At 47.0% G+C, this 282,605-nt stretch overlaps 13 protein-coding genes and 1 pseudogene across 17 annotated transcripts in view; 5 read left to right on the top strand and 9 right to left on the bottom strand.

Moving 5' to 3' along the window:
• Positions 1-9,061: 9,061 nt before the first annotated feature.
• On the top strand, positions 9,062-13,659 carry SMPD1 (sphingomyelin phosphodiesterase 1). The gene is given in 7 exon segments (XM_037840199.1): positions 9,062-9,631; positions 10,572-10,820; positions 10,822-11,345; positions 11,847-12,018; positions 12,239-12,315; positions 12,538-12,683; positions 12,850-13,659. Coding segments are annotated over 7 exon segments (1,878 nt in total). The 5' UTR covers positions 9,062-9,331; the 3' UTR covers positions 13,260-13,659.
• A 117-nt stretch (positions 13,660-13,776) lies between these two features.
• On the bottom strand, positions 13,777-36,400 carry APBB1 (amyloid beta precursor protein binding family B member 1). 3 transcript variants are annotated; one of them, XM_037840198.1, is made up of 15 exons: positions 36,251-36,400; positions 28,474-29,193; positions 22,845-23,020; positions 22,686-22,742; positions 22,505-22,590; positions 22,323-22,386; positions 21,793-21,942; positions 21,306-21,433; positions 21,195-21,200; positions 20,776-20,890; positions 20,569-20,653; positions 20,225-20,308; positions 14,731-14,846; positions 14,404-14,580; positions 13,777-14,322 (listed from the first exon to the last, which is right to left on the bottom strand). In XM_037840198.1, exons 2-15 carry the CDS (start codon positions 29,177-29,179, stop codon positions 14,155-14,157), a joined length of 2,118 nt encoding a protein of 705 aa, XP_037696126.1. In that variant the 5' UTR covers positions 29,180-29,193; positions 36,251-36,400; the 3' UTR covers positions 13,777-14,154. The 3 variants fall into 3 exon arrangements, with proteins under 3 accessions (XP_037696126.1, XP_037696124.1, XP_037696125.1); XM_037840196.1 differs by lacking the exon at positions 36,251-36,400 and adding an exon at positions 35,840-35,990; XM_037840197.1 differs by lacking the exons at positions 21,195-21,200; positions 36,251-36,400 and adding an exon at positions 35,840-35,990.
• Positions 36,401-44,192: 7,792 nt separating this feature from the next.
• HPX (hemopexin) lies at positions 44,193-50,202 on the bottom strand. The gene is made up of 10 exons (XM_037840200.1): positions 50,055-50,202; positions 49,831-49,874; positions 49,662-49,733; positions 49,362-49,483; positions 47,533-47,686; positions 46,643-46,855; positions 46,239-46,382; positions 44,916-45,046; positions 44,671-44,833; positions 44,193-44,532 (listed from the first exon to the last, which is right to left on the bottom strand). The coding sequence occupies exons 1-10, from the start codon at positions 50,135-50,137 to the stop codon at positions 44,273-44,275; spliced, it is 1,386 nt and encodes a 461-aa protein (XP_037696128.1). The 5' UTR covers positions 50,138-50,202; the 3' UTR covers positions 44,193-44,272.
• A 9,748-nt stretch (positions 50,203-59,950) lies between these two features.
• Positions 59,951-83,853, bottom strand: TRIM3 (tripartite motif containing 3). The gene is made up of 12 exons (XM_037840192.1): positions 83,714-83,853; positions 76,021-76,186; positions 70,057-70,288; positions 69,679-69,830; positions 69,260-69,440; positions 68,278-69,010; positions 68,075-68,178; positions 62,509-62,676; positions 62,140-62,308; positions 61,806-61,876; positions 60,655-60,795; positions 59,951-60,532 (listed from the first exon to the last, which is right to left on the bottom strand). The coding sequence occupies exons 2-12, from the start codon at positions 76,149-76,151 to the stop codon at positions 60,380-60,382; spliced, it is 2,235 nt and encodes a 744-aa protein (XP_037696120.1). The 5' UTR covers positions 76,152-76,186; positions 83,714-83,853; the 3' UTR covers positions 59,951-60,379.
• Positions 83,854-86,216: 2,363 nt separating this feature from the next.
• ARFIP2 (ADP ribosylation factor interacting protein 2) lies at positions 86,217-91,502 on the bottom strand. The gene is made up of 8 exons (XM_037840190.1): positions 90,975-91,502; positions 90,057-90,197; positions 89,699-89,795; positions 88,768-88,886; positions 88,368-88,589; positions 87,665-87,822; positions 87,342-87,516; positions 86,217-86,935 (listed from the first exon to the last, which is right to left on the bottom strand). The coding sequence occupies exons 2-8, from the start codon at positions 90,153-90,155 to the stop codon at positions 86,780-86,782; spliced, it is 1,026 nt and encodes a 341-aa protein (XP_037696118.1). The 5' UTR covers positions 90,156-90,197; positions 90,975-91,502; the 3' UTR covers positions 86,217-86,779.
• Positions 91,233-92,831, top strand: TIMM10B (translocase of inner mitochondrial membrane 10B). The gene is made up of 3 exons (XM_037840191.1): positions 91,233-91,322; positions 91,511-91,606; positions 91,780-92,831. The coding sequence occupies exons 1-3, from the start codon at positions 91,272-91,274 to the stop codon at positions 91,954-91,956; spliced, it is 324 nt and encodes a 107-aa protein (XP_037696119.1). The 5' UTR covers positions 91,233-91,271; the 3' UTR covers positions 91,957-92,831.
• A 20,557-nt stretch (positions 92,832-113,388) lies between these two features.
• Positions 113,389-168,759, top strand: DNHD1 (dynein heavy chain domain 1). Its single transcript, XM_037839640.1, has 45 exons — positions 113,389-113,396; positions 113,565-113,736; positions 113,981-114,038; positions 114,535-115,369; positions 118,233-118,382; positions 118,952-119,155; positions 119,233-119,343; positions 120,920-121,076; positions 124,380-124,634; positions 124,743-124,880; positions 125,015-125,066; positions 130,913-131,175; positions 131,251-131,494; positions 134,633-134,790; positions 135,327-135,452; positions 135,541-135,817; positions 137,539-137,666; positions 137,771-137,969; positions 138,362-138,456; positions 139,015-139,222; positions 140,245-140,370; positions 140,704-140,801; positions 140,925-143,811; positions 144,026-144,203; positions 144,368-144,560; positions 144,792-145,080; positions 152,555-154,160; positions 154,347-154,555; positions 154,749-154,953; positions 155,028-155,130; positions 156,271-156,420; positions 156,663-156,845; positions 156,988-157,419; positions 157,639-158,107; positions 162,756-163,076; positions 163,317-163,469; positions 163,662-163,840; positions 163,976-164,941; positions 165,139-165,325; positions 165,543-165,665; positions 165,747-165,948; positions 166,793-166,884; positions 167,045-167,194; positions 167,417-168,231; positions 168,409-168,759. The coding sequence occupies exons 1-45, from the start codon at positions 113,389-113,391 to the stop codon at positions 168,757-168,759; spliced, it is 14,505 nt and encodes a 4,834-aa protein (XP_037695568.1).
• Positions 168,760-198,394: 29,635 nt separating this feature from the next.
• RRP8 (ribosomal RNA processing 8) lies at positions 198,395-204,172 on the bottom strand. The gene is made up of 7 exons (XM_037840178.1): positions 203,959-204,172; positions 202,407-202,767; positions 201,363-201,813; positions 201,143-201,272; positions 200,842-200,948; positions 200,663-200,759; positions 198,395-200,434 (listed from the first exon to the last, which is right to left on the bottom strand). The coding sequence occupies exons 1-7, from the start codon at positions 204,055-204,057 to the stop codon at positions 200,315-200,317; spliced, it is 1,365 nt and encodes a 454-aa protein (XP_037696106.1). The 5' UTR covers positions 204,058-204,172; the 3' UTR covers positions 198,395-200,314.
• A 47-nt stretch (positions 204,173-204,219) lies between these two features.
• Positions 204,220-210,870, top strand: ILK (integrin linked kinase). Of its 2 annotated transcripts, none has more exons than XM_037840180.1 (13): positions 204,220-204,346; positions 204,709-204,889; positions 208,026-208,191; positions 208,374-208,469; positions 208,661-208,757; positions 208,862-208,945; positions 209,048-209,133; positions 209,276-209,385; positions 209,496-209,623; positions 209,720-209,841; positions 209,935-210,034; positions 210,145-210,275; positions 210,458-210,870. In XM_037840180.1, exons 2-13 carry the CDS (start codon positions 204,801-204,803, stop codon positions 210,605-210,607), a joined length of 1,359 nt encoding a protein of 452 aa, XP_037696108.1. In that variant the 5' UTR covers positions 204,220-204,346; positions 204,709-204,800; the 3' UTR covers positions 210,608-210,870. The 2 variants fall into 2 exon arrangements, with proteins under 2 accessions (XP_037696108.1, XP_037696109.1); XM_037840181.1 differs by having other exon boundaries at positions 204,342-204,477.
• TAF10 (TATA-box binding protein associated factor 10) lies at positions 210,838-212,285 on the bottom strand. The gene is made up of 5 exons (XM_037840182.1): positions 212,010-212,285; positions 211,699-211,853; positions 211,389-211,453; positions 211,188-211,302; positions 210,838-211,005 (listed from the first exon to the last, which is right to left on the bottom strand). The coding sequence occupies exons 1-5, from the start codon at positions 212,239-212,241 to the stop codon at positions 210,916-210,918; spliced, it is 657 nt and encodes a 218-aa protein (XP_037696110.1). The 5' UTR covers positions 212,242-212,285; the 3' UTR covers positions 210,838-210,915.
• Positions 212,286-212,827: 542 nt separating this feature from the next.
• On the bottom strand, positions 212,828-219,715 carry TPP1 (tripeptidyl peptidase 1). The gene is made up of 13 exons (XM_037840729.1): positions 219,633-219,715; positions 219,452-219,523; positions 219,037-219,176; positions 217,801-217,951; positions 217,460-217,587; positions 217,134-217,312; positions 216,761-216,959; positions 216,400-216,588; positions 216,115-216,184; positions 215,549-215,669; positions 215,279-215,437; positions 214,979-215,104; positions 212,828-214,801 (listed from the first exon to the last, which is right to left on the bottom strand). The coding sequence occupies exons 1-13, from the start codon at positions 219,647-219,649 to the stop codon at positions 214,661-214,663; spliced, it is 1,692 nt and encodes a 563-aa protein (XP_037696657.1). The 5' UTR covers positions 219,650-219,715; the 3' UTR covers positions 212,828-214,660.
• Positions 219,716-220,811: 1,096 nt separating this feature from the next.
• On the bottom strand, positions 220,812-256,363 carry DCHS1 (dachsous cadherin-related 1). The gene is made up of 21 exons (XM_037840175.1): positions 256,145-256,363; positions 239,099-241,013; positions 233,121-233,309; positions 232,792-233,023; positions 232,467-232,703; positions 231,143-232,168; positions 230,732-230,925; positions 230,449-230,545; positions 230,192-230,349; positions 229,190-230,054; positions 228,867-229,106; positions 228,650-228,775; positions 227,811-228,020; positions 225,954-226,832; positions 225,716-225,829; positions 225,353-225,564; positions 225,109-225,263; positions 224,785-224,915; positions 224,386-224,669; positions 223,901-224,039; positions 220,812-223,569 (listed from the first exon to the last, which is right to left on the bottom strand). The coding sequence occupies exons 2-21, from the start codon at positions 240,890-240,892 to the stop codon at positions 220,958-220,960; spliced, it is 9,894 nt and encodes a 3,297-aa protein (XP_037696103.1). The 5' UTR covers positions 240,893-241,013; positions 256,145-256,363; the 3' UTR covers positions 220,812-220,957.
• A 6,689-nt stretch (positions 256,364-263,052) lies between these two features.
• LOC119538653 lies at positions 263,053-263,779 on the top strand (annotated as a pseudogene).
• A 17,155-nt stretch (positions 263,780-280,934) lies between these two features.
• MRPL17 (mitochondrial ribosomal protein L17) overlaps positions 280,935-282,605 on the bottom strand; it is a 4,366-nt gene continuing 2,695 nt past the window's right edge. For both annotated transcript variants that reach the window (XM_037841065.1, XM_037841064.1), the window contains one exon: positions 280,935-282,605. This exon is cut by the window's right edge and continues 1,694 nt beyond it. The gene's annotated coding sequence lies outside the window, so the exon portion shown is untranslated.

The following is a 282,605-nucleotide window of genomic DNA, read 5'->3' as shown; positions in this document are numbered from 1 at the left end:
ATGAAGTAATCACTTCACAGAAAGACTTTTATTGCAGGTATGCGCTTTCATGTCTGTTTCTCCGCCTGGTCCATGAGCTGTCTAGGGGAGGGGATGTGTCTTGGTCATCTCTGTGTTTCAGGGTCCCTGGCATGACACTTGGCACAGAATAGACTTCTTTTTTTTTTATGGAGGTGGGGGGCTGATAAGGGTTTAATATCCAGAATATATAAAGAACTCCTACAACTCAACAACAACAAAAAAACAACTACCCAATTAAGAAATGATCAAAGGACTTGAATAGACATTTCTCCAAATTTACACAAATAGCTGATAAATGAGCACATGAAAAGATGCTCAACAACATTAGCCATAAGGGAAATGTAAATCAAAACCACAATGTGATACCATTTCATACCCACTAAAATGGCTACCATTAAAAAAATGGAAAATAACAAGTGTTGATGAGGATATGGAGAAATAGGAACCCTTGTACATTGTTAGCAGGAATGTAAAATTGTGCAGTCATAGTGGAAAACAGATCGGCCGTTCCCTAGTAAGTTAAGTATAGAATTACCATATGACCCTATGACCCAGCAATCCCTCTACTAGGTATACACCCCAAAGAATTGAAAGCAGGGACTTGAGCAGATATTTGCTCACCTATGTTCATAGTGGCTTTATTCACAATTGCCAAAAGATAGAAGCAGCTCAAGTGTCCTCAACCAAAAAGTGGTATAGAATAGACTTCTAAAAGTGTTTGTCACCAGAATGGCTGGCTGGCTGAATAAATGAAGGATACTAATAATAAGTGCATCTATTCCTTTGGAAATTAAGACTAAACTCTTGAACATAATCCTCCTCATCTGGCCTGTGCCAAGCTCTCCAGCTTCAACCCTTCACACGCCCCAGCTGACTCCCTCTCTGGGCTTCGGCCATATTGTCTTCCCTTTCAGTTCCCGAATCTTCCCGGCCCTTTCCAGCCAGAGGAGAAGTTTCCCTCTGGCCTCAGTTTAGGTCACTCTCTCAGTTCCAGGTGACGCTGCTTCTCACTGCCCCCAAACTCCTGGCACTTCCCCTATAGAAACTCTTATTGGACTGTAAGATAACTGCTCGGTTACTACTAAAATAACACAGGGAAATTTCTAAATTGTATTTTTCTTTGCTGCAGAATTTCCCCCTCTCCCCTCAGAAAAGAATTGTTTTTATTGAATACTTTGGGAAGAGCGAGGGCCTCCAGAGATTGCACAAATAACAATAGATGACTGTGCTGTTTTTCTAGGGAGGCAGAACTCAAAGAGGTCTTTGTTTGGACAAATGAAGCACCCAACCTCCGCGCCAGGGCTGAATGCCTCAGAACAAAAACAAAAACAAAAAAAGTAAAAGATAAAGAAATAAAAAAAAAAAAAATAACCCCAGGATTTTAGAGGTTCCACAGCGGAGATGGGGGAGGGTAAAAGGAGGGAAGTTTGGAAGAGGAAAGTAGATATTTAATGGAGGAGCTTAAGTTTTCTGGGTGATGTATGATGTACTCCCCTTTTCCACATGAAACCTTCAGTAGAAGCTACATTACTCCCCAAGTAGGGTAATTTTGGAGTTGGATTTGTCTAGAGGACTGAGTCTAGTTTCAGAATGAGAAAGGGACAAAAGTAGAGACCAAAGTCACCAGCCACATATAGGTTATTCCTGCCTGTCTCCTCTTCTAAGCTGGGGCCTCCTGCAAAGCAGGAATTGAATTGTCCTACTAATGGGTATATCTCCAGCTTCTTGGCTAGGGCCTGATACAGAATGGTTGTTTTATAAACATGCACTGAATGAATGTATGATGGCCTGGTAATAGAAGGAGCAAAGTTACTATCTATTAACTAAATGCTCCCTATACCTGCTGTAGGGAAAAAAAATAAAGATTTTTCCATTTCCCACGTTCTTTCCTTTGGTCCCTATCTCTCTGCAGCCACAGAGTTCCTCTATTGGCAGGCAACTGATGTTGTGATTGGGCGGTGGAAGGTAGGGGAAAGCTGGGGGCTGGATCTCACTAAATCAACTTCAGTCAAAGTATACCTAGCACCTACTAAGTGTAAGACAATGGTAGATACTACAGGCTGATGAGGAAATATAAGATGCAACTTAAAGAGGTTGCATCAGATACTAAAGACTTCCTCTGCACTATATATTGCACTAAGTACTCTGTCCTTGTTATCTTTTTGAACCCTCAAAACAACCTTGTATCTATTATTATCTCCATGTCACACAGGAGGAAACCGAAGCTCAGAAAGTGACATGCTTTGTCATGGGTCACACTAGCAGACGGCAGAGCCAAGATTCTAACCCTGGCAGCCTGATCTAAAGCCTACCCCCTTAACCACTGCCCCGAATAGTGGGGGTTCTGCACACGTCATATTGGAATTGCGTGTCAGATTCCTAGTTCCCTGGTATTCCCCAGCAATTCCACAAGAGGGGGACCTTTCCCCATCAATTCTACACTGCTGGATTTGGGATAATGGATTGAATTCTCATTTTCATAGGCAGCTCAAGAGTTGGCAGTCTTCCTGGCACATTGGAGCGTGGGTATCCTAAGTGGATACCTGATCAAATTGGCCCCAAAGGATTTTTTTATTGTGGTATCATGTGTATAACAAAATTTGCTACTTTAACCATTTTAAATATACAATTCAATGGCATTGCTTTTACAAAGTTGTATTAGTTAGGGTTCTCTAGGGAAACAGAACCAACAAGAGATTTCTGTAAATAAAAGACGTTATAAAAATGTTAGCAAACTGTTAACACCCTTTCTAACCCCTCGAGCTACGACACTGAATGCAGAATCTCTGCTCAGTGGGCCCATATCAATCAATTCAGCCTGATCCAACTTTATATTCCTTCCATCATTATCCCTCACACTTAATATCCATTCCCACCCATATTCTCTGATTTCTATCTATATAAATGGGAAAACTCACATGGTTCTTCTGGAGTATGCCTTACTTCCTCATGGGTCACACTTTGTACTTCACCCTTCAGGGCCTGTTGGGACTTTAGTCTAGTTATAGGTTTTAAAGCAAAAACTGGTGTGGGAGTGGGTCATGAAAAGAATTAGAAGTATCCCTCAAGCCATTTACCTCAGGACACTCCTTGCAGTTTCATCTCCTGAAACAGGATTAATCTCTCCAGATGGAGGAGTGGGGGCTGCTTCCTCAGGAGAGGTGATTACAGGTTTATCAGGCATTGAAGGGTTAATCTCTTTAGGTGGAGGTTGGATGGTAGGCTCCTTAGGGCAGACTGAAGGTGGGGGGCTGTTTCCTGAGGGTGGACCATTACAGGTACATCAGCAGAATCCAGGGTTCCAATGTCCTCACTGCCATTATTATCAATCCATATGTCCCCATCCCAAGTTTCAGGATCCCATTCTTTTCCAATCAATGCCTTTACATCAACAGCAGACACCCTGTGAAGTTGAGATTTTAGTTTATGTTGTCAATCTGCTACTCGCGCAAAGAGATTCTGGGTCTGGTTTTTGGAAATATCAAGTCTGTGGCCACAGGAAATAAGACTTTCTTTCAGGGTACACATAGAAACCTTTACATCCATCATACGGCACTTAGTTTCAAACTTGAAGCCTTTAACTCATCCCTTTTTCTTATAACTTTATCCAGCATATCTAAGAGCAACCAGTCAACATCATTATACCTCTTAATTCCATGTACTGGTTTGCTAATGCTGCCAGAATGTAAAACACCAGAAATGGATTGGCTTTTACAAAAGGGGGTTTATTTATTTACACAGTTACAGTCTTAAGGGCATAAAGTGTCCAAGGCAAGGCATCAACAATCAGGTACCTTCACTGGAGCCAATGGTGTTCCAAAAACCTCTGTTAGCTGGGAAGGCACATGGCTGGCATCTGTTTTCAAAGGCTGGCTCCAAAATGTCTCTGTAAGCTGCAGCACTGAGTCCCTTCTGTTTGTATGGCTCTTTTTATATGGCTCCAGTGATTTATTTAAGACCCACCCTGAATGGGTGGGGTAACACCTCCATGGAAATTATCCAATCAAAGTTCTCGCCCACAGTTGATTGTGTCACATCTCCATGGAAACATTCCATCAAAGGATTCCAACCTAATCAACACTAATACATCTGCCCCCACAAGACTGCATCAAAGAACATGGTTTCTTTTGTGGGACATAATATATCCAAACTGGCACACTCCGCAAAACTCTGTAAGGTGTCAAAAACACTGTCACCCAGAACCTTGCTTCATACAAGAGTATGATTAGGAGAATCAAATGGTGATATTTTGCATATCTCCATTGCCAACTCATGCCATGGACTGTCAGTGCCATCTTGATTACTGGAAATGAAGTCATTAGTGCCTTTAAATCTAATCAGAGTAGAAAACCAATTGTAAAAGCCCATTTTAAGATTCTGTTTCTCAAGAACCACTCTTGGTACCAAGCTGCATTAGTTAGGATTCTCTCGGGAAACAGAACCAACAAGAGATTTCTGTAAATGTAAGATTTTTATAAAAGTGTCTCATGCAACTGTGGGTATGCACAAGTCCAAATTCCATAGGGCAGGCAGCGAACTGGCAACTCCGATGAAGGTGTTTGATGAACTCCTCAGGAAATGCTTCGCTGGCTAGCTGAAGAAGAAGAAGTGAAGGTCCTCTCTCTTTCTCCCTTAAAAGTCTTCAACTGATTGGATTAAATCCAGCTGATTGAATTCCCTCATTGCGGAAAACACACCCTTCACTGATATAATCAGTCACAGATGCAGTCAATTGATGATTTAATAAACCAGCCTTCTGGCTTATTAACCAGCCACAAATGTCCATAATGGCCTATGAGCCACGGGACACCCCCATTATATCTGCACCCTTTCCTAAGACAGACACCGGGCAAAGAGTTTAGAGGACACAGCAAAGGCATCGCCCAGATTCCCCTTCGGGAATGAAGAACTTGTTTTCCTTAGCCTCTAGGGGTGCTGTTGGAAGACAGCCCTCAACTAGCAGCCCTGACAAGGATTGCCTCCTTACCTGCGGTCACAGCCTGCATCCAGTGACTGGTCAACTTAGAGGGGAATAAAGGACCAGCCCCTGTGCCTTAGCTCAGGACAATTCTGGAGGGTTATCTCAGCTTCAGAACTTTCTGCAGGTTCAGCTGAGGCCTCTGTGGAGAATGTATCACAGCTCATCCTCTCCTCTGCCCACCCTGCTTGCTTCCTTTCCTTCGCAGGTGGTGATCCTGAGTGCGCTCCCTAAGAAACCTCCTGAGAGCCTCCATCTTAGGTCTGCTTCCTGGGTAACCCAGCCTCACAGCCTCAGTCGGTATTGGGAGTGCTCTGATAAAGCAGATGCTGGAACGGGATTTTGCAGCTGGATCCCATCACTGGTTGGGTGAAGCTCAGATAGCCCCTGGTGAAACGGTAAGGTGTACTGGTGCAAAGGAACACATCAGCTGGTTCAAAGTATCAGGCTTTTCAGAAATACAGGGGAAATAGTAACTATAAAGATGAGGAATTGGGTGGTTATTGTTAAGGTCAATTGAAATTCTTGAAAGAATCATGAAAACTTGAAAGTAATTAATTGCCAAGTAAAAGCATGGAAAATGCAATGGCCCACAATAAGTGAGGTAGAAATGCCATAATTGACAGAAAGGATGAAAAGGTTCAGAGAAGAGGGCATTCACAGTGAATATACTCTCAAAGGCCATAAAACTCACCAAATAACTATGTTCTGTGGGAAGGCCCAGGGGAGGCAGCATTTACCAAAGCAATAAGGAATGTGTGGCGAGAGTCACAAGTTATCACTAAGTCCCATGGTGGCTCTCCTTCGTGGTCTGAGGCTGACAGCAGGAGAAGCCACTTCTGGGCTGGGCTCACAGAGAGCAATGGGAATGATAAGACTCCTCCTCCCAAATTAGAGGTTTGGTGGCAGTGTGGAACCATCAGAAGCCCAATAGCACAGGCTCAAAGTGTGGATTTCTACTTACCAAGACTGATCTAGCTACAACCGCTGCCAAATGTCCAACCTGACAGCAGTAAAAACAATAGCCAAATCCCCAATATACCTTGGGGCATAACCTCTCATACCTTGAGAAGACCAACCACCTCCTGGTGGCATTGACTATACTGGACTCCTTCTACTCTAGAAAATGAAGCAATTTCTTGCAGCAGGGATGGACACATATTTCAGGCACAGGTTTACCTTTCCTGCCCTCAGGCTTCAAGTACCACCACCATCCGATGACTTATAGAGTGTTTGAAAACAGGCATGGAATACCATCACATCAGACCAGGGACCCACTTTTCACCAAAGGAGGTGTGGGAGTGGACACATAACTATGAAATCCACTGGTCATATTACATATCACACTACCCAGAAACTGCCAGCCTGATACAGTGATGGAATGGCCTGGCAAAAGCACAGCTGATGCACAAGCCTGGAAGTGATACTTAGAGAGGACAGAGCACCATTCTCCAGGGTGATGTGTATACTTCAAACAAACAACCTTCTTATGGTGCTGTGTCCCCAGTAGGTAGAATACATGAGTCCAGGCCAAGGGGGTGGAAGCAGGAGGGGCCCTGCTTACCATCACTGCCTGTAGCCCACTTGGGGAATCTGTGCTAAGTGCACAACCCTAAGCTCTGCAGGTTTAGGGGTCTTGGTTCCCAAAGGAGAAAGAGCACAAGTCCCACTGATCTATAAGCTATGGCTTCTGCCTGAGAACCGGGATTAGTCGGCAAGAAGGGGCATCAGCATTTGATTATAGAATCAATCCTGATTATCAGGAAGAGCTGGGGTAGCTGTTACACAATGGAAACATAGGAGAATATGTTCAGTGTCCAGATGATCCACTTGGGTGCCTCTTGGTACTCTCCTGCCCTATTTTGATAGTAAAAAGACAAGTGTAGCAGCCATGGCTTCAGGAGGGCAGGGACAGCAGGGGCTCAGACCCCTCAGGGGTGAAAGTCATACCACTAGGTGGGCTACTGAGCTCAGCAGAGGTGCTAGATGAGAGTGAAGGAAATCTAGAATGGATAGCAGAAGAGGAAAACAATGAGTTTTCCCACTACCTTTCCTCCTCTAAATTTCCACAGTGAAGAGAGACTCACTAGAATGTTGCTCCCAGAATTTATATGAAGTGGATTCGAAAGGCACAAGGGGTGGACTCTGGTGTATGCTGTGATGGGCTGCCTGGATCCCCCTTCAGGAATGAAGGACTTATTTCCCAGGCTGCTCGGAGTGCTTGCTGCGGAAAGCCCTCAGCTGTCAGCGCCCCACAGGGATTGCCCGGCTGCAGCAAGCCCTCTCGCCCCACTTCAGCACAACTCTGAAGGGCCATCTCAGCTCCAGAACTCCCATAGGAAGCCTCTGTTGAGATAGCATCATGGCTCAATGTGTCCATCTGCCCAGTCCTGCTTCCTTTCCTTTCCTTTCTTAAGCGTTGATTCCAAGAACACTTCCTAATAAATCTCTTGCATGTTAATCTCTGTCTCAGAATCTGACTCCTGGAGGACCTTGCAACAATGTCTTCCCTGTCAGGGGAAAGGGAGCTTTTAATTACCTATGCAGAAAGATAAGAGTGTACAATATACAGCAAGTGATGGTTTGATCAAAAGTAACAATATACATGAAAACACTGTAAAAGAGTTCTGGGCAAATGAGAAAGGAGGGAGAGATCAAGAAAGTTGTTATTAAGGTGATGAGATATGAGCTAAGGTCTTAGAGAACAGTAGGATTTGGGCCCTGAGGGTTATCAGTGTCCCCTCATCAGAAGGACAGAGACCAGAGCAGCGACAGTCAAGGAGAAAAGGGGTTACTTGAAATCCCTGACCGGGAAATGGGGAAAGGGTGCATTAGGTTTCATAGCAAATGTGCCAGGTTCTTTCATGTCTCCATGCTTTGTACCTGCTTTACTCAATATTCAAACATCCCTCCTCCTCCTCCTTTTCCTTCTGACAAATTTCTCATCCTTGAAGACCCAGATGTTAGAGATGAAAGCATAAAATGACAACAAAGACGCAAAACATAGAGCCAGAATGTTGGATTCAAATCCCCGTTCCAGAATTTACTAGCTATCTGTGTAATCTTGAGCCAGTTGCTTCATCCTGCTTTCCTCCTCTGTAAAATGGGGATAATTATAATACCTACCTCCTAAGTGTGTTGTGAGGATTGAGTTAATACATGGAATGTCCTTAGAAAAATACCTGACACATAAGTTCAGAAGATGCATGCTTATTGTTATTTTAGCACCCTATCTGCAGAACCAGGGGGAAAAGAGACACTTGGAAAAAATTCTCAAAGGAAAGAACTGGCAGGACTCGGTAGCTCTGTGGACCTCGGAGGAGCACGCTAGGAGCCAAACAGCCGGGGTTTTAATTGCTGTTCTGCCGCTTAACCTCCCAGTGCTTCAGGTTCCCCTACTGTAACATGGGGGCAATGATAGTATTACACTTACTTCCTAAGTTTGTTGTAAGAATTGAAGATTAAGCATTATAAAGTGGCTGGGTGGGTTTCTTGGTCTGGCACGTAGTATAGCCCTCAATAAATGCTAGTTTTTACCATCGTGAATACACGGAAGTGAGAGATCCAGGTGCCAGTCCGTGTTCCTCCTGGCCGTGTCATCTTTACTGTTTCTTAGTCACTTCACCATCACTGAGCCTGCTTCCTTATCGGCAAAATGAAGCTGTGTTCCCACATGAGCCCAGGGTCCCTTCCATCTCAGCATTCTGAATCAAGGGTGACTCAGAGATTCTCAAAGTGATTCAAGGGTGCTGGTGCCCGTGGCAGGGCGTGGGAAATCCAGGGGACGCGCCCCTTGGCGGGGACAATGCACCCAGTGTGAGACTCCCTGCCCGGCCTGCTCGCCCCCAGCCTCCCTTCCCGAGTTAAATGAAGGGGTTAGCCTGGCAGCAAGGAGGAGCCGAGGGGCCGCCGCTGGGCCTTTGATCAGCCACATCTGACCCTTCCCAGAGCAAGCCGGAGCGGCCTCCTGCGGATCGGGCCGCAGGGCGGAGCCGGCTGTGACCTACCCAGCCGGAAGCGTCCGCTCGCCCTGCGGCCGGCGCAGTCTCCGCCAGGGAGGGGCGGGATTCGGGGCGGTCCCGGGCGCTCCCCGCCGGCCCCGCAGCTTTGATGGGGTTCCCTGTCGCCCGCCAGGATCAGCTGCTGGGGAGCTCAGGAAGAGGAAGGGGCGGAGCTGCTCTGTGGCTCGCGGCTTCGGAATCAGCCGACTGCCGCGAAGGGTGACTTGGTGTCCTCAGCGCAGCCGGGGGCCCAGAGGGCCAGCGAGGGCTGAAGTCAGCAGGGGCCGGGCGCGCCGGACAGGCGAACCGGCCCTGCCTAGTAAGCCCCGCAATGCCCGGCCATGGAGCGTCTCCCTGCCGGGGCTACCCAAGGTCCTGCCGGGAGCGGGGACCGGATAGGTCTTCGGGGGCCCCCAGCCTGGGGCGCCTTTGGATGGCCCTGGGGCTGGCGCTGGCCCTGCCCAACTCCCTGGTTCTCTGGGCCCCTGCCAGGGCACACCCTCTGCCCACCCAAGGTCATCCCGACAGGCTCCATCACATAGCGCCCCAGCTCCGGGATGCCTTTGGGTGGTGGAACCTCACCTGTCCAGTCTGCAAAATCCTGTTCACCGCCATCGACATCGGGCTGAAGGTGAGTGCCAAAAGGACTGTAGGCCCAAAGGGAGCCCTGGGGGGTGAGGACCAGAGATAATGTGGGTGCTCTGGGGGTCCGAAGTGCAATCCCGGATGGAGAGGGTTGTATCTACAAGCCTTCCCTGAGTTTGCTCCCTTTTAGGACACTGGTGGCAACAGCCTCTTGATCTTTGTGAAGGAAGGAAATTGTGCAAATTTTATGTTGGGTGCTGTGCTAGCCATTTTCTTCAGGTTAAATCAAACCTGCTTTGTAGTTACAATAGAGTTTTTGTCTCCATTGTACAAACGAAGAGTTCCAAAGAGGTGGAGGCACTTGCTCAAGGGCACTCAGCTAGTGCACGTTGTGCTGGGACCCCATCCTAGTGTGCCTGACTCTGAAGCCATCCACTGGGTGTATACTTAGCATCTCTAGCCTTGAGCACCATGACTGGTATTAGGTTGTCAGAAAGGACTTGATGAATTAAGAAAAATCCTGAGGCCTGGGACTAGATGGGGCTGCCATGATCTGATGAGGATATGATGAGTGCTGGTTGGCCAGTGAGCTTTGCAGGGCTCCCCAAGGAAGCAGGGCCTCGTGTGTGTCCCCAAACCCTGGACCACCTGTAACGCTGCCCAGCCCTGCAGACAGTCCCTGAGAAAGCTGTTGAAAGAGTCACAAGTGTGAGATATGACTGTCCCATTAGAAGCCAGCTGGGCAAGCAGAAACCAGAAATGCCACCAGCCACTGAGCTGGAGAGGAAGTACTGGTCTGGTGCTGCCCAAGTCACAGGGCAGTATAATTGAGGGTTCCAGGGTTCATCAAGGAGTCTTTACCATGGTGGGCCTGAGACCAGCCCAGTCCCAGATTGGATCTTGTGGCCGGAGGGGTGGTGGCCAGGGATTGACCTGGTTCCCCTGCTTTGTCTCTTATGTCTCATCACTTGTTTCTCCCACCACAGATGGAGGCCAATGTGGACCGAGTAGGTTCCATGGCTATCAAGATGTGCAATCTGCTGAAGATAGCGTCACCTACTGTGTGCCAGTCAGCTGTCCGGCTCTTTGAGGATGACATGGTGGAGGTGTGGACACGCTCAGTGCTGAGACCATCTGAGGCCTGTGGCCTGCTCTTGGGCTCCACTTGCGGGCACTGGGACATCTTTTCATCTTGGAACGTCTCTCTGCCGGCAGTGCCCAAGCCACCACCCCGGCCCCCCCAACCCCCCAGCCCCAGGCGCCCCTGTCAGCCGTGTCCTCTTCCTCACTGACCTGCACTGGGATCATGACTACATGGAGGGCATGGACCCTGACTGTGCAGACCCGCTGTGTTGCCGCCGGGGCTCTGGGTTGCCGCCCGCCTCCCGGCCAGGTGCTGGGTATTGGGGCGAGTACAGCAGGTGTGACCTGCCCCTGTGGACCCTAGAGAGCCTGTTGAGTGGGCTGGGTCAAGCTGGCCCTTTTGACATGGTGTACTGGACAGGAGACATCCCCGCCCATGACATCTGGCACCAGTCTCGTCAGGACCAGCTGCGGGCCCTGACCACTGTCACAGCCCTCGTGAGGAAGTTCTTGGGGTCAGTGCCTGTGTACCCTGCCGTGGGCAACCATGAGAGTACACCTGTCAACAGCTTCCCTCCACCCTTCATAGAGGGCAACCACTCCTCCCGCTGGCTCTATGAGGCGATGGCTGAGGCCTGGGAGCCCTGGCTGCCTGCTGAAGCCCTTCGCACCCTCAGGTACTTGGGCCCAGGAAGGGAAAGAGAAAGGTTGATGAAATGGAAGGGCGCAGGGAGCCTGGGGCATTATCTCTGACTGCTCTAGCGGGAGGCCTCAGCACTTCTCATTGGCCCTCCCTAATTGGAACCCCCTTCCCTTTCTACCCCTATCTCCTGCCAGTCTCCTTCAAATGCCAGCAGCACGCCCTCTCCACGGACCCCTGTGTCTTTGCTATGTTGGCCCTCTCCAAAATGTCTTCCCCCTCCTCTTTAAGGCTCCTAACTTCCCCTAACTTCCCAAAGCCGAGCTCCTCTTCCCCCTGCATGACCTTTGCTTCCTCCTCTAGCTCATTTGACTCTCTCCCCTGAACTCTTTTGGTCTTTGCTGGAATGTAAGCATCCTGCGGGTGGGTATGATGTCATGTCTGCCTCTGCCCTCCACCCAGATGCCTCGCACAGGACTGGGCATGCAGGACCAGGATTAGGAACGAGTATTGACCCCTTGTGCTCACTTTGTTTCAGAATCGGGGGGTTCTATGCTCTTTCCCCACGGCCCGGCCTCCGCCTCATCTCTCTCAATATGAATTTTTGTTCCCGGGAGAACTTCTGGCTCTTGATCAACTCCACAGATGCCGCTGGACAGCTCCAGTGGTTGGTGGGGGAGCTTCAGGCCGCTGAGGACCGTGGAGACAAAGTGAGAGACAGTAGTGGGAACACGGTGGGGTGGGTGCTGATGGGGTGGAGGGTGGGAGTGGAGAAGCAGGCCCCCCACCTGGAGCTGAAGCACCTGTGAGCTGAGAAGCTTGATTCTCTGCTGCTCCCAACATAGTGTTCCTTGGGGGTCCAGTTCATGATCACCCTTGAAAGCCCTTTCACCCACTAAGGCTGATAACCACCCTTCACCCTCCCTCCAGGTGCATATAATTGGACACATCCCCCCAGGGCACTGCCTTAAGAGCTGGAGCTGGAATTATTACCGCATTGTAGCCAGGTAGGAGGAGATGGGGATGGAGGGGAAAATGAAAAGCCTAAAGGTTGGAAATTGCCCAGAGTATCTCACCATCCCTGTTACCCTCATTGGGATAGGGGAGGTGACTTACCTGAAAAGAATGGAGAAAGATTCTGCCCACCCACCCCCAGCCCCTCAAACCCCCTACAGATCCCCTCTCCGTCCCTTGAATCTTCTGAATAAAAATTGGTGTCTCCTGGCCAGGTATGAGAACACCTTGGCTGGTCAGTTCTTTGGCCACACCCATGTGGATGAGTTTGAGGTTTTCTATGATGAGGAAACCCTGAGCCGGCCGCTGTCCGTGGCCTTCCTGGCACCCAGTGCCACCACCTACATCGGCCTTAATCCTGGTGAGTGGTGGGATGGATGAGTGGTTATCCTGGGTGGTGGGATGGAGGAAGGGGGCATGGTGGCGGGCTCAGAGCCAAGGCCAGCAAGAGGCCAGAAGACATGTGGCCCCTCCCTGGGGCGGTGCCTTCGCACCTTCCCTCTCCAGTCATCCCTCCCCTCTGGCAGGTTACCGTGTCTACCAAATAGATGGCAATTATTCCGGGAGCTCTCACGTAGTCTTGGACCATGAGACCTACATCCTGAACCTGACGCAGGCGAACGCTCCAGGAGCCACGCCAGACTGGCAGCTTCTCTATAAGGCGCGAGAAACCTACGGGCTGCCCAGTGCGCTTCCTGCTGCCTGGCACGACTTGGTATACCGCATGCGGGGAGACACGCGGCTATTCCAGACCTTCTGGTTCCTCTACCATAAAGGCCACCCGCCCGCGGAGCCTTGCAACACGCCCTGCCGCCTGGCCACCCTGTGCGCGCAGCTCTCCGCCCGCGCGGACAGCCCTGCTCTGTGCCGCCATCTGGTGCTGGATGTGAGCCGACCGGACGTGCTGAGCCTGTGGCCGCGGCTGCCGTTCTGCTAGCGCCCCTGGGGACCAGAATTAGGCAGGTTTGTTTTTCTTGGTGAGGAAGGGGAAGTCCCAGAACGCTGAGGGCTGCCGTGGTTCAACCTCACAAGAAAGTTTGGTGGAAGAGCCCATCCCAGGGCCCCAAATACGCCAGGGAAACAGGACCTTCTTTCCTGGAGCTGGTTTAGCAGGACGTGAGAGGGTTTGGCAGCTCTGCCTGTGCCCAGCACCTGGGTTGCTCTGGGACTACCATCCTTTCATGGCCATGAAGCTGAGGCCTAGGGAGACACTTCCTGAGCACACTGGACAGGAGCTGTCAGCTCCGGGGCCTGCTGCTGCTCCCCCTGTACTGCTGCTGCTGCCTGATTCCCAGGCCAGGCTTTTACAATAAAAGTCTTGAGACTTGGACTCCAGAGCCCTCTGAGACTGTCCTAATTTCTTCTTTCCAGGCAGGGGAAGGGGGCCTGGGGAGCAAGATAAAAACTGAGGGCTTGGGGTGATGGTGTGGAGGGAGCATAGGAAGGCACACGGCTCAGCAGGGTGACAGACTTTATTAGTGACATCAGTACAGCGGAGGTGCCCCCAGAGCAGGGGGGAGGGGACTCATTCCTGGACCAGTCCCCTCCTCCTGCCCCGGCTGGGTCAGTCCCTCCTACTCCACCTGAAACGGGATGGCAAGCCCAGGGCTGGCCTTGCTTCCTGCCCCTCTTGTCATCAATCCAGTGTTGTCACTTCCTTGCAGTGATCAGATCTCTCCCTCCCCAGCCCCTAGGCAGGGAACCCAGCCAATGGGGGGAGGGGGCTGTTTTTAGGGACAAGACCTAGGAACAGCCTCTGGGGCCCCTCCCTGGCCCATACGCTCAAATTCTCTGGGGCCCAATGCAAGCAGGTGGAGGGAGGACTGGGGGCTTCAGGGGGTGTGGGCCCCCAGGCGTTTGGGCTTAAGGGAGCCCCACAATGACTGAACACCTCTGCGGACTGTCCACCCTACACGCCTGGCAACGGACTCAGCAGGGGGTGCTGGGAGGCAGGAGGTGGAGGCCTGGGAACGGGCATCCAGACACTTCTGGTAGCGGAGCTGCAGAGAGGCAGGTGGGGTAGTCACTCTCCAGCCTGCCCCATGTGGGGTCAGCGCCACCCCACCAGCCTACCCACTTACCATGCACGCAGCCTGCACAGCTTCTGAAAGGCTGGCAGCGTTGGGCTCACACCAGAACATGTGGCAGCAGAAAGAGGCTGGGCCGGCAGCCATGATGAATGCAAACGTGTGGACGTCTCTGCCCACAGCCAGGAAGGAGAGGAAGCGCACCCGACACTCCCCCAGCACTGCCTCCGTCTGGAGGGAGGAAACCCAGTTAGAAAGGAACGTACTTGAGCCTCTGTTTTCCACTGGAACGCATTCATCTTACCTGTAGCTCCTTCCCCCACCCCCAGACTCCCCTCCACTGCAGGACATGGCCATCCCTTCTCTACCCCGGCACTTTACCTGCTGGTGCAAGATGGTGAGGGTAGCAGGGGCTACACTGACATGACTTGGAGTCCACTGCTCACGGCTGCTGGAGGACAGGACTGACTCCAGGGCTCCATTAATCACGTCTACCCCTGGAAGATGTAGACATGGACATGGCACCACTGAGGGTAGGGAGAGGGCACTGTGGCCCTACCCTAGGCCTTCCAGCTCTGCCAGCCAAGCCCAGGGCTTTTGCTCCATGCCCACTTCACCAGCCTATAGCCCTGAAGACGATGCTGTCCCTGTGTCCCTTGGAGCTCTCCTCCTTGGCTTCAGTGATGTGGCACTTTCCTGGTTTCTTCCATCTTGAATCCTGGGCTTGGTTTTCTTTGCTGATTTTGCCTCTTTTTCTGGCCTCCTAACCTGACTGACTATCAAAGCCCTTACGTCCCCTCAGGGCTCATCCACAAACAGACATCTCCCTGCTTCACCTCCACAACAGTGACTCCCAAAGCAGCCTCCACTGGCCAGTTCTCTCCCAAGACCCAATCTTTTTTTTATTTTTATTTTTTGGCAAAGATACTCATTTGATGAGTGTTCTCTGCCTTACACTGTACTAAGTCATTTTGGTAAATTATCTCATTTATGCCTCACAACAATTTCATAATAGATTCTTTTATCACCAAATTACAGATGAGGAAGCTGAAGCTTATACAGATCAGGTAATATGCCTAAGATAGCACCAAGGAGTTGGGACCTGAACCCAGGCAGTCTGATTCCAAAGGCTGTGTTTGTAGCAATGCCTTTCCCCTGCCTCTTCCCCATATACCTAGTTCTCAGAACTAGAAGGGCTGTTGCAGTCTTACTTAAGAATTTCAATAATGTGCTCAAAGGCCAAGGAACCCAAGGCTCCTGACTTCTAAGCCAATCAACTTTCCCTTGTGCCATAATGGCCTCCTCCACCTAAAACTGCTGTTAAACATTTCTACTTGTGCATCTCACTTTTGTTTCTTGCTCGGCAGAGGACAGAGGCAGGAGTGCAAGACTGGTGGGGCAGAGGCATGGGGTCTGGTCCCCCCTGGTCTACGCATGAGCTGGCTGTGTGGTCTGTTTCCTCATCTTTGAAACTAAGCAGTTAGAGTGAACAATGCCAATGCAAATGCACACCCACTCCTGGGCTTTCTGCCCCTTTTGGTGCCTCTGAGCTCCCACTAGGAACAGACCACAGTGGACCCTTTGTGGGCAGAGAAGAAATGTCTTCCTCAAAAGTCCTCCCCGATCTTGGTGTTGGTTGTCTCTCTGGCTGGATCAAGGCCAAACTCCTCTCCTGAGCATGCAAATCCAAAAACTGCCTCATCTGACCTATCAAACCTCATATTTTACTTCTCCCTGATCTTCAGATGATTTATGTAGCATTTATTAATATCTAATCTTGGCAAATGCTCTGCTAGGCAGATAGGGAATACAAAGCAATAGAAGAGGATGCCCTTGAGGGACACAGACTGTAACTGAGGGAAGAACCTCTGCCCGGAGTGCCTTTCCCCTTTGGCTACCTGAGGAACTCCCAACTCTCAGCCTTCAGCATGACTCCCAGGCTCCCACCCGGGAAGACTTCCTTGTGGCAGGGCAGAGAAAGGACAACAACCTCTGGGACAACTCTTATCAAAACATCTTGTGACTGCTGAAAATCACCTTTCCAAACTGAGCTGTGTCCATCTCAAGGACAAAGACCACGTTTAATTCCTCATTTAATTCCTCTCTGGGTTGTTTAATTCCTCTTTGGGTCACCATCCTAGTACAGGGCTTATCTCCTTCAGGAACTCCACATGCATAAGCAAGTCGCCCTTAAGGCAGCATGGTAAATGCACCCAAACTGGTATAACCGAGTAGTGCAGGCACAGGCAGAAGAGTGACAATGCAGGCAGAAGTGGGCAGGCCAGGACAGACAGCAGGGGGCCGCAAAAGCCAGGTGGAGGGGTGTGATGTGTATGACATTTAGGTCAGGGCAATGGGAACCTCAAAGTTCATGAGTGTGGGTGGAATATCACAGTCAAACTGTGTACTGTGCAGATGGGTATGTGGGCTGGAGCCTGGCCTCAGAGTCTGGGGAGGATCTAGATGCAGGTGGAGAAAGCAGTGCACATACAGGACTCTGAAACGTGGCCTGGAAAAAGGCTGTCAGATTTGGTAAGAACTCAGGGCTGTAAGCTACACGCTATCCCTCCACTCTACACTCCCAATCCTCTTTACCTTAATGTGCATTTTTTTTCCCATAGCAACTGTTGCCTTCTAGCATACTATTTATTTATTTTATTGTCTGTCTCTCCTTACTAGAATTAAGCTCCTTGAAGGCATGGTTTTTTTTCAGTTTTGTTCACCAATGTATTCCAAGAACTCTGAACAGTGCCTGGCTCAAATCAGGCACTCAACAATCATTTGTTGAATGACTGACTGACTAATGAATGAAGACTGCAGCTTCAGGAGGGGCCATTGTGCAAACTCTTGGAGGTTAACAGGGAGTAAAAGAGAAAGCAGGAAGTGACGTTAGAGCCCACTAGACCACTGGTGAGCTTTTAAGCCCTGGCTAAAACAAAGCAAACCAACGGAGCTGAGGGGCAGCAGAGGGGCAGTCAAGAGTGACAGACAGTTGACTTAGCATAGTAAAGGCCCATGTAAGTTGGTAGATGGAAAGAAGCAGATATGGAACTGTGGTAATAACTGGAAGAAACAGCAAGAGTTTAGAAGCTGAGGGTGAGAGGTGGGAGGGAAGAGGAGCAAAGATGTAGTAGCCAGCTAAGCCTCCTGAGCACGTGGTTCTCAGTGCCAGCTCCAATTCTCTGGCAATGCCATTGAATACAACTGGAGTGCCCATTTCTCTCTGCAAATCTGAGCCTTTCTTCATAACCCCAGTTCAATTCCCATCTTTGCTAAGGTGAATATAAGGTGTTGGTCACTGAAGATAGCAGAGTTTAAGAGGAGGAGCAGAGAATCAAAGATGACCAGGGTTGGAGTCTTAGGTCTACCTCTGCTGGCCATGTCATCTGACACAGGTCTCATTCATTCAATTGTTCATTTGTTCATTCACCAAACATTTATTGAGTTCTTCTTAAGTGTTCTGTGACATGATACCCAACCCATCCTTGCAGCAGTATCTTTTCTTCTTCTGACCTCTTTGCTTCTGCTCTCACTATTCTTTGCAGTTTTATCCTCCACCCATCCATTAAATTTAGAAGACCTCATTACCCATCTCACTTCAGGTGGCACACTTTCCCGGGTCAATCTACTCCACACCATGACTTTGATTACTTCTATAACCAAATGATGCCTGAATTTATATCCCCAGCCCAGACTTCTCCTCTCAGCTCCAGACCTGTGAATCCAGCTGCCAATTTAACTTCACCTCACAGCTGTCCCACAGGCACTTCGGGCTCAGCATGTCCATAAATGAGCTCACAATCTCCACACTGTAATTGGCTTCTTCTAGTGTTGTTACCTTTAGGGAATGCCACCACTATCCAGTCAGTTCCAAAAGCCAGAAACCCAGATGTCATCCTGGATACCTCTGTCCCTCACACCACATTCAGGCACCAGAGCCTGTTAATTTTAATCATCTAAACACCTCTTGAATCCACATGCTACACTTCAGATCCACTGTCATCCAGTATACTCATCACTGGTCTACAACTAATGCAAGACCCTAACTGAGCTCCCCATAGCCACCTCTGCCTGCTTACTTCACAGAACAGCCAAAATGAGTTACACAAAAGTCAAATCTGATTGTGTCAGGTCCACTGCTCAAAACTCTTTGATAGCTCCTTGCTCTCAGCCCCATCTGACACAACTGGCCTTCTCTCAATGCCTGCGAAGTACCAAAGCGCCTCCTGCTGGGGGCCCTGACACACACGGCTCACTCTGCCTGGAATGTCTTTCCCTACCCTAGCCATATCTCCATTCCACTTGCCACATTAGCTCCTCCTCAGTGTCTGAGCTCAGTTCAAGTGCCACTTTCTCAGGGAGGCCTTTTCTGACTCCCAGACTAGATGAAGTTCCTCTGTTACATAGTTTCATAGCACCTTGCTACTCTCTTTCAATAAGTGACTCAATCTAGTTACACATTATTTTGTGTGATTATTTCATTAATGATTATTTTTCTCCTGCTAGTTTATAACCTCCATGAAGGCAGGACTGTGATCATTGATCCCCCAGGGGATCAATGTGCAGGGCCTGGCACATAGTAGGCTTCAAAGATATCTGTTACGTGAATGAACAAATAAACAACAGGCATTGTGGCAGCACTGGAAATTTAAGAGTGAACAAGGTAGTCTCTACCCTCAATTTCCTTATCTATAAAATGGGCACTATCTGAGTGAACTAAGTCAGACACAAAGGGACAAACATTGTATGATTTCACTAATATGAACTAACTAGAATATGTAAACTCATAGTCATAAAACATAGACTGTAGGGTGCCTACAGATAGAAACTAGAGAAGGGGGAGCAGTTACCTACCATGTACAGAATTTTTAATGAGGTTGAACTTAAATGTTTGGAAGTAGATAGAGGTGAGGGTAGCTTATTATTGGGATTATAAGTAGTTGTGCTAATTTGATTGAAAGGGGTTATTTCGAGTCAAGTATGTCACTGATTAATGCTACAAATATAAATAAGGTCTTGCATGAACTAGCATAAATGTATGTCAATACAAAGAGTTAATAATAGAGTGGTATATGGGGGAAAATTACTTATTGCATGCTACAGACTATTGTTAATAGTAATATCTTAATTTTCTTTCATCAACAGTAACAGGTGTACCACATCAATAACAGGAGTCAATAATAGGGCGGGATAGGGAATACAGGGTGCTTTGAGTTTTTTTTTAATATCTTATTTTTCTTTTTGGAGCAATAAAAATAGTCTAAAATTGAGTCTGAAGATGATTGCACAACTAGATGATGATAATAGATGATACTAGATGATGATACCAGATGATAGATTGGATGGAATATATGTATATAAATATATCTCAAAAATCTGCATTTAAAATAAAAAAAGTAAAATAGGCATTGTCATCATCCCAACCTCAGAGAAGCATCAAGAATTAAATGACATAATACGTAAGGAAATGCTTTACAAACAATAAGGCACACCACAGCTATGCTCACTGCTTCCCTCTCTAGATGCTCACAGCCCCATGGTTGCTGCTGTAATTCAGAACTCAGCTCCAGGCTGCTGCCTGGTGTTTCCAGTCATCTAAGACCTGCCTCCCTCTTTTGTAGATGCAGCAGTGGGGTCTCCCTGCGGGCCTGGTTCAGCACCAGGCAACTCAGTGAAGGCATGCTGACTTCCCTCCTCTGCCACAGGCAGGACTCAGAGTGCAGCTGGGACAGAGGTCCAGGGAGGTGGGATGCATTTTGAAGGGCAGGGAGACACCAAGCATGAGAAAGTTCTGGAAGAAGAGGCATTGGAAGGTAGAGGGTGGGGGCAGAGCCTTGGGGCAAGGTGGAGACCACTGGGTGAAGGACACACATACCCACAGGTTTAGCGACAGGCACATTTCCCAGGTAATAGACTTGGAACTTTTGAACCAATTCATTCTTAGGTGCTGGGAATTCCACTGTGGGAAAGAAGAGGAGGGTCAGTCATGGAGGCAGAGCTTGCTCATGCCCAGTCCCCACGCCCCCACTCCCAGGGCATTACCTTCCCCCCGTCCCTCTCACCTCCCTTTAACCCAAGTCCTTCCACTTATTTGATCCAAAGTATCCTGTCTCTGTGCGTTTACTTTTCTGTCACATCTGTCCAGCAGCTCATGTCTCTCCGTGACCCCCCGCCCTGACACTTTTGCTGAGCTGGACCTGCTGGGGCTGTAACACTGACCTTGGAAAGGGACATCCACCAGTTTAGAATGGTCCAGGGAGAGTCCATTTACCAAGCAGCGAGCATTGCGCCGTTCAGCCATGATCTGAGGAAGGAAAGGAGGGAAGGAGCAAGGGAGGGTCTGTTAGCGCTTTATCGCCCCAGAGGCCCCCGTCCCCACTCAGTGACCTCACCCACACCCTTGTAGAGCAAAGGAAGGGCCCGTGCCTTAGAGCAGATCTCATGCAGGCTGGTGGCGATGTTCTTGGCAGGTGCCTCACAGCGAAACACGTGGCACTTGAGCATCTGGGTCAGCTTATCACGAGCAACGTAGGCAAAGTCCCTGTTGGGGGAGGGGCACCTCAGTGTCTCCCAGAGCCAGTGGGTGCCTAGCCTCATCCCCACCCCACCCCACCCCACCCATGCCTTCCCTGTCTACCGCAGCTCCTTCAGGGCTTCTGCCCTTGGGGTAGTGTCCTGTGGCTACTGCCTTCTGGCTGGAGGGAGAAAGGCAAGCATGCTGAGGAGGGGGAATGGGCGAGCATAGTGGGTGGGAAGGGGCCAGGCAGAACAGGGGAACTTGGGTGTTTCGAGGTGTCTGGTCCAGGTGTGGGAGGAGGTGAGGTCGAGGCAAATAGGTATAGTACCTCTCTCTGGGTCCAGCAGCACAAGAGAGGCAAAGAGTAGAATTAGGGAGGAAGGCCCCGCTCTGACTGCCGGCTGAGCCCCCACCCTAGGATCCCAGGCCCAGCTCCCACCTTCCGCTGTCCCGCCCGACGCCCCACACGCGGATGCTGACGATGGGCTGGGCGTGCAGCAGTGCCTGACTCTTTGGCTCCACCAGCTTTAGTGTCTCGTCCTCCAGCTGTAGCAGCAGGTCCTTTCCCTGCAGGCACAGGGAGCAGGCACTTAGTGGTGCCCCAGCTGGGAAAGTGGCTGCTCCTTGCCACCGCTGGCTCAGGGGAAGTTAGCTACCATTTTGGGGCCTTCACTTTGGTGTCAGACCACCCATCCTGCAGGAGGTCACACGTGCCATCTCTCACATGACTCCTTTTATCATCTCCATCGTCTCCATTGCAGGTAGACAGCCATCTCCTGAGGCCCTGACCTGGGGTCACATGTCTATCTCATAGGATTCACTTCAGGTGGGCCAGACCCCCCATCCCCCAGCTCTCACTCTTAGGCAGGTCAGATCTCCCATCTCTCACAATTCCCTTCACTTCTCCCACTGGCCTTAGGCCTCACCTCCCCCCAGCCCCCAGACATGGGGTCGTGCAGATTATTTTTGTGGTATGAGAGCTGACGGATGCAATTGTTGACTGCTACACTGCTGCGTCCAGGGGCCAGCTCCTCCTCGGTCATTTCCACCCAGCCTAAAGAGCGCACGGCGAAACACTGCCAGAGACAGGAGAAGGGAGGGAGATAGAGGGTATGAGCCAAGACTGAGGAGCCTCCAGCACAGGATACAGGGGTTTGCTGAAACCAGAGGCGTCCCTGACTCACAATGTGGTAGGGGGAGGGGATATGGAGCTAAGACTGAAGAGTTCACCAATCAGGACATAGTGGGGGTGGAGGGTCTCAGAGGAGATCCCTGCTAGTGCAAGGAAGCATCTGACCCAAGCCTGGAAGGGTCCCCTATCAGGCCACTGGGCTGGTTGAGTTTCCAGTTCTGACACAGGGTCTGTGTTGAGACCCAAAGACCTCCTAACTCAGGACCTGGGGAGCTGTACTGAGACCAAGGGCACCCCCAGAACCGGCTTTGGTTTTGAACAAACCTTGATCCCTGGGTTGGTATTCCGTGGGGACAGCTTCTCCTCCTCTTGGGGTAATGGCTCTGGGCTGGAGGCAGATGGTAATACTTGGTACAGGGTCCCCACACATGGAGCTGCCCCACAGGCCCCTTCTTGATAGATCCATCCCACAGTCAGCCCATTGCATCTGGTGCTTTCCCACTTACCTGAGGCTCTGAGCTGGAAAGGGCAATGTTCCCTCCCCAGGATCTTTTAGTACCAAATCCATGGGGGCCTCTTCACTGGGTTCATCCTTGGGAAGGAGTGAGAAATCAGGGCCAAAACAATGCCTCTTCTCCAGCACTCCACACCTCCCACCCCACATTGTGAAGCAAGACCCTCACCCACCTTCCAAAACTCTCCATCCTCAAAGCCTTCTCTGTGGGCAAAGCCTGTCCAGGTGAGCTAGGCAGAGGGAAATGGGAGCGGTGAGTAGATACTCATCTTGCTCCAGCAGCACACACCCCCTCCCTGCCCTGGTCAAAAAACAATAAGCCTGAGCCTCACCTGAGACTCCTCTCGGGGGCTGCTCCCCTCTGATGGGGAGGCTCGGCCTGGGGGCTCCCACTGGGTGGTCCCCGTCGGAATGTGCCAGTAGTAGGTCCCTGAGGTGTCCTGGACCCTCATCCATCCAGCCGGCAGGTCGGAATCCGTCTCGAAGGCGTTGGGGTTCCAGAAAGAATCTGCCAGGTAGGGGGCTTGGTGAGGGTCTGCCCACCCAACAAGCAGGCAGCAGGTGCTTATGTTCCATCCCTCCTTGAAAGCCCACGGTTGAGAAGAAGGAGTGGAGGAAGGGCTACAGCCCAACATGGTGCCTGCTGCCTCCGAGAGCCTATAGTATGGAGCAACAACCTAGAGGGCCACCAGCAGGGGATACGGCTCAGGTCTCCTTCTGGGCCCTGCTCCTGGCTCATGTGGCCACATGGAGGGAGGAGGGAAGGCAGGGAGGAAAGAAGGAAGGGAGGGAGGTTGGGTGACCCCAGTTAACTTCTCATACATATCCATATCTCAGGGTACATGAAGGTGCACACACCAGCTCCTGCATATATACAAAAGCACATGGACACACAACATGTACAAACCCCTGCCACACACCTGTGCACACACCACAACCACAAGGGTGTACAAACACACAGATATCACATCCAAGTGCCCACATACACACACACACCAACTCTAGCCATACATTAATGCAGACACAATACACAGAAGCGTGCATGCACAGATATATATATACCAACCCCTGTCACACATGTGTGCAGATACCACTCCCATAATAACCCCAACACATGTGCAGCAGGCACACATGGATGTGGACACATAATCAGACCCACGATATATATGAACCCTTGCCACATATGTGCAGCCTTCACAGAGGCTCACACCTGGACCCTTGCCTCACACAGATGCAGGCAGACATTTCATGTGCATACTCACACACCACGCACCTGTGACATATATTCCTCCTCCCTCGGCAGAGCCATACGACTCCATCCCTGTAGCCCAGCTCGTGCCTCTGCCCCCTCGGCTCTCCCTGTCAGCCCCACCCCACTTCATGCCCAGCCCCGTGCTGCCCCTCACCTGGGCTGCTGTCCTGCAGGATGATGGCCAGGAAAAAGTCCTGGGAGAACATGGCGCTCATTCCTGGCCCCTCCTGCCTCCACCCTCCCTCCTCAGAGCCCCTCCAGCCCAGCCAGCTGGGCTCACAGCCTGGTGCTGGGCTGCAGAGAAAAACTCATCCCGCCCCCTTCTCACCAGGGCAGAGCGTCTGTCTGCCAGGCAGGATCCTCCCCCGCCCGGAGCTCACTAGGGAGGGGCCAGGACAACCATGCTAGGGGGCCTCCATGGGGTGGGGCTGGGGGAGGAAAGGGAGCCTCACGAGACCCCAACTCTCCCTGCTTAATCTCTTCTTCCTAACCCTTACTCCCCTCCCCCAATCCTGAACCTCCATCCACCCCCACCCCCACCCCCAGTGGTCACCTCAGTGCTATAGTCAAGCCCAGTCTTAGTGACACTGGGAGGCTCAGCCCCTCAGGAATCCCCAGGCACCTGAGGCCCTGCAGAGCTCACAGCTCTCAGAATAAATAGGGTGTGGCTTCAAGGCCCCTAGAGAGCAGCCCCCTGTCCACAACCTGCCCAGCAGCTTGAGCCCAAGGGTGGGCTGAAGGGCCTAGGCCCCAGTGAGCTTGAGGCTGGACTTGGGGCTTCCTGGCACCACCCCCCTCACCTGCCAGGGCCCAGCTAGGCTGCAGCGTCTCCTCAGCAACCGCAGCCCAAGGACCAGCTGGGAGCGCCCAGACTGCTGACGTGCTTCCCGTTACCAGGGAAACCAGGAATCCTGACGGGTCCAAGAGGCAGCACTGAGGGATAGGCAGTCCCAAGACCCAGGCTGCTGGGCAACCAGGCACAGTAAGGATACGAGTGGGGGCTGGCGGTGGGCATGGTTAAACCGAGGTGTCTGCACACCTGGTGTGAGAGTTAATGGGGCAAAGTGCCTCAGCATCCTCAGCTTCCAAATGAGGATGTGCTCATAGACAGAAGGGAGGGGTCTTTTCTTGTCCATTCAGCCTTCTAGCAGCCATGACCATCTGCACCCCTAGTCCCTCCCCAGCCCCACCTCAGGCCCCAGGGAATAAGGTCTCCAGTGGGCACTTGACACTTAGCTAAGCCTCAGAGAATGCTTGCTTTTCCCTAGAGACCCTCCATCCCCTCAGGGCTCTCCTGCTAAAACTTTCCAGGAACGCCACTGCCCAGGGCCTCCAACCCTCCACAGCTACGTCCTTCTTCCTGAAGGGTCATACCCTTCAGCAATCCCAGAGTTCCCACTTCTAGAATCTGGGGACCAATTCACCACCTCCTAACTGAGTCACACACACCAACTCCATCTACCATCTGTGCCAGCCTGGACCTTCCTGCTTCAAAGAGCTTCATCCTTCCGATCTGTCCTGGAGGGGCAGCTTCTCCCCCCTTGGCCATCTGGAAGGCCCTTCTGGAGCTTGGCACATCTCCCTCCAGGTGCAGCCCCACCGGGCCTTTGCTTCCACACACATGCATTTATTCAGGCATGTACACCTTCACTCATGCACTGATTCTTTCAGGCACTTACCTACCTATTAAAATGTTTATGTAGGATTCACTCATTTATTCATTTATGCATGCATGCCCTAGTGGCTAAGCCAGGTGAAGTCATTTGCTCAGGAATCAGTGATTGGCTTAATGCTTTCCTCTCCTCTCTACCCCCATGTCACAACCTAGTCCAGGTTAACATTACATTTCACCTGGATCATCACAACCACCTCATAACTGGTCTCCCCACTTCCTGTCTAGTCTTCTCCCCTCTGGGCAGCACACCACAGCCTAAAAGATTCTTTCAAAAATGCAAAGCCGATCAAGTTACTCTCCAATTAAGTACTCTCCTTAGTTGTTTTTTTCATTGCCCTCAGGATAAAATTCAAATTCCTCCACAGGGTTTACATGCAATCTCCAGGGCCCCTCCCTGCCAGCCTCTCAGCCTTACTCTGACCACTCCCCACTCCTCTTCTCTCTCTCTCTGCCAGGGATGTGCCCTGCACCCTCTCCCAGCCTAGCCTCACTCTTCACCTATCTCCCACTCCTCCTTCAGGCCTCAGTCTAAAGGTCATGTCTCAGAACTGACCACTCCCCTCTCCCTCACCACACACAGGCAAGGTCAGGTGCCCTCCTAAACCTCCCCTCCCCTCCAATGCCTATCCTACTGATTATAGCTGTCTATTTCTGTTTCCCAACTAGGAGATGGGAACATCTGTCCCCTGCAGTATGTAGTCCTAGCATCTAGGACAAGGCCTGGCACAGAGTAAGGGCTCAATGCAGGTAGTAAAGTTCATTCATTCATTCATTCATCATTCATTCATGCATTCATGCATTTACATATTGAATCAATGACTTTGTGGAGATCCTAGGATGGGAAGGAATTTTTGTCCATTTCTAGCTCCCTTCTACGGGAACCCCAGTCCTCTTCTGTGGCCTTCATGGCCATAACAATACGATCGCAAAGAGTAAGCAAGGACCCAACCCCTTCTCCAGGCTGGCTCCACATCTCTAGTATCAATTCCCATGGCTTCCGCCACAGCATGATTCTTGACCAAATCCTCACTCCACTCCAATGCCTCTCCTGAAGTTGCTGTCCAGGCCCGGTATACCCTTCTCAGCTCTATTCTCCACATGACCAGGTTCTCTGCTATTTGGCTGCTGTCTCACACCCCCCAGCTACAAGCTGGCCACCTGCAGGCTGATCCAAGCCCCATATTGATTTTGTGCAGCTTGCACAGTGCTTTATAAAAAAAGAATTAGTTGCTAACAGTTTAAAATTGGGATCGTTCACATCAGTATCTAGGTTTCAGTTCCCTTGAAAAGTTGTATAAACCGGCACCACTGAAACTGCATTTTTCCCTACCCCAGTGGAAGTAGAGAAGGACTGATCTCTGTAATAGGGGTTGAGGGAAGGACCATCAAAGGCTGCTAAAATCACAAAAAGAAAGGCAATCAGACATGTGCCATTGATGAAAACACCACCTAGGAAATATTCTTGCAAAAACAACCAAAAAGTCTTCAAATCTGATTCTGATCAAGCCGCTAGAACTACTACCAATTTACAGAAAAGAGGTAACCACCACAACAGGGAGAGTCTGCAAAGTCCAGACCATGGAAGACTTGGGACAAACAACATTATTTCTTCAACAAAAAAACCGCAAGCAAAAGTAGAGAGAGATGGAGATAGAACTTACAGACCAAAAGAAACTTGAAAAGACTTATCAACCAGTTGCAATGTCTGGACTTACTTGGATCCTGAATCAAACAATCAAAAAAAGTGAAAAGGGGGAAGAGGGAACTTCTTTACAACAGGGAAAATATAAGCATTGACTGGATATTTGATGATATTAAGGAATTATTAATTTTTATAAGGATAATGGTATTTTTATTGTGAGTTTTTTAAGAGTTTTATCTTTTAGAAATACTTATAAATATGTACAGATGAACTTGGGGAAAAAGAGTGGGTGAGGATATAAATATGTCAAGATTAGCCATGTATTAACAATTGTTGAAACTGGGTGATAGGTAAATTAGGTTCATTATTCTCTCTACTTTTGCATATGTTTGAATATTCCCATAATAAGTTTTCCGAGAGGGGATGGTGTGCTGCCCTACCCTGCCATGAGTTCAACTGAACTACATGTTCCCAGCAAAGGTCCCACAGTTTGGGGTTCAGATATGATGCCCGCTGCCTGGTGCCCATGGGGGTCTCTCCCTAATCTTTATTTATATTCTATCCACAAAACTCCAGGTTGTGGCTACAGCCCAGCATCTCCCTTTGCTCTCCTCAGCTCTGACTGCATCTGTATGTGGCATCAGCAAACGTAGAGACCTAACTTACTTAAACGGGAGAAGTTTAACCATCAGTTCTTGGCCTCTTAATATTTAGTATCTATTCATTTTTTAACCCAGAAAAACCTATATTTATTCTTACTTTGTTTCCTAACTTTTGGTCAATATCTGATTCCTGACAAAACTGCATCCTACCAACGCTCAGGGTGGTGCTCTGCATGGGGCATGCTGTCTTTCCAAACAGAGCTCTGTGCAGAGATGCTGGCGGCTCGCTTCAGACCTGGCCAGGTAACACAGGGCACAGTCTGCCCCAAGCACATCTCAATTCATTGTGTTGGGTGCATCAGTGGCATGTAATACAGGGCCAAGAGCTCAGGCCCTGGACTCAGAGCTGGTTTAGATCTCAGTTCTACTGTGATCTCAGACTATCCTGGGTAGTAAGACTGTATGTGACCTTGGGAAAGCTACTAAACTTCTCTGACCTCTTTTGCTTCATCTATAAAATGGGCATAATAACAGTCTCCACTGTGTGGATTAAACACAATCATACTGAGCATGAGTGCCCAATAAATGGTAAGTACCCAATAAATGGACCTATTATGCCATCCATCTGGGCAAGCATGAGGCTAGATCTATCAGCTTGGTCAAGTGCTCTTTGAATGTGGGAATAGCCTGCTGTAGACTGACGACATGGGCTCTGTGACTCACGCCCAGGCTGGCCCTGGCCTCTGCCTTCATGCCCTCCCATGTTCCCCATGTCACCTCCACAAGGTACCTGTGTCCTCCGGGGAGCCATAGGAGGGGCTGCCCTGTGATAAGGTAGCCCAGCTTGAGTCCTCGTCACTGGCTGCACTGTTTCGCATGCCGAACAGGAGGCTGGCACTCTTGCTGTGCTCCCGTGGACCATCGGCAAAGGCCTGGGGCCCAGGAGGAGCCTCCACACTCTCCAGGGGCTCGGGTAGCCCTGGAGGAGAAGACAAGTCCTCCTCCTCGTCCTCTTCCTCATCATCCTCTTCAGCCTCCCCTGCTGCCTTCTCCTCTCCCTCATCTGGCCCTGGCTCTTGGGTGCTGATGATCAGGCCAGGTCCTCGGAGCCCTCGGTTCGCTGCATTGTGGGCTGAGAGCTCCAACTCAGAGTACAGATGCATCAGGCCTTTGGGGCCCAAGGGTGCCATCTCAGGCTCCTGGCTGGGCTCCTCTGCCAGGGTCAATGTCACGTTGCGGTTCTGGTCGCGGTGGGCTGTGGCAGCCCGCCGGAGCTGGTTCTGGCCCTCCTTTAGCCACTTGGCATTGGCAGGGCCTGGCTCAGAACCCCCACCCTCCCCCATGGCACTGCGCAGGTCCTTAGGTCCCACAGCCGTGGCCTGCAGCTTGGCGTTGAGCAGCTGGTTGTGGGCAGTGTGTAGGGGCAGGCTCAGTGCAGGGCCTCCATGGCTGTTGGCATTAATGGCCGACTGGCTCAGCGATGACGGAACAGACATGGCCTTGGCAGATCCTGTGGGGTAAGAAAGGGAGACCATGTTGAGCCTCTAACACAGGGCAGTGGCACCCTAGCTTCCACCCAGCACCTCATCTCCCCAGACTCAGCAGGTCAGCAAACACTGCTCCATGTCCCATGAGAATGACTGGGTTTGGCTCCTTTCCCAGCACCACCACCCCTACCACAGTCCAGCTCCCGGTACACAGTCCACCCCATCTCCACTTCTCCAGCCCTGAGCCTTCTGGAAGAGCACAGCCAGCCTCCACTCTGCCCTCCCTCCCACCACAGCCTCTGCACAATGGCTCTCTGTGCACCCCCCGCCCAGCTCCTCTGACCAGTGCTTACTGTGCCAGGGACACAGTTGGCATGGGACTGCCTGATGCATTCTGGACACTGGACACTGACTACCCCTTCCTCCTGCCATACTGCTACCCCAAGCCCACCACTGTGAGCTCCCCAGGCCATGTTCCTGTCATCTTCAAATCACTACACTCAACCAGCCCTCAAGCCCACCCCACACCAGGGACTGTGAGAACAGACCTAGCACTCTAGAGCCTGGCATTGAGCAGGCAGGTCACAGGTAAAAGGCCTTCAACTCCAAATTCATGGCTCTTTGGCCAGCTGAAGCTATGTTTTGGTGACTGTTTCTATGTAATCTGAAGTCCCCCTGCCAGCCCCTTTGATGGCCCATGCTGGGTCACTGCAGGAGCCTTTGATCTGGACCCTCCGGTTCTTCACTGGAATTTCAGGTCACCATGCTGCCTCCCCAGCCATCCCCAAACCCTTCCCTACCACTTACCACCATCTGACAAGCCAATTTACTATTTACTTTGCTTAATGATTGTCTCCCCATGACTATAATTTAAGTTCCCTGGTGGTGAAAGTTTTGTCTTTTTTTTTTTTTTTTCAATGCAATATGCGCAGTGCCTAGTACAGTCCTGGCATACAGAAGAAACTTGATAAACACTTGTTGAATTAATGTCTGAATCTCCTCTTGGCCATATTTTAGCACCTCCTCTGCAAGCTTCAGTAAACACACTATGGGCATGTTACTATGTCTCTCCACCTGCCCTTCAGGTGAGACCTCCTGTTCCATGACTACAGCCCACTCCTCCCATTCCCCCAGATTTCCCCCTCACAATCCTACCTATCCTTCTAGCCCCAGTGTCCCAAAAGCCCCACCATCAAGACCCCATTCCATACTCCCCACCCTCCCTGAACTTCCACTGCTGGGCTCATTGTCCTTCCCTGACCCCTACTGTAAATTCTCATTCTCTCTCATCTTGACCCCAATCAGATCTCTCCCTCAAGCAGCCCCTACCATATGACCCTCTCCTTCCCAGATACCCTCACCTAGAGTTCTGTCTTCCTACCTGACCTACCCCTCCAACACACACACACACACACACACACACACACACACACACACACACAAATTCTCCCTCATTGACCACCCACCAACACACACTGCAGTTCTTTATTTCTGACTCTCAGTTCCTTCTCCTCAATTTCTTCTCTGAGTCCCGACCTCCCTATTCACCAGTTAAGGGCGGAAGGTCTTTCTTTTCCTCACTCCCACTTCTCAGTTCTCTCTGCCTCTCAGTGTAGCTCCCAGCGCAGAGCATGCACAAGTTGCCAGCAAGGTGTTACAGGGTGCCTGAGCAAGGAGGTGCCCACTATTCAGCTGCAGTGTATGATCCTAAGGTAGTAGCCATCATGATCTTTCTGTCGTCTCTAGCTCCTCAGATCCTACCACAATGCTAGGCATGCATGTGTGAAACAAAGGAAAAAAGTTTCTTTCCTTGCATCTGCCTCACATGTCACTGTTGGTCTGCTCAGTGTGGCTCCACCTGGGCAATGAGAAAACTTGTAGTCACTGGAATAAACGGAGGAAAAAAATAGATGGCTCTGCCAATTCCCAGATAATCCTCCAAAAATGGAAAGTAGATTGTGTTACTCCCCAGTTCAAACAGTTAGATGGCGCACCACCGCCTTTAGGGTAACCTAAGCTCATTAGCAGACAACAAGAGCCTCCTTGAGCCAACCCCAAGGACCTCTCAGACCTCATCCCATTCCCTGCCTCCTTCACACCTCACATTCCTGCCACATGAAGTGTGGTGGATTCTGGAACACATCACACATTCTCACAGTCCTGACTGTTTGTTTACATTGCTCTCTTGGCCTGGTTTCCTGTCTCCAGTTGTGGGAACCTCTCCTTATGTTTTAGAACTCAGCTCAGAAGGCACAGCTCCTAAGCAATAAGCCTTTCCTGTTCACTCCTCTCTCCCCACTCTCAAGTCACTATTCCCTCCTATGAGTCTCAAAATACTCAGTACCGAATTCTATCGAAATATCTGAGACCATGTCTTATTCTTGAAACTGTGCAGCCCGTGCCAAGGAGAGCCTATTGTGTGCTGCCACGAAGTGGGCCCTTGGTGTGGAGGGGACGGAGGAAGGGAAGGGGCACAGACATAGGGGTGGGAGGAACCAGGGATTAGGAAGCTCAGAACTGGCCTGGGAATAGACACTAAGAAAAGCTTGTGTGGGGCTGGGGCTGGGCACCTGGAATGTGAGGGAGGCTGTTGAAGAATGATGAAGGGTTCCAGAGAGGGAAGGAAGATGGGACAGGAGTCCTGGACAGGCAAGGGTTGAGATCCAGGAAGGGAGGAAGGGAGTTATCTTAAATTGACATTCTGGCTTGAAGGCTGTTCAACAGTGGCTTCTGCATGAGTTGGAGGAGATGGAGGACCCAGTGACTGTTCCAAGCTCAGAGAACCACAGGATGACAAGCCCTTCTGTGAGGTAGTGATATACCAGAGCCAGGTTTCTTAGAGGTCAGGCTGGGGCCATCCTCCCTTAGCCCTGGAGATGTAGTCTGGAAAGGGTGCATGTATTATGTGACAGACAGTGAAGAGCCAGATAGATGTCAAGGCAGTCCTGCCCATCTGGTTACCAGGTTAAGAAAGTACTGGGGGAAGAATGGAGAAGTCTTGTTGCAGGTAAGTGCCAAGGCCTGAGCATCTAGCCCAAGGCAGTGCGACCAATATCACCTCTTTCTGAGGTCAAAAAGATGACCAGCTGCCCGACTTCTTCAAGAAGGGGCACAGTCCAAACTCTTCCCTCTCATTGGGGTATACATACCTGGAGCATCTCAAAGTAAGGAAAGGACCAAAGGGTTCTGGTCCAGGCAGGGAGTTGGGTAGAGCTGCCCTCAGGGCAGGTGCTTAAGGGAGTGGGCACAAAGCCTGAAGGAGTTGATATCAGACCACAGAAGTAAGGAGTGAGTCCAGCTCAAAGTCATGGAGAGAGCTCACTGTATGCCAGAACAGGGGAAGGTGATGAATAATAAAGAAATGGTTGCTCCCCCTGCTGGAGCTCACTGGCTAATGGGGAAATCATCATTAAACAACCGATTATGAGGTAGAGTACTGTCAGCACCTAGAACAGTGCCTGACACCTAGTGAGCCCTCCCTATTTGTTGAATAAATGATTGAGTCTTATGACAGGGGAAGAACAAGGCACTATAGGAAACTGCAATTTACTCTATCTAGTCCAGACATCAGAGAAGATCTGCCCGAGGAAGTGATATTCAAGCAGAGACCAGAACACAGCTCTCCTTGGACCACTCCCTTTACCTCCCCTTTCCCTCTCAGGACCACCTCCCTCCTAGTTCACAGAGGAAATGGAACCTCTCAGCTGGAAACATCCTCAGACATACAAATTTACCTACTTCAGCACCTACCCTTTCTCCTATTCTTCCTAAAACCAATTGCTTCACCTATAATTTGGTTGCCTCCTTTTCTGCCTTTCCAGGGATTTTACTCCACTGTTAATCCACTTTATTTTCTACATAGTCAAACTCTTCTTCTCAATGGAATCCACTATCTCTCACCTTAAAAATAAAAGTTTATTTTACTCCACACCCTTCCAGAGCCACTCACTGCTCTGTTTTCTCCCCTACACAGGCAAACTTGTTGAAAGAGTTGCCATTTCCTTACCTCCCACTCACTCCTCAGCCCTTTCCAATCCAGCTTCCACTCCTACCACAGCCAACGTGACCCCTGTGTTATTTAGTCCAATGGACACTTACCACCCTCATCTTAGTTGTATTCTCAGCAGCATTTGAACTGGGGGCCACTCCCATCACTCATCCGTGACTTCCACACACTGTATCTCCTGGTTTTCTTCCTACATTCCTGGTTACTGCTGTTGGCTCCATAGACTCCTTTGCTGGCTCACCTTAATATTGGTATTCATCCACGCCCATGGGTTCAGTTACCACCTATACACTGATGATTTCCAAATTGGATGAGTTCCAGACATGTACATCCAATTTTCCACTAAACTCTCCACTTGGATGTCTCAAAGGCCCCTGAAACTAATATGCCCAAAACCACCCTTGTGTTTCTCATTCCTATCCCCAACTGGTCCTCTTCTATGATCTTGACTCATAGAATGATAAGACCAGCCATCCCCGAAGCAGGGGTACTAGCCCTGACACTTCCCTCTTCCTCAGTCCCCAAATTAAATCCATTCCCCTAATTTTCTCTTTGAGAAAAATTTCTGGACTTTATCTACTCTCTACATTCACTACCATCAACACTCCACACCAAAGACAAAGTCCTTAAGACCAAAATTCTTAACATGGCTAATTGCCCTGCTCAGTCTGCCCCCTGCCTTCCTCTCCAGCTTCTGTCACTCTGGTCTCCAGCTTCATTGGCCTTCTTTCAATTCCTCGAAGACATCATGCTCTCTCCTTCCACAAAGCATCTGCACATGTTTTCCTTCTGCTTCTGCCTGGGACCTTCTTCTCCTACCCTCTCGGCCTAATTAACTCCTACTGATTCTACGCATCTTAGTTCAAACATCATGTTTTCAGAGGAGACTTCCTTGACCCTTTCCCTGATACCCCAGACAAATTTAGCTTCTGCTCTTGTGTGTTCTCATAGCACCATACATCTTTCCTTCATGGTATTTATCATATTTGTAAATTTATTTTTATTTGATACCCCTCCCCCACTCCCCCAGATCATCAGCTCCACAAGGATAAGGTCTGGATTTACTTGCTCCTAATTATATCTTCAGGGCTTAGCACAATGACTGGTATATACTAGGTGTATAAAACATATTTGTTGAATGAATAAATGATCAGATGTATTTTTAAAAAATTATCACACTGGGTGCTATATTGAGATTAATACAGAGGAGATAGATAAGAGGGTATGCTATTAGAGCAGTCAAGTGGGGGGGGGAAAGGGCAATGACCTAGAATAAGTTTGCAGCAGTAGAGATGGCATGAAATGAATGCATTTGAGAAATATTTAGGTAGTGAACATGACAGAACATGGTGACATTAGATATGGAGGGTGAGAGAATCTAGAATGTTACCCAGAATTCCTCCTTGGATAACTGATTGGAAAGTGGCCATTTCTGAGATCTGAAGGAAGGGTAGATTTGGAAGCAGGGGTAGGGAGGGAACACAGGGAAGATGATTTATTCAGCTTGGGATCTGTAAGTTTGGAATTCCTGTTGGACTTCCAGGCAAAGTTTGGAATTCCTGTTGGACTTCCAGGCAAAGTTTGGAATTCCTGTTGGACTTCCAAGCAATTTCACAAGAGCAGTTGTATACATGTGTCTAGAATTCAGGAAAGAGATCTGTGCTGGATATATAAATTTGGGAAGCATCAGTATATACATGGAATTTGAAGCCTAGAGAGTGGATAAAATACCCAAGAAGAAAGTGCAGAAGGAGAGACAAACAGCTGAGGACAGAACCAAGAACCTCACCAGCATCTAAAGGGAGGAGAAAGAGATAGCAAATCAGATTCAGAAGGAGCAGACAATGCGGTAGGAGAGAAACCAGGGAAATGATTCAAGGAGAGTGAGTTGACACACACTACTGACTACTACTAAAAGGTAAAGGGGATGATAGGAAATTATCCATTGGATTTAGCCCATGGAGGTCTCCGATGACCTTGGTGTGAGCAGTTTCAGTGGGTGTCAGGGACAGAAGATAGAGTGAAGTGGATTTAGGAATGAATGGAAAGTGAGTAAATGAAGGCAGCAAGGATAGACAAGGTATTTGGCTTTTGAAGAGCGGAGACAGGACTATAGCTGAAAGGGCTAGGAATGCAAGAAAGGCACAGGCAGATTCAAAATAGGTTAGGAATAACCTCTGAACTGCTGATGGGAAAACTGCTCCTCCTGAGTCCTCCCGCGAGTGCTAGGCCTCCAGGCTGGGCTGGGGACACAGGCGGCCCCAGGGCACACCCCTCGGTCGCTGGGGGCAACCGAATGCGGCTTGACAGATCCCGGGCTTGGAACCCCTGCTGGAATCCGTGCGGCCTCCCTCACCACATCACCCCACGTCCCCTTCCCAGCCCTTGCGCTCCCCTCCCCCACCCTCACCACCCCTCGCTTCCCATCCCCTATACTCGACCCCTACTCATCCCGGAGGGCCAGGAGGTAAAGGTCAGGGGCGGGGCGGTGTGAGGACCGAGGTGGAGCCGCAAAGGGAGGCCAGAAAGAGAGTGTGAAGACGCGCGGCGGGAGGGCAGCCAGCGGACACGGGGCCCGGCCGGGGAAGGGGCTGCGGGATCGCCAGCCGCTGAGGGTCGAGATCCGGCCGCCGGGGTTGGGCCCGGGTAGGGGCAGCTCCTACCTGCGCGGCGAGGCCCCAGGCCCAGGCGGCGGAGGCGGCTCAGGCTGCGGGGCTCTGGCTCCGCGGCGGCTTCTCCATCACAACATCCCCCGCCCAGGAGCGCGCGGGCCGCGGAGCCGCGCCCCGAGCGGCGGAGGCGCGCGAGGGGGCGGGGGCGGGGCGCCATCTTGGGCCCCGCACGAGAGCGCGAGCCCTGCGGGCGTGGGATCAGCCGCGGCTCACGGCAGGGCCCGTGCGCCCTGTGCCCTCCCCGCCGGGACCCTCGGCCTTCGGTGAGCCCCCGAGCCCGGAGCCCTCGCCGCCGACACCGCCGCCCCCCTCCCCCACTCCCCAGACGCAGGGCTCTGCCCCCGCCTCCGCCGACCCCTGCCCAGCCCGGCACCGCCTTCCACTTCGATGCCGCAGACTCACCCTGCGCGCCCCGCGGGACCCTGCCTCGCAGCTCCGTGGAACCAGTGACCCACGAGGTTGGAGCGGGAGCTGCTGTGGCGGGGCCCGGGCGGCGGCCGCGCCGGGAGGGGCTCGGAGCAGGCAGCCTGCTCCTCTACAGCAACACTCCGTACGTCCTGGGGCGGAGGCAATGAGGACGCAGTGTTGGTGATAATAATAGCTGGTAATTATTGACCGCTTACTCTGTGCTAGACTCTGTGTTAAACCTTCACATGCATTAATCCTCACAGCAGCCCTGTGAAGTCGCTACTATTATTATCTTCATTTTTCAGAGGTAGGTGCTGAGATTCAGAAAGGCAAAGCCACTTGCCCGCAGTCAGATTAAGTGTTGAAATCAGACTGGGACCCAGATGTTTCTTGGGTCCTCTTTGCTGTTGACCATGAGGCTGTGATGACACCAAGCCCTTACAAATGATGAGGATAAATTGCTCCTGGTAGAAGTCCACAAGGAGGAAGGAAGCGGGGGAGACAATGGGTGAAAAGTGAAAAGAGGAGAATGGTCTGGCTCAATATTTGTTGCAGATGCCCTCCTATGGTAGGATAGACCCCAGTGGTCAGACCAGTGGCCCAGAGACCCTGATGGATAATGAGGGGGGACTCTTACCATCCACAAACCATCTAAAAGCTCATTCCTCTAAGACAGGGTTTTAACTTACTGAACCTGCTAGCATATTGAGCATCTGACTGAAGATGTCCTCAGGGCACCTAAAACTAAGTGTTGAAATCTAAATTTATTATTTCGTTTCCAAAGGAGATTTCTAAGGCATTTCACTGGAATGAAAAAAACGAAACAAACAAAAAAAGCAGCCCTCCCCAACACACACACACACACACATACACACACTGGGTACAACACCCATTTATCCATCCCAGTGAGTAGCACCACCATCTACTCACTCACCCAGGCCAGAAGCCTCAAGATGATCTTTCACTATACTTTCACTTGATGTGAGATATTTATGTTTTAACTTTTTATTATGGATAACTTCAAATACAGTATATACTAAAGTAGACAGAACAGTATAATGAGCCCTAGAAAGTTCATCAGCAATTATCAACTCATGGCCAAGAGTTATGATTTGACAAACATCCATGATATATGAGCCATGACCCTTATTTGCTTAGGACATGTGCGAGGCCCTAAGCTAGGCCCTAAGGATTCAAAGATGAATCAGATCTGGAGAAGATAACATCCAACCTAGGTCCTGAGAGATGAGTAAGTGTTACCCAGAAGAGGAAAGGTGGCTCCATTCATTCATTCTTTCATTATCTTTCAACAAATTATTATGTTTGAGGCCCTGTCCTTGGTGCTAGGAACACATCAAGAAACAAGATACAGTTCCTCCCCTCGTGAAACTTGAAATTTATCAGGGTAAAGACACATTAAACATGTCATTAGAAATGTGATGAGAATCTTGAAGGAGATGTACATGGTGTTGTGTGAGTGGATTTAATTTGACCTGTGGAGGTCTAGAAAGGCTTTTGCAAGGAAGTGACAGTTAAGTGAGGAAGAGGGGTGAAGGATGGTAGAAATTGGCCAGGAGAAGAGATTATTCCAGGTGGAAGGAATAGAACAAGAGTATGGGTTGATGATGGAGAAGAATGGCATAAGAAAAGCTGGAGAGGTGAGTACATGCCAAATCAAAGAGGACCTTGTATGAAGGCTAAGGGTTTTAGACTTTATTTTAAACACAATAGAAAATCATCAAAATATTTTGAGCACAGGAATGGCATGTTCACGTTTGCATTTTAGAAGTTTATTTCTAGTTGCTGAGTGGTGAATAGATAAGAAAAGAGCAAAACTGGAAGTAAGGATACCAGTTAGGAGGCAATTGAGGTCCCCCAGGTTGGAGATAATGATTGCTTGCATTAGAGTGGTGGAAGCAGGAATGGAGAGAAGTGCATAGGTTTAATAAATATTCAGAAGGTATAATTCACAGAAAGTAGTGATCATTTAAATAGATGGGATATAGAAATGTGAAGAAAAGGATGACTTCTGTGTTCTGTTTGAGTTAAAAAAAAAGAAAACAAAAACACAATATCACCTATATACCAATGGCCCACTTGAATACTTGTTTTCTCAATCCCATTGAGCAATAAGGCTGCAGTGTCCAGGGAATTTTCTTCAGGTAGCTGGAGACATGTAGTTAAGATGGTATGGGTAGAGGGAGGAGTCTAATTGACTAGGATGCAAAAAGGCACCTAGCACGATCCTCCTGATGTATTTGACCCATATGTAATCTTCCTGAATTCCTGATCTCCTCTTAGGTCTGCAAAACCTCTGACCAAGGGGGAGTCACACCAGTTCTCTTAACCTATCTTTTCTCTGCTCTTATCTCTTCCCCCCTTCTGATGGTTTCCATGGTGTAGGAGCAGCCTATGAGCCATCTTAGACTCAATCTGTTGCTCTGACCAATTGTGGGTCCCTCTGAGGCAGCAGTCTTTTTAAATGATCACTTTGGACCTGTAAGGAAGACTGGAGTTAGAAGCAAATCCATCCAGACTCACTTACCAAGAGTACTGGCTTTACGCTAGTTGGTTTGATAGACCAGTCAATTAGACAACATTATCAGGCAGTTGGATCCCAAGTTCCCCACACAGAAAGACAGAACTTTCATCCCTAATAACAGCAAAGATGCCTCTGGAGCAAAGCCAGCCTTAACCACCACCACACATAATATACCTTTATATTGTAATTTTTCTTGTGGTTGATCCAATAAACCTCTTTCTCTGAGTGGCAGTTTTTAGTTGGAAAGTCTGTACAGAGTAAAATCTCCCCGCATATTGTATGGATTGTAACTCATAAGTCAGATGCTAGGCCTGGCAAGGACTTGCTCAACGCTTTCTTTCAACAGGACAACTCTAACACATAACCAGAAAAGGCAGTAGGGTAAGAGCTGAGGACTAAACTCTGGGAGTGCTAGCATTTAGGGGACCAGGAGAGGAAAAGAAGACCAAGAAGAAAGCTGAGAAGAAGCTGGAGGTTAAGAGAAGAATCAGGTGAATCAGTAATGTTGTGGCAGAAATCCAAGGGAATAAAGACTTTCAAGGAGGAAGAAGTGGTCAACAGCATCAAATGCAGCAAAGATTTCCAATAAGGTCAGGGCAAAAAAGTGTCCATTGAATTTGGAAACATGGAGGTCATAGGTCCTGGTGATATCATCTGTATCAGCAGAAAATGGAAAAAGAAGCCACAATGCCATGAATTAAGCAAATGGGAAATAAGAAAGTAGAGTAAGTATAGAACTCCCTTTTGAGAAATTTGGAAGGAAAAAAACAAACAGTTGCTAAAGAGTGGTATGAGGTTAAAGATTCTATGTCTTTTGAATTGTTAACTTATCCTGTTTTCAAGTCTCTAATGTGGAAGACCAGGGCTCACTACCATGAAATTTACCATTAGTATGCAGTTGTGTTGGTTCTTCCTCCACATATAGTGAATGGGTATTATTTCTTACTTTGTACAATTACTTTCCCTGCCTGAAACAATTGGAAAAAAAGAGAAATGGATTAAGTGGTATTAAGGGAATAAAATTGTTGAAAAACCAAAAAAAAAAAAAAGATTCTATGTCTTTTTTGTTTTTAAGATAGGAGAGACTTGAACATGGGTATAAACTGTGAAGATACCAACTGTGATGTTTTAGAGCTGTTATATACCCCAGAAAATGCCATGTTCTTGTAATCCATTCCTGTGAGTGCAGACCTATTGTGGGTGGGACCTTTTGATTAGGTTGTTTCAAGTGAGATGTGACCGTCCGCATTCAAGGTGAGTCTTAATCCTTTACTGGAGTCTTTATGAGAGGATAAAGGACAGAAAAAAGCCAAAGAGCTCAAAGAGAGAAACACCCAGAGAAGCTTAGAGAAAAGCCCCTGCAAGAGCTGAGAGAGTCATTGAAGCCAGAAGTTGAAAGCAAAGAAACCTGGGAGGGAAGGACCAGAAGACTCCAGCATGTGCCTTCCATGTGACAGAGGAACCCCAGATGCCAGCAGACTTTCTTCAGAGAAGGTATCTTCCTGTTGATGCCTTAACTGGGACATTTGCATAGCCTTACAACTGTAAATTTGTAAACTAATACCCCTGGGAGTCAGGTCCCACATAGGGCATTCCCCCTTCTTTTGGTAACACACATTGATATTCTTTAGAGACCCATCCTTTCCCACTCTTGGCCTATGAGATTCCAGTGGGAATCATCCCAGTCTCACAACCCACTTCAACAGGTGGCTCCTAAGCCAGGATAGACCTATCAAGAGTGAAAGCAGTAAATTCAGAGGTGGGTATGTGGCTCATTTTGAGTCAATGAAGGTCAGATCCGGGAATTTATTTTGGATAAGAAATGCTGGTAGAATGTAATCCTGGTGACATCTTGCTGTCAGGAAAGATGAGCCTGCCTAAGAATTAAGCCAATTCAAAGGAAGGCAAAGCTAAGGGATGGAGAGAGGTTCCTGCGAGTATCAATTTAACACATATTCAACTCTACCTGAAGTCAGAAGCTGCTCCTGGGTTTTTCAACTGCATACATCAATAAATTCCCTTTTTGCTGATACTAATTTGAGTTGGTTTTTATCATTGGCAAGCGAGACTTATGATGAATACAAATGGTCTGTTGGTTCTCATCCCCACCTCTCCTCTCCTCTAATACCTCCTGTTCCACCAGGGCTGGAAACCTGAAAGCCATGCTTCTCAGACTCCCTTGTCAGCTTGGTTCCAGTTAGGTTCTACCAGTGGAACCCTCCTGTGAAGTTGCAGGTGGGAGGAGGGGAGAAGCCTTTCTGCTTCTGTCCATGCCTCTGGCAACAACATCAGCAGTGGTTCCTGTCTAGTGAAAGTGGAGGCAGTTCCAGCAATGCCAGCAATTCAGGCTCCAGCAGCATCAGCAGCAAGTGCAGATTTGTGGGCTCCAGATTCTTAATCTTTGGGCCATATGTTTTCCCCTTTTGCTTCTCTAAACCAAGACTGGTAGTAGCCTCCTGATCTCTGGGTAACCCCGCTTTCCTCTGTGATTCTTCAGACCTCCCCACACCTTTGTGACAAATTCCTTGCCTTATATGTCCTTCTCTACTTAGAATATCTGGGGTGGTTTCTGTTTCTTTATTGAACTCTGATTGATGCAATATACATCCCTATTTTGCACATGCACACACACATACAAATGAAGTGCCAAGAGGTTGAGTGAGTTTCTCAAAGCCACAGAGTTAGTAAGTGGCCTAGCTGGGATTGGAATTCAGACATGTCTGACTCTGAAGTTCTCTTTCTTTCCTGATGTACAGTTGGTTGTCCTTGTTCTTTTCTTTCTTTCTTTCTTTTTATGGTTAGATGAAATAGAAGTTTAATGGGAGGGAGAAATAGAAACATCATTAATATCATTAAAAAAGTTGCTCAGATGGTTAAATTTGATGTTTGGTTTGGGTGGGAAAATAAAAGGCCTTTAGAGAATGGAAGACTGGGAGAATAATAAAGGGACCAGACATTTCTATAAAGTCAAAGAGTAACAACATGGGAATGAAATGAAAGAGGCAGAAAGATAAGGGTAACAGATTATGGTCAAAGAGTGGGACGTTGGAATTTAAAGAATTTCTTCCAAGGTAGAGCAATTCTGAGTGAGGACAAGGTTCAAGGTTTAGCCAAAGTAATAGGGTGGCTGAAAGTGGGGACTTCCATCTGCAGAGTCTTCAACAACTGAGTCAGGATGTTGGTAGCTGATGTAAATAAGAATGTTAGAGAGAATGTTACGACTCATTGGCATGATGCCAAAGGAGAGAAATTTAACCTGCTTGGAAAGAGGAAGAAATAGGCTATAGAAATATGGGAGTCATGCAAATGCTGCTACTGCTTCCCATCTCTTGGGATAACTATAGGGAACAGAAAAAGGTCCCTGAGACAAAGCCTGGTCTCATCTAAAGCTAGAGGTGAAGGAATGTTGAGGAGAAGGAGAGGTTCAATGAGCAGGGAAGAGGGGCCTTATAGCAGTTTGGAAATGAGATTTCTCACTTTCCCTCACCCACACATCCAATCTGTCAGCAAGCTCCTTAGATCATGCCATCTAAGTAATCTGCCCACTTCTCTTCATCCCCACTGCCACCCCCAGCCCAGGCCTCCATGATTTACTGCCTGGACAACAGCAACAACTTTCTCAATGGTCTCCCGCATCTGCTGTGCTCTCCTTTACCCAGTACCCACTCTGCCACAATCATAGTAATTTTCCTCATCACATTACACCCTGGTCTAAAATCCTTCAGTAGGTCTCCATTGCCCCAAGAACAGACAGAAACCATGCTTCCTAGCCTGACATGGAGGGCCCCCGATGAACTAAGAATCCCCTACATCCTTCTCCAGCCTCATGTCTCACCTGCCCCTCACCCATCGCCTGTTCTCCAGCCCTGCTGAGCTGGCTGCAGTTCCCATTCCTGGCTTTTTCTGTTCCCCTTGCTTTTCTTTGCTCATGTTGCTTCCTCTGCCTTAGTGCTCTCTGGCAAGGTAGTCCGTAGTAGGCTGTTCATATGTTTGCTAAAGGAGTAGCGTAAATTCTACTCATCTTTTAAAAATCCAGCTCAAATGTTATGTTACATCTGAAGCCTTTCCTGACCCCAAACCTCCCAGCCTCAGCTCTCCCTGCTGGGGTGGGAAGGTGGGAAGGAGGGAAGGGGTCTCACCTGAGACTCAGCTACCTGCAGTCCACACCCGGTCCCCAGTCAAATGGTTGTCAGTCAGTTTGGAGCCTAAAGCCTTGGTCAGTTTATGACCAGGAAGGAACCAAGCACTGCGACCTTGACCAAGACAACATTCACTGGCCTAGATGGTGCAGATATCCAGGGGATCGAGGGGTGGCTCAGATCCTCTCTGCCAGCGAGGCTTTTGGGGTTCCAGCTGGATCCCCCCAGGAGCTGGACTCTGGAATTGTGTTTCATGGTGCCAGGTCCCTGAGAGTCACTCCTTCTGTCCTCTCTCCTCTTTCCAACTTCCTCCAACCCACAGCTAGAATTTCTCTCAGTTTCCCCACCCTCAACCTCATTCCACTTATTATGTCTAACCGATGGGGACCTGTAATGGTTAATTTCATGTGTCAACTTGGCTAGGTGCCCAGTTGTTTAGTCAAGCAAGCACCGGCCTGATGGTTACTGTGAGGGTATTTCATGGATTTAAATCAGTTGATTACATTTACAGTCAACAGAGGAGACTGCCACCAGTGATGAGAGTAGTCTCATCCAATCTGTTGAAGGTCTTAAAGGGAGAACTGATCATTTCAGCAGTCAGAAAGAAGAATGTCTATCTCTACTTCAGCCAGCCAGCTTTTCCTGGGGAATTCAACATCACCATTGAGTTCCCAACTTGTGGCCTACTGTATGGAATTCTGACTTCCCAATCCCCACAGTTGCTTGAGCCAATTCCAATAATCAACCCCTTAATATTTACATATAAGTTTCCTGTTGGTTCTTTTTCTCTAATACAGGACTCAAAGCCTCCTTTTCTGGTATGGTACTGCCTGAACCACCCGGAACCACAAATTGAGGACCCCCAATTGGGAGCCCCTCAGATGGCAACTCTAAGCCAGTCCACTCTGCTCTTGCATGGATGCCCCAGGCCCTGTGACCCTGATGCCAAGCTGTGGTCAGTTATTAACAAGCTGGGTCAGAGTCCTAGCTCTCCCTCTTATTTGCTGTGTAAACTTGGCAGTTCTTCCTATTCTAGTCCTGTTTCCCATTACATGTAGATAGTCTGGTAAACTACAGTTTATGATCTGAATTTAGGAATCATCTGTGCAGAAATAAGATTTGTCCCTTGGCCCTCCCCTCCCTTGCTTCCTACAGCCCTGTTTGAGCTTGAGAGCCTCAGAAGAGGAGTTGCTAACGTCTCCATTCTCAAAGAAGTAAGACTGTTCCACAACCAGGGACCCTCATTCCACACAGATTCAAATGAAGAAGCACTCTGGCTTTATTGTAAGGAAACTGGGAAGGTGGGGCTGAGCCAGGCTCACTTCAGGAGGCTCCTCAGTGATTGCAGCCCAGGAGATTGGCCACTTTCTGGGGCTGGGGAAGAGTCTTGGCTGCATTCAGTTTGTCCACGTCACTGTAGCAGTACAAATTGGGGCCATGGATGAGGTACAAGCTGGGACCATTGGCGGAACATGAGCTGGGGCCGAGGGACTTTTCAATACACAGGGCTCCATCAACCTTCTCATGGGGCCAAGGAAGCTCCGTCCATGTGGCTTGAGCTCCTAAACTCAGGTCAAGCCACCACAGCCGCCGTCCTGGGAAGAAGGCATTAAACATAACATGGCTTCCATGTCATACGGATCCTAACCTGGCCCTTCTCATGCCCTGGCAGGGATCTGTACCATGGAGAGTCAGCAGAACAAGCCACCCTTTAGCACCCAGATGCCCCTCACCTTGCATGATGTGGAGCCGAGAAGACCCAGGACAGATAAAAGCTGCATCTACAGACTCAAGGATAATCCCTTGAGGGCTCCCAAGTTCCTTCTCCAGCCGCTTTGGATAACCACTTACTAGGGTATAACCTCCCTTTGTCAAGAAGACATACACGTGGGCACCCTGGAGGACAAAGGGCATTAATCAACATAGGTTGGATATTCTTACCCCAGCCTCTACCTCTGGCCTCTTCCCAAACACTCACCTGGACCAGATAGAGTTTGTCCTCCCAGGAAAAGGCAGCATCCACCGTGGAAGGGCCTTGGGGCCACTGATGAGCAATGGGCCAGCTATGCCACCCATCCTGGCTGGTGTCCAGACGCCAGTGATGGGACCCTGTGGAGGACCACGGGTAGCTCTAGTGCTGGTATTAAAAGCTCAGGCAATGAAGAAGCTAGTGACAGAGGCAGCAGATGGGTCCTGGAAGGGAGGAAAGAATGCACTTTGGGGCCAAGAAGGAGGAGGTGAGGTTGGAGGGAGAAGTAGAGCGGGACTTGGGAAGCAACGTTGGGTGCTATGACCCAGCTGGAGCTGGAGTTAAGGCAAGCATGGAGAAAAGTGGTCAGGTTGCCAGGTAGTGCCAACAATTGGGGTTTGATGGGGGCTCTCTATGCCTCTCAAGTGTCTGTGTGCAGAAAAGTGGTCATAGATAATGAGATATTATGGCAAGAAATTAAAGGGGGAAGTACTACACAAGCTTCCACGGATAGTTCTCACTCTGGCTATGTTGTCTAACCCTGTGAGGTGACAGAAGAGTGAGGGAGTAGCCAGGCCAGCACCCCATTTTTCTTCTCTCCTTATAACAACTTCCTAGAGGAATTGTCTAGTCTTTTTCTTCCTCAGCCCACTCCAATTACACTTCTGTTTTCCTCCCCCATTGAAATTGTTCTTGTCAAGGTCACCAGTATCCTCTATCTTGTCAAATCCAAATGTACTCAAGTGTGGAGTAAGACTCATAGTTACCTGCCTTATTAACTCCAGGATATCTGTAGATATCATTGGATGGCTTTTACCTATGATGTCCCAGGTCAGGGGAGAGCTGGCTCCATGGACTACTCAGAGGGGAAACCTCCTAAAGGGCCTTGGGTACTTCTTGGCAGGTTTTCAACAATGGGAATATCTCATTCCCAGCCAATGCTGAACTCAGAGGCCTGGACATAGGAAGCAGGTACTTTGGAAAAGATGTAGCTCCTAAGGATAAGTTCAAAGGGCACTATGGGTCCTGGCAAGACATGGAGCAAGGAGGATATGAAGAGGTATAAGGACCCAGAGAGGCACAGCGATGGGCATAGATGGTGCTGAGGGGTAGACAGATGGATGAAGTTGGAGACTCGGGCGATGAGAGACAGGTTGAGAAATATGCAGCGGAGGAGATGAGAGACATGAAAGGGCTCAGGATGGGGAACAGATCGGGCGAGATAAGGGACATAGTGATGAGGATAGGTGAAATAGGTCAGGATGGGAGACACAGGTGGGGGAGATGAGGGTATGGACGGCACAGATGGGGAAACTGGGGGGCATCTCTCACCACTGAAGGCGTAGGTGGCACCATGTTTGTCAGATACCAGTGCAGACAAGACTAGATGTGGGCTACAGCGCACAGGCATATTCTCAAAACCGTGGAGTGTATCATTTCCATGGCCAGTCCTATTCCTGTGTCTAAGGCTATGACCTGGAGGTAGAGATAAGTGAGGGGAACACAGAGGGAGGCCAGAGGTCAGAGTGAGGTCTAAGGCAGAGAGATGCTGGGGCTAGTGGGTGAGTGGGCTTCCATTTGAAGATGATGGGGAAGAGCTAGGATAGAAATGGATCTAGGGTAAGGGCCAAGGTGTTACAACACAGAGTTAAGATGGGAGTTGGAGCACATGGGGCTCACAAGGTCAGGGGAGGTGGGCGAATTCCACTGGGTCCCTGGGGCTGGTGCTTCCTCACCTCTGCCAGGACAGAGCATGAAGTAGTCTCGGACATCTAGAGGGTACTTGGGGGGCACCTCCCCTGTGATGGGGTTGAAACGCAGGAAGTGGTTACGCTGGAAGCAGTAGTGGCGGCCAAGCCATCGCAGGGCAGAGGTGCAGTTCCCAATGGCGGGCCAGGATCGCTCCTTTACGGTTCTCGTAGCCAAGTCCCAGAACCACTTGCGGTTACCTTGGTCCAATCAATCAACAAGCACTCAGTGAGGCCAGGGTAGGTCCACCCTTGTGCTTGCCCCAGGCCAGGATGGGCCAGATTAGGTCCTGCTCATACAGAGTTCACAGTCCAGCAGGGAGATAGCCGAGGGAGTGGGAATACAATGAAATGCAGCAAAGGGCACATGATCAGCTCAGCAAGCGCAGGGCCAAGAGTCAGGGGAAGCTTCCCAGAGAAGGTAGTCCTGAATCTGAGATCTAAAGTAGAAGTCACAAGGCAGAAAAGAGAGGCAGATGGAACTCCAGAGAGGAAAGAGCCTGAAGCCTGAGGCAAATTTTGTGTACAGGGAAATAGCATAGTTTCTGGAGCTTAGTATACAAGGTAAAAGTACAATGTGAGATGAGGCTGGACCCTTGGGCTTTGTCAAGGAAGGCCTTGTAGACCAGGTTAAGGAGAAGGATAGTGAGGGATTTTTAGCATAATTAAACCCAGTTACCTTCCCCAGAATGACTTCCAGTCACCCTCTCCTCTCCCTACCTGAGCTCTAGACCATATAACCAGCTTCTCTATTTCTTCCTTTCCTTAGGAAATCACCACCACCATCACTATCACTGCCACCAGCACTATTGGCCCCACTACCACCATCACCACCAACCCCCCAGCACCCCAGGCTCTGGGACTCCGGCCTCACTGACCTTGGAAGAAGAGGATGCCGTCATCTTTGCATTCTCCACGGTGACATTCCACAGCAGCATCCACTGGGGAAGGGATTCCAGGAAATTCATCTTGGAGCAACTTTGGATGTCCTTTCTCCTTCTTCTCAGGAGAGTACACCCAGACTTTGTCCCCCTGCACACAAAAACACTCTCTTTTAAGCTGTGCATCCCTCAATATTGCCACTCTGCATTCACACAACATCTTTGATTTGTTTTGCACTTATGCAATATCCTCCTGCAGCCCCAAACACTCTCAGTCCATCTGTGCATAACAATATGCTATCCCCTTGCATAAATACACACTTACGGTTTGATGATGCAAACCCAGGTGCTATTGCTGTAACACATGCACAGACACATGTTTGGCTCTGCACAATCAGACACTCCTGTGATACACACATCTGCAACACCATCAGTCTTTGCAAGCATATCCATAAATAGTCATCCTGCAGCCAGCCAGCCATTCATACATTCATTTGTTCATTTATTTATTTACTCATTCTAGAAACAGTTGCTATTTCTTACTATATGCCAGGTACTGTGCTAGGCACTAGGGATAAAGGGATAAAGACCCTGCCTTTGCCTTTAGGGAGTTCACCATACAAAAGCAGAAAGGATGCACACATCCTAGCTGTGCAATTACTACAACTGATCAAAAGCATGAGGTCCATCGGGAATACGGGGGAATGCCCAAATATGCCTAGAGAAGTCCCGGCAGGCTTCACAGAGGAGGAAGCATTTTAGCCAAGAGTTGGAAAAGGAACAAGAATTTCCCAGGTGGACAAGTGAGGAAGGGTGTTACCAGCAGAGGGAGCAGCATGTACGGAGTGTAGACAAGGAGGCACAGTGTGCACAGGGAGCTCATGCAGTCTCAGGTTGCTGGCACATGGTAAATGTGGCAGGGGAGGAACTAAGCCTGGAAAGATAAGCAAGGGCCAGATCATGTACCTGGCTTGCCATGACCAGGCATGTAGTGGTGCCATTTACTGAAATAGGGAACACAGAAGAAGGAGTTGGTTTATGAGGAAAATGATAAATTCAGTGTGGGGAATGCTGAATTCATAATGCCTGTGGAACTTCTATGTTAGAGATGTCTACTAGGAAATTGGCTAGAGATGTCTGGAGCTCAGGAGAGAAATCCAGATCTGGGGACAACAGTGGAGGGAATCCTCAGAGCCACGGCTGTTTGGGATCACTCAGTAGGGGGTACACAGAGGAGCTAGTACAGATCCCTGAGGGACATTCTACTGCTGGCTGAGGATGAGAAGCCTGAGAAGAGCTGGAAAAGAGGCAGGAGGGAAAACAAAGCTTGTAGTCTGAGCTGCCTTGCTGCATAGCACCTTAGAACAAGTTAGGAGGAGGCACCCTTCCTCTGAGCAGACACGGCCTGGACCGGGGCATGTAACTTAGTGAGCAGAGTGGGCTGGATTTCATCTTCCACTTGCCCCTTGACCAGGTGCCACTGTGTTGTGAAAACCCTGTCCAGCCACATGAGCAGGACCCGAGTGCAGAGTCATGGAAGCCAAGGAAACAAAATGTCAAGAAGGAAACAAGGGCCAACAGTGTGGGTGTAGCAGAGAGGCCAAAAACTAAGATCAGGACTGAGGAACAGCCACCGAGGCCTGTGTGCCCCCCACCGCCCACCCCCACCCACATTCTTTAGCTTGAGCATTCCGGGGAAAGGAAAGCCCAGAGGGAGGACACCTGGTACATAGTGCTCTGGGTCTGGGTCAGGACCACTTGCAGGAGGGTGTCTAGTACAGGTTCCAGCCCTTCCTGGCCCAACTGTGACCTTGGCCCCGCCATACCTTGATCAGGAAGACATTGTCATGACCCAGGCGGAAGGCAGCATCCACAGGACCGGTGAAATCCTTCCACCTCTCTGAGATTAACTCCCGGATCCATGTGTGACCCTTCCACACGAACTCCCCTGAAAAACCCACACTCATTCAGTGACCCAGAACCAACCTTTGGCCTAGGGTGATAGTTATGGAGAAGCTGTGAGTGATACTCTCAGATACTTCCCAAGACCTCCCAGAGATGGAGATCCCCTCTGTGAAGGAGACCACATTTGAGACCCCGAGTGCCCCAACCCCAGCTCCTCCTACCTTTAAAATACAGAATGGTCCCATTGTCATCCAAGGTGGCAGCGTCAATGGCCCAGCCATCTGAGCAGCGTTCTGGGGTGAGGGGTAGGGAAATGGCAAAGTAAAAGACCAACCCAATGATAAATTGCAGAGACACAGACAGACAGACTCAGGGGGGTTGGGGTCTCACCGGTCACGTCTGGGTCCACCTTGGTCCCATTCCCACCTTCAGCCCTAGAGAGAAGGCAGATAGCTGTCTGGGTCCACTGGGACCAGTTCCTCTCCCATATCTCCAAATCCCAAACCTTCCCCAGGTCTGAAAGCTGGCCCTAGCCCACCCTATCCCACCCTTGGCCCCCCATCCCATCCTCGCCCAGATCCCAGTCTTCCAGCCCCAGTTCCATCTTTACTCACGGAGCAAGGGGGTGGGCGATGGCCAGTGACCAGCACAGGCCCACCAGTCCCAGTACCAGTGGTGCTCCCGGTACCCTCACCATGCTGAGCTGGAGAGGCCACAGGACAGCTCCAGGCACCTGCTTCGAACTGCCTATATAGAGACGGCAGCAGCAGCACCCCCTGCCTCCCACCCTACTGGGAATGTGCTGTCTCCCAGGACTGAGCAAATATTGGCTGATTTCATCACTACAAATAAGGTCAGAGTCTGGACAGAAATCTGAGTCCAGGACTCCCTCTTTCTGGCAGGGGTCCCCATCCCCCTTTAGCGACTTCTGAGCAGTGACTAGCCAATAATGTTGATGCCCAGCTGTGATTCCCTTCACCTGGGCAATGGGTGCCCACCCAGGTGCCCAAAAAGGCAGGGAAGGGGGTGCAATGCAAAGCATCTTTCTATGGTTTGATTTACCTCTTTAATGGGGGAGGGGAGAAGAGGAGGAAGCTAACATTTTATGTCCTAAGTGTCAAAAAAAAAAAAAAAAAACCTCTGCTCTAGGACAGTTACAGCTATAGACATCGACATTCATATATGCTTAGTAACCACATATACACATAATATACTTAGAAATACTCCGAAAACAGCTTTTTCCAAGCTCCATCAAGAGCCTTTCTGGGGCATGGCAATTCTCTTCAGCTTTGCCCTTGGACTAGTGATTTTTGCGTCAATAATATTCCACTGTTGCCCAGTGTCCAAGCCCCACCCCTACCCTAACCCCCCACCAGCAAAGTGCTTTGCAAAATTCTCCCCAGGGAGGGAAGGTCTGACAGTAATGGAGCAGGAAAAGGAGGTGTCTCTCTTTTAGAGAGCACTACTAGTAATTAGTCTTTCTTGGTAGTTTCCACCTTAGGGGAAAAGTGCTTTATTTACCCATCACAGAATAAATAGAACTGTAACTGGGGTTTCACAATATTTACAGCTGATTCCTGCTTAAACACTGTCTTCCCAGTGAAGCCTCTCTTGACCTCTTATCTAACCATTTCAGACCCTTGCTTGTTTCCTTGATGTCCCTAAAACTTGAAATTACTCTATCTACTTGCTTGTTTGCTTGTTTTGTTTGTTTTTTTTCATGTATTTTTTTCTTTATTAGAGAAGTTCTGTGTTTACAAAACAATTCTGCATAAAATACAGAATTCCCATATACCACCCCACCACCAACGCTTTGCAGTGGTATAGGACATTTGTTACAACTGGTGATAGCACATTTTTATACGTGTACTATTAGCTAAAGCCCATGGTTTAACTTAGGGTTCATAGTTTGTGTAGTGTAGTTCCATGGATTTTTAAAAAATTTTTATTCTGTTACCATATATACAATCTAACATTTCCCCTTTTAATCATATTTATGTATATATATTTCAGTGCTGTTAGCTGCATTCACCATCTTGTGCTACCATCACCACCATCTGTTACCAAAACATTCCCATCATTCCAGATAGGAAACTTGCACATGTTAAGCCTTAACTTCCCATTCCCTATCCCCAACCCATCCCCTGATACCCTATATTCTAGATTCTGACTCTATGAGTTTGCTTATTCTAATTGTTTTAAATCAGTGAGATCATACAATATTTGTCCTTTTGTATCTTGTTTATTTTGTTTTGCATGTATTATTTACTATTATATTCCCACCACCTAAAATAGTGCCTGGCACTATACAGGTGCTCAATAAATAATTGTTGAATGAACAAAAAATGGATCTCAAGTACTGAGTAGTGTTGCTAGTGTTTCAGTAACATTTCTGACAATTTTCCCCCTTCTGTGATGAGGGGAATATTACAAATTGGGGTATGCTATGATGGAGATACATTGTGATTGAGGGATCCTGCGTTCCCTGTCCCAACCTTCCATCTTATGGTTATGTTTTCCTCTTTTATCCCAGACCCACATCCTTCTCCTCCCCAAGCCCCAGGATCTCACCTGCCATCCCCCAGGTGAGGTGGCAGGCCCTGTACTCCCTGGGACCACTCCCGACGCTTACCCCATTTCCATCTGTGATTTGGCTATGGGCAGAGTTAGCAATGGGCCAGGCTGAGGTTCCAGGACCCCTGTTCTCTAGCCCAGCCTGAAAGCACCCTGACCCCTCTCAGATAACTCTAAGTCTCTGACACCCCCCATAAAACCTTAGCAGAGGTCTCACATTCCTTTTCTACTCTGCAAGGTTTATCCCAACAGGAAAACAAGATTTCCGGGACCTCTGTCATGTCATCATGTCACCAGGCCTCTGCCATCAGGCTCAACGTCCTCTCCTGACTTCCAAATGAAAACGTGCTTGTCAACATCACTCTCTCCTCAGAGCTGGGCTCTCTGAGCCCTTGGCAGTGTGGGCAATGCCACAGCCCCCACAGCAGATGCCTGGCACTCACCCTCACCCCACTGTAGGGCATCTCTGGCTGGGCCTGCTCCACCCCACCTACCCTGTTTTTTCTCCCCTCTCAGTCTCTGAAACCTTGTATAACCTTCTCCCCAGCTCGGGTGACATCCTTCCTGGGATTCTCCCTCCTAAGACCTGTCTCCAGCCACCAGAACTGTGTCTACATGTCCTGCTGAATTCATTGACGCTTCCCTGCCATCTGAGCCTCCCTGGGGAGATGGAAGGTTTCACACCAAGTCACACACACACACACACACACACACACACACACACACACACACACACACACACACAGAAAACCTATAGTGAGGGTCTTCAACAGTCTTATTAGTGGGGCCCTGCACTGACCTACTTGTCCAGGAGAGCAGCCTCCCCTCTGGCCTAATGGGACTCTTGGAGGGAAACAGCACATACCCTGGGTGATGATTTCTCAGCTTGGCCTCTTCTTTCCCACACAGCCCTGGCCCCCTTCATAGCACCCCAGGATCCATCTTTCCTAGAATAGTACTTTAAAGGCCCGCTTTCACTGTTGTTTCCTAATTCACAGTCCACACAAGGGTGGCTTAGATACCATTATCAGAGCCACCCCCCAGCCAGGGATTAGACTGGCAGGGCTTGCTGGATCGAAGGCCATCCAGGTCAAAGGTCAAGTTCCGAGCAGGAGCTAAGAGGGAGAGGATTGTGTCCATTTGGGATTCCAAGCCATGGGGACTTTGGCTATCCCAGTGCTGATCACAAAGCAGGAGGAAAATCTTCTCAGGGGACCCCAGAATGGAGTGACCGTGCTTCTTTTCCTCTTAATCTGGGAAGCCACATCTCCTTGTCCCAAGTCCTTCCCAGCCTTCTGGCCTGGGCTGAGAGGAGAGTGCATGTCCACATTTGGGACTGAGCGACCCCTAGAGGCCGCAGGGATGACTACACTCTCACCCTTCAAGCCAAGGCTAGAGCCCGGGAGTTTCTCCTCCCTGGAAGTGCCTTACTGTGGCTTTCCTGCCTCTCCCCTCTCAGCTGGGGCTGTGGGCGTTAGTGGCACATCCCCTTCGATGCTCTTCCCCTTCCTGTCAACCTCTGCTGTCTCCGACAGAGTGTGTATGAGGACTACGATAGCTTTCTTGATTTCCTGGGGAATTCAAGCCCAGAGAAATTCAACTATCTCTTGTGCCATGTAATCTCTCATTTTTCAGTCCTAACCAGCAGCTTCCCCCAATGGAGACTGAATGTGGGCCCACATCAGTTTCATGCACAAAGCTTCCTCCTGCTTTGCCAGGGGCCAGATTTAGGCTGGACACTGACTCACTGTCCATTAGAATGGCGATGCCCAGCCTTCCCTGCTGCTGATCAGCAGTCTCTGACCTCAGCCATTTCTCCTGGGGCCCACTGAGGAGGCTGGCTGAACAGGGCCTGGTGCCTGTGGTTTTGGGCCCCAGGGAGGAGACCCGGATTCCCCCTTTCTCTGAGCTTAGAAGGCTTCTGAATAAAGCTCCAGATAGCTAAAAGGAGTATCGCTGCTCCCAATTGATCGCTCCAATATGCACATTTTCTCTTGCTCTGTCTATAATGGGACTTCCTGCTTAGCCCATTCTTGCTTCTCTATGAACAAATGATTATAAAGATAATCAGCTCATATCTATTAGGCACAAGCACTTGGGATGGATTATTTAATTAAATCCATAAATGTATACTTACATATATAATTATTGTATATAATATAAATATGATAGGTACTATCATTAGTCCCATTTTACAAATGAGGATACTAACACTGGGTATCTTACCCAAGTCACATTGTTAGCAAGTGGTAGAGTCATGATTTAACCCCTGTCTGTGTTCCCAGCACTATCAAGGGGTATGCTGGTAAATGTTTAACAGCCAGCTCTCTGGAGGGAAAAAAGCCCGGACTTGTAGCATTTGCTAATTTCTGTGGTGGAAATACTCCTGCCACGGCCAATTGCAACTCACCAACTAGATGTCATCAATCATGGAGTTGGGAAATGATGTACAGTAGCACACCATTGTATGACATTTCACCTTACAGGTACACTCAGTGTAAATAATCTCAAGAACACAGATAGTAGCAAAATATAGTAAAAGAATTAGGAAGGAAAGAGTTTTCCATACTTATTATCTTTGTTTTAAAGAAATGTATTTAATTTTTTTCTAACTTTCTATTTTAAAAAATCTGAAAATAAAAGTTGCAATAGCACAATGAACACCCATATACCTTTCACCTAGAGTCACCAGTTGCCATATTTATGTTCCCTGTCTCTATCTCTGTATGTGTATATACTACATCCATATATGTATGTATATAAAATTTGTAGATTAAAAAATAAGGACATGGAGTCTGTCTGGTTCATTAATAGATCCCCAATGCCTAGAACAGTCCCTGGCACATGGAGGCTCTTAGTAAATATTTCTTGAATAAGTGAGTGAGTGAATGGAATAAATGAATGAAATAAATATGAAATTATTTGCATTCTTGTATCAATCCTCTACTTCCCAATTAGATGGATATCTAACTCAGGTGTCTCCATCTTAGGTGAATAAAATTTAACTTAGAAATAAGTTCTGAAGCAAAAATGTTTAATTTTTAACCGTATATAATTTAATTTTTAAAAATGTCTGGATTCAATAACCAGCTCTCAAAATTCCTGAAAATCAACCCTTAGAGCCACTATAAATTGGCTCCAGCACACTATTGTCCATCATGCTGCCTCCATGAACAGGACAAGGATTTTATCTGCTTTATTCACTGCTGTCTTCAGCACCTAGAACAGTGCCTGAAATAGTATGAGGCTAACCAACATTGAATCCTGTTGTTCTGACTTTCAAATTATACCTAAAATCTCCTGAGTAGTGGAAACACCATCATTTCTTGTCTGAACCACTGAAATAGCCTCCCGGCTTCTCCTGCATCAGCCACAGTAACTTTTTCTTTCTTGAAGATAAAAATCAATTTTAATCTGACTAACCAGAGAACAGCACTATTAACACTTCATTTTGTATTCCATCCTTTTTCTATTCTTACCATACTCTTTAAAACAAAGATGTGATCTTATAGAACTTTTTTATAACCTCAAAATGTATCTCAGACATCATCATTTTTAAAGGGTGCATATAATTTCATCATATGTCTAACTGATACTTAATTTAACCCTTCTCTACTGATGGACAATTAGTGGTTGTTTTCAAGTTTAATGAATCTGTGATAAACATTAGTGCATATTTTCCTTTGTGCATTTGCCCAGTTGTTTTCTTAGAATATGGTCCTAGAAGGTAATTGCTGGGTTAAAGACTACAGACGATATTGAGGTATCCACAGTCTTCAAGAGACAGCAGTTTAGAGATGCTGACTTGTCTGCTTTTCATTATCTCTTTTCTTCCCACCCCACAGAATCACTGCCCAGCTGCCCATTCCCCGCAGAATGCATCCTTTTCATCCCCACTGCTTAACATTTTCAGTGGTTTACTGTTATACTCCAAATCAAATCCAAACTCTTTACCTGAATTAAATGATGCAACTCAGGCCTAACTCTCCATGCTTTTTTCTTTCCTCTCTTCACCCCTAGAGGCTCTGCTTCAGCCACCCTGGCCTCCTTTCAGATCCTCAAGCACACCAAGATCTTAGCCCCTCAAGACCTTTTTATCTGCTCTTTCTTATCTGAAACTCTCTTCCCCCTCTTCTTCTTTTTTTTAAAAACTTTATTGTGGTTAACATTTATAACATCAAGTTTCTCATTTTAACTATTAAGTGTACAATTCAATGGTAGTAGTTACATTCATAATGTGCTACCATCACCACCATCCATCGCCAAATGGTTTTCATCACCCCAAACAGAAACTCTGTACCCATTAAGCATTAATTCCCTATTGCTTCCTCCTCCTGGCCCCTGGTAACTCCTGATCTACTATCTGTCTCTATGAATTTGCCTAGTCTAGATATTTCATATAGGTAGAAACATGCAATATGTGTCCTTTTGTATCTGGCTTTTTCACTTGGCTTACTGTTTTCAAGGTTCATAAATATTGTTGCATGTATCAAAACTTCACTACTTTTTATGACTGAATAATAGTCCATTGTATGTATGTGTCATATTTTGTTTATCCATTCATTTATTGATGGATACTTGGGTTGTTTCTACCTTTCGGCTATTGTGAATATGATGCTATGAGCATTGGTGTACAAGTATGTTTAAGTCACCATTTTCAATTCTTTTGGGGATATACCCAGGAGTGGAACTCCCAGCTCATATGGTGACTCTATGTTTAACTGTTTTCAACAGTGGCTGCTATTTTCTACTCCCACCAGCCATACATGAGGGTTCCAATCCTCCCCAATACTTGTTATTTTCTGTTTTTTAAATAATAGCCATCCCGGTGAGGGTGAAGTGGTATCTCACCATAACTTTGACTCGCAATGACTAATGTCGAGCATCTTTTCATGTGCACATTAGCCTTCTGTATATCTTCTTTGGAGAAATGTCATTTTTACGTTTTAAAAATTGGGTTGTCTTTTTTGTTGTTGAGCTGTAGGAGTTCTTTATATATTCTGGATATTAAATCCTTATCAGATATTTGGTTAACTATTTTCTCCCATTCTGTAGGTTGTCTTTTCACTTTCTTGATAATGTCCTTTGATGCACGGAAGTTTTTGAGGAAGTCCAATTTATCCATTTTCTCTTTTGTTGCTTGTGCTTTTGGTGTCATACCTAAGAATCTACTGCCAAATCCAAGGTCATGAAATTTTTCCCCTGTTTTACCTTCCAAGAGTATGATGTGAGGTAGAGGTCCAACTTTATTCTTTTACATGTGGAAATCCAGTCTCCCGAGCACTATTTGTTAGAGACTGTAGTTTCTCCATTGAGTGGACTTGGCACTTTGTCAAAAATCAGTTGGACCCAGATGTGTGGGTTTATTTCTATACTCTCAACTCCTTATGTCTGTCTTTATACCAGTAGCATACTGTTTTGGTTACTGTAGCTTTGTAGTGAGTTTAGAAATCATCTTCCCTGTCTTCTTAATACAACTGATTCCCCCACCCACCAATCTGCAGGCTACACCTTAAAGAGGTCTTCCTTGCCCACCCTATTTAACATCCTATCCTCTATCACTGCATTCTATTCATTTCCTTCACAGCTCTTAATGCAAGCTGTCATTACACATTTAGTTCCTCTGTTTTCTCCTCTCCCCACTCACTATAAGCTCCATTAGGGCAGGGACCATTTCTGTCTGTATTCCCGGGACCCACTACTCTGTCTGACCCATAGAGAGTGTGCAATAAATCTTTTGAGTGAATAAATGAAGCAGCAGACCACATATGGACCCAGCTTGTTCTGATCACTGGACAGCCATATTTAAGTGAGGTGTGAGCTCTTGGAGGACCCAGTCCCAGCAGGGACTCTGCTACAATCCCCAAGTCTGTGATCCGTTCAAGACATATGTCATCTGACTCAGGGCATGGCACCACTTCCACCTACTTCTGGGCCCAAGGCTTGTACTGGCAAGAAAATGTCCTCTATGACCTGATCTAGAAGAAACTGAGTGTGACCACCTTAAGACACTTTCTGTGTGGCTTATTTCCATGTAATAAGCTCCAGCAGCCTATTCCCAGGTAGGGCTTCCCACCCAAGGAAAGTCATCCTTATTGTCATTTTATTCCTGTACTACATTTAGGTGTTGAGATGTAAGCATGTGAGAACTGACAACGGAACTTTGAGCTTCCATTCTCAGTGTCACTGCCGGTGCTTTGCTCATGACTGGGGGTGGAGGGGTGGGGGAAGGAGTAGATCATCACCTGAAAGCTCTTAGGGAAGATGACCCCAAAGCCCAAGAACTTTCAGAGAGTTCATCTGTCCCTCCACCTGCCTACCAGTGGGGATACAGATGACCAGGAAGCCAAGTCTCTATATGGCCACGTGTCCCTTGATCTCTGCAAAGCCCCTATTTGTCTTCCACAGGTCCATGCTCAGCCCCACGCACAGCCCCTCCTATCCTAGCCCCAGGAATCATGCTATATGAGGACAATGTCTTGACCTTTTGATGACCTCTCATGACCAGCCTTCCCAGGTTCATCATTCCCCAAGTATTTGTTGAGTGCCTTCTCTGCCAGTCAACATGCTAGGCTCCAGGGGCACAGGATTAGAAAGGCACTATAACTTACCAGTTAGGAGTACCAGCTTTGGAGTATGACAGTTACAAATTCAAGTGTGGGCTCTGCTCATCATCTACAATATGATCTATTTCTCTCAGCTTCAGCCTTTTGTAGAATGGGAGAAATAATAGTCCCTACCTCACAGTGCACTCAGATCACTGAGTGCTGGTTTTAATTATCTCTGGAATTGGCTGCCAAATCCTGGCAGACTAGAGCTTAGGAGGGAGCACTAGGACCCTCATTTGACTCAGGGGGAAAGGGTAACAATCTTGGAAGCAAGGGCTTCAGGATTGAGCTCTAAAAATTGACCATGGAGTCTCCCACGCTCAGTTTCCAGAGCTAGCCAAATACGGGTGACCTCAATAAAGAAGGAAAAGGGTAAAGGCAAGGGAAATGCTTCAGATTCCCTATATGCTTTTGTAGATATTTTGGATGGCCCTGTGGGATGTGCATGGGGGGAGGAATGTAACCATAAAACCATCCCTGCACCTCCACCAGGTCCCAAGCCCAGGTGTGGCTTCAAGGATTGTTTCAACACCCTGAAACTGTTCTCCCTGCAGCTGTTGGATGTGTTTTGGGCAAAGGTCAATTTTCCCAGGGTCCTCTCCAGCCCCAGGGTAGAGAGAGACAAAAGATTTGCCTATTTCCACAGGAAATGCAGGGTTGGGGATGGGGTTTTGGCAGGTGGCTCAGGATTCCAGGGGTTTACCTTCTCTTGATCCCCTCTCTTGAAGCTTTAAAACAAGAGGACCCCTAGGGAGTGTGGCAGATTGAAAATTGTGCACTCAAAGAAATACATGTTCTTAATCTTAATCCATATTCCTGTGGGTTGGAACCTACTGTAAATAGGATCCTTTGAAGGTGATACTTTTAGTTACAGTGTGGCCAACTAAATCAGGATGGGTCTTGATCTGTTATTACAGGGTCAATTATAAGCAGAAGGAATTTAGACAGAGTGAGAGAAGGCAACACAGGAAGAAGCCAGGAGTCAAAGGAAGGCAGAACAGACACCAGGACAGAGAGATCGCCATGGCAGGAGGCAGGATGCAAACCAAGGAGCCCCAAGGACTGCAGCAAGCCAGCACCAGCACACTACAAATTTCAGGGGGAAAGCCTGGTCTCACCAACATCTTGATTTTGGACTTCTAACCTCTGAAACCGTGAGCTAATAAATGCTTGTTGTTAGTACTACGTGGCATAGCAGGATGGCAGACGAAGACAGGGAGCTGGGTCCCCTGCCACTGACAATGCCTGCCTGGCCAACCTTTTAGTCTAGAGTAGTCCCACCACCCCATCCTCCCACAGTTATACCCCTCAGGAAACCAGCAAAACCATCTCGTCGAAGACATTTATTTAATACGGAGGGGTGGGGTGGGGTATTGCTGTCTCTGTCAGTGTGTATGGGGGTGGTAAGGAGACAACCACAGGGACTTCTGCCCTGGAGTAAGAGGCTGTTCTGGCCCCAGGCTGGGGGGTGGGAGCAGACTGAGGGGACAGGGGAGGTGTGTAAGGGGGGGTACAGGGTGAAGCTCTGCACACATCCTTGGGACCACAGTCCAGGCCCAATCAGTCACCAAAGCAAGAACCGAATAAATAAAGTGCAACCGTGGGGTTGAGGGAGGGGAGTAGGGAGGGCATGGGGCACACCCATGCCCACAGCCCACATTCAGTGCTGCCAGGTCTGGCCTACCTCCCAGCCAGACCTTCATGTCCAATCACCCCTAGGTCCGTCCCTTCATGAGCCAGGCAGGGCCCCTGTGCAGCTACTGGAGGTAGCGATAGGCCTTAAAGCAGTGGTTGCCAGCATCGGCCACCACCACATGGCCATCCGAGGTCAGTGCCAGGCCCTGTGGGCCATACAGTGGCTCTGCAGATGTGTTGATATAAGACAGGAAGGAGCCAGAGCTGTCAAATACCTGGGGAAGGAGTGGAGATTGGGGGGAGGGGCAAGGCCAGGCAGAGGAGGGACAATGGGAAGGAGTGTGTGTGGGGCATGGCAGGAAGTTTCACCCCCACCCCATCCCTGGGTCTTACTCACCTGGATGCGGCTGTTGCCCCAGTCAGCCACGATGATGTTCCCATTGGAGTCCACAGCTACTCCCGTGGGGGCATTGAACTGCCCATTGCCCTCGCCGTGGGAGCCAAACTTGAAGAGGAACTCGCCATCGGCACTGTATACCTGGTGGGGCAAGGGGCTGGGGACCAGGCCTCAGGCAGAGGATAGGGACTTGGAAGAAGATGGGGTCACCCCCAGGACTGAGGACCCCCAGATCTGCAGCTATAACCCAGCCCTCCTTCCTAGGCTTTACATCCACGTATCCTACTGCCTACTAGACATCCCCAGCTGATGTCCTTTGGACACATCAAATCTAACAGCCCATCTTCCGTGGAAAAGCAGTTCTTCTGAGACCTCTTTCTCAGTGACTAGCACCATCAAGTTGGACACAAGTCATTCTTGACTCCACTTTCTCCTCTGTGTCATAGCAAAGGAATTAACACAACCCACTGAATCTATCTGAAATCCCTCTCTCAAATCTGTGCCTTAGCTATATACTGCCACTGCCTTTATCACAGTCCAGTTCCTCATCATTTCTCATTTGGATTACTGCTAAAGATTGATCTTCCTGCCTCAAGTCTTGCCTCCTCCAGTGCAGCAGGAAGAGGGATCTTTCTAAGACACATAGGATCATATCACTCCCCTACATGCAATCCCACACCGCTTAGGAAGAGCAACCCCTTAATATCACAGACAAGCCTCACCCTTGCCTTGCACCCTCCCCTCCTCAAACCCAGTATGACCACTTGTTACGCCATGGACACACCATAAGGAGAACCACACCTCCTAGTCTCGGCTCCTCCTTTGTCTCATATACTCTCCCCTTCTCTACCTTCTGGTGAATTTCCACTTGTTGTTTAGTTCTTTCTCAAACAGCCTCAACTGAGTAAAATCCTTCTCCATGTCCTCCAATAGTTCCCTCTACTTCTCAGTCACAGAATCTATCACATCATATTGTAAATTCCTGGTTATCTTTTTCTCTTCCTCCTAGACTACAGGCAGGAAGACAGGGAATGTGTCTGGTCTGCATGTCACAAATGTTTACTGCTTGAATGACTGAATGATCTAAGGGGTTAAAAAAAAAAAAACTTGTGGAAGAGGAATGGATGTTGAGAGAGAGGGAGGACACTGACCTTCACTGAATGGTTATGGAAATCCGTCACCACAATCTCATTCTTGTTGTTCACAGCTACAAAATGGGGCCCTGAAATTATAAAGGGGTCCCTAGGGAAGTAAGCTGAGGGGGTTGAGGAAAAGTATCTGGGATGATAAAGCTGAGGTGCTCAGAGAAGGGTGGGATGTCTGGGGTTGGGATAAGTGGGAAGTCTCTGGGATAATGAGGGTAGGATATAGGGAAGGGAGCATCACCAGGGACAAGACATGGAAGGGATCTTTAGAGATGGAGTATCCAGGGGAGTTCTATGGGACTGGGGTATCAGAATACATCTCTGAGCTGTCCCTCAATACCTGCAAAGTGGCGGTCAGTGGCTCCTCGGCCCCCAAAACGGCCAACCAGCTTGCCATTGGGCTGGAAGGTGAAGACGCAGCAAGACTTGTTGTCGACCACAATGATATGTCCATTCCGGTCCACAGCCACTCCTTTTGGGCCCATGAGGCGACCCGCTCCAATCTTGGTCTGGAGACAGGGGATAGCCTTAAGTGGCTTTTAGTGACTGGTGGGCGAGTAGTCTCAGCCTGGCACCAAAAGTGAACCTTGGGCTGGGGATGAACCTGAGAGCAGGAGGAGGCACGAGTGGACCCATCCAGGCCCTGACCACCAGGAGGCACCAGAATGGTCAGTGAATGGAGACAGTGAAGGGACAGCAGGTCTCTCACCTTGAACTTGCCCTCAGGGGAGAAGATGCTGACCCAACGGTTGTCGTAGTCTGCCACAATAATGTCTCCATTGGTGTCCACTGCCACACCTGTGGGACGCTGCAGCTGCCCAGGCGAGCGCCCCCGGACTCCAAAACGGAACTTGAACTGACCCTCATTGGAGAAAACCTGGAGCAGGGGAGCAAGGGAGGGAGCAGGAAGAGGGGAGAGACTGTGGGCACAGAGGGAAGGTGGCAGGATCCTGAGGAAAGAGACCCTCCCCCCCACCGCCTCACCAATTCATTCAGTCATTAAGTAGGCTCTGACTGACAGTGAGGGGACACGGGAGAATCAAACCGTGGCTGGCTTGGCGCAGACCTTTAGGGACATGCGGCAGAGGTATGCATGGGATTGTGAGAATCTTAAAGAGCTGAGGAGCAGGGGTCAGGAAGGTTACACAGAGAAGGGGCTACCTGAGCTAAGAGGCTGATAAGAATGCCAAGAAATGAACAGAAGTCTGCCCGTAAAGGAGGAGCAAAGACTTCTGAGCAGAGTAAACTGTATGAAAAAGACACAGAGTCTAGTCTGGGCAATGCCTGAGGACCTGTCTAGTATGACAGGATTGTAGAGAGCACCCAGGTGAACAAGAGAAGGAGTTATGTTTTTTCCTGGGTGTAACGGGGATTCACTAAAAATTTCTGGGCAGGAGAGTGACAAGATCAGATTTGCTTTCAGAAAGGGCAGTCTAACTGTGGAGAGGAGTCAAGGTTGGAAGTTAGCAGACTGGTCAGAGGAGATAGTGGTAGTCTAGGTGAGAAATGATGATGGCTTGGATGAGGGTAATTGGCTGGAGGGAAGTAGATGGACTCAAGAAATATATAGGACTTAGTAGCAGACTGGAAGGGGAGGTGAAGGGAGAGAAAGTGGATTAGTCCCAGGGATCAGCAGATCCAGCCATTCAACCTCAGCCTATGGGGTTGACAAGGCGACTTTCCTTCTAGACAGTGAATCCTTCAACCTCTAGCCCTCTCTTGGCTTCTCCTTAGCTGACCAACATGTCAGGCTCCTCATCCTAAAAGAACCTCCCTTAACCCTCCCTCCCTCTTAAGCTAAGTCTTCTTTTCCTTCACAGCCCAAACATTACTCATTGTATTAGTCTCCCACACTCTGATTGTTACAGGCTCTGGGGACACAAGATGAATCAGAGTCAGGACCAGCCTTGGAGAACTCAAGAAGTGTTACCACACTGCTGATCTGGTGGTGCCTTTCAGTCCCCCTACTTCAGGCCTACTTTTAGGCCTGTTTTGCCTCCCTGTCTGGCAGTGGGACCAGTTCAGACAGCCCTGGAAGCCTAAAAGACGGGGATGGCGTGGGGATGGAGAGCCTGGCCCACTCAGGAGGGAGCAAGTCTCCATCAGTGAGTGAGGCCCGAGGCCAGACATCACTCCAGCATTATCTACCTTGCCCTCACCTGGTGGAACTGTACAGCCTCTGGGTTCTGTCCTGGTCCCTTGTGGTAGGACAGAGCTTGCCAGGACCAGAAGGGAGGTTTGAGGCTCAACAATGATGAAGCTTTGGGGATTCCTGCTCTTCCCATCTTATCCTATCTAATCCCTTAAATCTGGCCAATTCTGACTCATCTTTCAATTCTCAGAATTTCCAGGTTACTTCTTCAAGAGAAGCCTTTCCTGACCAACCCCCAACCCCTGAATCAATACACACAGAGTTAGGTCTCTGTGATACACAGTTCATAACTCTCTTTATAACAATGATCACGTCTGCAACTAAAGAGCTGTTAAATATCTGTGTCCTGTTCTAAGGATGTTAGCTCCATGTGGGAAGGGACTGTGTCTTGTATTTGCCACTACATTTCCAGCACTAGTATAATAACTGGCACAGAACAGACTTTGAACAAATAAATGAATTTCTCAGCTCAATCTCAGAACACAACCAGACATCCCTACTTGGACGCCACACAGCTACCTCCAAGTCAATACATCCAAGAGTGAATTCATCACCTTAGACGCAGGCCTGCTCCTCTTGTGCCCCATTTCTGCGAATGGCAACACCATCCCCCCAGACCACCAAGTCCTGCCAATCTTGATCCCTCCCTCTCCCTCGACATCTGACGGCTCATCAAAACCCGCCATATGGGCTTTCTTAACATCCCGAGAATCTGCTGGTGCCCCAGTTTGGTCCTTATCATCTCTCTCTCATACGAAGGCAGCAATGAGAAGAAGCCCCAGGGAACTCAGAATCCAATGGGGGAGAGAGGTTAAAGCAAACAAAACAGAAATAAACTAAACCAATGATTCTGGTAAAGTATGATATGTGCTATAGCAAAAGGCTGGGGGACAACAGTGCGGCTGGACCTCGAAAACCTTATGCTAAGTGAAAGAAGCCAGACACAAAAGGTCACTTACTGTATTTCATCTATATAAAATGTCTAGAATAGGTAAATCCATAGGCAATGAGGATTGGTGGTTGTGAGGGGCTAGGGGTGAGAAGAATGGGAAGAAACTGCTTAATGAGTACAGAGTTTTTATTTTGGTAGTGATGGAAATAAGGTAGAACTAGATAGAGGGAGTGATGGCACACATTGTGAATGTACTAAATGCCACTGAATTGTTCACTGTAGAATGGTTAATTTTATGTCATGTAAATTTCAACTCAATAATTTTTAAAAAATTAGATTTAAAGAAAAGAAAGATAAAAGGAATTAAAAATTTTTTTAAAACATAGGCTGGGGAGCTCAAGGAAGAAAATGATTAATATTCTGCCTGAAGGAAATGAGGAAGCGTTCACAGAAGGGTTGAAAATTTCTCAACTAAAACAATTACAAATCAAACAACTGCAAATCAAACTCGTCCATTTAAAATCACAAAATATTTTTTTCTCTTCTGTCAGCTGACACTAGTTCAGCTCAATGAGAGGATCTATCTCAACCTCTACCAAAGAAGGCACCAAAGGGGGAAAAGTTCAAGAGGACCCCAATCCTCACTAACAAAGCAAGGGGGTCACAGCCCATCTGGGATCCCAACCCATAATAGGCATGAGGACCCCAGAGTGAGAGAAGCAGAAACTCAGTGTGATGGGTTGAAATGTACATACCCCAGAAAAGATCATGTTCTTTTAGTCCATTCCTGTGAGTATAAACCTATTGTAGGGGGGACCTTTTGATTAGCTTATTTCAACTGAGATGTGACCTATCCCATTCGAGGTGGGTCTTAATCCTCTTACTGGAGACCTTTATAAGAGGATAAAGGACACAAAAAAGTCCCAGAGAAGCTGAAAGAGGAAGTCACTGAAGCCAGAAGCTGAAAGCAATGAAACCCAGGAGAGAAGCACCAGCAGATGTCACCATGTGCCTCGCTATCTGAGAGAGGCACCTAAGCTCACTGGCAGCCGGTCTTCGGGGAAGGTCTCATCCTGTTGATGCCTTAATTTGGACAGTTTCACAGCCTTAGAACTGTCAACTTGTAGGCTAATAAATCCTCATTGTTAAAAGCCACTCCATTTCTGGTATATTGCATTTTGCCAGCTTTAGCTAACTAAAACACTCAGTTTTGGAATCTGAGAGCCAGACTCGTGGCAGCCATGAAGTTGGGGCACAGGTGGGAGGAGGAGGAGGAAGACTGTGTGCAGATGCAGGTGTTTGGTAGGGAGGGGGTGCTGCATCTGACCCTCCTCTCAATGCTCCACCCTGTTAACAATGGACAAGCACAGTCGCTCACTGGGAGAGAGGAAGCGTGGCACACATTTTTCTGGGTATGTGCACACCAGGGGAAAGTGTCCCAAAGCTCAGCTTCTGTACCAGGAAGCATCCTGGCATATGGGAGAGGAAAGGGTTTGAGGAAAGGGGAGGGTGTGACTGCAAGTGTAAGTAGGACCTCAGCACATGCCCTCTCTGCCCCCATTCCCTCCTCTCTGCTCTTAGAAATAGGGTAGGAATAAAGAGGGGCTGGACAGAACTGGAACAGGGCCCCAGAAGAGTTCCTGGTACCCTCAGCCTGTTAGGTGGAAAGCAGGGGCTGGGCAGGAGCTGACATGAGTTTTCCTAAGCACTGAGGAAATTTCCTGTGTTTCGACCATTGGCAGAGCTGGAGCCGTGACGGCGGTACTCAGGGCCAGGAAGAAGTTTAAATCTATGGATGGTGCAGCCAGATACAGAAAGACAAATATTGTCTGATTTCACTTACATGAAAGAACTAGAACATGCAAATTCATAGAGACAGAAAGTAGGTTACAGGTGGGGAGGAGAGGGACAGGAGTTAATGCTTAATGAGTGCAGAGTTTCTGTTCGGGGTGATGGAAAAGTTTTGTTAATGGATGATGGTAGCGCAAGCTGTGAATGCAATGAACTGTATACTTGAAAGAGGTTAAAACGGAAAATTTTATGTTGTTTATATGTTACCACAATAACATTTGCTTTTAAAAAATTATAGATGTTGTGAAGTAAGGGCCTCCAGGGAAGTTCTGCTAACTGATGAAATGTTTCCAAGAACTGAAATGCATAGTAGGTTAGCAACAATCAAAATTCAAAATTCCACAGCATTATCTACAAACCATTCACTATATGACCTCAGCTACCCAGACTCCTAATTTTAATCTACCTCCAGCCTCGCTGGGATCCCAACAACTCCATCCAGCAGTTTCCCACCTCCTGGCCTTTTCTTTTTACAGCCTCCACCTGGACAATGCTATTTTTAACATTAGGAGGCTCACTATGTGTCAGGCACTATACAGCATATCACTTAATCCTCCAGCAACCCTATGAGGTATTGTTTTCCTAATTTTACACATGATTTCATGACAGCTCAGAGAAGTCACATGACTTGTTAGTAAGTGGCAGAGCTGGGATTCAAGCCCAGGTGACTGGTTTCAGAGCCTGAACTTTTAACTACTGCCCTGTGTCCACCACACTGGTGCCTGCCATGCTAGGCTCTGGGCTCGCTACCATGAAGAAAGAGAGAAGAAGCCACGTTTCCTGACTTTAAGGGACTCTCAGTGCAGCAGAGACCAGGCCCATTCAGTGTGGCTGAGGCCTCAGTCAGGTGTGTGAGGTATAGGGAGGGGCACGGGCAGGACCATCTGTGAGGCAGTGCTGCAGCTTCTAGGCACTGAAAAGTACCCTCTTTTCACAAGATAACCCTATTTGACTGTCTAGCCAACCAGAGGTTTGCAGATGCCAGCAGCAGAAAACAGACATTCAGGAGCCAGGCAGTGATGTGGGAAGATAGCAGGAGAGGACAGAGCCTGTCTCCTGTGTACTTGGAGAAAAAGCAAGAAAGTAAACCAGCCCATGGCAAGCTCAAGTGGAGGTAGGGGGGTCCAAGAGCTGGCCTGAGCCACAGCCTGGAAGGTACAGTTGCAAGGCAGTCAATCCTCCTTCCTGACGGTGAAGATGCTGGTTACTATTGCTGCAGGCAGAGGTGGGGTAGGATGTGAGTGAGGGCGGTTAGGATTCATTGCTTTAATGTGTAGGGTTTCATCTTTCAGGAGGTGACTTGCACGCCCTGTTCCTTCAGGAGGCTGTAGTCTTAGAGCCCTTATTTTAGTGTTGGGGGGCAGTGGGACCGGGGCTTACCTGGATACATTGGTTGTTGCTGTCTGCGACCACTATGCGACCACTGCTAGCTGCTGACACACCCTGTAAATTGGTGAATTCGCCTTTCTCACGTCCACGGCTACCTGCGGGGAAGGGATGGCAAGAGAAATAAAAGAATTTACTGACCCCTGCCTGAGCGGGCCCCCACTTGGTCCTGTTCTCCCCACCCCACCCAGCAATACCAACGCGGAAGACGAGCTCGTCCTCAATAGGGTTGTCCTTCCGTTTGCCACCAGTGCTGTACATGGAGCTGGGCCTACGCACCGCCTTCTGTCGCACGTGGCTGCCCGGGCCACCGGGTGACTTGACGCGGCGCTTGACGTCGTCCGGGGATGGCGGCAGGTCCCCGGGACGCAAGGCACGAACGCGGAAGGGGCTGCCACGCACCGGCTGACCGTAGAGCAGCACAGAGAGCAGCAGCTCGCCTTCCGTGCGCGCCGTGTATACCAGCTCGTACGTGCCATTCTTGTGGTCCACCACTGGCACGGAAAGGCGCGTGCCGTCTGGGCCCGTGATCTCCGCGCGCAGCTCGGCGCTGCCTGTGCGCACCAACCGCCCATCCTTGTCTTTGGTAGTGACGGTGAGCGAGGCGGGCTGGCCCACCAGCGCCTGACGCAGGCCCTCGCCCGTGGCCACCGTCTCGTGTGCGGTGGCGCTCGTGGTGAGCAGTGCGCCCAGATTGAGCACCGATCGCCGCAGCCCGTCGACTTCGAGGACCAGTTCCAGCTGCGCGTTCTCGTGGGGCCGCTCGGGGAAGGCCTGCGCAGCCAGCGCCGCCAGCCGCTCTCGCATGTGCTTGCGCACAAGCAGCACCTCAGGCGCGGAGCCCAGGCGCAGGGCCTGCTCCGCGAAGCTGCAGCTACTGCCGATGTGTTCCTGACCCTGGCGCAGTGTGTCTAACTGGGTCTGCAGCACCTGAGGGGGTGGGGATACGAGAGAGCTGGGGGGCGGACTGGCCCAGAGGGAGCCTCTGTGATCCCTGATGAGCCTGAAGTGCTGTGGCATTTAAGAGATACAAGAGGGTGGGTGGGGATAAGGGACAGGGGTGCCTGCAGCACCGATGCCAGAAAGCAGAAAGTACAGATCGAGGAAAGGGGAGCACAGGTGGGAAACGGCCAGTCCATGAGGGAACAGTCACAGGGCAGGGTGAATGGAGGGACACACCTTCTGCTTGGCCCCACAGATGGCCTCCAAGTCGCTGACCAGAGCCTGCTTGCGCTGCTGTAATGCTTGCTCCAGGTCCTCAAAGGCTGCACTGATCTGGGCCAGGGCTTCTGCCTTGCGTTCCTGAAGCTGTTGGCTGATGCCCCCCACTAAGGCGATAGCTGCAGACAGCTGTGGCAGTCTGGGGAGGGGAAGCATCTCACACGGGGGTTGCTGGAGGGTGCCCTCACCAAACCATCCTTTCTCCCTGGAATCCCTGCCCTCCCAGGAATGCCCTACCTGGGACCTCCCTGCCTTCCCGGAGACTTGTCTCTGCCCTCCCCAGACCCGTTCTCGCCGTTCCCCGGGATTTTTCCCCTGACCCTGTTGAGACATGATCCTGATGGCCCTGCTAGCCGGGGGCTCCACCTGACGCCTACCGGCCGCGCACCGCCTCAAGCTGGCGCTGCAGGGCCGCCTTGTGCTGCTCCACCACGTCCCTCAGCAATACGGTGCCGTGCTCTCGGTGCTCCCCTGCGCGACACTCGCCACACATAGCTGTCTCACAGGCCTCACAGTAAAACTCCATCGTCTGGCGGGGCAAGCACACCAGTCAGGCAACAGCTATACACCGAACTCTTCAAACCCCGCCCCCCCCATCTGCCCTCTTGTCCCTGACTTTCCAGGTGCTCCCTCTACCTGGACCACTCATACAGAGTAAGACTAACACCCTCTCACCCACAGATACTGCCTCCCCCACACCTCCCCTCCCCCTCCCACCCCAAGTCCTGGCCTCACTGGGCCTAGCTTGGGCCCACCTTGCCTTCATGGTTGGGGCAGGAGAGGGGGCGGCCAGCCACTGCGCTGAGGGGGTGGGGGTCCTCAGGGTCGTGGGCCCCATCAGATGCCTGCTGCATGGCCTCCATGAGGCTGCTGATGAAGAAGTTGTTCTGCAGTGCCGAGACACCTTGCTCAGGGAGGATGGACGTCTGCCGACACACTGGACAGGACAGTGTCAGGCTCTGGGCAGGAATGTAGTTCTGGAGGCATCTGGCCAGGGAGGTGGGGGAGTCAAGAGGAGGGGAGGGGATGGAGTGGGAACAGTACACCCTTCCCCATACCTCCCCTGGCATGTGCAACCCCCTCCTCACAGGTGTGCTGTTACACTTCATTTTGACACCTCTCTAATTAACACAAACATTCATCCCACCAGCGGGTGTCAAAAGCCTCATCTCACAACTGAATAGAAACACATCGCTGAGCTCTCTCAGAAGAGCAGATATATCTGCATTCCTCATGGTATGCATAAACACGGGTTCACCTTTCGTAGGTTTTTACAAACCTTGATCACAGAAAATGTACGACTAGGCTCCCCTTCATTAATTCATTAAACACTTACCGCCTGCTCATGCCAGATTTGTGCCAAGCTTTGGAGACACAGAAATAAGACACGGTATCTGCCCTTAAAATACTTCCAGTCTACAGAGATGAAATGTTCCAGAAACAGAGTTTAGAGAAGTGAATAGTGTAATGATTAAGGGGATGGGTTCTGGAGCTAGGCTGCCTTGGTTCAATCCCCGATGAGCCATCTATTACACTGCATGACCCTGGACAAGTTTCTTAACTTTTATGGGTCAAGTATTCCTCCTCTGTAAGTTGGCGACAATACAGATTTTATAGGTTGTTGGAGAATTAAATATCATGTGTTTAGGGCATTATATAAGTCATTGGTATTATTTATTATTAATATAGGAAATACAGTAAATGCAGTGATAAAGACGTCAAAGAAGGTGCATCTAGCCCAGCTTGGGTGGAGAGAGTGACCAGGAAAGGCTTCATGAGGTGATAGAGGCTAAGTCTTCATGGATAACTAATTGTTAGCCTGATCAAAGAAAGGTGCAGGGAGAGCAGGAAGGGTATTCCAGATATGGAAGGTGCAAGAAATAGCATAGAGTTAGCAGGAAACTATAAGCAATCTCTGTGGCTAGATGAGGTCCATGGCAAGAAATGGAAGGAGAAGTCTGGAGACGGAGGCAGAGGCCAGCTCGTGGGGGACCTCATGTGCTATGCACATCAAGGAGCTTAGAAGTTATCTCTACAGCAATGGGGAGCTGCAGGAGAGTGGCATGACCAAGTTTACATTTCATAAAGCTCCTCCTCACTGCTGCTATGTGGAGGGTGAATTTAAAGGAGATAAGATAGCAGACAGGAGCGGTGGCATCATCATCATTATCCAGTCACCATTAGTTAGGTGCTTGTATGCCAGGTGATATGCTTTGTGTTTCATATTTATTCTCAACCATCCTATGAGGTGGTGAAGAATCTCTCCTTTTCACAGGTAAGGAAACAGGCTCAGGAAGGGTAAGTAATCCAAGGTAACAGAGCTGGATTCAAATCCAAGGCAAAGGTGCAGAGGACCTGATGTAGATAGTAGAACACAGATCTCAATGTCAGGACACAGTTGAGAAATATTTGAGGTACGACCAGTGGGGGGGTGTTGTCTCATTAGATATGGGGAGTGAGAGAGATGAGTCTTGTTTCACTCCCAGATTCCTAGCTCAGATGACTGAGTGGATGGTGGTGGAATAGGTTATAGGGGAATTCAACCTTGTCCTAGTTGAGTTACCATAACATCTAGGGGACATCTAGGTAGATGATACCAGTAGACACTTGAGAGAGAAGGCAGGCTAGAGAGAGAGGTGGGGTGCCATCAGCATTTAAACGGTCTTTGTAGCCATGGGAGAGGCTGAGATCAGAGCACTCAGCAAACACTGACCAAGGAGAGTGAAGAGGAACAGGCAGAGGTAGGAGGAGAGACAGTGTCAGGGAAGCAAAGTGAGTAGCACATTTCTAGAAGGAAGGAAAGAATAGTCATCAGTGTCAAAAGTGGCTGAGGAGTCAAGTTGGGGAAGGACTGGAAAATGCCCATTGAATTTGGCGATGTGAGGGCACATTTGTCTATAAGGAAAACAGAATCAGATGGGGGGAGAGAAAGCTTGCCAGTAGCAAAGTGAAGACTGAATAGGAGGTTGGAAGTATGAATGAGAAGGGGGTTGAGGGTTTGGATGGTGGCTAGAGGGGGACAAGGGGCAAAGGAGAGTCTACCTGTTTGTTTTAAATGGGCACCTTGACATGTTTATAAATTGAGAAGTAAGCAGCAGAGAGGGAGAGGTGGAAGAGATTAGAAGTCCAAAGGGATAGGTCTTCATGATGGGGGGAGTGGGTCAGCTTGGTCTGAAGAGGAAAAGAGGCCCCTGTCCTTTGAATAAAAGAAAGGGGGAATGAGGTAGAGGTGGATGTAGATGAGTACAAGGTGCCAAGTTAGAGAGAGGGTGCCTGCCTTACCTCAGGCAAGCTCAGTGCTGAGAGTGAAGGAGGAAGGATTCCAGCGAATGGTGAAGGATGAGATAAGTCGCTGACAGGAGGGAGAGTGGAAGTTGACCAGAAACAGATGCCAGGACTGAAGGCAGCTGTGTTTGGAGACCATCAATTTGTGAAGGGAAGATCTGCATTTGTGCAAACTCTCCCATATCCTCAGTCTCTTCTCAACATTCCCTACGCCTTCTGATCGTAATTAATTTTTATTTATTTAGCAAACATAATGTGCTAGGCACTATTCTAAGTGCTTCACAAACATTAACTTATTTAACTGTGATGTAGTTTTTCTCTGCAGCCCTCCTAAGTAGAGAGTTTTGTTCTCATACTCCACATTCCTTAGGGCCAGAAGGTGGGGCTGAGTTCTTGCTCCCAAATGAACACTTCTAAACTATTCTTCTTCAGCTCTTTTAAAGCTCATGCCTTCTACCTACAGCTTTCCTCCTTGTTAATGTCTCCTCTAACCTAATGGTCATTCTCCCATTCACTGAAGTCTTTCTCCTGGCTCACTCTCTACTTCTATTACCACCAACCTCACCCCCACACACGTGCCATCATTCTCAGTGGCGCTGACATCTGCAAGGTGACCCATCCACCGTCATGATTTATTAAGGAGACCTCATCCCAATGACCATTTCCTCCCCTGCACCTCAGCTGTCCACTCCCATGCCCCACCACCACCACCCCGATATCATCACCTGCCACCACATCAACTCTGAACTCTGCATTTCAGCCATTCCATTCTGTGGCCCTGCAGCTCTCTTCTCAGCTCACTGAATCTAGTTTTCCTGCAAAACACCTTCTAATTCGTCTAGACCACCTCTTTGTTCATCATACCAGGTTCACTACAATGGCTTCCTAAACTTCCTACAATGGTTTCCACTCTTACTTCTCTGCAGTCCATTCTCCATACAACAGCCAGAGTGAGCTTTCTAAAAACCTAATTTATATCACATTATTTTGCTGCTTAAAAAAAATTCCTCCAATGGTTTCCCATTGCATTTAGAATAAAATCTAAATGCTTTCCTAGAACCTACAAGCTCCCCTATGAACTGCCCCTGACTCTCCTTCCACTTTCCTCCTCCCTTACTACTCTCCAGGCACACTGGTTTCTTTTCTGGTCTCTGAACATGCCACATTTATTCCTTCCTAAGGTCTTTGCAACTTAAGGTTTTCCCATTGCCTGGAGCAATCTTCATATATCTGTCTTCTCATCTTGAGGTCTCAGGTCAAATGGTGCCTCCTCAGGTAAGCCCTCCCTGATGACTCTACATAGAGTAGCCCCTGGCCCACCCACCCCCACTTACTCCCTCTCTTTCTTACAAAACAGCACAAGCTGCAACTCTTGTTTGCTTGCTTATTGTCAGTCACTGCCCTCTAGAGCAAAAGCTCTTTGAGAGCAACAACCAATAGATAAGTGAATGAGCAGTAGGTAAGAGTGAAGGCTCTGCAGTCAAACCTGGATTCACACCTAAGCTGTTTACTTGCTCTGTAAACTTTGAAACTTCTTTAATTACTTATTTACTCTGAATCTCTTAGTTTCCTCCTCTCTAAAATGGGGATAATAAGATATCTCTTGTGAGGACTGAGTAAATTAATATATGAAAATCACTTAGCCAATCCCTGGCAAATAGTAAGCAATCAATAAATGGTAGCTATTGTTATTATAATTTCCCAGGCACTGATTTTCTCCAGGAGTGTTTAGTAACCTGAGTGTAGGAGAAAGGTGACAAGACATGCAATTACAGCTCTGATGCAGGACAGAGGTTCTGCTGGCTGAGTTTTACAAAGGATAAAGGTGTGAAGGAATTGTGGGGGCCAGTCAGATAGTCTAGCATTCCAGAAAGAAAGGAAGGCCAGGATGGGGTTGGTGGCTGGGAGAAGAAGGAGCAGTTGAGGTGGCTAGATGTCTACCTCAAGTCAGCTGATGTAGCAGGAGTGGAGTATTGGGGTTTTTGAGCACAGAGTGGGTATTATTATAGTTGATGACAAAATCCAGGGCACGGTTGAGGACAGTGTGACTGAGAGTAGAGGAGGTCACTTGGGAATGAAACAGTCAAGAACCAACAGGTATCAGTAGGTAGTGAAATCACCCGGTATGATGGAAGAATCTGGAATGGGCAGGAGGGCTGAGACTGTTCCCAAAGTAAATGGGGGTAGGGTGATAAGAAGTTAGAGATCAATAGCAACGCTGAAGGGGAGAGGGTAGTAGAGCTGGAATCTCAAAAAGCATGCCTGGAAGCACCATCACTGGGGCACGTCAGGTTTCAGTAAAGCCAGGAGGCAAAGGGATGGCCTGGATGAAGACTGTTGAGAAAAGCCAGGACCAGGGCTCCCGAGACAGAGTAATGAGGGATGAGGGTCCCAGAAAGAATACCGTCTAAATACAAATGGGATCATGCATAAAACCCTGCAAAGGCTTCACGTAAAGACAAAATTCCTTAACAGGTCTACAGCGCCCCATGTCATCTGGCCTCCACCTCTCTTTCTAGCTTTGTCCCATGTCCTTCTCAATCACACTCACTCTGCTTCAGCCTCACTGGGCTTCTTCTAGGCCTTTTTACCTGACACATTCCTTCAAGGCATGTGGCCTTTTCAGATGCTCTTCCTTCTGCATAGAATGCTTTTCCCACCCCCTTTCCCTAGCTAACTTCTATTTATCCTCTGGATCTTACCCCAAGGGCCACTTCCTCAGGGAAGCCTTCCCTGATTCCCTGGACTGGAACAGATCCCATCTGCTAAGCTCTCATAGCACATGAGCCTTTATTTACAGTACTTATTTAAGGGTGCAATATTACATTTATCTGTATTTGATTACTGTTAAATATTACATTTATCTGATTATTTGATTACTATCTTTCTCCTTTACTATACTGTTCCTTAAAAGCAAGATCATATCTGGTCTTGCTTATCACTGCATACTCAATGCCTGGGGCAGACAGACTCATAGTAACTACTCAGCAAATAAGTACTTGTTGAATGAATGAATAATGGATAGAAGCCTAGAGGACTGGAGGAGTTGCCTTTCACTCAGTGCCTGAGGATGACAATGAGGATGAGCAGGGAAGGACAACCTTGGCTTCAAATATCTTCCCATTGGTTGCAAACTCTTCTGGTGTCAGAGCTGGTTGAGGGTCCCAGCACTGTCAGATTTCTCTGGTGGTGTCAAGGGCTGCCCTGGGGTCTGGGAAGAGGCAGAGAAGGTCCTATTCTGGGCAGAGAGCATAGCCCAGTGTTAGGAGCTTCTGACCTTCTCACAGGTACATGTATCCACACCCTCATCTCCTGAAGGTGAGGGTTCCACTACACCCCTCATGTGTGTGCACAAGTGTCCCTCACCTCTTAAAGTTTTACACACACCTCTCCACTCCCCTCTCCTGGGGGCAGGTCTCCATCCCTCCCCTCACCTCTCACAGAAGGTGTGCAGGCAAGGTAGGACCTTGGGGCACCGGTACCGATCCAGGCAGATGCTGCACACCAGGAACTGCTTGTCCATTGGCTGGACCTCTGGGCCAGGGCTGTCCTCCCTCTTCGCCATGGTGCCCACAGGTGGCTCCTGCCACTCACACCTGCCTGAATATGGAGAGATGGTCAGCTCCGGGGAAGCCAGCCCTCCCCACCCAATCCCCACCACTCTTATTCCCTGTAGAGAACTGGCCTCCGTTTCTTTCCTGCCAAGCGCAGGACAGGTCACTGAGTTGGCAGAGTGGGAGCAGGTGGCTTGGGGACCCCCCAGGCAAGGTGCTCTGTTAAGAGCAGAAGCTTAAGCTTAGACTGGGTTTCAAACCTGACTCAGCCCCTCACCACCTATGTAGATGATTCACACAAGCTCTTTGAGCATTAATTTCCTAATTTGTAAGATGGGAACAGTAATCTCTACCTTGAATATTTGTTCTGAGAATTTGAAATAGTTTATGTTGAGTGCCTGGTACAGGGATGCCTTTTTAGACACACCCTCATCTCCTCTGCCTCCCTCAAATCCTCTCCAGGACACCTTTTCCTGCTGGAGTGACTCTCCTCTGAGTATCTGCAGCCCTGATATCCATGCTCTGAGCCATCTCTCAGCACACCTGCCTGGGATTTCAGTATCCAGGTCTTGTGAGTCTTGCCCCCCAAATATCTCAAATTTATCCCCTTATCTCCAATAGCTACTATCCCTAGTCCCCGGCTCAGGCCGCCATCAGTTCTCTCCTAGAACACAGCAATTGCCTCCTAACTGGTTTCCTTGTCTGTTCACCTGCACTTCTCATCCATCCCCCTCTCAGCTAGATTTAATTTTGTCCCTGTTTAAATTTCTTCAGTGGCTGTCCATTGTTCAGATGACAAAATTCAAACTCCTTAAATTGGCCAACAAAGCTTAGCTTCCTCTGGTCCCTACCTTCCTCTATAATCTCATCTCTCATGATTCTATGATCAATCACACTGGTCTCCTTTCAGTTCCTGGAAAGCTCCTTGTTCTCTTTTGCTTATGGGCAGTCATATATCGTGCTCCCTCTTCCTGGGATCCTCTTCTTGCACCCCCCTTTGCCTGGCTGACTCCTACTTATCCTTCAGGTCTCTACCTAAATGTCACTTCCTCTAGAAGGTCTTCCCTGATTTCCCTAAGACTGGGTGGGTGCTCCTCCTCTGTGTACCTAGGCATCCTGTATTTCCTTCTTCCTAGCCAATATCACAGAATACTATAATTTTCTTGTTACCTGTCTGCTTTCTCCATTGCATGGAGAATCCTTGAAAGCAGAAATTATATTTACCTTTTTTATTCCTAGCACTTAGTACAAAGCCCAAAATAAGAACTGATAAATATATTTATTGAATTCCTTCAGTAATGAGACAAATATATAAGTGCCTGTCTTGTACAGGGGACAGAGTGAACAAAACAGAAATCGTCACCATCCTTGTGTTGAGGAGGTGGTGACGGATATTTTAAAAGTCTATAAACAATAAGTATACAATTATAAATTGAAAAAAAAAGTGCTATGAAGGTGAAAAAGATGCTATCAAAAAGAAGGTGATTGATCAGGTGATCAGAGAAGCACTCTCCAAGCAGGTAACTTTTAAGCAGAACTCTGAGGGATGGGAGACATGGTGAAGATGAGCATGGGTACTGGGGAGCAAGGAAGGCAAATCCTTCTAGGCTGCAGGAACAGCATAAATGGAGGGTCTTAGGCCAAGGGCTCATGTGAGAACACAAAAGGATAGTGCCATTGGTACAAAGTGAATAAAAGGCAAGAGATGTGATCAAGAAGGACCTTGTAGGCTGTGTTAAAAATATGGATTTTATTCTAAGTTGGGGAAAAAAAAAACATGATGCAATTTACAAAAGATCAAAAAGCTACCTTGGTGGCTAAGAGGACTGACAAGGAACAAGAATGGAAACAGGGAGAAAAGTTAGAAGGATACCACAGTCTCAGGTGAAATAACATGGGTTTTAACAGAGCTATAGGCAAAAAGGTGGACTGATTTAAGACATATTCATGAGGTAGAATCAAAAGGATATCATGATGGATTGGATGTGAGAGGGAAAAAGGAATGTTGAGAATGACTCCCCCATTTCCCACTTAAGCAAATGGTGGGCCGTGCACAGGGTGGGCAAAAGCTGAGAGGAGCTGATTTGGGGCATTCTGTTTTAGGCAGTCTAAGGTGTCTATATGTCAAGTAAGGGAATGATGTCAAGTAAGGAATAAAATATTGGAATCACTGGCATATTAGTGGCACATAAAGCAACAAGGATGGATGCGACTTTCTAGGGACAGACAGTGGAGAGTGATAAAAACAGAGCTCAGCATAAAGGAGGGAGCCAGCAAAGGCAACTGAAGAGAAGAACCCAGAGGCACGGGAGGAAAACCAAGAAGTGTGGGACTAAGGAAATCAAGGGAAGGGAGTGATTCAGGAGGGAGGGGTGAAATAAGATGACTAAAGAGTGTCTGCCAGATTTGGTTCTGGTGGAGTAGAGGCAGAAGCCAGGCTGGAGTGACTAAAGAATGAAAAGGAGATGAAGACGTGAACATAGTGGGTGCAGAAAATTCATGAGAGAAATTTTGACTCAGAAGGGAAGCAGAAAAATAACTGGATTACTTTAAAAAAAGGCAATGACCAGGACCAGGTTGCCTCTCTCCATGTCAGTTAGACACACCATGAGCCTCTCTGAAGACAATGAATGAGAAGACACATGAAGTGGGCCAGTCCGCCTTCTCCAGGTTTACAGAGAGGCAGGAGAGGGGCTGGGGAATGTGCCCTCACCCTATGTTTGTGTGAGGGTGGGCTTGGGTAGGGTGAATGCCTGACAGCATCTTTTCCCTATGTGGGCACTGGGATCCTAAGGTTTTCTTTCCAGATATGAGGAGTTCTGGATCTGGAGACAATACCAGGCCAAAATAGCAGGAAGGAGGACAGATTGAGGGTTGGGGGAAGGAATGGGAGGCAAGGGCTGGGCTAAAGCTTCCGTCTGGTGAGGGGGTGGGGGGGGGGCAGGAAAAGATAGGAGTGATCTGCCTGGCCCTGACAGGGCAGTTGAATGTCAGGCTCCACCTCTCTCCAAGCCCAAGAGGCTCTCCCAGCTTGTCACACAGGGGCGGAGCTTGGGCAACATCCAAGGACCGGCAGCTCCTCTCTCTCTTCCCCTTCCTGCTTCAGTTCCCCACCCAGATTTACTGGACATGAGCCACTGAGACCATAACGCAGTCTGAATCTCTAAGATTCCCTTCTCTTGGGCTCCTATTCCTATCTCACTTATCTCACTGTGCACTAGAGATCTGCCCTAAGGTCCTATAGGCAGCGGTTTAAGTAGACTATTTATTACAGCAGACACTTGGAAAGTGTTGGACTCAGAACAGAAATTTCACCCTCCTTCCTCAGGCTGCCTCCTGCCATTCCTGCGTCTCTTTATGGCTCAGTTCTAAAGGCACCTCATTTTCTCATTCGGCATTCACTGGATACCTCTGCTCAGCCTGGGAATACAAAGATGAATAGTCACAGCTCAGCCTTCATGGATTCCGCAATCTAATAAACAGATTATTGACTGCAATGCAATGTGGTGAGTGCTATGATAGGGATGCACAGATTGCTCCAGGAGCACAGAGAAGGCCACCTAACTAACCCAGATGTGGGGCAGAAGTGGGTATGAAGGTTGGAGGTTGAGAGTTCTCCTGAAGATAGTGACATTCAATCTGAGAGCTACAGGATGAGTAAGTGTTAGAGAGAGCATGGTGCCTTCTGCATCAGCGGGCTGGATCACACAGAGTGATAGGAGAGGGCTAAGAAACGAGACAGGGAGGTTGGTAGGAGCTTCATCCTGCAATGCCTTGTTGCCCTAATTGAGGACAAGCTAAGGGCTTTACACTTTATCAAAAGAGCAAAGGGAAGCTATGGGGGTGGGGGGTGAGGGGTAGTTAAGTATGGGGAGACAAGAAAAAATTTTTGACTGCTATTTGGAAAGTAGTTTAGAGGGATCAAGAGAAGAAAGTTAACAGACTGTCATGATATTCCAGAGGGGAGATAACAGTGGCCTTGACTAGGAGAGAGCAAAAGAGGAGGTCTAGAAAAATAGATTTCATAAGGAAGAATCATCGGAACTTGGTGACTGGTTGAATTTGTGTGAAGGGTTGGGGAGAAAAAGGAATCAGGGATGAGTCCAGTTTTCTAGCTTGGAAATGCTGGAAGAGGAACATTTTAATGACAGGGTGATAAGTACAGTGTTTCATATGATGAAACTGAGATGCCTTTGGGACATTCAAATGGAGTGGTCCAGCTGGCAGCTGGAAAGCTAAGCTGGAGCCTGGGAAAGAGGTTTGACCTGGAGATATGGATTTGAGAGCTTTTGGAATAAAGATGGCACCTAAAGCAATGGAAGTGGATGACATCACCCAGTGAGAGTGTAAGGTGAGAAAGAAATGCCTGTGACTGAGCCCTTACAGTTGAGGAAACTCAACCTTTAAGAAATAGGCCTAGGAAGCAAAGCCTGAAAAGAAGATTTAGATGGTGTGGCCAAAGAGGGAGGAGAAGCAGGAAAGAGAGATGTCATGAAGGCCAAAGGACAAGAGATTTCCATGGACAACGGAGTGATCTTCATTGTGAAATGCTGCAGAGAGGCCCCATGATCTAAAGATCCCCAAAAGCAGTCATTAACTTCAGGGAGTGTGGTTTCCATGGACTGGAAGAGAAGAAACCAGGACCAGGGGACTGAGGAGGAAGTAGACTGTGAGCAAATGAGGCCAGCCAATGCTGACTCCACTAGATCATTTACATCTGCAAGGGATGTGTGTCAAGGCTTTTTGGGTTTCTCCAAATTCTCAAATACCATCTAATTTTCTCCCATGACTTCTTCCTGTCACTTCATGAGATTCCCAGCTGTGAGAGGAGGTGACAAAGGCATTATCGGAAGTGGATGTGAAAGGTCATTTTGGGCTCATTGCTAAAATGACTCACTTTGAAGCGTGTTTGATCATTTGAGACCTCAGCAAAATGACAAATGACTGCAGGTTACAGATTTTGGGGTTCCTCTAGAGCTGATAAAGCATTGGATGAGGAAAGTCCTCAAAGTCAAGGAACTCTTTCAATAAGATTGGTAGTGAAGGGAAGTGATGAAATTCACAGAACAATCTCTGCCATAGTAAGTAGGTGAATAACCATTCAATTAGCCGATCAACCTATCAATCAATCAAACTCCCCTGGGCACACTCTGGGCCAAGCTCTTTAACTGGAAACTAGAGACAAAAAGCTGAATCAGATGCAGCCCCTACCTTTTGCAAGTTCTTAGCCCAATGTGGGAAACAGACATGGAAATACATAACTACCATGTGATAAGTGCCATGTTATTGGCATATTCAAAATGCTATGGCAGCAAAGGGAGGAAGAACCTAACTCGGAAAGTGGTGGAAGAGAATAAAGAAGGTTTCCAGAGAAGGGACATCTGAGCTGGGCCTTGAGAGACAATAGGAGTTTGACAGATATATTGGGAAAACAATGAGTAAAGGAACAGAAACATGAAAAATTGGGAAAGACTGACCAATTGGGCAAGAGAGCAAGGCTCAAATGGGCAGAGGCTGTACTCGATGCATTTACGAGTCACTTGATGTAGGCTCTCTGCTTGCCCTTCTGACTGCTTCTCCATTTCCCATTCCTTAAATGTTAGTTCCACAGGGCTTGTTCTTGGGTTTTTCTTCCTGTCACTTTTCACACGCTGCCTGGCAATCACATCACCTCCGATGGCTTCAGTTACCATCCTATTTCTAATGACTCCCCAAATCTTATCTCTGGTGGAAGACTCTTCTGAACCCCAAACCCATATATCTAACTGCATTTTGGACATTTCTACCTGGATAATGCATAAGGACTGGTCCAAAACTGAATTCATTAGCCCTTAACCTACTCTTCCTCCTGTGTTTCCCATCTCAAGAAAATGCACTGCCATCCACTTAATCACACCAGCCAGAATCCTGGGAGTCTTTTCAATTCCTCACGTTATTTTACCTTTCAGATACAAACTATGACTGTATTCTTGATTAGGCTTCTAAAATGTGTTTAGGTTTAAAGCTCAGGAGATCTAGGAACTAGTTCTGACTCTGACACTAACTTCACTAACTCAAGGTGAGGCTCCTAACTTGTAAATTGGGGCTAGAGTGGGGTCTTCTTGTTTCCAAAATCTGAGATTCCCTAAGTTCCCTTCCAGCCAAGGGCCCCTACAGATTGCAGTATGTGCCCACAATTAATCTCATCTTGTACTTACCTTGACAATTTGATTGCTAGCTTCTACCATAAGACTAGGTATGCTGAAAGGTGATTACAGTCATCCCAGCTCCCTCCCACAATAAATGTTTGCTGCATTTAAGTCACTCCCTCTGAGTACCCTCTATTTTAGCCATATGGCTTTGTTTTTCTGCACACAGGGCCCTTGTTAAAGCTGTTCTTTCAGCAAGAAAACCACTGTCCCCTATGTGGCTGAGGCAGTACCTGGCATGCAAAAGGTGCTCAGCATATATTGGTGACAGGAGAGCCTTGTTTAAGTCTCTGCAGTTCCCTCTCACCAGAGAGAAAGGCAAAAGGAAAGGCAACAAGACAAGTGAACCAAGTTCCAAGGAGGGAGACCTTCACGTAACATAAGGAAGCTTTCCCACAGCAGAAGGGAGTAAGTGCTCTGTCAATGGAGGCATGTAAGCCAAGAAAGGCAGGGCACCTGCTCTGACTCCAGTTCTACAGGGGAATCAAAGCCCTGATCAAGGGATGAATGGACACTGGCATGCCAGACATAATGGCAGAGGGAGATCTGTGAAGAGGACCTCTGCACCTGTTATGACCTCCTAGATCTGATCTTCCCACTGGGGCCAGTCCTGGGCTTCTGCTGTCCACATCAGAGACCTCTGCACCAGGAACATGCCCAGGACCTGCCTTTAGCACCTCCCTGGGGTGCAGCCTGCCCCTCCAACCTGCAACCATCTGTCCCTGCAGGTTTGAAGGCCAGGATCTGAAGCCAAGTCCAGGAGGGAGGAAGGCCAGAACCAGGGAGGGACATGGGGTCCTGCTGGCTGGGCCCAGGCTGCAGGGGAACCAGAGGGGTCTTTTCCTACCATTAGCAGCCTCCGAACGAGGCTTTCTGCCCAGTAAGTGGTGCTAGGGATGGAAAGAGTGCTCTCCCACCTGCCTGGTGGGTCTCTGGGTCTCCGAGCTGGGTGGAGGAGGAAGCAAGGGGTGGAAATGTCTGCACTAGGGAGAAAGGAGCCCTTCAGACAAGTGGGGCCACAAGATTCCAGAGTCCCACTCAGGAGCCCCACCCCACCCCCCACCCTAAGTCTCAGCGTTCAGCACCCTCCGCCAACACACACAAGCTCCCAAGCCCCGCGCTCCTCCAAGGAACCATCACCCATCCACCCGCGCCTCCCCCCTCAAACATGGACCTCACGTGAGCAGCCACAGCCCGAAGAATCCCCCCGCTGATCCCATGGACATGGACACGCCTCACGTGGATAGAGACAGGCACAGCTTTTGAAAAGCATCCGCGCCCCCACCCACAGACACTAGGACAGACACACGTTCGCTCGGACACGGACCGGGATCCGGGCAGAAAGGGATACAAACACACCCCTGGGGCCCGCCCGTCGCACTCACCGCGACGGAGGAGGATGGGAGAGCCAAGGCCTGGACTGCGGCCACTCTGAGGGGCCAGCCGCGCTGCCCCCACTGCCACAGCCCGTCCGCCCGGCCCTGTCCGCGGCGCCGCCCCACGTCCCGCGCCTCCGCCTGTCCCCGCGCCGCCGCCGCCGCCGCGGGACCCGCCGCACAGGCCGGAGGGAGGGGCCGGGGCGGGGCTGCGGACCGGCCGGGGGAGGGGGCGGCTCAAATGCTGAAGACTCACCCACGCCCCGCCCGCTGCCGCGGAGGCCCCGCCCACCACCACCACCACCACCACCACCAGCACCCGCTTCCCCCTCCCGCCTGCGGCTCCTGCGGGCGCTGCCTCCGCTATCCGGCTGCGGAGCCCGTGAACCGGATCCCGGATCCCGGAACCCGGATCCCTGCCTGCTACCTCTGGCTCCCGAGGGCTCCAAGGGATCGGGCGGTGTAGCTGGGCTCAGGGACTGGGAAGCTACTCCGTCCAGAAAAGGCTGCTGGTGCAAGCAGGGATATCCGACTCTGGGACCCTGTTCGGGGGGGCCTTCCAGACGCGCCCTTTCCAGCTTTCTTGTGGGTGCCTACGGAATATGCCTGTCTGGTCTCTACTGAGCAGGGGGATACAGAGATTGTGTCTTGGCATGGATCCCTGTGGGTGGAAGGGCAGTACCCAGAACTCTGGGAGAAGGGGCTGACAAGCTAGAAAGGTGCAGAATCTGATTTGACTCTAGGTGCCTGCATCTCCCTCAGAAGCCCTCTCCTGAGGAAGTTATGGTTCAGATCATTCAGCGTCTCCTTTCCTCATCCCAAAGACCCAGAGCAATTCTCAGAATCACCACAGTATGGAAGAGCAGCCCCAGTGGAAAAATAAAAGTTATGTTGATAGTAGTTGACAGGGACTGTGTGCTTATGTGCCAGACACAGAAACTGTTCACCTCACAAACTAATTCAATGCTCATAGCCTTAATAGGTAGCTTCTTTTACTAGCCCCATTTTACAATGGAAGAAACAGAAGACTCTGGCTCCCAGAGGTTACATTAACCTTGATCCCACATTCTTTGGTGAAACCAGGATTTAAGCCCTGCTCTTAGGCCCCACCTCTGGTCACTCAGATTCCTTATCTCACGTTGAAAAATTCCCAGTAACCTATCAAATGGTGGCCTACCCAATAATCAAGCTCCAGTCAGATGACGGCAGTTTGACCAAAGCCCAGGAAGCCTGCCTGGGAACTGCACTGTCTGTAACAAAGAGCAAAGTCAGATTATATGGACTCTGATGTTTTGAGACTCTGACAACTGGGCTGTCTGCCCCCTTCCCCTAGTCCTTCACAGAGGGGAGAATGTTGGAGTTGGCACTCTCCTTAGCCAAGGAGCATAGTGGTGATTGTACCTGGGCCCTGATTTAATCAAAGTACTGTTGGAAATTTCTGGCCTCACACAAGTTCAGATTTGGGCTCAACACCTGGATGTAGCAGGGGCCATGGGAGCTGCTTCAGCAGCTCACCCATTTGAGTGCCAGCACCCACCAAAGGGAGCTCTGGTGCTTGTGAATTTTGAGCTTTGGGCTAGGGTTACTAGATTACCCAGGATGTGAGGACTGGGATCTGTATGACATTACTTTAACCTTCACAGGGACTAATTTCCTCAACTGCAAACTTCTCCCAGGCTGTCAAACTTCTATATAAAAGCCTTCATAGCTCCCATTATGCAAAGGACAAGTCCTTAACCAGGCTGAAAAGGCCAAGTGTCATCTCACCACCTTACCTCTGCATTCTTCCTCCAGCCACTTCAGTATTTTTCATTCCAGTCAAATTTAATTGATTTTAATTCTTACTCAAGGCCTTCATACATGTTGGGTACTCTGCCTAGGAGGTTTCCAATTACTTTTTGCTTTGCTGTCACCTCCTCCCCCTTCTGATCTCAGCTTTCCAGTTGACATTCCCCACCTCCACCCCAGTCTAGGCTGGATGCCCCTCCTTTTTGCGCCCATGGCTCTCTGCACTTCCTGTATCTTAGTACTTAGTGCTGTGTTGTAGTTGCCTAGTTACTTGTCTCTATCCCCCACTAGGCCATAAGCACTAAGGGCAAGGACTATGCTTTATTCACTGATATTTCCCCAGGGTCTAGTGCAGTGCCTGGCAAATAAAAGCACTCATTAAATATTTGCTGTATGAATGAATGCATGATGGTCAGTGGGCCCAATCCCCTCTGGATCCTGTGCTCTTAAGATCTATAGTTAAGAGGTGCTGGCCTGCAGGGCAAATAAAATTAGGCTCCAAATGGGGCTAGGGGAGGAAAGTGGGCCTTCAAACTATTCTTGAAACCTGTGATGTCAACTTCATGGCCCCAGCTTTTCCAACTTGATAGGATTTTGGTGTATGATTAGACAGAACATTTCTCTACCCAAACCACCCTCCTGGAGTTCCCAACAAATTGACCTCACTGGGCCTGCTTTTATGAAAGGTTTATTCCTAGTGCTAGGCCCCAGTATTCGAGGGCTCTGAGCACAATTAAACTGGGTGGGTGGGTGGGTGGGAGGAAGGCCCATTCAGATGTGGGGCCAGAAATGGGGCTCACCATTATCCCTACCCCTTTGGTCCCAGCCCCCTTCTCTGCAATGGGCACGCATAGAGGAGGGACAAAGGGCAGTGGAGGCAACATCATTGGCCCAGGGGAGCCCAAGAAGAGCTGCCATTGGCTGATGGGGCCTTTTGAGGCTCTGCCATTGGTCAGGGGGCAGAACCTAGGAGCTGCGGATAGGCCCGAGGAGTGATGCCATTGGCCAGGGAGTGGTCTTGTCATAGCCTTTGGCTATGGAGTGGAAGGAAAAGATCTGGGAATGAAGCCCAGTGGCCAGGATTTAGGACAGGGTGGCAACTGCTGGGCCTACTGGCCTCCTCCCCTCCCAAAGCAGCAATGGGCAAAACTGGTGTCAGGCCCCAGCCAGGGAGCGGGAGCCCAAGCCAGAGGCAGGCAGTAGGGGATGTCCCATGTCCAATCTCCCCTACCCTGGGGCTGTCCCTCCCAATGTCCTTCTTGATAGCCAGCTTAGGCTGTGAGTGGCTCACTGCTCCTCTAGCCAAGAGGGCTTCTCAGCTCCTGGTGGCCGCAGCTTGATGTTGAACTGCTGCAGGGTCTGCTCCAGTTGTTTCTGGTTCCCAGCAAAGTAGGCGGACACGGCATTGTGGAAGAGCAGCAGCTGCTTGTGCATCACCTTGATCTGGAGGTCCAGCGGGGTCAGCTAAGGCTAGACTCAGTGCCCTCCTTGAGGGTCTATGAGCCTCAGCTTAGGCCCAGACCAGGGGCATGTGGACTCTGCTCTGATGGAACTGAACTCCACCAAGGGAGTGAAAGGAAAAACCTGACTTGATTTGCTGGGCCTAAGATTCTGGTACCCCAACCCAGGGGGTGATTTTTCTGTTATACTCCAAATCCTCCAACAGAAAAGGGCCAGGGTTTGGATGGAGAATAACCTGAAAAGACCCAGGGGTTGAGGGGTTTGGGCAGAATATCCCACTTCTTAGCCAGGTTGGGCTTCCTGATTCAGTGATGGAGAAGAACTAGTGGGGAATGTTAGTGTCACAGATGGGGAAGGTACGCTAGGGTCAAGGGGGTGGGGTTGGCACCTTGTTTTCTTCCAGGAACTTGAGCTTGATGGCAACATCTCCCCGCAGCTTCTCGTACTTGTCCCGATGGGCCTGGAAAGTGGCCTGGGCGCTCTCGAGTCTGCCCCGTGTCCCCGCGTCCCGGGGGCCTAGGCTCAGCTCCTCTAAGTCTGTTCGGTAGGCGTCATATTCCAGCCTGAGGAGGGGGTGATATAGGCTGGTCTCCACCCTTTTGTCCTCCACACATACTCTCCTTTCCTTCCTGGATTCTTACAACTCTAATGCCCAAAATTCCACCCACGCCAGCCAACTCCCAAAACCTTAGGCCCTGCCAGCACCCACACCTGGCAGCCTCATACTGTTTGACAGTCATGAGTGTATCTTCCATGGTTTTAGTGACCAATGTGTTGATGCTAGAGACAAAGAAGTTCACAGCCCCTAGCAGCGTCTCCCCATTCTTGCACAGCAGCTTCTGCGTCTCTGCATTGTAGCCAAATTCCTCCTGAAGGCAGAAGGGAGGGACAGGACTTGAGTAACAGTCCCTGCCTGACTAGAGCTGTAGGGCCCTTCACTCCCCTCCTCCCCAGGGAGGAAACAGCCATTGAATTACACTGGAGCACCAAAAAGACTGCCTCCAGCAAGGCTATCTCAGCCAGAAAGTTAGTGGGCCATCCTGGGGGTGCCTGGGGTAGGGATGTGGGGAGTGGGGTTCTCAGATAAATTCACAAGACTGGAACAGGGAAAGCTAGTGTAGCAGGCAGGGAAAGGGCCCCGATTAGGCCGAGCACTACAGGCATTCTCGCCAAGGCAGAGAAGGGTTACTTGTGAGTCAACTAGTGTGCCCCCTGCCCGCAACCCCTCCAACTCTGGACGTCTGTACACACCCTTAGGCTGCCTCCACAGGTGAGTGTTGCTGGGGACAGGGCTGGGCCCACCCTGGAGGGGTTCTCCCTGTGGGCTGTAGGAGGGAGGGAGGGAGGCTGAGGAGTGACTGCCTGGGAGGGCCCGAGCCCAGTCCCCCAACCCTCTTTGGCCTGGCTGAGGCACCTGAAGCTCTGGGGACTTCTGGCTGAGGTCAGCAAAGGCGTCCCCCAGTGCATGCTGGGTCTGCAGCAGGCTGTAGAGGTGGGCTGTCAATGCCCGGCCCAGCTGCAGGACACTCTCATACTTGCGCTTCGTCTCACGCAGCAACTCAATCTGCAGCTCTAGTTCCAAGTCCACAGTCCGGGAGCCTCGCCCAAATCGCTCTGATAACAGCTGCTTTGTACACTGATTGGAAAGTGGAAGAATAAGTCAGAGACCCCAGTACCCTCAGCCCCTACTCAGGTACCTACTCCTGTACCCCCAGACTCCAGATCTAGTCTTAGATGGGATATTGGGGTCTGGGGAGTAGGGAAAACATTACCCAAGGGAGTTTTGGGGACATGGAGAGGTGCTTGAGTCCCACCTTGTATGTGTTGATGCCCCATTTCTTGACGATGTCAAACTTCTCTCCAGCGATGCCCCGAGCCACATCATCTCCGGTGCCAGGGGGAGTGGCACTGTGAGAAGGATGGCGTCCAGACCCTAAAGGACCAAGTTCTCTGACATCGGCCTCTTTCAGATACAACCAGACACCTCTGTAGCCCCACCTATACTTTCCTCCCATGAAAATTACCACCCAGAAGCAGAAAAACTAAAGACATGGTCAGATTCTCCTGCTCAGTAAGAGGAACTCATACCTTGTGCCTTGAGTCCCAAATCCCACAAACATCTCCATGAGTGCATCTGGCCTCCTTCTGAGATGTGTGTTGGGGGGCAGGGGTAGGGGGGAATTGGGGAGCAGGGAGAGGGAAGGAGAGAGGACTGTTGCTGAAGTAAAGTCTCTCCCAAGGGCAGAAGAAACAGAGGAAAATGCACAGAGTGTATTGAGGGGAAGAGGGGAGGAAGAGAAGGGTGGATCAAGATTGATTGATCCTAATAACAGGAAACCTGGTGACTTTCCCATGTGGATTCCCAGACTATGTGGAATTCAGAACTGTTTGTTCCTCTAAATTTTAGAGTCTAAAGTAAAACTGTAAGAACCCTCAGAAAGTTCAAAATCAGTCTCAAGCTACAGAACAGCGGAATTTCTGTTAACTAGAAGGCTTAACCGGGCTCAGGTGGTAGTAGCAGGAAAAGGACAAATGGATGCATCTCAGGGGCTAAATGGCATGTGGGTGCAGATGGACAACCCTGGGAGCTGGCCTTGAGCTAAGGAAGGTCCATGGAATTCATACCAACAGAAGTTCCCAAGACCTCCAGGTATAAATCAAACTTCTCTAAACATATCTGACACTCCCCAGAATCATTCCTGTCCTCCCTCTTTACTCAACCTTCCTGTTTCTGATCATTCATACCTGTAGGGATGAGTCCATCACCAGAGCCCCCATAGCCACCAGACACAATGCTGGTTTCATTGAGGTTAGGTCCTGACACCATCACCTGCTGGAGGTCCTATAGGCCAGAGAAGAGTGGGTGTTTCAGGAATATAGGGCAGCTGAAGCATTTGGGGGGTGAGGGGGGAACAAGATTGGATGGAAACATCAAAGAGAGAGCACACAAGGGAAGCCTGCACAGAACCAAAATGAAGATTCAGAAAAGATTAAGGAGAGTCAACTACATTAAGGGAAGGCTACTGGAATGAGAATCAGAGTCCAGAGTTTGAGTTGGGATTCCTAAATTTAAACAATTGGGAGAAGAATCAAACAGAAGCACCTGCTCCAGCCCATCATCCTCAGGAAGCTGCCCAGCTTCGCCATTCCCATGGATGGGGATCTCCATTGTGGCTGCCTTCCCCAGGATCCCGTCCGTCATGGCTGGAGAAGTGACTGGAGTCAAAGCCTCCACCCCAGAGCCCTGCAAAACCCGATATAGATGGTACTGGAAACTGGCCACCACTCTAGAAGAGGAAGGCCTATCCAGCCATTTCTGAGGTTTTAGAGGTTGTCCCCAGGGCTTAAGTGTGGCCTGGGGCCCAGCCACCATTCCTTTCCTCAGGTGTATGTTTCGCCTCTCCAACGTGCACATTTTTTTAGCATGCACTTCCAGGCCTCAGGTGTCTTCTTATAAACCCTCAATACCACTAGGACCCGGTTGATCTTCATGCATTTAATCATTCCATAGGCATTTAGTGAATGCCTACTATACATCAGGCAATATTTGAGGCACTAGGAATGCAGCAGTGAACAAGAGAGATGAAATCTATGCCTTCTTGACGCTTATCTCCATTCACCCGTATCTCCACCGACCTGGAGATGCACCCCTTTCAGGGCTCAGGTGTCTGCCCCCATTCTCTATTGCTTGGCCGTTTCCACTCTTTTAGTGTTTCTTCCCCTTTACTTCAGGTGGTCTCTCCCTCCTCCATCCCATGCACCTCCTCCTCCTCGGCACCTCCTCACCAAGGTGAATCAGTTGATGTATGTTTCCCAACTCTCGTAAAAGCCTCCCCTTTCCAGGACACAGGTGATGCCTTCCAAAGTCAGTTATGTCTCCCCAGGTGTGTGAGTCCCCGCCCCACCCCCATACACCTGGGCATCAGGTGTGTCCCCATCCTTCCCCAGGGCTCAGGGGCATTCTGTCCCCAGGGCAGATTCGTGCGTTCAACTACCCCTCACCCAAGTATGAACCTCTCACCTCGGGCCGGGCCGCTCTTCCCCTCAGGGCGCCAGGCCCGGACCGCGCGGGGACCTCGGGCTCCAGTTCCCTCCGCGATCCTAGCAGCAGGTCAGGGACTCGGCGGAAGTGACGTCCCCTCACGGGCAGAAGAAGCCGGCCACGTAGCAGATTATGAGGGCGGAGATGACGTTAGCCTCCGGGGGCAGGGCGATCTTTGAGCCAACCCCTCGGTCCTTGGGGAGCCGCGCAAGATCACTTCCGGGGCGTTACCGAAAAGTGGTAGAAGAAGTGACGTCGGCTCGCGCGGCTGGCGGGATGGAGTTGCAGCAGCAGCAGCAGCAGCAGCAGCAGCAGCAGCTGAGAAACGTGAGTGGCTGCTAAGTCCGTGCAGGGCAATTCCTTCAGCGCACATCTCTGTCCCCGAAGGGATACCCCAAAGAGCTAGGGATCCAAAGTCTGGGAGCATCGGGCTGATGCGCAGCCCTGGGAAACGTGGGGAGGCGGGGACTGAATTGACGTGTGGAATCACTGAGTTCCTGGTCCCCTTCTCCCAGTTGCGGGATTTCCTGTTGGTCTACAATCGAATGACAGAACTCTGCTTCCTGCGTTGCGTGCCCAGCCTGCACCACCGAGCTCTGGACGCCGAGGAGGTGCGGAACTAAGTAGGAGTTACTCAGTTATCGGTAGACTGCCTATCTCCTCTCCCCCGCCTTCCCCACCCCTGGCCCTGGCCTTGCCGCGGCCTTTGCATCTAGGTTGAAGGAAGGAGATGGGGCCTAGCAGAACCCCTTTGGCCTCTACTTTCACCCTGTCTTCTTTCCAGGAGGCCTGTCTGCACAGCTGTGCTGGGAAGCTGATCCATTCCAACCACCGCCTCATGGCCGCTTATGTGCAGCTCATGCCTGCCCTGGTACAGCGCCGCATCGCAGACTACGAGGCTGCCTCGGCTGTGCCAGGTGTTGCTTCGGAACAGCCCGGAGCCTCCCCGTCAGGCAGCTAGCTATTCCCACCCCACTAGGGGAGGTACTGGAGGGACCCTCAGATTGAGGGAGCCAGTAGACCTTGGGCTGGGTGAAGCTTGTACAGAGAGAGTGAGGGGATGCCTGAGAGCTGAGTACCGTTATGTCTTTTCCTGGAGCCAATAAACTGGCTTTTTACTCCTTTTGATTTCTATTCTGGGAAGGAAAACTTTGTCTGCTTTATTGGCACCATCCTTTGTTCTGTTAGTTAGTGCATATCTGCTAACTTCAGACCTGGCAGCTGAGAAATTACCTTTATATGCAGAAGGAAAACCTCAGCAGTCCCAGACCCTTGGCTAAAGCAGAATTTGTGGGTACAATTTCAAGGCTGGTAAAAGCAATAGGAATTTGGTTCCTGCCCAGGCAACAGAGAAGATGGGAGCTCTGTCTTGCTGTCCTTGAAACTTAAATGGCTCACTCCTGAGCCAAATCTCCATTAATAACTGTTTTTTCATGTTCTGTGTCTTATGAGAAAGGATTCTGCCAGGTTGCAGGAAGGGAGGTGATATCTCAGAGCAACAGATCAGAAAACCAAAGGACTTTGAGGCACTATCTCCTAGGAAGTCAGTGGCCCCAGAGCAAAAATGAAACCTTGTAAAAGTTCTAGATCTTCATCCATTTTCTGAGGTTGTACTTTATTATTATTTTCTGTCTTCCCAAGATGAGCAGTAAAACCTTTGAACAAAGAAGGTATGTGTGCTTGTCTTCCAGGGCAGTCAGGAAGGGGAAAACTTGAGGAACAATATTCTACAATACATGCAGACTTGAGGGAAAGAAACTTCAGGGAGAAGTAGATTGTAGTAACTGGAAAAAAAAAAAAGGATAAAACCAAATCTTTAGTGTCAGGACACTAAATGGGACCTCTTTAATGTTACTGCAGTGTCTTACTCCTTGCCTATAATCTTCTAAATCCAGCTCTTCAGCCCACATTGTTCCCACCGTACCTGTCCTACGCTTTCTAATTCCAGCCCTCCTTACGGAATTTACTTATGTATTCAGCAGTCTGAAAGGCATATCACTCTATTACCCCATTTTATTACTGCCATTGGCCTCTTTTTAAAATTAATTCAGCTATTTTATCTTTTCTAATCCTCTGCTAGATACTGTGCTGCTGGTGGAAAAATTCCACATCAACATTTGCGTGTGTCGTGCAATAAACTTCTATTGTGTATTACCTGTGTTTCCTCTCTTTCCATGTCATATAAGTAGCAATTGCTGGAGAAGAGCTGGGAACATAGATCTGTCTGAGTCTAAAGTCTGTGCTTTTTTGAAATTCCAAAGCTTATATCTGCAAGCATACTTGCACCCAACCTGCTTTTAGACATGGAAAAACAAGTGTCCTTCAATCTGATCCATCAAATAGTTCTTCTCTTAAGTTTTCATTCTCTTCTGCTCTGATTCTTTCTGTTTATAAATATGGTACTTAAGAGAAAAACTTTATTCTTACCACTCCATCATCAGTAGTTGACAAAGTCTCCCTTGGATCTTGACATAAAATGATAGCCATTGGTAGTATATGGGAGCAGTGTGATGTTTTAAAGCACAACACATAGGAATAAATGTTGAAAAAACTATCACATTATCACAAACATATATATAGGAGACAGGACTGGTGATCCTGCCACTGTGACTTCGGAACTTACTGCCCAATCCCTTGCAAATGCTCATACCTTTGTGGCCATTCAACCATACCACCTTCTCATTACTTGTCTTTAGAAACTACCATTCTCCTGCCGCTTCCCTCTAAAAAACTACTACATGGTCTTCCTATCTACCCCTTAATACTTGATGTCTGCTTGGATAGTCCGCTCAATACTCTGCTCTCTTAGTTCCTTGAGCCACTCTCCCAATGATTTCCACCCACTTCCTTAGGTATATCATGACTGTTGTCATCACCCCCAAACTGCTCTGTCTTTAAAACACTTGCATCTCATTCACTAACCATATTTCTTCCACTTTGTTTATTGAATTGTTCTCTTTACTACCATACTTTGAGTTCACTGGAACATTCAGGCTATTGCTTCTACCTTCTCTGTCCATTAGCACCTTCCTGTCTTTAGATTCCTATCCAGCTTATATTCTAGTGATTTTCTTCTGATAGTCTAAATTTTCTTGTCTCCCATCTCTTTGTCGGACCATTCTCACAAAATATGAAACTTAGGTGAAAAAAATATTGTGCCTGCATTTCGATAGCTGAGTACCTCCAAAGGAAATCACTATAGAGCATATTTATACCAATATGAGTCCGTGGTTACCAACTTCAAATGGTGTTCATCCCCTCTAATCTCATGAGATTTTTCTAGTCATCTTTTCTGCTCCCTGCAATGACTTTCAAACCAATATTCTTTAGGCTCTTATTACCCCCTAACTTTCTCTTCACTTTCTCTAGGTAACATTACTTTTTACTTTAGACAAAAGTAGAGACATTCAGATGGGAACTTCCTCAACATCCAGCATTCAAATTTATTCATCTACTTATATCATCTCTCTTCTTCCTGTCTAAACATCCCTCTTTTCTAAGGCCAATGTTTAATCCTGTGCCCTGAATCCTAGTCCTTCCCTCTTCAGGAATCAAATATTTTCTCTCACTTTACTGAATTATCAGTATTTAAATATGCTAATGATTCCCTTGTTAAAACAAACAGCTCTGGACTCTATTCCTCCTTCAACTACTATCCTCTCTCTTCAACTTTCCAGCTAAACTTCTCAGAACAGTTGTTTTCTTTGGCCCTCTCCATCTTACAGGTCACTCTCCACTCCCATTCCTTAACCCAACTTTGACTTGTGCAACCCTTATTCTACTGTGAAATAGTTTTTACCAAGTTCATCCTGATTCATCAAGGTGACTTGAGTCCAGTGGTTATTTCCCAGTCAGTAGCTTATGTGTTGGTTTGGATGTATTATGTCCCCCAAAATGCTGTTATCTTTGATGCAACTTTGTGTGGGCAGACATATCAGTGTTGGTTAGATTGTAATTCTTTGAGTGTTTCCATGGAGATGTGACCCACCCAACTGTAGGTGATAACTCTGATTAGATAATTTCCATGGAGGTGTGGCCCTTGATTAGTTTAGAGCACTACATAAGCTCAGACAGAAGGAGGGAGCTTGCTGCAGCCAAGAGGGACACTTTGAAGAATGCGCAGGAGCTGGGAGAGCAGCTGCAACTGAGAGACACATTTTGAAGATGGCCGTTGGAAGTTGATACTGGCATTTTGGAGAACGCCATTTTGAAATGCAGCCTGAGAATGAGCAGACACCAGCCACGTGCCTTCCGAGCTAACAGAGGTTTTCTGGATGCAAATGGCCTTTCTCCAGTGAAGGTAGCCATTTGTTGATGTCTTACCTTGGACACTTTATGGACATAAGACTGTAATTGTGTAACCAAATAAACCCCCTTTATAAAAGCCAATCCATTTCTGGTGTTTTGCATTCTGGCAGCATTAGCAAACTGGAACAGCTTATTTTCTTTCTCTGCAGTGTTTGGTACTATTAATTAGTTCCTTATCATTGGCATTCTTCCCTTGGTGCCTATGAGTTCACCCTCATGGTTTTACTACTCCCTCTTTGACTGCAACTACTTAGCCTCATTTGCAGCTTTTAAAGTTAATGATTCTCTAGGTCCTGTTCTTTCACAGTTTAATTTTTCTAAGATGGTTTTATCCCCACTCTGAGCTTCATTTATTGATGAATCCCAGATCTCTCTGAGCTACTTGACATCTCCACTTAGGTGTCTCATAAACATCCCAAACTCAACATGGTTAAGGCCTAACTCATAAATTTTCGTCCTATACCTAGTAGTCATCCAGTTGCAGAAGCTAGAAACCTAGGCACATCCCTCTTTCTCACCCCCTCACACAATTGCTAAATTCAATTTACATTTCTAAGTATTCCTTGATTCTGCAAGCTTGATTCTTTATGTCCAGCCAGATTATTGCAGTTGCTTCTTGCCGTGTCCAGTTTTGCACCCCTTAATCTGTTTTCATTCATCATCCAGAAAATACAAGCTGATGCTTAAAATCTTGCAGTAACTTCCCATTATTCTTAGTATACAATCCAAATTCTGTCCCTGTCAAAATTTCAACAGCCTTTTTTACAGAAACAAAAGCTAATCCTCAAATTCATATGTAATTGCAAGGTAACCCAAATAGCCAAAACAATCTTGAATAAGAACCAAGTTGAAGGCCTTACATTTCCCAATTTAAAAACATACTGCAAAGCCACAATAATCAAAACTATGCTACTGGTATAAGGATAGACCAATGGAATAGAATTGAGAGTACAGAAATAAATCCACACATCTCTGGCCAATTGATTTCCAACAAGGTGTGAAATACATTCAGTGGAAAAGAATAGTCTCTTTAACAAATGGTGCTGGGAAAACTGGATTTCCATATACAAAAGAATGAGCTTGAACCCCTAACTAACACCATATACAAAAAGTAACTTAAAATGGATTAAAGACCTAAATATAAACTACAACCATGTAACTTCTAGAAGAAAATACAGGAGAAAATCTTTATGACTTTGGATTTGGCATTGTTAGATATGTTGCAAGTGCAACAAAAGAAAAATAAGTAAATTGGACTTCTCAAAATTAAAATTTTTTTGCATCAGAAGACATCAGGAAGGTGAAAAGACAACCTATGGAGAACTTCCAGGGAAGATGGCAGAGTAGGGAGCTATAGGACTCACACCTCCTCAAAAAATAGCAAGTGGACAGGCAGGAACTGTCTGAAACAACTGTTCCGGGGCTCTGGAGGCCAGGGGAGCACTGTACAACATCCAGGGAAGAGTGGGATGAAGGGATTGAGAAACTGGTAAAAAACGAACTTGCTCCAAGGTGATGACCAATGCCCAGCCCCCACCCTTGAGGAGAGCCATTTCAGGTCCAGTTCCTGGCTGGTGGCTGTGGATGGAGAGGGACATGGGAGCCTTCTTCCCCAAGAGTAGGGTGTGGCATAGCCAAGTACTGATCATGTCTTTTCATAGTGAATTTACATTTCTGGGTCCTGGCTCTAAACTGCTGTTCTATCACACCCTGGACAGGAACCGCCCTGGCCATTGTTTCAACCCCACCACCAATGTGGTGGAGACAGTGGAGGTTTAAAGAGAGTAACTCCCTAGGGCTGTGGGGAACAGTTTTCTGAACAGCACCATCTGCTGGGCAGGCCAGGAAAGTATGGCCTTGGGGAGACCACAAAAGGGGCTCTTTGGTTTCTTTCTTGATCCTCTCCCCAGGGACCTTTGGAACTGGTCTGCATCCCCTTTGTGAGCCCCTAGCCCTCTTTAGGCTGGGACATACCAATTTGGGAAAGTACACTCCAGGGTGACTCTCCTCCCAAATTTGCCTTCCAGGCAAAAGTATCCAGAGATAACAAAAGGAAAATCAAAACAAAACAAAAACCTATAGGGTCAAAATAAAAGCAAACAGAACAGATCAGGATTCCCAGAGAAGGAACATAAGAAAGGAAGCTTTCTCCTGGGGGTGAAAAAATTATACAAACAGAGCAATCTTAAAAAGAATCAGATGTAGAAGAGTGTGGTAGATTAAAGCTGTGTGTACTCTAGAAAAGCATGTTCTTAAAGCTAATTCATTCTTGTGGGTGTGGACCCATTGTAAATAGGATCTTTTGTAAGTAGGATTTTAACTTGAGATGTGACCCACCTCATTCAGGGTGAGTCTTAATTCTCTTACTGGAGTCCTTTATAAAAGGATAAAAGACAGAAGGAAGACACAGGAAAAAGCCCCAGAGAAGCTGACAGAGAAAAAGCCAGAAGCTGAAGGCAAGGAAACCCAGGAGAGAAGGACCAGCAGATGCCATATGGCAGAAGAGCTGAAAATCGCCAGTAGCCAGTCTTTGGGAAGAAAGCGTTGCCTGTTAATGCTTTTATTTGGGCATTTTCACAACCCCGGACTGTAAACTTTAAAGCAACAAATCTCCATTGTAAATGCCAACCACCTGTTTCTTGTCTATTGCATTTTGTCAGCTTTAGCAAACTAAAACAAAGAGTTGAATTAATCTGATCAATTAAATATAGATAGCACCATATACCCAAGGCAAGAGTCAGATGTAGAAGTTGAATAAACCTGACAGTTAAACATGGGAAATTCTAAAGGTCTAGAATAAGTTAAACCAAGTGTCTAAGAAGAGCTGTAGCACAAAGCCAGTCAACAACAAAACCCTAGACAAAAGAGGGATACTTCAGAGTAAACTCATAAAGATAATCAGATGCCTAGACATCAGCAAGAAATTACAAGCCATACTAGGAAACAGGAAGATATGGCACAAAGGATCAAATTTAAAATTCAGGGGGCAGCAGGGGGGGCACAGAATTTGGAACAACTAATCAAAGATGTCCAAACAAATCTAAATCAATTCAAGAAGATAAAGGATATTAAGAAGACATTGCATGAGCATGAAGAAGAATTTGAAATTATGAAAAGAAACATAACAGAACTTATGGGAATGAAAGGCAAACTAGAAGAGATTAAAAACACTCTAGAGGACTTCCGGGAAGATAGCGGAGAAGGTGAAGTAGAATGGGCTTCTCCTCTGTGAAAGTAACTAGAAAGGGCCAGAGGATGCCAGGGACCATGGTTTCAGGGTGTGACCAGTCATAGAGGGTCCCCCACAGTATGTGGAAGGGACACCAGCAAAAACAGCAGAGAGACGGCAGCTTGAGGTACAGGGTGAGTTTGTTCCCATCTGGACTGCCTCCTGTGCTGGCATAGTGAGACCACTGCTGAGCAAGGGAGTGAGCAGCATCTCTGCATGCCCATGCACCTACCTTGGCTGTTAGCTGGGGAGGTGATCCTCCACAGCCAGACAGCAGGGGACTCCCAGTTGAGGGAACCCAGCAGGCAGCATTTGCTCTCCCCCCACGAAAGTCTGGGGGTGCAACGGTGAGAAGCAGGGAAGAGAGAGGCATCATACTGAAGATCAGGAGCCCCTCCCACACCTGCAGGCAGTCGGCAGGTAGGGAGGGGGCAGGCAGGACCCATGTTCCATCTGCAGGCTGCCCTTGAATGGACTCCCTGCCTACCTGCTCAGAGTCCATTTTGCAGCCTCAGGAGAGGCAGTCCCCAGTGCACATGGAGAACCAGTACACTGATTGGTTCCCCACCCAGCCACCCACCACACAGGAGAAGTTCAGGGAAGACCTACTTGAGAGCACCACTTGCTGGTAGGTTGGGAAAATGGCACCCCAGCAAGCTGTACCTCCTCAGCGCCACCTGCTGGTAGGACAGGGAAAATGCACTCCAGCAAGCTATAGGTCTACCAAATTGTATATAAATACTCAAATAATCCTGCATTTCCCAAAATAACCCTATCAAGACAAGCAAATGCCCCAAAGCCAATGGAAAATTATAAAGCACTTGAAAAATCTAGAAGATATGGATAAGCCAAATGAACAAATTAAAAAGCTGGAAGAGACATAAACTTTGAAGCAATTAACTAAAGAAGTACAAATAAATCTCCAAAACAATTTCAACGAGATGGCTAAAGACATAAAGGAAATCAAGAAGACTCAACAAGAGCAGAAAGAAGAATCTGAAAGAGTAAATAAAAAAAAATAGCAGACCTTATGGATCAAATTAAAATTATACTAGAGGCACACAATAGCAGATTTGAAGAAGCAGAAGAAAGGCTAAGTGAGCATGAGGACAGAGTAATTGAATGTGAGCACACGAAAGAACAAATGGAAGAAAAATAGAAAAACTTGAAATGGATCTCAGAGAAATGACGGACAACATGATGCAAACAAAGATAAGAATCATCGGTGTCCTAGAAGAAGAAAAGGGTAAAGGGCTAGGAAGAGTTTTTCAAGACGTAGTTGAGGAAAACTTCCCAAACCTTCTACATGACATAAATATGCAAATCAAACATCCTCAACAAACTCCAAATAGAATAAATCCAAATATGCCTACTCTAAGACATATACTGATTAGATTGTCAAATACTGAAGAAGAGAAACTTCTGAAAGTAGCAAGAGAGAAGCAGTTCACCACATACAAGGGAAACAACATAAGACCAAGTACTGACTACTCAGCAGGCACCATGGAGGCAAGACGGCAGTGGTATGACATATTTAAGATTCTGAAAGAGAAAAATTGCCAGCCAAGAATTCTTTTTTTTAATTCAATTTTATTGTGATATATTCACATCCCTTGCAGTCATACAAAGTGTACCTTCAGTTGTTCACACTACCATTATATAGTTGTGCATTCATCACCAAAATTAATTTTTGAACATTTTCATTACCACACACACAAAAATAATAAGAATAGAAATTAAAGTGAAAAAGAACAATTAAAGTAAAAAAGAACACTGGGTGCCTTTTTTTTTTTTTTTTGCCCCCATTTTTCTGCTCATCCATCCATACACTGGACGAAGGGAAGTGTGGTCCATATGGCTTTCCCAATCACATTGTCACTCCTCATAAGCTACATTTTTATACAATCGTCTTCAAGACTCAAGGGTACTAGGTTGTAGTTTGATAGTTTCAGATATTTACTGCTAACTACTCCAATTAATTAGAACCTAAAAAGGGTTGTCTTTATTTTGCATAAGAGCGCCCAGCCGAGTGACCTCTCGGCCAGCCAAGAATTCTTTATCCAGCAAAGCTCTCCTTCAAAATTGAGGGATAGTTTAAAATTTTCACAAACAAAAGCTGAGAAAATTTGTTAACAAAGACCTGCCCTAGGAAATACTAAAGGGAGCTCCACCAGCTGAAAGAAAGGAGAGAGAGGTCTGGAGAAGAGGATAGAACTGAAGAGTATTAGTAAAGGTAACTTAAAGGATAAAAAAAGGAGGGGGGGAATATAACAACTAAAAACCAAAGGATAAGATGGCTGGTTCAATAACTCTCTTCAGAGTAATAACTTTGAATGTGAATGGATTAAACTCTCCAATTAAAAGATACAGAGTGGTAGAATAATAAAGGCTGACAAGAGCTACAAAATGTTTTGGGTCATGAGAGTTGTTCAAAATGGAGAGTGATGAGGATTGTACAACTAAGTGATGATGATGTTAGATATGGATGGATTATCGTGGACATAACATATGCTATGTGAATTTAGGAGCCTCCTACTTTATAAGTCAAGCCCTCTATCTTGAGGCTTGCTCGGGTGAAACTTATGGTTGCAAAAGGGAGGCTCAGCCCGCCTATAATTATGCCCAGGAGTCACCACCAGAGAACCTCTTTTGTTGCTCAAATATGGACTTCCTCTCTCTAAGCCTAACTCTGCAAATAAATTCATCACCCTCCCCCCAACAGGGGACAGGATCCCCGGATGAATGAGTCTTCCTGGCGATTTGTGGGACACGGATTCTGTGAATGAACATGACCCTGGCATTGAGGGATTGAGAATACCTTTTTGTCCAAAAGGGGGAAAAGAAAGGCAACAAAATGAGGTTTCAGTGGCTAAGAGAATTCAAATAGAGTCAAGAGGCTGTTCTGGAGGTTACACCTATGCAAGCATCAGCTCGATATCCCAAATAACCACAGTATGATAAGCCCAAGTCAACAGTAGTCCCAAAAACCTTAAAGAATACCTGGATCCCTGTCTGAGACTCTATAAAAATTTCACTCACTAAGTTTATTCTTCAGAAACTTAAATTCTTCAGAGAAGTCCTATGCCAGGTAAGTCCCAAAACCCAGAGGCAATAGCCTCTTCAAGAACATCAACTAGGTGTGTCCCCTTTTTCTCATAAATTTGACACCCTTTTTAACATGAACAAGTTAGAGTGGTCACTGCTTAGACATCCCTGAAGATCCAGAAAGCGATTAAACTAGAGGAAGGGGTAGCAACAGACAAGTTGGAATTTAACAAAGGATTATGAGTACTAAATCTTTATATACATTTCTTTTTCTTAGTTGCTGTGGTATTAAAATAGCTAGAAAGAAAGACTTGAAATGGTGGAACTGTAATAAATAGCATCCTTTGAAATTTGTTCTATAGCTACTTATTAAATTGTAATTTGAAAGCTATCATCTTTTTGTGTATATGTTATATTTCACAATAAGGAAATAACTGAAACTATGGTACTTTAACTCATAACAACTTCGGAAATTTCCTGTATAACTACTTGTTAAAGCATACTTTGAAAGATATTATCTTTTTTGTTTATATGTTAATATTTCACAATAAGGAAATAACTGAAACTGTGGAACTGGAACCTACAATATTCTTTGAAATTTGTTTTCTAACTACCTGTTAAATTTCACTTGGAAAGTTATCACTTCTATATTTTTATATATATATATATATATATATGTTATATTCTACAATAAAAAATATAATGAAAAACACTAGAGGCATACAATAGCAGATTTGAACAGGCAGAAGAAAGAATCAGTGAGCTAAAAGACAGAGCATCCAAATTCAAACAGGAAAAATAAAAAATGGAGGGAAAAATGGAAAAATTTGAGCAGTGTCTCAGGGAATTGAATGACAACTTGAAGTGCACAAACATATGTGTCATGGGTGTCTCGGAAGGAAAAAAGAAGGGAAAAAAGGCAGAAGGAATATTTGAGGAGCTAATGGTCGAAAATTTCCCAACTCCTATGAAAGAAATAAATATACATGTCCAAGAAGCACAGCATACTCCAAACAGAATGAATCCTAATAAACCAACTCTGAGAGATACTAATTAGAATGTCAAATGCCCAAGATAAATAGAGAACCCTGAAAGCATCAAGAGAAAAGTGATTCATCACAACAAGAGAACAGCAGCAGTAAGATTAACTTCTGATTTCTCATCAGGAACCATGGAAACAAGAAGGCAGTGTATGATATGTTTAAGATACCGAAAGAGAAAAAGTGGTAGCCAAGAATTCTTTATCTGGGAAAACTGTCCTTCAAAATGCGAGAAAGTTTAAAATATTCACAGATAAACAGAAACAGAGAGTTTGTCAACAAGAGACCTGTCCTAGAAAAAATACTAAAAGGGGTTCTGCAGGCTGAAAGGAAAAGACAGGAGAGAGGCTTGGAGGAGACTAGAAATAAAGATTATCAGTAAGAGTAGCTAAAAGGGTAAAAAGACAGACAAAAATAAGATATGACATATAAAAACCAAAGGATAAAAAGGTTGAAGTAAGTTACAGCCTTCACAGTAATAATATAGAACGTTAATGGATTAAAGTCCCTGGTCAAAAGGCACAGATTGGCATAATGGATAAAATATATGATCCATCTATATGCTTTCTACAAGAAACCCATGGACAAAATAGGTTAAAAGTGAAAGGTTGGAAAAATATAGTCCATGCAAATGGTAACCAAAAAAAAAAAAAAAAAAAGAGCTGGGGTTGTTTGCTATACTAATATTGAACAAAATAGACTTTAAATGAAAAACTGTTAGAGACAAAAAAAGACACTATATATTAATAAAAGGAGCAATCCTTTTTATTAATAAATTTTTATTAATTTAAAGGAAGTAACAATTATAAATATTTATGCACTTAAGCATGGTGCCCAAAAATACATGAGGCAAACACTGGCAAAACAAATAGATGTCTCTACAATAATAGTTGGAGACTTCAATACACCACTTTCATCAGTAGATAGAACATCTGGACAGAAGATCAATAAGGAAACAGAACTGGAATAATACAATAAATGAGCTAGACCTAATGACATATACAGAACATTACACCCCCAAATAGCAGGATATACATTCTTATCAAGTGCACTTGGGTCATTCTCCAGGATAAACTACATGTTGGGTCACAATACAAGTCTCAATAAATTAAAAAAGATTGAAATTATACAAAGCACTTTTCTGACTATAATGGGATGAAGCTGGAAATCAATAACAGACAAAGAACTGGAAAATTCACAGATATATGGAGGTTAAACAACACACTCAAACAATCAGTGGGTCAAAGAAGAAGTTGCAGGATAAATCAGTAAATGACTCAAGACAAATGAAAACAAGAACACAACATATCAAAACTTATGGGATGCAGCGAAGACAATGCTGAGAGGGAAATTTATAGCCCTAAATGCCAGAAAAGAAAGCTAAAGTCAAAGACCTAACTACACTACTGGAGGAATTAGCAAAAGAACAGCAAACTAATCCTATAGCAAACAGAAGGAAAGAAATAACAAAAATTAGAGCAGAAATAAATGAAATTGAGAATAAACAAACAATAGAATTAACAAAATCAAAAGTTGGTTCTTTGAGAAAATCAATAATATTGACAAACCCTTAGCAAGACTGACAAAAACAGACAGAAGATGCAAATAAATAAAATCATAAATGAGGCGGGGAGGGGAGATGATACTACTGATCCCACAGAACTAAAAAGGATCATAAGAGAATACTATGAACAACTATATGCCAACGAATGAGACAATTTAGATGAAATGGGCAAATTCCTAGAAACACTCAAAAACCTACACTGACTCTAGAAGAAATAGAAGACCTCAAAGACCAATTAGAAGTGAAGAGAGTCAATCAGTCATCAAAAACCTCCTGAGAAAGAAAAGCCCAGGACCAAATGGTTTCATGGGGGATTCTATGAAACACTCCAAGAAGCCTTAACTCCAATTCTATTCAGACTCTTCCAAAAAGTTGAAGAGGAGGGAACACTCCCTAACAAATTATAATAAGCAAACTCATAGAGTTAGAATCTAGGATATAGGTTACCAGGAGTAGAATGAAGGTACAGAATAGGGAGCTGATGCTTAATTGGTACAGAATTTCTAATTAGTTTGATTGTAAATGTTTGGAAATGGATAGAGGTGATAGTAGCACGTTATTCTGAGTATAATGCACTGAATTATGTTTATGAATGTGGTTGAAAGGGGAAGTTTAGTTTTGTGTATGTCACTAGAAGGAAAGCTAGAGGATAAAATATGGGACTGTATAACATAGTGAGTCCTGTTGTGGATAATGACTGTGGTTAATGGTACAAAGATAAGAATGTTCTTTCATGAACTATAATAAATGTACATCATTATTACAAGTTGCTAATAATAGGGTAGTATATGAGGAAAAATACACCTAATGCAAACTATGGACTATAGTTAGCAGTATTATTTTAATACTCTTTCATCAACTGTAACAAGGGTATGACACCAATGCTAAGCATCACAGTAGTGGGGAGTAAGGGGTATGGAATTTTTCTTTTTGGAGTAATGAAAATGTTCTAAAAGTGATTGTCATAATGAATGCACAACTCTGTGATTATATTGAGAGTCAGTGATTGTACACTTTGGATGGATTGTATGGTGTGTGGATATATCTCAATAAAACTGCTTATTAAAAAAAAAGACCACCTATAGAATTGTGGAAGAAAATAGTTTCAAGTCATATATCTGATAAGGGTTTAATACCCAGAATATATAAAGAACTTCTGAAACTCAACACCAAAAAGACAAATAACCCCATTTAAAAATGGGCAAAAGACTTTGTAGATTTTTTTCCAAAGAAGATATACACATGGCCTGTATGCACATGAGAAGATGTTCATCATCATTAGCCATTAGAGAATGCAAATCAAAACCACAATGAGATACCACTTCACACCCACTAGGATGGCTATTATTTAAAACAACAACAACAATAACAAAAAAAAAAAACAGGAAATAACGAGTGTTAGCAAGGATATGGAGAAATTGGAACCCATATGCATTGCTGGGGGAAATGAAAAAATGCAGCTACTATAGAAGAAAGTTTGACAGTTTCTCAAAAAGTTAAACATATAATTATCATGTGACCCAGCAATCCCACTTTTAGGTATATAACCAAAAGAACTGAAAACAGGGATTCAAACAGATATTTGTATATCAGTGTTCATAGCAGCATTATCCACAATAGCCAAAAAGTGGAAACAACCAAGCGTCCATCAACAAATGAATGGATAAACCAAGCATGGTATATATGTACAATGGAATACTATTCAGCCATAAAAAGGAATGATATTTTGATACACGCTGCAACTTGGTTGAACCTTGAAAACATTTTGTAAGAGAAAAGAAGCCAGACACAAATGAACAAATATTGTATGATTACACTTACACAAAACATCTAGAATAAGCTAATTCACAGACAGAAAGTTGATTAGAGGTTAACAGGGTATAGGGAAAGAGGGGAATGGACAAGTTATTGCTTATTGGTACAGAATTTCTCTTTGGGGATGATGAAAAAGTTTTGGTAATGGATGATGGTGATGGTTATATAACATTGCAAATGTAATTAATGCCAGTGAATTGTACACTTATAAATGGTTAGAATGGCAAATTTTATGTTATATAAATGTTACTATCATAAAATTTTGGGAAAAACCCCCAAAATTCAGCATTCTAAACATGATCTGTAAGGCCCTGCATGATCCAGACCCTGTCTACTGCCTCCTTTATCCTGTCTATGGCTCTCAAATAGTAGTATCAATACTATTTGTTGAATTGAATTGAAATTAATCACACTTCATTTTTTCCTTTCCTCTCTGTTCTAACCACACTGGCTGCCTTTTTATTCCTCCAACCTGCCATGCATTGTTCCATCACAGGGCCTTTGCACCTTCTGTCCCTTGGCTTGACATGCTTTCCTCCTTACTTTACTTACTTAGCTCCCACTCATTCCTCAGTTCTCAGCTTAAATACTATTTCCTCAAAGAACTTTTCCAAAACTCCAGCTCTCATGCTTTTGGTATGTGTCCTTTCTAACACTTTGTAGTAATTAATACCTCATGAGGGCAGAGTCCCTGTCTGTGTTGCTTGCCATCCTTATCATATTACCTGGCACATAATATTTGCTTTATAAATATTTGTTGAATGAACATATTTTGGTCTCCTCCCAGCTCAATCTATTAACATAAGAAGAGAAAGGCTTTTTATGATTTTTATAAAAAGAGACAGAAGTAAACCTGCAAATTTAGCCTTTGACCTTTTTCCAATTTTATATAGGTGTTTTTCATCCAAAATCTCACTGGGTGATATCTTCTACCCTTAATATTCACATATTACTTAGCATCTGAAAGTCCTCAACTGGGTCAAATCATTCTCCATCATTTGAATTTCCACTCTATTTCTGAGACCTGTAATTCTGCTTAAATATTTCTTGAACCCTTTTCTTTCTCTCCATCGCCATTGTTCCCACCTTCATCACTTTCACCAGCTCTTATCTAGATGACTACAAGTCTCCTAACTGAGTTTCTTGTCTTGAGTCTGGACCCTTCTTGATTGGTTAGGATTTAGATCAGTTGCATGTAACAGAAACTCAAAATAACAGTGAATTTGCAAACTTTTATTCTTTGCTCAAATAAAAGTCTAGTTCAAAACTGGTATGGTAACTCTGCAGTCAACTGAGAACGAGGCTACTTAGCAACTTTCTGATTATTGTGTCTAGGATATGACCCTTATATTTGTGATCCAAGATGGAGCTTTATTATTCATACACACATTCCATGCCCTTCTCCCTTTAAGGACACATCCTGGGAATCACATCACATGGACATCATAAATTTGCCATGTGGCTTTATCTTGTTACAAGGGAGGCTGGGAAATATAATCCTTATTCTTACCAGCCATTTGCCCAGCCCAAAATTGGAAACTTTGTTACTGTTCTAGTTTGCTAATGCTGCTGGCATGCAAAACACCAGAGATGGATTGGCTTTTGTAAAGGGGGTTTATTTGGTTACACAGTTATAGTCTTAAGGCCATAAAGTGTCCAAGGTAACACATCAGCAATGGGGTACCTTCACTAGAGGATGGCCAGTGGTGTCCAGAAAATCTCTGTTAGCTGGGAAGGCACATGGCTGGCGTCTGCTCCAAAGTTCTGGTTTCAAAATGGCTTTCTCCCAGGATGTTCCTCTCTAGGCTGCAGTTCCTCAAAAATGTCACTCTTAGTTGCACTTGGGATATTTGTCCTCTCAGCTTCTCCAGAGCAAGAGTCTGCTTTCAACGGTCGTCTTCAAACTGTCTCTCATCTGCAGCTCCTGTGCTTTCTTCAAACTGTCCCTCTTGGCTGTAGCTCCTCTTCAAAATGTCACTATCAGCTGCACTGAGTTCCTTCTGTTTGTCAGCTCATTTATATGCCTCCACTAATCAAGGCCCACCCTAAATGGGTGGGGACATGCCTCCATGGAAATTATCTCATCAGAGTTATCACCCACAGTTGGGTGGGGCACATCTTCATGGAAACACTCAAAGAATTATAATCTAATTAACAGTGATAGGTCTGCTCACACAAGATTACATCAAAGATAATGGCGTTTTGGGGGACATAATACATTCAAACTGGCACAGTTACTAAGGAGGAAGAGAGTAGCTTTTGGAAGATACTCACCAATCCATTTTCCATACTAGCCAAGAGAGATTCTTTTAAAATATAAATTAAATCATGGTACTCATCTACTTAATGCTTTCCATGACATTCAAACCTCTTAGCATAATAAATAAAGCTTTCTCTAATCAGGTCCCAGCCACCCTCTCTGGGCTCATCTTCAACCTTCTTCCCTCAGTTTTTTATTCTCTTATCCTTGGTTATAGAAGCACCAATTTATTTGTAGTGCCTGGACATGCGCTGGTTCTGGACTCTGTTTTCCTTTTTCTCAGTATACCCCCATTCACCCATATATTCACACATTTCACAAATACTTAAGTGACTGCTTTTACCAATACTGTGTTAGCCCTGCAGATTCAGAGGTAAATAAGACAGATGCAATCCTTGCTCTCTTGGAACTTAAGGTAGACACGTGAAGGCTGATGTAGAAAAAAACCATCACAAATAATGAGTGTTATGAAGAAGAAATATATGTTGTGATGGGAACATGTAATAGTGCAAACTCACCTTGTCTGTGAGATGGAGGGCTTCCCTGAGGAAGTGATCTTTAACCTGAGATCCAGCTTAGACTTAACTAGGACAAAAGATGGGAAGGGGCAGTCCTCCTTTCCTTCATGTCTTTGCTCAGATGTTACCTTTTGTTAAGGTCTACTGTAATTATCCTATTTAAATTGCAGCTCCTTCTCCCCACAGACATTCCTGATCCCCTTATTGTGCTCTGTCTTTTACATAGTACTTATCACTTTGCACATACTATATAGTTTATTCATTCTGTTTCTTGTTTATTATCTAATTCACTGACTAGGATGTAAGCTCCATAAAGCAGAAATTTTTGTCAATGTTGTTTTGTATACTGATGCAACCAAACAGCTAAGAGTGACACATAGTCAATGCTCAATAAGTATTTGTTGAATGAATGAAGGCAAGAGGAAATGGTCCCAGAGCAAAGGTATAGAGTTAGCTTTAGAGAGGAAAAGGCATCTATTTTTTAAAATTTTGTATTGGGAGCTTTTAAATAGCATCTATTTTTTAAAAATAGGAGATGAAGTTGTTATCTGAGAGTAAAACAGAAAAATGGAGGATGAGAGAATGTTGAAGGTCTGAAATAGTCTTTGCACAGAATGGAAGACTGAAGTGACAAAAGAAATATAATTAGATTTTTAGGCAGTAGAGATCACTGAACAGAGTTCCCTTCTGTTTCTGTCTGGAAAACTTCTGTATATTCTTTAAGACCTATTGTGACTCTGCGACTCTTGTCTGCCCTTTCCCAAAAAGGTTGCCTTTGCCCTATTAGCATCCTCACTGAGTACTATTGTGTCTTATTCACCCTTACATCAACAGGAATTGTTAAGAGTGCTGTGAACAACAACAAAAACAAATAGCTAACATATCAATTGTATCAAGTGCTTATTATCTACTGGGCTTATTCTAAGCAGTTTACATTTATTAACTCATTTAATCCACACAGCAACCCTATAAGGTAGACACTATTATCTTTATTTTACAAAAAAGGAAACGGAGGTAAAATATCCCACAAGAATTTCCATCCAGGCAGTCATACTCCAGAGTCTAGCCTCTTAATCACTAATGAAGATTCAATACATTTATTCATTTGTTCCACAAATATTTTTTGATCACCTGCTCATAGTTGTCTAACACTAGGGACTGGGGATAGAACAGGGAGCAATCAGAATTTGTGCCATAAGGGGACTTATATATTTAGTCAGGGGAAACAGACAATAAGCAAATAAGTATTTATATGAGATGGTAATAAGTGCCATGGAGAAAAATAATGCAGCATAAGGAAGATACGGAGAGTGGGGAAAGTGGTCAGGGAAGAACGCAATGAGATGGTATTTGAGCAGATGCTTGAAATGTGGGAGTAAGCCTTGTGGACATCTTGAAGAAGCTGCTAGTTGTCCCTCAGTATCCATTGTCCCCTTCTTCCTTTACTAAAAAGAACCTTTGGATTTTATCTGGGCACATGGCCACTGAAAATAAAGATTAGATTTTGCCTCCTTTCTTATAGCTAGGTGTGGCCATGTGACTGAGTGATGTGTGCAGTTGCCGGGTGTGCCCTTAAAAGGAAGTGTATGCCTTTTCTTTTCCCTTTCCTCCATCCTGTTAGTTGGGATGGGACCCGGAAGACATGGTGGTGAACTGTCTTGGACTCTGTAGACAAGGAACATCCTTGGAGAAGGCAGAACAACTAAAGAGGCTATCGTATTAGCCCTAGCTACCATATTACCCTATCCTAGCTATCATATTAGCATATTATACTTGAACAGTTAAATGAGAGAAAAAATAAATGTTTATCATGTGTAAGCCATTATATTTTGGAGTTTTTTTGTTGTTATAGCTTAAGTGTGGTAGGCAAAATTTTAAGATATTTCTCAAGATTTCCCATCCCATCCCTGATGTACATACTCAGCATAATCCCTGGCAGTCTGAATATGATAAATTTTAGTTTCGTGATTAGGTTATGTTATATGGCTTAGTTGACTTAAGAAAGGGAGATTATCCGGGTGGGCCTGACCTAATCATATGAGCCCTTTAAAAGCTGGTCACAGAAAAGAAAGTGAAAGAGATTCAAAGCATGAGAATGGTTTTACGCACCATTGCTGACTTGAAAATTGATGAAGCATATGGTAAAGAAAGTGGGTGGCCTCTAGGACCTGAAAGCAGCCCCTGGCTGATGGCCAGAAAGAAATAGGAACCAGTCCTACCACCACAGGGAATTGAATCCTACCAACAGGAAGAATGAACTTAGAAGTAGATTTTCCCCCAGAGCCTGCAGAGGAGAACTCAGCCCAGCCAACACCTTAATGTCAGCCTTATGGTAACCTAAGCAGAGAACTCAGCCAAGCCATGCTGGACATTTGATCTACAGAACTGGGAGCTACAAAATGGGTGTTAATTTTAAGCTGCTAAGTTTGTGATAATTTGTTAGGCAGTGATAGAAAAATTGTAGATCTCCTCACTGATAAACAACGAGTGAGAACAGTATGTACATAGGCTCAGGTGAATGCATGCTTGGTGTGATCCAGGTACACCAGGAGTAGCATGAATACAGGAGAGAGAGTAGTAGAGAATGCCACCAAGTTAGCAGGCAGCTGACCATATAGGCTGTTCGTAGGCCATCATAGGACTTTGGTTTTTACCGAACGGAATGAGATGATAAGGCATTAGTGAGTTTTGAGCAGAGGAGTGACAGGATCTGCTATATTTGGAAAAGGTCACTGGCTGTTCTGAAAAGAACAGACTGTAGGGGCAAGGGTGGAAGCAGGGGACCAGTTAAAGGGATATTGAATGGAACTTTGGGTATCTGTGTGACACCTGAGACTCAGAGCCAGGGTTCGGCATCTATGAATGTCAGCATTACCCTGTACAGCAATGTTAAAGAAGCTGAAAAAGAGATTAGACTTCAATTAGAGATATGAACAAAATGGACTTGGTTAGGACTAAGATAAATTGACTAAAGGGTAAAGGATGATATTGACAGTGTTTTAAAACTTCAACTCCTGTGTGAGACCAAAGGAAGAGATGTTTCTTTGGCACAAAATCTTTATTTTCTGTAGCATACTATATAATTTAACTTGTGTGGTCAATTTATTCAGACATCATAATTACATGGAACCTTGAATAAGGAGTGAGATCTGGTTGGTTTGTACAGGTTAGCATGAAGCCCTAATACATCCCAGAGTAATTTGGGCAGAGAATAAAAAGTATTTGCAAATCCCGCTTGAGGGACTGGGGGAAAATGTGGAAATACTAAACTTCCCCACCTGGAGAATTCCTGATATTTTTGCAAGCACTGGAGACTACCAGTTTAGTCAGCTGAGCCCTCAATCTTGGGGCTTGCCCTTATGAAGCTTGTTACTGAAAAGGAGAGGCTAAGCCTACTTATAATGGTGCCTAAGAGTCACCGTCGGAGAACCTCTGTTGTTGCTCAGATCTGGCCTTTCTCTCTAAGCCAACTCAGCAAGCGTACTTGCTGCCTTCCCCCCTTTGTGGGACATGACTTCCGGGGGTGTAAATCTCCCTGACACGACTCCCAGGGATGAGCCTGGACCTGGCATTGTAGGATTGAGAAAGCCTTCTGGACCAAAAGGGGGAAGCAAATGGAAACAAAATAAAATTTCAGTAGTTGAGAGATTTCAAATGGAGTCGAGACGTCATTTTGGAGGTTATTCTTAGGCATTATATAGATATCCCTTTGTAGTTTTTATTGTATTGGAATAGCTAGAAGGAAATATCTGAAACTGTTGAACTGCAATCCAGTAGCCTTGACTCTTGAAGGCAAGTGTATAACTGCATAGCTTATAGGTGTGATCATGTGATTGTGAAAACCTTGTGGCTCACACTCCTTTATCCAGAGTATGGACCAATGAGTAGAAAAATGGGGACAGAAAGTAAATGAATAATGGTGGGGAGAAGGGGTATGGGATGTTTTGGATGTTCTTTTTTACTTTTACTTTTATTTTTATTCTTTTTTTTATTTTTTGGAGTAATGAAAATGTTCAAAAATTGATTGTGGTGAAGAATGCACAACTATATGATGGTACTGTGAACAACTGATGGTACACTTTGGATGATTGTATGGTATGTGAATATATCTCAATAAAATTGCATAAAAAAAGGATATTGAATATTCCAGATGAGAGATGATAGTGGCTTAAACTAAGGTAGTAATACTTAAGGTGGTGAAAAATGGTTGGATTCTGGACATATTTTGAAGATACAGACAATAGTATGCACTGAAGAATTAGATATGGGATTTAAGAGAGAGGGAAGAAAGAGGGGAGTTAGGAGTATGGTTTGGGACATTTTAAGTTTGAGATTCTTATCAGATATCCAAGTGGAAACATGCATTAAGTAACCAGTTGGATATACTTATCTGAATTTCAGAGGAGAGGATGGGGACACTATCATATGCTGAATTTCTATATATTTTTAATCATTCAGCCCCCTCCCCAATCCCCAAGTTTGAGATTCATAAGATCAAGGATTTTGTCTTATTCAGGGTTGTTTTGTTGTTGTTTGTTTGTTTGTTTGAGGGGGCGCTGTGGGGACAAGTAGATGTATATTCCTATGTGTGTGGAGAGGGTGAAATGGGTCGCAATGGCATAGTTTGGTGATGCTTGGTGCTGGCTTAGACATTCAATAAATGGATAAACAAGTACAAGGATTACACCTGCCCAAGACGCCCTCAGGATTGCTTCTCTCCCAACTCAACCGTGTCACAATCCTTTTTCAGGCCCAGCTAGGCCCCTTACCGGTCTCCCTGTCCCTTCCAGCCGGCAGCCCTCAGGTTTGCCCTGGGCCCCGCCCCACCCGGCTCTGGCCCTGCCCCCTCTCGGCCCTGCCTGTTCCCCACCCGTCTCTGGCTCCCCGGGCGCTCCCTGCCAAGATTCGGGCCTCTCGGGAACTTGTAACGGTTCTAACAGCTGGGAGGGCAAGGAGCTGCGGGTGATTCCTCGGCTTTCTTTCGTCCCACTCCCGCTCCTTGCTCCCTTTCCCCACGCTCCCAAGAAGCCCCAGGAAGGCTCCCCACCTCCAGCCCGTTCCTTTGCCGCTTCTTACTCCCTGCTCTCCTCTCCCCCATCCCGAGCGCTGTGCTCTCTTCTGTGCTTTCTGTCATCAGGACTTTCTCAGCCCGTGTGCGGGACTGGGGCTTTGCTCCTCTGAGTGACGACCTGTTTCTTCCTTTCAGGCTGTCCGACTGATGGTTCCTTGCTGTAACCGAGGTTCTCTGATTGAGCCCTGCGTGGGTGTGTGTGTGTAAGCTTGTCTCTTCAGTGATTACATGTGTACGCACCAGTCCCTGTGTGGGCGGGTGGCTGAAATTGGGGTGAGCCTGTGCCTAGCACCCAAATCTAAGTTCAGCCACTAATACAGCAGGCACTCCCCAATGATACCTCATCAGCAGTTCCGGCTCTCTTCCCTCCCCTTGCCTCCTATTGCCCTTGGGACAGGTGAGGGGACAGGGTACTGGGAGGTGGGAAGGACCCCAGTGTTGGGAGGGTCCAGATTTCTGTCCTGAACCAGCTGCTTACCATAGTCCTTGGGGGGAAATTGTAGTGAGGGTTTGAAAGTTTCAGGAAAGGCCCTCTGTTGGTCTGGCTGTGCATTGCAGCTCCACCCATTTCCCTGTCCTAGATCCCTCCCTCTTCCTTAACACCCACCCCCCCAACCCCCAACCCCAACCTTCCCTGCCTAGAGCCTGAGGTCCCTTTTCCTGCCCCTCTTTTGGGCTGGCCCAAGCAGGTGAGGCACAGCAGCCAGGAGCATGGAACTGGCAGTCGGAGCCCGAAGACTGGGCAAAGTCAATTCGACAGGAATTGAAAGCACAACTCCTCCTTGTCCCCGTAGAAAAGAGGCTAGTCCCGTCTCCTGAAGAGGCAGCACCTGATCCTCTTAAATCTTCACACTCTGTAAGCGTCCCAGAGGAAGAGGAGCAGCCCTGGAACTGTGAGCAGAAATGGAAGCAGTTCCCGAAGGCAGTGACTGAGGCAGAGAAGCCCACGGTACTGGAGCTCCTGCTAACTGAGCTCCAAACTCTGTTCTCAGCTGTGCTGCAGGACGGCAGCCCTGCCGCTTGGCACTACCTGCATGCAGTGCTGGGTCTGCTGCCTCCATATCGTGGGCTGCTCTGCGGCCGCCTTGATTTGCTGCCCTTCCTAGAGCAGCTGTACCGCTGGGCACCCTGGGTCCAGTCCCAGCTCCAGCTGGACTTGCTAGATGCCATAAACCAGGCCTTTCCTCCAGACACCTCTTTGTTAGAGAGTTCCTCCCATGCTGACTGCTGTCCCCAGAAGCGGAGTTTCCAACATGGGCCCCCAGGACTAGCCTGCCCTTTTGTGCAGGCCCGGTGGGGTGGGCAGAAAGTAGAAGAACAGTTGGCCACATGGCTACGACCATTGACACTGCCCGAGCTACAGCACTGCCTGGGCATCGTTGGTGCTGAGATGGCTCTAGAAGAAACCTGGTGGCAGGATGGCCTTGGCCTCCTGCCGTTGGCGCTGGCGACAGACATTCCTGTACAGTATGAAAGCAGTGGCACTGACAAGGCAGAGAAGGAGCCTGTTGGAAGAGAGACTAGGTAGACAAGGGACCCAGTCTGGGGCTTTGAACAGAGGGGAAAAAGAACACAATATTAGGGCTGCTTCTAGGGTCACTTGGATGTCTAGGGCAGCTCCCAATTGATTTTAGGAATTACCTACCCCCAGGCTGAGTGTGTGAGGCTGTTCCTTGCAAATAAGCCTCTAATGTGGTTAATTTGCATGAAAATAAAAGGCTTGGCAGAAGTTTGCCAGGACTGCCCTCCCAAGCATTCATTCCTTCAAAAATTTTATTGGGTATCTAAGATGTATCAGGAAATGTTAGGTGCTTGGGGATACAGAAGTGAGCAAGACAGACTTAATCTCTTCCCACAGGGTCTCACAGTTTAGTTAGGGAGATATTAAATAAGTTGATACAAGTAAAATATAATTACAAATTGTGATAAATGCTATAAAATAACACTGTCTTCACTGCCTTTTCCCTGGCTGCTCCTCTGATGGGTGTGTGTGTGTGTGTGTGTGTGTGTGAGAGAGAGAGAGAGAGAGAGTGAGAGAGAGAGAGAGAGAGAGGAAGCATATCAGAGGAGTTTGGGTCTACATCAGAGTTAGCAAGATATCTTGCAGGTTAGGAAGTGAAATAAGGGGACATTTTCAAGAAGGTGGGATCAGTCAGTAGTGTTTTTTGTTTTTTTTTGTTAATTCAATTTTATTGAGATATATTCACATACCATGCAGTCATACAAAGCATACGTTCAGTTGTTCACAGTACCATTACATAGTTGTGCATTCATCACCAAAATTAATTTTTGAACATTTTCATTACCACACACACAAAAATAATAAGAATAAAAAATAAAGTGAAAAAGAACAATTAAAGTGAAAAAGAACACTGGGTGCCTTTTTTTTTTGCCCCCATTTTTCTACTCATTCATCCATACACTAGACAAAGAGGACTTCCCCAATCACATTGTCACCCCTTATAAGCTACATTTTTATACAATTGTCTTCAAGATTCAAGGGCTCTGGGTTGTAGTTTGATAGTTTCAGGTATTTACTGCTAGCTATTCCAATTCATTAGACCTAAAAAGGGTTGTTTATATTGTGCGTAAGAGTGCCCACCCAAGTGATGGTCAGTAGTGTTAAATGCTGCTGAAACACAAGAAGAAAAATGTGCAAAATGTTCATTGAATGATGAGGACAGTTTCGGTGGAGTTTTGTGGAAGGATGCCAGATTGTAGTGCATTCGGGAGTGAATGGGAGGTAAAGAAGTGGAAATCATGTTTTACTATTCTTTCATGAAGATTGGCTATGAAAGGGAGAGAGAAATAATAGGGCAGCAGCTTGAATTGTGGTGTTTAGGTAGGAATTTCTTTTTTTAAAGTGGAGAGATGTTTTTGTAGCCTTTGAAAAGCAGTGCTTGACATAGTAGAGGCTCAATAAAAATCTGTAGACTGAATGGATAAATAGACCCAGTATAAAGAGAGGGAGAGCTTAAACATACATCATAAAAGGGGGTAAGTGATCCAGAGCATAGATGGAGGAATTAGCCTAGCAGAGAAGAAAGGACACCCCTTCCTGTCAACTTGGAGGAAGAGATTAATATGGGAACATGTGCAAATAAGTGTGTGGGAAGGAGACAGAAGTTGGGAGAATTATCTCATGGCTGAGAACCTCAGTTTTCTCTGTACAGGAAAGGAGAAAAAGAAAGGGATGGGAATGGGGGCTTGGCAGGGTGAGATGGGGACTGAAGACTAAGGGGCCAGAAAGAGATAACTGCCTGAGGGCTTCTACTCCATCAGAGTAGAATGAACCCAAAGTTGAGATCTATAGGAGAAATCTATAGAAGAGCCAATCTTCCTGGCTCTGTGATCTGAATCTATACAGATCATATAGGACCATAATAATTGAGGAAATGAATTTTTAATAGCAATTACCAGGATATCCTGATCAGAAATCAAGGTCATAAACCCTACTGTTGATATGAACTTTAGAATTGGTTTGTGCTGTTTGCCTGAGTTAACTTGTTCTGTTAATCTAAGTTTGGTCAGTTAATGATACTAGTATACTTTGGTTAAGTCTAAGTTTAATCATTTGAAGATTTTTTTTTTAAGTGATCTGAGGTCACCTTAACCAAAATTATTAGTTCAGGTAATGAACTTTGTTTTCTTGGATAATTATTTTTCATGTTAAACCAATAGATTTAAGCTCCCCAGGGTCTTCTAATCTTATATTTCCTACTTTCAGCAACATGTAAATAGGAGAGAAGAAGGCAGATGGTTGGATTGGTTTGGGATTGTGATTTTGTTGACTAGTGTGGTAGAAGGATAAGAAAGTGAGAGTATTGGTACAGGCTTGAGAAAGTTGAAGTAATGCACCATGAATCCTGACCGGAAAGGAAAAGATGTGAAGCTAGAGGTTGGATGATGATGGGGGAAGAGCAAGGAAGAGTCAAAGGCATGGATATTGTGCAGGATTAGAAAGAAGGTATATTGGGAGCAAAGCTATAAAGATCTGGAAGATTAGGAAGGTTGACAAAGAGGAGAAATCCAGGCCTGTGGATTTGCAGGATGATGTGTTGGGAAAATAAAGTCCTCCTATTTCTTGTACACAGTAACACTGACTTCATGGTAATCACAAGCAATGTACAATGATTATTCATTTATCAGAAAGGTGGGGGGTGTTGTTTGTGCCTGTGTCTGTATAGATATAGTTGCCTGTGTTGTATGATGGACTGTATTTGCCTGTTATGTGAAACTTCTGTGGGTACAGATGGTAGATAGCTCTGCAGTACCACATCAGGTCCCCTCAGGGATCTGATCCATCTCCTCCGTCACTGGCCAATAGTGGCAATGCTCTAGCTCCCTGACCTCTTTTCTTTGCCTCTTATGATTTTTTATCATACAGGTCTCAGCTTGACAATGAAATTCCTGGTGCTGACTTCTTACCTAAGACTTCCTTCCTGGGTAGCCAAGTGATGATGATTCTGCAGACAGAGAGATACCTGAAGAAGATCCACTTCCTCTACCTCAATGTAGCTCCCAGCCGGTACTTTAGGTAACAGATTATATTCAGAATGCTTCTCCTGCTCCTCCCTGATCTCATCCCATGATCTCTTCCCTCTTCTCTTTCCCTCACACCTGCTGTTCTCCTTGATCTTTTCTCCCCCTACTCCTCCTCTGTCCTCTAGTTTTTCTCCTTCCCTTCTCCTTGGCCTCCTCCTCCTCTTTGCTCCCTTTTGGTCTTGTAGCCTCTTATCTTAGTCATACTTCTCTCACTTTTTCCTCTGTCCTCTTTATTCCATCTTTGGCATCAATTTCTTCTTAATGTTTTTTCCGTCTTTCCTCTCTGCCTACTTTCTTCCCCTCTCTCTCTCTCTCTCTCATCTCCTATCTCCATCTCTATGCTCTCTCTCTCTCTTTCTCTCTATATCTATCTATTCTGTGTCTATCTTGTCTCCAACCTATCTCTATCTCTATCACGATCCTATCTCTATCTCTATACTGTCTGTGTCTGTGTCTGTGTCTGTGTCTCTGTCTCTGTCTCTATCTCTATCTCTCCATTCTTCTGTTTTTCCTTCCTGGAGTCTGTACAAGTTCCCACTGATCAGAGCTCTTTTTTTATAGGCCCTACAGCCTGATAGTGGTGCCACCAAACAAGGTGAATCCTGAGCACTACATCTTCTCTGCCTTTGGGATCCTGCATGTACATCCTGTGGAGGGAAGTGAAACAATGACCCTGGGTTCCTGGCACCGCCACTCTGTTCTCTGGCAACAGCTCCAGTTCATTCCATTCTTTAAGTATTGCCTCTTACGCAAGGCCTTGACATGGTAAGTAATGATGGGTTTGGGATTTGGGAGGAAATAGAAGAGAACAATTACATGTTGTCACCGGCCTCTATCTGTAGTTGGAAGAAGAATGTGAAGTTACAGGGGCTGCATCGGCATCGGACTTTCCTAGGGAATCATCTGCTGTTGGCTGTACCCCACTTTGGCACTGGACTGCTCCATATTAGCAGGTGAGATTTTAAAGATATAACTTCAGAGGAATTTAAAAAAATTATATTTACAAAAGGTAATAACATATTCAATGTAAAAAATCTGAAAAATTCAAAAAAAGCACAAAGCATAAAAACTTTTAATGCCACTACCCGTAAATAACCACTATGAATCTTTTGTTGCATATCCTTCTAGCCTTTTTCTATCAAATAAGTAAAATGAGATCATACCTTACATGTTGTTTAATAATCAGGTTTTTGCATGAATAATATATTCTTAACATCTCTCTATGCTGTTACATATGCTTCTGTATCAACTTGCCTCAGATCATACAATTATTAAGCATCAAAACTGGGGTCTAACTCAGGTGTTTGAATCCAAAGTATTTGCTCTTTCTATTGTATTACATGGATTCTTTTTTTTGAAAATGTTAGTTATTCATATTTTCATTACCTCCTTGCTTTCCTTGCATGACTCAACCAGTAACAATGGTCTTCAGTGCAAACTCAAATAGAGCCCAATACCAGGGCTCTAGAAGCAGGTATTGAAGGAGTATAGTAGGTTAGGTGAAAGACATTAGGATGTGTGGGGACTGCAATCTGAAGACTGCATCTAAAGAGAACAGTTACTGCTCAGTTCCAACTGATTGTTGTTACTTGGGAATATAGGTCAAGTGTGGTCAGCTACCTTATTTTTCAGAATTTCCTGGAAATCCACATTCTTTGTGTGAAATTTCTTAATTTTAACTGGTTGACTCAAATTTTTAATAAAACCCTGTGCTGGCCAAGTCTTTGTGGGCTGTGAAAAGCTTTTTGGTCTGAATTTGGCCCATGGGCTACTGGTTTGCCACCTCTGCTCTAGACAGCTTCCATCCTCCAGCCTAGCCTAATCATCATGATGTGATTAAAAACATAAGGGCTTGGAAGCCAGACATATCTAAATGCTAGGAAGGGATTTTACTCTTTGAGCTTCAGTTTCCTAATCTGTAAACTAGGGATAAAGATTTCTGCCACACAGCCGTAGTCAGTATTAAATGAGATTGTGGTTATAAAGTATGTTCTGTGCCTATTAGTAGGCCCTGCTATGGTTATCTTTTCTGCTTATTGGGGGCCTTTCGTCTTTTTCAAGGATGTTTAGAGAAGTGGAGTTCTCTGGGGCAAAATGGCTAATAGAAGTGGACTTCTTCAAGGTGATGACCAGCCCATAGGGAGGTTGCAGGTTAATCACCTTTAATCTTAAAACTCAACTGTCCATCTAAATTTTTAGAGCCCTCAGCATCTCCTACTGCAAGGAAGAAATATCTGCAATCTCTCGTTTCAATTCAAAACCTTGGGACCTATTTGACCTCTCAACTGGCAAAAGGGTCACTTGGTATAACCATTTGCATATACCCAGAGCCTTTCCCAAAGAAATCCCTAGCCAACAACTTCCTGGGCTTGAATTCCTCCAAAGAACTCACAAGAGGAAGCTATCACTTTAGATCACTGAGAATATTACAATCTTTCTATATCTTTGCTCAATCTGGGGTGAGTTGGGCTAGGGAGAGGTCAAAGGCATCCAAGGAAGGCTCTGACCAGCTTAAGCCCTTGATTCCAGGCTTCTGCAGGAGCTGCACTCTGTGTCCTGGCTGCCCCAGGAACAGGATCAGTGCTATGACCTGCTGGAGTTGCAGCGAGCTCTAGCCAAAGAGAACCACAAGGCTCTGCGGCTGCTCCTCCGCTGCCTGCGTCTCTGCACAGCCATTCTTCAAATGGTAAGAGGCTCCAGTTCTTTGTGAACCTTCTCTCCAAGCTGAACTCCCCCCGAATTCTAGCCTTCTCTTAGCCTAAGCTTCTCCTGGGATCCCCTGTGTAGAATGTACTCTGCAAGTGGTTTAGAGCCACTGCCCCATCGAGCAACAGCACTCTCTGCTCTGGGGGAATGGGATATAATAGGTGGGCAGAGGCTTGGACTCAGCCTTCCTCTACTATTTGGTCATGGCCTGGGATGAGGGAGGAGAAGGAATATAATAATCTCTATTTTATCAGTTGTTTTGTGCCAGGTGTGATCATGGCTTTATGAGAGGGAATACTGATCTTTCATGCTACTAGGCTTATCCTTGAGCTTATCTTGCACCTTTCATAGGCATAAAATGCAGTGTGGTTTCTGATGTGGAAGTGCTAGAAGTCTCACAGGTTCATTCCTGGGTTTTGAACAGGCCACAGTGGCTGGTAGAAGCATGCAGTGATGTGGTCCTTCCTAATTATGCCTACTTTGCATCTGTGGTGCAAGCCCTCTGCCTAGGGCTCGGGGAAGCCTGGCTGTGCACTTGCCTCTTGCTCATGGCCTATCATCATAGTTTGTTATCAGCTCTCTGGTCAATCACCATCTCCAGATGGTCTAGTTCTCAGAGAAAGACTCCCCCCCCACCCTGATTTTGTGACTATGAGAACTGATGTGGAGGGGGCCCACCTTGCCTGTCTTGAGCTGGGTTTTAAGTTCTGCATGTTTGCTCTGAACTTCATCAGAGGAGGTTAATCACTTGATATAGAACCTTAAAATCTCAAATAAAGTCTTGGCTACAAGGAATTTCCATTCCCAGGACAGCTCTTGGCTGAAATCTTATCAAACTTATTAGATCTAATAATTTTGTTTGGGTATGTTAGGTTTTTTGGAAAGGTTTGAAAATTTTCACAATATTTAAAAATACCTAAAATAAAAAATTTAAAATAGTCAAATTCCTTCCTTCCACCAGAATTCCCCATCTCCTTACCCTACTCATGGCACTTTTTTCATAGTACTTACCACCTTTTGACACACAACAGTAATTATTTATTGTGTTTCTGTCCACCTCCCACCTTCCCTCACTGAGGGCAGAGATTTTTATCTTTTGTATTCACCTATATATCTCTAGTGCTTAGTACAGATTATGCCATGTAGTAAGTGCTCAGTAAGTATTTATTGAGTGAATGAATCCCAAGTGTGAGTTTCTATCAATATTCTTCTCCCAAACAGAATAAGAATAAGTGGGTGGTAAATTTTTGTAATCATTGCAGATCTAAAAATGTTTTTATTCATCCTCAAACATCAACTATACTAGTTTCAGATTTTAAAAAAATTCCCTCAGAGGCTTGCCCTTTTGAAGCTTGTTACTGCAAAGGAGAGGCTAAGCCTACTTATAATTGTCCTTAAGAATCTCCCCAGAGGGCCTCTTTGTTGCTCAGATGTGACTCTCTGTCTCTAGCTCAGCCAACTCAGCAGGTGAATTCACTGCCCTCCCCCCTACATGGGACCTAACTCCCAGGGGTGTAAATCTTCCTGGCAACGGGGGAAGTGACTCCCAGGGATGAGCCTGAACCCGGCATTGTGGGATTGAGAAAATCTTCTTGACCAAAAAAGGGAAGTGAAATGAAACAAAGTAAAATTTCAGTGACTGAGAGATTTCAAATGGAGTTAAGAAGTCACTCTGGAGGGCATTCCTATGCACTATATAGATATCCCTTCTTAGGCTTTAGTATATTGGAATAGCTAGAAGTAAATACCTGAATCTATCAAACTGCAACCCAGTAGCTTTGATTCTTGAAGATGATTGTTTAACTATGTAGCTTACATGGGGTGACGGTGTGATTATGAAAATCTTGTGGCTCACACTCCCTTTATCCAGTGTATGGATGGAAGAGTAGAAAAATGGGAACAAAAACTAGATGAAAAATAGGGTGGGATGTGGAGGATGAGTTGGGTGTTCTTTTTTTACTTTTATTTTTTATTCTTATTTTTATTCTTTCTGGTGTAAGGAAAATGTTCAGAATTGATTGGGGTGATGAATGCACAGTGGTACTGTGAACACCATGGATGATTCTATGGTATGTGAATATATCTCAGTAAAACTGAATTAAAACCAAAACCAAACCAAACCAAAACAAAACAAACCTTCCCTCAGAATTCTGAAATTATTATCCCTAGGGTGGCATTTTAAGAATGTATCTTGATTATGTTCTTTTGAAGTAGTAATTGTTATTGTTGTTTGTATGGTTTTATCCTGATTGGTACCCAATGTGAGGGCTTAGTGTTATTCAGAGGGCCTTTTCAGTTCTTTTTACAAGCATTTACTGTGGTATTACCACATGGTCAGGTGCTGTGTTAAGCAACAGAGAAATAAGATATGACAGAGCCCTCCTCAAGGAGCTTGTAGTATAGTGGAAGAGTCACACAAGTAACTAGATGCAATGGACTGAGGACTATGAAGTGGTGGAAAGCCTTGGGTATTGAGGATATTGCTAGAGCATTGAAGAGGACATGTCACCAAGTGTGAGGCCTTGTTTGTGTATGAATTGCCTAGGCTAGGGCCCAGCTGTCTTATGCCTGGGTCTCAGAAGACTGTGACTTAAGCTCATGGATAGCAGAAATGCTAATCACAGACACCAATCAGTTCTACTCCCAAGCTCTATTGAGCATCACAAGGGTCATGAAAGCAGCAAGGTCAGAGGATCCTCTGGTCAAGCATAGCTTTCTGGTATCTCCCTCTGTTCCTTAACAGGATCCCAGAGTGATGGCAATTGTAAGCAACCTTTGTAGGCTGAGTAGCCTCCCAGCTCAGTGAAGAACCCAAAAAAAGGCCCCCAGGCTTTTCCCCCTCCCTCAATAGAAAGTCCATGTCAGTGCCCAGAAACAGCTTCCAACATAATTTAAAGCAATATGTTACTCAGCAGGCCATATCACCCAGGTCTAATGATTGGAATTATTGCTGAGCTCTAGTTATCCAATCTTTCTTTTTCTTTGTCTGTGCCAAGCATAAATGTTCTATTTGGGTTCTACCCAGGGGACTTTCAGTAGACAGGCCTGGCCATGTCCTATCACGTTAGCACATTGTGGCTTCTCAATACGTGCTCCCCATTTTCATCTTCTCAGGTCACTTAAAGGTTTCTGGGGGCTATTCTCTACTAAAAAGAAGCCCTCTGTGTGCATATCTAGATTCTAGGTTCCAGGCTCCAGGACCTGACCGTCTGCACAGACCAGTAGGTGGTCAGTTTGCTCTCCATACCCTATCCCCAGTGAGTTTTCTACTCTACACTGGCAGGTTCACGAGGACACGTACCAAATGCGACAAGGCCTGCAGGAGCGAGTAGAAAGCTGCAAGAGGATCAGGACAGGCAAAGGATCCATATACCTAAAAAGAGTGCAGTACCAGGAGCTGGAGCTGCGACTGAAGCAGGCAGAGACCTGGTTGCTGCAGCTGGGACATCTCGCCCGCCTGGTAGATTATATGATTTGCCAGAACCTTGTGTCCATTGTGGAGGAAGAGATAACCTCTTTTGTGGACAACATCCTGCAAGTGAGGTGTTGGGTGGTATGCATGGAGGTGGGCAGGCAGTCAAAGGCCAGATGGGCCAATGGATACTGACAGCTAGTCCGATGACCTCTCCTCTCATTTTTTTTATAGGCCCCAAGGCAGAATCCCTTTCTACTAACACAGCTGGTCTTTGACAATTGTGGCCAACTGTCTCATATGCCCTCTACTGAAAAGATGATCCAGGTTCTAACTGGGGGCCTACAGTCTGTCAAGGCCTCTGCTCTTAAGGTATTCTGGAGATGACATGGGGCTGGCTATAGAAATTCCCAGTTTCTATTCTCTGTGTGATCAGAAGCCCTCAGCATGGTCTGAATCCTTTGTTGTTTTCCATTTCTGCCCTTTCTCCATATCCTGGCATGAAGGTAATGCAATCTGCAGACCTCAAGACCTCCTGGGATACCCTGTATTCCCAAGGTATTTAGGAGACCTAAGCATGGGGTAGGAAGGTTGGAGGGGTGGCTGGTACCTGTAGAGTGCTAATGACATGGGAAGCAGGCAGGAGATAATCAGGCCTTTGGTGTGGATGGAGTAGCTCTAACTAGATAGAGCAGCTCCAACTGGGTACCGCACCCATGTGTTACAGGGGTGGGAGGGTGTGGGTGTATTTTTGCATGCTCATGCATGTGCTCATATGTATGTGTGGGCATGTACCTGAGTAGAATGATAGGGTTATGAAAGAGTGTGAGTACGCTGTCCTTCCCCTGGTTTGTCATACTCCTTGAGGTTTTTCTCTAATATCATATTTGTATTTCATTTACTGTTGCATTTGATTGCTAGGTTAATGTGTATTTGCTTGAAGAACTCTGTTCAATATATGTGCTTCATTTCATACAGCTCTTTTTCATTTCACACAGAGTAATTCATGAGTATTATTGAGGTAGTTTATGGTTACCAATTATCCTTGGTTATCAGTCCTCAAACTTGTTAACCACCAGGGAGGAAATACATCTTCACATATTTTTATTTGGAATATGAACATTTTCACAAATAAAAGCATTAAATGCATTCATTCATATCTGATTTGTAGATGCTTTTTCATTTTCCTATTTAACTAGTATATTTTCATTAAGATGATTTAAAGACAGAGTTAATTTTAGGAAACTTAGGTGACAAGGAGGAAAAAGGTTCACTGAAAGAAGCCTGTGCCTTTTACAAATCTCACCTTTGGGGGAACATTTTTTCCCCAAGTGAATCTAAGGTAATTGATACAGACTGTTGATATTTGTTTTACATTATGCAGTGGAAAGTGGAAGGGCTCTGGAATCAGACACATGTTGATTCATGCTTTTTTTACCTATGTGAATTTAGTTTACCAATCTGCAAAATGGGAATAACAAAAATACCTAGCTGGCAGCAGGGTTATTTTGAAGATTAAAGGAGTAAGATGTCTAGTATGGTGTTTGGTATATAGTATACATGCTACATATGATATCTTCTTAGTATTACTAGTATTAAAGACTTAGATAAATCAACCATTTCACAGTGTTTTCTCATTATAGGCTGAACTAATTTGATATTCTATATTATTTTGCTTTGAATGGCAAAAAAAAAAAAACAAAACAACAACCTTGAACTTTAAATTTCTGTGTAAGTGAAAATATTCATCTGCAATGTCTTGGGTTTTCCCTTTCGCTTTTAAAAGAACAGCATGGACTGATGTATTTAATTGGGGCTGAAATGTCATGTGCTTGTATCTTACTTTTAAATGGTTTAGGAGAAAGATAAACAGATAAAGCATTGTGGCAAAATGTTAATTATTGAATCTAGGTGGAAGGATTAAGTTGTTCATAGTACCATTCTTTAAACTTTTTATATGTTTGAAAATTTTCAAAATAAAAGTTTGAAGAGAAAAGGATCCGCATGGAAAATAAGATTCATTTTGTGGAGGAACCAGAACCAAACTTCTGATTTCGGATTTTCCTAAGTTCAAAGAAAGTGGAGTCATTGCCAGTAATAGTAAACTAATAGTAAACTATTAGTCTGAGAAATCTTTTACTGAAATACGGCATAATTTGTGTAGCAATTTAACCAAAGTACACAATGATATCTGTGTCTCTAAAATATGAAAAACAAACCCTGTATACTAGAAACTTATACATAGACTAGATTCTAGTTACCAGAACAATACCTGATGTATTGTTAATAAAATGGTTGCACATGTGTACAACAGCAACATATCCCCCAGTCCTAAGCTGTGTTCTCTGATATTCTCTAGAGAAGAATCTTAGTACTGGAACCAAAAAGAGGATATTAATATTATTTATTATTGATATCCTTACAAGACATTTTCTTACAAGAAATTTTCTGCAGTTTGTAATGGAGAAAATATAATCAGATAATCACTTTCCTCATCTGGCAGTTGTCAAGTTCTTAAATTAGCTTTAGTATGACAATATCTAGATCAGAATATCTTTTTGATATTTGTGGTAAGATAAATCTGTTACAACAATAAGGGACAAAAGATTGCCTCATTTTGATTATGAAACATTTTTTTCCTTAAACTTTTTATTTTGAAATAATATCAAACTTACAGGACAGTTACAAATATAATACAACCTCATACAGAGATCTCCAGCATACCCCCTCCCCTCAGATACCCAGATTCACATTTTGCCACAGTCTGTCTATCAATCTATTTTCATCTCTCACCTATCTATATCATTTTCTGAACATTTGAGAGCACGTTGCACACATCATCCTTCTTGGTCATTTAATACATCCATGTACATTTCCTTCAAACAAGGAAATTCACTTATGTAACCAACTTAAGTGCAGTTATCAAGTTTAAAAAATTTAACATTGATATAAAGCTTAAATTCTATATTCTAATTTTTTCATATGTCCCAGTATGTCTTCGGAGCCTTTTCTCCTTCATTCTTAGATCCTATCCAGGATCACATATTGCATTTAATTGTCATTGTCTCTTTAGTGGCTTTTTCTTCTTCTTTTTTAATTGAGGAAATGTACATGCAAATATAACTCTTCCCATCCCAACTCCTCCCAAGCCTGCCATTCAGTGGGATTAATCACATTCTCAGTGTTGCAGGACCCTCACCACCATCCATTGCTAGAACTTTCCTTCCGCCCTAAACAGAAACCCTACGCTCATTTTGCATTAACTCCCTATTGCCCCTGGTAATCTGTACTCTAACTTCTGTCTCTATGAGTTTGTACATTCTCCGATATTTTCTTTGTGATTACCATAGGGCTCAAATTTAATATCCTAAATCTATAACAATTTCATCTGTTTTGATACTAGCTTAATAACATGCACTAACTATGTTCCTATACCCTTCTGTCCCCCCACCTTTAGGTAGTTGTTGTCGCAAATTACATATTTATACATCATGAGTCCAAAACCATCGATTTATCATTGCATTTTATGCATTTGCCTTTTAGATTCTGAAGGAAGTAAAATGGAGTTACAAACCAAATATACAATAATATTGGTGTTTATATTTACCCATGTCATTATCTTTACTAGAGATCTTTATTTTTTCATGCAACTTTGGTCAGTTGTCTACTGTCTTTTCCTTTCTTTATTTCTTTTTTGTATTTTTAATTATTCTTCTTTTCACCTTCTGTTTCTTTTGAGGAATTTCTATTGTGTTTATTTGCTCTTATGTTCCTTTTAGTCAAGTGTCCATTCTGAAATGATTTTTTTAATCCTTTTATTTCTAATTCTTTCCTGAATTCTGTCACATAATTTCTGAGTTTTTCTAATTCTTACATGTGTTCTTTCATGACTTACATCATTTTCTTAATGTCATTTAGCTTGTTTCGAAATGGTGGGTTATAGTTTTAATCTATTTCTTAAAGGCTCTCATATTCTGCAGGGATGTTATTCTACTCTTTATTCTCTTTTTTCTTATAATAGATTTATATGGAGTTTGATGTCGATACCTTTCTATTGTTCAATTTAAAAAAATGAGTTTTCTTAACTTTCAGAAGGAGGCTTGGCTGAGAATAGTTTTCTAACTTCTCAGTTTCCTTTTTTATTGTTTTTCTACGGTGTTGAAAAATGGTGACTAGCTTTCTGAGATTTCTTGGATTCTGTTTCCCTCTGTCACTTTAGCCTGGATTTTTTTTTTCTTCTTCTTCTTTTTTTCTATTGTTTCCATTTTGCTCTATTGTTTTTTTATTCTACCACCAGAAGTTTCTCGTTAGTGTCAGGCCTTGTTCCAGAAGGAAGGCTTGGCTGGTCAGCTTCAAGAGTTTCCTAGGACTGACATAGTAAAGTGCCACAAACTGGGTGGACAAAACAACAGTAATTTATTTTCTCACAGTTCCAGAGGCTAAAGGTCCAAAAGCAAGGTGGCAACAGAGCCACGCTCCTCCCAAAGGCTGTAGGGGAGGAATCCTTCTTAGCCTCTTTCTAACTTCTGGTGGCTCCTGCCAATTCCTGGCATTCCTTAGCTAGCTGCTGAATCACTTCAATTTCTGCCTCTGTTGTCACCTGGCTCTTTTCCCTCTGTGTGCGTGTCTATGTGTCCTCTCCTCTTCTTATAAGGACATCAGTTATTGGATTTAAGGCCCACCTTAATACAGTATGCCCTCATCCTAATTTGATTGCATTACTTTCCCATTCCCTACCTTCACCCTGGCCTCTGGTGACCTGTATTCTAGTTTCTGACTTTATAAATTTTGCTTATTCTAATTGTTTCATATCAGTGAGATCATATAATATTTGTCCTTTCGTGTCTGGTCTACGTTACACAACATGATGTCTTCACAATTTATCCACGTTGCTACATGTATCAGAACTTCATTCCTTTTTAAGGCTGAGTAATATTTCCGTTGTATCTATATACCACCTTTTGTTTATCCATTCATCTGCTGATGGGCACTTTGGTTGCTTCCTTCTTCTGTATTTTGGCAGTTTCCCTCTGGCATTATTTTTAAAGGATAGTTCTTGTTTAATGGAGCAGAGCCTGTAAGTTGTTGGTGGCAAGGGGCAAAGCAGGGAGACAAGCTAGGAGAGTAGTGCACTCATGTGGTGAGGGATAATGGTGACTTGGTCTGGGCAGGGGTACGGGGTGCTGTGGGAGAGGTGGTGAAAATTGGTTGGATTATGGATATATTTTGAATGCACAGCCAACAGGATTTGCTGATGTTGACTGTGTTGTGTGTGACAGAAGACTCAAAGATGACTTTAAAGTTTTTGATTTGAGCTACTGGAAGAATGGCATTTCCATTTACTGAAATTGAAAGGCTGCAGGCAGGGCAATATTGAGGGAAGACAACAGGAGATCAGTTTTGGACCTGCTAGGTTTGCTGTGCCTATTAGACATCCTAGTGGAGAAGTGGAGTAGGCAGTTGTTTAAAGCAATTGGAATTCAGGGAGAGATCTGGGCTAAAGATATAAATTTGGGGGCAAATAAATGGTTCCTAAAGACATGAAACTGAATGAGATCTCCTAGAGCAAGCGTGCAGGTGGAGAAGACAGGAGATCTGAAGACTGGATCAAGCCTTGGGGGCACTGTAATGTTTGGTGTAGGCAGTGTAGATCTAATTTCTCAACATTTTGATACTTTTTTAAATGCTGAGTTTTAACACAAATAATGAAATTGGCATATAATGAGTTCCTAAAAAGTCAGGGGGGAGGCCAGGTTCAAGGATATTCCTTCAGGCAAAGACTGAGGGCTGGTGTGCTCAACATTCTTTCCAGCTTCCTTCCAGTATGCATTCCTGTTCTGCAGAGGCTTGGAGTGCTACAAACTATGCTTCCCAGACCCACTTGCACCTAGATGTCATATGTGATTGAGGATGCACCAATTAGATTTATATAAGACTTCAACTTAGAACTGAGTTAATTGTGGAGAGAGGCAACGTGTATGTCCTCCTCCATTTTGCTGCTACAGATCATAGCAGTGTGTTTCTGTAGCTGGTGGTATGGCAGTGACTTCTCAATTCACCAGGCAAGAGAGCCTTAGAAGCTCAGCCTAGAGTATTTTTTTTTTTTTTTTCAGCTCTCCCAGTTATTCTGCCACCATTTAATATTCTCCAGTGATTCCCTTCCTGCTTGTACTTGGCTGGAGTGAATTGTGTTCTCTGTACCAAAGCCAAACTAATAAATTCCCTCAGTGGGTCTGGTAACTGTATTTGTGATGTGGATGTATGTGTGAACTCACTCATGAATGGGGAAGGTGTGTGTGTAATGTGTATATGATGTGTGTGTACATGTTTAAGGTGGTGAAGGAGGTTGTATGTGGGATCCGGGGGGCACTCATGGACAATTATGGCATGTGCCCCACTAGAAGAAGATGAAGAGGAGGACTCAGACATGGAATTCCTGATGCCCAGGTTCCAGGGACAGCCCAACAATGCTGTGCATATCTTCTGTGGCCGGGATATAGGACTAGTGTGGCCTTGGAAATTGTTCCCAAACACTGGAACCCTGGAGGTTCGTGGATACCGGCTGCGGGGCCAGTTCTCACCCCCCAATTATACACATCTGCAGAAGGATCTGGACAACAACCCTCGAATCCAGGAGGCACTGACTGTACTACAGACGCGGCTTGAGGTGAGAACTGAGGTTTAAGGAGTGGGAGGAGACCCATCATTCCCATGATAGCCTAAGCACTTTGTCTGCCCCTAGGCCATGCTGCAGGAGGTTCATAAATTCTGCGGGGAACATCATTGGATGACAGGCATCTATGAATTCCTGCAAGCCTGGGGGCCTGAGAAGTTGGAGGCCATGAGAGGCTGCTCCATCAAGGACTACCTGTCGTTGGTGAGCCGCCTGAATGCGTGGCAGTCCCTTGTCTCCAATATGCCTATCAAGTTGCTCACAAAAGGCAAGTTGCTGCTGCTGAGCTGCCATGAGATACAGGCAGAGATGGGTGAGTGCTGTTTGTTTTCCCACCTTTCCTTCCTGCTTCCTTATCTCTATCTCCATGGCCCTCCTTAGGCCTAAAATGTCCTCTAAGGACCTTTAGCACAAATCTCTTGTCAGACACATGGAGCCTTCCAAAGTCACTTTCCTCTGTGATCACTACAGAGGATAACCTGTTTCGGTTCTGCTCAATACCTATACTCATTAGGAGTCATGTTCCTGTCACTTGACGCTTTATTATTATGGTGTGGAAGTAGTTCAAACCATATGTGTCTGAGAAAAATCTTAGCCTGTTCCTCACGCTACTGAGCTCAGTTTCTGCCCAGAGATTCTTAGGAATCTAAGGTAGTCTACTCTTGCCATGTAGCAGAATCAAAATTTACCCTACAATTTGGATGTGTTAACAGTTTTCTCACTTTAACTGATCTTGTCTTATTCTGTAGTCCTAACTTTTGCTGATGGTAAAAGAAAAACATAAGCTTCTCAAGTAAAGGAACACTTTTCATTTAAACTAGTCACTTTTGGTCTAATAGGCCATTTTAAGTATTCAGTCAATCAAAATTCACACTATAGTTCTAGTTTATTTTTATTCTCTAGTGTTCTCTGATCCTTTTCCTTCCAAAGGTGGCATCTGGTATTGAGTGCAGGCCCCTGGGCTGTCTGCTCTTCTTTGCTGGCTCCTGTTGACCCTTGTTTGAGTGTAATAATCCTTGCCTGCTTTCTGCCCTCCTTCTGACATTACTGCTTCTGGTTCTGATGTGTTCTGGGCTGGCATAACTGGTGTGTGTTCTCTTGGGCTAGTAGGGCCCAGGGTTTCTCCCTTTGCTGACTCAGCCCTTCCTTGGCTCATGCTGGCCTTGCAGCTCCTTGGAGTTTTAGTGAATTTTTCACCCAGTCTCTGTTTTAGGCTGTTCACCCCCACAGCTTTTGCTTCAGGGTCCCTCAACCCTCAACACAGGAACTCCATCTGCGTCTACTGCCTGTCAATCACAGCTATCTTCTATATCCTTTGCCATTTGGGAGTTGTAAGGGACTTGGGAATGTTATCTTTGATTCTACTGGTACCCAGGAAGTTGGTGTTCTTGTTCTAATTTGTTAGTTTCTGGATCCTTAGTCCAGGATCAACTTGCCTCTTCAAGAGGAGCAAATATATATAGAGAAGCGTGGGGTTTGGAATCCTGGCTCTGTTTTCTATTTGCTTTGTGACCTCAGATAACAGAGCTTTACTTTCTTTATTTGTAACATGAGCTTAATAATACTCAGCTCATAGGGTTATAGTAGGAGTATTGAATGAGTTATTATTTACAGTACTAGTATGCAGCCTGGCATGCAGTAGACGATTAATATTTTTTTCATTTCACTTTTCCTTCTTCTGTCTACTCTCACCCCTCTTGTAGATCTAATTTTGTCTTCTTTTCTTTCAACTCTGTTCCTCTTCTTCCTGGGCTCCCTTCAACGGTGAATGACATAATTATCCACCTTGGTAAGATGGTCTCATCAGAAATCCTCAGATTTCCTCATCCTTTTCTCTTCCCTCACCCTAACCCCAGCATATCTAACCTGTCGCCAAATCCTCTCTGTTCTTCTACCTCCTAAATATCTCTCAAATCTATTTCCCTATCCACCTCCAACTTCCAATCCCAAGGAACCCTGGCATGTTATCAACCAATTGCTCCTTAATACCATACGGTGTCGCTGTTGAGTTGCTGTTTGCCTCCAACTGCCTGATGCTACTGGTCCAAAAAAGCATCAACATCACAATGACCACAGACCAGAGGGATATTTTGAAGTCTGAGTTCACATATTCAGTGCTCTGTTCAACCTAGAGTGCACCTTAATAGGTGCCCTCTGTCTGGGTTTTCTCATCAGCTCTTAGTGCCCAGTACTCTTGGTCACTTCCTCCAAGGCTCCAAAAGTTATGTACCAGGTAGGTTTTAATTATCTACTTCCAGAATTCACTATCCCACTTTCCAGTTAGAGAAATGCCCATAGGCCGATTTACTTTTCACCTCTCAAAATATAAAATATAATGGAGCAGAGCCAAGTTGCCCGAGTTTGAATCCTTGCTCTGCCACATACTAGCTGTGTGGTGTTGATCAAGTTACTTAACTTCTCTGAGCATCAGTTTCCTTATCTGTAAAATAAAGACAATAATAGTATCTATCTCAAGGGTTTTTCTGAGAATTAAATGAGTTAATACAGGTAAAGTACTTGATATAGTGCCTGACAGGTAGTAAGCACTCTATATTGTATTTTGTGTATACTGTATTTCTATACTATATTTCACTGTTCTATGCATATTTTAGCATCTCTGAATTCAAGAGGTATCTTATGATCAATGAGTTTAGATGACAGCATTTTTTCTTTTTCAGTGGTATATAAAATAATGGTGTTTTAGAATTAATGATATCTTAGTTTTGATGAAGTATCATATTGATGTATTTCTGCCCTCCGAGACAATGGAATTGTACATATCATCAAAGGCAGATTCCATTATCTTCTAGTCCCATACCCACCTGACAGATTCTTTCCTTTAATCCTGAAAAAGAAAAAATAGATGCCATCTCTTCTTGGTACCTCTTCTACTGGAACATAGGCAGTAAGACTTCCCAAACAGAAATCTTTCATCTCTGATAGGGCTTTCTGCTGTTCATGAACATGCCATTTCTATGCCTCTGCACAAGCTATTTCACTTACTTGGTATGCCTTGACAACTTTGAGCATTAGCTACTCAACAAACCCAACTCCAATTTTCCCCTCTCTGAGGAGGCCTTTCCCAACCTCCAAATGCCTCTCTCCCTTCTCTATGGCAGTTGAGGGCTCCTGGGCACTTTCAGAGCATTTCTCACACTGGTCTGTGATTCTCCATTTTTTAGTCTGTCTCTGTCAACATCCTGTGAGCTTCTGAAGGTGGGACGCTCTCTGTCTCATCCATTCTTTCTTGTCTACTGGTGCCAACCTAGGCCCCTGTACATACCTCTTGATTGGATACTAAGCAGGGGTCCAGTAAGCATTCAGTGACTGAGGGAATGAACTCATGCTCTGGCTTCCCCATAGCCTCACTCCCACTCTGGACCCACAACACTCCCCCAGTACCCCTTCTTTTTCATGTATCCCCTAATACCTGATCCTTTCCTGTTTCCAGAATCCAGGCTGGGCAACATCAGGAAGGACATTCTTGCACAGGTGCAGAATGAGTGCTGGAGCCGCACTCAGCAGCTAGTGACAGAGCTCACAGATTTCATGACTGTCTTCCAAAACATCAATTCCGACATTCATGCTATTGCACGGTGTTCCCAAAAGGTGGGCTCTCCCCATCCATCTTGCCCTGCTTATCCAGGGCCCAGATACACTCAGATGCTCAGTACACTCTTTTCAGGTCTCATCTGAGTTCCCAATGGGACTTGATATTCTCAAACTGTGCTCAGATAAGCATTCTGCCCTTGCTAATTCTTGCCCTATTTGCATGGCCCTTAGTGTCCATATGTCAGGGGGAGGACCTGGTGTGATAAGAGCAATACAGTTCTGCTTTCAGAGGTGCCCTGTGTGACAAGTCCGTCAGAGAGGAAGTTTTTGCTGTGTCATCAGGGTGATGATCTGGTGGGGAAGACACCTCTCCTGCCTTGAGGAAGCCCCTAGTCAGGGAGGGAGGAACTGTTCTCCTTCAGAGAGACCTGGGTCAGATGGGGATCAGACCTCAGGTGGCCCTTGATCCCAGTTGGTTCAAAGGCTACTCCTGGAGTCTGGAGCCTCCAGAAGGTGATGGTGCCCCTTGGAGCTGGGCCCAAAGAGGAGTGCAGGGTTGTAGGGGTGCTGGACTCATGCTGTAGCCCCTACAGTTGAACGAGGCCAACGAACAGTACATCAAGCTGGAGGAACGAGTGGAATACATACGGTCACTTCATGAACTCATCCGCAACCACTTTAGCCTCTTTAGTGCTGAGAATGAGGCTCTGGACATCTCGGTGAGAGGGCAATTCAGGGAATCACCCATCCCTCCATTTCCCTTCCCTCATAGCTGATCTACTTAACTGCCCTCTCTTTTCCTCATAGCTGCTGGATGTGTGGGAGGCATTTCAGTTTGAGAGAAGTCAGGCCTCAGAGTTCCTGCTCAGTAAGCGACATGCCATCGTGCCCAAGCTGCAGCAGCTAATGGCCGCAACAGTGTTGGAGCTGGAAGGCCTGCTTGAGAAGGCCCTTTCTGGTCCCTTCCTCGATCCTGAGCAAGAGCAGAGGAGCACTGAGAATCAGCTCATCTCCCTGGAGTGTCAATTCCAGGACACAGCCAGCTACCTCAGTGAACTGCACCATGCCTATGCCACCTTCACTGGTACTGAGGATCCCTGTTCCCTCCACCATTTCCCCACGATAGGCTCTTCCAGCTGAGAAAAGGGTCCTGTGTCCCATGTGATCCTAAGCAAGCCTCAGAAATCACATACCTTCATTATTCTCTTTTATAAATGAAAACTGCAGGATAAAATCCTTCATACATTGAATATGTTAGGTAGTGTGCTTAGGGTGGGGTATAGGGAGCTTCTGGTGGGGAAGCGAATAGAAGAATGTTCCATTAGTATGGCATGGAGTCAGGGGACTAATAGAAGCCTGTGTAGGAGAAATGTAAGGGTGGCCTCATCATAGTACTTAGCATTCACATAGGCCTGTTCAACCCAGGCAGTAGGCCCCAAATAAGAATAGGTCTTAATGCTCCAATATCTACTGCTACCAGCCAACGTGGTGTAGAAAGGAGGCTGCTGAGGCCTCACCAGCCCACAGGAGGAGACCAGCACAGAACTAGTGCTCTTAGCCCTTCCAGGTAGTGGTGCAGCATAGGCTGGTGCCCTTCTGTACATAAAGAACTTTGTAGGCTTGTCTCCTTTCTTAGATGCAGTCACATATCCCTCGGAAGGACACATTGCTTAAGATTTGACCCTTGGCCAAGTACCAACCAGAACTATCTCTGCCTGTGGGCATCCCCAGTCCCAGGGTCATTTGGCCAGATGTGAGGTGGAGGACACTTTAGAACTGTCCTCAAACAAGGGACTTTTCCTTTGGCAGAGTATTGGGAGACTGTCAGCCCATACTCGAACTGACAGACCATAGACCTTGACCTTTCCTGCTAGGGATTGGGGATGTTTGTGAAAAAGAGCAGGGAACTTGGGCCTTTTGAAGGCAGGAACAGGAAACCCCACAGCATTGCTTTTACTTCCTCTTTCCATCCCAATCTTCCCACCAAACTCCGAGTTTTTGTTACAATAATACAGAATTTTAGATCCAGATGATTAACACTATCCTTTATTTCCATTATGTATCATCTGTTTTACTCATCATTTTAGACATGCTTTCTTTTTGTAACCATGTTAACAACTATTTTGACATCTCTGAGGTTTACTGGTTTTGTTTACTCACTGCTACTTTTTTAATACTACATCTTTTCATTAGTTTCATTTTTTCCTCAGATGGTTGAGGTATTTCTTTGAGTATATTTTTTCCAAGAAGAATATGTGGCTCATATTGTGTGGCTCCCAACAACATCAACACATTTACTCATTTGCTTAATCCTGTGTTACATCTGCAGTAACTTCCTAATTGCTTCACCCAAACTGTTACTGTAAACAAACCTACTGAAGATTAGTTCAGGATTTGTTTGCTGTTCTTCTCCCTTACTCCTCCCTCCATGCTCCCTACTTTGTTAAGTCTGAAGATACGTAGTCAAATACTGTACATAAATTTCTTGGATTAATTCTTCCTTCTGCTCTCCCTCCCTCTGTTTTCTCCTTTTTTTTCTCCCTTCAGTATGGTTATGGTGTTCATTTGAACACAGTAGGTTCATTTGTTTCAGTTTCTTTCACTATCATCACATTTTCCCAGTTGCTCTTTCCTTGAATTAACTGTCTTTTGGATTGACCCATCTCCACTGTTGTACTAAACAATTTGGAACCACTACCACCACCCTTTCTGGACCCTCCCTTCTGTCACTATGGTCTCTTTACTGGCCATTCCCCATCATGCCCCACCACATAGCCCCAGGCCATAGCCAGCCCTTTCAAACAGGGGATGAGAGTCCTGTGCCCTTCCCAGCCTGTGGGGCCCATCCTATTGTGCAGCAGCAGCGCATCTGGCACCTGTACCGAATTGTCTCTGAGAACATCAGCGAGTGGAAGTGCATGGCTTTTGCAAAGGTGCTGACATTTTTCCTTGGAGCTCCTGAAAGTGACGGGACATCAAGATGGGGGGGATGGTTAGGGAGGAGTCTCAAACTGACAAAGAGCACTTCTCTCTACAGTTCAGTTTGACTATGGCCCAGGAGAAGACAGATGGCTGGCTGACAGAAGCGGCACGGATGAGTGCAACCCTGGGGCTACACAGCCCAGTCCTGCAACGCTGCATGCACATGTTGGAGGAGTTTCGCAAACACCTGCCATTACTCACCAAGATAGGCACCCTCCAGCTGCAGAGTCCCAACTGCCAAGCCCTTCTACGAGGTATGTTTGGTTAGAATCAGTGGGTTGGGGAGAGAGGAAGGGTATAGGGTTTAGAACTCTGCAACAACTCAGTTCTTCATTGCTCTTGTGGAAACATCTCTGGTCCCTAGGCTGCTCCGTGTCTTCACATACATTTCTAACCTCAGTGGCACTACGTAGGTCTAGGCTCTGGGCTGGGTCTTAGCTCTGGGCTCTGAGTTGTGCTCTGGACTCTGGACTCTTGGCTCTATGTTGTACTCTGATATCTGTAATCTGAGATCTGAACTGGGCTGAGCTGGACTTTGGGTCCCAGATTTTTGCTCTGGCTTAGGGTAGGACTGGGGTCTGGGATATGGGCTGGACTCTGCCAGATATGGGGTGGAGCTCTGACTTGTTGTCCCCTCTACCTCCAGCCCTAGGGCTGGGCAGTCTCAACAAGATGGACGTCCTAACACTGGGCCGTCTGCTCACTTGTCCACTACTGGAGTTTTCAGATCGAATCAACCAGGTAGGGCCCACAGGAGGGAGACCCAGGACCTCTTTGCTAATCTATAATGGAGCCAGTTAAGGCCCAGCAACCCCTTAAAACAAGGGGACAGTGGATGTTGGCATGTGGAGGGTGGGAGTGAGATTGCTAACCTGCATGAAGGGTATGAATGTTCTTAACTCTCCAAAGGGAGATTCCATGGGTGGTTCCACACTCTGTGACCAAAAGCATGTCCCTCGTAGGGTAGAGTGATGGGTGGCAGCCCATAATTAGGGGCACACAAGATGGCAGATGTCGCTCCCAACATTTATGTTGTCCCAAAAGAGCACAAACTGATTGAAGTATTGGCTGCTCAGCTGGAGCCTTGCAAAAGGGTGGGTTTCAAGGCTCTGGCAGCAGCTCTCGGTCAAAGTAGTTAGATGCTGATGATGGCCTAACTTTGAAGCTAGATGTCCCACTCTCTCTCTCATCCCTGAGACCTCCACTCCTCTGAGCCCAGGCCCAATCCGCAAGTCCCAGATCCAAGGCTATGCCTTGAGCCATTACCCAGTCCTGGTTCCTGAGACCCAGCTGTTGCAGATTTGGCAGTGTGAAAATGAACGAATTCATGCCCAAGAGATCCTACGGCAGCTGCAGCGCTTCTGGGAAGCACGCCAGTTACGCCTGCTCAACTTCATCCTGCATGTTCCCTACGAGCCAACAGCCTCAGAGCGCTCCAAGAGGCAGATGCTCCGTAGCCCCCAGTGGGAGGTAGTTGACAAGGATAGTGGCACCTTCATCCTCTCAGGTGAGACCCAGCCCTTGTGGCCTTGTGAAAGCCCCTGCAGGGGGCCATGCTCATCTGCCATGTCTGCCAAGGCAGACCTGACTTCTGTAGCCAGGGCGCCATCCTTACTGGATGCCTGAGACAGTCTGTTCCGAGACAGTGTCCTCCATGTAGCTCCCATTATGTCTTGATCTCCTTGGGATGTTTCTCCTCCACCTCCCATCCCTACCCCCAAATACTCAGCTCCTTCAGCAAAGGTCCTTTTTCTGGGTATACTAAGAAATTCCTTATGAGCAATAAAGGAGATAGCGAGCCAAAAATATTATTCCAGTACTGTTTCCTCTAGGGAATAAAGTAGTTTTTTTCACAGTGAGAGCAGGGTACTAAGTGTTTTTCTCCTAACAGGGGTGTTTGGAGAATCCTGTATCTATCTGAATCAACCTCCTCTCTTATTCATCTTCTGTTTTCACCCTATTTAGTGTCCCTACCTCATTTTCAGCCCCTGTCTCACATGGCATACTGGGATAAATCTTGGAGCAGCACCAGGGGGTCAAGGGCTAAGTCTGTGGAAGAGGATTTTGTTCTCAGCTTTTCTACCAGGACTTCTTTCATCCCAGAACAGGCTTTATTACCATAGAAAAATGTAGGAGATCTGGAACCATTTAGCTTTCTTCCCAAGCTGGAGGCTCAAGTTCATCAGCTTCTGCAGAACTAGGTTCCCCCAAGGGTCAAGCCCAACACTCATAGTATCTAAGTGGGAAAATCAGCTGACCTGGGACCTGCCCACAGTGCATGGGTTGGTGGATGGGTGGAGTTTTCTGTCCCTGTTTTGAGATCTCAGTGATCTATTCCAAAGTGGGGCCAACTCCATTACACAGACCAGTGCAATCCTCAGATAGGAATTGCTGCAGAGTCTTTGTATTTGCCCGCCTAGCAGGGATTTCAGGTCACCCTGGTCTTCTCAGTCCTTTTTTCTGCCCCAGCTCTTGTCCTTGTCCCAGCTGACTGCCAGCTTGGCTCAGCTGGAGCCCACTCTTCCCCAGATTACAGCAGTCTTCAGAATTCCATCTGGGAAAGTCTTCAGAGATTGTTCAAGATCCTGGCCATCCAAAAGTCAGGAGACTTGTACAAAACAGCCCTGGAGTGGGTGACCATCATGCATGGCCTGGGTGAGTGTAGGCCTGTAAGTGGGCTGATACTTGGGACCTGAGGGCAGGATGGCCCAGAAGGTTGAGGATGAGACAGGGAGGTTAAGTCATGGAAGATCCAAAGGACAGAGTGAGGACCTTCTCAGGACTACTTCTTGAACTTCGGTGACCAGGTGTTTATTCACAGTGAAAGTTTTAATCTCTCCTAAGCAAGATGCCTGGGATCTTTGGAACAGAGGAGTTTGGCTAGGCTGGTGGGGCACCAGAGATGTCATAGCAAGAGCAGGCTGGACACCCTTAGAGAAGCTAGAACCCAAGTGTCTTCCTCCTGCATTCCTCTGATTACTCACACAGGTTCCCTGCTGGAGGTATGGGTGACTTTCCAGCAGAAGTGGATTTTTCTGAATAAAGTTCTACATGAGATGAAGATCCAGTTTCCTAGTACTGACCTGGTAGGGGTTGAGGGTGAAGCAGGGGGTGTGAGGGCCAATGAATTATAGGGTTCAGGGTGTCCAGGGTGGGGGAAAGCTGCCACTTCATGTCTGTCCTCACTTTTACCGTCATCCTCACTATAGAGCTCTCGTTTCAAGGCCATGGATGACCAGTATCGGACGCTGATGCGGATCTCTTTAGCTGACCCACTGGTTTTGTCACTTATAATACCCAGTGCCAAACGGAGCCCTTACTTCCAAGGCCAGCAGCTGCAACAACTGCTGCAAGCAGGCTCGGTGGAGCTGGAAGATATCATCATGGCTCTGGAGAGCGTGCTCTATGGGGTGCGTGCTCACTTCCCTCGCCTCTTCTTCCTCAGTGACAGTGAGCTGGTGGCCCTGCTGGCTGCCCCGCTAGAGTCTTGTGAGGCCCAGCTATGGGTTCAACGCTGCTTTCCTCATGTGCATGCTGTGAGCTTCAAGTTTAGCCCAAGTAATGAGGGGAAAAACCTGGATAGCCCAGAATCAAGCCAAAGCACACAGACTCAGGTGGAAGCACTTGCAGTGCACGGGGCAGGTGGGGAGAAGATGAAGCTGCAGAGGCCTCTTCCTCTGCATTCAGATTTCCCCAAGTGGCTGGCCTCTCTGGAGAAGTGTCTGCGTTTGACACTGGTGCACATGCTGCAGGACTGTGTGGCCGCCCGCCTTGCTCTGGGCCTCTCCCTGGATGAGGACTCTAAACAGGTGTCCCTGCACAGCCAGTTGCCCCTGCATCTGTATTTCCACCACTGGCTGAAGTTAGTCCAGGATTTCCCATGGCAGTGCATGCTGGTGGCAGAGGAGGTGGTGTGGTGGGCCGAGATGGAGGAGGCTGTGCTTGAGGAGAAGACCCTGGCCATGGTCCCCATGCAGGTGCTCAAGCTTGAGGCACTGGTGCATTTTGTGAAGGCCCAGAGGGTCTCCCAAGGTGAGCAGTGTCTGCCCTCTGTCCTCCAGACCAGCCTGCTCAGTGCCTTGGTGGTGGCAGCAGTGACTCACCGGGATGTGGCACAGCTGCTGGAGGAGCACCAGGTCAATGATCTGAAAGACTTCCACTGGGCCCGCCAACTCAAGTACCACCTGGGTTTACCTCACACAGCCCTCCAAAGCCCTCTACAGAGTCTCAAGGCTATTACTACAGAGACTTCTCTGTCACCAGCTGCATGCTGGATAGATGTGCTGGGCCGGTCCTTCCTGTACAATTATGAGTACCTAGGTCCCAGACTGGGACCTCTACCCAGCCTGCTGCCTGAGCGGCCAGTCCTGGTACTGTTATTGGCCCTGGAGGAGGTGGCTTGCGGGACATTACTGGGCCCTCATGGTGTGGGCAAGACAGCTATGGTGACTAGCCTGGCACAGGCCCTGGGCCGCCATCTGGTGATGATGCCCTGCTTGCCTCAGATGGAAGCCCGGTGTCTAAGCAACTACCTGAATGGAGCCCTGCAGAGTGGTGCCTGGTTGCTCTTGGAGGCAGTTCAGCAACTTCCCCCTGGCTTGCTTTCTGCGCTGGGCCAGCGCCTGGCCAAACTGCACCTTCTCTATGCCCCACTGTACCGGGAGGCTTCCCGAAGCACCAGCACAATGGATCCCATTGAACCCCAGCTCCTTGGCAGTGGCCTCTTTGAGAAACATCACGTGTGCATGCGCCTTGGCTATGGCTGTCTCTTGACACTGCGTGCTCTGAGCCCTGCTGTGCCCGCCAATTTGCACCTGCTGCTGCGGCCTGTGGCATTGGCACTGCCTGACCTGCAGCAAGTGGCAGAGCTGACCCTGCTGGGTGCAGGGATGCGGGATGCCTCCCGCATGGCTACCTGCCTATCCAAATTCTTCTCCCTAGAGCGTGAGCTGGTGTCTGGGTCCCTGCCCTGTCGCTTGCCGCTGCTCAAGCAGGTGCTGGAAGACACAGTGCAGACATTAAATGTGACCATGAAGGCATCCAAGTCCCAGCAGCCCTGCAGCCTTGCTGCCATCGAGGAGGCTGCCCTACTGCGTGCCCTGCTGCACTCACCGCTGTTCAGCATCCTCAATGAGCAACACCTGCACAACCTCCAGGAACTTCTGTGTGGGCTTTTCCCTAGTGCCAGCCAAGTGCTGGCAGAGCCTGCGACCCCCAAGCTGATGAAGCCACTGCTGGTGGAGGAATTGAAGCAGCTAGGCCTGCAACCCAGCCCTGATATTTTGGAGTCCCTGGAGCAGCTGAGCAAGGCCCTAAGGCGGGCCTCAGGCATTCTGCTCCTGGGTCCTGCAGGCAGTGGCAAGACCACTTGTTGGCACAGCTTATTTAAGATCCAGAATCGACTGGCAGCCCTGGAGGACACCTCCATCTACAACTACCAGCCCGTGGAAATTACCCACCTGTACCCCAGTGTCCTCAGCTCCCAGGAGTACCTGGGATGGCTAGAGGGTCCCTGCTGGCACCATGGTGTCTTCCCCAGGCTGCTTTGTGCAGCCACCCAGTGTGAGTCCATGGGCCCAAAAGTGCAGACACAGGAATCAGTGGGAATCCAGCGCTGGTTAATATATGATGGGGCACCCAGTGCTGCCTGGTTGGACTCTATCACTTGCCTCCTAAGTGACCCCCCACAACTTAGTCTCCCCAATGGGCAGCAGATAGCACGACCCCCAGGCACCTTTCTATTGATGGAAGTGGCAGATGCAACAGACATATCCCCTACAGTAGTGGGCCGTTGTGCCCTGGTCTGGTGTGGTGGGAAACAGACTTGGCAGTGTATGCTTGGTGCCCTGATGGCAGCCCTGCCCCATGAGTACCATCTGCAGCCTCAGACTGTCGTTGAGCTCAACCGCCTGGCTGAAGTTCTGGTGCCTGCCCTCTTCCGATTCCTCACCCGCCAGGGTGCCAGCTCTTCGTTGCAGGTGCATGGGCAGCAGGCTGTCTGCCCAGGTGTGGCTGAAGTCACCAGCCTGACCCGCATCTTTCATGGTCTACTTGACCCCTACCTGCACCTAGATGAGAAGAAGGCACATGGCTCAGGTATGGAGAGGGAAAGACTGACTTGAGAGAGGGTGGCAGAGATGGGGCCTTGAGGATAGCCAGGGTATAGCTGGAGCCCGGGGCATGGGTTCTTTGATAGACCTGGGCCTAGGGACTTAAGGTAAGAAGTAATACAGCCAATCTCTACTGCCCCCTCACCCCCCACATGCTTTTTCTTCTGGGACTCCTATTGTGGCCATGGTGACCTTTGCAGAGGATGTCAACAGTAGTGATCCTGTGACCCAGAGCTTCAAGTCCTCAAAAAGCAGCTCTCTGAACAACCCGTCCCAGACTGACAATGATGTGCAGAATAAGTGCAGGGAGCACTTGCTGGCTGTCAGCAGCTTTCTTTTTGCCCTGATCTGGGGCTTTGGAGCTCACCTTCCCTCCAGGTGCCTATAGGGGTGAGGGATGGGGAATGCAGAGGACTAAGATGGACTGGCCCATGGGAGTCTAATCCAGAAGACATTGCTATTGGGGTATGGTGGCATGTGTGTGTCACAAATGGAACTGTTGTAACTGTTTGACACTTTTGCCTATGTATCTATCTGAGCAGGATCTGGCCCCTCTTTGACACCTTCCTGAGGAGCTCTCTTTGTTGCCTCTCCAACTACCCTGAACTACCAACCTCAACCTTGGTGTTCGATCTCCATGTCTGCCCTGAAGATGGGACACTGGTCCCCTTCACTGGCCAATACCTGAACAGTCGCATCAAGGGAAGTCTGGGCACCTTCACCCCTTCTCCTCAGGTGTGAGCACAGTAGGGGCAGTAACTGGTGTTGGGGCTTGAGGAGATATCCTAGGGGTAGTCCATGTTCTAGGCCCAGTGGAGGTCTATCTGCTCCAAATCTTTGATATGGTTTCACAATCATAGTGTTCTGGAAGCATAGCTTTAAGAAAAATCCCCTAGATCTTTACATTCCACTAGATTACTGTTCTAAACTGGAGCTGCCACAGTAAACCTTGCTACTGTCTTGCAGACTGAACGGCTCTTGTATGTGGTGGACCTGCTTCTGTCCCAGGGACAGCCAGTGCTCCTGGCTGGAGAGGCAGCAGCAGGGAAGTCAGCCTTTGTGGAGGTGCTAGTGGAGCCAAATCACCCCTATACGTACAGTCCCATCCACCCTGCTTTCACGTCCATCCACCTTCGCCTCCTGCTGAGCCAAGCAGTCCAGGGCCAAACACAAGCCGGCCCATATCCTGGGCGTCACCAGGATTCTAAAGGTTTTCTCCTCTTCCTGCTGGAGGATCTGCACCTGGCTGCTTCTGGTGAGGAGCTGGGAGGAGGGAAGGAAAGAGGTGCTATGTCTCTTGAGACTGTAAAATCCCTAACAATATTCATTGATTCTGAAGTATATGTCTCCAGACCAAACTTCAGTATTCCCTTCTTAGTATTTTCTCATTCTACATATGCTCTCTGAGCAATCTCATCCATTCTCATGGCTTCATCCACCATCTCTAATCTTTGACTGCTAAATCTTTATCTCCAACCCAGGCTTCTCTTCTACGCATCAGCCCTGTTTAATCAACTATCTACTGAACATCTCTACCTTGTTGTCCCATGGCACCTCAGACCCAAATCTGAGCTCATCATCTTTCCCCAAATCCTGCTTCTGTGTGCTCACTTATAACTGGTACCACCATCCAACCAATTTCTTAAATCGAAAATTTTGTTGACATCTCCCTTTCTCTCACCCATGTCCAGTCACCATGGCTCTTGATTCCACCTCCTCAAAATCACTTGAATCTTTCCACTTATTTCCATTCCATCTTCCCTGGTTCAGACAACCATTACCTAGAACTCTGGCAAATGTTCTTGCAAGACCCTTTAATGAGGCATTCTTCTTTCTTTGATGAAGTCTCTTATAATCTTTGCTCTAATTGGACTCAACTACAGGCAGACAACCAGCAAGTCAAGCCTCCTCTATCCTCTGAAATTGCTGTCTTCTCTGCCTTCTCTCCTCTATTTATCTAAGTCCTACTTATTCCTTCCAAATCATCTCCTGGAAGCAATATCTACTCCAGGAATCCTGAGCCCCAAAGCTAAGTTAGATATTCATCCTATGCTCTGTAAATTTACCGGTGGTAACCATGGTTTTATGATTGTTTGGTTACTTGTCTGTCCCTTTCACCACATTGAGAGCTTGTGTTCATGAGAACAGGGATTTGTCTCATTCATTTAGTTGACCCATCAGGAATTAAGTGCTCATAATTTGTAGAAGAAGAGGTAAGAAAGGAAAGGAAAGGAAAGAAATTGTGACAAAAGTTTGAAATAAAAGAATTTTAATTTCTAAAGTCATGCACCTCCAGATAATGACAAGATTGGAGTATGGCCATGGAAATGGGTGACAGAAGTGAAATATAGGTACAGGTTGTTGCAGTCAAAGAAGTGAGTGGACTAAACTATTGGATGGGTTGTCCAGTCACATGTTGAGGTGTCCCCTATGGGATGTAGAAAACTTGAACCAGGTGGTAAATGTATTTGATAATAGCAAGTACAATTTATTGAGTATCTAGCATGCGTCACATCCTTTATTCATATCTTCTTTAGTGTTCACTAAAACCTAGTAAGACAGAGATTTGTTGTGATTATTTTAAAGATGGAAAAGCTAAGTCAGGGATTTTATAACTTTCCAAAGACACATTAGCTAGCAAGAATCAGAACAAAGATTAAAATTCAAACCTTTTTGGCTCCAAAACCTGTAATTCTTTCCAGCTTTATTATTCTTCCTTCTCAATGAATTTGGAGGAATAATAAGGATGTCAACTGGATAATAGGAGTAAAGGGTGGTACAGCTAATGTGTGAGTGGCAGCTGAGAAGAGACTTCAACAGGAGGATTGAAAATATTTCAAGCAATATTGTAGAGTGAAAAATATGACAGGTGGCAGAGTGCTGAAGTTATCTTTGGGGGAAAGCCACCAAAATGTCCAATATAAAATTTAAAAATAGTAGACATTCAACAAAATGGGAAAATGTGATCTACTGTAAAGAAAAAAATCAGTCAATAGAAATTAATCCTGAGATGGTCTAGATGTTGGATTTAGCATACAAATACTTTAAAGCAGCTATTATAAAATTATTCAAGTGCCTAAAGGAAAATATGTTCTTCATGAGTGAACAAATAGAAAATCTCAACAGAAAAATGGAAACTACAAAAGGAAAAGGAACTAACTAGAAATTTAGAACTGAAAAATACAATAACTGCAATGAAAAATTCACTGGATCGGCTTAACAGCAGATAGGAGATGGCAGAAGAAAGAGTGAACTCTAAAGAACAGAAAAATATTGACTATGAATAAAGCATCAGACTAACACATGTATAATTGGAGTCACAGAAGGAGCGAAGAGTGAAAATAAGGCAGAAAAAATACTGAGGAAACAATGACCAAATTTCCCCCAATCTGTTCTAAAGTATTGACTTACAGATTTAACACCAAGCAAGACAATAAAAAAGAAAACCACGGCTAGGCACATCATAGTCAAACTGCTGAAAACCAAATAAACATTTTTGAAAATGGTCAGAGGGAACAAAAAGACACATTATTGACAGAGAATCAACAATAGTGATGATGGTTAACTTCTCATCAGAAACAGCTGAGTCCAGGGGATGGTGGAAAAATCATCTTTAAAGAACTGAAAGAAAAAAAAAAAAACTATCAACCTAGAATTCTCTATCCAGCAAAGATACCCTTCATAAATGGCATTAACTAAAGATATTTGAGATAAATCATATCTGAGAAAATTCATTACTGCTAGAACTGTACTACAAGAAATGTTAATGATGTTCTTCAAGCAGAAGGGAAATAATAGCAGATGGAAACTCAGATCTACAGAAAAGAATTAAGAGTGCCATAAATAGTAAATGTGTGGCGATATATAAACAGCTATATTTTTTCTTCTCTTAATTTCTTGAAAAGACAAATGGACTTTTAAAACAAAAGTAATATTACTGTAGGATGAGATTGATAATGTAAGTAGATGTAAAAGAGACAATAGTAACCATAGTAGGAGAATGGGTGGAGGGTAGGTAAATGGGATTATACTATTGTGACATTTGTGAGGTGGGAATGTTAAATGTGAAGTGTGAAGAGTGAAGTTGGAAGTGGAAAGGTCACATATGAAGTATAAAGTGGTATACTATTACTTCAGAGTATTGATAAGTTAAGGAGGCATATTGTTAATGCTGGAGAAATCACTAAATAATAGCAGTGGTCATAGTCATAGTTATAGCCGTAGCAGTAGTAGAGCTAAAGAGCCTATAAAAGAAATACAATGGGGTATTAAAATATATAAGTTATACAAAAGGATGCAGGAAAGGTGCAGCAGAGGAAATAAAAAGTAGAAGGGACAAATTGAAATAAAATAGCAATCTGATAAACTTGAAACCAACCATATCAATAATTACATTAAATGTAAATGGACTAAACACTTCACTTAAAAGGCCAACATTGTCAGAGTAGATGAAAAATTATCCACTGATACCCCAGAAATGCAAAATTGACTCAACATTTGAAAACCATGGAATGAGCACTTTCCTGTTAAGATCAACCAAAAGGCGAGAATTTCCACTCTCGCTGCTTCTAGTCAAGATTGTACTGCAATTTCTAATCAGAGGAATAAGATAAGAAAAAGAAAAAATACTTAAAAACTGGAAAGGATACAATAAAACTGTCTGTACTGGCATATAACATGTTTGTGTACATACAAAATCCTAAAGAATCTACCCCCAAAATAAATCTAAACCACAAGGCAGTATACTGAAATCGATTATATTTTTATATCCTAGTAACAACTGGAAATTGAAAATTTAAAGTATCATCTAAAATCTTAAAACACTTAGGAATAAACTTACTAAAAGTTATATACAGCCTGTACACTGAAAATTAATAAATATTGCTTAGAAAATTAAAGACTTAAATAAATGGAGGGATGTGTCATGTTCATGAATCAGAAAAGAAAATATCATTAAGATGCCTGTGCTGGGTTGGATGTATTATGTCCATCAGAACACCATGTTCTTTAATACAATCTTGTAGGGGAAGATATGTTAGTACTGATTAGGTTGGAATCTTTGGATTAGGTTGTTTCCATGGAGATGTGACCCACCAACTGTGGGTAATACCTTTGATTAGATTATTTCCATTGAGGTGTGGCCCTGCCCATTCAGCATGGGTCTTGATTAAATCACTGGAGTCCTATAAAAGAGTTCACAAACAGAAGAACCTTAGAGCAGCTGCAGCTTAGAGAGACCTTTTGAAGACGGCCATTGAAAGCAGACTTTTGCTAACATTTCAGAGATGCTAGCCCAGAGTTAGCTCTGGAGAAGCTAAGAGAGGACAAAATGCCCCAAGAGCAACATTTTGAAGAATGCACAGGAGCTGAGAGAGGAGCTGGAAATACAACCCAGGATCAGCAGACACCAGCCACACACTTCCTAGCTAACAGAGGTTTTCCAGATGCCGTTGGCCTTCCTTTGCTGAAGGTATACTTGTGTTGATGTCTTAATTTGGACATTTTCATGGCCTTCAGACTGCACATTTGTAACCAAATAAAACCCCTGTATAAAAGCCAGTCTATTTCTGTTATTTTGCATAACGGCAGCATTAGAAAACCAGAACAGTGCGTATTCTGCAAACATTGATCTGTAGATTCAGTGCAATGCTAATGTAAACCTGAGAAGATTTTTATTATAGTAATTGATAGACTTGTTCTGAGACTTATATGGAAATGCAAAGGACCTAGAAGGTCCAAAACAACATTAAAAAACAGGAACAAAGTTGGAGAACTTACACTACTGATTTCAAGACTACTATAAAGCTACAGCAATCAAGACAGCAAGGTATTCATTTAAGGGTATAGATATAGGCTAATGGAACAGGACAGAAAATCCAGTATGTGGTTATACATGGTCAATTGATTTTCAACAAATATGCAAAGATAATTCAATGGGGGAAAGGATAGTCTTTGCAACAAATGGTGCTGGAACACTGGGGAAAAAAAAAAACAAACTTGAATCCTTTCTCACAGCATACACAAAAATCAACTATAAATGGAACACAGGCCTAAATGTAAAAGCTAAATCTATAAAACTTTTAGAAGAAAATATTGGTGAAAAACCTTGGTGTTGCAGACTGAATTATGTACCCCAGGAAACAAATATTCTTAATCTAAATCCATCCATGTGGATGGGAACCTATTGTAAATAGGACCTTTTGAAGATGTTATTTTTAGTTAAGGTGTAGCCAATGAATAAGGTTGGGCTTTAGTCTGAATTACTGGAGTCCTTTATAAATAAGCAGAGTAAAATTCAGACATAGAGAAAGCCACAGAAAGAAGCCAGAAGTTACAGGACTCAGAGATGAAAAGGAGAAGACAAGACATTGCCATGTAAATTGCCATGTGACAGAAAAGTCAAGGATGAAAGGATTGCCAGTATCCAGCCCAGAATGCCACAGCCTTCTGGGAGAAAGCACTGCCTTGCTGATGCCTTGATTTTGGATTTCCCCTAACCTCAAACCCATGAGCCAATAAATTTCCATTGTTTCAGCCAACTCATTGTATGTATTTGTTTTAGCAGCAGGGAAATTAAAACTCTTAAGTAGGCAATTATTTATTAGACAAGACACAAGAAGCACCACAAAAAAATGCTAAATTGGACTTTATCAAAGATTTAAAAAAGAAACACTTTTGCTCTTCAAAAAAAAAAACTGTTAAGGAATTTTTTAAAAAGCCACTGACAGGGAGAAAATATTCACAATACATATATCTGAGAAAGGATATATATTTTATTTCTGGGACAAAGCATCACCAGAATATATAAAACTCTTACAACCCAATAAGAAGACAGACATTTCAATTTTTTTCAGATTTTTTTTTTTAAATTCAGTGTTATTGAGATATATTCAGATATTATATAGTCATCTGTGGTGTACTATCAACTGTTCACAGTGTCATCATATAGCTGTGTATTCATCACCCCAATCTATTTTTGAACAGTTTCCTTATACCAGAAAAAGCAAGAATAAGAATAAAAAATAAAAGTTAAAAAGAACACCCAAACCATCCCCCCTCCCACCTATTCATCTCAATTTTTTAAAACAGGCAGAAGATTTGAACAGACACTTTACAAAAGAAGGTCTATGAGTGGCCAATGGCACATGAAAAGATGCTTGATATCATTACTCATCAGGGAACTGTAAATTAAAACCACCATGAAATAGCACTTCATACCCACTAGAGAAATTGTAATTAAAAAGACTGACTAACAAGTGTTTGCAAGGATGTGGAGCAGTGAACCTCAAAAATTGTGGGTGGGAGCATAAAATGCTACAACCACAATGAAAAAAAGTGTGGCAGTTTCCTATCAAATTAAACACACACTTAACATATGACCCAATTTCCATTCATAGGTGTTGTCTTAGTTTCTCGGCTGCTAAAACAAATACAATGAGTTGACTTAAACAATGGAAATTTATTGGCTCATGGTTTTGAGACTAGGAGAAATCTAAAATTGAGGTGTCAGCAAGGTGATGCTTTGTCCCAGAAGACTGTGGCCTTCAAGGACTAGCTGCTGGTGATCCTTGGTCCTTGGTTTTTCTGTCACATGGCAGTGCACATGGCCATGTCTTATCCCTTCTCCTTCAGGTTCTGTTGACTTCTGGCCTCTTCCTGTGACTTTCTCTATATATATCTGAATTTCATTCTGTTTATAAAGGACTCTAACAATCAGAATTAAAACCTAACCTGATTCAGTTGGACCACACCTTACCTGAAGTAACATCTTCCAGAGATCCTATTTACAAATCGTTCTCATCCACAGCACCAGGGGGTGGGACCTGAACATGCCTTTTGTGAGGAATATGATTAAATCCCCAACAGGTATTTACCCAAGAGAAATAAAAACACATGCTCTCAAATAAACTTATACATGAATATTCATAGCAGCATTATCAGAATAGCCAAAACCCAGAAACAGTCTAAATGCCCATCCATATGTCAGTGGCTATACATAATGGAATAGTACTCAACAATAAAACAAAACAAGTTACTGAGGTACACAATAACGTGGATGAATCTCAAAAACAGGCTGTATGAAAGAAGCTATACACAATAAAGTATTATGTATGAATCCATATATATAAAGTTTTAGAACAGGCAGATCTAATCGATGGTGATAGAAATCAAAATAGTGTTTGCCTGGGATGATACTGGCAGAGGGACTGACTGCAAAGGGACATGAGAGAACTTTCTGGATTGACAAAAATGTTCTATATATTATTTGGGTGATGGTTACACCAGGGTATGCATTTGTCAAAACTCGTTGAACTCTACACTTAAAATATGTACATTTCATTTTATGTAAATAATGTCTTAATAAAGTTGATTTAAAAAAAATGTGCATGTGATATAACTCTGCTTTCTTTGACTAAGATGATTGTATTTTTCCCTCTGTTGTTGATCAGTCTGATTTTCCATCTGTCCTTAGCTTCCAAACCTTCCTAGTCCCCATTCAGTTAATGAATAATTGGTCATAGAGGCAGGATTTGGGGGAGAAGAGAGAAATGTATTCAATTTTAGGGAGAGTGTGGGAAAGAGAGAATAATTTACTCAGACATGACCAAGTCTCAACACATCAGATGCCCAAAATTCCTTTAGAACTCTGTGTGCTGGAAGCATACCCAGTGAGACAAAGGAGGAACAGTGATACTAACGTCCTCACTGTGATTTTTCACGTCTCACAGACCCAGAGAAAAGCTGCCAACCCGTGTTGGAGACTGTGCGCCAGGCCATAGATGGCACCGTGTACACTCATAGCACCTTGGAACTGCAGACACTGCAGCCTATGATCAACTTCCTTGCCACCGTCACAGTGCCAGGCTGCTCTGAGCGCCCACTGTGCCCACGCCTCTTTCGACACTTCACGGTGCTGGCACTGGGCAGCATGACCCGAGCCACCCTGCTGAGCAGACACACCCCTGGCATCCAGGCCTGGCTTGAACGCTTCCCCTCTGTGGAGCGAGAGGGGATTCTGGCAAAAGCCCTGGTCCAGGCTTCAGTGGATGCCTGGGAGGCTGTGTGCAACTCCTTCATGCCTTCACCTCTCCACCCCCACTACCGCTTCTCCCTGCACTCTGTGAGCCACCTACTGGGCAGCCTGCAGCTGCTGCCAACCAGAGTGGGCTCTCAAGGTTTTGTGGACTGTCCCAGCCACCAGGAGCACTTGCGCCGGGTGTCAGGCTTGCGTGGCACCCGCCTGACCGTTATGATGTCCATGCGCAACATGGTGCGTCTTTGGTTGCATGAGGCACAGAGGACCTTTTGTGACCGGCTGGACAGCCCTAGAGAACGCTCCCACTGTGCCAAGCTGCTCCTAGAAGTAGCTCAGTGCATCTTCTGCTGGGGCCCTGGTCCCCAAGGCAAGGGCCTTGTGGAGGAGGAGGAGGAGGAGGAGAGGGTACCTGAAGTGGAATCTGAAGGAGAGTTGGCCCAGTGGGAAGACTTAATTAACAGTGACAGTGAGACTGAGGAGGAGGAAGACCCTTATGGCCTTCAGGTCCCCACAGGTTCATACTACAGCAATTCAAGTCTAGTGCCAACCAGTGATGTTACACGACCAATAAGCAGGGAGGCCATGGAGAGCACAAGCCAGAATACAAGTCAGGAAGAAGGCACTATGACCAGCTACAAGCTCCAGCAAAACAGATCCAAGATTTGGTGGCAGAAAACACCCCAAATGGACCTGGACACACCCTTATTGCTACCAGTGCTGCTACTCCGTCCCCAGGAAAAGCCCTCAGATCTGATCTTCAGTCAGGAGCTGATACTGGGATCCAACTCTGAGAGCCCCAACTTGTACCTGGAGCGACAGTGGGGGAGCCTGGAGGAGCAGCTGGCCACCTCAGCTGCTCAGCTGAGGCTGAGCCCTCACTTCGCCCTGTGCCGTTCCATGGCCCAGCATGTGACCCGCCTGGTCCGGGTGCTGGCCAGGCCCCGGCAGCATGGCCTGTTGCTTTCAGGGGCTCTGGGAACTGGGCGCCGTACTGCCATCATTTTGGCTGTTAGTATTTGTCAGGCCCGCCTCTTCCATCTGCCATCTGGGTCAGAGGAGGCTATTTTCCAGTGTCTACAGGAGGCTAGCTGGCATGCTGGCGTGTTAGGCCAGTCAGTGGCCCTGCTGGTGCCCGAAGATGTGGATCTCACCACCCTTCACCGCCTGCTGGCCCTGGTAACCTCAGGAAGTTTCCCTGACCAGTACACAGAGGCAGATCTGGACAGCATTGAGGAACAATTCCTCAGAGACAACCTGAATATCAAACAGAACATCAGGAAGGAAATGGTGCTGCAGAGGTGAGGCCAAGTACCACCTTACCAGGGTCTGCTCTGCTCTTACTCTATCCCAGCCAAAGGCCAAAAGGAAATCTTGGGCTACTTTCAGGGCTCAGAGAATTAGGGCTAAGGAGTTGGGGTTTGGATTGGGACCTAGATGGGCAAATGGGTAAAGGGGAGGATATCACCTGAGTCCCTGGCCCACAGGTTTTACCAGCAAGTGTGCAGCCATCTGCACCTGTTCATCCTGGTCAGAGATGAGCAGGCTCGCAACCAGCTGCCCTCCACCCTGTTCCTGAGACTCCTTCAACTGGCCATTGCCAGCATTGACCGCTATGAACCCTGGGACCAAGCTGCCCTGGTCAGTGTAGCCCAGCACCACCTGGAGGGTGTTCAGAGTCTACCCCTTAATGACGGTGAGTCCTTTTTACCTGTCTTTGCCACTCACTTCAACTAGGTTCTAATAAGGATTATTAGATTGGTTATAAGCCAGTCTCTAGAATCTAGCGAGCCCCCTTCCCCTTTCCTTCCTGAGCTAGGAGAGGATGTTTCTTCTTTCCCACTTCCCTACAAGCGCACAAGGCCAGGCTGAGACTATGCCTACTGCAGGTTCCTTAAAGTTCCCAGAACTTCAGGCCTCAATTCCAAGTGTGGCCAAAGCCATGGCCCTCATCCACCTTTCGGCTGCCAGCTACAATGAGTACCAGTGCCCTCTACTGCCCTTCATCACCCCCAAGACCTTTCTAGACTTCCTGGACACCTTTCTGCTGATGCAGCAACAGATTATCCTACAGACAACGAGCAAGGCTCAGCGGTGAGTGGCCCCATCCCCTGCAATGTACCCCCTCCTTCTCCCCAGGTTCACTTACTGGAACATTGTATTTCCAGGATCCAGAATGCCCTGGAGAATCTGAAAATGCTGATTGAGCAGCACACTGTCCACACCAAGATTGTCTTCAATTTGCAACAAGAGCTGAAAGTCTCCTGCAAGGTAAGGGGGAAGAGTAGGCGACGTGCAGAGTGGGATCAAAGCAGGAGCCCAGAAGGGGACTTGAGAGGAAAGAATCAGACTGAATCTTAGTTCTTATCTCCCAGAATTCCCCTTTCCCCTAGGGGGACTCTCCCTAATCCCTGCTGCTGCCTCCTTTAGAGCTCAAGACTCAGTTGAGATACAAAAGAGAGAAGCTCAGAGAGGGACAGGAATGACCCTTCCCATGTGTTCCAAATTCCAGATTCTTGCATTTGAGTAGAAATTAGAAACTAGTTAGGAAGGCAATGCAGGAAGTAAGGAGCGATAGAGTGTTAACACAAGTAGTGGATGTTGGGAATGGGGTGGGCATGACAGACATCTAGGAGGTAGCACTGAAAGACCTCAAAGATGGGTTGGGTTTGGAGGAACAGAGGAGATGGATTCTTCATTGGGAAACTGGATATATTTTGCCACAGTTCTCTGAGAAAAAAAGATGAGAGGAGTAAAATTTCAGGAGAGCTGAGCAGGCTTGGCAATACATTCATTTTTGGACATGTGGAGTCTGAGGGGCCTGTGAGACATCCGAGAGATTTCTACTTAGCAGATGGAAACATGAGTGTGGGGCTTGGAAGAGAATCTGGATAGAGATAGAGATTTGAGAGTTAGAATATAAGTGGTAATCAAAGCCATGAGAACAGAGGGGGCCTTGAAGAAATTGCTGAGGAATATTTAAGAGGTGGCAGAGAAAGACACTGAGAAAGAGCAGCCAGATAAGTTGGAAAGAGCCCAAGGAGTCCACAGTATCTTGAAGCCAAGGGAGGAGAATGCTTCAAGAGGGAGGGAACTGTCTGTTGTGACAAATGCCACTAATGGGTCAAGATAAAGAGTATAGTGTAATGGCTAAACACATAGGCTTTGGATTCAGATTGCATAGGGCTGTACGATGGCCAGGCAGTTTCAGAAAGAACAACCACCGTCCTGGGGCTGCACTATTAGATGTATAACTCACAGACAAGTAAGTGACAGACCCAAGGCTCAGATTATGTCTGAGATCTATTTAAAATCAAACTTGGTCACATTTACTATCAGTATCCCAAGGCCATGGGATATTCCCACTCAGCCCAGGATCTGGAGTTGCAGGGCCTGGATCTCTGTTCACAGAGCCTCAGTGCATTTCAACAACAGATAGAGCAAGACAAGCTCCTGTACAAGCAGCAACTGGCAGAGTGTCGACAGCAGGAGAACCTCATTGAGAACCTGGCCAAGCAGCGGGATGCCCTGCAGGCCCAGCAGAATGCTTTTCTGGAGCAGGTAGGCTCTTCCTGCTGCCTGCCTTGCTCTGCCCTTCTCTTGGGACAGGACAACCCCTCATAGAATGAAAAGTAGAGAATGGGGTGACCTTCTTGGAGGGGGAAGGGGCAGATAATAAGATGGCTTGGGGAATGGCCCCTTGTGGGGATTCCTGGGAGAAGATGGTCTCTCCTGGTAACACCTTGAAAAAAAGAGCAGGACAGATGGGGAGCTCACTTCAGAGTACATCTGTCCTCATTTAGATGGGCAAGGCCTTTCTGGGGCCTCTGAGCCAGCTGCAGGTGGCTGATTTCGAGGAGCTCCGGAGCTATCGCTCACCACCGGAATCTGTGGTCCGCGTGACCAATGCACTGTGTGACCTGTTCCACCATGAACCTGGCTGGAGCAATGCTAAGCAGCTGCTATGCACTGAGGATTTTTATCAGGTAGGGAGGGTGGGGCACAGTGGAGAGGGTAGGAGAGGAGAGGGATAAAGGGGAGACTTGGCAGGATGAGGCTGTTAGGTCAAGCTTCCGAGCATCCAAGCATCCATGTCTTCCCCCATCCCCTCAACACACATCCTCCCAGGAATTGGTGTTCTTCCCCAAGGAGAAGATGACGGACTCCGAGCTGATAAAGTTAAACACAGCTCTGAAGGGTCCAGGTATGAGTGACAAGGCCCTGCGGGCAGTGAGTGTACCTGCAGCAAGCCTGGCAGCCTGGCTTTGGGCTGTTCTGCGCTATGGGCTGGCACAGCGCCGAGGACTGCCCACGGGCCTGCTACTGCGACAAGTGGAGGCGACCCTAGCTCGGGAGCAGGTCCGCCTGGGCTCCTACCAGGTCCAGGTCCAAAAGATTCTAGAGCGCAGTTTGGCCCTGAGTAAGAAGATGGAAGATGCCCAGGCCTCTCACAACCGTGTGGTGGAGAATCTCAATCGGGTGCAGCATGACCAGTATTACAAGTGGCCTATAAAGGCTGCACTCCTCACACCCATGCACTCCTGGACTGCAGAGCTCCAGGTAACCAGCCCCTTCTCACATTTCTCCCCGTAGTTTATTTCTGCCACGTCCCCTACTCATCAGCTCTTCCCTGGGCTCTCACTACCTCTCTCCGTCACCTTATTCTCCTTCCCTTACCATGCTTTCCTCCATATCCCACTTTGCTCCCTCTCTGCCAGATCCTCTGCCTTTACCTCCTCTCTTTGCCTGAATACCATCTGGTCTTCCCTTCCACTCCAGAAGCTGAAGGGGCACTGCATGTCTGTGTTTGGGGATGCCCTCTTGTGTTCAGCTGCCATCGTTTACCTGGGTCCCTTCTCACCACTGCGACGCCAGGAGCTATTGGACAAGTGGCTGGCCCTGTGTAGGGGCTTTCAGGAGGCCCTGGGCCCAGATGATTTGGCACAGGCACTGACACAGAAGCAGAAATCTGTTACCACGCCAGAGAAGCCCCTGCTGCCCACACGGTCTCCCTTCAGCCTTTTTTCCTTGCTGAGCTCTGACTCTGAACAGCACCAGTGGGACAGAGATATGAAGCCCCAGGTGAAGTCTGCCCGCCTGGTAGGACTACTTCTGCGAAGTCGCACCCACTACCATAGTTGCCGTTGGCCTCTGCTGCTTGACCCCAGCAACCAGGCCCTCACCTGGTTGAACCCACTGCCTCTGGAAGAGAATTGGTGCTTGGTCCCAGTCCCCAGTGAGAGCAGAGGTGAGCCCAGGGATAAATGCAATGCTTCTGGGCTGTCTGACTGTCCAACACGCTCAGCCACATGTGGTCTTCCCTTTCATAATGAAGACACTAAATGTCTGTGGCCAGGATATACCAGGTTTCACCAGCAGCCTATACCGTATTAATACATTTGTTCACATTTACATTTTTTTTCATCCATAATACAATGATTCTGACTCTACATGGCTGACCAGTCCATGTTCTTTCACCTCTTTGGTCCACTCAGCACTATTGGAATCCTGGCCCACAACCCAGAGCTTTACAACCTAAATTTATTCCATGTTCAGAAATTCTAGGGGAATATTTCTGTTTGCCCTGCTTGGATCAGGGACCTATCAGGGTAAAGTGTTGGAAGGAACATTTGCTAGGAGAAGAGAGGTATGTATTTCCCAGAATAAGGAGTTGAGGGATGTATTGGTCAGAATAATAGTTATCCACAATGGGAGGTATATAGTAAAGGGATCTATAACATGGGCTCTAAAATCAGACTATTTGAGTTCAAATGTCTGTCATTTGCTAGCTATGTGACCTGAGGCAAAATACTTCATCTCTCTAAGCCTAAGTTGATTTGCCAATAAAATGGGGGCCTTAATTATATACATCTCATAAAATGTTGTGAGTAATAAGTAAAATAATTCATGTTAAAGGGCTCATACAATGGCCTAATACCTAACAAGTTGGTAAAAAAGTTAGCCATTATCACTACCAATATATTACTGCTACCACTATTACAGTCTGCCTCTTGGCCATCCAGCACAACTTTCCATTGGCCCCATATGCCATTATAAAAATGCCCATTATAAAACTATTGCATGTGTACCTATATATGAATTCACCCCTGTGCCGGTTTGGATGTATTATGTTCCCCAAAATGCCATTATCTTTAATGCAATCTTATGGAGGCAGACATATTAGTGTTGATTAGGTTGGACTCCTTTGATTGAGTGTTTCCATGGAGATGTGACTCAATCAACTGTGGGCAAGACTTTTGATTGGATAATTTCCATGGAGGTGTTACCCCAACCATTTAGGGTGGGTCTGAATTAAATCACTGGAGCCATATAAAAGAGCTGACAAACAGAAGGAGCTCAGAGCAGCTGTGAGTGATATTTTGAGAGCAACTGAGAGAGACATTTTGAAGATGGCCCTTAAAGCCGACTTTTGCTCAAGAGAAGCTAAGAGAGGACAAACGCCCCAAGAGCAAGTGAGAGTGACATTTTGGAGGAGCTGCAGCTTACAGAGACATTTTGGAGAACACAACCCAGGAGCAAGCAGACACCTAGAGAGGAACATCATGGGAGAAAGCCATTTTGAAACCAGAACTCCAGAGCAGATACCTGCCATGTGCCTTCCCAGCTAACAGAGGCTTTCAGACACCACTGGCCGTTCTCCAGCAAAGGTACCCGATTGATTGTTGGTGCATTACCTTGGACACTTCATGGCCTTAAGACTGTAATTGTGTGTAACCAAATAAACCCCCTTTATAAAAGCCAATCCATTTCTGGTATTTTGCAAAAAGGCAGCATTAGCAAAGCGGAACAGATAGATTACATGTTAAATCTCACCATGCTAAACACACCTGATATACAAAGTGAAGCCAGACCATGGTAACTACAATAAACTTCCTGTTTAGAAACTGGGAAAGGGTAAAGAAACACATGCTGTATATTGGCCTATAGCATATACCATATAATGCCAGACAGAGACAGTGATGCAAATGATTAGCATCACTTTTCTGGCTATGAAGTGAGTTCTTAGACAGCCAGTTCAGTTGCCCTGGGTTCCTTGTCTGTTGTCCCCAGGGCTACCTATGAAAGGAAAATTTGGAGGAATTCCCTGTTTGGAACTTTCTGCCTTAAATGCCCACTTCCTGTTGGGATAGATATGGAGGCTCTGGATTTGCCTTAACATTAAGCAAACACAGATCCCTTTTACCAGACTTGGGGGATTTTATGAATAATTCCCTTAAATCTGTCATCTTTTTCCTGCAGATTTCATTTGTAAGTACTCTGTTGGTTATTAGCCAATGACAGAAACCTAGGTACAGTCTCATCTTTTAATTTAACCCCTACCTTCAATGCTTCTGTCTCTTAACAATGGTTCTGGTGGCTCTCCTATTCCTCTAAGCCTCAGCTTACTCTCATCTTTCTAAACCACTGTCTTCACCTCAGAGCTGTAATAAGAAAATAGTCTGAGTAGTGAGTTTAAGCTAATCTGCCATGGACTATAGTTCCTATTACTTGGCTGCATCCAAATCAACTGGGGGCAGGGGACTATTTTGTCAAGCAAGGGATGCAGAGAGAAGTGCTTGAGAGGGACCTGGAGGATTTGGCTTCCCTGCTTGATTCCCCAGGCTCCTCTGATATCACATAATTTCCTATTCCATGCAGCATGAGGCAGAGAATTTGGTTTTTACAAATCAGAAAGATGCATGAATTTCTATTGGATCATTTGTGGTAGAATTGCTTGAAAGGAGCAGAAAAGAATTCCCTAAACGAAGCTTTTTCTAAAGGTTGTTTCTCTCTTATCCAAGTAGTGAAGTAGCCAGCATGCTCTAATGTCTTCTAAGTCCATAAAGTTCAGTGGGCAGTTGGTCCAAGTCCCATGAGATAAGCCAATTTCTTACCCACCACACAATCTAGAAAGCTTCCCAGCAAAAGAAAAATCCTCACCACCTCCCTCAACACTCCCTGCCTCTCCCCAGCCAACACACTGTATCAGTTAGGAGTGCTCTTGGCTGCAAATAACAACAACGAAAACAAACAAACAAACAAACAAACTCATCATGGCTTAAACAAATAGGGATTTATTTATTTCACATTTCATGAAATATCAAGATAAGCAGTCCAGGTTGGTGCAGAGCTGCAGTGTTGCCTTCAAGCACCCAGGTTCCTTCTGTCTTCTGCTGTACAATCTTTAGCATGTTGGCATCACATTGTACTGTGTTGAATGGTGATTCCCCAAAAGATATCCCTGAATATCTTTGGATATCCAAATCCCTCAAACCTGTGCCTGTGACCTTATTTGGAGAAAGGATCTTTGCAGATGTAAGTAGATTAAGGACCTACAGCTGAGGTCATCCTGGGTTATCCAGGTGGCCCTAAATCCAATGACAAGTGTCTTAAAAGAGACAGAAGAGAAGACACAAATTCGCAGAGGAGAAGGCCATGTGAAGATGGAGGCAGAGATTGAAATTATGCAACCACAAACTAAGGAATGCTGAAACCACCAGAAGCTAGAGGAGGCAAGAAAGGATTCTTCTCTAGACCCTTTGGAGGGAGTGGAGACTTGCTGAAACCTTGGTCTCAGGCTTCTGGACTTCAGAACTGTGAGAGAATAAACTTCTGTTTTAAGCCACTAAGTTTGTGGTAATTTGTTACAGCAGCTCCTAGGTAACTAATATACTCATCCTAGTTGAAAGATGGCTGCTACACCTCCAAGCATCTTGTCAGAGTTGCTATTGGTCATTTCTATCCCTTTTGTCAGGAAGACAAAACAAAACAAAAAAACTTGCAGAAATCTGAATAGCCAAATGTGGTTGGCAGAATTTTGGCCCCAAGACCTTTGTCCTCTTGTGTTACTCCCGTGCCAAGATTATGTTATGTTAGATGGCAAAAGAGACTTTGTAGATGTAATTAATGTTACTAGTCAATTAATCTTAAGATAGAAATATTACCCTAGATTATTTTAGTGGGCCCAATGTAATCGTATGAGCCCTTAAAAGCAGAGAGAAAGGAAGAAAGACCAATCAGACAGATAGTAAGGACCACTGCTAGCTTGAAGATGGAGAGAGCTACAGGAAAAGAGTAAGAAGGAAATGAATTTTGCCAGAAATCTGTAAGCCAGGAAGAGGAGCCTAATCCCCAAATGAGAACTGCAGCCCCAGCTAATGCCTTGATTTTAGCCCAGTAAGATCATGAGCAGAGAATCCAGACATGCTGTGTTCTGAGATAATAAATGGTGTTGTTTTAAGCCAGAAAGTTTATGGCAATTTGTTATCAGCAATGGAAAATGAAAAACCAAAAGTGGACTTGGCATCACCAACCTGCAACTTCTGAAGCACAGACAGCCAGGGAGAAGGGAGTTGGGAATGACTGATGTTAGCCAACCATCTGTGTCTGCCACACCACCCATGACAGCTAATTCCACAGTTTATGGCCTTTCACTTATAAGTCACTACATACAGGCACTGGTTTCTGTATTAGGGAGGACTCTGTTAGTTGCTAGTGACAGAATTAGCTTAGGTTAAAAAAAGGGAAATTCATTAACTCGTCTAACCAACCTAAAGATAGGGCAAAAATGGAGCTGATTTCAGGGATGAATAGAACCCTTCCCTGGAATTTTTGAGTAATAATAATGATAGCTAACATTTATTGTGTGCTTACTATGTGCCAGGCTAAGTATTTTATATGTATCATTTCATGTAATCTTCACAGGAACCCTGTGACGTGCACTTAATGTCAACCCCATCTTCCAGATAAGGAACTTGAGTCATAGAGAGTTTAAGTAACTTTCCTAGGGTGTCCTCCTGTGGACCCTCCCATGAGATGGGGCCCTTGGGTGGACAGTACTCCCCAGAAGCCTAATTCTCTCCTAAGAATGTCTCCTCTGCATCTTTTTACCACAGGGAATGGCCTCATGAAAAAGCAGGAGGGGGAGGGTAATGAGGTCGACACGGAAGAGAAAGATGATGAAAATGAGAAGAACGATGAGGCTGGGGACGAGATAAAAGAGCAGAAGGCAGAGGAAAAGGAAAATAAGAAGGAAAAGAAAATGGAGGAGATAAAGCAAAAGCAAGAGGAGAAACAACAAGCAGAAAAAGAAAATAAGAGAGAGAAAGAGTCCAAGCCAGCCTCTCAGACTCAACCTCCACCTCTTCCCCACCTTTGTGTGCTCTCAGGTTCTGACCCGGAACTGGGTCCTCAGCTCCAGGAGGCAGCTGCCAGTGGTGAGAACTGGTCCCCACCCACCATGTCCCTCTCTGGTCTGCCTCCATTCTGTGACCCCCACAGGACTCTCATACCCCAATCTGACATCAGCTCCCATCCTTGGCAGGCACTAACTATGTTGAAGAGTCCTAAGGGAGCCATCTATCAGCCAGGGGGGAGCTGGTCAGAACCAGATCTTGTGTATGGGGGGTCCTGCGTGCTAGCTTGGTGGGTGGTATGTCCTTGTCTCCCCCTCACAGGCCTGCCTGTGCTACTGACCAACATGGATCTGGGCCTAGGGTGCCAAGAACTGCAGTGGCTGCTGCAGCGAGAGCAGCTGAGCCCACCCCAGGTGCAGCCTGGCTTCTGTCTCTATCTGAGCACTACCCTCCCACTCGGTGCCTTGAGGAAAGGTGAGGCCCATCAGGCAGGTTGCCAGCACAGCCTTGTGGTCACACAGAGGCCTTAAGAGGGCTTCTCACACCCTGGCCAGAGCAGGCTCAAGACCACAGTAGGGAACCGTATTCCCTGTACTGCCCACTCACCCACCCACCCCCCGGCTCTGCCAAGGAGAAGGGGTTAAGTATCACCCATGTGACCCCTAGTGCTAGACTGTAACCTGCTGAAGCGCCTGAATGTGCTGGACTTGGGCCTGAACATGGAAGTACTAGAAGAACAGATGCTGCATGAAATCATGTGCATCGAGTGTCCTGAGCTTGAGACCCGCTGGCAAGACCTAAAGACCAGATCCCTGAATACCTGTGAAGCCATGGAGGCTGTTGAGGTGCTGCCGAGGGTCCCAGTCCATGGGCTGAGATGAGTATTGGAGGAGCCCAGGTTATGGGGGTGGGGGATGAGTGTAGACTCTTGGGGACTGTGTGGGAACAGGCCAGAACAATGCAATGAGTTGACTATGCAGGAGCGGCTGCTGGCGATGCTGTTGGTCCAGAACTTGGAGATCCAGAAATCAGCTAAGTTCCTACGGATCATGCTGAGAGCCCAGACAAGGCTATGTCAGCTGCGTGCCCAGTGTGAGGAGCTAGAAGACCTGAGGCTGCACGAGGTGGTATTGTGGGCACCCTATAGGCGCATGGTCCGGCATGGAATGGCCTTGGTTCAGGCCCTAAACCCACTGCAGAACCTGCTGCCACTTTTCCGTATGAGCCCAGAGAAGTGGCTGGCAGCCACCAAGAAGGCTCTGGACAACATAAAGCAGCGTGAGATTCAGCAGGGTGAGAACCTGGCCAGCCACCTACTGCAGCTGAGAGCACAGCTGACCCGCCAGCTGCTGGGCAGCACCGTGGCTGCACTGGGCCTCACCCAAGTGCCCTTGGTGGGTGCCTTGGGTGCTTTAGCGCTGCTGCGAGTGACAGGGAAAGCATCAGAGCTGGAGAAGCTGGCGCTTTGGCCTGGATTGGCAGCCTCTCCCAGCACAGGCCACAGCAAGCCAGTTCCAGGTATGACTCGACCTGCCTGGATAGGGCCGAGAGCATGGCGCGAATGTGGGATGTTAGAGCTCCTGCCCCCATTTGCTGGCCTGCGTGCATCCCTGGCAGGCCATTCCAATGTTTGGCAGGCTTATCTGTCACTGTCATCCACAGTGCTAGGCCCTGTACCTGGGCCTGGTCCTGATCCCCTCAGTCTCGTCCAGAAGTTGATCCTGTGGCGTGTGCTGCGACCTGACTGCCTAGCAGGTGCCCTGGTAGATTTCACCACCAGCCTCCTGGGCCGGCCACTGGATGAAACCCTGGATGCCCCTACCATGCCCCTGGAGCACAGTCAGGCTACTCAACCCATGCTGGTCTTGTTGCCACCACCTGGCCACCCCACAGCCGTGCTGCATCCTCTCACTATCATCCAGAAACTGGCTGCCAATCATGAGCAGGTTTGAGTCTAGCCTCTTGGCTGCAGAGTGACTTGGGGCTTCTATGAGCTGGGATCAAATGTGGACATCCCCTCCGTCATTCATGGATCTTTCTGGATTACTCAGGGTCCTTTGGGCTACTTGTGACATTACATTGGGTTCCTTGAGTCACCCCAGGATCACTGTAGTCACTCTACCATCTGTCTGTTGGTTCCTAGGGGCAGAAACATCTGCAGGTGGTAGCCCTGGGCTCTGAAGCCTGGGATCCAATCCCAGTTGTGGTCCACACTCTATGCCAAGCTATGCACAACGGGTACTGGCTGGTGCTGGATAACTGTCATCTGATGCCCCACTGGCCAAAAGAGCTGCTACAGCCCTTGATGGACCTGTTTAATGGAGCTAAGGGTGGGTCTGCTGCCCAGAGATGGTAGCCAGGATCCTACCCTACCACTTGGGCTTGAGCTTGAACTCTCAAGGCCTCAATGCTGACCCTTTAGCCCCAAGCCTGTCTGTCCCCTTGGCCTTGTGTCTGACTCCCGATTCCCAGCCTCAAGCCTGATCCCTAGACCTGTGTCTGATCCCTTACCCCAGGCCTGATCTCAGCCCCATGTCTGACCCTTAGTGGTCTCAGACCAGGAGCTGGAACTGCTTTTAGCCCAACCTGCTAGCAGAAATGTGGCCACAGTCCACAGGGATTTCCGTCTTTGGCTTATTGTGTCTGCAGAGGCTATTGCTTCCTTGCCAGGTGAGGAGCCTCTCCCTACAGGCTTTCATATTGGAGAAAGCAACTGCCTTGTGCTAACCCAGCACTCACCATCATCCCCAGCTGTGCTGACTCAATACTCCATGCCTGTTTTCTGGGACCAGTCCCTGGAGTTGAGCCAAGTCCTGATCGACAGCATAGAAGTAGCCCAGCAGGGACAATACAATCAACCATCCACCAAGGCACTGCCTCTACTTTTCCTACATGGCCTCCTGTTACACCGCCAGCTTTATGGACTGAGGCTGCAGGCACACAGGGGGCGCTGGTGAGGGACCCCTCCCATCCTAGTCAGTCAGTCAGTCAGAAAACACTAAATATCTTCCACGTACTGGGATGAGTAAAACAAATTCACTCTGGGATGCCCCAAAGTGTGAGGGCAAGGGGGGAAATCAAGGAAGGCACCTCCAAAGATGTTGGAATGTCACTTTGAATTGAACCTTGAAAGCAAAGGCAGATCACTGGGAATGGGGCCTTTCTGAGCAGAGGGAACAAAGCTCAGCAGGAAGGAGAAGACTTCAGTGTGGCTGAGGTGGCCATGCTGGGTGTTAAGTAGGTAGAGGTGAGGCTGGTCCTAAAGAGCTTTTAGGCCTTGGCAAGGAACCTGATTTTATCCTGAGAATGGTGGGAAGCCATTGAAAGGTTTTAAGTAGAAGAAACGTGATCCTATTTGTCTGTTGGAAAGATCACTCTGCCTCCTGTATAAAGAATGGACCAGAGTGCAGTGCTGGAGGCAAACAGAATGGTCTTCAGGATGCTGTGGGCAGTCTTCAGGAAAGAGATAGTGGCATCAGTGGTAAGGCCTAAGGTAATCACAGTAGGGAGAGAGAATAAATATGGGGTGAGGAAGACGGAGGGGGTCCAGATTTCTGCCTTGGACAACTGGGTGACTAGTGGGGTGCCATTCATTGGGATAGGAGGTAGAATTGATTTCCTAGAGAAAATGATGGTTTCATGAAAGCAAGTTATATCTGAGGTGCCAAGTGGCAATGATTAATGAGTCCCCATGAGTTCAGAGCTTGGGAGAGAGGTTTGGGCTGGAGAGAAAAGATTTGAGAGTCCTCAACATATAGACAGTATTTGAAACCCTACTTCCCACTCCCTTCTCACAGGAGCCAGGTGACTCTGACCCAGGTTCTTCAGACCCAGAACCAGCTGTGGACCAGCCTCAGCAATCCCAGTGCTGCCATGCAGGAGCTGGCCGGTGAGACCCTTCCTGTCCCCAGGCAGTCATCAGCACCCAGGATAGCTTGTAAAGAGGGTGGGGGTGGGAGTGGAGGTACTGAGAGATTAGAGCACAATTCATAAGTTTTGGTTTAGGGAATGGAGGGGTTGGAACTGAAGGGCTCTGACCTCATCCTCAGCTTCAGTTTTCTATGGGGGTCGTTTGGGCGACACCGAGGACAGGAAAGCCCTGAAAAGCCTCACCCGAGCCTGCCTGAGCCCCAGCAGCAGGAGCTGGACCCATCCACATACACCTCAGTATCTGCTAGCCACCCTGATGCCTAGCCCAGGTAAGCCCCAGTTCGGTATCTGTTTTGGGGCGGGGAGGAGTACAGTGTAAGCCAGCCCCACAGGGTATGTGAACAGCGGTACCGATAAAGGTAGATGAGGTGGCAATATTCACACAGATTTGGGGTGGTGGCCTAAAGGGGCAGAAGAAAGGCCTACTCCCTCGGGTCTGGGGTGGGTGGGGCGAGTCCATCTGTCTCTAACCCCTCACTTTCACCCCCAAGAGCTAGGGGAGCTGGATGCTATGGCGGAGTGCAAGGCCCAGATACACCTACTGCCCAAACCACCTGAACCCCGGGTCTGCGGACTGAGTGCGGGCCCCCAGGCCTGGCTGTTGCGACGCCAGAGTCGCGCTCTCTTGAGCGCTCTGCAGCGGAGTTCGCCCGCTTGGGTTCCGGTGGCTCGCGGAGGCGCCCGGCGCGCGGAACTGCGGCTACGGCAACGCCTAGCGCAAGCCGCGCGGAGGCTGGAGTCTTTGCAGACTCTGCTGACCGCGACTACTCGCCAACGAGAGTCTGGCGCCGAGTGGGCGGTGCTGGGGCCGGCTGCGCGGGGGCCTCTGGAGGGCTTCCTAGAGACTGAGGCGTTGGAACTGAGCGAGCTGGTGGGCACGCTGCAACGGGACCTTACCTGCCTGTTGCAGCAGCTGAAAGGCGCCCCCCCGTGCCCGTCCCGGCGCTGTGTTGCTGTGGCCCAGGCTCTCTGGACTGGTCGCTTACCTCCGCCTTGGCGACCGCATGCGCCTGCCGGCTCGCAGCCGCCCTGGCACTGGCTGCGACAGCTGTCGCGCCGTGGACAGCTGTTGACCCGTTACCTGGCCGCGGGCACGGGCACCGAAGTATCACAGCGCGTCTTCCACCTTTCAGCCTTTCGCCGCCCGCGCCGCCTGCTGCTGGCACTGCGTTGGGAGGCTGCGTTAGCAACGGCCGCCCTGGGCGCCTATCCGCCCAGCCGGAATCTTCCTGGTAGCCAAGGCTCAGGCTTCAATCAAGCACCGCAAAAACGTCAGGAGCTGAATAGCAACCCTCTGCACCTCTGGGTATCTTCGCGCCGCCCCTTCGTTCCCAATCGCGCCCCCAAAGTCCCTGACTCCACAGTTACCCCATGTTGCGTCTTTGTGAGCTTACCCTTTCGTGACCCCGCCCGGTTCTCGGATCCGGCTCCATCACGACCCCCAGCTTCCTAGCCTTTCCTGACCGATCTCTGGCGCCCCCAGGTGGAGAATGGCCCAAATCCCCCGGTTCCAGAGATGGGGCTGCTGCTGATTGGGCTACAGCTCCTGCACGCCGAGTGGGACCCGATAGCTGGGGTCTTGCAGGACAGTTCCTCCAGCCAGCCCAGCCCTCTGCCTCCGGTCAGCGTCAGCGCGCGGGCCCGGAGCACCAAGGACCTGCCACCCCGAGCCGGCCTGGCCGTGTACTCCTGTCCGGTATACATGGAAGGGGCCCTCGGCATCACTAAGCTGCACAGCAGGAACATCCTAATGCACCTGCCCCTACCCACGAAGCTCAGCCCCGCCACCTGTGCCCAACGGAGGGTCCATGTGTGCAGCCCACCCCTGCCCTGAACCCTCAACCAGTAAAGTTGGAATAATTCAATAAAAGATTCCTAAGATTCAAAAGGAGAATGCAGAGAAGGCAGAATATGATGAACTGAGGGGAGAACATAATGTGCATACTGAGGAGAGAGTGGGATGTGCACGCTGGGGAGCAGAGGTGTATCGCACTGAAGAGGGTGTGTACCTGGCATCTGGAGAGAGGGGAGTGTGGGTACTCTGTGGAGAGAGAGACCTGGTGTTAGCCATGTATCACAGGGGGTGAGGCAGATCTGGCAATGGCTAACACTTGTGCTAAATCCCCAGAGATTTTTGAAGCGATGTATTAATGATATTATTATTGGGAATTCCCCAATCCTACTCTACCAGTCATCTCTCCCCTATGAATTCTCTGAGTGAGCCATACACACAAAAAAACAAAAGTCGTGTGTTCATTCAACAATTATTTATTGATCACTCACTCTGAACCAGATGCTCTTCCAGGCACTGATGAGATTATTGTAAGGTAGTCAAAAAGGCAATAAAAGGTTAACATATAGATAAGTTAGTTTTGATCATTTAAAAGTACTACAATGAAAAAATAGGGTGATGTGTTAGGGAGTGATTAGAGGGGGGCAGTTAATATACTTTGGGTGGTCAAGGAAAGCTTCCTGACTATTTGAGGAGCCAGCTATATGAAGACCTAGGAGGGGTGTTTCGGGTAAGTGTAAAGCCCTCAGTAAGTGTAAAGGTCTTGAGACGGGAAAATCCTTTGGGTTTCCAAGGAACAGAACATGTAGCTGGAGCATGAGTGAGGGGCAGAATGATACAAAATGATGGAAAAGCATTAAAAGGAGATCACATAGGCCTTGTCATGAAAATGAGCTTGTATTTTTAAAGCATAATGAGCCTCTTTTGGAGAGTATTGGGCAGGAGATGACATGATCTGATTTGTATATTTCGAAGACCACTCTGACTGTTCTGTGATGCATGGATGGTAAGAAGTAGGAAGATCATTTTGGAGATTATTGGAGTAATTCAAGTGAGGGATGATGGGGCTTGGACTAGGGACTTAAGATGGAGAATTGATATATTTAGGAAATATTCTGGAGGTAAAGCCAGCAGGACTTCTGATGGACTGCATATGGAGAGTGAGGGAAGAAGATTCCAGGAGGACTGTCTTAGTTTGCTAGGGCTGCTGTAACAAAGTACCACACAGTAAATGGCTTAAAATGACAGAAATTTATTCTCACAATTTTGCAGGCTTGAAGTCTGAAATCAAGATGTTGACAGGGTCATCCTTCCTCTGAAGTCTTTAGGGTACTGGTGGTAGCATAACTCAATCTCTGCCTCCATCCATCACATGGCCAACTTCTCTGTGTCCCAATTTCCTCTCCTTATAAGGACACCAGTCATATTGGATTAGAGCTCACTCTAATTCAGTTTAGCCTCGTCTTAACTAATATCCTCAAAGATCTGATTTTCAAATAGGATCACATTCACAGGACCAGGGGATAGGACTTGAACATATCTTTTTAGGGAAACACAATTCAGTCTAAAACAATGACTTTTAGATTTCAGGCTTGACAAACTGGGTGGCTCATGGTGTCATTAACTGAGGTGGGAATTTGAGGGAGGGACAAGTTTGGGGTGGGGAATTAAGAGTTCTGTTTTGTTATGGTCAGCTATTAGTAGTTGGGTGATTGCATGTCCCAGGACAAGCCTTTCTAATAAAAGTTGTGTTGGAGTTTGGCAGAGCTAAAGACCTACATGGGCTTGTCTCCTTGCCCCCAAGCACCAAAACTTACTAGGCACCACTTACCTCTCTCACTGTACAGCTTGGCACCAGCAATATCATGGGAGGAAATGCAGAGAGAAGTGTGTACTGAGCACAGATATATGACGTTTTTATAAATGTATCCCCACCACCTAGTGACTGGAGCAACTGATGTCCTTTAACAAAAGGCTAGGCAGAGAGGACAAAGCTTCCACTTTCCCCAGAAATCCTTTCCTTTTCTTTTCCATGGTCAACTATAGGCATGGGTATTCTTCAGGAGAGATTAGCAGAGAATTAGAGAAGTCCTTTCTGGGTCAATGAGCCCTCCTTCAATGTCTATCACCGCTGTCATTTACCTTCCAGTGGCAGCAGGGAGCAATAGTGAGCTACCTGTAAAAATACCTTAAATTGGTTAGTAAACAATATTTTCTACAAATCCATACCATTCTCTGGACTGAAATTTGTTCTTGAATTATACCCAGCCAAGCTGTTAAACTTAGTCAATTGGAGATGATAAAATGAGTACCACATAACAGCCCAAATCCCAGCCCAAATCCAAGGACTCCTGTGTAGAAATGTCCCAGATAATTTCATTATTAAATTCTACCAAATAAATGAAAATCCCATTAGGAAATTAAAGTCCCAAACAATGAAAGGAAAGAAAGCAACGGGGAGATATGCCTCCTCCTGTCCTGATGGGTTGGGGAAATGTAGGAGTAGAGACAGGAGAGGAAAGAGGATAAAATCAACCTACACTGGGACTTCTTGAGGCCTTGGAGAAGGAGGAACAATAGATAAATTGAGGTACTGAGGGCAAGGAGGCTTTTGCCCTTTTCCCTAGTGGGACTTTAGGAGGACTCACTGTAGCCCCAAGAGCATTAAGAGGGTGGAGTGCAAGATCAGGGGGAGGGCCTCCTTGGTCCCTGAACGGTGGGGATATTGAGTAGAGAGCCTTTGGGCCTGATGGAGGATGAGGCAGAGAACCAGTAAGGTCTGCAGCACCAAACAGAGTTGTTGAGAGGAGGCCAATTTGGCAGGCAGGGAGAGGCACAAGACCCTGTCAGAACTAAAAAAAAAAAAAAAAAAAAAAAGGCAACACCATGAACTCATCGGCTTTAGAAGCAAATGTTGGCAGAATGCCCAGGTATACAGCTGAGCCAACCATACCCAGAAGTTTCCAACTAGTGCACAACCAAGAACCAGTGTAGGCCAGAGCACCCCTTCCTTCTGACATTAGGATATCACATAAGCCCTCCCTTCTATACCCAGATGCCACTTTGGAGAGGAGCAGAGTTAGAAGAGGATGAATTTGAAATTCTGAGCATTTATTTCAAAGAGAATAGATGAAACCTAAAGAGACTGAACCAAATTTTAGTTCTACCCTCTTCCACCATACCGTGGAGTGGAAGATGTTTCCAGAGAGCAGGGACTTGCCCTACCAGATAAGAAGAAATACTACAAAGTCACAGTAATAAAAGCAGTACTGTACTGATAATGGAGCAGACTAATGGACTAAAGTAACAAAATAGAATCTCAGGAAGAGACCCTTGTATTTATGGAACTTGAATTATGATAAAGGAGGCCCACAAATCAGTAGGGAAATGATGCCATTTCCTCAGTGACAGTGTTGAAAAAAACAGGCCAATTTTATGGAGGGAAATATAACCAGAATCCAGACTTACACTGAAGTCCAGATGGCGTGCAGACCTTAATGCTGCAGAATACGTTTGTATCTAGAGTTGGAGAAAGATTTCTTAAATAAGACTCCCAAATTACAAATCAGAAGACAAAACACTTATGATGGCTTCCACTATACCAAAATTAATGATTTCTGTTCAACAGAAGACTCCACACATAGACAGATTGGGAGTAGATATTTACACCAACATCTAATATCAACAAGAGATTAATAGCTAGAAAATACAAGAAACTGTGCAAATAAATAGGGAAAAGGCAGAGGGCCAATACAAAAATGGGCAAAGGATATGGATAGGAAATTTACAGAAGAAATTTATATGACCAAGGCTTGATTTCTACCTAGGGAAATCTGGAAGCAATGGGCTGACCGTGGCAACTCAGGCTGGGAGGGAGAAGGGGAGGTGGTTAGTGTTTGGTCAAGCTGTACAACTACCTGAATTATTAAAGTCACTGTTAAATACAGAAGTAAAAAGTAAAAAAACTCTATACCATTTGGATGGCGTTCCGGTTTGTTAATGCTGCCGGAATGTAAAACACCAGAAATAGATTGGCTTTTATAAAAGGGGTTTTATTTGGTTACACAGTTACAGTCTTAAGGCGATAAAGTGTCCAAAGTAACGCATTGACAATTGGGTGCCTTCACTGGAGGATGGCCAATGGCATCCGGAAAACCTCTGTTAGCTAGGAAGGCACGTGGCTGGCATCTGCTTTTTCTCAGGTTGCATTTCAAAATGGCGTTCTCCAAAATGTCTGCATCAGCTTCCAACAGTCATCTTCAAAATGTCTGTATCAGCTATAGCTACTCTATCAGCTTCCGTGCATTCTTCAAAGTGTCCCTCTTGGCTGTAGCAAGCTCACTCCCTCTGTCTGAGCTTATATAGTGCTCTAGTAAACTAATCAAGGCCCATGCTGAATGGGCATAGCCACACCTCCACGGAAACTATCCAATCAGAGTTATCACCTACAGTTGGGCAGGTCCCATCCTTATGGAAACACTCAAAGAATTACAATCTAATCAACACTAATATGTCTGCCCACACAAGATTGCATCAAGGATAATGGCATTTTGGGGGACACAATACATTCAAACTGGAACAGATGGTAAAAGTTGGAAAGATGGATGATAATTTTTATGCACAGCTGGTGGGAATGCAAACTGGTGTCGTCATTCCAGAAAGTCACTTTGCAGCACTTAGTGAAGTGTAGTATGCTTATAGTCCCTGAACCAGCAATCTCAGAAAAATTTTCACCCAGGCCCACATGGGGACTGAACGTGGGTAAGACATATTGGTCATGGTAGCAAGTGGTAGCAAGGAATTTCTTAAACAACTTCATTGAGATGCAATTCACATACCATAAAATTCTCTCATTTGAAGTGTGCAGTTCATTGGTTTTTAGCACATTTGCAGAGTTGTGTAGTCATCACCACAATCTAAGCTTAGAACATTTCATCATCCCAATACACTTTAGCAGACCCTCCCCCTTTCCCTCATACCATTCACTTGGTCTTTTGTGACTGGCTTTTTTTCACTTAGCATAATGTTTTTGAGGTTCATCCATGTTGTAGCATGTATCAGTACTTCACTCCATTCTTTTTTTTTAGTTCAGCTGTTTCTTGAACACATTACACGAGGGGTTTAGTCAAAAAGACTAAAGCCCACATCATCAGACTTCTTTGATTCTTCTTTCTTTGCTTTCCTTTCTTCTCCTCACTGGAGCAGCAGTGGTGAAGAAGACAGGACCTTCCAATTGTGCAGCACTTGCTGGTAGGGCAGGTCCACCACCCCCTACATTGCAGATAAGGTTCCCAGTGTTGCAAACAAGCCAGGCCAGAAAGGTTCAACATTTACGCCAGCTGCATTGATTTTATCCTCACTGATAGTGGCCTCATTGTCTTGGCAGATGAGGACCAAGTAAATGAGGTGAGGTCAGAGATGGAGGCCTCAGCATGGGTGGGTGCTGGGCAGGTGGCTGCTGGGCACGATGCTAGTTGCCACTTGAAGTGAGGGTCTTACCCCAGTGTGGTCCCAGCTTCTTCAGAAGAACCAAACATGTTAGTGGCAGCTGAGGAAAGGGACTTCATTCCTTTTTATTGCTGAATAATATTCCATTATCATTGTACGGATCTATCTCATTTTGTTTATCCATTCAGCAGTTGATGGACATTTGGGTCGTTTCCACTTTTTCGCTATTATGTATAATGCTGCTGTCTTAGTTTGCTAATGCTGCAGAATGCAAAACACCAGAGATGGACAGGCTTTTATAAAACGGGGGTTTATTTCACTACACAATTACAGTCTTAAGGCCACAAAGCATCCAAGGTAACACACCAGCAATCGGGTACCTTCACCGGAGGACGGCCAGTGGTGTCCGGAAAACCTCTGTTAGCTAGGAAGGCAGCTGGCGTCTGCTCTAAAGCTCCGGCCTCAAAACGGCTTTCTCCCAGGACGTTCCTTTCTAGCAAGCTTGCTTCTCTTCAAAACATCACTCCCAGCTGCACTCTCTTTCCTCTTTGAGTCAGCTCATTTATATAGCTCCACCGATCAAGGCCCACCCCGAATGGGTGGGGCCACGCCTCCATGGGAACATCACCGACAGCTGAGTGGGGCACACTCCAAGCAAATCCAACCAGCACCCAAGGGTCTGCCCCACACAAGACCACAAAGATAATGGCATTTGGGGGACACAATACATTCAAACCGGCACAGCTGCTATGAACATCCATGCCACAGTTTTTGGGGTGGACATGTTTAACATGTAGCTCTATGTTTAACATTTTGAGGAACAGCTAGACTGTTTTTAAAAGTTGCTGTTCCATTTTACATTCCTACCAACAAGGAATGAATGTTCTAATTTCTCCAGGTAGCAAAGAATTTGAGGCAACCAGGTAAACGGATAAGAATACTATGGTGGATGCAGGTCATAGTAGCAACAAACTGGAAGTATGAACAGCAACATGGATTATATTGGCTATTTACCTATTTTCTTTCAGCTCTTAGACTCCCCCTATCCTGCCCCTCCCACACACACATATATTCTGGTTCTGTATTGCTGCAGCTGAGACTCTGCAAGCTGTATTTCCTAGAATCTATTGCTAGCTGTTTTCCTGTTAGGTTCTGCAATGGGAGACCCTAAAGGGAAACCGAAAGGTGAAAGATGGGAGGAAGAACTTCATTCCTGTTTTCTACTTGCTGTCACGTTACTTCAGCAACAGACAGTTTGCCACACTTCTCAGAAGTATGAGCAGCAGCTGGCTACCCCCTTGGCATCAGAGAACAGTCACATGTGCTCCCCCACTCTCAGGGCCATTCCCTTCCTTAGAGGTCCAAGCATCAGAGCTTGAAGCTTCCCCCACAAAGGCCTGAGTACTAATCAAAAGGGGTTCCCTCTCTGGGCTCCTAGTTTCTAGCCATCACACCACCTCCTCCCTTTTGTTCTCATAGGCCTTGGGGTATTATCTGATTTCTGCAATTTATTAATCTTTGGATTACATCCATATCATTTTTTCTACTCTTTCAGCCTTCCAACACTTAGTGATCTGTATTAGATGCCTTCTACTTGAAATACCTAGTATAGTTTCTATCTTCGTGACTGGGCCTGGATTAATACATGGGTGGATATTAAAAACATACAATTGAGTGGGGCAGACAAAACCATTTATATAAATAATGCACACACATCAACAAAAAATTTCATGGTTTACAAGTATACTTGCATAAGTAAGAGGACATTAACTGAAAGTTTTTGGTTGTCTAAGATTTTTGGATAACATACCAAAACTAGAGGATGATAGATAATAAATTCCAAAACATTCTAAATGAAGGTACTAAATATATCCACATAAGATTTACTCTAAGGTAGCAAAGCTGATCCAGAGACCACTATTCTTTCTATTGTACATGAGATTAGAAATTAAAGATTCATTGATAGGAATTAATAGGAATAGAGAAAACTATGGCTTTTCACTTCTCCCTCCTGAAAGGAAACAGAGTGGTGCTCTTTCTTCCACCCAAACCGAGAGAGAGGGCTCCAACTAAAACCACCTATATTCATTTTGTGTAACATGAGATGGAGAGACTGACATTACACTCCCCAGCTAGGAGACTGCTAAACTGGAAAACTTGTAGACCCATCTCTGTATGGCCACTGGGGTGGAGCTTGAAGAGAGGATCCTTGGGAGAATGTAACCTTGTGAGAAACAAGCACTATTCCTCAAAAAGGAATAAACGAGGTTGCTAACATGACCACAGACATAGGGGACTGGAGGTTTGATGGGTTGAGCCCTCTATCATAAGTTTTACCCTTGGGAAGACGGTTGCTGCAAAGGAGAGGCTAGGCCTCCCTATATTTGTGCCTAAGAGTCTCCTCCTGAATGCCTCTTTGTTGCTCAGATGTGGCCCTCTCTCTCTGGCTAAGCCAACTTGAAAGGTGAAATCACTGCCCTCCCCCCTACGTGGGATCAGACACCCAGGGGAGTGAATCTCCCTGGCAACGTAGAATATGACTCCCGGGGAGGAATGTAGACCCGGCATCGTGGGACGGAGAACATCTTCTTGACCAAAAGGGGGATGTGAAAGGAAATGAAATAAGCTTCAGTGGCAGAGAGATTCCAAAACCAGCCGAGAGGTCACTCTGGTGGGCACTCTTATGCACACTTTAGACAACCCTTTTTAGGTTCTAAAGAATTGGGGTAGCTGGTGGTGGATACCTGAAACTATCAAACTACAACCCAGAACCCATGAATCTCGAAGACAGTTGTATAAAAATGTAGCTTATGAGGGGTGACAATGGGATTGGGAAAGCCATAAGGACCACACTCCACTTTGTCTAGTTTATGGATGGATGAGTAGAAAAATAGGGGAAGGAAACAAACAGACAAAGGTACCCAGTGTTCTTTTTTACTTCAATTGCTCTTTTTCACTCTAATTATTATTCTTGTTATTTTTGTGTGTGTGCTAATGAAGGTGTCAGGGATTGATTTAGGTGATGAATGTACAACTATGTAATGGTACTGTAAACAATCGAAAGTACGATTTGTTTTGTATGACTGCATGGTATGTGAATATATCTCAATAAAATGATGATTAAAAAAAAAAAAAGGAATAAACGTTCACCCGATTGTGGAGAAGAAAAGAATTTATTTACAATCTTGCAAGAACGGGCACACAACCAAAATGTGGGGGCTTGGCGTGCAGAACAATAGACCCAGCACTATCTATTCCCTACACTTTACTTGCAAGTCCCTCCCCTGTTTCTCCAGTGGCTGGATACTTCAGAAGTTACATTCTATTCGACAGGCAAAACTAGCCTGTGCAAATTTGAAACACGCAGCTCGTCCAAATTTGAAACATCAAAACAAGAAACATTTGAAACAAATCTCCACCCCTGGCTATAACTGTTATGCCCATATAAGGCACTGACGCCACTTATACGCTTAGTGGCCTCTTTCCTTTGTTCTTTAACTGCAGAGTCAGTCTGAGCTAGTTTGGTAACAAGTTATGAGTCTATTTTAGGAACCTCTACCCCCGACTCTCCATCTTGCAAGGACAGTGGGCAGATAAACAGGAGGACTGGCCACCGATTACAGCTTGACTTCTTAACCCTCTGCCTTTACCCTGAGCTGCCCCCACCCTGTGTGAAAGTGCAACTTAACCTGAATCATTTATAAAGCTTTGAAGCCACATGAACACAGAGGCCAGTGCTTACTTCTCACATGGATGGGTCAGAACGGCCAGCTGGTGCAGGTCAGGGACAGTGGCTAAGCTGCAATTCCACTGTTGGGCAGGAAAATGTGTATTGATTTCTTGTGACCTCCTTGAAAGGTAACCAACTTTGAGACGGTCTTTAGCAGTAAGAGGATCTGGATACATTATCAGGGTTAAGAGCTGAGGAGCTGAGGGGGAGTGTGGGATGTGTACCACAAAGAGGTGACCGGTCAGTTAGTGCACAAATCCCCTGGAGTGGGGGCACCACAGAACCCCAATACCTTACACAAGAGCCAACATTTAAATGCCTGCCTTGCTGAACACACTGATGGAGCTCTAATCAAAAAAGTTCAGCCTCTTCCTCTGTTCCACCATGCTCCCATTCCAATCCTAGAAGAGTCGGAGAAGGTAAAAAATGAAAGAAAAACAGACCATGTTCCCCAACCCCACTGAACTGGATGGAGAGAGGCTTTGAATTGGGTGAGTTGCTGAGATGTGCTAAGGGTGGGGAAGACAAGATTTTAGATTGCTCTCAGCCTTGTTATAGGGAATAATGGAACATATTTATACCAGAGTATTAAGTGTAGAAGGATCCATGAAGTGAAGCCAAAAAGATAGTGACTATGGCCATTAGTGAGACTCCCAAGAAGAGTAATAGTAGGTGGGGGATCCCTGCTGAATCAAGAGGCCAAGAGAATCACAGAGACCTCATCCCTAACATCCTTAAGCTCCTGAATCACCGCCAATAGTCACCTAACTTTAGGTTTCTTGCTATATGAGAAAAAAAAATCTAATTTCTTTAAGGCATTCTTTAGCAGAATTTTTTGTCCCAATCAAACTGTGATTGATAAAATGACTACCACAACTTCCTGATGTGAGGTTTTATTCCCCCTTTAAGATTCAATTTCACAGGACAGTGGGAAATATTGACTAGCATTTGGTGATTATACATCTGAAGGTCCCAGAAGGAAACAGAGGGGTTTGTGATAAAGAGTAAGGTGGATAGGATGCCGAGAGAAGATATATTAGCCAGGGCCTGTAATGCTAACTGCTGTAACAAATGCCTTCAAAGCTCACTAGCTTAACATAGTGTTTATTTCTTGCTCAAAGTACAATGTGCATGTTCTTGGTCAGGCAGCTCTCCTCCAAGTAGTGACTGAGGTATCCAGACTTCTGTGCTATGACTTCATCACCTTTAAAGCATGTGCTTCAAGATCTTCCTGACAGGCAAGGATGGGGTGGAGGTATATGGAAAGTCTCATCCTCCCTTAACTGCTTGGCCTGGTAGTGAAACATCACTACTACTCATTTTCCACTGGTGAGAACTACTCACATAGCCCCCACCTACGCACAGGAGCCAGGAAATGTAATTTAAGTGTGTACCCAGGAAGAAGGAATTTTGGTGAGCATCACCAGTTCCTTCCACATTAGAAAAGGTGATGTTGCTGTGAAGATGAAAATGAGCCCATTAGGGAAAGAGTCTACTAGAAAGATGGAACAGCATGTGTAAAGTCCCTGAAGCAGAAAAGGCTTGGAATGCTTAAGGAAATTTTTTTAAAAAGCCTGTACAGCTGGGTTTTGTGAGGAGGAGGAGTGAATTATGATGCAGTTGGAGAGGGAGGCGTGGCAAGTTCACATATGTCCTGATAAGGAGTTTGTTATTTTATTATTCTCAGAGCAATGAGAATTCACTGAAGGATTTTAAGCAGAGAAGAGACATAATCTGATTTACCTTTTAAAAAGATCACTTGGCTGGGTGGAAAATGAACTGCTTTGGGGCAGGAATGGAAGCAATTAGATCAGTAAGAGATTACTGCAGGAGTCAAATATCCTAGAACCAGGTGCCTGGTCAGAGAAGACACCTGGGAAGGAGGACGACCAGGGGATGAAAGGCTCTTAATTACTGGTCTCTGTCTGTGAAAAGCTGTAAAAGGCTTTGTGCAATTACATAAACAGTTCAGTGTTTGGAGTTGAGCTGTGTCTCTGCCAAGATTGTTTCTTTTGGAACTGCGTTCCTTCATGACTGCTACAGGAACAAAAGCTGGAGCGCACCAATGGCTGCAGAAGCAATAAATGTCTCAGGGACCTCTAAAAGGGATGTTGAACAAGCCTGAGGCATGGCTTGATATCCAAACACAACTTTATTTATTCTTCCCCGGCCCTGGAGAAAAGTTCCAGCAAGTTCGTGACTTTTCAGCTCATTCTTGCTTAGTTGGTAGTCCTATGGTCAGTTTAAGGCACAAACATAATCTCAATTATGTAATGAGAATATCTAATTCTGGTTAATAATAAAGTATCTGTACCTGTCTCAGCTTTAAACATGCTTCCATCTCAGCTCTGCCCCACTTAAGCCAAGGCGCCTGCAGGAGGGAAGGGGTCGTGATCTGTATGCTGTCTGCTCTCTTCACCTCCTCTCCCAATAGCTGCTGACTGCTCTGGACTGAAGTACACAGAAGAGAGAGACAAGGGGATTGTGCCAGTTTGAATGTATTATGTCCCCCAAAATGCCATTATCTTTGATGCAATCTTGTGTGGGCAGACATATTAGTGTTGATTAGATTGTAATTCTTTGATTGAGTGTTTCCATGGAGATGTGACCCACCCAACTGTGGGAGATGACTGATTGGATAGTTTCCATGGAGGTGTGACCCCACCCATTCAGGGTGGGTCTGAATTAGTTCACTAGAGCACTATATAAGCTCAGACAGAAGGAGCGAGCTTGCTACAGCCAAGAGGGACACTTTGAAGAATGCATAGGAGCTGAGAGAGGAGCTGCAGATGAGAAACAGTTTGAAGATGGCCGTTAAACGCAGACTCTTGCTCTGGAGAAGCTAAGAGAGGACAGACACCCCAAGAGCAACTAAGAGTGACATTTTGAAGAGGAGCTGCAGCCTAGAGAGGAACATCCTGGGAGAAAGCCATTTTGATACCAGAACTTGGAGCAGACGCTAGCCACGTGCCTTCCCAGCTAACAGAGGTTTTCTGGACACCATTGGCCATCCTCCAATGAAGGTACCCGATTGTTGATGTGTTACCTTGGGACATGTTATGGCCTTAAGACTGTAACTGTGTAAACAAATAAACCTCCTTTATAAAAGCCAATCCATTTCTGGTGTTTTGCATCCTGGCAGCATTAGCAAACCGGAACAGGGATAAAATAGTTCTTGCTTAGCTGGGTGGTTCTGTGCTCTCAGGGCCTGGCAGATATTTAAAGGGGGTGTCCCTACTGTCCCCTCTCTTGCAGTTCCCTTGACCATGGTGAATGCAGCTCTATTCTGGGCTGTCCCCTGCGACTTCTTCCTCAGCCCACTTAGTACTTTCCTAGCTTCTTTGTGCTGAGGTTTCCTTGCCTCTTCAGTGGTGCTCCTGGGCAGGATCCAAGATCACTGCATGCCTCCCTCTCCCCTGCGTGGTGCATAGGATTCACTGATGAATCATTACCTGGGAAAATTCTGGGAATGCAGTCCAGTGCAAAAGCAGCAGCACTCTCTTAACTCCACCATGGAAACAGTTGCTGAGTCTTTGCTTGCCCTCTACATTTCCAGGGCAGGAGACAGAAGCCAGGCTCATTGTTCCCCGGTTGTGGGAATGCATACTCAAGCTCCCCTAGTGATCCTCACAGGGTTTCAGATGAGAGGGCAGACACCCCCCTCAAAGGAGGAGATGGGGTCTAACAGGTCAGCTATGCACTGTCTTACAGTAACAGCTCCCTGCAAAGCAGTCTTGCATCAGTCTTCTCCCACCCTATCCTTTCTCCTCTTGCATTATGACTTTGACGCTCAAGTGTGCTATTAATGCTGCCAGCGATCATACTATATTTCCCTAGTCCATTCATTTACTCTCCCACTGTCCTAGAAGCTACATTCACCTTCTCCTCTCCTAAGATTTCCAACTCCTTTTCCCCATTTACTTTCAACTGATGAGTTTGCTTCCTGCTTCACTGAGAAAATCAACCAGAAAAGAACTTCTCAGGACTTATACTGTATCTACAGAAACAGATAATCTGGGCTCTGATGGGTAGGGACTGATAATCCACATTATAACAAGCCTTCTGGGTGATTTTAATGCATTCTAAAGTTTGAGTTCCAGTGCTCTACATAATTGGAGCATTTACCTCCAATTGCTATTGCCCCTCCTCCAAACTACTCTAGGTACTCTGGTCTTCTTTTTCCTTAAGTAGAAGGCATGGAGGTATTTCTTAAGGATAGATATCTCTCTTTCACACACACACACACACACACACACAGTTTTTTAATTCAGTCTAGGCTCTTAACATTGGCCACTGAAGCCCAGGCAAGGCTTGGACTTGAACAAGAGCTTGTCCCGTGCTAAAGATGGGGCAGAGAAGGCACAGATCAGGCTCAGCGGAGTCCTGCTTGCAGGCCTGGGCTGAGGCAGGGGCATCCTGGGGCCTGAGTCAGACCCGGAGAGATGTTTACTCAGGTGGCCTGAGCCAGAAGAGGCAAAAGGAAAATCCAAATTGTAAGTAAGAGAGGAAAGCGAGAGAAGAAGGCAGACCCCAGCTGTCCTGCCGAGCACAATTATAAAACAGGATAAGTAAACCAAGATGTGGAAATATAAATAACATTTGGTAAAGAACACAAATATAGAGGTATAAGGCTCCATGCCTCCTACGGTGAGATAATATATTGCTAAGCCAACCCGTTCCTTGGACTTTACATCTTGCCTCCACCTCAGTTATTCCATGAAGCTCCTGCCCCATGGAGATGCCCCAAAAGTCAAGTTTCTCCTATGAGACCCAGTGAGTCCTGACAGGCTGGAGAGGACTGTCAGGGCATTTTTATCTTGGATGCCTGGAAGCCACCTCCACTCACCAGCCTCATGTTATCCCCCAAGTAGAAGTCTCCCTAGTAGGCTGTGCAAATCTGCTGCTTTTCTGGAATGCATGCTATCCAGCCTCTACTACCTTTTGTCTGCGGATTTCCTGGGTCCTCCTCCTCCCTCAACACTGACTCCTGTTCCACTGCCAACTCCTGCCACCATCCTGGAGAACTTCTAAGTCCATGCAGTCGGCCCCTCCCCAGTCCATTAGCCAATCTCCATATGACATCCCCTTTCAGGCCTCTTAGCCATGTACTGCGCGGCCACACTCTGCCATCACGTGGAGCTGCTTTGCTTCCAAAATCAGTAATTCAAATATTCCAATTTCTGACCACTGTTCCCCCTCCTGCCGGGACATTTGTTTAATTACTCCCAGTGCAACAACTTACTCCTGTCTTCACTTTCCTACTCATTGTGTAAAATTCCATGGTTCATCAAAAACATCACTGTTCTAGTTTGCTAATGCTGCCGGAATGCAAAACACCAGAAATGGACTGGCTTTTATAAAAGGGGGTTTATTTGGTTACAAAGTTACAGTCTTAAGGCCATAAAGTGTCCAAGGTAACACATCAATAATCGGGTACCTTCACTGGAGGATGGCCAGTGGTGTCCAGAAGGCACGTGACTGGTGTCTGTTCCAAGTTCTGGTATCAAAATGGCTTTCTCCCAGCACGTTCCTCTCTAGGCTGCAGTTCCTCAAAAATATCACTTTTACTTGCTCTTGGGGTGCTTTTCCTCTCTTAGCTTCTCTGGAGCAAGAGTCTGCTTTCAATGGCCGTCTTCAAACTGTCTCTCATCTGCAGCTCCTCTCAGTTCCTGTGCATTCCTCAAAGTGTCCTTCTTGGCTGTAGCAACCTTGCTCCTTCTGTCTGAGCTTATATAGTGCTCTAGTGAACTAATTCAGACCCACCCTGAATAAGTGGGGTCACACCTCCATGGAAATTCTCCAATCAGAGTCATCACCCACAGTTGGGTGGGGCACATCTCCATGGAAAAACTCAAAGAATTACAATCTAATCAACACTGACATGTCTGCCCACACAAGATTATATCAAAGATAATGGCATTTTGGGGGCCATAATACATCCAAACCAGCATAATCACTTTCTTGTCATTGCCTGAAACTCCTTTGCTGGCTGTCCTTTCACTTCGATTGCCTGACAGAGTCCCAACTCTGGATGATGGCTTAGCACTCACCTCTTCCACAGCTATACCTAGATTCCTGAGTAGAGAAAACCACACCGCTGGCTGATCAGTGTAACTAAAAAGTCAAGCAGGTCCTCAGCATTACTCGTCAATTCTCACCCACTGCAATCTGACTTCACCTTCATCTTAATAGGCCCTTAGCAGCATTTCACAGCTGACAGCCTTCTCATTCCTCCCCTATAAAAATATCCACTGGCTTCCCTCTTCTACCTTATCTTCTCTCACATTTACTGGCTCATTTTCCTTTACCCACTTCCTAAATGCTCCTCAGAGTTCTCTTCTGAGCCATTTTCCCTTCTCATTATTTTAACCCGGATATTTCACCTACTCCTATAACATTAATTACCATTTCCAGGCTGCTAATTCTTGAATTCCTAGCTCAGATCACTTCCGGGTCTTGTATGTCCCACTTCCAAATGAACATTTACACAGACACTAAAATTCCACACTTAGAATGGCACCACCAGCCCACCCAGTTGCCTGAGCTAGAAACTTGGCACTTGCTTCAGACTCTTTTCTCTCTTACCACCATCAACATCCCACCAACTCTATATACCAACGTTCACTCAGCTGCCCACTTCTTCTATTATACTAGTCCACAGTGTCCTCATCTTGTGCCTGGAATCTTGGTTCCTACAACATCTTTGCTCTCGTCAATCCTACTTATTTTAGTTTCCTAGAGCTACCATAACAAAGTACCACAAACTGGATGACTTAAAACAGAAATTTATTTTCTCACAGTTCTGGAGGCTAGAAGTCTGAAATCTGCAGGGAAGAATCCTTCTTGCCTCTTCCGAGCTTCTCTGATGGTTTGCTGGCAATCTTTGGGCTTCATTCTGTGTCTCAGTTGTCAAATGGCATATGCCCGGTATCTGTGTCCAATTCTCTCCTTCTGATAAGGACACCAGTCATATTGGATTAGGGATCACACTAATCTGGCTTGGCTTCATTTGAACTAATAATAGGTTCAAAGACCCTATTTCCAAATAAAGTCACATTCACAGAACCAGGAGTTAGGACTGAACATGTGTGATGGTTAGGTTCAGTGTCAATTTGGCCAGGTGATGGTGTCCAGGTGTCTGGTCAAGCAAGCACTGGCCTGTTACTGCAAGGACATTTGTGGCTGGTTAATAAGCCAGAAGGTTGGTTTATTAAATCATCAGTCACTTGACTGCACCTGTGACTGATCACATCAGCAAAGGGCCTGTCTTCCGCAGTAATAGAATTCAATCAGCTAGATTTAATCCCATCAGTTGAAGACTTTTAAGGGTTAAAGAGAGAGGACCTTCACTTCTTCTTTGGCTAGCCAGCAAAGCATTTCCTGAGGAGTTCATCGAATACCTTCATCTGAGTTGCCAGTTCACTGCCTGACCTATGGAATTTGGACTCTTGCATCCCCACAGTTGCGTGAGACACTTTTATAAAATCTTATATTTACAGATATCTCTTTTTGGTAATGTTTCCCTAGAGAACCCTAACTAATACAGCTTGGTACCGAGACTGCGATGCTTCTTGAGAAACAGAATCTTAAAGTGGGCATCTACAATTGGTTTTCTACTCTGATTAGACTCAAAGGTACTAATGACTCCACTTCCAATAATCAAGATGGCACTAACAGTTATGGCACTGACAGTGCATGGCATAAGTTGGCAATGGAGATACGCAAAATATCACCATTTGATTCTCCTAATCATACTCTTGTATGAAGCAAAGCTCTGAGTGACAGTGTTTTTGACACCTTAACAGAGTTTTGTGGAGTTAAGAGGTATAATGATGTTGGCTGGTTGCTCTTAGATACGCTGGATAAACTTATAAGAGAAAAGGATGAGATAAAGTTTTCAAATTTAAAACTTAAGTGCCATATGACAGATATAAAAGTTTCTATGCATGCCCTGAAAGAAAATCTTATTTCCTGTGGCCACAGACTTGAGATTTCTGAAAACCAGACCCAGAGTCTCATTGTGCGAGTAGCAGACCTACAACATAAACTAAAATCTCAACCTCTCAGGGTATCTGCTGTTAAAGTAAAGGCATTGATTGGAAAAGAATGGGATCCTGAAACTTGGGATGGGGACACATGGATTGATAATAATGGCAGTGAGGACATTGGAACTCTGGAATTCTGCTGAGTCTTTGCTAGATGTACATGTAATAGTCTGCCCTGAGGAAACAGCCTCCCCCACCCCAACTCCAGATTGCCCTGAGGAACCTGCCATCCAACCTTCGCCTAAAGAGATTAACCCTTCAGTGCCTGCTAAACCTATAATCACCCCCCACCCCCCACCCTGAGGAAGCAGCCCTCACTCCTCTGTCTGGAGAGATTAATCCTGTTTCACCAGATGAAACTGCAACGGAATGTCCTGAGGTAATTGGCTTGAGGGATACTTCTAATTCTTTTCATGACCCACCCCCACCACCAGTCTTTGCTTCAAGACCTACAACGACTAAACTCCCAGTAGGTCCCAAAGGGTGACATATAAAGTGTGACACATGAGGAAGTACGTTATATTCAAAAAGAACTGCATGAGTTTTCCAATTTATATAGACAGAAATCAGGGGAATAAGTGTGGGAATGATAATAAGGGTGTGGGATAACTGTGGAAGGAATATAAAGTTGGATCAGGCTGAATTTATTAATATGGACCCACTAAGCAGGGACTCAGCATTCAATGTTGTAGCTCAAGAGGTTAGAAAGGGATCTCGAGGAGGAGGCAGCTTTCTGTTGGGCATCACTTTAAAAGTTACTCCTCCAGGAAAGCAGGTAGAAAGCCAGGAACTGTGTGGACTGGACACCACAGAGCAATCTGACTTTGGGCATACTTCATACAACACTCATGAAAACGTGGAACTGCTGAGATCAACGAAACCTGTAAGTTTTTGCGGCCAGGGGACCTGCGCCCCTCCCTGCCAGGCTCAGTCTCATGGGAGGAGGGGCTGTCAGCTCCAGGAAGGAGAAGGGAGAACTGCAGTGGCAGCCCTTATCGGAAACTCATTCTACTGATCCAAACTCCAACCATAGATAGACTGAGACCAGACACCAGAGAATCTGAGGGCAGCCAGCCCAGCAGAGAGGAGACAGACATAGAAAAAAACAGCACGAAAAACTCCAAAATAAAAGCGGAGGATTTTTGGAGTTCTGGTGAACATAGAAAGGGGAAGGGCAGAGCTCAGGCTCTGAGGCTCATATGCAAATCCCGAAGAAAAGCTGATCTCTCTGCCCTGTGGACCTTTCCTTAATGGCCCTAATTGCTTTGTCTCTTAGCATTTCAATAACCCATTAGATCTGTGAGGAGGGCCCTTTTTTTTTTTTTTTTTTAATCCTTTTTTCTTTTTCTAAAACAATTACTCTAAGAAGCCCAATACAGAAAGCTTCAAAGACTTGCAATTTGGGCAGGTCAAGACAAGAGCAGAACTAAGAGAGCTCTGAGACAAAAGGCAATAATCCAGTGGCTGAGAAAATTCACTAAACACCACAACTTCCCAAGAAAAGGGGGGCGTCTGCTCACAGCCATCATCCCGGTGGACAGGAAACACTCCTGCCCATCGCCAGCCCCATAGCCCAGAGCTGCCCCAGACAACCTAGTGTGACGGAAGTGCTTCAAATAACAGGCACACACCACAAAACTGGGTGTGGACATTAGCCTTCCCTGCACCCTCAGCTGGTTGTCCCAGAGTTGGGAAGGTGGAGCAGTGTGAATTAACAAAGCCCCATTCAGTCATCATTTCAGCAGACTGGGAGCCTCCCTACACAGCCCAGCAGCCCAGAACCGCCCTGGGGGGACGGCACTCACCTGTGACATAGCACAGTCATCCCTCAACAGAGGACCAGAGGGTGCACGGCCTGGAAGAGGGACCCACTTGCAAGTCTCAGGAGCCATACGCCAATACCAAGGACTTGTGGGTCAGTGGCAGAGACAAACTGTGCCAGGACTGAACTGAAGGATTAGACTATTGCAGCACCTTTCGAACTCCAGGATCACCAGGGAGATTTGATTGTTAGAGCCACCCCCACTCCCTGACTGCCCAGAAACACGCCCCATATACAGGGCGGGCAACACCAATGACACATGCAAGCTTGGTACACCAATTGGACCCCAAAAGACTCACTCCCCCACTCACCACAAAGGCCAAGCAGGGGAGAACTGGCTTGTGGAGAACAGGTGGCTCGTGGACGCCACCTGCTGGTTAGTTAGAGAAAGTGTACTCCACGAAGCTGTAGATCTGATAAATTAGAGACAAGGACTTCAATTGGTCTACAAATCCTAAAAGAACCCTATCAAGTTCAGCAAATGCCAAGAGGCCAAAAACAACAGAAAATTATAAAGCATATGAAAAAAACAGATGATATGGATAACCCAAGCCCAAGCACCCAAATCAAAAGATCAGAAGAGACACAGTACCTAGAGCAGCTACTCAAAGAACTAAAGATGAACAATGAGACCATAGTATGGGATACAAAGGATATCAAGAAGACCCTAGAAGAGCATAAAGAAGACATTGCAAGACTAAACAAAAAAATAGATGATCTTATGGAAATTAAAGAAACTGTTGACCAAATTAAAAAGATTCTGGACACTCATAGTACAAGACTAGAGGAAGCTGAACAACGAATCAGTGACCTGGAAGATGACAGAATGGAAAATGAAAGCATAAAAGAAAGAATGGGGAAAAAAATTGAAAAAATCGAAACTGACCTCAGGGATATGATAGATAATATAAAACGTCCTAATATAAGACTCATTGGTGTTCCAGAAGGGGAAGAAAAGGGTAAAGGTCTAGGAAGAGTATTCAAAGAAATTGTTGGGGAAAACTTCCCAAATCTTCTAAACAACATAAATACACAAATCATAAATGCTCAGCGAACTCCAAATAGAATAAATCCAAATAAACCCACTCCGAGACATATACTGATCACACTGTCAAACACGGAAGAGAAGGAGCAAGTTCTGAAAGCAGCAAGAGAAAAGCAATTCACCACATACAAAGGAAACAGCATAAGACTAAGTAGTGACTACTCAGCAGCCACCATGGAGGCGAATAGGCAGTGGCATGACATTTTTAAAATTCTGAGTGAGAAAAATTTCCAACCAAGAATACTTTAACCAGCAAAGCTCTCCTTCAAATTTGAGGGAGAGCTTAAATTTTTCACAGACAAACAAATGCTGAGACAATTTGCTAAAAAGAGACCTGCCCTACTGGAGATACTAAAGGGAGCCCTACAGACAGAGAAACAAAGAAAGGACAGAGAGACTTGGAGAAAGGTTCAGTACTAAAGAGATTCGGTATGGGTACAATAAAGGATATTAATAGAGAGAGGGGAAAAATATATATGACAAACATAAACCAAAGGATAAGATGGCTGATTCAAGAAATGCCTTCACGGTTATAACGCTGAATGTAAATGGATTAAACTCCCCAATTAAAAGATATAGATTCGCAGAATGGATCAAAAAAAATGAACCATCAATATGTTGCATACAAGAGACTCATCTTAGACACAGGGACACAAAGAAATTGAAAGTGAAAGGATGGAAAAAAATATTTCATGCAAGCTACAGCCAAAAGAAAGTCGGTGTAGCAATATTAATCTCAGATAAAATAGACTTTAAATGCAGGGATGTTTTGAGAGACAAAGAAGGCCACTATATACTAATAAAAGGGGCAATTCAACAAGAAGAAATAACAATCATAAATGTCTATGCACCCAATCAAGGTGCCACAAAATACATGAGAGAAACACTGGCAAAACTAAAGGAAGCAATTGATGTTTCCACAATAATTGTGGGAGACTTCAACACATCACTCTCTCCTATAGATAGATCAACCAGACAGAGGACCAATAAGGAAATTGAAAACCTAAACAATCTGATAAATGAATTAGATTTAACAGACATATACAGAACATTACATCCCAAATCACCAGGATACACATACTTTTGTAGTGCTCACGGAACTTTCTCCAGAATAGATCATATGCTGGGACATAAAACAAGGCTCAATACATTTAAAAAGATTGAAATTATTCAAAGCACATTCTCTGACCACAATGGAATACAATTAGAAGTCAATAACCAGCAGAGACTTAGAAAATTCACAAATACCTGGAGGTTAAACAACACACTCCTAAACAATCAGTGGGTTAAAGAAGAAATAGCAAGAGAAATTGCTAAATATATAGAGACGAATGAAAATGAGAACACAACATACCAAAACTTATGGGATGTAGCAAAAGCAGTGCTGAGGGGGAAATTTATAGCACTAAACGCGTATATTAAAAAGGAAGAAAGAGCCAAAATCAAAGAACTAATGGATCAACTGAAGAAGCTAGAAGATGAACAGCAAACCAATCCTAAACCAAGTAGAAGAAAAGAAATAACAAGGATTAAAGCCGAAATAAATGACATAGAGAACAAAAAAACAATAGAGAGGATAAATATCACCAAAAGTTGGTTCTTTGAGAAGATCAACAAGATTGACAAGCCCCTAGCTAGAATGACAAAATCAAAGAGAGAGAAGACCCATATAAACAAAATAATGAATGAAAAAGGTGACATAACTGCAGATCCTGAAGAAATTAAAAAAATTATAAGAGGATACTATGAACAACTGTATGGCAACAAACTGGATAATGTAGAGGAAATGGACAATTTCCTGGAAACATATGAACAACCTAGACTGACCAGAGAAGAAATAGAAGACCTCAATCAACCCATCACAAGCAAAGAGATCCAATCAGTCATCAAAAATCTTCCCACAAATAAATGCCCAGGGCCAGATGGCTTCACAGGGGAATTCTACCAAACTTTCCAGAAAGAACTGACACCAATCTTACTCAAACTCTTTCAAAACATTGAAGAAAATGGATCACTACCTAACTCATTTTATGAAGCTAACATCAATCTAATACCAAAACCAGGCAAAGATGCTACAAAAAAGGAAAACTACTGGTCCATCTCCCTAATGAATATAGATGCAAAAATCCTCAACAAAATACTTGCAAATCGAATCCAAAGACACATTAAAAAAATCATACACCATGACCAAGTGGGGTTCATTCCAGGCATGCAAGGATGGTTCAACATAAGAAAATCAATCAATGTATTACAACACATTAAAAATTCGAAAGGGAAAAATCAAATGATCATCTCAATAGATGCTGAAAAAGCATGTGACAAAATCCAACATCCGTTTTTCATAAAAACACTTCAAAAGGTAGGAATTGAAGGAAACTTCCTCAACATGATAAAGAGCATATATGAAAAACCCACAGCCAGCATAGTACTCAATGGTGAGAGACTGAAAGCCTTCCCTCTAAGATCAGGAACAAGACAAGGATGCCCGCTGTCACCACTGTTATTCAACATTGTGCTGGAAGTGCTAGCCAGGGCAATCCGGCAAGACAAAGAAATAAAAGGCATCCAAATTGGAAAAGAAGAAGTAAAACTGTCATTGTTTGCAGATGATATGATCTTATATCTGGACAACCCTGAGAAATCGACGATACAGCTACTAGAGCTAATAAACAAATTTAGCAAAGTAGCGGGATACAAGATGAATGCACATAAGTCAGTTATGTTTCTATATGCTAGAAATGAACAAACTGAAGAGACACTCAAGAAAAAGATACCATTTTCAATAGCAACTAAAAAAATCAAGTACCTAGGAATAAACTTAACCAAAGATGTAAAAGACCTATACAAAGAAAACTACATAACTCTACTAAAAGAAATAGAAGGGGACCTTAAAAGATGGAAAAATATTCCATGTTCATGGATAGGAAGGCTAAATGTCATTAAGATGTCAATTCTACCCAAACTCATCTACAGATTCAATGCAATCCCAATCAAAATTCCAACAACCTACTTTGCAGACTTGGAAAAGCTAGTTATCAAATTTATTTGGAAAGGGAAGATGCCTCAAATTGCTAAAGACACTCTAAAAAAGAAAAACGAAGTGGGAGGACTTACACTCCCTGACTTTGAAGCTTATTATAAAGCCACAGTTGCCAAAACAGCATGGTACTGGCACAAAGATAGACATATAGATCAATGGAATCGAATTGAGAATTCAGAGATAGACTCTCAGATCTATGGCCGACTGATCTTTGATAAGGCCCCCAAAGTCATTGAACTGAGCCATAATGGTCTTTTCAACAAATGGGGCTGGGAGAGTTGGATATCCATATCCAAATGAATGAAAGAGGACCCCTACCTCACCCCCTACACAAAAATTAACTCAAAATGGACGAAAGATCTCAATATAAAAGAAAGTACCATAAAACTCCTAGAAGATAATGTAGGAAAACATCTTCAAGACCTTGTATTAGGCGGCCACTTCCTAGACTTTACACCCAAAGCACAAGCAACAAAATAAAAAATAGATAAATGGGAACTCCTCAAGCTTAGAAGTTTCTGCACCTCAAAGGAATTTCTCAAACAGGTAAAGAGGCAGCCAACTCAATGGGAAAAAATTTTTGGAAACCATGTTTCTGACAAAAGACTGATATCTTGCATATATAAAGAAATCCTACAACTCAATGACAATAGTACAGTCGGCCCAATTATAAAATGGGCAAAAGATATGAAAAGACAGTTCTCTGAAGAGGAAATACAAATGGCCAAGAAACACATGAAAAAATGTTCAGCTTCACTAGCTATTAGAGAGATGCAAATTAAGACCACAATGAGATACCATCTAACACCGGTTAGAATGGCTGCCATTAAACAAACAGGAAACTACAAATGCTGGAGGGGATGTGGAGAAATTGGAACTCTTATTCATTGTTGGTGGGACTGTATAATGGTTCAGCCACTCTGGAAGTCAGTCTGGCAGTTCCTTAGAAAACTAGATATAGAGTTACCATTCGATCCAGTGATTGCACTTCTCGGTATATACCCGGAAGATCGGAAAGCAGTGACACAAACAGATATGTGCACGCCAATGTTCATAGCAGCATTATTCACAATTGCCAAGAGATGGAAACAACCCAAATGTCCTTCAACAGATGAGTGGATAAATAAAATGTGGTATATACACACGATGGAATACTACATGGCAGTAAGAAGGAACGACCTCGTGAAACATATGAGAACATGGATGAACCTTGAAGACATAATGCTGAGCGAAATAAGCCAGGCACAAAAAGAGAAATATTATATGCTACCACTAATGTGAACTTTGAAAAATGTAAAATAAATGGTTTATAATGTAGAATGTAGGGGAACTAGCAATAGAGAGCAATTAAGGAAGGGGGAACAGTAATCCAAGAAGAACAGATATGCTATTTAATGTTCTGGGGATGCCCAGGAATGACTACGGTCTGTTAATTTCTGATGGATATAGTAGGAGCAAGTTCACAGAAATGTTGCTATATTATGTAACTTTCTTGGGGTAAAGTAGGAACATGTTGGAAGTTAAGCAGTTATCTTAGGTTCGTTGTCTTTTTCTTACTCCCTTGTTATGGTCTGTTTGAAATGTTCTTTTATTGTATGTTTGTTTTCTTTTTAACTTTTTTTTTCATACAGTTGATTTAAAAAAGAAGGGAAAGTTAAAAAAAATAAAAAAAGTAAAACAAGGAAAAAAAAGATGTAGTGTCCCCTTGAGGAGCCTGTGGAGAATGCAGGGGTATTCGCCTACCCCACCTCCGTGGTTGCTAACATGACCACAGACATAGGGGACTGGTGGTTTGATGGGTTGAGCCCTCTACCATAAGTTTTACCCTTGGGAAGACGGTTGCTGCAAAGGAGAGGCTAGGCCTCCCTATGGTTGTGCCTAAGAGCCTCCTCCCGAATGCCTCTTTGTTGCTCAGATGTGGCCCTCTCTCTCTGGCTAAGCCAACTTGAAAGGTGAAATCACTGCCCTCCCCCCTACGTGGGATCAGACACCCAGGGGAGTGAATCTCCCTGGCAACATGGAATATGACTCCCGGGGAGGAATGTAGACCCGGCATTGTGGGACGGAGAACATCTTCTTGACCAAAAGGGGGATGTGAAAGGAAATGAAATAAGCTTCAGTGGCAGAGAGATTCCAAAAGGAGCCGAGAGGTCACTCTGGTGGGCACTCTTACGCACACTTTAGACAACCCTTTTTAGGTTCCAAAGAATTGGGGTAGCTGGTGGTGGATACCTGAAACTATCAAACTACAACCCAGAACCCATGAATCTCGAAGACAGTTGTATAAAAATGTAGCTTATGAGGGGTGACAATGGGATTGGGAAAGCCATAAGGACCACACTCCTTTGTCTAGTTTATGGATGGATGAGTAGAAAAATAGGGGAAGGAAACAAACAAACAAACAGACAAATGTACCCAGTGTTCTTTTTAAGTTCAATTGCTCTTTTTCACTTTAATTATTATTCTTATTATTTTTGTGTGTGTGCTAATGAAGGTGTCAGGGATTGATTTAGGTGATGAATGTACAACTGTGTAATGGTACTGTGAACAATCGAATGTACGATTTGTTTTGTATGACTGCGTAGTATGTGAATATACCTCAATAAAATGAAGATTAAAAAAAAAAAAAAAGAGGTTAGAAAGGGCATTAACTGTTTGGGTGGTTGGCTGAAACATGGATCAAAAGGTAGCCAACATCACCTGAGGTCAAAGTGCCAGAACTGCCCTGGTATAATGTACAGGGGATCCAAAGGTTTAGAGAATTTGGAATGTTACAGTGGATTTATCATGGAAGACCTGCCCACACACCCCTGGAATGTTCAGAGGACACACCTTTTACCAGAACTGTGAGGAATAAATTTGTGAGACTAACTCCATCATCCCTGAAGAGCTCTGTAGTTGCCCTTCTCTATAGATCAGATATTACGTAGGAACTGCTGTGACTGAGCTACAATCCTTAAACCCATGGGGATATTTGGATCCTGAGTCAGTAGAAGCCATTGTGCAGCAGTTAATTGCCAAAGACAAGGTGGGTGTGACTACCATAATGGAAAACAGGCTCAAAGCAGCAGAGAATTATGGTGTTGACTAGATCATGGAGTACCTAGAAGTAAAATAGATGGGCAGTCTACTAAATTCTTGTTTGATCTGTATAAGCAGAAGAATTCTAGGTCAAGTGAACAAAAGTCTAACTTGAATTACAAAAACAGAGAGTCATGGCCCCTTAATCAATTCCCAGACTTGAGACAGTTTACAGACTGTTCTGGTTTCCTAGTGCTGCCATTATGCAAAATATCAGAAATGGATTGGCTTTTATAAAGGGTGTTTATTTGGTTACACAGTTACAGTCTTAAGGCCATAACATGTCCAAGGTAACACATCAGCAATTGGGTACCTTCACTGGAGGATGGCCAATGGTGTCCAGAAAACCTCTGTTAGCTGGGAAGGCACGTGGCTGGCAACTGCTCTGGAGTTCTGGTTTCAAAATGGCTTTCTCCCAGGACATTCCTCTCTAGGCTGCTGTTCCTCAAATATGTCACTCTTATGCTCTTGGGGCGTTTGTCCTCTCTTAGCTTCTCCAGAGCAGAGGTCTGCTTTCAAAGGCCATCTCCAAAATGTCTCTGCAAGTAGAAGCTCCTCTCTCAGCTCCTGTGCATTCTTCAGTGTTCCTCTTGGCTGTAGCAAGCTCGCTCCTTCTGTCTGAGCTTTTTATATGGCTCCAGTGATTTAATTCAGACCCACCCTGAATGCGTGGGTAACACCTCCATGGAAATTATCCAATCAAGGTCTTGTCCACAGTTGATTGAGTCACATCTCCATGGAAACACCCAATCAATAGGTTGCAAAATCTAATCAACACTAGTGTGTCTCCCCCCACAAGATTGCATCAAAGATAACGGCGTTTTGGGGGACATAATATATTCAAACTGGCACACTGACCCAGAGCCCCTTGAATGAGGGGCCAGGTACCCTTGGGGAAGGATGCTGTTACACTGCCAAAAATTTATACTGTTAATCTTCCTCCCAGCCTTCCCCAGAGGAGACCTAAAGCCTTTTTTTTTATTTAATATTCATTTTATTGAGATATATTCACATACCATGAAGTCATACAAAACAAATTGTACATTAGATTGTTCACAGTACCATTACATAGTTGTACATTCATCACCAAAATCAATCCCTGACACCTTCCTTACCACACACACAAAAATAACAAGAATAATAATTAAAGTGAAAAAGAGCAATTAAAGTAAAAAAGAACACTGGGTGCCTTTGTCTGTTTGTTTGTTTGTTTCCTTCCCCCATTTTTCTACTCATCCATCCATAAACTAGACAAAGGGGAGTGTGGTCCTTATGGCTTTCCCAATCCCATTGTCACCCCTCATAAGCTACATTTTTATACAATTGTCTTCAAGATTCATGGGTTCTGGGTTGTAGTTTGATAGTTTCAGGTATCCACCACCAGCTACCCCAATTCATTAGAACCTAAAAAGGATTGTCTATATTGTGCGTAAGAGTGCCCACCAGAGTGACCTCTCGGCTCCTTTTGGAATCTCTCTGCCACTGAAGCTTATTTCATTTCCTTTTATTTCCCCCTTTTGAGACCTAAAGCTTTTACCAGGGTAACTGTGCTTTCGGGAAAAGGAAATGATCAGATATTTCAGGGATTATTAGACATTTGTTCAGAAGTGACTTTAATTCCAGGGACCCAAAATGTCACTCTGGTCCACGAGTCAGAGTAGTTTTACCTCAGGTCCATCTCACAGTGGGTCCAGTGGGTCCCCAGACCCACTCTGTGGTTATTTATCAGGTTCCTGAATACATAATTGGAATAGACATACTCAGCAACTGGCAGAATCCTCCCATTGGTTTCCTGAGTTGTGGAGTGAGGCCTATTATGGTGGGAAAGGCCAAGTGGAAGCCACTAGAACTGCCCCTGCCTAGTAAAATAGTAAACCAGAAGCAATACCGGATTCCTGGAGGGATTTCAGAGATTAATGCCACTCTTAAGGACATAAAGGATGCAGGGGTGGTGATTCCCACCATGTCCCCATTCAATCTATTTGGCCTGTGCAGAAAACGGATGGGTCTTGGAGGTTATCAGTGGATTATCCTAAGCTTAACCAGGTGGTGACTCCAATTGCAACTGTTGCTGCAGATGTGGTATCACTGCTTGAGCAAATCAACACATCCTCTGGTAACTGGCATGCAGCTACTGACCTGACAAATACAGAGGAAGATTTTAATAATCAAGTGGATAAGATGACCCACTTGTTGGATACGAGTCAGCCTTTCTCCAGCCACTCCTGTCATTGCTCAATGGGCTCATGAACAAAGTGGCTGTGGTGGTAGGGATGGAGGTTATTCACGGGTTCAGCAACATGGACTTCCACTCACCAAGGCCAACCTGGCCACAGCCACTTTTGAGTGCCCAATCTGCCAGCAGCAGAGACCCACACTCAGTCCCCAATATAGCACCATTCCCCAAGGTAATCAGCCTGCTACCTGGTGGCAGGCTGATTACACTGGAGCACTTCCATTATGGAAGGCGCAGTGATTTGTTCTCACTGGAATAGACACATACTCTAGAAATGGGTTTGCCTTCCCTGCATGCAATGCTTCTGCCAAAACTACCATCCATGCTCTTACAAATGCCCTATCCACAGTCATGGTATTCCACACAGCATTGCTTCTGTCCAAGGAACCCACTTCAAAGCAAATGAAATGAGAGAAAGGGCACATGCTCATGGAATTCTCTGGTCTTACCATGTTCCCCATCATTCAGAGGCAGCTAGGTTGATAGAATGGTGGAACGGCCTTTTGAAAACTCAATTGCAGGGCTGGGGCAGTGTTCTCCAGGAGGATGTGTATGCTCTGAATCAGCATCCACTCTATGGAGCTGTTTCTCCCATTGCCAGGATTCACAGGTCCAGGAATCAAGGGGTGGAAACAGGATTGGCACCACCCACTATCACTCCTTACAATCCACCATGAAAATTTTTGCTTCCTGTCCCTACAACCTAAAGCTCTGCTGGTCTACAAGTCTTAGTTGCACCCTATTCTGGAGAGATTTAGTGCGTTTCCGGTTGTACACAGGACAGCTGAGTATTGTTAGGCGAAATATTGGTCTGTTATTGTGCTCTACTTAGCAATACAGTATGGTTTAAAGTGATGTGTATAACTGCCAAGTTGATAACGGGTGGACTGTGATGGCTAGGTTCAGTGTCAACTTGGCCAGATGATGGCATCCAGGTGTCTGATCAAGCAAGCACTGGCCTAATAGTTACGGCAAGGACATTTACAGCTGGTTAATAAACCAGAAGGCTGGTTTATTAAGTATCAGGCAACTGACTGCACCTGTGACTCATCACGTCAATGAAGGGCCTGTCTTCCACAATGAGAGAATTCAATCAGCTGGATTTAATCCAATCAGTTGAAGATTTTTAAGGGTGAAAGAGAGGACCGTCACTTCTTTGGCTAGCCAGTGAAGCGTTTCCTGAGTTCATCGAACACCTTTATCAGAGTTGCCAGTTTGCTGCCTGCCCTATGGAATTTGGACTCTTGCATCCCCAGTTGCCTGAGATACTTTTATAAAATCTTATATTTACAGAATCTCTTGTTGGTTCTGTTTCCCTAGAGAACCCCAACTAATACAACATGTTTTGGGGGACACACAACTCAGTTGGACCCTATCTTTCCTTGTCCCTCCTTAGGTGAACAAGTGTATTGGCTGTATCTCAAATGACAAGCTCTGGGAATTCAAAGATAAATACGACTTCAGAAGCTCACAGCTTCATGGATAAAACAATCACAACTGAGAATTTACATGCTGAAGTAACTCTCTTCACAGTGCTTTGAGAGCTCACATGAGGAAATTAATTCTGCCTTGGGAGTGAGGAACTAGGACACAACTAGGCTGTTTTGAAGGATAAGTAAATCTTTGCCAGTCAAATGGGTATTTCAGCTAAAAGAACAGCACATGCAAAGGCATTGTGCAGTGGCTCCTCTATGGCTCCAACCATGCCCTCTGCCCTCCAGCCTGTCTCAAACCTGTGCCCCTTATTGGAGGCATCAAACTGGCTCAGAGCCCTGGAAGCTATGTCCTCCTAGTGGCTACTCTCAGTTCTTATTGGAGAGAGATAGAAGAGGCTGTATCTTTACCCTTGGGCCCAGGCAGATGTTTTCTAGGAAAGTTCCGGGATCTATCATCCCAGCTTATTTTAACTCTAGTGCTAGCCTTACTTGCCCATAGCTTTCCCTGGATGTGCTATTCTGGGTGTGATGCAAGACAGAGACAATGGACACTCCCTTCTGCCAATAAATAGCTCCAAATCCCACCCCAACGTGGCATCAACCATTTGTTATTTATGAACAGAGACCCAGTTCCCTTACAGACCCCCTCCAAGCATAGCTTAGACTCTATCAAGAATCTCTGAATAGCCCATGAAATGAGACTCTCCCAGGGCCTTCCTGAGTCAACAAATCCATCCTTTATTTCTCAACCTCCATCCCTGCCTAGCAAAGGTTTCCAGTGAACAATGAGGTTTTACATCACCTCATAGCCATGGATAGTTTATTGAGCATCTCCTATGTTCCCAACCCTGGTTATAGATTTCTTTAGTTAACCCACACAATTACCTTTACAAGACAGGAATCCTTATGACTTTCCAAAAGAGGAACCTGACATCCAGAGATTAAATGACTCCCAGTTCCAAGTGGCAGGCTGGGTTTCAAATCCAGGTCTACCTGACTCCAAAATCTGTGCTTTCAGCCACATACACCAGGGCACCACAAGAAAATAGGTGCTAGGAGTGATTTGGTCCATAAAGCTCCCAAGATGGAGAAGAGATGAGCCACCAGAAGTACACAGTACAGTGAATGTCCAGGCAGTCTCGTCCCACCACATAGCTGTGGGAACAACCTGCATCTCCCCAAAGCCTACATCTTCCCCAGCAGGAGGGTGGTGGGCTACCAGCTGCCCCAGAGCCAAGAAGCAACACTAGACTGTCTGCAGCCTTGAAGCCTGGGCACACAAAAGCTGAAGGAGCAGAGGCTATGAATGAGCATAGGAAGTTGGTCTGCAGAGACGGCAGGGAGAGAGGAAAATGGAGAAGCTGAGACAGAAAGCCTATGTGGCTCCTAAGAGATGTAATGAGGAGATAAACTCAGAGATGCCTTGCATTCTGAACCATCCAAATTCCACAACACCCAAGGGGATCCAGGATACTCAGACATCCCCGTGTTCACCAAATAAACCCCTTATTCTTTAGCTAGTCCAAGTGACTTTATGCTTGCAACCCAGGAAGACTGCATCAGATCAGATGCTGGACCAGGGGTTTTATCATACTTTGTTCTTTGGATGGGCAGGGTGGTACCAGGTCCTGGCTCACAGCCTGGTTAGATACAGTCTTCAGGGTTCTGAGCAGGGAGTTCGAGCCCTGCCTCCCATCTTGAGGGGGCCCAGAGGTCACCTCCGCTTGTAGAGACACGGTTGAAGTTTCAGGCCTGAGAGCGGAGCCTTGGGGCCCACCTGAGGGGGCCCAGTCTTTTGGAAGTCAAACAAGAAGAAGTGGCTGTTGGTCAAGTCCTAGGGGTAGAAAAGACCCAGTGAGCTCCAAATCCTCACCCTACCCTCTCAAAACATCTCCCTCCATTTCCTGCCCCAGCTCATGATGCTTCCCAGGGCTTCCCATGGGTTGTGCCTTTAGGAAGCAAATGTCTATCCCTGTGCTTACAGCCTAGTTTCTAAATACTGCCCCCCTAAAAAGGGACACACATGAAACAAAAATGACAACAGACCTCCTAGAGCCCTCACCTTGGAGATGACCTTGAATCCCAGCTTGGTCACAGCCCCCAGAAAGGCCCGAACATCTTCAAAGCGGCTGCTGACCTCAGCCACTTTCAGTAGACCCCTGCGAAGGATGGAAAGTTCTGTATAAATGCACAGACACACATGCACACAAATACATGCGTCTGTGTTCGGGGGACTCTTACTCTGGCTTCAGCACACGATTTGCCTCCTCCAGGAAGTCTCTAATGTTGGTTCCCATCAACGAAAGGCAGAACACAGCCACATCCACAGACTCATCCTCTAGAGGCACCTGCGAGAGTGGGAGTGTTGTATGAAGCACACAGTTAGACACAAGAGGGGACAGGCACTCAGTGTGGGAAGGAGAAAGCCAGTGCTGAGTGCTAGGATTGGGTACCCAGGGGATAGGGATGGGGGATGATTAAAGGGATTAGCACATGGAGGGAAGGCCTAGTGCACAGGCTAGCGGTATCTAGAGGGGTTTACCTGGGCCATGTCACACACAGTGACCCTGGGGTCCAGAGAGGCCAAGTCAAAGCAATACACAGGGTTCCGGATACTCGAAGCTAGGCGGCAGTCTCCGCAGCCAAAGTCAGCCACCACCAGGGATGCAGGCCTGGGGGAGGGAGGCAGGGGTCACTCACTGGCTTGGCCTGAGCTCATGACTGACCCATATTGCTTTTCACAGGTCCCAACCCCCATTCACCGCTGGCGAAGGTCCCTGGCAATGCAGTCCACGGGCTGCAGTGGCCATTTCTTGACTTGGCTCTGGAAGCCACGGTGGTAGAGAAGAAAGGCCTCAGGATCTTCCTGGAAGAGGCGTTGTGCAGCACTACTGGGCCCTGAGTACAGCTGCTCGTTGAGGTAGCGAAATCGGGCACCATCCAGCCGCTGTGCCATGCGAGCTCGTAGAGCTCCTGCCCGAACCTCATGGCTTTCTGGTCTGGGGGTAGGAAGGCTCTCTGTCTCCTTTGTGGGGGCCAGAGCTGGTGCCTGGGCTGGTGGCTGAGGCCGGAACTTATTCTTATGTCTCCGCTTGTTTTTCTGCCGGTTCCGCCACTGTTTGCGGCTCAAGGTCTGGGCTTGTTCGGGGGAAGTGGATCCAGGGGTTGACTTGTGGAGGTCATTTGTAGCACTACCCTTCTGGGCTTTGGGACCTGCAGGGAGAGAGATGGGAAGGAGTATTTGGGGGAGGATCCCCTGAATTCAGAGGCTTGGCAAGTCATCTTGGCCATACCCCTGTCCTTGAAACAGACTATGGCCTGGATAAAAGTGTTGCTGACAGGGCGACGCTGAAATGAAACACAGACACAAAGTTAAGATTTAAGGGAGCGGGGGACCCACAGCATCATATGCCAAGTGGGTGCTGATGCTCCTGTGCTCCAGTTATTTATTTGTTGTTACACAAAGCAAGACTACGCTACGTGATCAAAAGCATTCAGGATCTCTCAGATACTAATCTTTACATCCTGCTGCAGATAAGAAGGAACAATCTGGGGTCAATGGTTAACGCTGCTGTCATAGTCACAAGACCCACATCTTTACAAGGCGTGCCTGCACGGCGTTCCATGCAGGCTTGTGGCCCAGCGTTCCAGGCCACCACCCCGGACATGGTCTAAGTGACACGAAAAGTTTGGTTCCCCACATAAAAGTACCTCTTATTGCCTACCTCCTAATGGTGGCAGGTGGCTTCTTTCATATGCAAGATCAGCTGAGCTCTCCCCCATCCACTACATATACCTAACAGTACCTGTTGGGTCACCATTGTCCAGGTGCTGGGCAGAGTTTGAAGGGGCTTCTTTCCGGCATTTCCTCTTTCTTTTTTTCTCCTCAGCAGAGTCACTGCCAAGAAGAACCCGTTTGCAGCTCTTCTTTCCCACTTCCTTTTCCTCAGAGTCACTGCCAGGTGGGATCTGCTTCTGATGTTTCTTCTTCCTTTTCTCCCCTACTGCAGCAGAGGCACTAACAAATGAGGCCTTTTTTGCATGTTTCTTCTTCCTTTCCACTCCCTCCTCCTCTGAGTCACTGCCAGGTAGACTGGGAGGTTGCTGGGGAAGAGATGCAGCCTCCAGGGCCCGTAATGTGGCCAAGAGTTGGCGGCGCTTGGAGGCCTGAAGAATAAAGGGAAGATGGGAGCTCTATTCAGATGCTGGCAGATGTGCCTAGATTCTTTCCAGTTGATTTAGCTAGTTTGTGAAGTCTGCCAGACCCTGAACTTTCCTGTCCCAATCCCAACCTCGGGAAGGCTGGAGGGCAGGGAAACAACCCACCTCACTTTCTTCCACATGTAGATGAGGTAGTGGACATTCCCCAGAGGAATGTGCTAAGGCCAAAAGCAATAGGACCGAGGCCGACACCAAGCATTCCAACCCTCAATCTGAGGCTTTTGCCCCCAGCGGATACCTTTCTATAAGAAGCAGGGCCACACGGAAGGTTTCTGAGGGCAGGAGTGACAGGATCAGATGTGTGTATATTAAACATACCTCTAGCTGCAGAGTTGAGAATAACCGGAAGGAGAGAAACTGCAGAGAGATCAGTGAGGAGGCTGTTGCAATGCGGGAGACAAAAGAACAGGGGACTGGATTATGGCAATATGTTGAGGAGATGAAAAGGGAATAAAGCAGGAGATGTCATTCAGACAGATGCCATGTTGGAAAGAGACTGAAAGGCACTGGTAGGAAGATCCTGAGGAAATATAGCAGCTGTCAGATGTGAAGAGGCTCAGAAGAGGCCTATTGTCGGGGAGGCCATTTATTGGTTGAAGTCCTGTTGCATGGTTCTACGCCAGGCCAGTCACTTGGTTCCCATCCACTACCACCACCACCCCGTGAATGGTAATACTGACACCCCTTTGCTTCATCCTCTCTTGATCTCTGCAATCCATTCTCCACACGGCAACCAGTATCTTTTCAAAATACAAATCTGATTGTATCACTCCTGGTAAAAGCATTTCATTGGCTTCTCTCTACCCTTAAAATATACAAAACTTCGAATCTATCTCCGCAACTCTGACTGCATCTCCTCTCACTCTCTGTGCTCCAACCAAATACATCATTTTTTGTGACACTAACAGACACGCTCTCTTGCACCACGGCCTTTGCACGTTTTCCCATCCAAGGACCCTCTTCGGGTCACTAACTTCTAATCACCAACAGGTATCTCTCAACTCAAACATCATATTCCAGGATGTTCAGGTCAGACGCTGCCCCAAAGTCGCTGCAGGTCCTCCCCTGCGCGGGGATTCCACTAAAGTCCGTTTCGTGGCCTGAAACAGCTCCTAATGTTCCTGCAGGACCACTCACCTTGGTTTGCGAGGCTGCCACAGGCCGGGGCCGTGAAACTACGAGCCCGAGGCTCGCAGCTACTGGGGCCTCCTCGGCCCACTCGGGCTCCTCGAACATGCGAGCCAGGAAGGCGGGGTCGCGGGATCCGCAGGCCTTTCCACGTGCAAGGACTAGACCCGCCAGCACCGAACCAGAAACCAAAGAGTGAAAGCCAGGGCCGGCCAGAGCGGCCGGCGCGACGCCGGAAACCATCGAGTTTCGCCACTAGTGGGCTAGAAGGGCAAAGAAGGAGGCGGGAAGGGAGGGAGGGAGGCCCCGCTGGCCCGCAAGGGTCAGGGGCGGGGCCCGGCGGCGGGCGCGGCCGGACGGGAGTTCCCCGGAGAAGGCGCTTGCCGACCGGGTCCGGGTGAGTGCGAGGGCATTCGCGCCTTCTCCCCAAGACTCGGGCCCTGCCAGTCCGTTACCCCCTACTCCACCTGAGTTCCGACGAGGGAACGGGTGCCACACCCCGGGAGGACCCGGGTGACCACCCCCAGGGTATACGGCGCCTGGACCTTCCCCTCCCCCTCAGTCCTGTTCGCGGGTGGGGAGTCTCCGTGCCCTCAGGAGACTCCACTGCCTTATCACTCCTTATTTCGCCCGAACCCGCCTTTCCCTCCCTTCCAGAGGGGACACTCGGGGATTATCCCGCTGCCCCAACCCCTTCCCTTAATCCGGGAATTTAGTGCTCAGACCCCGGCCCCCAACACAAACACTTCTCTCCTTTAGGGGACAAAGCTCGGGGCTCGTCTCCCTCCCCTGGATCCCTCCACAGTCCCCAGGCCTCCCCAATCTAGGGGACTCAGCGCGAAGACGTTGCTATGGACGACATTTTCACTCAGTGCCGGGAGGGTAACGCGGTTGCCGTGCGCCTATGGCTGGACAACACCGAGAACGACCTCAACCAGGGGTGAGCTGAGGCGACTGGTGGGTGAGAGGAAAGCCGGAGACCTGCCTCTCTCCCTAGTTTGGGGTGCTCAGCGGCTGACTTGCCATCTATTGTGATAAATGCCAAACACAGCCTGGGGGACTGTGGAGGGCCTCCACAGAGGAAGCAGTATTTGAACTGAATCTTGACAGATGAAGTTTCACTGGCAGAGGCTGCAGAGAGCTTTCTAGTCTCAGTGAACTGTAATGGACAAAGGCTAAGAGGCATGACACATAACGGAGAGTTACAGGAGATGGTCTGGAGTTCCATGTGGCTAGAGGATAGAAGACTTTCTGTGGGCCGAAGCATTGGGTACAAGTGGAGGACAGGAGATAAGGCTGGAGAAATCTGCAGAGGACAGTTAAGACCATGCAAGGGTATTTTGGCCATAATAAGGTCTTTATTCAAAGAACAAGGGTTTAAAACTGTGTAGTAATGTGAAATTGTCCATTTGTTAAGTATCATCTTGGAAGCTCGGAGTAGGTGGAGAGGAGGCAAGAGTGGATATCAGGAGATAATTGCTTAATCTCAGAAGTGATGAAGCTTCGACTAGTATGGGAGCAGCTTGAAAAAAGAGAAGTGATCAGATTCTAGAAATCTTTAGGAAGAAGAATTGATAGGACTTGGTATTGAAGTGGGGAAGTTCAGAGACAATGACTAGGGTTCTGGCTTGTACACTTGGGTAGATGATAGTTCCTTTTATTGAGATGGAGAAGACTGAAGGAAGATGATGAGTTCCATCCTGGACATGTTAAAGTTACGGTGACAGTGCTTCCATGTGGAAATGCTAAGTGCTGCTTATGCAGATTTCATGTTCAGTACAGAGATCTGACTTGGTGACACACATTTGGGAGATAATAGTGTGTAGATGATTACCTAAAGGCATGGGTGTGAAAGAGAGCCTCAGAAAAGCAGAAGACAAGAAGGCAGGGAGGAGAAGCTTGTGAGGTGCAACCAGAGGTTGAATGAGAAGCAGATATGTGTTAGTAAAACTGAGAGAAGAGAATGTTTCAATGAAATGGGAGTGGTCAACAGTAGTATAGGTTGCTGAGAGGTCAGGAACATGAACACTTTAAAGTAGCTAATATATATCCTATATTTTAGGATATATTTGATGATTTGGTGAGGGCCATTTCAAGGAAAAATTGGTGAAGAAACCAGACTATGTTGGGTTTTTTCATTTAAGGAAATGTACTCAACATATTCTATGCTTGGTGCTGGAGGCCCAGAATTAGACATCATCTCTGCCCTCCAGGTGGCAGACTTGTGGCAGGTTGAAAAGTGAATGGGAGTTGAGGAAAATAAAGTGAATGTAGACAAGTTGTTTAAAGTTGGCTGAGATGGAAAGGCAAGAAAAGCAACAGTGACAGTGATTTGGGGGGTAGAGGTGGTTGTTACTTTTTTAATTTTTTAAGGTTTGGCGAGTTGTTTTTAGGTTTGAGAGGTATGGATCACCTGTCTTAGTCTGGGCTTCACTGGTCCTCTTTAGGTTCTACACAATTTCTGCCTCATAACTTGCAAAGTACAATTGTTCCAATTTTCATAGAATTTTCAGAGGGTGCTTTGATAAGACAGTGAGCACCATTAGTATTTTGTTGATGAGGAAATAAAGGCTTAGGCAAAGCTGGCCTGGCATCCAGGAGGGCTCTTCACTGTCAAAAGGTGGAAGGGTGACATTAGTGAAACTGGAAGTCTTCGGTGCTTGGTTTGGGGGCCCAAGCTACATGTATGCTGGATATGAGGTGAGGGTAATTCCCTGCAGGCCTCCCTGGGATAGGAAGTCCAGGCCCTGAGGTGACAGGCCACCTTGACAGTTGGCAGAACCCTTGTGCCCATACTTTTGCCCTCAGGCTCTGGCCTGTCGTGGGGCCATAGGTAAGTTAGGGCACAAATTAAAGAGCTAGGGGCAGACCGACTGATAAGCAGGAGGAGTAATTGCTTCTAGGGGATCTGTGTGGACAGATGAGGGAAATCAGTAAATTGTAAGTTATTCCCTCCTATCCCCATCAGCTATGGGAGTGTCTGAATTTAAGGAGCCCATATGGGGTGGCCTGACTAGACCAGCTCCAGCCCCGCCTAGAGCCCCCCCCGGGAAGTGACCGCAGCACTAAGGCATCCGGAGGCTGCCAACCCAGACCACAGCCCGCCCCCTGCTCCGCCCCTTCAGCCGGGGACTGAAGGGGATTTCCTTTTATGGCCCCAGGCTGTCAGGCAGGCCCAGCTTCCACCCAATTGTGTGGTTTTTTTTGTTTTGTTTTGTTTTGTTTTATTTGTATACTTCTTTTTCTTTATAACACACATGGCCTTGAGGAAAGAAGAAAAGTCACGTACAGTTTTTTTCCCAAAGCAGCCATTCTTCATTTTCTTCCGGTTTCTGTGCTCAGGATTGCTATTAGGGGAATCCCTGTTTATATGATAGTTTGTTATCTTCCTCATCAATAATGACTTATCAAAAGCATTTCTCCTTTTCATTATAAAGCCCTCCAAAATGCCGTTTTAATTGCATTCCATTTTTAGATCTTAGTTTCAGTACCAGAGTCAGTTGGTAAACTTGCTCCCCTTTTCCATGAGTTGTAGACTTCTTTCTCTAGATAACACTCTCCCTCTGTTAACATACACTGAATACCTTCTGGCATCCAATCCCTCAAGAAACTTACAATCTAATAGACAAGACAGCCCAGTAACAGATTTTTATAAACTAGTGTGACAAGTGCTGTAGTAAGGGGATGTACAAGATGGATTGGAAGACAGAAAGGACCAAAGATATTGCAAAAGAGATGCAGGGGAAACCAGATGAAGAGTGCCACCATCTAATAAGATAGGGAGTGCCAGGGAAGAAAGGGTGGTGGGAGGTGGTGGTGAAGATAATGAATCATATTTTGGGCTTGTTGAGTTTGAGGTGCCCCTGGGTTATAAAGGTGGTAGTTTGTTGAGTCTGAAGTTCAGGGAAAGATCTGAATTGGACAGATTTGGGAGTTATTGGCATGGATAAAAATTGAACTCCTAGAAAGGTAAGGTTTCCCAGGGAAGGTATGCAGAGGACTGTCAGTTTCTCCTGTATTAAAGCCTCTGCCTCCATCCCATCTCCAGATCACTGACCATTGCCCCTTTCTCAAAGGGACGATCATGGCTTCTCCCCCTTGCACTGGGCCTGTCGAGAGGGTCGCTCTGCTGTGGTTGAGATGCTGATCATGCGGGGAGCACGGATCAATGTGATGAATCGTGGGGATGATACCCCCCTGCACCTGGCAGCCAGTCATGGACATCGTGATATTGTACAGAAGGTATATATGAACCCTCCCTCTGTCACCCATTTCATATACATGCCTTGAGGTCAGTCACAGGCACCATAACATGCAATTAAAAGTGCTCTTCTCCCTCCCCCCATGACCTAATACCCATCTCTCATTTGGGATTGACTGTGCCTTCTGCCTTTTCTGTCTGTCTCTCTGGCCATGGGACCAAGCTGCTACAGTACAAGGCTGACATCAATGCTGTGAATGAACATGGGAATGTGCCCCTGCACTATGCGTGCTTTTGGGGTCAAGACCAGGTGGCAGAGGTGAGGACTCAGGTCCCAAACACTGGGACGGGTGGGAAGCAAAATGTGAGCCTGAGTGGGAGATTCTGGAACACTCAACCCATCCTGTGAGTAATGCTGAGTGTTTAACACTCACAAGGTGTGTACTGTTATCTGTGTATTCCTGGCAGAGAGATAGCGGGACCCTTATCACAACTACCTTCTCATTCTAGGATCTGGTAGCTAATGGGGCCCTTGTCAGCATCTGTAACAAGTATGGAGAGATGCCTGTGGACAAAGCCAAGGCACCCTTGAGAGAGCTGCTCCGAGGTCTGCCCCACCCTCCTTCCAGCTTGTGTCCTTGTCTTGTTCCTTCTTGCCTGTCTCCTCCCTTCATTACCACAGCTTATGCCAAGACTGTCTTTCTTTCCCAGAACGGGCAGAGAAAATGGGCCAGAATCTCAACCGTATTCCATACAAGGATACGTTCTGGAAGGGGACCACCCGTACTCGGCCTCGTGAGTCACCATTGTGGGGGAAGGGGGTGGTAATAGAGAATAATCCTGGGCTCCTAGGGCTGGGTTAGGGGGAAACTGGACCTGACCTGCCCACACTCTCAGGAAATGGGACCCTGAACAAACACTCCGGCATTGACTTCAAACAGCTCAACTTCCTGGCGAAGCTCAACGAGAATCACTCTGGAGAGGTGACCCCTGTCCTTCTTGCCCCTCCCTCCCCATCTCCCACAAATTACCTGCTCTGCATCTGTTTTAAGTTTCTCCTCCTGTTAGTGGGCAAGGGAAGCAGTGGCCCTAGTAAATGCTTCCTAACCCCAACTTGTCCCTCAGCTATGGAAGGGCCGCTGGCAGGGGAATGACATCGTTGTGAAGGTGCTGAAGGTTCGAGACTGGAGTACAAGGAAGAGCAGAGATTTCAACGAGGAGTGTCCCCGGCTCAGGTGGGGCAAGGCCTAATCTGGAAGCTGCTGGTTTCAGGGAACCCTGAATAGCACTGAGAGGGAGATCGTTTTTGCTGGGTCTCAGGCAGGGACACTCTCCCCTCTCCCAGGATTTTCTCGCACCCAAATGTGCTCCCAGTGCTAGGTGCCTGCCAGTCTCCACCTGCTCCTCACCCCACCATCATCACACACTGGATGCCATACGGATCCCTCTACAATGTACTACATGAAGGCACCAGTGAGTAGAGTCTTGAGGTGGCAAAGGGTCGTTGGTGGCGGGGAGGGGAGAATGCATGGCATGAGCTTCTCCAAACTATTTGCTGCTTCCTCTTAGACTTTGTCGTGGACCAGAGCCAAGCTGTGAAGTTTGCATTGGACATGGCGAGGGGCATGGCCTTCCTGCACACACTAGAGCCCCTCATTCCACGGCATGCACTCAATAGCCGCAGTGTAATGGTGAGGCCACAAGTCTACTCCTGGCCCAGGCCCCCAGAAGCCCTCCTAGAACAGGACTTCCCTCCTTCCACATATGTATCTTCTCTTCCTCAGATTGATGAGGACATGACTGCCCGAATCAGCATGGCTGATGTCAAGTTCTCCTTCCAATGCCCTGGGCGCATGTATGCACCTGCCTGGGTGGCTCCTGAAGGTGGGTGAGGGCATTGTGTTGGGAGACAGAGATGGGCAAGCTCAGTAGTGGTGGACGAGTATAGACAGGACAGGACTGGCAGCTGGAACATATAAGTCCTGTCCCCCCAGCTCTGCAGAAGAAGCCTGAAGACACGAACAGACGCTCAGCAGACATGTGGAGTTTTGCAGTGCTTCTGTGGGAACTGGTGACACGGGAAGTACCCTTTGCTGATCTCTCCAACATGGAAATTGGCATGAAGGTGGGAGCAGAGCCACATACACTTATGTTGGGGGGATGATAGTGGTGGTGGCAATAATTGTGGGCTTGGGGTCTTCCCGAATTTGTTCAGATATACAGTAATCCTGTCCAAGAGCCATAGGCCTCTCCCTACATGACAAACTGAAGTTTTGAGGTTTATCTTGTTTTCCCTTGTGTTTGCAGGTGGCACTGGAAGGCCTTCGGCCTACCATCCCACCAGGCATTTCCCCCCATGTGTGTAAGCTCATGAAGATCTGTATGAATGAAGACCCTGCTAAGCGGCCTAAGTTTGACATGATTGTGCCTATTCTGGAGAAGATGCAGGACAAGTAGGGCTGAAAAGTCCCTGCCTAAAAACTCCAGGGGTATCAGGACACAGTTGGGGGAGTGCCCCTCCCCAAAGCAGCAGGCCTCTGGTTGCCTCCCCTGCCTCCAGTCATGGTACTACCCCAGCCATGGGGCCCATCCCCTACCCATATCTCTATTACTATGGCCCCAGAAGGGGCTGGGCTCAGAGCTTTGTTACTTGCCACACGGTGTCTCCCAGCATGGGAGGGATCAGCCTGCCTGTCACAATAAAGTTTATTATGAAAACAGGCTGGTGTGGGGATATGGGGGCAAATACATTTAGGTTGGGTGGCTCAGGTGAAGTAGTGCGGCTTCTTCACATTGATGCCATACTCGCTGAGGGCAGGGGTCAAGTCCTCCATGGTTAGAGTATACTTCCGGTCCTGAAGGAAAAGGGAAGAGCACCAGCTGAGCATAGGAATCCTAGATTTCAATCCCAGGTGGTTGACCCTGAGTAGGTCTTAAGCCTCCCATAGGACTTGGTTTCCCTAAAGAGGTTTCAGGATATGTTAAACCTCCGCTGCTGTGGGGGGTAATTACTGATTCAATGAGCTTCCCCTCACACCTTGCTCTTGCTTCGGGAGCTGCCAGAGGCTGTGCCCTTCATTTTGCAGTGCTGAAGGGCATCATTGGCAATATCTGAGATGAATTTCTGGGCAGCTAGGGAGATGAGCCGAATTCTGAAGAGAAAAAAACTGGTATGAGAAGAGGGGCAGCAACCTCCACACAAGCACCCAGAGCTCTAACCTGCCCAGGGTTTACTCACATGCGTGGGTCCGAGGCTTCAAAGCCAGCACGATTCAGATAGTAACCAGTCACTGCATCTGGGATCTGAGAAATCAATTGGACAACTGTCATTATTAGCCTTGAGCTACATTGGGCTGAGAGTGAGAAAAGGGTGAGGGAAACGGAGATCAGGGCTGGCTATCAAGAAGTTCACAGGGAGGGCAGAGGAGATAAATCGTGTTAAGAGCTGGGAGAAGAGCAAATACAAGAGAGCACTGGAACGACAGTTGGTGTGGCCAAAAGTTGGGACGACAGCAGGCCATATGGCCTCGTTCAGGCGAGAAGCCCACCGTAGGCGTGTAATCCTCCAGCTGCATCAGGAAGTCCACCAGGGGTGTGCTGGATACCACCGGCTTCACCTCTCCGTTGGCCGCGCTCGGCAGTACGTAAACTCCGTTAGACATGGCACCCTCCGGGGGCGCCGCGCCGCCCGCCGACACCGGAGCTAGAGAACCAACAAACTGAAAAAGGGAGGTGGGGGGCGCACGACCCTTGTGCCCTCTACTTTTACTCGCCGCAGGACCCCTGTGCCCTCTACCCTAATTCGCCGCCAAGCCCAGCCCAAGGCGCTTCCCTCACCCTCACCCGGCCCGGTCCTCACCCGCCCCGCGCCGCTCGGCCGGCTCCCCGGCTCGCGCCGCCACGGGTCCCGTGGCCCCAGCTGCGGCTCCAGCCCCGGGCCCCCCTGTTGTCCCTGCGGGGCTGGCCTTGTTCTCCGTGGCGGCGCTGGAAGGCAGCGCGGCGGAGGCCGAGACTGGGGGTGCCGGGCCCGGGACCGAGGCGGCGGAGGCAGGTGCCGCCTCGGGGTCCGCGCCGGAGCCGCTGCAGCTCATCGGGCCGGTGGGAGAGGCGGCGAACAGAGCCGCTTCCGCTTCCGCCCACGTTACGCACACACAAGGGTGACATCACACGCTTCACAACTCGCCCCTCCCACGGTATATTCTCTCTGTCCCTCCCGCGTTTCGCCTTCTCTCGTTGCCCATTGGCCAGTTACGTGAACTACGCCGAAGAGCGTAGGCCAACCCTGGAGAACTACGCAGGCCATGGACAGCAGGCTGACGTACCCCGCGGTACTCCAAAGTGGTACCTCGCGGTGCTCCACCGCGTTGGGAACCACCGTATTTTCGGGACTCCCTTTCGCTGGTCTGGAACATCCCATTCAGCTGACGCTCAAAACCTTGCATCGGCCAGACACCCTCGACCACGGGCTGCCTGCCTGTCAGCTTCCCTTCTAGTTCCCTCTTTCAGCTGTTAAGAGATCCTAGTGGAGTGGGAAGGCACCCGCTTCCCCTCTTCCGCCAACTGCCCAGAGAGGTGCGGGAAGCAGGAGGGCGGGACACAATGCTTCGGTAGATAAGAGGGATAGTTCGGCTTTGAGCAAACAGCATATTCAAAATGAAAACCAGTGAAAGCGTGGGGTTTTCAATTCAGCAAGCATTTATTGAGTTCCTGTTTGCCAACCCCCGAGCTGGAACCTGGGAATGCAACCTTAAGTAGGACAAGATTCTAGTCCCCTAGGCACCGATGGTCTTGGAAAGGGAGACAAATAAGTAAACTGGCAATTTCAGTACAATGTGATACTTGCAACACTAGAGGTAGGCACAGGGTGTGCAGTGCAAAGCAGGAAGGGAACTAAAATCTGCTGCCTACTCCAGTGTCCAGGCACTTCATCAATATTCTTCCATTTATTCCCTGATTATTCTGAGAGGCAGATGAGGAAACAGGCTCAGGGAGATAAAAGTATTTGCCCAAGACCCTCTGGTAGTACATATCAGAACCAAGAATCAAACAGGGGTGATTGCAAACATCTAGGAATTTTTTTTGCTATACTAAATTTTTCTCATTGAACCCCAGGGAACCGAAGAGTTCCACAAGAGAAGGTGACTTCTGAGTGTTTAGTCTTGAAAGAATCCTGGAAATTTACCAGGCAAAGGTGTAAGAGAGAACAGCTTGAGCAAAGGTTGGGGGTGGGAGGTTTATTGTGCAAGGGGAAGATAAGTAATTTGTTCCTCAGTCACAAATAGCAAGGAAGGGACCATGTCTCATGAACCATGATTAAAAAGCCTGAACTTTAGCCAGTCATTTTTAAAGGGTTTTGATCAAGTAAGTGACCTGATTGGATATCCATATTCTCAAAAGATAGTGTAGGGAAGGGCAGGAAGTGAGGACACTGTTTTTGTAAGGGCCTCCTGTTTAGAGGAGAGAGACTGTTTCAAACTAATGTAGTAGCAGTGGGGATAGAGAGAAGTGGTTGAGTCCCGATATACTTAGGAAATACAATTGGCAAAACTTATGGATTGATATAGATATACTTTACCTCTTAGTAGGTAGTCAGTAGGACTTGTTAATTGAAGGTGAGGGGAGGGATAAGGTAAAGGAAAAGGTAAAGGTAAAGGAAATAGGAGCCTAATATGACCCTTAAGTTTCTGGCTTGGTTTGAAGTAGCATAGTAGGAGTCACCAAGAAGAAAAAAAAAAAAAAAAAAAGAGGTGGAATAGTTTGGGGTTGGCAAGGAGGAAGATGAATTGTAGAGTATCAGACATCTTGTATTTGAGGTATCAATCACTATTGGATAGAGGTTGATTTAGTGGGACGGTGATGGCTGAGATTCCAGTGATTCGTTCTAGGGGACAATGGGTAGAGTGAGAAGAGCAAAAGACTAAGGATGGAGCAATGGTGAACACCAGCATTCAACAAGTAAGCAGAAAAAGAGAAGTCCATGATGGAGAAAGACAGTAATAGTCACAGAAGGAGAAGTTAAGTCCTGAAAGCTAAGGAAGGATAGGGAGTGGGCAATGATGACAGAGAGCCCATAAAGTAAAATCAAGAAGTATGTAATGGATGAAGCAGCAAGCAAGCAATTGTTTCTCATTGTCAGAGGACAGAGTACCCGATTAAAGCAGAGGTCTCATTGCAATGGACTACGGAGTGAACATGAAGTGAAAAGTGCACACACTGTGGACAACCTTTGGAAAAGCCAGGTTGAGAAGAGAAAGAGATGGGGCACCCTGAAAAGTACTGGTTATAGCATCTTGCAGGGGAACCAGAGGCATGAGTAGGGAGATCTAAGTATGATGGAGCATGGTAGGGTTGGAAGTCAAGTCAAGCTCACAGCATTACAGGGTTAGGGAGGTAAGCTGTCTGCAGCAGTCAACAGTTGAGGACTCAGCAGGGTTTCCAACAGTGCAGAATAAGGGACCTAGCCACTAGCTGCAGGGCAGGGGACAGGCCGGATCTCCTGGCAGGAAAGGGTCAGGGGTTGAGTAATGTCTTCAGCAGAGCTGGGAAGTTGGGTGTTCCCCAGCCTGTCACAGGATCCCAGCCAGGACCAGAGCAGAAACCCTGACCCTCTACCTCTTCATTTAGACAGGACAGATGACAGCCACGGGTCACCTAGGGAGGAAATGGGCATCAGATCTGGACCTGCTGGTTCCAGTATTGCCAAATCGTACATCCTCACCCTGTACTCACATCCCTGAGGCTCCCCCGCCCCATCAAAACTGCCCCTAAATTCATCTTAACATTCCCCATACTCATATGAAAACACACACCCTCCCCTACCACACTCACGTCAAAGAGTCCTGCCCCACGTTGTTGGTAAAGCCTTGGGTTGAGAAAGCCGAGAGGGGGACGACCATTGAGTATTCTGTGCTCATTTACCAGAGATAGGAGCCCTCCAAAAACTGGAGTGGAGGCCTGTAAGGGAGGGTAAAAGTAGAGGTCAGAGGTTGAGAGAGATTGGACTATTGGGAGGTATGTCTGAAAGAATCAGAGGTCTTTAAAGAGTCTGGGGTTCTGGGTACAAGGTCCTGGGAGTATGGGATGAGGACAGTTTCCTGAGTGGGGATTTAGAGCCAGGCTGATTCTCACCGAGGTGCCAGATACCCATGGAATGGGCACTCTGTTGCTGACCACCCAGTAGCCATCAGAGAGGGCAGCCACATCTGGGTAGGCACGGCCACTGGCATTGAAGTAACTGGATGGTGGCAGATGGGGGCTGGAGCTCAGGAACTGGGCTACTGCTTCCTCCTGAATGGCATAGTTGAATGAGTATTGGCCTGTGGCCTGCCCATTAGTTTGCTGAACTGAGTGAGGCTCTCTACCACCACCACCTACCCATCCACACAAACATAAACATACCTGGTATGAAGGCTGTGGGAACACATTGCTGAAGCCACCACCACTGATATAGTCAACAACCTCGTTTGTGATGGAGAAGGGATTCTGGAAGGATGTGCCTCCTACTGTGGTGACATAGGGGCTGAGGGCAGAAGACAGCATTCAGATCACAGGGAATCCAAGAGGAACTTCAAGATGTGTGAGTATGGATGGGTATAGACTTGGTCTTGCTGGAGGGATCAGACTCCACGGAGAAGCATGTACCTGGGGTTGACTAAGAGGTTTTGAGCTCTAATGGCATAGCCTGAGATTGGCCACCCATTTCTCTACAGAGCACAAGCCAATTCTTCCCCTAAATGCCTGGGGACTGGGGAAGAGGAACACTTGGGGGTTGGGTCTTACTCAGGAGGTGGGGAGCCTGGAACCTACAGGAAGAAGAGAGGGGAGTGTAGCAACTACAACTGGGGCAGGTAAAGCTGAGGACTGAGCAACAAGGGGACCTGGTGGAGTCAAGGCAAGGATTCCAGATCATGAGGTCACAAGTGAAAGGCTGGTGGTCACAGTTAAGTGGTAGGCTGGGTGCTTACCTGGAGGCAGGGAAGCTGGGACGGAACTGGTGTCTTCCAGAGACAGACCAACACCCAGCCCCACTGTCACCTGGGAGAGAGACCAGGTTTAGCTCTCAGACCTTGGGATGTGGGTTCAGAAATCAGAGTGGAAATTCAGGTGTCAGTCATTGCTATGGGAGGTCACAGGTCCCTACTGAGGGTCTGAGTTCAGATTATGGGCCAGCGATCAGGCGCAAGGGTCACTGTGAGGTCAAAGGTCTCAGGTTGGCTGGGTAGGGATCTAAGTTTAGGGTAAGAGGTCACCTGAGGCAAAGAGCAGGGTAAGACCCCGAGCAGCAGCCTTCATGAACTCAACATTGACCCGCTGGAGGTAGCTGCTGCTGAGGGAGTCCTCATCATCTCCATAGCTCACGGTGTGCACGTATGGCAGGGCTGACTCATTACTGAGCAGCAGGAGCCACTGTAGGAAAGGCTCTTGTGCCTTATGCCGGCCTGAATTTATGGGTGGAGGGTAAGGGGTGGGGGACAGGGGAAGAGGACAAAGGTAATCATGGTGGGGAGGGTTGTCAGGATCTCCCTCCAGCTCATGGGCGTTCCTTGAGGCAGCTGGGATCAGTGCCCCCTCCCCACCCTCCTCCCCACCAACCAGTCCCCTTGGCAGTACCAGGGTTACTATAGACCCAGGTGGAGATGTTGGCACCAGCACTCATCAGGTACTCCACATCTAGACTGGCCTCGATCCCAGCCATGCCCCGGCCCTGTTGTCCAACCACGCGGGCTACTGATGTCTGGTGTACAAAGCTTCTACCAAAGAGGCGCATGAACTCAATCAGGTCTGCTTCATGGAAGTACTGCTCCAGGAACTACGGAAGGAGTCAGAGCAGGGGTCGTGGGTCAGAGGATACAGTCCCAGATCACAGGCCAGGGAGTGACGGCCTCAGGGGTTAGAGGCAGAAGGCAAGAAGACCCAGGGTGGTAAGGCACTGAGGACACCTTGGGGAGGCTGTGAGGACCCTGGGGCTGTCCGCATGGCTCACCTGGGCACAAGCCTGGCTGTTGTTGGTGGTTCCAGATCCCACGTCTTGTGCTGTTAAGTTGTATCGCTCACGGAGCACAGATGGGGTCACCCCCAGATGCAGGCCAACAGTTCCTGCCACCTGTGGCTCAGGGCGCTGCCTCAGGGATGATGTGGGGGGAAAGCGGTGCAGTCCCCCCACTGTGGAGAGGGATCAAGCTTGAGAAGGAGATCTCATAGATTCCAGTCCTCACTTTACCACTAACCCCACCCCAAGCCCCCCAAGGCCTGTAAATTTATGTAGCCCCTGGCCCTGTCCCAACCCCCAGCAAACCCACTGGGTGTTACCAAAGTCCACATGGGGTGCCAAGGCCTGTGGGAGCTGGTAGGGATGTGGGGACCTTACAACATAGGTCTCTGCAGGTCCCCCCACATAGCGATGAAACTTGGCCCCAGAGAGCAGCAGCTCTGCCTGCCTGGAGATCAGAGATCAGACAACAGAGGTCAGAAAGCATGGAACAGAGCAGGGGAGCCTGTCTGAGCATCACGGGGCAGCCAGTCATCTCATCATGCACAAGGCAGCTTTCACCCACAAGCACCCAGCAAGCACTCGGCTCCCTCCCACTGGAGTGACTTGTCCCTCCAGATAGGATGATTGGTACCCTCCAGGGGCAATCGGTCCCTCTCACCGGACAGTCAGCCAGCAAGTCAGAAAGTCCTCTGTGGTCACTGATTGACAGTTCTGGGCTCCAGCTGCCAAGAGCCATTTCTGGACTGTATGGAGTGTGAGTGGTGATGGCCGGACCAGTTCAGCCACGTCCTCTAGGGTCAGGTATTTTCCTGTAGGAATTCAGAAGAGGCTCTTCCCTTCATTCATTACTTTCCCATTGCCTTTCTGACCAGGACCTGGAGCCTAAGCAGGTTCTTGAGGGATGAGTAGGAATCTTCCCATAAAGAAAGAGGAGGAGGGTTGTGCAGGTACAGGGTATATTTGCAGAACAGGGAAAGAAAAGACTGGCAAGACTTAAAATGCCATGGCCAGAAGTATGGATTTTACCCTAAAGGCCAGTAAGTTGCAAATGCTGCACTTTAGTATGCATTGCCATGATAGTGAAACATAATAACAAGGTTAATAAATTTAAAGTTTATCTCCAGTAACATTTTTCAAAACCTTTGGAGTCAGTTATAAGATATCTAATTTAGCTCAGATCTTCATACTTGTTGATTTTAAGCTTACCATGATGGTGGACCTGAGCCCTGCTGCCCCTCCCCAACAGCCATGATGGGCTTTAGGCAGGGAAGGACAGAATCCAGCTTGACCATTGGACAGACTGTTTTGGAGCAGAGTGGGGAGTGAAGTGAAGTGCAGGAGACCCCAATCAGGGGACTGGGCAGTTGTCCAGATGAGAGAGAAACAACTGAGATGGTGGCGATGGGGGTGCCACCAACCCCTATTCCCATGGGGGATGCAGAGAACTGGGCTAATGTAGGGCTATTCAGGAGTTGGAACTGACAGCCTTAGTGTCCAAATAAATGAGGGAACGGAGGTGGCCTGGGAAAGAGGAATTTGAACTGATGAGCACATATTTGCACTATATGCTACTTCCCCATTTGTCTGAATTGGAATCCAGATTTGGTCACAAAGCCTGCGTTCTTAACCACATCCATAATTTTTAGATCTGTTGCCTGAACAACATCAGTGTAAAGATTCGGGGCAGACAATGAGTTAGTTTTGGACAGTTAAGTTCTAGTTCACTTTTCCATGCAGAAACCCTTCAATGACAGCCACTGACATTCACCTGCCCCATATTACCTCCGTGATAGGCACTGAGCATGACCTCGACGTGATCTGCACCATCCCATGCCCAGCCCAGTCCTGTGCCCCCCACCGCATGCCACGTCCCACCCCCAGACCGAGCAGGCACCGTAGCGAGGAGAGGCAGGATCCGACACAGCCTGCACCAGCTCCGAGAGTCTCTCCAGGTTCTGCTGTCTCAGGGCAAAAGTGAGACTCAGCTCTTCCTCGGGGTCTGCGCGGCCCAGGGGCACCCAGCCTAGGGGCAGTCTGCAAGGCCAGGGGTCAGGGGATAGGGTCACGGCCTTGGTTAGGGTAGGGATGGGAAATATTGGTCATGGAAAGTTCGAGAATAGGGACTGAGACCTTAGGTAGGATCCCAGGAGCAGATATGGATCCCAGGAGGTATATGGTGGGAGAATGACAAGGGATGAGGCAATGAAGTGGGTACCAGGAGCTGTTAAGGGGGTGAGGGAGGCAGGAAAAGGGACAGTGGGTGCAGGACAGGGCATGGGGAGAGGGGGAGTCTGAGCAAAGTCACTCACGTCCACCGCTGGTCAGGCTCCGGGCTGTAACTGCATCTGCCAGTGACGATAAGGGCAAGGAGCCCTAGGAGGCTGCAGGGGCAGAAGGTGGGATTCCTCAGGAGCTGGGCTGTCATTATGTTCCCATCCCCTAACATGCACTCTTCGATCCCCGTCTCCCAGAGTCCCCTTGATTTCTCACCAAGCTCTGAGCCCCATTTCTTCTCTCGGCAGCTCTGCTGTCACGTGACAGATCACATGTCCCCTACATTCCACTGCCACTCCTCCGCCTAGCGGTGGTGCTAGCTCCTCCCTCGGATGGGTGGTCCTGAGTTCTGGAGAAAGGATGGGACTGCCTTTTGGGTTCTCCCTCTTTGGCCTGTCGGGCACTAGATAAGCCTGGAGCGGCCCACCTCCTGCCTGAGTGCTGTGGGCACGGTGGGGAATTTCCACCGGGAGTAGGGAGTGGTTGAGAGCCTGGGCTCTGGAGGCCCACAGAGCAGGGTTCTTCCTTGCTTTGTTATCAGAAACTAACTTAACTTCTCTGAGCATAGGTTTCTTCACTTATAATATGGAGATTTTCATATTAAAACTGATCTACCTCATAGCATTGCTGTGAAAACCCACACTGAGAAAAAGCAGGCATTTAAATCGCCAGCAGAGCCTGACATGAACAAAGGCTCAAGAAATGAGTTCTTATAGTGTAAATGGATAGCTGCCCAGAGAAACAAACCACTTGGCTGCTCTCCTATCTGCCCCCATCCCCTTTAAGACCCTCAGACCTGGAGATTATCATCCCCAAGATCCCTCCCACCCAGCCCTTCCCTCTGCAAGCTGCTTTGCTCTCAGTCCACCTGCCCACCTCAGGGGAAAGGTGGACTGTACAGAGGGATGGTCAGCCTCAGGCTAACTGCTGAGCAACCAACACTATCCCCACCCTAGAAGCCCCTCATGTCCACCACCTCTCTTTGCTTCCTCAGGTGCTCAAAACTTTGTGCCAGGTGATTTCCAGTCATTCCCCAGCCCCCTACAGCCCCCAGAGAGCAGAGCCGGAGGCTGGGTACAAACTGCAGTTTATTAAGGCTCCAGAGTGAGAATTGGCACTTGGTTCTGGGCAGGGGCAGGGGTGTCAGTGGAACCCAAAGGAAGTGGGCCCAAATCGGTTGAAGGGATCTCCCCCACCCCCCAATAAATAAAGTATCAGCTCCATCCTGGGGCTCTGGCGCAGAGGAGGAAGCCCTCACTGAGGAGAACCCAGGGCTGCTGCCTCCTCCATGTTTCTCCCCACACTGGATCTGGCCCCAGGTGAGTGTCCCAACAGGCCTCTGTGGTGCTGGTGCTCTGAGGGGCTGGGAAGAGGTGGAACCTGCGCCCACTGGAGGAGTTTGGGATGGGGAGCTAGGGCCTGGGGGTGGCCTCCTCCTCTGTGGCCAATCATGGTCCGAGGCTGCCCAGGGCAGGCTCAGAGTGGGGCCTGCATTGGGGATACTGTGCGCATCCCAGGTCGGGGCCCAGCCTGGGCCACAGCTAGATGTGCAGCTCTGTGTCCTCAGGTGGCTCCAGGCTGGATTCTGTGCTGAGGGCCGAGGCTGAGGGGCCCTGAGCCACTCCAAATGGCGAGACAACGGGTGAGCGAGCAGCCAGCGGAGATAGCGAGGGCGAGAAGCTGGGGGACATGGCCGCTGAGGACAGGGAGCCTTCATGACTGATAGGGGAGCGGTGAGAGGCTGGTGGGAAGATGGCCCGGGCTGCGGCTGTGCTGGCTGGCTTGGGGGGCACAGACTTGGCTCCTGGGTGGGCCACAGCAGTAATGAGGGGTGGGGGGTCAATTCGGGGAGCTGGGAGACATGGCCGAGCTTCATCCTTGAGCCGAGCAATCTCTGTGAAGACACTGGCCAGTGGCTGGAACTGAGGGCACCAGCTCAGCAGGTAGTCCCAGTTATAGCTGCCACGGAGCTCTTCCTCGCCAGCCACAATGGCCGTCAGTGCGCCCGCCACGCAGGGTTTGCCATCTGCTGGGAAGCCATAGTCCCCCGTGGGTGCAGGGCTCAGACCACAGCCCCCAAGGAACGCTGTGGTGGTGGCCGGGGGTCCCTCCTCTCGGTACAGAGTGGCTCCTGCACCTGGCAGCAGCAGCCCTGCCTTGCGGCCCTTATACCAGGTGTCAGGGGCGGGTGGCTCACAGGATGTGTCGCTCAGCCCGTCTGCATCCTGCTGGATGCCGGAATCAGGGCCCCGGGCAGCCAGGGAGGAGGCCACACTGGCCACACGGGGGAACTCATTGATCATGCGGATCTCGTCATCTTCTGCAGCTTCTGCTGAGCCTCGGCCACTTGAGTGTGAAGGGTCCAGGGAGCCACCACGGGGATAGGGTCCCCCAGCTCCTGGCCCACCATAGCTGGGCAGAGTCTGGTGATACAGGTGCTCTGAAGGTGGTGGGCTGGGTGGCTCCCGGCCCAGCTTCTGCAGAGAACCACTGGCCAGGGGCGCAGACTGTGACATTGGGCCAGGAGCCGCCTCAGCCTTGCGGCTTCGTGCTCGCACCAGCCCCAGGACCAGGGCTGCCAGGGCAAGCACCACCACAACCCCCAAGGAGGCTGCCACAGCCCCCACCAGCAGCAGGTTGAGGTCAGGCGCCAGGCCCAGGGCAGTGTGGGTGATATCCACAGTCACAGGTACCGTGGCACTCCGGGAACCCGGCAGTGGGCCCCGTGCCACCACCTCCAGCCTCAACTCGCGCGGTGCCTCACGCCGGGTCCGGGACCCACCCCCAGAGGTACCCGTCCCACTGCCCGGTGCCCGGCTGTCCACCCGCAGGTACAGGGCACCTGTAGTCTGGTTGATGCCAAAATAGGGGGAAGAGGTGGCAAGAGAATAAAGCACCAGGCCATCAGCACCTCCATCCTCGTCTGTTGCCTGCACGTGACCCAGGCTGTGGCCACGCCGGGCACCTTCTGGCACTTGGAAGTGGAAAGCTGGAGCCAAGAACACAGGGTCATACTCATCCTCACCCGTCACCAGCACTGACACAGTGACTGAGGCGGAGAGATTTCCTGCATCAGCAGCACCCACCAGCAGCCGGAAGCTTCCTGTGTGCTCATAGTCAAAGGGCACTCGTGCCCGCAACTCTCCTGTTGAGCTGTTCAGTGCGAAAGCCTCTCGACCCTCAGTTCCTGGCCCGGCCTCCAACAGGCTGTAGCGGAGCCTCCCGAAAGCCCCAGCATCTGCATCAATTGCGTGCAGGGTGGTGACAAGAGTGCCTGGGGGCTGGTTCTCGGCCAGGCTGGTGCTGAGCAAGCTCAGAGGGAAGGCTGGGCCATGGTCATTCACATCTTGGACCTCGATTACCACGGGTGCCAGAGCAAAGTGTGCCCCGGCCGGGTCAGCAGCCTGCACTACAAGCTGGTGTCGGGCCTCGGTCTCACAGTCCAGGGGGTGGGCCAGACGCAAGGCACCCGAGCCCTCATCCAACTCAAAAAGCCCCGAAGGGTCGCCTGAACTGACGGTGAAGCGCACGAGGCCATGAGGGCCAGGGTCAGCATCGGAGGCCTCCACATGCAGCAGCTCAGCTCCAACAGGCGTGTCTTCAGGGACTGCCACACGGTAGGATGCTTGGGTGAAGACAGGTGGGTTGTCGTTGACATCTAGCACGGTGACGGTGACTGGCACAGCTGAGCTGAGGGGTGGCTGTCCCCGGTCAGTGGCAGCCACGGTCAGATTGTATTGGGTCATGCTCTCGAAGTCCAGAGGCTCAAGCAGCACCAGGCAGCCCAGAGTCTGGGGACCTGGTCCACCACCCTCCCCAGCCTCAGCCAGCCGGGGTTCCAGCTGGAAGACTTGGCCCCGGTTGCCACCGACGATGCTGTAGTCCACAGCGGCATGGGTGCGGCTTCTGTCGGCATCTGTGGCTTCCAGGGTGAGCAGGGTGGAGCCAGGGGGCAGATCCTCAGTCACAGCCACACGGTAGTGTGGCAAAGTGAAGCTTGGGGCGTGGTCGTTCTGGTCCTGCAGCTGCACATGCACTGTGGCTCGTGCTGCCCGGCCTGGCACCCCATGGTCTCGTGCTTCCAGCACCATGTCCACCACTCCTGACCCCTCATGGCCAAAGGCCACTGTTCCCGCTGTCATGAACAAGGTCCCTAAAATGAGAAGGGAATGGAGAGAGACAGGCATTCAGCAGAGGCTGTGGGGGAGCAGGAAGTGAACCTTCAGAGTCTAGGAAACAGCCTCTGAGGTCAGACTCCAGGGAGTGGCCTCAGTGCTGTGAGATCACGGAATGGCATCCAGGCCTCAAAACTCAGGGAGCAACTTCTAGACTTAAAAGGCTTATAAAAGTCAGAGAGGAGAAAATATCCTCCCCGGGTCAGAGACACAGGAGTTCAAGATTTTGGGCAGTAAGTTCTAGGAAAGAGGTCAGAATATGGCCTGACACAGTAAAAAATTAGGGGTCAGACCCCAGGAAAGACGCACCGTTGTTGGGATCGACACTGAAGCCCTCAGCTGGGGACGCCAGGTGGTAGGAGATGTGACCATTGGCACCCGAGTCCCGGTCAGTGGCAGAGACGGAGAGGATGGCACTGCCTGGGGGCGTATGCTCAAGTAGAGTCACCTGGGGTGTGAAGAAAAGTGTTCACTGCCAAGGTGTCCAGCTGCCCTGCTGCCCACCCAGCCTGCGATCTGGAGCTCAGTTCCACGAGGCCCACTCGGAATCCAGCTTGGAGCCCATACTCCTCAGCATTTGAATGAGAACTGCCCACCTTCCCCCGTTTCTGGGCACAGGATGCAGAACCTGGACACAGTTCATGAGACTTAGAGAGGCTGCTCTGAGATGGGGCCTTCCCGTCCCCAGGCCAGCTCTAAAGTCCAGTCCACCCCAGCTGCTTCTAGCCTGATCATTTCCATCCAAATGGAACAATCCTGGGCCCAGGTGTGCAGCTGTCCGGGGATGACAGTACCTGGTAGAGACTTTGGGAGAAGGCAGGTGTGTTATCATTGGCATCCTCCACGAGCACTGTGAGGTTAGCACGGCCCTCGTGAGGCCCGTCATGCGCCAGCAGCTGCAGGTGGTAGTGGTCACGCTGCTCGAAGTCTAGAGGGCTCATGAGGGAGATACGGCCCCCGTAGCGGCCAATGCTGAAGGGATCCTGGGGCCCAGATGGACTCAGCACATACCACAGCACTGGTCCCGAGTCGACATCATTCCCTGTTACCTGTGCAATCTCTGAGCCCAACAGTGCATCTGTAACACACAGGATAAAGGTGTCTGGTGTGGTCCAAGGCACCCCTGGAGCCCCAGGGTAGGGAAATGGGGCCTCCCTGCCACCTTTGTACCTCTCACTTAACCCAGCCCTCACCTTCGGGCACTCGGAGCTCCCAGGGCTGGGGGATGGTGGGGCGGTTGTCATTGGTGTCGATGACCATCACTGTCAGGGTAGCTGAGCCCACCAGGGCTGGGCTTCCTCGGTCTGTGGCCATCAGTACGAGCCTGGACACAGAGCACAATCAGGGAGGGGCCCAGGGATAAGGGGGAAACCTGGGTAGGGCCAGGAGGACTCAGGGCAGAGCTTGGGGCTGGAGGGAACTCAGGGCCTGGCCTAGGGTTTGAGGGAGACTCAGGGCAGGGCTTGGAACTGGGCGGACCCAGATGGGGTCTTGGGCACTGTGGGGCCAGGCCTCACCGTGTTTCGGCCCAGATCTCACGGTCCAGGATGGCTGTGGTAGTGATAGTGCCTGTGGCTGAGTCCACGTGGAATAATCCCCGTGCTGGCTGGGAGGCGGCCAGACTGTAGGAGATCTGTCCACCAGAGCCTTGATCCCGGTCATCTGCCTCTACCTGGTGAGGGTAGGAGGCTGCTAGGCACTGGTCTGGCCACAGACAAGTCCAGTCAGCCCCTGTTCCCATCCTCCCATCACACTCCACACCTGCAGCAGGGGCCCCTCCAATGGCCGGGACTCAGGCAGGAAAGCCACATAGTGGGGCCGCAAGAAGCGGGGAGCATTGTCATTGGTATCCTGTAGGGTGAGGGTCAGAACTGAGAAGGCAAAGGCTCCTCCACTCTCTGCCTGTAGCACCAGTCGCAGCCGTGGGTTTGCCTCAAAGTCTAACCCGTCTGCTGAGCGGACTGTGATGGCACCTGGGGGGAGGCAGAATGCATTGGTAACAGCCTCCTTGCTTACCCTAGAGCCTCCCTCTCAGGCCCCTCACTCAAGGCAGCCCTCCCCCATCAGTCTCCTCTGTCCCAAAGAACCTGTCTCCTCATCGAGCCCCTTGCTCCTGCCCCTTACCTGTACTAGGCTGGATGGAGAAAGTTCCTCTTTCATTCCCACTGAGAATGCTATAGGTGATCAGTCCATTAGAGCCCCCCACATGGACAGCCTTGGGAGAGACAACGGGAGTCCCTGCAGAGAGAACAGTATTGGATGGACTGTGAGCACCAGACTGGGGGAGCTTGAGGGACATTTTCAGTGTGTAGCCCCAGCCCATGCAGGGACACAAAGCTGAGAGACGTGTTTGGAGACCTACCTGGGGGTGCATTCTCTCGGAGCACAGCCTCGCTACTAGCTCGGGGAAAGCGGGGTCCACGCTCAGACTCCCCCTGCAGCCCAACAATGACCACGCCAGTGGCAGAGCGAGCTGGACGGCCAAGGTCAGTGGCCACGATGAAGAGGACACGATCCTGGGGTCCCAGGGCTACAGGGGAGCGGGCCACACGGATTTCACCAGTGTAAGAGTCCACAGTGGTGCCAGGTGGTGGTGTGCCTGCCAGCCGGTACAGGATGGAGGCATTGGCACCAGCATCACGGTCTTCAGCACGTAGTGTGGCCAAAGCCAGGGTGGGGGTGTTGAGGTTGGGGCCTGGGCGAGGCAGGCGCAGCCGCAGGGGACTGGCAGGGAAGGTGGGTGCATGGTCATTGACGTCACGCACAGTGATGGTGACAGGCACTGTGGTGCTCAGAGGCCCAGCAGCTGCACCATCCACTGCGCTCACGGAGAAGGCATAGCTGGGACACTGCTCTCGGTCCAGGGCTGTAGCTGTGCGCAGTTCCCCAGAGCCTGGCTCTAGCAGGAAGGCGCCTGCTGTACCCGCGCCCAGGTAGTAGGTCACACGGCCATTGGCCCCCGCATCAGGGTCATGAGCCTGTAGCTGCAGCAGCAAGGTCCCTGCGGGAGCATCCTCAGGCACCTCCACAGAGTAGGCTGGCACAGGGAAGGCTGGAGCATGGTCATTGGCATCCAGCACTGTCACTGTCACAAGCAGAGTGGCACTGAGAGCTGGCTGGCCCCCGTCCCGGGCCTCTATCTGCAGCTGGAATGCTGGCTCCACCTCCCGGTCTAGAGGCCTCATGGTGCCGAACTCTCCAGAAGCTACGTCTAGGATAAAGGCTCCTGACGTGTCCCCATCTGCAGAGAAGGGCAGCCCATGGGGGCAGGGGTGATTTACAGTGAACCGTAGAGAGAAAGGGAGGGAGAGAGGAATTGGGAGAAAAGTAGAGCAACAGAAATAGACAAAGAAAAAGATGAAGGAAAAGAGAGAAACCCCAGGAAGTAAAGAAAGATATTATAAAGCACTATTTTCAGAGTGTGGTCTAGAGACCCCTAAGAACTTCTGAGACCCTTTCGGGGAGTCCATGATTTTAAAGCTATTTTCATAGTAATACTAGGACATTATATGCCCTTTTCATTCTTAGTATTTCACAATTATGCAGTGGAGTTTCCTAGATGCTACATGACGTGATGTATTATTGGAATGTGTGCTTATGTATTGTGTATTCTAGAAAAACTCTAGTAGGTTTAGAGCACAAATACGTGTTTCCAGAGATTCACCCAGTTTGTGCTTTTACTGGCTACCTTCAGTTATACCTGCTATAATCTCTGCAATCTCATTATTGTGCAGTCGTTATTCAAAAATTTTGTGTCCTTATGCCTATGCAGAAATATGGCAAGAAGTGGACTTCACTGCAATGCTATAAAATTTTTTTTCTCAGTTTTAATATCTAATACAATAAATATTGATTGATAGAAGCTGCACACACAAAAGCTCTTTGGGATTCTCAATAATTTTTAAGAGTGTTAAGAGGTTCTGAGACAAAAATGTTTGAAAATAACTGCACTACAGGGATAGATGCATGAGGGAGGACAAGAAAAGAAACAGGAAGCTAAAAACAGAGACATAGGGGGAGCTAAAGAGTTGGAGAGGCATAGAAAGAGATACCCAGAGACACAGATACATGCATGAAAGAAAAAAGAAGTGGAAGGCAGAGGTGGGGGGAAGCAGACCCAGACACACTGACTGAGGTTGACATAAGTCAACAAGGAGCAAGAAGAGGACAAGAACTGGGCAAGTGGGTGCTGAGTTAGTGGATATGGGACAGTTCTTACCCAGGATGCGGTACTGCAGCTGCCCATTGGCTCCCACATCAGGGTCAGAGGCCCGCAGTGTGGTAAGAGTTTGGGGTTCCTGGCCCTCAGGGACCTCCAGGGAGAGGTGGGTACTCCCAAAGGTTGGGGCATGGTCATTCTCATCCTCCACAGCCACCCGCACTGTGACATGGGTCAACAAGGTGGGTGAGCCCCTGTCCTGGGCATACGCTGTGGGAAAGCAAAGTCAATGAGCTCTAGCCTGCTCCCATCCCACAGGGAAACCCACACTGCATTAATGCTTACACTTGTTCACCAGGTGCATACACAAAGCAGAAAATGTCCATCTTTCCATACCCCCCAGGCACTCACAAGTTTGCACATGTAAATTTGAATGTGTCTGAAAATGTCCCCCTCCCCACCAATCCTTTGTGCATGCAACATGTGTCCTGGATTGGTGGTGGTGTGACAGAAAAGGCACTAAATGAGGTATCAAAAAATCTGGGTTTGAGTCTCACCCCTGCCACTTCTAAGCTGTGTTAGCTTGAGCAAGTCACTTAACCTCTCTGACACTCATTATCAGTATGCCTTCCTGTTAAATGGCTGTAGTGTAACCTGAGAGAGTCTTGGGATAGCTGTGACATGCATTTGAGAGTTTGTGTGGTCAAGATGGTGATAGCCTTGATGTCAGTTCACCATGCACCCTGCCAAACTCTTTACTTTCAAAAAGGGTCCAAAAATTTAACAGGAGCTGTGTTGTAATAGGTGGAAACTTCTAGAAAGTAGCACGTTGGGCGTTTTGCCCATGTAACACTGTTGCTTTCAACTCCTTGCACTCTTGTGGTCCTGTCATCCTGTACCTGTCAGGTTGATCTCCTCCTGCTCCTCCCGATCCAGGGCCCGAAGAGTTGTGAGAACTCCAGTGTCTGGGTCTAGAGAGAAGCTTTCTCCAGAGATGCCTCCATAAGTCACTTGTCCATTGGCTCCTGAGGAAGGGAAACATAGGAAGAGATCAGAGGCTAAGTATACCTTTGCTTGCCCCAGTCCATCCCTCTCAATTCATCTCCCAGGACTTACCCAGGTCTGGGTCGGTTGCCTGCAGAGTGAGCAGAGATGTGCCAGGTGGGCTGTTCTCGCGCAAGAGGACCCTGTACTCCTGCTGCTGGAAAGCTGGTGCCTCGTCATTGACGTCGGCAACACTGACAGTTAGGAGCTGCGTGGCTGAGCGCGGCGGGGAACCATGGTCTGAAGCCACCACGGTCAATACGTGTTCAGCTCGCTGCTCGCGGTCCAAGGGCCGCACCACCGACAGTGCTCCTAAATAGGCAGGTTGGAAGGAAACCTCAACACTCCTTCCATATCAGTATTCTCCTCACCCCTATCCCAGGCTCAGCTCTCACCAGTGCTGGAATGTAGCCGGAAGTGGCCGTCCCCGCCAGCTGCCAGGCGATAGGATACGCGTGCGGCCTCGCTCAGGTCCGGGTCCCGGGCTACGACGTGCAGTGCCACAAGCCCAGTTGGCTGATCCTCAGGGAGGCGCACATGTGAAGGCGAGGCGAAGACCGGCGCATTGTCATTCTCATCGGTGACGAATACGCGCGCGGAGACGCGCGCTGCGCGGCGGCGGCTGGCGTTGGCGGGCCGGTCGGTCGCTTCAACCAGCAGCAGCAGCGCGGGTGTGTTCTCCCGGTCCAGGCCGCGAGGAGCGCTGAGCGCCCCGGTGCGCGCGTCCAGGCGAAGCGCGGGCACGGGCGGCTCCTGGCGCAGTAGGCGGTAGCGCACGTCGCTGTTGGGACCTGGGCCGTCGGCGTCCGACGCGCGGAACGTGTACAGCGCGGCGCCAGGGTCCGGGTTTTCGGGCAGCGCCAGCGCCAGCGGGTCGCGCGCAAAGGCGGGCGCATGCTCGTTCTCGTCCTGCACGCGTACCTGGACTCGCAGCAGCCGCGCGCCCGCTCCTCCCGCCCCCTCGGCGCGCACTGTGAGCGCGCGCCACGCCGGGCCCGCCTCGAAGTCCAGGGGTCTCGCCAGGTACAGACGCCCTGAGGCCGCGTCCAGCGCGAAGGTGCCCTCGGGGTCGGCACCGCCCACCAGTGTATAGGTGAGTGCGCCCACTCCCGCCGCCTCTGGCGGCGCCACCGAGCCCAACAGGGAACCGGGCTGCAGCCCCTCGTTTGCGGTCACGGTCAGCACCACAGGCACCGGCGCCGCCGGGTCCGGCTCAGCAGGATCCGGCTGGGGCTCGGCGGAGCGAGAAGAGAGAAGCACCTGTTGTGGAAGGGAAGGAGGAAGAAAACAGAACTTGTGTAAAAGATCACGCGTCTCCCATGAAGCTGGAGCTACTGGAGGGGGTCCACAGCAGCCGCGAAGGGGAAGTGGGCAGGCTGTAGGAAGGGCAGCCATACCTGCACCAGCAGCTGGAGGCTGGCGCTTCGAGGAGGGCTGCCTTGGTCGTGAGCGCTTACGGTCAGCACGTAGTGGGGCCGCTCGGCTCGGATCAGGGGTGCTGCTGTGAGCAGCTCCCCAGAGTGAGAGTGCAGCGAGAAGAGCTCTGAGCCAGGACCTGGAGATGGGTAGAGGAAGGGTGATGCTGAAGCCCCAGAGGCTGGCAGGCCACAGGGGCATGCTATCACCCGCCAACTCTCTTCTCTTCATCCCATACCCGTTAGCGTGTACAGGATGGTCCCGTTCTCCCCCTCATCTGGATCCCTGGCCTGCAGAGTTGTCACCAGAGTTCCTGGAGGCACACGGTCTGGTACCTGTTGGAAACACAGCTCATCTATAGTTGTCTCCTCCTGTTCTTGAGACAACTCGGGATTGAGTCTTCCTCTCCTACATGCAGGCAGAATCCCTTCTTTGTTCTCCACAGCACTCACCCGTCTCTACACCTACAGCTCTGTGGGGAGACCCACCTGTCCCACTCTGAGTACTGCCATTTCACACACCTGTATGGGGAGGCCGCCACCAGCAGCCCCTGAAGCCTGCAGGAAGGTGGGGCTGTTGTCATTGAGGTCGAGCACTGCAATGTGCACGGTGCCTGTGGTGCTGCGGGGTGGGCTTCCCCCATCCTGCACCTGCACCAGGAGCTGGTAGCTGCTCTGCCGCTCGCGGTCCAGGGTTTGGAGTGTGGTCACTTCTCCTAGAAGTGCAGGATGGAGATCACGTATGGAAAAGTGAAGGACGCAGAGCCTGAGGCCTGCAGCTGAGAAGCTGGGGTTTGGGAAGTGTGGGAGGGAATGCTGGGGCTAAACTCCAGGCCTAGTCCTGGGCCTCATAGCTGGTGTCTAGGCTGGGGGTTGGGGATCTTATCTGGGGATGAGACTGTGGGGTCTCAGAATTTGGGTCCTACTGCTCACCAGTCTGTGGATGGATGCGGAAGGCTTTGCTGTCTTCTGACATCTGTCGCAGGCTGTAGGTCAGACGTCCATTGGGGCCTGAGTCTCGGTCAGTGGCAGAGACACGGCCCACACTGGTCCCTGGGGGCTGATTCTCAGCCACAGCTAGGAAGGTGGGCTCCTCAGACAAGCGGGGACTGTGGTCATTCTGGTTGAGGATGCTGACCCTCACAGTGGCTGTGCCTGTCTGCTGCCCCATCTCAGCTTTGGACCCAGACACTGCCATTACCTTCAGTGTGTACAACTCCTGGGCCCCACGGTCGAGTGCTACCCGGACCCATAGCCACCCACTCTGTGGTTCCAGGCCAAAGGGACTACTTGTCCCATCTGCAGCTAGGTGGTAGGTGACAGGGCCCCCATCAGGTGCTCGGGCATGCACTTGCAGAACCTGAGTTCCTGGGGCGGTACCTGAGGGTAGATCCACACGATAGGTAGGGCTGTCAAAGCGGGGAGCCAGCACATGGGTCCCCAAGTCCTGCACCACTACCCTTAGTCGAAAGCGGCTGGTGCGTGGTGGGGAGCCCCCATCCCGGGCCTCCAGCTCCAGATCATACGCTGGTCCCCCTGGGGGCCCCAGAGGTCCTACCAGCCGTACATGGCCTGTGGTGGGGTCCACATTGAAGGCCCCACCGCCTCCAGCAAGAAGGGCAAAGGTGACTCGACTGTTAACACCTGCATCAGGGTCCAGAGCCCGGAGTGTATAGATGGGGGTCCCTGGGGCAGTGCTTGGTGGCAGCGACACTGTGTCTTCAGGTGCAGGGAAGGCAGGGGTATTGTCATTCACATCATCCAGCAGCACACGGACCCGAGCCACAGCGAAAGCTGGGGGTGCCCCACGGCCTGCCCGCACCTCCAGCTCCAGCACTGGTCCCAGCAGCTCCCGGTCCAGAGGGCGAAGTGTCTGTAACAGTCCTGAGGCCCCATCTAGGGAGAAGAGTCCCTGGGGATCCCCGCCTGATAGGGCAAGGGTCACAGGTCCCAAGCGGCCTGGGGAGAAGGAGAGAAGAGTCAGGAAAAAGGTAGAGGGGACCTACTCATTTGGTGCCCAGACTCTGATCTCAAGAGAGGCTGGGTTCTGCCCATACCTGTGCCTTTCAAATTATTAGTGGGAGTATGTGGACCAGTGTGCCTGCACCATGCCCAAGCGTGTTGGGGGCTGGTACCAGAGTGTTTTGCACTGGGGCTGTCTGTGGTATGATACTCCAGGGTACCTTGAGATGATTGCTTTAGGACTACATTGGGATATCTGGGTATGGCACCAAGTGGGTATAATGCTAAATGATACCTGGTGGGTTGTGTGCCTGGACTACGCCCACACTGGTGCCTGGTGCCACATCTTCTGACACAGAAAAGACATACTGTAGTTGTTCAAATACAGGCGGTATGGGGGTTCCAGGCACAATGCTGATGTTGACTCGGGCATTGGGTTCTGCCTGCAGGCCCCCTCCATCCTGGGCCCCGATCTCCAGCTGCACCACAGAGTTGGCCCATCTGGCCAAAGGCCAGGCCACTGACAGTAGCCCTGGGAAGAAACAAGGAAGTATAAGGAAACAGCAAAGGATGGGAAGAGGGGCACTGGGGGCACGACCAGGGATTGGGAGGAGTCTCACCTGAATGCTCATCCAAGGCAAAGAGCGGTGGGCTATTGCCAGCCAGGATGTGGTAGGAGAGCCGCCCATGGGTCCCCTGGTCAGGGTCATGGGCACGCACCCTCAGCACCGCCATGCCTGGTGTACTCTGGGCACTCAGACTGGCAGCATACTCCCGAGGATAAAACTGAGGTGGGTTGTCATTCTCATCCGACACAAACACCTTCACATATACCATGGACTTGAGGCCTCCCTGTCGGGACAGGCAGCCACAGGTCAGGTGGGCCTTGGTTGGCCCTGATCACTGCCCTCCACCAGCTCCCTTACCTGCCCATGGTCTGCCAACTCACCCCATCCACAGCTGTCACTGTGAAGTCGAAGTTTGAAGGTCCCTGGTCACGGTCCAAAGTCCGGGTTGTGCACACATCCCCACTGTGGGCATCAATGCGGAACGGGGGAGACCCCGAGGCCCCCAGCCCAGCACCCAAGGAATAAGAGAGGAGGCCAAATGGGCCACTGTCCGCGTCTGTGGCTGTCACCTGGAAAGAGGCTGGAGTGAGTGATGCCCCCTCTTTTGGCCAGAAAGGCCAAAGGCAAGTGGCAATTAGGAGGAGCAGGCCTGAGGGCAACTCATGCCCATCAGGATGATGGGCACAGCGGAGGGAACACTAGGACATGGCCAAAACTCAACCCTAGCCCAGACTTTTACCATTGAGGGTTAATAAGTGAGAGCCACCCACACCCCCAGCCCAGCCTATTCCTCAAATATATGTACTGTATGCAGGTGGTGGGAGGAGGGTACAGATGTCAGAGATATTTGGGTGTTCGACGTCTGCTGTCTTCAGGCTCTGGTAGAACAACTGGTCAACACTCAGAATATGAATTTTCTCCACTTCCCACCACCAGATCCACACATCTATCTGCACTTGCTCCCATCTATTCATTCCTTCCCTCCTGTGGAATGGAGCAAGTTTCTGTCCTATCAGGGTCAACCCCTCTCCAGTGTTAAAGATCCCATGTTCTCCTTTCTTTTAGGGGACATCACACTGTTGACTAGCCCCTCTCTTCTGTAGCTCCACCCTCTCCCTCTTCACTTGACACCCCATAAACAACACTTAAAAACCTCCCTGGGTCTTACATCTCTTTCCAGTTGATGCCCTGTCTCTACTCACATTCAAAGCTAAATTTCTCACTATATTCACTGACTCCTTTCCTGCATTTCCCAACCCAGTAAGTGAAACTGCTTTTGCTAAGGTTGCCAGTGTTTCTTCAAACTGTTAAATCAAATGTACATTTTCCATTACAGACCCTTTCCTCCTTGAAATAGTCTATTTGGTTCTGCGACATCACACTTCTTGGTTTCCTCCTCCTCTACCCAACTTCTTCTGCATCTATGGTCTCTCCTTGGATGGCCACAATCAAGCTCCTGTCTTTCCCTGATCCATGAGAACCTGCCTGATCAACTCTTCAGCCTGATTTCTCATCACTTCCCCTCAGCACCAAAGGCTCCAGCCATGCTGAACAACTGTCAATTTTTCAACTATATCATGCTTTCGTGCCTTTGGGTCCATTTTGTGCACACTGGTACCTCTGCCTGGTATACCACCCACCCCCAGCTTCTTTCTGGAGTCCTTCCCTGTGAAGCCTCCCCTACCTCTGGCCATGGACAGGTCCTCTCTCCTCTACCTCCACCAAACTGTGTGCTCTGACACTGATCTGCCTGCCCTGAATTCCAGTGGCTGGACTGTGAGAGCAGAGACTGGGTTGTCTTGTTCACTGTACCTCAATGCCCGGCACAGGGCCTGCCTGACCCCCAGTGGGAGTTCAGTACATTTTTATTGAATGATGATGGTTTTAAGTCTGCAAAGGCTGGTCTCCCTATGAGTGTGCCTGCTGTTCCAGGGCAAGGCTTGAGTTTTCACTCTTTCCTTCATTCGACAAACACTCCTGAGCAATACCTCCAATAGCCTGCATGCTAAGGCTGGGCATATAGCTGTGACCAAGAGATATACCCTTGCTCCCAATGAACCCCATGAAAAGAGTGAGGCAGATTCATAAATAGATACAAAGAAGAATGCTGAGGCTGTGACTTCAAATTCCAGGTGGATCACAGGAAGTTAATACCATCACCAAGTCTCATAATCAACCCAAGAAGAAAGTATTTAACTAACTGAAATGAGAATGATGCTAGAGATGTGATGTTTATCGATTTGATCATTGCACAGTGTGATCTGATACTGGGATCTGCACCATAGGGTCTGCACTATGGATTTATGGCTGTGGCTCATGCACTGTTAGCGTCCCTTCACCTCCCAAGCCAGCCTTCCAGAGGGATAGCATTGAGAGTGTGAGAGAGAGAACTGAAGGTCAGTGGAACAATAATTCATGAGGGCTCCCCAAACAATAATTCTTCCCTAAGAAGTAGGGGAAGGCTTTCCTGGTTAATTTCCAGCCATCTCCCAGACTGGTTCAGGAAAAGTTGAAAGATTGAACACCAGTGTCATGGGCCTCTGACCATTTAGGAGCCAGGTCAGCAGAAGATACCATTCTGAGAGCTCTTGAGCCTTGGACAGGGCCAGGTACTCAGCAGAAGCTGAATGCATACCTGCTGACTGATAAACAGACATTTTGATTTCCCTGCCTTATAACAAAAACTTCTTTCAAGCTAAGTTTTAAACATTGGGTGTACATTAGGCCCTCAATAGTGGGTTAGCTGGTGCTGACTGCATTAGCATGTGACAAAATGCTCCTTGTGGATACGCTGCAAGAGGAAGTTAGAGAATTCCCCTTTCTTAGCCAGAAAAATGTTCAGAGAGAGAAAGCTGCCCAAGGACTTCTGATTGTTGCCCAGGCCCTTGGCAAAAGTGATTTGTGCCATTGTTTACCCTCCCAGGAGACACTAAGACCCTACTATGGCTGAACCCTGGAAACAGCTCCTGTTCCAACTCTTTGCTGTGGCTATGGGCCCGGATATCCCAGGAGACAAACTACCCCCTACATCAATCTGGGCAGGCAGCAGCCCAGCTGCAGCACCATCTCCAGAAGCTGTTAAAGACCTTTGCCCTCTGACTCGCTGCAGGAAGAAAGCAATAAATAGTGGTCAGGGGAAGTTGTCAGGAAGTGACCTCCAAAGACACAGGGGCCATTGACTGGAAATGACCAAGGCAGAAGTGAATTTCCTGGCCTGTGCGGTCCCTGCTCATGGGTTCCACTGCAAAAGCACCATCTCTATTCTCAGCAGGCCCTCAGCCCTGCCTCACCGTCCAACCTTGGTCAGCTCCCTCTGCCACTCTGCCTCCAAGTTATGACAACCTCAGCCCTCCCCTAGCTCTCAGCAGATGCACTATTTCAAAGAGAAAAGAAAGAGTCTTATTTGTGAACTCTCTAAAATTCCTACCAGACCACAAACTTCCTGCATCCACCCCATCCTGAAGTCCTTCCCAGGTGTCCTTCCTGCTTTGACTTCTTGACACAACACTCTCCTCCTTCTCCTTCTCCTTCCGCTGCTCTGTCCCTCCCCAGCCTTCCTCAGCCTCCACTTATTCTACCTGTTCTTACATACTTGTATTCACCGGAGTCTTTCCTTGGGGTCTCCTCACCCTACACTCTCATTTCCATGGCTTCAGCCATCATCTCTACTTCCACCCGGACCACTCCTCTGAGCTCCAGACTTGTATATCCAGATGCCTCTCAACAACTCCCCAGAACTCCACAGAGGACGTCCCACAGGCACCTTAAATTCAACTTGTCCAAAACTAAACTCATGATCATTCCAAACTGCTCTTAATGACTCTTCCATCCACACAGTTGTTCAAGCCAGGAATCTGTTCTTCCCTTTTCTTCACCCGATATATCAACCAACCAGGATTCAGTCAGTCCCCGTTATCTCCCCCATTTGTCTATTCCTCTCCATCACCATTATCACTCTTCTGATTTAGGCCCATGTCCTCTCCCCCCTGAACTATTTAATTCCCTGCTTCTAGCATCTTTCTCTCCAATTCACTCTCTATACCAGGCACCCAGCCTCAGCACTATTGACATTTTGGACTGGATAAATCTTTGTTGTAGGAGCTGTCCTGTGCATTTTAGGATGTTTAGCAGCATCCCTGGCCTCTACCCACTAGATGCCAGAAGCTTCCTGCCAGTCATGTCAATCAAAAAGGTTTCTAGATTTTGCCAATTGTCCTCTGGGAGGAAAACTGTCCCCAATTGAGAACCATTGCTCTACACTGACTATCAGAAACATTTTTTGAGAAAGCAAATCTGATCATATTATTCTTCTACTCATAAATCTTCAATGTGCCCTACAGAAGAAGTTCAAACTCCTTAGCTTGGCTTGGCTCTTCACTGTCTGGCCTCCCTGCAGTGTCATCTTCCACATCTTCGATTCCAAAGATACTGAACCTCATGTAGACATCCCACTCCTCGTGCATGTCACCTCTGCTTGGAATCCTTCCCCTCTCTGGTCCCCTTATAACTCCTGCTCATCCTTCAAGTCTCAGCTCAAGGGTTCCTCCTTTGGGAAAACATTCATTATTCAGCCTATCTGTACCTCATATATATTCCTATCATGGAACTTTTCTTATTGTAATGAAACTGTTTCTTTGCACATGAATCTCCTCTGGAGACTACAAACTCCATGAGGTAGGGGAGTGACTCATTCACTACTGTATTCTAATATAGTAACTGGCCTATAGTAGACACTCGATAAATACATGTTGAATTAACCAAGTGGTCATTTTTACCCCCTGCTTCCCTGTGGTCACTAACAGTAAAAACTCCAGGAAACCACCTGGAGAGCTTCCCTCTTGCTTCAGGCACTAGAGAGGAGGGAAGAATTTTGGAAGCCATAGCCCATTGGTCCTGGGCCAGGAGGGAGAGTAAACATGGGAGAGTGGGTGGTAGGAGCTGGACAGCAGCAGGCAGGCAAATACACAGAGACTAGCCCGAGGACAGGGGGTCAGCCAAGCCCAGGCAGTAGGCCAGCAGGCAGCCCCTAAGGGGATGCACAGGGATCTGGTGGACTTGAGTCAAGAGGCTTCCCTGCCTCCAGTCTCTCCTGCTGTAGCTGCACTCCACAGAGCAGCCCAGACAGTCCTTCCAAAAGGCAAACAAGCCCCTATCGGCTCCCTGAAGTCACAGTTTGTGATCTGGCCCTGCCTACCTATCTTGTATCATCACCTCCAAGTCTTTCATCAGCACAGCTGAAGCTGACCTGAACAATGCAGTCCCTGAGCACACTGTGGTGATTCCACATGGAGGCCTGGAGCCCCCCTCCCCACACCCCATATCATCTATTTGGCAAAGTCTTGTTGGTCTTTCCAGGCCCAGCCCCCTCCCACTCAGACTCTGCCTCCTCTGGGTTCCACAGCGACTCATATGTTGCCTATAGCAACACTTGTTCCTGGTGCATCTCTGTGTAGACTGGGACCTCCCGGGAACACGGATTGTCTGCTAGTCCTTTAAGTGTTCCCAGGGCCCTGTGTAGTGCCAGGCTCACAGTGGTAAGTAAATTCTTGAATGGATTAATGAAGGAATGATCTATCACTCATTAGCTGATCAAACTCATCCCTTCACCCTTAAAGCCAGTTAGCTTCCTAATAAATGATCTGATCATGCCCTTCCCCAGCTCCAAGAAGTTCTGTGACTCCCTTTGTCCTAATCTCTCAGAGCTTGGTGTCCAAGGGCTTCTGTAATGTGGCCTCAACCTGCCTCTCCAGTTTCATGCTCCCTCCATCTCCACCAGGTCTGACTTGCAGGCAGTTCATTCCTCCCCCAGCCTGTCTAAGCTCCTGTCTCCTCCTCTAGGAGGCTTCCTGCTCTGGACATTGGGATCTCACCAGATGATTTTTGTCATCTCTCATCCTCATGCTTGAGCCCAGGTTTCCTGTCAAGGCTCAGCTCCAGGGGCAGGGATGGGGTTTCTTCCAGCATAGGCCCACCGTGGACTAAGCATGGAGGAGTCCTTAAATGCTGGCATCTCCCTTGGGCTATAGGAGCTACATGGGTGTGCAGAATCTCCTACTCTGACCTTAGAATAGCTCTGAGACTTTACAGAGAGTCTCTCTCACTTTCTGACACCAAAAGATGTTTTTTTCTCTAGATCCAATCTTAATTCCTTCAATAAGGATTACCTGGCCCAGCTCTTGCACCCTGCTTAGCCACTTCCTTCATTAACCCTTACCCTTCTGCACAGACTGAACCCTCTGGCATAAGTCACCATCAACAGATACACCTGTGTGGTTTGGTTCCTGTTCTGGGGTCTCCTGTGACCCTCTGATCCACTCCTACTCCCACCAGCATCCTGCTGTGTGCAGAGCCTACCCACCTGCAGAAAGCAGGTCCCAGGCTGGGTACCTTCAGGCAGTGAGGCATTATAGAAAGTCCTCTGGAACTGGGGCTCATTGTCATTCACATCTTGCAGGGCCACACTAACTGTGGCAGAGGAGGATAGTGGGGGCAAGCCCCCATCTGTGGCCACCACAATCAGCTGTGGTTGAGGTTCCAACTCATAGTCCAGCGAGGAAGCAGTGGTGATGATGCCTGAGGTGGGGTCAATGGAGAACCAGTGGGCATGGGCGCCAGAGGCCAGGCTATAGGTGACCTGACCATTGCTGCCCTGGTCAGGATCCCGTGCTGTCACCCGCACCACAAAGCTTCCAGGCAGTGCAACCTCAGGCAGAGGCTCAGGTCGGTAGAGCTGGCGGTCAAAGGCAGGGGCGTTGTCATTGACATCGGTGACATGCAGCACAAAAGCAGCCTCAGCCCGCAGTGGGGGTGTGCCCGAGTCCGTGGCAGTAACCCGCAAGTTGTAGGCATCCCGCTCCTCCCGATCCAGCTGCCGAGCCACGCACACGAGGTAGATGACGCTGTCCTGGGTGCTTAGGGCAAAGTGGCCTTCACCACCCTCCAGGGACACGTTGACATGGGCAAAATCACCATCGTCTGGGTCTGACACAGAGATGCGAGCCACGAGCTGGCCAGGTGGTGCCGCCTCGGACACTCGGGGGGAGCCGTCTGCACTCAGGAAGATGACAGTCATGGAGGGCTGGTTGTCATTGGCATCGCGCACGTGCACAGTCACAAAGGCTGAGCCCAGCTCAGGATGAGCCCCACCATCCCGCGCCTGCACCACTAATTCGTGGACCCGCCGTTGCTCAAAGTCCAGGGGCCGCTCCAGCCGCAGCAGCCCCGTGTGTGCATCGATGGAGAAGGGTTCGTCCCCCTCACTCTGCCTCCGGTTGATCTCATAAGTCACAGCCCCATTGGTACCAGCATCAGCATCAGATGCAAACACCTGCAGGACAGGACTGCCTGTGGCCAGGCTCTCAGACACCACAGCATGGTAGCGGCTCTGATTGAAGGCTGGGGCATGATCATTGATGTCCAGCAGTGTCACGTCCAGCAGGGCCTGGGCCCTCCGAGGGGGCAAGCCACCATCATAAGCTTCTAGCTGCAGTATGTAGTGTGAGCGGTTCTCTCGGTCCAGGTCCCCGGTAACTACCAGCTCGGGCACCGGAGCCCCATCCGGACCAGGGCGTGTCTCCAGCCGGAAGGTCTCTCCAGCCCCATCACCAGACAGTGCATAGCCCTGGGTTCCTAGGTGACCAGCATCTGCATCACGGGCAGGCTCCAGCGGGTAGCGGGTGCCAAGAGCTGTGTGCTCAGGTACCTGCAGGGCAGCCCGCGCCTGCGGGAAGGCCGGGGCGTGGTCATTGATGTCGGCCACTCTCACTGTAACTTCCACGGTGGCACCGTCAGGAGTGACCGCCGTGAAGCGGTAGCGGTCCCGCCGCTCACGGTCCAAGACACGGGCGGTACGGACAACCCCGCTGTGCTCATCGATGGCCAGGTCTGTGCCTACGCCGCTGCCCTCCTGGGCAGAGATGAAGTACATGGGAGGTGCTGCCGTGCCCGCCGGCAGCCCTGCGCTGATGTCCCCGATCAGTGTGCCTGCTGGCTGCTCCTCATCAATCTGCAGGTCCAAGCTCCCAGCCTGACCCCGGGTGCCTGGCACCCCTGCTCCCAGCAGCAGAAGGAGCAGCCGCAGGAGTAGCAGGGGGAGGGGCCTGGAGCTCTGCATGCCAGTGCAGGAAGGGGCAAGGCCCGGCTCCTTCTGCATGGCAGGAGCAGTTCCAGCTGTGGCTGGGGCTCTGGCTCCAGAACAGCCTCTGGGCCCAAACTGATCTTAGGCTCCAGATCAGGTCCAACTCAGGCCCTGGCTCCAGTAGAGGCTCTCTGACCTGGGAGCAAAGCAGAAGAAAAAAGATCATGGAAAGGGGTTAACAGTCTAGGAAGACCGGAATCCTGGCTACACCAAGACTTGGACATGTTCAGCCCCTCAGAAGGGCCTGTGTGCTGCCTCCCACCCATCCCAGGCCCCAGGTTCCTCAGCATCTGCTTCAGTCTTTCCCTTGGCAGGTCTCTCCCTCAGTAGATTATTTTGCTTCCTAGTTTTCAGGTCTGCATGCCCTCAACCTCCCATCCTTCCATCTCTATAGGATCACTCCTTTCTTATTTTTCAGTTACCAAATCTGGAAGGGGTGAGTATCAGTCCTAGAAATGTACATATTCCCTTAGCCCCACTTCCCTCTCCCTTCAACAAGAGACTGAGCACCTCCTCTGTGGAGGCACTGGGGATATGACAGTGAATAAAAGAAACAATCCTGCTTTCCTGGAGCTTTCAGTCCAGAAATTGAAAAAGCAATTACAAGTGTGATGAGGCCTGAGAAAAAGTGCAGGGAGTCACGAGTGCGTTAAGAGGGGCTTACTTAGGGAGTGAGGGCAAGCTTCTCTGTGGAAGCGACAGTCCGGTCAGGATCTCACAAGTAGGTGCTTGCTAGTCAACGGTGGGCAGAGCAGGGAAGACAGAGGAAGGAGAGAAGAGCAGTCCGGAGGAGCAAATAGAATGTGGAAAGGCTTAGAGCCTAGAGTTGAGTAAGAAACACTTAGGGCCCAGAGTCCAGTGTTCGGAGGAGGGAGATGGAAGCAGTGTGTAGAAATCCAGGGGCAGAGGGTATGAAATGAGGCAGGGCCTCATAAGCCATGTTGAGGATTTTGACTTTATCCTAAGGGCAAATGGGAGCCGCTAAAGTATTTTAAGCAGGGAGAGACATGATATTTTTTTACATTTTGCTGATATCACTGTAGCTACCCTTTGGAAAACAAAAAACATGCAGATAGGCTGGTTGGGAGACACCTGGGGGAGTCCAGACTGTGACAAACTTTGATGATGACTCGGATGAGCGGTAGCAAAGAAAACGGAGAGAAAGGGACAGACGTGCAGGAGGTACAGGAGGTAGGAACAGCAGGACTTCATGACTGCTTGAAGGGAGGGGGTGAAGGAGTGGAAGAAGTCGATGATGGGCAGGTTTCTGGCCTGAACCAACAGCTGGACAAAGAAGTCTTAACTGGCCAGAGAGGAGGGCAGTGCTTTAAGGCAGGCAAAGGTTTCAACTGCTGCTGAAGTTCAAGAAGGATGAGGCCTAAAGCCCCAAGGAGGCCTTTAGTGACTGCTGGTTGGAATGTATTATGTCCCCCAAAACGCCATTATCTTTGATGTAATCTTGTGTGGGCAGACCTATCAGTGTTGACTAGATTGTAATTCTTTGAGTGTTTCCGTGGAGATGCGCCCCATCCAGCTGTGGTTTATGACTCTGATTGGATAATTTCCATGGAGGTGTTATCCCACCCATTTGGGGTGGGTCTAAATTAAATCACTGAAGCCATATAAATGAGCTGACAGACAGAAGGAACTCAGTGCGGCTGTGAGTGACATTTTGAAGAGCAACTGAGAGTGACATTTTGAAGAGGAGCTACAGCCAAGAGGGACACTTTGAAGAAAGCACAGGAGCTGAGAGAGGAACTGCAGTTTACAGAGACATTTTGGAGATGGCCTTTGAAAGCAGACTTTTGCTCCGGAGAAGCTAAGAGAGGACAAATGACCCAAGAACAACTGAGAGTGACATTTTGGAGAGAAGCTGAAGCTTAGAAAGGAACGTCCTGGGAGAAAGCCATTTTGAAACCGGAACTCTGGAGCAGACGCCAGCCACGTGCCTTCCCAGCTAACAGAGGTTTTCTGGACACCATTGGCCATCCTCCAGTGAAGGAACCCGATTGTTGATGCATTCTTGGACACTTTATGGCCTTAAGACTGTAACTGTGTAACCAAATAAACCCTCTTTTATAAAAGCCAATCCATTTCTGGTGTTTTGCATTCCAGCAGCATTAGCAAACTAGAAGAGTGACTAAATGAGAAGCAGAATCAGTGGCAAGGTTGGAACAAAGGCTGAAGAGAGGTTTTATAGGAGGGAAGAGGAACATTAGGAAACTTTTCAAGTTTGGGTCATTTACCCCATTTTCTCCCTTGTCACACCCTCTTCCCTCCATGCAGAAAGGCTTCCACTCTGGTGAAATTGCTGTCACTAAGGTTTCCAATCATCTCCATGCTGCTACATCCAATGGACACTTTTTGTCCTCTTACTGGATCAAGCCAAAAACTGAATCACTGATCATTTGTTCCTTGAAATCTACTCTTTACGTCACACTGTGACACTTCTACTTCTCTATCCATTCCTTTATCTCCTTTGCAAGTTCTTCTTCTGCCCTTCCCGTATTTTCTGATGACTTCTTACTCCCCGTCTCTGGTTCCACCTGGGAGCACTGGGGACCTTTGTCAAGCCATGTTCTGGACTTCTTTAAATGTAACCCCAAGCTTCACCTCAAACTGCTTTTCCTACTTCATTCCCTTTCCCATGAACATCACCACCATTCATCCAGGTGTCTGAGCCAGAAATCCAGACACTCTCCTTGCTTCCTTGCTCTCCTTCAGTCCTGAGATCCAATTAGCCATCAAATCCTGACCATTTTGTCTTAAACATGTCTCTGGTCTATCCTTTTCTCTCTTTCCCCACTGCTGCTCTCCCAGTCCCAGAATTGCCATCTTTCCAATTCCCATCTCTGAACCAGCTCCAGCTGGGTCAGAGATTCCACACCACTCTTACCAAAATACTTCTGATTCAAGGCTTCCAAGACTTCCCACTACTGACAGCAGTCCTTTCCTAAATTTTTTCAAGAACCTGATAAAAAATGCTTCCCCTCTACAGAAAAAATACAGATACACACACACACACAAACTTGTGCCTGCAATTTCAAGGAGTTCATGGTTGCCAGATGTAGAACCTACAAGATAAAGTTCAACCTCCTTAATGTGTTTTCCTTATCTGATCTTCCTGCCATCCTCTATAGCATACTCCACCTTCATTTTCCCTCACTACATCATGCATTCCAGCAAACTAAACTTACTACTGTGTCCTTTTGCAACTCCTTTCCTTGCATGTACTATTCTCTCATCCTGAGGTGTCCTCTTCTCCACATGATCGTTTCCTAGTCAAACTTCAAGCTCCAATTAAAATGTCCTGTTACACCCTGTGCCAGTTTGAATGTACTATGTCCCCCAAACGCCATTATCTTTGATGTAATCTTGTGTGGGCAGACGTTATCAGCGTTGATTAGATTTCTTTGAGTGTTGCTTTGGAATGTGCCCCACCCAGCTGTGAGTGATGACTCTGATTGGATAATTTCCACGCCCATTTGGGGTGGGTCTAAGTTGATCAGTGGAGCCACATAAATGAGCTGACATAACAGAAGGAACTCAGTGCAGCTGTGAGTGACATTTTGAAGAGGAGCTACAGCCAAGAGGGACACTTTGAAGAAAGCACAGGAGCTGCAGATGAGAGATAGTTTGAAGACGGCCGTTGAAAGCAGACTCTTGCTCCAGAGAAACTGAGAGAGGACAAATATTCCAAGTGAAACAAAGAGTGGCATTTTTGAGGAACTGCAGCCTAGAGAGGAACGTCCTGGGAGAAAGCCATTTTGAAACCAGAACTTTGTAGCAGACGCAGTCACGTGCCTTCCCAGCTAACAGAGGTTTTCTGGACACTATTGGCCATTCTCCAGTGAAGGTACCCGATTGCTGATGTGTTACCTTGGACACTTTATGGCCTTAAGACTGTAACTGTGTAACCAAATAAACCCCCTTTTATAAAAGCCAATCCATCTCTGGTGTTTTGCATTCTGGCAGCATTAGCAAACTAGAACACACCCTCTACTAGGTCTCACTGTTTCTGGTTAAGCTGACAACAAACTGCATAGCAGCCCTGATTTGTTCATGTGTCTTCCCTCTGCACTGGATTAGAGGCTCTTGGAGGGCAGTGATGGGTCTTAATTAGTCTCTTATTGCCCAGCATTTAGTAGAAGTATATCATGAGCATATAATTGGTGCTGTATGAGTGATGATAATTTCATACCACAACACTCACATATTAACACACTCAGAACAATGCCCACAGACAGGCCAACTCAGACAACAAACACAAACACATATGAACCCATGTCCCTGAGGCATCACGGGCAGTCCTGTGGCAACAGAAGTGTGTCCCTGGTGTCTTGTGGATTTGTCTCTGCTTTAGAACTTCCTGTTCTCCTAAGAAAGGAGGGCTGCTCTTTTACTCTTCCAATCCTATCTCTTCTGTCTGTGTGAGGCAATAAAAAGAGCTGGGGCTTTGGAGTTTGAGTTGGGTTTGAGTCCTGGTCTGGGTATTATATTCCTAATCTTTAAAATGGCTACGGTAATACCTTCCCTATGGGGTTTTGTGAGAATTAGAGTCAACGTAGGTGAAGATTCCAAGGTCGGGCATTTGCTGTCTTATCGGTTCCCAGCACCATCCCTTAAAAGGTCCCCTCTGTGTCCCTGCATCCCAGCTTCAGAGTTCTGAGGTTCTAAGGCTGCACAAAGACCCCTCTCCCTGGGGCTCAGCTCTGAGGTGCTCATGGACCTGCTGGATGGAATAACAGGTCAGAGGAATGTGGAACATGGAGGTCAGGGTGAAGAGATCTGGCTCAAAGAGGGGAGAGGCTGAGTCTTCAAGGATGGTATAAGGGGCCCTGGTCAGGATCTGGGCCCAGGGACTGGGTTGGGAGTCAAGGGTCAAGAGTTGATTCTATTTATTTAATCAGCCAGGGGATGGGGAGCAGCTATGGTTTGGGAGGGAGAGAAGATAAAGTAAGGTTGATGTACTTATCACACTCTGTATTATAGTTAACAGTCTAGCTTCCCAGACAAGTAGCTGTTTGAGGGCTAGGACTGTAACTTATTCACCTTTGTATTAGCATGGTACATGGCACACAGTATGTGATCAATATATTTTCTGAATGAAAGGATCAAAAAGCTCAGATGAATGGGCAGCCTTGAGGAGGAGATCCCTCAGGCCTGGGTGGATGTGTCGTGAAAGCAGCTCCCTTCTTCCAACCTCTGAACACTACATGCCTTCCTCACTACTCAACCTTGTCTCTTTTCAATGCACATTTTCCTATACACTCTCACAATGGACACATAAATGTGTATACTCACAAAGCCACAGACCTGCACACAGATAGACATACTCCTCACACAATACACACACTCACAGTCTCAGACACATCCTCTGAGATTCACATGCAGTTAGATTCTTATGCAGACAGACACAATCAACACACTCGTACACACACAGGGAGGCTTATTTTAACATATACACAGCCAGCCATGCATACACAGAAACCCTTCTTCCCATATACACAGAAGCACCTGCACATGGGCAAATTCATTTACATGGAACCCATGCCCTGCCCTACCCCCACACACATAGAGGCATATGTACACATACCCAGGCATGTTTTCGGAACACAGAGACACACAGAGAAAGATACATTCTCATGGACTCCACATGGGCAGGCATATTCACACCCACTTGTTAACCACACAGCCCCACCCACACACACATACACACAAAGGTATTCCTATACCCCCCACATACACCCTATGCGCACAGGCGGCCCACTTTCACATATGCACAGACTTACACAGACAGGCACGTGCGTGCACACTCACAGACCCACCCACACACAGGCGTGCTCTCACACATGCTGCTGGGGCACTCCTGGTCAACTCTGCGGCTGCAGCTGTGACCTCTGGGTCCCCGGAGCCTCTGTCTGGACCGTGCCTCATCACTTCCTGCTCCAGGGCTTCCAGTTCCAAACTCAAACTCCAGACTCTCTCCCGAGACCGTCTCATCCTCTCACCAACTCTTTTCTCAGCACCATCTCCCCACATCTGTCCAGTATTTCTCGTTGCCTCTTCCCCAAGACTTGCCCCTCCTCTCTGTTCCTGTCTCTTTTCCTCTCCAGGTCTGTCCCCCACCCCCCCATCCCCCCCAGGATGTGGTCTGCCCCGTCCAGTCCATCTGGTCTCTTTCCCCAACTTGTCCAGCCTCCTGCCCAGACTTGTCCCCCTTCTTAGCCCACATCTGTCACCTCTCTTCTCTCACTCAGTTCTGCCCAGTTACATGCCTCTTCTCTGTCCCCAGCCCTGTTACTCTGTCCTCTGACTCCATCCTGCTCTCCTCCTCTATCCCCACATATGGGCCTCTGGAGCCACAGCTGGTTCTCATTAGAAGGGGGAGGGGCGAGACTGTTCATTGGGGCCTGAAATGTGATGTCAGTCCCCCCTCCCAAACTAACCCCCCCCACACACACACCGTGTATATCTACAGGATCTGGGAGCAAGGGGGAAACATGGGAGAGGAAAGAAAAGTGGGCTAGTGGGGAGGGGAGCAGGGGACCACAAGGGAAGGGGGTGCCCCAGGAGGAAGTAGAGCAGTGGTTCGAGGTGCAGAAGGGGAAGCAGGCTGGGGGAGCTGGCACCGCCCAGGTCTCCTCCCTCGACTTCCTGTCCCAGGGCCAGGGAGGGGCAGGGACCAGAAAGACAACAGGGGTGAGGGGGGCTGCGAAAGACAGATGGGGTAGAAGTAGCCTTAGTAGGAGAAGGGAGGTAGGGACAGAAGGCCCGGCATAAAGGAGAGAGGAAGAGAGGGTGACAGGAAGCAAGACTGAGGGAGAGTGAATGTGTAAGGCAGAGGAGAGAGAGAGTGGAGCTGTGAAGGGGGGGTGGGGCAGGGGGGTAAGTCAGAGAGACAGACAGACCCCGAGAGGTGGGGGTGGGGAGGAGAGAGGTGGGAGCCAGAGCTGGAAGAAGGGGAGGGGGAGAGGGGGGCAGAGGTGAGGAAGGGCGGAGGGAGGGGGACAGGCTGACAACTAACATTCCTGGACGTCCCTGGGACAACCCTATGGGACGGTGGGCAGGGCAGTGCCAGGAGGCACCCCAGGGAGAGGCTGGGGACAGATAGGAGTGGAGGAGGCAAAGGGAAAGTCTTATTTCCTGAGCTCTTACAGTGTGCCAGGCCCAGTGCCAGGCAATTCAGACAGTACCTCGCTTAATCACCGTAAGAATCCTCTGAAGATGCCATCACAGCTCCCATTTTTAATGAGGAAATTGAGGCTAAGAATGAAACAGCTTTCTTGAGGTATCCTGGCCTCGATGTGCTCCCAGGACTAGGCACTCCATAGGAAGGGAAGATGGAGAGAGGAAGAAATTACAGGAAAGTTGCAGGGAGAGAGTCCTAGCAGGACAGTGGAGGCCTAAAGAAGGGAGAGAACCCAGGGGAAGAGGGAAACCAGGTATGAAATGCCTATAGTGGTCTAGGTTAGTGGGGATGAGAGGACAAAGACAGACATGAAAGGTGTGGGTGGGTGAAGTTGACTACTTTTATAGGAAGGGTGAGGGAATGGGAGGACTTTATACTCCATTCTGCTTTCCCCCTCCCACCTGGGGTTCTGGCCTGATTACCAAAGTGGGAGCACTTCCTGCAGTAGGATATGATAGAGGAGAAGCAGTTCTGGGGTGCCTGTTGGGATCCCCATGTGGAGATGTCCCAGGAGCAGTTGGATTTGCAGATTTGGAGCTGAGAAGTGAGGTCTGGGCTGGAGATAGGGATGTGGGCAAATCAAGGGGTAACTGAAGCCATGGACGTGGAGCCACATCAGAGAGGATGTGTAGAGTGAGAAGAGAGTCTAAGCATAATCCTGGGGAGCACTTCAGGAGTAGGCTGAAGAGATCGTCATTCAGGAAGTGAAGGGGGGAAACATGTCAAGGAAGAGGAACGGATCGATAGTTGCAATGCTGCTGAGAGTTCAAGTAAGATGTGGCTGAAAAGTAACCACTGAATTTAGCAGTAAGGAGGTCACTCGTGACCTTGGGGAGGACCGTTTCAGGACAGTGATATGGATACAAGCTTCCTACAGTGGAAAATGTGAGAGAATGAACTGGCTAACAGCTAGGTACAGACCAGATGGCCAGCACAGTTTCAGTCATAAACACATATTTATTACACTCCTAGAATGGAATACCTTAGTGAGGCGGGCAGCGTAGGGTTAAGACATTGACTCTGGGGCCAAACCACCTCAATTTTATACCTAGCTCCATACTTACTAGCTGTGAGCAAGCAACTTAATTTCTCAGTGTCTCTGTTTCTTCATTTATAAAACAGAGATGATAATAATAATACCTACTATGTTGTATTTGGTTGTTAGAACAGTGTCTAGCACACAGAGAACATTTTTAGAAGTATACAAGCATTAGCTATTATGGATGGTAAGAAAATGAGCTCTGCTTTCAGTCACACTTGTGTTCAAATCCTGACCTTGCAGGGTTACAGTGTAGCCTTGGACAAATTTGTTAACCTTTGTAAGGCTTGGTTTCCTTTTCTGTATTATGAGGATTGAAGTGCCCACATTACATGGTTGATAGGAGGGTAAAATGAAATAATGCTCGCATAAAACTGAGCACCATGTCTGGCACAGAGTGATTACTAAAGTGGCAGCACTTCCTGCAGTAGGATATGATAGAGGAGAAGCAGTTTTGGGGTGCCTGTTGGGATCCCCATGTGGAGATGTCCCAGGAGCAGCTGGATTTTGCAATAAATGTTATTTGCTATATTGTGTGCCAGACACATACAATAACCCTGGGATAAGTGTTATTTCACATCTGAGAAAACTGAGGCTCAGAGAGGGTAACAGAGAGGTCTGGAGTACAATTCTGACTGACTGCACAGTCAGTGCTTTCTGTTATTCCCACTGCTTCTCTGGTGGAGGACTTATGATGCCCAGATAAAGGGTCATATAATTGGCCAGGCAACACAACAGGGGAAGAGAATGATCACAGTACTGCTTTAAGAGAATAAATCGGGCAGTGTGCACAGGATGGGTTGGAGGAGGAGATCAGTGATGAGACAATCATCAGTTCAGGCAGAGTAAAAAAAGCACAGGGTCAGGTGGTGAGAGAGGGGAAGGGACACGGAGGACACTTGGAGGGGCACCATGGCATCCAGGAGACAAAGAAAAAATGGGGAGAGGAGATGAGGGTCCAGAGCATGCATGAGAAATGGTTTATTGATAGATTTATTCAACAAATATCTACTGAAGACCTGCCAAGTGCCAAACACTGTACTAAGCAGCAGAGATATAACAGTGACCTGGAGAGATCAAGTCTCTGCCTTCATGGTGTTCCCAGGTAGGGAGACCTGGGCAGGGACGGGCAGGGCAGGGGGAGGGAGCTGGTAGGGTGGGGTGGTGGTGACAGGCAGCAAAGGCCTAGTCCTAAAGTGTGACCCTGACAACAGGGGTCTGGGTTGCAGAGGAGGCCAGTGAGGCTGGACTAGCAGGAAAGTTGGTGACACAGCAATCAGAGATGCTGAGAGGGGAGAACAAGTATGGGGAAGCAGGGAGCTGGAGGGATAAAAGAACACAGTCAAGGGACTGAGATAATAGACGTAAAATTAGCTAAGTTAAAGTTAAAACAAGTCTCTTCAGGAGATACAGTCACTCCCACTCTCACCTGAGGAAAGAGACGCTCAGAGAACTAAGGTCACACAGGTTGTAAAGAGTGCTGCTGGCAGGTCGGAGGTGTTGCCACCCCTTCCTCCTCTTTCTCATTCCTTCTTCCCTTTTTCCTTTCTTGCCAGGCAAATAGGTGGTGAATTCTATGCTCTGAGAGATAATGAGCTCCTTCAATAAAGAAGCTCAAAGAAAGAAACATAAACAAGAACATATACTAAGTCAACAGAGAGAGACATCCTGACCAAGGTTTGGGAGTTCCAGGAGGACTGCCTGGAGAAAGTGTTCTCTCACCAGTGGATGCAGGGAATGGAGCAGCCCTCCCAAGTGGCTGAAAATGCCCTGGTGTCAGAGGGACACCCAGGGAACATGGACACTGGAGCTGAAGAAAGGGGCAGGCAGTGGGAGGCTGGGAAGATGATGGGATCAAACGGTATGAACCCCTGGCAGGGTCTTTTGCTTGTAGGCATCAGGGCATCAGAGAGGGAGAGAGAATGCAGTCTTGCTTCTATTACCTCTGACGGGCAAGAGAGGGAAGAGGAAAAGGACACGAGAATCAGGAAGCCTAATATGTGGGGGAACAGGGGTGGAGGGGGGCCCAAAGAGTTGGAGGGCCCAGAGTGGATGGGTGTGAGGGAGGCGTTGAGGAAGGAGCAGCCTGGGGCACATTTGGGGAAGGGGCCCGGAGGACCTAGTGGAGTGGAGGGGATGGTGAGTCACTGTAGCGCCTTGTGGCCTGATGGCAGTTCACGGCTTCACCTTTCATTCTCTCTAAGAACCCTAATAGGCACCGGGACCACTGGATTTGGGTCTGCAAATTGCTGATGTTCTTTGAATATTTCCTAACTGAATGAAAAAGAAATAAAGTACAGAGAAGGGGCGGAAAGGGATCCAGGAAAAGAAAAGCCCAGGTAAAAAAGAGAGAGGAGGAGAGAGCTTGGGGTGAAGAAGGATACGTATGTTGGGAGGGAGGGAATAGAAATGTTTCCAGTGAGGTAAGTGGGAATTTCTCAGCAGCTGAGACCAGGTGTCAGTCTTCAAAGAGTGAATGAGGTGAGGGATGTGCTATAAATTACTTCATTTATTAACTTACAAGCAATGGCTGACTATCCTGGGGATACAAAGATGAATAATATACAAAATTTCCATGAAGGAGATCCCAGCCTGGTTGGGGAGGTAAAACAGGGAAGAGGCAATGACAACAGCAGGGCAAGAGGAGTCCAAACCTGCCTGGTGGAGTCAGGAGAAGCAGGGTTTGAGACTAGATCTGAAGAAAGGGAAGGGATTAGCCAGGAGAGGAGGGAGTGAACAGCTTTTCAGCCACAGTATTGTGAACATGGGGTCAGAAGCAAGGACGAACACAGCATCTTTGGGGAACCATAAGGAATTCAACATGAAGGGGGCAGGTGATAAGGCAGGGGAGGCTGGGGGGACTCAAATCGTGAGGGCCTCAATTAGCTGAGATTTCATCTGAGGACAGTGGAAAGATACTGAAGAATGCTGAGCAGGCAGTGTCATGGCTAGATTTGCACTCTAGGAAGAGCCCCCTGGCTGCAATGAGAAGAATGCATTCAAAGAGGGACAGGTAGGGTTAGGAGACTCTTGCAGGAATTTGTGTGAAAAGATGGTGACGTGAAGGCAACGGTAGAGGGATAGAGAAAAGGGGATGGGATATCAGAGATCTAGTAGGTAGAATCAATAGATTCCAATGGCTTTCTGGTTTATGGGACATGCAGGGAAGGGAGGGGTTACAGTTAACTTCTGTGTTTCTAGTTTGCCAATGGGTGGATGGTAGTTTGGGAGAGGAAAGGATCATGAGTTCAAGTTTGCACATGTTAAGGAGCTATACAAGTAAAGGTCAAGTAGGAAGCTGGTGTGCAAGTCTGGAGCTCTGAAGAGAGGTCTGGAAGACAGGCAGATATTAGGGAGTCATCAGCTTATAGATGATAATTAAAGCCCTGGAAGTGGATAAGCTGGATCACCCAGAGGGGTGTATACAGTGTGATGGCAAGAAGGTCCAAGCCAGAAGCCTAGGAACAGGAACATTTAGGGGCCACACAAAGGAGCCCTCAAAGCAGTCTGAGAAGGAACAGCCAGGAGGAGATCTCAGAAAGAGATGCACATTCTATTCATTATATTCTAACCATCCACTAAAGTGTAAACTCTTTGACGGTAGGACCAGTGTCTTCCATTGTTGTATTCTCATCACCTAGCAGTGTGGCTGGCATGGGTGCTCATTAGGTGTTGGAAGAATAAGATGGCAGCTCAGAAGCCAAAAGAGGAAAATGATTCAAAGAAAAAGCGTGGTCAATAATGACAAGAGGTCATGCAGTTGAGGATAAAAGAGCCCCCAGATTCAGCGGTTAAGAGTTGACTTTCTCTTAGGGAGAACAGTTACATTGGAGGGGCGGGAGTAAATGAGAAGTAAGTGGGCAGAGCTATTTACAGAAGACTTTCACCAAACGTGGCAGTGAAGTGAAGTGAGAAATGTCCTAGCAAACAGGGTATTACAGGGTTAAGGAAAGACAGGAAAGACTGGAGGATCTTTCCATGCTCCCAAGAGGAATGGATGCTGAGGGAGAAGCTGGAGACATGGGAAAGACAGGGAATAATTAGTGGAGGGAAGTCCCTGTGGAGGAGACAGCACAGGTGGAAGATTCTTATAAAGAGACGTCTCTTCATTCTTATAGGAAGGAGAAAAGATGGAGGAGGATTCAGATAAAATTTGAGGAAAGAGGCAGAAAGCTGAGGGAATTCATACCGGATGGCCTCAATTTCCTCAGTGAGTGAGGAGACCAGGTGGTCTGCTCTTAATTTCTCCCTCCTTCGACCCCCACATCCATTCTGTCACTGAGCCCTGCTGGCTCCACTGCTTAAAGAGCTCTGAACATCAGCCACTTTCCCACTCTTTATTGCTGCCAAACTAGTTCAGACAACTATTATCCCCTCCTGGATTCCTGAAAATGCCAACTGTCCTTCCCTTAAGACTTCTCCATCCATTCTGCAGACTGCTGTCAGAGTGATATCTATAAAATACACCTGATCACATCACTTCACAGCTTCAAAGATGACTCTCCATTATTCTTGGGTTAAATAAATATCTTCATACAAGACCCTGCATGATCTAACCCTCCAGCTACCTCTCCTGCAGACTATCTCATCCATCCTTACCTCATGCTGTAGGTTCCAGGCTCACTGACCTACTTTTAGCTTCAATCACGTAATGCTTTCTTACACCTGGGCTTTCTCATGCTGCTCACTTGGCTTGGAATATTCTCCAGCCATCTACCTCACCTCCATCTCTCCTTTGTTTGGTTGACTTTATTTTTCCATTAAGTTGAAGCTTAAATGTCACTTCCCCCAGAAAGCCTCTTCTGACCTCCTTACACTGTCTTAGGTTTCCCTGCTATGTGCTGCCATCCTACAGCACACATCCCATAGCTGTAAGCTTCATGGGGGCAAAGGCCATGTCTAATTTGTTCGTCCTTGCAATGCCAGCACCTACCACAGTGCCTGGCACAGAGTAGGTGATTAATATGTGTTTGCTGGATGAATAAACCAATGGACTGATTAACTAATCTGTTGAAAAGCCGTGTATGTGGGGTTAAGGGGTGTGAAGAAAACAGAAAAACTCTCATCTTTTTATTTATTTATGGAGGGCCCAGATGAAGGTGGAATTTACAGAAGCATGAATTTAGAGACGCATCACTTGGTGTGACTGAGAAATCAATCCAGCTAGTTTTGAGACTTTGTAGGTTGGGAGGGCTCAAGAACAGTGGAGCAAGAAGTGGCCAAGGAGTGGCTGAAGGGATGATCCTTGGCATATAAACTGGAAGGAGACTACAAAGCCCAGAAGAGGCAGGATAGGAGAAAGCAGGTGGTCAAGGGCAAGAGGTCATTATGAGGACATCTGAGGGCTGGATGCAGTGGGCAGAATGGAATGCAGGAGTTTAGAATTTTAGAGATGAAACAGCTCTACAGAGGAGTCCTGGGGAGGGGGTTGCAGGGAGAAGAAGGAAACAGGAGCTAAGGAGGGCAAGGAACTGTGAGGCTAGGGTATTTGAGAGACAAAGAAGCACAGCAGAGCACGGGGCAAGAGGAAGACTGGTCCAGGTTATACCGTTTTTAGGGAACAAGAGGGTGAGCCTCTTGTTCATCAAGAAGATGAGGAGTAATGGGGTGAACATTGTAAGTTAAATGTTTTTTTTTAGCAGGTGGGTAAACTCTCCCTGTGGTATGGGCATGTCACCCTCTGTGTCTTTTATGGGATAAGTGGGTAAGTATGTGGTAAGAGTGACTGCAACACTGTCTTCTAATAATGCCAAGATGTCTGGGACACCTGCTAAGTACAGGCAGCTCTAAGCATAACCCATATGGTGTGCTGGCTGTGACAGTGTTTCCAGTGGATGTGTATTTCTGGGACGGTGCCTCCTGAGAGGTGTTGGCTGTGACAATGAGCCTGTGTGTATGTCTCAGCCGATACAGCATCTTCTGAGGGTGTGTCGCCAGTGACAGTGTCTCTGGAGAGGTGTTGGCAGTAACAGTGTTTCCCGTGGCATGTGCCGGCCGTGACAATGATCCTGTGGACATGTGTTGGCTGCAGCATTTCTTCTGTGGGTGTGTGTTGTCATGAGAGCATCTTCCGTAGGTGTGTGTTGGCCCAGCAGAGTCTACTGTGGGTGTGTATTGGCTTTGACAGTGCCTCCTGGGGGTGCGTGATGGCTGTGAGAGTATCGCCTTTGAGTCTCTGCTGCCTGGGATTGTGTCCCCTGTGGGTTTTCGAGGAGTTGACATAAGCGACAATATTTTTCTGGCCTATGACCTTGTGGCTGCTGGCCCAGCCCACGCCACACTGAGTTCATTGTGCTTCTAGACCTCCCTCTCTCCCCACCCCTCCACGTGGGACCCAGGCCTGCAGTGACCTCCCTCTGTCCCCTGCAAGGAATTCTGATCCAGGCATATTGGTCACAAACCCCCACTTGCTCCAGCACCAGTTCCCACTCAGAAGACCCGTCTGGGTGACGGAGGAGCCTCCACTTTGGGCCTCTCCTATCACCCTCTACTTCTCTTTTCATCTCCCCCCTCAGTTTCTTTGTCTCTGTCTCAGTTTGTCTCTGTCACACACCCATCTTCCACATTCTCACACATGGCTCCCACAGAGGCGGGCAACACACACACACACACACACACACACAAACACAGGGACCCCCTCACCATGACACACACTCATTCTGACCCACACACCCTCGGAGTGACACGCATATACACACACGGCCAGAAAGAGAACGCACAACCTCCCGTGACACGCACTGACTCACACTCAGACGATGCACTCACGCTGGGGGCAGCACACAGACAACACTGCCCGCACCCCAGGCACACTCTTACGCCGCCACACACCCCGACTCGGTGACACACGCATACAAAGACCCCCTGGCCCTGCCCCCACGTTCACGTTCATGCTCACCCCGTCCCGCAGGCCCAGGCCCCCCTTCCCCCATTGTCTCGGCTCAGAACAAAGCCCCCGGCTCCACGGCCGCCGCCGCCGCCTCCGTCACCGCCGCCCAGGGGAGGCTGGCGGGCGCGGCCGGACGGGCCGGGCACTGACCTCCGCGCGGCGCGGGCTCCCTCGCCCGGTCCAGGCGCGCCGTGCGGCCGCGATCAGCCCCCCGGGCAGCGCCCGCCAGCGCGGGGCCTGGGGCCACGCATCGTCCGTCGCCGCAGTCTCCGGGCCCCGCGCTCCCTTTCCGGAGGCTTGCCGTCGGTCCGCGCGTCCTGGGCCGTCGGTCGGTCCGTCCGCCGCCGCCGCCGCCGGGGCGCCGCCTCCTCCACAGCCGCCCCGCGGAGGATGCGAGGTTCGCCGCCGCGGCCCCGCGCCCCCTCCCCTCCCCTCCCCCGCCCTCCGCGCGGTAACCCGAGCCCCCGCCCCTCCGCCCGCGGAGCCCCCGCCCCCGCCCGCCGCCCCCACCGCCCGCCTCCCTCCGCCCCTCGACTTCCCGGCCCTGGCTCCCGGCTCCGGATCCGGCCCGGCGCCGCGCCGTCCCCACCGCCCGTACTCCTTTTGCCTGCTCCCCGTCCGCTTCTGTCGTCCCGTTCTCCACATCCTTCCTCCTTTCGCTCCGTTCCCTATGGCTCACTTCTTTCTCGTCCTCCTCTCCCGTCTTCTTTCCATCCCGTTCCCCATGGTCCCTTTTTCCTCACCACTTCTTCCTCACTGTCCTGTTCTCCCTCTTGCCGCGTCTCCCTCTCAAGCCTTTCTGTCCACTCTCCTCTCCCCTTCTCCCTATCCTTTGCTCCTTACCCACTTCTCGCCCTTCTCTTCTCCCCATCCCCTTCTCATCTCTTCTCTTCACCCCTCTCTCCCCACCCCCTTCTCCCCGCTTCTCCCCATCTCCTCATCATCCCTTTTTCCTTGCCTTTTTCTCCCCCTTGCCTTCTCCCCCAGCCCCGTCTGCCATCTCAGTCTCTCCGTGTCCTCCCCATCTCTTCCCTTCATCCTCTTCCCCCATCTCCTCACCATCCCTTTTTCGTCACATCTTCTCCCTTCCTCTCTTTCCCTACCCTCCTCCCTCCACATACCCATTTCCCAGTCTCTTCTCTTCTCTCTTCTCTTTTCCCCTCTTCACTTCTCCCCTCTCTCCCCGTCCTCCTGTTCCTGACGCTTTCTTCCCATCTTCTCCTCCTCCTCTCCATTTCCTCTCACCTTCCCCCTTCTCTACCCCTTTTCCCCCTTTCTCTACACTCCCCTGTCCTCATCCATCTTCCATCTTCACCTCCCCACGTACTTCTAGTCACTTCTCTTGATCCATGCTCTTCATCCTCTCCCCCCTCCTTCATTGTCCCCTTCTCTTTCCCTTGCTTTCTCTTTTGTCTCAAAGTTGAAGCTAGAGATCGCAGAGTATTGGGCTGAGGAGATTTGGGATGGTGGTTAAACCCAAGGTATATTCCCAGAAAAGGAAAGTGAGAAGGAGGCTAGGCAGGGAGGTGGGAAGAGGCTTAAGGGACCAACTAAGGAGAGAAAGTAAGAGGAGGTGAAATCCTACATCAGTGAAGAGTAAGCATCTTGAAGGAACTAGAAGAATTTTTGACTGCTCCTCCATTCTCCTTCCTGGTGATTGGAGTGGGCTGTGAGAGGAAAAGGTATCCTGGACTTAAGTGATGGGTACAAAGGGTACCTTTCATTAATCAGGAATTTCTGGGGCGAGAGAAGAAAGTTTCAGTTAAAGCAGAAGGGAGTGCAATTTTGAAAGAGAAGAGTGAGAGGCTGGAGTTATTGATGACCTCCAGGTTTCTGGTGTGGGCAGCAGGATGGAAGGTGGTGACGTTCATTGTGCTAGACAGAAGGAGCACGAGTGGTTGCAGGGGTGTTGGTAGAGAGATGATGACTTGCAGTTTGGGGATGCTGACATTGACATCCTGTTGGGTAGGTAGGTAGGTCTGCAGTTTAGAGGAGTGGTCTGGGATTGCCATAAATATGTGGGAGTCATCTGCAAATGCCTTATAAGCTTGAATATAGGGTGAGGTTTTTGTTTTTTGGTTTTTTTTTTCCCAAAATCATCCCTCAGGAAAGAGGGAGTAACCTTATATTTGCTTCCTTACAAAGTCTCTCATATTACAGGGTTGCTCTCATTTACTTTATTTTGAACAACAAACCACTGGATAGGGCAATATGGTATGGTGACTAAGCTTGTGGACTCCAGAGCCAGACTGCCTGGCTTGGGGTCCTGCCTCTGTCATTTATAAGCTGTGTAGCTTTGGGTAATTTACTTAAATCTGTCTCTGCCTCAGTTTTCTTTCGTATAAAGTGGGGGGTAATTCTAACACCTATCCCATAGGGCTGATGTGAAGATTAAATTGTTTAATATAGGTAAAGTACTATGTACCTGGAACATAGTAAGTGCCCAGTAAATGCTGTTTTTTCTGGTTTAGGTAAGACCCTTTAACCTGAAATGTCCTCAACAATGCTCTTTTGGATGCTTGTAGGGGCAGGTCCCTTACCAGAAATGATAGTCAAAGAAATTTCATACAGCAAACAAATTTCATACAGCCTTGATTACTATTTCTGGTAGTGTGACCTCACAACTGCATGTGTTGAGTGTCTCTAAATATGCTTTTTAAAGAGTGCTTTAAAAAGCAATACAGTAGTGCTTGGGAGGGGCTTCTGGGATGCTGGAAATGTTCTATTTCTTGACCTGAGTGATTTTAGATGGGCCTTTTACTTTGTGGCCATTGATTGAGCTCAATATTTATGACTTGTGCTTTTTTCTGTATGAATGTTATATTTCAATTAAAAAGTTAACAATTAAAAATAATTTTAAAAAAGCAATACATTGAGTTTAGAGGTCATGAATGTCATTTTACAGAAAGCTTGCCAGAAACCAACTGCCTAGTGTGATGCAAATGGGACTTGTGACTTGGGATAAAGTTTCCCAAGACTGCGTCATATGTGGATTCAAATTGTGCTGTGTCCTCCTCCAAGTCCTTCACTTAGATTGAAGAGAAGGTTGTCTGTTCTGGGAGAATGTAAAAGGTTACTGAAAAAGTGACCCTAATGATGAGAAAGACACTGGTTTTGATGATGCATGTTAAGAGTGTGCATGATATTGTTTAATGAATTATGAGAATGGAAAAAAGCAATATTTCAAAATCAATGTTATATCTGAGTTTAAATATATGTATAATTACATCCATTAAATAATAGTCAATTTTTGATAGTTTCATCCTTATCCCGAAGTTATATATTTTCAGATTGGTCAAAAACTTTTTGGATTCTTTCTTAAGGAAAATGAGGAATCACCTTAGGTTTGGGCTGCCTTATATGGTAAATGTGACAGATGGCAAGTGAAGCTAAGGGAGTGAATAAGATTGCTCCGGGAGAGCATGTATATAAGGAAGAGCTAGAGGCCTAGGACAGATCCTGAGAAGCTCTAATGCTTAAAGGTTGAGGAGAGGAGGAGCAGCCTTCCAAGGAAAGTGAAAAGGATTGGCCAGTCAGGGAGAAGAAAGAAACTGAGGAAAGTGGTGCCAGTGATGCCAGGAGAAAGGCCAAGAAAGAAGCCACGAGGGTGGAAGTGGTCATCAGGGTCAAATGATACAGAGGAGACCAGTGAGGTAAGGATAGAAAAGCGTCCACTGGAATTGGCTAGGAGGCCACTGGTGATCTTGGTGAGAATGGTGTAGGTGGAGTGGTAAGGTGCAGGTTAGCAGGCAATCAGTAAAGGAGTGAGTGGGAGGGGTGGAACTGGAGACTTGGAGCAGAGACTATTCTTTAAAGTGGCTTGACTGCAGGGAAGGAGAGATGCCTGTAGCAGGGGGAGGAGGCAGGCATTTTAGGGAGCAAAAAAGTTTTTTAAATGGGAGATTCTAAATTCATTTATAGTCTTGCTTCCTTCATTTATTGAAGACACATTCAAGTGATTACTATATGCCAGTTTATACTCAAAATACATAGTTAATTAAGATATGACTAAAGAGCTCACAGTAATGTCTAAAGAGAGAACTCCGAATCAGGACTGGAAAGTATGAGAGGAAAGCATAGGGTTATGGGTTAGGGGATTCCTAATCTTGCCCAGGATTGGGATTTCAGCAATGTCATAAAGATGACAATGGAACTGGATCTTGAAAGATGAGTAGAACCTTAGCAGAGAGAGAAGTTGGAGAAAGGACTTTCAGGTAGAAACAGGAGCAACATATTCAAATCCCATGGGCATGAAAGAAAATAGCTTCTGGCTTGGGAGCGTGATGGTGGTCCTGAGTAGACTGATTGGCCAGAGTGTAGAGCTTATGGACTAGAGTGAAAGGAGATGACCAGAAAGGTAAATGGGGCCAAATCACAGAGGCTCTTATATGTCATGCAGAGGATCCAGGCTCTGAGGTGCCACTGAAGGATTTAATAAGGGGAGTACAAAGATCAGGATATGTGTCATTAGGATCATTTAACTACAATATTGAGCATGAAAAGAGATCAAACAGGAGTCAGTTTCAATTGTCCAGCTTATAATACAGGTCTAAACTAAGGTAGTGACAATAGGATTGGAAAAGAGGAGTGAGATATGAGAGAAATTACGGAGATAAGAAAACTATAATACTTGATGGCTGACTAGAAGTGAAGGGTGGTGGAACAGGAGAATTCCGAGATGCTTCCGTGTTCATGGGTCTTACACTAGTGATGATTCATGAATCTGGGGAAACAAAGGAGGAGCAAGTTTGTGGGGAGAAAGGAAAGATGATGAATTTGCTTTTGGATATGCTGAGTTTAAGATGTATGTGACACTTCCAAATGAAGATGTCTAGTAGTTGGTTGAGTAAAAAATTTGGAACCCAGAAGAGAGATTTGGGTTGAATTTTGGAGCCGTAAGAATTTGAATGGTAAGTGGAACCATGAGAATAGATGTGGTCACCTATGGAAAACAAGTCTAGACAGCCTTTAAGGGGTGGGTAACAAAAGAAGAGTCATGAAGGAGATTGAGAAGGAGTAGCCAGCAAGGTAAGAAGAGAGCAAGAGGGTAGTGTCCAGTGTGTTATCATTGAAGCTAAGGGAAGAAACAGATTCTAGAATGAGAGAGTTTTTCAACAGTGTAAAAATACCATAGTACAATGAGGTCTGAAAGGTCTCAGTTAGATCTTGGAACCAGGATATAGCTAATGATCTTAATGATCAAAGGAGAGGAGAGAAAAAAACCAGGTCACAGTGAGATAAGGAGTAAGTGGAGGTAAAAGAGACTGTGAATGAGTGAAAACTCTTAATTGCATGTGAAGGATTCTAAGATTGCTTTCATGTTCCTGAGTCTTACAATAGTTAGTTGGTTTGTTTATTTTTTTATGACATTGACAGTTTTGAAGAGTATTTAGGAAAGAAGAGTAGATTTAATGGCCCATGTAACCCAACAGGGCAAATGGAACCAGAAACATAAATATCATCAAGACTCTCTGTGTCCCTTGTTTCTTTTCTTTTCTTTTCTTTTCTTCTGATTGCCAGCTTCATTTCTCCCTATTGATTTTTTAAATAAATGTTTTATTTTTAAGTAATTGTAGATTAATAGAAAAGTTGCAAAGATAGTACTGAGAGTTCTCAAATACCCATTACTCAGTTTCCTCTAATGATAGCTGTGCTGGTTTGAAGCTGTTATGTACCCCGGAAAAGGCCATGTTTTTTTCATACATACCTGTGGGTGCAGATCTGTTGTGGGTGAGACTTTTGGTTAGGTTATTTCAATTTGAGATGTGACCCACCCATTCGAGGAAACTCCCTATTACTGGAGTCCATTATGAGAGGATAAAGGACAGGAAAATCTGATAGAGCTTAGAGAGAAAAAGCCCTGGAGAAGTATGCAAGGACCCACAGAACCTCACAGAGGAAGCCACTGGAATCAGAGAGCTGAAAGCAATGAAACCCAGGACAGAAGGACCAGCAGATGAAACCATGTGCCTTCCCATGTGACAGAGGTGTCCCAGATGTCAGCAGCCTGTCTTCAGAGTCCAGGTATCATCCTGTTGATGCCTTAATTGGGACATCTTCATGGCCTTAGAACTGTAAATTTTAAATTAATAAATCCCCATTGTAAAAGCCAATCTATTTCTGGTATATTGCATTCCAGCAGCTTTAGCAAACCTTAAAAATAACATCTTAAGTAATTTTTGTACATGTGTCAAAAACAAGACATAATTTCACCCTTTTTCTATCCCAGGGTTCAATCAGGATACCACATTACATTTATGGGCATCATGTCTCCTTAGTTTCCTCTGCTCTGTGTCCAGTTTTTTATGACATTGACAGTTTTGAAGAGTACTGATCAGGCACTTTGTAGAATATCCCTCAATTTGGGTTTCTCTTAAGATTAGATTTTCCTTATGATTAAAATACGACAGAGGTTAAGTGTGCTTCTCATCATAACATATCATGGGGTAAGATACCTTGGTTAATATCTTGCTAAGTCTCTCCAATGTAAAGTTACTCATTTTCCCTTTTCATATTCTGTTCTTTAGAGGTGAGTCACTAAGTCCAGCCTATACTCGGGGGGGGGTGTGGGTGTGGGGGTTGGAGAAGGTAATGGGGGAAGGGACTGAACTCTTCCTCCTGGAAGGGGAGTATATAATAATATTATATAATATATATATTATATATGTGTGTTATATATTGTTTGAAATTCTTCTCTAAGGAAAATTTGTGTCTTCTCTTTCCTCCTACTGATTTTTAAAATTAATTTGAAATCAATGTTACATGTATTTAGTTTAAAAGTAGTTACATAGGCCTTATAACAACAACAAAAAATTCAGAAATCCTAGGGAAAGACTCCGATGTCCTGGGTTGACTCATGTGCTCATCCAGATCAATCTCCAGAGCAGGGAGGCAAAGTCACTTTAGAAGATGGCAGCTCCCATTCAGACAGAATGTTAAAAATGCTTTGGGCATTTTGGCCATTGCTGCTGACACAGTCTGGGCTATGCTTAGTTGTCATGTGAGAAAACAGGGCCTCAGCTAAATGTATCCAATGCCATAGATCTTTTTCTTCAAATATGTAGTGCAGTACTAGAAGAATGGGCACCATGACTGATGTCCATCGGAGATTCCTCCAGTTGCTGATGAGTCACGGGGTGCTAGAGGAATGGGATGTTAAATGCTTGCAGAAACATTGTTATAAGGTCCATGACCACAATACTGCTACAGAGAAGTTGGAGAACTTCATCAACAACCTTACAGTATCTTGGAGTCCTTGTATACTGAGATAGAGAAAGGAGTCAAAAGTTGATGAGAGACCCATCTATGCCTGGTGAATCTTGCAGAGAATGAACTGGATCTGTTGAGAAAGGCTTTGGAACCAATTATTCACTCCAGAATGGACTTTGCATCTTCTGCAAATATTTTTAACCTGGTTGATTAACTTAAAGGCAAGCAGTTGAGGAAGAAGGAAGCTGAGGATGTGCTACAGAAGTTTGTACAAAACAAATGGTTAATTGAGAAAGAAGGGGAATTCACCCTGCATGGCTGGGCCATCTACATCTGGGAGAATTAGACCAATGCCAGGAAAATCTGCAGTATCTGCTATAACCTCCTCCTTCAGGGTCAAAGCTGTGAAACCTGTGGGATTTGAATGAACTTCCTGTGCATGGCCATATACTTCCAGTCTAATTCTGTGCACTGTAACACTGGCCCCACGAAATATCAGAAGCCTTTGACCCTGAAGAGCAGGAGGTTAGTATCTCCAGATCCAATAAGAAGTCCTTGTAATCTAGGCAGCACTAGCAAGTGCATTGCCGAAGGGCTTGCTGCCTTTGGGTACGAGGACTGACACAGTCCTGGCAGCAAGAGAGGCAACCAGTGTTTTCCTTGAATATGGATCACTCCTTATTCTTTTTATTTATTTATTTTTAAAATTCAGTTTTATTGCGATATATTCACATACTATACAATCACTCCCTTATTCTTTATGTTTTCTTATTAAATGTTTGGAATAAAACTCAACTGAGGAAAAAAAATGCTTTGGCATATATACTTGTCCTTTTTCTCAGAGTATACTTTGTTCCCTTGCTCTGTAAGTGGTCTCATTTAGCCTCCAGATCTCAGCTGAATCATCACTTCACCACAGATGTCTTCTCTGACTTCCCTGACCCATTTTATGGGTTCTTAAGGTGCCTGGCAGTTATCATGGTGACTGGCAGTTGTCACAGTTGCAAGTTTACATTCTTTCTGGCATGTAATTATTTGATTAGATGTCTATATCCTTCGCTAGCAGTAAGTCTGGTTTGCTCCCCATTGTAGCACATGTATGCTGCACCTGCACATAGGTGATGTTCAATCCATATTTGTTAAGTGAAGGACTTACATGAAGGGTTTGCTGTTCCAGAATAAGGAAAGGATGTTAGTGAGATAAAAGAATCAAGGACCATTACTCAGTGAGTGCAGTAAGAAAAGGGACTATAGGTAATGGGGAGCTAGGAGGAGGGGTGTGGAGGGATTGAAAGAGTTGTTTGGAAGAAAGCAAAAGGAGCATACTCAACACCAGGGGAAGGAGCTAATGGAGAGGAAATGGCTGGTGGAGCAAGGTCCCAGAAGTGAGAGAAGGGACTAAAGAAATAACCATGTCTATAAGGAGGGATGGGTCCTTAAGAGAAAGAGAGGTACCTCATCCTTCCAGACAAAAATGGAAGTTGGGTGAGGATGCAGGTAAGTGCATTTGTGAGGGTATGATGGTGGTTGGGGAGGGAGATGGACAGGGCAGGAATTTGAGGCCAACACACCTTATGATCTTACTCTCTCTGAAGAGGAGTTGGGATTTTGTGGGAAATGGGGCATGAGAGAGAGGATACATAAGGAATCTTGAGGGGAGTGATACAGGAGTGGAGACACTGTTAAAGGGAAAGGGTGACTGGTGGCCTTATAAAGAACCAAGGTCTTGAGGCTTCTGGTGAGAAAGCATGGAAGATAGGCACACCTACATCAAAGTCTTTGATGAAAAAGATGGTGACCAGGAGGTCATTTCATGACAACACTGAGGATGGCAGAGGGCTGTCTAACAAGATGGCATGATTCTCAACGGAGGGGATGTCAAGAAAACACTCAGCAGCCATCTCCCAGCCCTCACTTAACCACCTCCTTTTCCCCTTTTGCTTGTTTGTGTGCAGGTATTTGTTATGTTTCCACTCTTGTTTGTTTGCATGCAGGTATTATGTTTTCATTTGTGCTTGTTGGCATGCAGGTGTGTTGTATGTTTCTATTTCACAAGACACTGCAGGCAGCTGAGGGAGCCTCTAAATCTTAATCAGCTCCAGCCTCCTACTGGGGTACAAAGTTTCTTCATTGACAGATTCCCCCTCCCCCTGGAGTGTATAAAACTCAGCTCTCAATCAGTCCAGGTGTCCCTCATCTTTGATGCAAAGAGAGGCACGTGGAGCTGCCATCCACTGACCCTGACTTGAGCAGTTGGCCTCCCCGGGGAACTGGCCAAGGTGGGATCTTTTCCCTGCTTTTCTGGACCTTTTGTGCTGTGCATGTAATAAAGTGGCCACTTGCTGAAAGCCTCTGTTGTGCCCGAGTCTGTGTTCCCATCATGCACCATATGGCAACTCGCTCCAAAATATACTAGTTGTCTGTATTTTGGCCTTGGACCTTGGGGAGCCCTGAGACGGGTGACCTCTTCCCACCCTTCCCCAGATGTGGAAGAATGTGCAGAAGTGGAATACTTAAGCAAATTCAGGTCTCTTACACAGGAATTGGAGGTCTGAGAATTCGGGGTTTGTCACCATGAAGTGGAGATTTAAAAGCAGGAAAGATTAGGAGATGGGTTCATGATGGGAAGGGTTATGAGGCAGGGAACGAGTGGGGGAGTGAATTAACTAGGGGTAAGTGTGACTATGACCAAAAGGAAAGATGACCCAAATGTCCTCCTTGTGAATGATCCTGATTGACAGGCTGGGAGGGTGACAATTTTAGCCAGCTCTTTGTTCCTTCTTGGTGGAAGAAGATGCACTGGGTAGCATCAGTGCTTGATTTCAGACTGCTGCAAGCCTTAGGCCTGCCCAAAACACTCATGAGAAGCCATAAGTCGTTAGAGCCCCTTGGTAGGGCCCAACCATGGAGGAAGTGAACAAGAGTACTTAAACTAGCCAGATTTGGGATTTTCCAAGAGCAAATATGTTTTCCAGGCTCTGAAGGACTTCAACTCCCTATAGAGACTCTAGGAAAAAAAAAAGGAAACTCTTGGTTCTCTTCCACAGAACAAGAGCCAGAGAAAGCAGAAGGGGATAGAATCTAGAACACAGGTGGAGAGATTAAATGTGGAGAAGAGGAAGGACTCCTATCCTTTGGGATGAGAAGTAATGAAAGCCAGTTCTCTGAATTTCAATTCAGGTGATCAATTTGCTTAAAGGCTAACTTGACAAATTTACCAATTTTATCAATTTACCCAAATTTTGTTTCTTTTAATTATGCATACAGTTTATGATAATAAGCATGATTAAGCTGACTGTAACTATTACTGAAGATTTCTAAAAAATATTAGTTACCAATCTGATGATTTAACTTAGTTTTAGTTTTAATTTATTTGCAGCTGTTTCAATGAAGTCCTTTTGTCATGGCTGGCCAAAGTTCAGTGTATTCTAAGTTTTTCCTTTCTTCAGATCCATGACTTTTGGGAATGAGAATTTCTTGTGTATTTTGTTCCTCAAGTGTTGTGCAGTGACTCAAATGTCAAGAATTTTATAAACCATCATGGAGGGGAAATTCTCCCAAAACATTTTCAATCCAATAATTTGACTTTTTAAACTTTTTTTTTGCATTTGTAATTTTAATAGATACATGGATATGGGCTGAAATATGACCATACTGATTTTTCCATACTGACTGGTAAATAGTGTAATAATTACTATAATAAACAATAAAATTAATGATATAAATTTTATTATCTCATTAGTTGAAGGTAATTGTTCTAACGAATCATGATGACCATTGATAAAATGGGCCTCTTGCCATACTGACATCTGAGAAACATTTGCAGCATTTCTGCCAGTTACATTCATATCACAATAGGAAGACTGTACTTTAGGAGGATCCCTGTTTACCCTTATTTATTTATTTATTTTTTGCTTCAAATGATTCAAACTATGGGAAATCTTTGGTAAAAATAAAGACAATAAAATTTTCACAATAACTTTACATAAAGCACTGCACAACAACATTCATCAATACACATGAAAGAATACAGGAATGTTCAGAATCCTCAGGGAGGGAATTAACTGTACAATCTTCATAGTTCTTCACTTTAAAACAAAACTATGTTCATAAATATTTAAAATATTTCCTAGTTCTTGTCACATTCTTGAATTACGCAGCTAGTACTATTTTTAAATAGTTAAAATTTTTAGTTTGGTTTTATTATTTATTTTAAGTAACAGGTTTATGAGACACAAATCACAAACCATAAAGTTTATCCTTTCAAAGTGTATAATTGAAATTGAGTGATATTTAGTATATTCACAGAGTTGTATATCCATTACCACTATCAAATCCCAGAATATTTTCATCACCCAAAATGAAGTCCCATAACCATTAGGAGTTACTCCCCTTTCCTCCTTCTCCCTAACCCCTGGCAAACAATCTATTTTCTGTCTTTATAAATTGCCTATTCTGGACATTTCAAATAAATGGACTCATACAATATATGGCCTTTGTGTCTGGCTTCCTTCACTTGGCATAATTTTTTTTTTTTCCTTGAGGACTTGCTGTGTGCTCTTTTTTTTTTTAAATTTAATAAATTTTATTTTGAAATAAATCCAATCTTACAGGAAGAGTTGCAAAAACAGTACAAACCCTATACATAGAACTCCATCATACTCTGACCCCCCTCCCCCGATACCCTGATCCACCACCTTTAACATCCTGTCACATCACCATTTCTTTCTTTCCCTCCCTTTCTCCCTCCCTCCCTCCCTATCATCTATCATCTATTGCTCTGTCCTCTGAACATATGAGAGCAAGCTGCACATATCTTTGAACAAACAATATAATTCACATATACCTTTCCCATGGACAGGAACATTCTTTTATGCAGTCTCATTAAGCACAGCTGAGAAGTTCAAGAAATTCAACATTGATACAAAGCTTACAGTCTATATTTCCTTTTTTTTTGTGTGTGTGTGTGTCCCATCTGTGTCCCTTTGAGCCTCCTCTCCTCCATCCTCAGATCCCACCCAGGATCACCCTTGGTGTTTAATTGTCATCTATTTAGAATTTTTTTTTTTTTTGATTGTGAAAACATATATATAGCCTAAATCTTCCCATTCCACCCCCTCCCTAGCATTCCATTAGTGGGATTAATCACATTTAAAATGTTGCAATGCTATCACCTTCCCACCATCCATTTCTAGAAGTTTCCCTTCACCCCAAATAGAAACCCTACTCTCATTTCTTAACTCCCCATTGCCCTTTCCCCCACTTCTTGGAACTCCTACTCTACTTTTCATCTCTATGGTCATATTCTCTGATACTTTCTTTGTGTTTACCATGGGGCTTAAACTTAACATCTTAAATCTGTAACAATCTTGTTTTTCTTTGATACCAACTTAACTTCAATATGACACATAAACTATGTTCCTATACTCCATCATTTCCCCACCTTTATGTAGTTCTTGTCAAAAATTACGTATTTTACATTGAGTCCAAAAACACTGATTTATCATTACAGTTTATGTATTTTAGATCCTGTAGGAAGTAAATAGTGGAGTTATAAATAAAAAATACATTAGTATTGGTATTTATATTTACCATGTGATCTTTACTGGAAATCTTTATTTCTTCATGTAGTTTCTGTCAATTGTTTAGTGTCCCTTCCTTTCAGCCTGCTCAACTCCCTTTAGCATTTCTTATAAGACTAATTACTGGTGATGAGGTCCCTCAGCTTCTGATTATCCGGGAATGTTTTTATCTCTCCCTCATTTTTATCCTCCAGGTGTTTGTGAATTCTCCATGTCTCTGATGGTTATTGACTTCTATTTGTATTCCACTGTGGTCAGAAAATGTGCTTTGAACAAATTCATTTTTTTTTTTTTAATTTATCGAGGCTTGTTTTTATGTCCCAGCATATGGTCTATTCTGGAGAAAGATCCGTGATCACTAGAGACGAATGTGTGTCCCGGTGACCTGGGATGTAATATTCTATATATGTCTGTTAAAATTTTCTATCTCTCTTTCTCCTTTCTTTGTTTCTCTTTTGGTAGGGTTCCCTTTAGTATCTGAAGTAGGGCAGGTCTTTTATTAGCAAAATCTCTCAGCATTTGTTTGTCTGTGAAAAATTTAAGCTCTCCCTCAAATTTGAAGGAGTTTTGCTGGATAAAGTATTCTTGGTTGGAAATTTTTCTCTCTCAGAATTTTAAATATGTCATGCCACTGCCTTCTCGCCTCCATGGTGGCTGCTAGGTAGCCACTATTTAGTCTTATGTTGTATCCTTTGTATGCGGTGAATTGCTTTTCTCTTGCTGCTTTCAGAACTTGCTCCTTCTCTTCGGTATTTGACAGTCTGATCAGAATATGTCTCGGAGTGGGTTTATTTGGATTTATTCTATTTGGAGTTTGCTGGGCATTTATGCTTTGTGTATTTATATTGTGTAGAAGGTTTGGGAAGTTTTCCCCAACAATTTCTTTGAATACTCTTTCTAGACCTTTACCCTTCTCTTCCCCTTCTGGGACACCAATGAGTCTTAAGTTTGGACGTTTTATTTTATCTATCATATCCCTGAGATCCATTTCAATTTTTTCCCCATTCTTTCTTTTGTTCTTTCATTTTCTGTTCTGTGGTCCTTGAGGAGGCTGAGTTGTTGTTCAGTTTCTTCTAATCTTGTATTATGAGTATCCAGAGTCTTTTTAATTTGGCCTACAGTTTCTTTACTTTCCATAAGATCTATTTTTTTATTTACTCTTGCAATTTCTTCTTTATGCTCTTCTAGGGTCTTCTTTATGTCTTTTATATTCTATGCCATGCTCTTCTTCATGTCCTTTATATCCTGTGCCATGCTCTCGTTGCCTATCTGTAGTTCTTTGACTAATTGCGCCAAGTACTGTGTGTCTTCTGATCTTTTGATTTGGGTGTTTGGGTTTGGCTTCTCCATATCATCTGGTTTTATCATATGCTTTAAGATTTTCTGTTGTTTTTGGCCTCTTGGCATTTGCTTTACTTGATCTCTAATATGTCAGAACTGCAGCTTGGTGGCGTACACTTTGTATATCTAACCAGCAGATGGCGTCCGTGAGTCACCTATTCCCCTCAAGTCAGTTCTCCCCAACTTTGTCTTTGTGGTGTGTGGGGATCTGACTCTTGTGGGGTCCAATTGGTGCACTTAATTTGGGTGTGTAGTCAGTGTTGTCCGCCCTGGATGAGGGGTGTGTGTCTGAGTGGTTAGAGAGGAAGGGCAGCTTTAATAACCAAACCTCCCAGGTGTTCCCAGAGATTTAAGGCTGTTCTCTGCTGCTGACCAACAAGTCCTTCGTATTGGCGTAGGTTCCCTAGGATTTCCGAGTGGTTCCCCCTTCCCTGCTGTGTTCTTCCAAGACCTCTGCTGAGGGAGGGCCGCGCCACGTCACAAGTGTGCGCCAGCCTCTGGCCGTGCAGGGGCGTTCCCAGCCCACTTCAAAGATGGTTGAATGGGCCACTTTACTTCCCCCTTTACGCACAGCACCGCCCTCCCAGCTCCGGGACAATCAGCTGTTGGTGTATTAAAGGCCACTGTCCACAGCTGACACTGTGGTGTGTGTGTGGTGCTGCGGGAAAGACTGCTGTCACACTGGGCTTCCCAGCGTGACTCTGGGCTGCGGGTCCGGCCCCGGGCAGGAGCGTCCCCTGCCTGCCAGGGAGATGGCTGCAAGTTGTGCGGTCCTTTCTCCCTTTGGCTCCCCTTTGCTCCCCTCAGACAATCAGCAGCGGGTGTGGGAAGGGGTATCCTCCATGCCAGACACCGAGGCGTTAGCCCAGTCCACTCCCCCGTGCCTCACTGCAGGGCTCTCCCCATCGTATCTGCAGCTGCTCCCATGCTTTTTTTTCTTTTTTTAAAGAACTAGTCTGTCTCCAAATGCCAACCCACCGTTTCCCCACACTGCAGCATGGCCGAGGGACTTTAAGCCGACTCACTCACTCGTTTCAGAATGCAGACTCCTGGTTTCACCAAATACATGGACCCTGTAGATTTAGTAGACCTTGTCTGGTTGGTGCTGCTCTGGAACTGGTGTTCTGGGTCACTTTCTGGTTTTTATCTAGTATTTTTCATGGAGGTGTTTTTTTGCCCTGTCTCACCTAGCTGCCATCTTAGGTTCTCCCCGGCATAATGTTTTTGAGGTTCATCCATGTTATAGAATGAATCATTTTTTTAATGTAATTTTATTGAAATATATTCACATACCATACAATCATGTGAAGTGTACATCTGTTCACAGTTTCATCATATAGTTGTGCATTCAACACTGCAGTCAATTTTTGAACATTTTCATGACTCCAAAAAATAAAAATGAAAATAAGAAAATAAAAGAGAACATTCAAAGCACCCCATACCTATCCTCTCCCCCTCATTTACTTTTTTTAATTGAAATATATTCACATACCATACAATCATCCAAAATGTAAAACAATTGTTCACAGTATCATCATATAGTTGTGCATTTATCATGACAGTCAATTTTTGAACATTACTCCAAAAACTAAAAATAAGAATAAAAATAAAAGTAAAAAGAACACTCAAAATGTCCCATACCCCCCTCCTCCCTATTATTTATTTTTTGTCCCCATTTTTCCTATTCATTTGTCCATACACTGGGTAAAGGGAGTGTGAGCCATAAGGTTATCACAATCACATGGTCACAAGCTATATAGTTATACTACTATCGCCTTCAAGAGTCAAGGATACTGGATTGCAATACAACAATTTAAGACATTTCCTTCTAACTATTCTAATAAACTAAAAACTAAAAAGGGATATCTATATAACACATAAGAGTTACCTCCAGAATCCTCTCGACTCCATTTGAAATCTCTCAGCCATTGAAACTTTCTTTGTTTCAATCCCCACCCCCACTTTGGTCAAAAGGCTTTCTCAATCACATGATGCAGGAACCAGGCTCATCCCCAGAATTCACGTTCCCTATTGTCAGGGAGATTTATACCCCTGGGATTCATGTGCCATGTAGGGGAGAGGACGGTGAAATTTACCTGCTGGGTTGGCTTAGAAAGAGAGGCCACATCTGAGCAACAAAAAAAGCCCTCTGGGGCTGACTCCTAGGCACAATTATGAGTAGGATTAGCCTCTCCTTTGCGTTATCAAGCTTTGTAATTGCAAGCCCCAAGATCGAGGGCTTGGCCTACTAAGCTGGTGGTCCCCAATGCTTGCAAGAATATCAGGAATTCCCCAGTTGGGGAAGTTTAATATTCACATTTTTCCAGTCCCTCAAGGGGGCTTTGTAATTACTTTTTATTCTCTGCCCAAATTACTCTGGGTTGTATTAGGGCTTCATGCTAACCTGTACAAACAACAAGGTCTCACTCCCTAGTCAAGTTCCCATGTAATTATGGCATTTGAGTAAACTGACCATACAAGTTAAATTATATAGTGTGCTAAAGAAAATAAAGATTTTGCACCATATGCCCATCTCTTCCTTTGGTCCCACACAGAAGTCAAGTTTTAAAACATGGTTAATATCATCCTGTACTCTTTAGTCTTATCTATCCCAATCTTAATCAAGTTCATTTTGTTTGTATCTCCAATTGAAGTCTGATCTCCTTTTCAACCTCTTTAGCAGTTGATTCATGGGGTAATGTCAACAATCTCAACTGCCAAACTCTGGCTCTGAGTCCCAGGTGCTACACAGACATCCGAAGCTCCAGGGATCAACCACGTCACACACAAACCGCTCAGAATCTCAAAATTTAGAAATAACTATTGTGACTCATGAATAAATGTGCCTGCTGTATGAGCTTACAATCTAGGAACCTTTATATAAGCCTTCCCCTTATAGCCCATGTGCCAGTTTGTATGTATTATGTTCCTCAAAAGGTCATGTTCTTTGATGCAATCCGGTGGGGGCAGACATATTAGTGTTGATTAGGTTGGAATCTATTGATTGAAGTATATATCATTAATTCATTGTTATTTTAATTGAAGACTATTTCATTGCACAGATCTTCCACATTTTGTTTATCCATTCATCAGTTGATGGACATTTGTGTTATTTACACTTTGGGGCTATTATGAATAATGCTGCTGTGGACCCTTGTATACAAGCTTTTGTGTAGACACATATTTTCAGTTCTTTAGGGTATTTGCCTAGGAGTGGAATTGCCAAGTCAAATGGTAACTCAGTGTTTAACATTTTGAGGATCTAACTGTTTTCTAAAGCAACTGCACCATTTTACATTCCCACCAGCAATGTATAAAGGTTCTTATTTCTCTACATTGTTGCCAACAGTCATTATTCTTCATCTTTTTTATAATGGTCATCCTAGAGTGTGTGAAGTTGTATCTCATTGTAGTTTTGATTTGCATTTCCATGATAATTAATGATGTTGAGCATCTTCTCACATGCTTATTGGAAATTTGTGTTATCTCTAGAGATAAACGTTCAAATCCTTTGCCCATTTTCAGATTGGGATATTTGTCCTTTTATTGTTAAGTTGTAAATTATTTATATAGCCTATGTTCAAGTCCCTTATCAGATATATTATTTGCAAATATTTTCTTCCATTCTGTAAATTATTTTTTCACTTTTTTTTGTTATGCTTTGCAGCACAGAAGTTTTAAATTTTGGTGAAGTCCAATTTATCTAATTCTTCTTTTGTTGTTTGTGCTTTTGGTGTCATATCTAGGAAACCATGGCCTAATTCAAAGTTAAGAAGAATTACTATGTTTTCTTCTAAGTGTTTTTTATAGCTTAGCTTTTAAATTTGTGTCTATGAACCACTTTAAAAAAAAACAGAAAACTTTTTATTTAGTAACATATATACAACTCAATTTCCCATTTTAATCACTTTCAAGTATACTATTCAGTGATATTAGTTACCACAATATTGTGCTACCTTCACCAATATCCATTACCCAAACTTTTTCATCACCTCAAACAGAAACTCTGTACTCAATAAGCAAGAGCTTCCCACTCCCTCATCACCCAGCCCCTGGTAACCAGTAATCTCTTGTCTCTAAGAATTTGCTCATTCTAGGTGTTTCATATAACCAAGATCATACTATGTTTGTCTTTTCATGTCTGGCTTATTTTATTTCATGTCTGGCTTATTTCACTCACCACTCATCCATGTTGTGACATGTAACAGACCTTCATTCTTTTTTATGGCTGAATAATGTTCCATTTGGTGTATATGCCACATTCTGTTTATCCATTCATCTACTGATGGATACTTAGGTTTTCCCCACCTTTTGGCCATTGTGAATAATGCTGCTGTGAACATTGGTGTACAAGTATCTGTTCAAGTCCCTGCTTTCATTTCTTCTGGGTATATACCAAGAAGTGGGGTTACTGGATCATATGCTAACTCAATTTTCAAAGGAAACACCAAATTGATTTCCATGGTGGCTGCACCATTTACAATCCCACCATCAATGTATAAGGGTTTCAATTTTTCTTCATCCTCACCAACAATTTTTTTTTGTTTTGATTTTCTTTTTTAATAGTCATCTTCGTGTGTGAAGTGGTAACTCATCAGGTATTTTGGTTTGCATTTTCCTAATGACCAGTGACACTGAGCATCTTTTCATGTGCTTATTGACCATCTGTCTATCTTCTTCAGAAAAATGTCTTTTCAAGTCCTTTGCCCATTTTTAAATTGTTTTTTTTTTTCTGTTATTGAGTTGTAGCAGCTCTTTATATATTCTATGATCCATTTTAAATTAATTTTGTATGTGGTATGAGGTAAGGGTACACTTTCATTCTTTTGTATATGGATATCACTTTTCTCCATTACTGTTTGTTGAAAAGTCTTCTCTTTTTTCATTGAATTTTCTTGGCATCCTTGTCAAAACATTACTTGGCTTTATTATGTGACATGTGATTGTGAAAACCTTGTGACTGACACTCCCTTTATCCAGTGTATGGGCAGATGAGTCACAAAATATATATAAATAATGGGGGAGGGGTATAAGGGGTATGGGATGTTTTGGGTGTTCTTTTTTATTTTCATTTTTATGTTTTTATTTTGGAGTAATGAAAATGTTCTAAAATTGACTGTAGCAATGAATACACAATTATATGATGATACTGTGAGCCACTGTATACTTTGGATGGATTGTAAAGTTTGTGAATGTATCCCAATAAAATTGCATTTAAAAGAAAAGATTACTTAGTTTGATAACATATTTTGAAATTGGGAAGTAAGAGTCCTTCAACTTACTCTTTCTCAAGATTGTTTTGGTTATTCTGGGTCCCTTCATTTCCATATCAATTTTAGGATTGGACTGGCAATTTATGTAAAAAAATCCAGCTTGGATTTTGATAGGGGTTGTGTTGAATCTGTACATCAAATTAGGGAGTATTGCCAATTAAATCTTCCAATCTACATGGGAACTTTTTCTATTGAGTTAGGTCTTAATTTCTGTCACCAATGTTTTGTGGTTTTCAGTGTATGAATCTGTAGTTATTGTTTTCTTAATTCCTTTTTGGATTGTTTATTGCTAGTGTATAGAAATACATACCTATCCAACCATTAGCCTACTATAGTCCTTTGGACCTTGTCTTTCTCCTGTGTATAACAGGATTTTCTTCCTTTCCTAGAAGCCTGGATGTCACGATCCTAAACTTCACCCATTCTCATGCCAACCTTAATGCCAATCCCCTTCTCTCTTAGTCTTTTATAACCACCAAATTTCTCTACTCTTATGCCCTCATCATTGAGAACTCCTAGGGGAAAAAAATCACAAACCATTGGAATAGGTAGCAACAGAGCTGGGCCCTGAACACAAGAAGTCCGGGTTGCTCAATCCTGTCCCCTCGCTGACTCCTGCTGACTTTCTCTACTTTTCTTAAACCCCCTATATCACCTTTACTTCTTACTAACAACACCTAACCTCTCACTTTTTATTTGGGGGGGGGCGGGGAATGAAGGCAGTAGGGATAGTCTCCTCAATTCCCTAACCTCCTGGCCCTTATCTGCATCCAGAAATTAGGAAATTAGTTGAAAAATCTATTTAGTAAAAGACAATTTACCCAATGGCCAAGTTACCCAAACACCATTTCACCAAAGTTTCCAAATTTATCAACTTAAATTTGCATTTCTGACTTATCTTTTCATTATCACCAAGCTTCTTGAGTTGTCTCTATGATTACTGCTTTTGCTATTCTCAAGACTGGTCTCACAGGTCAGCAGTGAACGTCCTAATTTCCAAATCCAATGGTCACAGATACTCACTGAATCACTACTCTGGAGCCTGGCCAACATTAGGTTCTGAGGATACACAAATTAGTTATGGACTGAATTGTGAACAAAGACATGTTCAGGTCCTAACTCCTGGCCCTGTGGATGTGAACCCATTTGTTAATAGGAGCTTTGAAGATTCTATTTAACATGAGGCCAAAAGGAATCAGGCTGGGTCTTAGTCAAATATGACTGGAGTCTTTATAAGCAGACGACACTGTAGGAGACAGGAGACAGATGGTCACATGATGGAAAGACAGATTGAGTCAAGGATTGTTGGCAAGCCACCACCAGAACACTTAGACTTCAGAGAAAGCATGCTCTTACTGACATCTTGATTTTAGACTTATAGCTTCCAAAACTGTGAGACAACAAATTCCTGTTGTTTAAGCAAACCAGTCTGTGCTATTTTATTATAGCAGCCCTGGCAAACTAAGACAGGGAGATATACACAAATAGATAATTTTGACATAAAGTAATAAATACTATGAAAAAGGTAAGCACACCTTCTTCTCCTGGATTTTGAGATACCTGTGTTCTAATTGTAGTCCTCATTTTCTGTCCTCTTCCTCTCTCTGTATGCCCTTGAATGCAGGCACTATTCTAGGCCTTTTGCTTTCTGGGACATACCTAGTCCAATCGCTTCAATTCCCATGTGTGCATGGGACTCTCAAATCTGCATTGCTAGCTCCGATATATTTCCTGAGCTCCAGAACTGTTAACAAGACAGTTCCTTTAATACTAATCTGTCTACAACCTAATTAATCACTGTAATCCCAGATGTTTCTCCTCTACTGCTCTGGTACTCTTGTGAATGGCAATCCACTCAATTGCCCAAGCAGAAACCTAGTGTCATCCTGCAATCTTTTCTTCCTCTATCTTATGTAATCACACACACACTATCTTGTCGAGTCTGCCTTCTCCATAGCTCTCCGGTCTATCAGCTTTTCTCCATTCCCCCTGCTACTGGCCTAGTTTCTCTTCTATCAGCTCTCCTTGGATTCCTTAATAGCCTTCTATATGGTTTCCCTGCTGCTAGTCTTGCCCCTCCAAACCGTTTTCCACTCAGATTCAAGAATGATCTTTCTGAAGAGGTAAATCTCTTCTCTTTTTTCTCCATTTAAAAATCCTTCAGTGGCTTCCCCCAGTCTTCAGGAAAAAATCCAAACACTTTTTCATGTCTTACAGGGCCCTTTGTAACCTGATCTTGCCTGGCTTTCCTGCTTCATTTCCTCCACTTCTTCCTCAAATACTAAATCCCAGCTGTACCAAATTATTGACATAGAATTTCTCAACTCCTCCATACTGTTTATAATTTGGTATTTTTATACCTGTAGATCTTGCTGCTTGGATTCCCTCCTCGATGACTTCTCCCCTACATGCTTGTGAATTCCTCCTCATTCTTTAAGATTCAGCCCAAACATTGTTCCCCCTGAGAAGTCTTTCCCAAATTCTGCCCATTGACCTCTTCCTTTCTTGGTACTCTAGTATTTTGTATGTACCACTTGCATATATTTTTTCAAGTATAGCTGTAATTGTTTATGATTTGCCCTCCAACTGGTCTGTTGGGCTCTTGAGGAGTCTTCTAGTCATCCTTGAAGTCTCTATACTACACAGTGCTTTGAATGGAGAAGAAATAGCTTGCCAAGTTTATTTGATAACTATTTTTTGAGTGCCTCCTGTGCACAAGGAAGACCCTGTACTAGGTACCGTGAATTTTGCAGGTTCCCTTTCATTTATGAAAACAAGGCAATTTCTCAGTGTTGGTAGGATCTATATTCCGTCTGTCCTAATTTCAGCCTCCTTTCTTTCTACATATACAGTCTGAGTTACCACATCCATTTTCTCAGCTTTAATTGCTGACAATTCCCAAATCTGTTCTCTCAGCAAAGACCTCTTTCCTGAGCTTCAAATGCTCTCAGCATCTCAAACTCAGCAAATACAAAACTGAACTCTCTCTCTCCCCCTTCTTTTATTCCTTCTGGGATAAAACAAGATAATTGTAGGAAAGCTTCTGAAATCACTTTAAGGAAAAGCAGGAGGAAATTACGCCAGGACAATGTCATTAAGCTTTCAGTGACATCTCCAGGAACAGCTTTTGCATTTTCATCTCCTTGAAGTGGATAGCAATAAAATTCCTTTAACGCTGTGCTCCCTATACTGCGGTCACAGTGGTATGCCAAGGTGTGGGAACCCCAGGCCCTGGGCATTCCCCAAGGGCCTTGAAGATTGCACACAGCAGCTTGCGTGACCTAGGTCAGTTAAAGTTCGACCTATTCTCCTTGTAAAATCAGGTGCTAAATGTAATCTATACCAGAAACTACCTCCTCCCTGAGACTCCCTGAGATACTGTTATCTACAAGATAATCTATAATCTTCCCCTCCTCCCTGTTGATTACAATCAATCCCTTCCTACGTTGAAAGACCGCCCCCCCCCCCCACTCGCTCCTTATGCTCTCATACCCATTGGAATGTTGTGCCCTTATAGCCAGCTTATTCAGCCCCTACGAAGTGCGGACTATCTTCACGTTGAGCTCAGAACCTGCCGCCATTCAGTGCAGCTCCTGAATCCATTCAGAGAAGCTCCTGAATTCAGGGCAATGTGACTCGACTTCCCACCCTGTAGGTAAGCCCCATAACAAAAGCTCATGTCTCAGAATGTGTCTGGTGCTTCCATTAGTCCTTTGGCTACAAAAGCTACAAAAGGCTGTGACACAAGGTCTATGTGAAGCCATAGTATAAACAAAGTTTGTCTTCTGAGAGCACCAATTTTGGTAGATTTTGTGTGTATGAGACAGAGAGAGAAAGAGAGCGGAAGAATGTGTAACATCTAATTTGTAATAACTAAATTGTTTTTATATCAAATAGGTATATTGTGGAACAGGATTCAAAATTTCAGAAGTTTAAACTTCTTTCCTCAAAATGTAAGCAAAAAGATCCTTTCTATTATTAGGGCATCTTAGATTTAATACCAAAGTTATGTCCCAGAGTCAGAGGGAGAGTTCTGCTTTGCCCTATGCACCTAAGGTCATAGAGAGGAAAGCCTTAAGGGTAGAGACTTTACCCAGCCATGAACAATGGGGAATCAACTTTGCAGGAAGTTCTTTTTCAGATTATGGTAGGAGGAAATGGGAAGGGAGGAGTTACTGAGCCGAAATGCAGAGCTAGACTGAAGCAGTACAACACATTGATTCATTCACCATTTATAAATGCCTATTTTGACCCATTTTCTCTAAATTGGGTTGTGGGAGAGGTGAATTAGATGCATTTTCTGCCTTAAAGGAGTTACTGTCTAGGGATGGGTGCCAAACTATATAGTTAGACCACTGTTATAATGAAGGATGTATGTACTCTGTGCAATTGTATCACAGGAGAAGTGCGTAGTTTTGCCTGGGGAATTCAGTGACTACTTAAAAAAAGGCATCATTTTAGCTTTTGGCTAAATCTTGGAAAATATGCAGGTGTTTTCTGTCTGTCGGTTGGTTAGAAATACTCCAAGAAACTGGAATATGAGATGTGTGGGAAATAAATTAGAGGTTTTTGCATTCTTGACAACCATTATTAGCATTTAAGTCCCTGGAGGAGCTTACTTATTTCACCTAGGCATACTCAGCACTGTAGCTTAGCACTGTCCCTAAGCAAAGTACCAAGTTTATTGTCTTGTAAAGCTCAGCCAGAGTTGAGTATGGTATGGAAAACACGTAGCTTACTGCTCCTCATTTCATAAATATATATTGAGCACTTATATGTATCAGGCCCTATACTAGGAATAGAGTTACCAAAAAGAATGAGTTCTTGGCTTCAGGACAGTTGGATGAAGGAATTAGTCAAGTAAATAGGCAATTGCAGCACAGGGTGATGATGCTTTGATGGGTGTGTATGCCTGGAGGACTGTAATGACACACAGGAGGGGACCTGGCCCAGACTGGATGTGGAGTTCGGGAAAGCCCCATAAAAGTGACTTGACCAGAGACTTGGCTGACAGATAGGAGCTGACTTGAAAGAGAAGAGCGTTATAGGAGAGGGAACATCATGCACAAAGGTATGATATACTCAGAGAATAACAAGTAATTTCCTATGAAAGGTGAGTATAGATAATGGTAGGAGAGGAGGCTGAGAAAGTGGCTGGGACCAGGTCATAGAGAGCCTGGTGTATTATGTAATGCAAAGTAGTTTGGATTTCATCCAGTGACGGCTACGGTAAACCACTTATACGCTGGTCAAGACCAGCGTTTTTTGAAGAGGAGGTTGTAACTCATTAGTGAGCTGTAAAATCAGTTTGGTGAACTGGGACCAGCATGTTAAAAAAATGAACTGGAAAAAAGCAGAAAATGTTACTGTTAGTGTGCAACACATTTGTAAAGGTAGAAAATGTTTTGTGAAGTTTTTGTTTCAATTACGTATGTATGCAAATACTGTGTCCCAATGGAAAATGTTTTTTGATCTGTGGGTCATGGTAAAAAAAAAATTGAGAAACACTAGACTAAATATTCAACTGTACATAAATTAATGTGTCAGGTTACTTTTATTAGCAATTTACAGAAAACCTAGGCATTCTCAAATGGGAATCGTCACTAAAGATTATTATCTCTATATAAACAGGATTACACAGTTTGGGAGTTACAGGTACTCTTTTGTCAATATTGTCAAGGGCTGTTTCTTTTAATTGTTCTGATCTGCCATTCTCAGTGCAGCCTTCAGCCTAAAGCCAGCTCCCCAGAAACACTCAGAATTACATGCTCTTACTCTTACCCAGCAGAACAGAGCCTGGATTCTCACTGACCCAATGTAATTTAGGCCCGTCTTTCCCTGAACCCACCAATAGCAAGGGAATGGAAATACCTTGACTGCCATAGACCAATCTGGAGTGGATGTTTGGGAACCAACCCACTGTGGGTAATTAACAATGCAGTAAGTTCAGTGTATTGTAGAAGTATTGTAGAGGCACCTAGTTTGACAAAGTAATGAATTTATGTGTAGGGATGGTCAATAGAGCCAACAAGAAGATGCCAAAAGTTTGTGTACAAGTTAGGTAGATAAAAGGAGGAAGAGCTCTCTAGGTGGTAGGGACTACATGACCAAACATTGGTAAGGGATATGTACAGAGACACTGCCAAAACAAGGACTTCTATGCATCTGGGGCACTGAAGCAAGGGAAGTAGTTGGAGTACTGAAGATGCCTGGTCACAGAGGAGAATCATGGTAAGGAATCTGGACTCTTCCTTGTAGTTAATGAGGAGCCACTGAAATCCTCAAGCAGGGAATTAAGATGATCAGATTCTATCACAATGGCTTGGCAGCCATATGGAGGGAGGCGAGTTAGGAGATTGTTGAATTAGTCCAGTATACAGATGTCTGGGACTTCAGACCATAGTGGTAGGCACAGAGGTGCCTAAAAACTTGAGAAACAATGGAAATAAAATCAACGTAACTAGGTAATTCGACTGTGGAAGATGAGTATAAGGATTTTTCAAGTTGTCTCCATGGATATTGGGCTTATACTGTGTAGCTGTTGATTTTTTGAAGGTAGATTAAGCTCATTATCTTTTGAGAAGGGAGAGGGCATTAATCAACCTTGCTTTAATGAACTGGAGCCTGAGACAGTGAACCTGAACGAGGTGAGAGGGAATTTGGGCCTCTCTTGGGTCTGATATTTAAGGATGTACCTAGATGGACTTGAGGACACATTCTACCAACTCAGGTGAAAAATCATCATTTATAGGCCAGATTGGTAAAATTCCTGATAAGCTGTTATTTATTTCCCTTTTGTTATTCCTAAATCTTTAGCAGATGTTCAGGGAGTCATGTGCTCTTACTTGGGGCAAAATGTTAGAAGGGATTTAGTGTCCCTTGAGGACATTGTGGCAGTGGTCCCTTAGATTGTGAGCTCCTTGATGGCAGAGGCTGTTTTGTTTCATCTGTTTCCTAGTATCTAGCCCTGGTATCTAGTATACCCGACATATGGCATTTAGTAGATGTCTTATCTCCAATGCCTAACATGGTGGTAGGCACTAGCAGATGTTTAATACGCACTTAGGGAAATTGGTGAAAGGCCCCAAGGGAGGTATATTTCTGGGAGCTAAGCAGAAAAGCTATGGGAATTTAGCCAGATTCCACTTGTCACCAATTTTTAAAGATGTGGTTTTAATTTTAAAGAAAGCACTTCCTCTAGGAGTC

The sequence above is a fragment of the Choloepus didactylus genome, chromosome 6 (assembly GCF_015220235.1).
Source record: "Choloepus didactylus isolate mChoDid1 chromosome 6, mChoDid1.pri, whole genome shotgun sequence".
In the NCBI taxonomy this organism is placed as follows: domain Eukaryota; kingdom Metazoa; phylum Chordata; class Mammalia; order Pilosa; family Megalonychidae; genus Choloepus; species Choloepus didactylus.
The sequence above is the reverse complement of the archived record's forward strand: the minus strand, read 5'-3'. Positions and strand labels throughout refer to the sequence as shown.

Bases quoted from the DNA above. Each gene is read 5' to 3' on its own strand.
- APBB1 (XM_037840198.1), bottom strand. From the start codon at position 29,179: ATGTCTGTTCCGTCATCGCTGAGCCAGTCGGCCATTAATGCCAACAGC. The intron at 14,847-20,224 runs GTATGTGTGTCC...TACATCTTCCAG, and splicing joins GCCTGTCGCTAAACCTGTGG to GGGTAGACGTGATTAATGGA. The intron at 14,581-14,730 runs GTAAAGTGCCGG...TCCTCCCTCCAG, and splicing joins TCACCATCTTGCACCAGCAG to ACGGAGGCAGTGCTGGGGGA.
- HPX (XM_037840200.1), bottom strand. From the start codon at position 50,137: ATGGTGAGGGTACCGGGAGCACCACTGGTACTGGGACTGGTGGGCCTG. The intron at 49,734-49,830 runs GTGAGACCCCAA...CCCTCACCCCAG, and splicing joins GGTGGACCCAGACGTGACCG to AACGCTGCTCAGATGGCTGG. The intron at 49,484-49,661 runs GTAGGAGGAGCT...TGGGTTTTTCAG, and splicing joins GACCATTCTGTATTTTAAAG to GGGAGTTCGTGTGGAAGGGT.
- TRIM3 (XM_037840192.1), bottom strand. From the start codon at position 76,151: ATGGCGAAGAGGGAGGACAGCCCTGGCCCAGAGGTCCAGCCAATGGAC. The intron at 69,441-69,678 runs GTAGGCGTCAGG...TCCCCTCCCCAG, and splicing joins CTTGAGGCGGTGCGCGGCCG to ACTGCCACAGCTGTCTGCAG. The intron at 60,533-60,654 runs GTGAGTAAGACC...CTCCTTCCCCAG, and splicing joins GGGGCAACAGCCGCATCCAG to GTATTTGACAGCTCTGGCTC.
- ARFIP2 (XM_037840190.1), bottom strand. From the start codon at position 90,155: ATGACGGACGGGATCCTGGGGAAGGCAGCCACAATGGAGATCCCCATC. The intron at 87,517-87,664 runs GTGTGGGTGCTG...CCCCCTCCTCAG, and splicing joins AAACAGTATGAGGCTGCCAG to GCTGGAATATGACGCCTACC. The intron at 86,936-87,341 runs GTGCCAACCCCA...CTGGACCTCCAG, and splicing joins AGTTCCTGGAAGAAAACAAG to ATCAAGGTGATGCACAAGCA.
- TIMM10B (XM_037840191.1), top strand. From the start codon at position 91,272: ATGGAGTTGCAGCAGCAGCAGCAGCAGCAGCAGCAGCAGCAGCTGAGA. The intron at 91,323-91,510 runs GTGAGTGGCTGC...CCCTTCTCCCAG, and splicing joins AGCAGCAGCAGCTGAGAAAC to TTGCGGGATTTCCTGTTGGT. The intron at 91,607-91,779 runs GTGCGGAACTAA...TCTTCTTTCCAG, and splicing joins GAGCTCTGGACGCCGAGGAG to GAGGCCTGTCTGCACAGCTG.
- DNHD1 (XM_037839640.1), top strand. The intron at 118,383-118,951 runs GTAACAGATTAT...CTTTTTTTATAG, and splicing joins GCTCCCAGCCGGTACTTTAG to GCCCTACAGCCTGATAGTGG. The intron at 163,841-163,975 runs GTGCTGCCGAGG...TTGACTATGCAG, and splicing joins AAGCCATGGAGGCTGTTGAG to GAGCGGCTGCTGGCGATGCT.
- RRP8 (XM_037840178.1), bottom strand. From the start codon at position 204,057: ATGTTCGAGGAGCCCGAGTGGGCCGAGGAGGCCCCAGTAGCTGCGAGC. The intron at 201,814-202,406 runs GTACTGTTAGGT...CTCTCCCTGCAG, and splicing joins GGACAATGGTGACCCAACAG to GTCCCAAAGCCCAGAAGGGT. The intron at 200,949-201,142 runs GTAAACCCCTCT...CCACTCTCGCAG, and splicing joins CTGTGTGTGACATGGCCCAG to GTGCCTCTAGAGGATGAGTC.
- ILK (XM_037840180.1), top strand. From the start codon at position 204,801: ATGGACGACATTTTCACTCAGTGCCGGGAGGGTAACGCGGTTGCCGTG. The intron at 210,035-210,144 runs GTGGGTGAGGGC...CTGTCCCCCCAG, and splicing joins TGCCTGGGTGGCTCCTGAAG to CTCTGCAGAAGAAGCCTGAA. The intron at 210,276-210,457 runs GTGGGAGCAGAG...TTGTGTTTGCAG, and splicing joins ACATGGAAATTGGCATGAAG to GTGGCACTGGAAGGCCTTCG.
- TAF10 (XM_037840182.1), bottom strand. From the start codon at position 212,241: ATGAGCTGCAGCGGCTCCGGCGCGGACCCCGAGGCGGCACCTGCCTCC. The intron at 211,303-211,388 runs GTGAGTAAACCC...TTTTCTCTTCAG, and splicing joins GAAGCCTCGGACCCACGCAT to AATTCGGCTCATCTCCCTAG. The intron at 211,006-211,187 runs GTGTGAGGGGAA...CTTTTCCTTCAG, and splicing joins GCTCCCGAAGCAAGAGCAAG to GACCGGAAGTATACTCTAAC.
- TPP1 (XM_037840729.1), bottom strand. The intron at 217,313-217,459 runs GTAACACCCAGT...CCCTCTCCACAG, and splicing joins GGCACCCCATGTGGACTTTG to TGGGGGGACTGCACCGCTTT. The intron at 215,670-216,114 runs GTAAGCACCCAG...TTCTGCCCTCAG, and splicing joins CCCAGCTTCCCTGCCTCCAG to CCCCTATGTCACCACAGTAG.
- DCHS1 (XM_037840175.1), bottom strand. From the start codon at position 240,892: ATGCAGAAGGAGCCGGGCCTTGCCCCTTCCTGCACTGGCATGCAGAGC. The intron at 232,169-232,466 runs GTATCATTTAGC...CCTTCTCCCCAG, and splicing joins CCAGGCACACAACCCACCAG to GCCGCTTGGGACCTGTGACC. The intron at 225,565-225,715 runs GTAAGGGGCAGG...GCCTCCCCCCAG, and splicing joins CTCCATCCAGCCTAGTACAG to GTGCCATCACAGTCCGCTCA.